At 38.2% G+C, this 288,358-nt stretch overlaps 1 protein-coding gene across 4 annotated transcripts; it reads left to right on the top strand.

Moving 5' to 3' along the window:
- The first annotated feature begins 72,010 nt into the window (after nucleotides 1-72,010).
- nectin1b (nectin cell adhesion molecule 1b) lies at nucleotides 72,011-230,006 on the top strand. Of its 4 annotated transcripts, none has more exons than XM_041994184.1 (9): nucleotides 72,011-72,896; nucleotides 124,608-124,979; nucleotides 127,226-127,525; nucleotides 128,235-128,352; nucleotides 134,251-134,402; nucleotides 192,230-192,377; nucleotides 201,117-201,210; nucleotides 207,371-207,472; nucleotides 227,908-230,006. In XM_041994184.1, the coding sequence occupies exons 1-9, from the start codon at nucleotides 72,845-72,847 to the stop codon at nucleotides 228,145-228,147; spliced, it is 1,578 nt and encodes a 525-aa protein (XP_041850118.1). In that variant the 5' UTR covers nucleotides 72,011-72,844; the 3' UTR covers nucleotides 228,148-230,006. The 4 variants fall into 4 exon arrangements, with proteins under 4 accessions (XP_041850118.1, XP_041850120.1, XP_041850121.1 ...); XM_041994186.1 differs by lacking the exon at nucleotides 227,908-230,006 and adding an exon at nucleotides 213,504-213,678 and having other exon boundaries at nucleotides 72,012-72,896; XM_041994187.1 differs by lacking the exons at nucleotides 201,117-201,210; nucleotides 207,371-207,472; nucleotides 227,908-230,006 and adding an exon at nucleotides 194,000-194,208 and having other exon boundaries at nucleotides 72,014-72,896.
- Nucleotides 230,007-288,358: the final 58,352 nt, after the last annotated feature.

The raw sequence follows: 288,358 nt of genomic DNA, 5'->3' as shown, positions 1-288,358 counted from the left end.
CCACCCACTGGGTGCCTGAAACCTTGCAGTTTCATTTTTTTTTTTTTTTCAAATTCGGCAGCGGGTGGAGTTAAGCAAAAAGTAGAGTGTGTAGTTGCACTTAAAAAAATAAAAATAAATAAATAATGGTACATCCGTGTTGTATCCAATTATGGGATTTGATTTTACAGGCTGCCTGCTGACCCTGAATGACAGACAATGTGTTGCTGCCGTCAAACAAGATAACTAGAAACTGGTGGCCCGCTTTATTCTTTTATATATATATTTATTAATGAAAAATTAAGGCATTACTAAAATGCAGCAAACTGCAGGGGTGTTCTGATTACATGTGAAGTTCCAGTCTAAAAGGAACTGACTGAGAAAGGACAAGCGTTTTATGCTTCAGCATGTTCTTGGCAACATTGTACACCTGCTAGAAGGTGGATTGTCACTGGCTACCCAACATACACATTGGCCAATCATATAGCCCAATACTGAAGTGATTGTTGGTCTTAAAGGGGTACACACATCTATCTAGGGCATTTTCAATAAGTGAGTTTACTGTGGCACCAGACATTTCATGTTAGTCTGATGTTAACAGACATGTATTTGAGGGTAATTTTGTCTTCCCTTAAAGTGCGACAACCCATCGTCCCCAGCAAGTCTCGTCCATCTTCCTGCTCAACTGCACTCCTGAGAAAAGAAGGCAAAAGGATGATCTGGAAAAGTTTGAAAGACAATGGCAAGCCAAAGTAAAGAGCACTAACTACATCAAAGATTTTAAAAATTTTCTTGATTTTAAAAATTTGTTTAATTCTTAAACAAATTCTTGTTCAGTCAACAAGAAATACAAAAATGCTCACGTGTAACCGGGAGGACAGTCAATGAATAACTTTATATGTAAATCATGTTTTATGTAAAGCGGCAAATGAACAAAACATTCTCAAGTTTCTCGCAGTGTGAATGCGACCACGGTAAAACTGGTTAGTTATTTGAAAAATTCAACGTCCAGCGCGGATCACCACGGTGACAACAGTTAGCAGTGTTGATAAAAAGTTGGACATGTATTTTCCTTTTGTGGTTTCAATAAACAAAACAGTCTTAGCAATAGCAATTGCAATGTTTTCTCATAGTAATTGTTAGTAATGTTACCTTTTACATATCACTGGGATATTCCTAATTTTTACATCATAATATCTACATCTGCTGTTTTCTTACTCAGCTTTGACATTCTGTTGAATGTAGTGGAGTTTGCCAACCCGGAATTTGGAAAATCGTACGGATTAATACGGATTATCGCTGTGTGACCTGATCACATAAGTGCTGAACTGGTTTGGTGTCAAGTGTCAAGTTCGCTCACACCATCCCTGATGAGAAACTGTTAATAGTCACTATAGCATTAGCTTGCCTTTTGTGTTGTGAGAGCAACATGACCCAGCTAGTTTTTTTGCGACCCAACTTGGTGGCATAAACAAACAATGATGTTACTGAGACTGGTCCGTTAAATGGAAAATAACTAAATATAATATGTAAAAGTAATATGATAAATATACTAAAACATGATGTGTAATAACCTGCATTAAACCAGTAAAATATTAAAACAAAACCTCATCACTAACAGTAGCAGCATAATTGCGACATCTAATAGGCTACCATAATCATGTGACACACAGGGAATACACTGTGGCTGGGCTTCATACACAATTGTGTTGGCTAAAACTATCAGAAGTGAAAATAAATACATTATACACATCCACTATAGACACTTTTACTTCTAACAACTAAGTCCAGGAATGTACTGCCATAACCCCAAACACTGGATTTAGAAGTACATCTCCTAGACTTTGAAATTTAAAGACATTATAAATAGTGTAAACGACTCAACACCAAAAAAAAAAAAACCTTTTGTGTTGCAAGAGCAGCACTACCTCTAAGAATTTGACAACAAAATTGTTATTGGCTCAGGCTTGCACATTCACTAACTTTTCCAACCAGCCAACCATGTTTAAAACCATGATTGCATCAACTGAAGCAGAGAGGAGAAACAAAACTAACAAAACCAAATAGCAATTTTCGGATATGGGATATCAGGACATGTAACTGTAATATTTTCCAACAGTAATGTGGTAAAGCATGGCTGGAACTGTCATAACGAACCAAGGATGATTTATGGTTTTTACTTGGGCAAAAATAGAGGAATTTAAGTGGAGTGGGTTGCTTTGTTAGAGGTGTTGTGCACCTTTCACAAGCCAAGGGAAAACAACACTGAAACTTTTGAGCACAACAAAAATAAGTGAGTTGAGCCAGACTTATAATTCCCCAGACTAATGTATATTTCAGGTCTGCTGGGAATGTTTGGTAGATGTCAAATGAAACGTGATGGTGGGTGTGAGGTGATTGTGTTTAGGTGTGTACAATTGTAAGGAGGTCTTCCAGCACTGCAGCTTGGCTGCTTCTAACAATCAATATAGTGTTACCTTACAAATTAAAGGTGCAGTTCTTCTGAAAGCAGAACATAAAAAAGGAAAACACATTTCATCTTATAGTTCTGTTGATTAAATATTTCACTTGTTATGGGATTTGTGGTTTCTAGAAGTCTCTATATTTTGAAAGTTTTCAATAAGTCTCATAATTGTGAATGGCTTAAATGTAATTAGTTTACATGTATTCTACATTTTGCATTATATTTTTATATTCAACACAAAGTTTTCCATCTTATTTATAACACATTTAATGTGTTATGGCTGAAAACTGAAACAACTTTTGTTTATGGGTAAAACAGCTTTATTTGACCCCAAGGCCTTAAAAAAAAAAAAGGTAATAGTGACTACTTACCATGTGGTGCAATTATGCAGCACTTGCCTAAACTGCGTGTACTGTAGTTGGTGTACCATGGAAATGGAATTCAATTCTAAGGTTTTAAAGCAATATTGGACATCCCTTAATAAAACCATGGCAGCAAAAAGAACACTGACTTAAACACCCCAATATTTATCCACTAAGCACCAGAGACATGTCTCCTTTTTGTTTCAGAGCTTGTTGCTCCTTTCAAATCAGTGACAGAAGCAACACGCAGAGCACTTGGCTTTAGCGTGTTCAAGGTACAGTTGAAGTGTTGTGAGCTCTGCAGCTGCATTTACTTTGACAACAGTAAACTTGCACCAGTTAGGATCATCAATCCCAGCTGATACATGTGAGCATGATACCAGCTGGGAATTAAACAGTGCATCATAGTTAGAGGGAGTGTCTCAAGAAGGAAACTCATTACAGTTTGTCCATAAAAAATTCAGAATGATAAATGAACAAATAATGTACACATTCACTTTCAGTCTCTAAATTTTGTAACAAAGATGCTTTATCTTCATTTATTCTTGCATCGTAATGCTCTCGGTACATAGTTATGGCGGTTTATCCTTCATATTTTTGTTTGTTTCTCATATTTAGCAGCAGTGATCAGGCAAATAGGTGTTGCTCTTAAATTTAAAAAGATTAATTTCCGATGCTTGTATTTACAGTCCACATATACAGATTACTGCTATTCCGTCAATACTATTCCTCAGCCCATCTGACGTTTCTGAAGATGTGCATGGTGCTGACATTTAAAGGATCTATAGAAGTGAAGGTAAGATTTCCTGGTGCAGAACATGAGGCACTGAAAGAAAAAAAAACAGGCAATTTAAACATCTATAATAGAACTGAATACTGTTTTTTCCTTAAATTTAGTAACAGTTCCGACACTCAGAATTGAATTCTCTTTTGCATGATGAATCAACAGCAAAGAATAATCAGAAAGATAATGAAATACAGTCTGACATCAGTATTTACACACAGGACATTACATCGTATATGTACCAACATATATATATATATATATATATATAATATATATATATATATATATATATATATATATATATATATATATATATAATATATATATATATATATATATATATATATATATATATATATGAGGTGAGGGTTCCAGTTGAATGTTTTTGGGGAGAATCATCTACCTACCATCACATATGTAATGCATTTTTGTGGAGGCAACTGTTGTCATGGTAGGATGCACTCGGGCAGGCCTAGCTGTTCTTTGTGGGGAGCCATCTGCGTTTCTTTAAAGTCTTCTATTAGAAAGTCAAATAGGCACATGAATGTCCCTGGAGATCATTTACCTGAATTGCATAGAAAATAAGATTTTTATGGTGGAATACACATTACAGTGCAGCCACAAAATAGAATGGATAGCCTTGGCCCAAAGCTTATTTAACACTTGATGTCATGCGGCTACATCATTTGTGTGGGCGGGATAACTCATTTGGAAAATGGAAAGTCCCTTGGAGTGACACGTAAGATCTAATCGGCCGCAGTATTGTATGGCTTGTCGATTACTTCTTGTTCGTCAGTTCACTGAGTGTAACAATGGTCCGTTAATGTGTCAGGCTGGATTGTGTGAAGGACTAAATAAGTATAAGAATTTGAAATGGGTTGTGTATAAAAAAAAAATATATATATATATATATATATATATAAATAAATAAAAGCATTCTCATTATTGTTCACTTTATGTTCTTTGTATGAAATTATAAATAAGCTCACAATAAATCCAAAATGGAGGTAGAAGCAGGAAGCATGAAAGATATTTCCTCCTGTTCACCACCAAGGTTTCTTGATAACACTCAAAACCCTAACAAGGATTTTTGTTGGTGCAGTTATGCATGATGACCAAGGGATGGAGCTCAAAGACAGAGCTTTCCAGGGCCCACTGCCGGTCACTTCAAGAGATTCAGTCTGTGAGTTTCATGCATGGAGACTGAATAAAACATGATGCTTCTTTTTGCCCTCAGCAATACAACAACATCAAGACTTCATTTCACTGCTGTCTGGCACATAGTGAGCTCGATTCATTTCTTTCAAGGGCTTATCACTCAGACCAAGATCATAGGTTTTGATTATTGTGAGCTCCAAGGTAGTTTGATTATTAGCTACAAGAAAAACCATTTATGGTCTCTTTTGAGAAATGCAGCGTGCATATGTGCTGGAGACAGCACTGTCCTCATTCAGCTCTCCTCTTTTTTTTTTTTTTTTTTTTTTTTTTTCTTAGAGCTCTCCACTCTCTTTCAGCTCCCTAGTGTTGTTTGTTATGACTAGCAGTATCAGATAAAGGTTTCAGGCACTGACCTCAGTGCAGATGTAATTAAATGACAGAGCAACACAGCGTCCAACACCATTAACCTGTCAGGAGTGAGACGATCAGGAATGGTACAGGCTGTTACTGGTTTTCTGTCAACTACAACTATGAATTTTCCCTAACTGCAACCAAGTAGTTATGGTTGCCAATGCTTGTTTGTTTTTCACCTTGACAACAAACTTTTCTCACCGTTTTTTAAGTAATTTGGAGTGTTGTTGAGTGCCACATCTGCTAAATCCTCACATGAACAAACCTGACAAACCACTTTGTCATCAAGGCAAGGAGGGATGATATCAAGGATGCTTTAGCTCTGTTGTAATTAGGTGCGCATGTTCAAACCTTTTTGCCTCTCAGCTGTTGAAGCTGCAGTTGTTTGGTCATTGTCTTCCCCATAAGCACCTGCACAATACTTATGGGGAAAAGATTAGCAATTTCTTATTTGCTTTCCAACCTATTTCTGAATTCAAACCATAGTCCTTCCAGTCACAATTCTGCTTGTCAGTGGTCAGTGAATCTCTGGGAGAAAATAACCATATGTTTCACAGTTGTCTGGTAAACTCTAGTTTGGGATGTGGAGAAAGAGAAAATCCAACTTGCCATGTGCAAAGCGAAGGAAAGTACACTGTCAAGTGAAACTGGAAATCAGTGGAGCATCATGTTTTGCTCTACTTCATGTTTTGGTAATGAAAACGTTTTCTTTTTTTAAGCTTTGCATGCTAATCTTTGGTTAATGTTGTCCTTGCTGACTTGAATTCATCCCATAGAGACACTGTTCATGCATGATACATTCATATGTTATATAATAAATACAGAAGAAGATGGTTATTTCTACTAGATATTCACAGGAAAAAATCATAGAAAAATAAATATTAAGGCTGTCAAAAATAACACAGTAACACCGGTAACTAATTCACGTAGTTGTTTACTTTAACATTTTAACGCATGTGCTGCGTCCGTCATTAGTGACAGCGAGACATAGAGGTGTCTAGAGGCAAAATGGAAAAAAAGGTGAGGTGGCTGACTCTATGCTTGGAATTAAGAGCGTCACACCCATTGGAGAAAAGGATGTTTAGCACCCACACTCTTCTTGGTGAGAGGGTTCAACACCTGCACCTTTCCCGAATTACCAACGTCATTGCTGCTCTGGTCGTCTCTGTGTCTGCCCAGCACAGCAGCCTCCCCCCGAAGCATCATCTTGAAATAATTTCAAGCTGATGCTTCTCTTTTTGGTTTTTATCTGTAATGAAAGTCATTATTTGTGCAGCCGATCTGATTCAAATCACATTTCCAAAATTGAAAATTCATCATCTAATTCCCTCACTCATCTAGTTGGGGAAGGCGATTCAAATCTTATCCTACTACTGCCTTTGATAGTGTAACAGGAAATTATAACATGATTAGAAAGAGGAAAATAGGGCAGCACACCTCCAATAGATGGATCAAGGTAAAGTTTTGTTTTTTTTTTTAGTAAAAAATAGACATGGGCCAAAGTGCATAACTAAGTTACACTGCAGGGGCCAATGCAAAAGAAGTTAAAGGGAATCATAGCTTCTGTTTGGTCACAGCATTATTTGACATTCCCTGATATATCCTTTTACAACCATGCTTTCAGGGGAAAGGCAACTGGAACAGCAAACATACAGATACCATGCAGAGGAAACTTATCAGTAAAAACAAAAAAATAAATAAATTAACAAACCCACTGGACACAATAATGGCCTTGTACAACAGTCAACTGTCATCGTTGCAGAAATAATAAGGGATTTGCACTGATAAGCAAAATAAATTAAAACCGGCACAATGAGGACAAAGAATGTATATGTGATAAACGCATGTCAGCATCCTAATTATTTCATTATGGTTCAATTTAGTCGACTCTGTTTCAGGGAAACGCATGAATAAAGTTAAGTCTGTGTGTCGCCGCTGATGTGCTGTTGCCAGGGTTTAGCTGACTGGCAACCGAGCAGAGTGTGCAGTTTCTCATGAAGAGTCACCAGGTCCTGTGTGGCCTTTCTGACTCCATTAACTTTGGAAATATGTCGCTGGGGTTTAACGTTATGTTGACTAATGCTAAATTTATCAACAAAGTTAATTCGTCAGGAAAAAGCTAGCTGCTTGCAGGACAACTTACAGCCTAAGTAGTAATCCTAATGATAATTTGTATCTTATAGGAAGTAGCCATGGTCACACTTTGTCACATGATCCAAGCAGATTTTAAGAATACAGATTTAACCTTATGTGTTTGAATTTTTCTTTGCCTGGTGTGCAAACATCTTTACATGTATAGACATGGCTTGACATGCAGGGATTTTGATTTTGATCCTTTACATTAGATTAAATTATTTGTCTGTGTGTGTTTTTTTTTTTTTGTTTTTTTTAGCATTATTTTACCCATGCCTCTTTGATGGCCTCCTGGCAGATTAACAAACCATCCAGGGTGTATGGCATCTCTCAGCTGATAGCAGCTGGTACAAGCTCCAGTACTCCTGTAACCCTGAATTGAATTAAGTGAATAAAAAATTGATGGATTATTTTATCCAAAGCAACTTACAAGTGAGGAAAACATATGGAGCATGTAGGGCTAAGGATACCTTGACACATACTGGAAAGCTGGGCAACAAATTGGTGATATTCCAACTGAAAGATCATGTTTTACCTTCTAACTACAGCAACATAGAGCAGAAGCATGATTAAACCAACATCTATAGACTTCTTTCCTGGAAAATGCTACAATAATTTTAATCTTTAACCTGTATCTTTGATATTGTAAGTTGTTTTGGCATCAGAGTTTAAAGCTGATCGGTGAGCACACTGAAAATCTTTTCTTTAGACGTGTGTCTGTTAAACAGGTTCAAATTAATTAACAGAACACAGACTGAGGATTGTGATGGTGTTTGAAAATTTCACACATTTTCAGGAAATGAGATTGTACTAGGTTGCCATGGAGGAGCTCCCTGATGAGTGGCTCATTTAGGCATGTTGGCGGCATCGCTGAGATAATCTCTGATTGTCTCCTGCTCTGCTGAATGGAGGCTTAATATGTGGGATTTAATGTGACAGCAGCTGCCACCCTGAAACTAATTTATTCTGCTTTTAAGGGAAATTCCATTTCTCATCAGCCTGTTACACATGCACTACCGGTTCATATCATGCAGTTAACAAATTACAGAAATGTCTCATCGGCTGGCCAGTGTGAAAAATTAGTTACTCTGTATGTATTGAATCTGCCTCGATGTCGTAGCAATTATTTCAGCGTAACAAAAATCTAAAAGTGATACTTTAAATTAAGTATGAGGTAGTCAGTTTTTTCTCAGCATTCAGGAGCTGATGGCAAAACAGGTAGGAATGTAAATAAATAGATGTCACTTTAATAAATGTATCAGTCCATGAAATCAATTATAATTGATCCCCCATTTATGCAACTTGGCAGGAACATTTATTAAACCTCTGAGGGTTTGTTGTTTTGATTAAATGGGCCGAGTAGCTGGGCCTGGTTGTTCCCACGTCATAGCAGCACTTGGTTGTAAAGTGCTTTAATAGCGTGTCAGGTAACATTTATTTGCCAGTTGTCTCTTGTCAGTTTTTGGACAGGTGTTGTCTCCATGCAGGGTGTAAAGCAGTGCGAACACACTTCACAATCTAAGGTCTGATTCTGTTGTGTTATAACGGTGAGAGAGAAATAAGAATTAATTGTTTAAATACCTGCTACACACTATGAGCACACACAGTTGTGCAGGCTTTGGATTACAAGAATGCAGGGTCTGTGCTATGGCTCTGACAGCTCAGCCTGAAGGTATCTCTGTCACTACTTCTGTGTTTTTGCAGCTTTTGTGTTGTGGCTCGTTACTGCCACATTGGTGGCGTTTTGGATACACTAGTCAACAGCCTTAGACATTCAATCAGAGGTAGCATATTAACAGAAAAACAAGGCGAGATGGGAGTTTGCAAGCCAGCCGTGGGTGAGCAGATTACTTTGTTGGAGGCATTATTTATTTGAAATGGACTGGATCAAATAGCTTTTCTTTACTTAAGCTTCTAAAAATTACAGTCAAGATAAGCAGTGGCTTCACTTTTAATGGCATTAGATTTGCATTAGTGCATTAGATCTGTCTCCAACACACACACACACACACAGAGAGAGAGAGAGAGAGTGAGAGAGAGAGAAACACCTATAATTCAATTTTAATAGTCAGATTTATTTTCAATGTAGACGGCGCTGTTTCGGCAAGAAGCAACTGATGGAACCTTTCATCTACATCTTGACACAATCACAAGTCAGATGTCTAACTTACATTTGGCCTCATGCCACTGAACTAATTAAAGATTTAAATTTGTTTGGATGGTGAATGCAAATCAATAGTTCTTCTCTTTAGACTCTTTAGCAGAGTCATCAATTGAAAGTTTACCACAGGAATTTGCTTAAAAGGCTGCTTCGGGTTGAAAACCTGCCACAACATAAGCTCCATTTGAAAATTGCTTCACTGGTCTCCCCAATTCCCCTGTTATACATCTGCTCTTCACAGAGATGATTAGAGAGGTAATTTATTTACACTCTCTTACACTTTAATTGTTAGAGAATAAAATGTCAACTGATAAATCACATAAATTACAGTAATGAATTTGAATGGTGTCTTTCATTCAATTTGCATGTTTCTATTGCAATGCCTTTTTAATTTGGTAATATGTTGGTATCAGATTATGTTCAGGTAAGGAAATATTTAAATATCTGTCAGATTAAAATGTTCTTTAAGAATTCAAATACAGAAAAGCAAAAAAAAAAAAAGCACATTGAGAAGTGTAAATGTATAAGGATTAGACTATAGCATTGGAATTGGAAAGACACAAACCATTTCCTGCTGTTACATTCTATGATGCTGCCCCTCAGTTTGCCTGAAAGTCTTGGCTGCTCGGCTGAGTTTTGTTACCTGGTCATGTCATGTTAAGTGCATGTCCAGCAGTTAGTATGAGAGTTAATGGATTTCATATTGTGGCATTCTCACCTGGGAATTGTCTCAATTCAACTGTGCTCTCAAATATAGTTTTAGTTTCAGCTGTTTGCCCTTTTAGATTCACACAGCAGGCTTACCCTTTTATGTGATCTCTGCACTGCATGTTGAACTATGACAGAGTGAGTGGGATCAGTGGGACCTCAGCACTAGCAGTGACTGCATTGATTTGAAGCATGTTGTAGTTGTGCTTTGTACAATATTGGGCCTTTGCAGTGAGGTCACTCAGTTCGATGTAATAAATTGGTTTTACCTCAACAACTCTTACAGAAATAAACTAGGCTTGTGATGCTTAAACACAATTCAAAATACCAATGACAAGAAAAAATGTATAAAAAAAAATTTAGGGAGAAAAGCTTATAAAGACTAAATCTAATTGTGAAGTTTCCACACTGTTTGTGAAAAATAATTTCAAGCACCAAGGTTCAGCCCTCTTTGTATGTCACCTAAGTGAAATATTTCTAAATATAAAATAAGGCTTTGATGACTGATGACTCATTCGTGCTTGAAAACACGCAGACAAATGTACTTTTAACATGAGCATAGCATAAAAGAAACCCAATTTTCTCTCTGGTATTTTGTCAGAAAAATTCATTTATTTATTACTATTTTCTATGTTTTTTTTTGCTTGTGTGGTAGTATTGCAATGTTTGACATGACCCTTCAAGTTTTGAGTGTTTTATAGATACTCATTTGCTCCACAATGGCACAATGCCACCAGACAAGTACTGTTCTCATGGCCTTTACATTCTTACAATCATTTAAAAAATGTTTGTCATTTCATCTCTAGTGATTATCTGTGCTTTTAAAGCCTAATGGCATCATAGGTTTGAGTCTCTCATTTCCTGCTTTGGAAAGCAGAATTTTAATGGTTGTAGTTCATCTTTGGGCTGTTTTTGATGATCCAGGAAAATACATAAATCAAACAAATTTCCTCCACACTAGATGAAATAATGCTGTTTGAACAAAAACTCTTCCACTGTTACGACACAAGTTGTGGAACATGTCACTGCTGAATCACTTTTGTCTTCATAGTGCTGGTTTGAGCCCATTTGAACTATAAAGCTTTTCTTGTAAAAAATATGGAATCATTTCTTATGATAAATTGCATCATATATTACTCGCTATCACTTTTCAGGCTTTAGCTTATACTAAAAAAATGGTAGTTCAGGGTTATCATAACTTTATATGTCAAAACAGTCCAAATAGAAGCATGTTAGGTCAAGAGAACTATATGGTTCTTTAGCAAAGACACAGTGAGTGAACCTGAGCTATCTCTGTTGGTTTCAACTATCAAGTTTAAGTGTGTTTACCTTGCTTTTATATCATGTGCTTCTTATTTGGGACACAGGCTCTTTTTCACTTTTGGATGAGACAGTTCAACTTGATCAGGATCATCATAAGAACACAAGTGACTTTTTCTTGCAATGTTCTTGTCAGTGGCATTAGCCTTTTATTACATCAGTTCAGCTAGCACTGTTTATAGACTGTAGCTGTAGAGCAGTGGGAATAACGTCATATTTCCTGTGTTTTACAAAACAATTCTAGCTCTCATTAATGGTGACAGTCTCAGCCATGGATTGTCTGATCACAGCCCTATGTCATGTTCATGTCATATCATTCAGCTTATTTAAAATGAACTATGTGGTTTACTGGTATATGCTTTGATTTGATAATAAACTAATACAGTGTAGCTAATTTAGCAAACTAAGTACTCAATGAATTCTGTCCTTAAGGAGAGAAAAAAAAACTCCTGGCCAGCTAAAATCAACATTAGCATCAACTTAAGATGCTACATTACTGTTTAATGTGAAGATGCAAACCATGACTAGCCTTTATTGCAAATGTGCATGTTAAAAATTCCAGAGCAGCAATGTTTGGAATTAGAAACAGTTTGTAGGAGTTAGCTGCTCAGCGAGGAACAGGGTTTAAAGCAGCTCCTGAACACCCCCTCAATTACTTCATCCAGGAAATATTCCTCAATGTAAACTATGATTAGAGCTAAAGATTAACTTGCAGAAACCTCACTTTTTTATTATTATTTTTTATACATTCTTTATCTCAGTTTCTGATTTTTAATGTCAAGAAATTTGTTGTGTACGGTCACTATGCAAGTCTTGACTTCTTATTTTGGAATTATTCTTCCAAGTCAGATGAATAATGTGTTTTTCTTTCCTCGTTTGCTGGAAAGAATTTTTTGCTACTGAATCGTTTAACTACAAATTGCTGTTCTTCATTCACCTTCATGCAAATTTCAGTAATTTTAAACATATTTGACAAATGCTTTACAAATAACATTTTAAAAGTACTTGGTGCAATATCTTTGCCACTTTCTGCACATGTTAACTCTGCAAAGATATACCCACCAGGTATGATCTTTATGCTAACTTCATAAGTCAGTGCAAAGCAGCTTGCTGGTTGATCCACTCTCTGAAATATGGATCATATCATATTGATTTTGGCTCTGACTTCATTCCTGGATCTTTTTTCCATGGATGAGTGGATCCCAGCTGTGTAACTACAATGAGTGAGTTTGAGGCTTTTACATTGTTCTTGATTCCATCAAAAAATGCTGCTGTATGTAAAAGTACATTACATGTACTGTTGTGTTATTTTGCCAACACAGAAATTTTCAGACTTGAAGCATTTTAATTGGTTACTTATACATTTCCTCCACAAATGTATCTTAAACAAAAAGCTGTCCACAGTCATTTCAGCTGGCCCAGAGGAAGACCATGCTGTTGGCAAAAGGATTGTGCTAGCTGGCTAACATATGTGTCAACCATTGGTTATACAACAATTTGAGCCTGTCTGTAACGAAAACATGTACTTAAAGTAGCTGATATCTTAATTTCAACTCAACACTGGAGCCAAAAATATTTGTCTTCATTACAAGTTTTTGTCCAAAAAGATGAAAAAATGGGAGCCAGGGTTAAAAAATAAATAAATAAAATACCCAAAAATAAATCTTCTGACATTGTTTTAACCCATAATTTCAGTAAAAGACTAAGTTTATTTATTTATTTATTAACCCAAAACCATCCTTGGATAATGAACGTATGACAAAAAAAAAAAAGAAAAAAAAAACGTGTGTATATACTGTATATATATATATATATATATATATATATATAGATAGATAGAGAGAGAGAGAGAGAGAGAGAGAGAGAGAGAGAGAGAGAGAGAGAGAGAGAGAGAGAGAGATTTTTTTATGCAGACCTTTAGGACGACAGTGTTTGTTGATCCACGGATAGCTTCGGCTCATGAAATACCAGACACACTGATTTACCTTGGACTTTGCAAAGTCATCCTAATTATCATCTATGGAATTAATGAAAAAAGAAAAAAGGAAGGCATCCTTCCAAACCACCATCCCACTCTCTTTCAGTGACATGGCAGACTGTCTCCTTAATTCAGCACGCTACAGAAAACCTATCATTGACATCATTTGCCTTTTTTTCTACCTCATTAATGGAACTGGAGCGTGCAAAAATGTGTTCATCTCATTTTTCACCACATTTGCATTTCTGAAAAGAATGTCCTTACCCGAGCTACAATATTGTAGAATCCAGCAGGAGATAAGATGGGTGTCATCTGAGACCTTTTTAACACTCCTAACTAAATAGGGCTGTTTATGACGGTTCAGGAAGCAGTAGACTTTAGAAAGACTCTTTTATAGTCTCAAATGGGCCACTCACGATTGAAACATGCCCAAGCTCCCAGTGACATTTACAACAATAATACCCTACTAGTTCTCTCTCTTTTATACTTAACCATCATCACATTGATATCTTTTCTGAAGTAGAAAACTAGCTTACCTACACAGATTGAAGCTACTGTGTAGTTGTGCATAAAACACAATCTTGTAGAGAAACACATAAACAGCTTTATTATTTATTTTTTTTAATCACTTGGACTATGTGATGCTCTTCATGGCACACATACTAAATGTTGCATTTTATTAGGAGTCACACGTGGCCTTCTCATCTGTGCCCTCCTGCAGGGTTATATAACTCAAACATCCCTGCAACCAGTGAGACAGAAAATGTCGTCTTCAGCTCACTGAGGCATACCGGCCCCTGACAACCATTACTGTGGCCCCGTGCTTCCTCTACATTGTGAGCATGAATACATTTGACTCCCACATGCTCAATCTTTCATGACAGGGATGTGTGTGAAATCTTAAGCCAGCCTCCCTCACTATACAATGCCGAGCGAGGTGTACAGCTAGCAGCGGTATCAGGATAGAAAGCTGACTGGCAGAGGAAGAGGAATTTTATCTTTAACATGATGTTGCAGCGTTTTTCACTTGCATCCTGTGGGATTGGAATACCCTATCTATTATAAGCAGCTGTGACAAACAAGCACAAGATAACAAAAAATAAATAAATAAATAAATAATCTGCAATGTGAAAATCAAGACTTTTGAAAGAGAAGAAATGATCAAATGATAGGGAAAGCAGGCAAATTACACAAGTTTTAGGAGAGTATTGCGGTATAACAATCTACGCACCGCCACCGTTGTGTACACGGTGAATTGTAATGCCGTCTATTGCCACATGGATTGTCCCCACACTAAATATGCGAGCCAGAGTGGAGGCTAATGATGCTTGCCAATGGGGGCTTGAGTTGATATTATAACAGATTGCACTCCAGTCAGGATCTAGCCAGTGGGAGAAAAGAGCAGCTTCTTTATTCATGTAGAAAATTGCCAGCACAAAGAGGAGAGGTAAGCGTCATGGATGGAGGAGAGTTGTTTACACTCTAAGGGAAATTTTATACTTCAAAGGACCGTGTCACAGATTTGACAGTGAAAGATAAAGGTTATTTGAAGTACAGTTTTCCCTTTAAGCCTTCCAATCCATAAAGTCCATATTAGTACTGTGTTATCTCAGTCATATACATTTTCCAAATGTTTATTGGAGTGCTTGAGTAGTTAATTTGCTAAATGGAACACTAGCGTGTCCTCATCTGTAATGCTAAACTTTCTCTTACATGTCACATCTTGGTAATCTTACATGCACAAGTGTAGCACTTCAAACAGACAATAGGATCATGAATTCCTTTCAAAAAGAATGACGAATGTGGAGGGAAGATTAAGGTCTGGGATATACTGTTAGTACCATGAAAGATGGTGCCAAGGCTGGCAAGAACAAAGAGCAGGAACAAGATTTATTATCAGAATGATACACATATACTATAAAAAAAAAAAAAAAAACTCTCACTGCAGGTTCCCTGTGATGCAAGAGAATGTCACCTGTTACTCTGGCCTCCCTTCAGCTCATTTATTGTAGATGCAGGAATGAAAATCAATCAAAATATTACATAAATCAAAAGATTTTAGGAGACTGTTGTCACAGTTACAAAGATGAATTTCACCATACCAGACGATGTCTACCAGCACAGCACAGTGAAGTCACGCAGCTCACAGACAGCATGTACTCCTCCAGTAGTTATGACCCAACTCTGAAAGTGTGTGCTTTGGATGGAAATCACATTTTCTCAGATACTAACGACAGTGGTAGGCTGATACCTGAATGATTTGTCAAATAAGCTGTTGTTTCCCTCCTTTTGATGTGCAGTGTTTTTCTTTCTGGTACACAACCTTTTATGAGATCTCACTCTCAGAAATTTCTGTGGGAGCTAATAAGATGAAAAGTAGTTTTTGGCATTGCTAGCATAAACACCCTCTTCCCTGAGATAAAAGCACTGTTTCCATGATGAAAGTGCATGCTTATATAGTTTTCTAATTTTCACCTATATTAATCTCAGCTCTGTCAGCTCTTATTTTCAGCTTTGTGTTGCTGTGGCAAATTTGAATGTCTGGATGTGATCAAAAAAGTGAGGTGAGGATGAGGTAGTTGCTAGATGTGCAGAAATACACAAACACTTTCATCTAAAAGTTAAATGATGGTAGTGTTGTACAACTTAATATATTTTGCTAATTGAGTTTTTCAATGGATTGCTTCAGGTGTGTGTCGCCTGCTGTTGCTTTCATGTTCAGAGGTTCTAACCTAGTGTTGGTTTCTATTTCAATGGAAAGGATTACAAGACACAATTACAAAAGCACTCTGTCCTCTCAGGTTTCTGTCAGCTTAACACCTCATTGTTTAGCTGACTAGTTAGAGTCATTCTCGTTATTATCTGATACAATTTACATGAACAATATACAATCTTTTCCTTTACATAAATAAATATGATACACAAACAAACAGAGGGGGAGAACATTAAATCAATTCATCATATCTAGCAAATTTAAAATCATCTACAGTCATAGCTGTAACATAAACTGTATTCCAAATTATTAAACATAAATGTCTCAAAAAATGAAAAAGGTTGTAATGAAGAGAAAATGTACACCTGTTGCATTGTTTTAATTTATTTGTTAAAAGATCATTAAAAAAAAAAACACACATTTTTTAGCTCAAATTCCTCCTGTTTGATATCACCTTAACAATTGTTTCATCCATTGACTTGGACGTTCATGGATAGATAGCCTGGATCTCATTTAAAGACACTGGAATTACCTCCCAAAGTTGCTGTTTGGAGGTCTGCTGCTGCCCACCCTAATTGATATCCCCAAGCATTCTCATCACTCCACCAACAATCCAGAGCTTCACCAATCTGGATGATCTAATGTTGCATGGCATTCATCAGAGAATAAAAATCTTTGAAAACTAGTCTATTAGATCTATTTCTGAGCCCACTGCAAGCATTTCTCTTGGATTCCATACACACCAACAGCTTCAAACACCTGCTTGCTGCTTACCAGTGGCTTTTTAACTGCTGCTGTTCTTATGCATTTGACTTTCCTTGATATGCTTTTGTCTAAGCAAACGCATTTGCTTTATAAATCACTCACAATTTAGCAGAACAACCATCTCACTAAATGTTTCATAAAATGGACATTCTTTCCCATTCTGCATAAAAACTTGCTTAATAATGTGAAACGACTTACTTTCCCTTTAAGCTTATCTGGGAAAGTCATTTTCAAACTTATCTGAGCTTTTCATTGTTGTTTATCATGTTTGATCTAAACAGATATGATAAACAACAGAAGCAAAATCTTCCACAGAAAAGAAACAAAGAAAAAACCATTTTGTTAAGTAAAAGAAAAATAATGAATAAATTGTAGATAAAGAAAAAGTCATGAGTTTCTCTAAGAGAGTAAGCAGTTTTGTTTTTGTATATTTGACAAAAGAAAATAAATGAAGAGGGTAATGAGCATGTTACACTCCAATGTCTCCCACAAGATTTAATTTTTTATCCGGCATTCTTTTTTTTTAATCCTTGAGCAATATTATGGGCACATAAAACATCCAGGTTCACCTGAGGGAAGCAAAAAGAAAAAAATAAGCTTTTTTGTGCTCAGTGGGTCAAAGACAGAGAAGAAATGGAAGTGGATTACCACTTCTTTGCACTATGTGTTACACTTACTAAGTCTTACAGATTGAACACAAACTCTTAAAATGGGTCACAGGCCTTGATTTATATTGTTATGATTAGAAGGGGATAAAATACTGTGTGTTGCTCATAATAACTATTTAATAGTTATTAATATGAGCAACACACAGTATTGCTAGTCCTTTTATATTGCTTTTGACTATCATTAAGTCAGAAGCAAATAGAGGTTGCTCGAATAAAATACTTTTCTAAACAAAGTATTCAAAATTCCCAAAGCCAGCTTATTCTCAGGACATCAATTTAGATTTTCTTCAGGTTGCTGATTTGCATGACTTAAATTTAACAGTGATATCAGAAAACCTTGTCCAGGATTCTGGATATTACATGCAGCCCACAGAGGTTTTCAGAGCACTTGCCTGTTTTCAGGCAATTACATACAGAAAGCTCTGTTGGTAGAGCTGGAGCACAGCAGCCCACTCTCTGTAAAACAAAGGAGAACAAAGAGGAAAAAACTGCATGTATTTGGTGTGTCTTTCAGAGCATTCAGACCTCAGTGAGAGTTTTGCTGAGGCTCAACAACCCTTGACTTGAAGGGAACTGAAAAGCAGTGAGAGAGATCATACCCTTCCATGGCCACATAAACCACTATATTAGTTAAAAGAATAGAAAGCTGGGCTAAAACTTTTAGAGGCCAAGAAATGTAGATATGCTATGGCAGAAATTGTACGGTTAATCTACAGATTAATCCAGATGTGACAGTTTTGAGTTGCCTTTTCTTCTCTTTTTCCCACAAACAGATTTTGGAATTCCAGGCATTGGTATTTCTTTTCAAAATCCCTTCATACATGCCCGGTGTGAGGGACCGAGGCCAAGGATGACGAGAGCACAGGAGGTTTTTTTAAAGAAAAAGTCTTTTGACATTTAATTTTACCAAAAACAACAAAAATACAAATTCCTAAGTAAAAGTTCTGGGCCCTTAAAAGGAGTCAACTAAACAGAACATCAACATAAGGAACTGAAAACTAACTGACCTGACAAACTGACACACAAGGGAAATTATATACACTGGCTGATCAGACCATTTTGACACAAGAGGGAAAAACATAACATAACCATCTTCAGCTAACTTAATAAACTTAACTAATTCACAACAGAACTTAAACAATTCAGATTCATAACTCATTAGGGAAACAGAAATCTAAATAATCATACTTCTACATAAAGAACAAACAAAGTAATACAAAACAATAGAAAATCTAAACCCCTCTCCCACTATCTTTTTGCAAGATGGAGGAATCCAATTAGGCTGTAGCCTCGTCAATGGAGATCCACCTCAGCTGGGACTCTCAGCAGGCTTGGGCCTCCCACACAGCAACTTCCCCAGGAACTAGTAACTCAAAGAAAATGCATATTAACTAAAAATAAACCAAACAAGGTGTAAAGAATGAGTCAACTAAAAGTGTGCACCCAATCAGTTAACCCCCCCCGGCCAAACTTGCTAAGAAAAATGTGAAATATAAAGAAAAAGGTAAATATTACAAATAAAATCATTTAACTGAACTGAAGAAAAAGGTTACCAGACCGGGCTCAGTGTGTGGCTGCCTAGGCGGCCATCACACCCGGACAGGCCCATGGCAGAACCACGGTGCTTTACATCAGTGTGACTGATTGGTGTGGCTGGCACTGGCACCTGCGCACAGACAAAATCATTTGTGCTCATCTGTTGTTACTAATAATTACAATATTAATTAGTGTTACTGTCAAAATGATGGTAATACTATTTATTTTTAAAATTATCAACACGAACAAAGTTGCTGTGCTGGTACATCTCTCATCAGCCCGAACATAAAAGCTACTGGTTATTCCAGCCTTGGACATACAGGGGGTGTTATATGGAATTTTCTGGTATCATAGATAATATGTTGGTTAATTTTATGTGCTGTGTTAAAGGGACAGGTGGATATTTCAATACTAAGGCTACTCAGTTAAACTAATCTCTACACACAGGCTACTGTGTGTACAGAGTGGTCTGTGGAAACCACAGGTGTGATGTCAAATTTTGTGAGAACCATGTACCATGACTGCAAAATATAACTACCTAATAGGAAACATCAGTATTTTCTACACAAAACAAATGTACATTCTTTACCCTGTGATGATATTTCCATAAAGCTTTTTATTTCTAAACAGCTGCCAGTGTGTCCAGCTGTTGAAAAGTGAGAACTTTTACAGAGTGACATATTAAGACACATCTGATGGACAGACAGGATGGAAGTAAAAGTCCATCAGGGAAAATTAATCACTGCAGGAGTAAAAAAAAACAACTTAATAACAGAATAACATGATGTCTTGGTAACTAAAGGGTAAGATGATACAGGCAAGCTACACGCAGAGATTATTGCTAAGCAAGAGGAACCTCATATGAATAATGGAGATACTCATCCAGTCTACATGTAAATACAGTTTTAGGGTAATGCTAGGTTCAGATAACACACATGATCTATCAAAAGTGAGTACATCAGGCAATACATTCAAAAGTGGTACCAACAACAAGATGGCTTTGGAACAGTGCTCCTAGGATGAGCTTCCACACCAACAGATGCACCACTTCAAAAATGAATTGAACTGGTTTCTACAATACTTTTATCACTAAGTCTGACAACAAAGAATATTGCTGGATTTATGATTGATTTAATCAGGAATCGTCAGCAGAAAAGTCCACTCCCTCGCATATAATACATAATCTAAGAGATCTTTTGCAGAGATTTGATATTGGTGTTTTGAGTTGGCTCTCCCCTTGGTTTTTGAAAATTTGAAAACAACCAATCTAAACTTGAACTAAATTACTGTCAAGTTTCTTCTTTGAATAGTAGAAAGACTTTATTTTTAAAAGAAAATCACATTTTTTCTTCATTACAGTCTGATGTGCATTCGTTGTTGAAGAGGGGGAGAAATGAACTGATTAAGTACCAGATTTCTCTCCCAGTCATAATCAATGAGGTACAGGGCACATTCATGAGGTCTTTGATATTTCTTCAGATTTTAATCAGGGCTGAATCACACGGATATTTTAAGTAAAAGTGCTTCCTTGTTGACCACACATGTCAAATGGCTCACTGTTAAGATTTACTAAATTCTAATTATGGTCTTGCTGACAAAATGGGACAACATGGTTTTAATGTCCTGTAGCTACAGGGAGATAATAGAATGGAGAGTCCAAACACATAATACAGCAAGCACTGGTTGGCATTCAAAGTTACTGAAAGAAGAAATACTGCATAAAGAGGGAGGACACTCAAAATTCTGGGGGAAAAAAATCCTTCCTGAAGAACAAAATCAGAATTATGAATCAATTCTGCGGGTAGCAAACAAAAGAATATGATGAGTGAACCAGAATGATGGCTGGTAAAGGTGCAGACAGGGTTTTAAATACGCTCCAGTATAAATAGATGGTCATACTCCCAGATTCTGGTTCTTGCTCAGATGGAAAAATTGGCTTCTTTTTTTTATGCAAAAAGCCATGAAATGGCTTGCTTTATTTGTTTTTTTGGTTTTATTTGTTTTGTCCAGTTAAAGTGAATACAAACCACGATTACATTCAACCAAACACCTAAAACAGCAGAAACGACCTAAACGCCTAAAGCAGCAGATGACAGACACCAGAGGCCTGTACTACGAAGCTGGATTTTCTCTTATCGGGGTAACTTCAGGGTTAACTCTGGGATTTCTGGACTACGACACTGGTTCACTTCTTACCAAGCTGTATCACCACAGCAACAGACGCTGAATGGCTAACCTGCTCCAGAGCAGGTTATGTTCTGGATAAGAGATTAGCGAGTATAGAAACGCCACCTCCTGACCAATCAGATCTCATGAAAAATGGCCTGCCCATTTTTATGTGATCCGGTTGACGTTGGTGCACGGATAGTGTGAGGAGCACTTAGGAGAGAAAGCGTCTTTAGGGACAGATCCAACCCGTTGGAATTTCCTGATGACATACTGTACCAAAGGTACAGATTTTCAACAAATGGGCTGAGATACATATGTCAGCTGTTGGAGCCGTCTGTAGCAAACATGACCCATCGTAGTCGGGCACTTACTGTCCCGCAGACAGTGTGCAGATGAATTGTGCTCCTTTCATCCTTACAACAGATACAGTAATAAAGCCTTGTCACTGACCGCTCTGAATTATGTTTTTATATTTGTTCTTTACTTGCTTCCAAGTCCTTTTAGCTCCACTGGGGTTGCTTCTGAAATGCAGGTTAATATTGTGATAATTCTTTTTCACACATGACATAAGTACAGAACCATTGAGTTATGGAACGCACAATTATCCGTGCATTCATAGTGGAGGAATTAATACTCCAACATATAATGCGCTCACATGGGAGCGGATCCTTTAAAGAACTGGGACGTAAATAAAGCATTCCCAGAAATGCTTGTGTTGTAATACAGTGATCTGAGTGCTGTCAGTTTATATTGTCCCATTAATTAATACTGGATAATTTAACGGGTCTGCAGTTTTCTGCCAGCATTCCTTTCTGGCTTTTGCTGCAACAGTGGTGCTTTTAGCCTGAATTATATTTTTAAATTCTTCGCATTTTTGATGAAAAATTGTTTGCTCCTCCAAGGTCAAATACATTTGTCCATGTTTGCGATTGGTCAGAACCTCCAAACACCACCCCTTTTTATGTGAAAGCACACTAATCTTAATTGGAAACCCTGGGTTTAGTTACCGAGTTGATAACCAGCTTCTTAGTACAACTTATCCAGATCCTGAATGTCTGGGTAGGTCAACCCAGGTAAGGAAGAGAATTCTGGTGTATGTTAACCACGCTTCGTAGAACAGGCCTCAGATCAACAGACAAGTAACAGAGGCCATGTCCACACACAGACAAGGTTAGAGGTCTCCACTAGAGTTTTCAATTGTTTGGATGATTCATCCACCTGGCATTTCTGGAGCCCAAAGAGTCAAAATAGTGAATCCAAAAGGGAATAAATCTGAAATGTTCATTGTTTTGTTTCCATGTTTACAACCCATACACATCTCTCCTGTACCAATGGTTCTCCCTTAAACCCCACCAACAGCTACAAGAAAGGTGGATTACAGAGTTCTGTTCATGCTACAGACGTTCCTGAGCATGATGTGGTGTTTACAAATCTTCTCATTTACTCTCTCAACATTTTTTCCTGAGTGTGTTTGTTTACATTGCATTAATTTATGTATATACTTCATGTACTCATCTCGGTGTATTTCTGTAGCAGCGTTACAGCAACACAGAAGTACAATTTTGAAAGTGTCTGAGCCAACACCATTTTTAGGGACTTCATATCTATCTCATTAATAATATTGGATGACTGTGCAAATCCTTTATACCATCTAATGGGATTACCACATACCTGTGAAAACAGCTAAACAAAAACAAAAAGAAAAATGCTCATTTTAACCAGAATAAACACAATCGAGCCACAACTGGCAAAGCAAACTGCATCACCAGCATTCAATTTATTGTTGGAAATGATAAAAGCACAAAAGTAAACAGTTTAATATGAATCTGTGTCTGTTAGGTGATAAATGATATATGGAAGTTGAACCTGAGGTATCATTGTAATCATTAAATTAGATGAAATAGGAAAGTTTTAGTCATAAAACATTGTTCTTTCTTTGACAGGAGCTGTTCTCATTTGTACCTGGATGGGATGAAGGGAAAAAGTCAAGTGCTTTGTATTTTTAATGCTACTCTGTTTTTATTATGTTTTATTAAGAGAGATAGGATTGTATTTATTTCACTGCTGCGATTTTTTCATATCAGCATACAGTAAATAGCTTTTCTTTTTTTTTTTTTTTTTTTTGATGGAGATGTTCACTTTAATAACTCTGGTCATTTGTAACCATAAAAGCAAGAACTACCCATCAGCATTTTTAAAATTACAGACTTCCTTTTTCTATGTTTACAATCCATGCTCCTGAAGCTTTACACATACAAGATGATACCTTCACTCTTTGACCATTTCAGTGCTTGTTACCCAGAAGAAAACAATCTGTTTTCTGCATCTGTGCTTTTAACTCATCTTGCCTGTTTAAACTGGGCAAAAGTGTCCTGATCACGTAAAAACATCATTTGAGAATATTAACACCCAAACATTACATTTTAAATTTGTATTCAAATATTTGCCACCTGCTGAAATTGCTGTTTTTCACTTGAGAAGGAGGATTAAGTTTCAGTGAAATTCTTCATGCTGTAAGGTGGAGATGTGTAATTCTGCTGTTAACATGGACATAGTTTATAGCAGCAAAGTGTAACAAACACAACTTGTGCACACTGTCAGCTCCTACAGTAACACTGGCTTTCAGCTTTACAAGTGTGAGAATGAGAGTGTAAGAGTGCTTTTTCATTTAAACCTAAAAGTGACGACTGAATTTACTGAATGATTTTTAATTGGATTGTCCTTTTTTTCTGAAGGATTAAAAAGTACCTGCTTTCTCTTTGTGTTGCATTTGGTATTCTAGTTATGCACGTCAGACTTTTTTTTTAAATTTCTATTATGTAAAACATCTGAAGTTTGTGATTTTTATGTGCTTTTCAGGTAGAATTAAGGATTAAACCAGAAAAAGAAAGCTTTGCATTTCTAGCTTTGTAAATGTAATAACAGCTACACTTGCTGGACATTTAGATGCATGTAGAAATCAGAAGTCTTTAGAAAATCTTAGGAGTTTTACTGGAGTCACGACGTGCTCCCGTCATCTCCATCGTTAGGTGTAAGCTGGTAATCTCAATCTTTCCCTAGTCTTGGATCTGTGACAATATCAAACATGTTTGATATTATTGCAAGTTGCAGTGATAAAACACGATCACCAACCAATAGATGAGCTCTGACAAAAGCAGAAACAGGAATCCCGACAGTCAGAACAAAAACAGACGAAAAAAAAAAGACGAAGAAGCAATGATCAAACATAGGTGAACCATCCAGAAAGAGGAGCAGGTGGTTATTAAGAAGTAAATGTCTGCTGTGGATCATTTATGTGTTACAGTATAATGATCTAACACATGAGAAGAATAGAAACTCATTCATCCCTCCAGATTCTGATGAGTCGGTGTTACACCTGGTGGAGCTACAAAGGCACACTTGATAATGATGATGTGTAATTCCCTGGAGGGAAACTCTCCCCATGTTTGCTTTGTTGTGGGCAGATCAGCCTTGTTCCATATCAACTGTCCAACATGTCACAACAAATGCTAAAAGAATCTAGTTGTAGTTTTGTAAATAGTGATTCACAGTCTCAGTCTGTCAAATCTCAGTCTGACTAGGCCAAGACTTAAAACTCTAAATATTTGTCTTTAGATGTGAGCAGGTGTGAGCTGGTAGTTTTCTAAAGTCTTTTTCTGTTAAAAGTCTTCTGATGTAAACCCAGCATAAGCCACCTTACTAAAATATGTACAAACAAATGATTGATCTGAAAAGCTGTTTGAAGTTTTTTTTTTTTTTTTATACTTGCTTTTCTCTGTCTCTGCTGATATACTTCGTAACCTCTCAACACAGCACCCCTTCATTTCCATTTTGGTTGGAACACAAAGAATTGAATTTGCAGTGTAAATGCCTGTGGCACATTAATTTGAGCATAATCCAATCTGCAGTAGATTAATGTGACATGATTTATGCTGCTGTGCATTTTGGACCTCAAGAAGTCATGGAATTAATGTTTTTTATATTAGATGAGAAAATCTGCATGGATATGCCAGTATCTTTGTAAAATGCTGAACTACTGTAGAAAGAAAGTTAAAAGCCTTGAGATGCTGAAGTCACTTTCACCATCATGTGCGTATATATCTTGCAGCAACATTCTGTGCTGCAGGTAAAAAACAAATTTGAATCTGCTGTCATCTGACTGACAAAGCTTTGATCTTACCAATCTTATCTAAAAGAAAGACAACCTCTTAAATAATGTATTTCCATGGCAGTACAGAAATAATTCCAATAGAAACTCAGTGAAGTTGTGCGACACCCAGATTCCCTCACTACTTTGCTCAAAAGACCACAAACTCCCCTTTTGGTGGGAGGAGGACAATAACAAATCTTTTAACCAAGACACTGCTTTGTTGATCTTTGAGGATTTATAGGAATTCATAAAAATGTTTTCACTCATTGTATTAAGTTTAGGAATGTTGTTTTTATTTGTGTTTACTGTGTTCAGTTGGGGTCAAGCTACAAACTGCTTTGTTTGTTTTAGGCGTATCATAACTCTTATCTACTTTTCTATATTCTAATATACTCTTCTCTAATGTGATAAATTAGTGCTATAAAACACAATATATTGATTTTAAAGTGCTGTAGCTGTAATGGAAAATTACATATAGTTTAATTTCATATGTTTTATTGTTTTGTTTTTTTTTCTACAAGTTCATATAAGTTAATATCTTTATTTCAGAAGTATATGTTGCTGTGGTTGTGACATTTGGAACGAGTTTGTCCTTGTGTAAAGAGTGATTATGAAAGTTGTTTTTGTCACTGCTAGCTTAAAAATGCAGAAGTATGCACATCTTATTATAGACCTGTTTTTTTGCATGTCCTGTATGTGAGGTTTTTGCACCTTATGCAGATGCCTGAGTCAACTCAGTTTGAACAAAACTGAAACTTCCTCACTTCTGCGAATCACATCCCCACTTACCTATACTTGAGCTGAGGTGATAAAAGTCAACTTCTTTTTCTCAGAGAAGTTTCCTGTTTTGCATAACCACAACCCTATCTGCTGCGCTCGACCAGGGGGTATATCTCTGTATGTATGAAGGTGTGATTTTGGAACTCGCTCAGCCAAAGCTGTTTGACTGTGTGATTGCTGCAGCTCTTAATAAAATATTTTTGTTACATTCTCATCCAGTGTGTGATCCTTTGGCTATGTGTCATGGTTATTGTGAAAGAACTCTCTTCTCAGGCTTTAAAAAGAAACAACACAACAACATGGTTAATGTGCTGCTTTGGGCCAAGTTAGCATTAGAAGACAACCAGCAAACCATGTTCCATCTGTACATATGCGTCTGTCTTAACTTTGTCCATACAAGGCAGTAAACTGCAAGCTGCTCCTCTGTTGAAGATGAGGCGGGAGACACCGGTTTTCTGCTGGTAGCTTTGGTGATTCCTTTGTGTGAACTGATGCAGCATTCTTTCCTCTAAAATGCAGAGAAGATTGCTTCTATTTCCTTTTTTTTCCCCATGCAGCAGTTTTTCTTGTGCTTCTGAAGAGACCATCAAATACTACAAATTCCATTTTCTCAGCTTTACTGATACGTATCAGAATTTTATGTTTAGGAAATTCTGCTTCTTTTTCTAGTTTTGTCTTTTCTATCTTACCTATTTTTGTGTTGCAGACGGATTTTTTCTAAGGGCAGTGATGCATTCTTTGTTGGTTAAGAATCGCAGTGAAAACCAGGTTTATGCACATATGTATGGTTTCATGGTGACTTTTATAACAGAGAGACAGTCAGGATGCATACATATCCTTTTCATTTTTACCTTGATACATAAACAGTCTTACTCATGAAACCAGACAGTTTTGTGTAGCTAGCTTCAGGCTGTTCTGACGCTTGGGAGCACGATTTTTCACATGCTACAGTCAACAAAGGAAAATCTTCTTACTTTCAGTCAAAATTGCATGTAATTTTAATATCTAATGTGCTTCTGCCATATAATTTGCTATTAAAAAAATAATTTAAGCTATTTTTTGAGACCAGTCTGGATCATACTCTGTTTATAGACTAAATGTGCTCTCTGATTTTGGATTGAAAGCAGAAGTAACTGACAGGCTTATCTTCTGGTGCTATACACCTCTACAAACCATTACAACTAGACCAGATGCACTTAGATGGATGTCATTTTGTTGCATTCTGATATTAATTCTAGATAATTTATCTGTTTTTTTTATAACATGCACCCACAAAAAACAAAGATGTTGTTTGTACTTTATTAGTTGGAAACCTTTAGTTTTACTATGAAGTTGGTTACTGTATTTTGGAAACACACCAGTCATGATTTACTTGAAAGCTGCAGTCTGGCTGATTAAAAACATTGGACATCTTTATGGCAGGATGCATCAAGTTTGTTTTGTTGTGCAGAAACTGCTAATTGAATACACATTTCAATTATTCAGATACCCAGTGCACAATTGAATTAATTACCTTAATGTTCTTATTGTGAAACACTACTTAAAAATAAAAAATAAAAAAATAATTTAGTATCTTATAACCTTTATTTGTGAGGTTGAGAAACCAAAACAAGTTCTAGTCTTGATCTGAGTCTTTTTAGAAAGCCTCAATAAACAAAAATAGTAAATTTTTCGAACTGTGCATATAAAGGTTTCAACTAATGTGCTGCAATGGAAAAAAAAAAAAATAAAAATTGTAAATAATACTGGTAAATTCTGCAAGACTATATAACATTTATTAACAGAACCTTTTTGATACTAGTTTTCAAAGCATTTTACTTGATGTCAAGATCAAATTTGAGCTCATAAGGAGAAAATAAACGAGACTGTTGTTACATAAGCAATTCAACAAATGTGCACATTTGAAATGATGAAAAAGACATTTTAAAATTTACACTGCTCCAAAAAAATAAAGGGAACACTTAAACAACACAATGTAACTCCAAGTCATTCACACTTCTGTGAAATCAAACTGTCCACTTAGGAAGCAACACTGATTGACAATCAATTCCACATGCTGCTGTGCAAATGGAATAGACAACAGGTCGGAATTATAGGCAATTAGCAAGACACCTCCAATAAAGAAGTGGTTCTGCAGGTGGTGACCACAGACCACTTCTCAGTTTCTGCTTTCTGGCTGATATTTTGGTCACTTTTGAATGCTGGAGGTGCGTTCACTCTTGTGGTAGCATGAGACAGAGTCTACAACCCACCCAAGTGGCTCAGGTAGTGCAGCTCATCCAGTATGGCACATCAATATGAGCTGTGGCAAGAAGGTTTGCTGTGTCTGCCAGCGTAGTGTCCACAGCATGGAAGCGCAACCACGCGACAGGCCAGTACATCAGGAGATGTGGAGGAGGCCATAGGAGGGCAACACCCCAGCAGCAGGACCGCTACCTCCGCCTTTGTTTAAGGAGGAACACTGCCAGAGCCCTACAAAATGACCTCCAGCAGACCACAAATGTGTATGTGTCTGCACAAATGGTCAGAAACAGACTCCATGACGGTGGTATGACGGCCCGACGTCCACAGGTGGGGGTTGTTCTTATAAACCAACACGATGCAAGACATTTGGCATTTGCCAGAGAACACCAAGATTGGCAACTTCGCCACTGGCATCCTGTGCTCTTCAAAGCAGGTTCACATTACATGTGACAGATGTGACAGAGTCTGGAGACACTGTGGAGAACGTTCTGCTTCCTGCAACATCTTCCAGCATGACCAGTTTGGCAGTGGATCAGTAATGGTGTGGGGTGGCATTTCTTTGGGGGGGCGCACAGCCCTCCATGTGCTCGCCAGAGTTAGCCTGACTGCCATTAGGTACCAAGATGAGATCCTCAGACCCATTGTGCGACCATATGCTGGTGCAGTTGGCCCTGTGTTCCTATTAATGCAAGACAATGCTAGACCTCATGTGGCTGGAGTGTGTCAACAGTTCCTGCAAGACAAAGGCATTGACTCTATGGACTGGCCCGCCGGTTCCCCAGACCTGAATCCAATTGAGCACATGTGTGACATCATGTCTCGCTCCATCCACAAACGTCACGTTGCACCACAGACTGTTCAGGAGTTGACGGATGCTTTAGTCCAGGTCTAGGAGGAGATCCCTCAGGGGAACATCCGCCAACTCATCAGGGGCATGCCCAGGCATTGTAGGGAGGTCATACAGCCACGTGGAGGCAACACACACTACTAAGCCTCATTTTGACTTTAATTTTGAGTGTGACTCCAAATCCAGACCTCCATGGCTTCATAAATTTGATTTACATTGATCATTTTTGTGTGATTTTGTTGTCAGCACATTCAACTATGTAAAGAACAAAGGGTTTAATAAGAATATTTCATTCGTTCAGATCTAGTATGTGATATTTTAATTTTTCTTTATTTCTTTGAGCAGTGTATATGATTCTATAGGCTATATTTTTAAAATAGAATTTCCTCTGGAGAGAGCAATTTCCCAGTGGGCCACAGGTGACAGAACCTCTATTACATATCACTTTGTAATTTTATGCAGTTTACCTCTTGGCTTATAAAACAGGCAGACCAACATTCACAAAACATTATACCATTACATGAATAGTTTAACCAATTTGATAAGGGATGAAGGGATAATCCTGGTTTAATTTGTCACAGGCACAAAAAAAAAAAAAAAAAAAAAAAAAAAAATCACATTTTCACACATGAGTAACTTTGAATTTTTAAAAGGCCCTAAAATAACTTAAATTACAGAAAATCTCCCCATTGGGTAATTGCAAAACTTTATCTGATTAGCCAGACATGGGGTATATTTTCTGTTGGTTCCACCTCATCACTCTCATCCTGCTCATTGTCGCAGAGGCAGACATGAGACACAACCAGATTAGAGTGCCCTCTGATGAATGTGTTGGAGATACCACCCCACAGGTACCGCTTTACACTGAATTACAAATGCAGAGAGCAGCTCCTGACAAGGCAACAGTGTGGCTAGCGATGTGAGCCCAAGTGAGACAAAATACAGCTAGATAGTAAATCACTGCTTACGGCTCCTGGACTGAAAGCAACAGTGACAGCCACACTGTTGAGCTGCATCATGGGTGAAGCAATGTATAGGCACTGAGCTGAGGATGTGTCCAAAAGTGATGAAGAGTGGAACACAAACACAACATATCTAGGTATGTCCCTTTACGTAGCGTAAAGCTGTTTCTGGTTGGAACAGATTTATCTTCTTGGCTCTGTTCTCTTGTTTTTGCGTGTTTCTGTTCTAATGCAAACACAGCTTCCCAGATTCAACAACATTATGTGGTTTAAATTCTGCAAATCTTTATTTCTGACATGGAGAATTATTCTTAAATAATCCTTGATTTTCACTTTTCAGTTTGGAATATCCCCTCTGCACAATCCATTTTTCTAACTGACTATTTGCTTTGACATAAATGTGCAAAGAAGCAATAGTGGAACATTTATATGGTCTTAACCTGACTTTCGTCATCCATGCCTTGTGTTCAGTGCACCATTTCAGAGGAATCATCTTCAGAAGTCACTTTTGTGATTGGATGATGTCATAAAATGCATGAGGTTGTTCAGTTATCGTTATCATCATCTGTGCAGAGCCAGTGACTTGGTGAATGTCTCTTTCCAAAGAGGTATCAAAGGAAGGTGTTGTTGCTGAATGGTGGAGCAATAACTTACATGCCTGAGGTGAGTTAAGCCATCAATTTAATGTCGAATCAGCCTCTCAGAATGCTCGATCAAATTCCCCCTTGCATTTCTCCATCATCAGCCTGAGAAGCTTTTTGCTTCTGGTCAGACATCCCTGCTGTAGGCTTGCACTGCAGAGAGATTTTCAAAGAGAAAGATGTGTTCAACACAGTCCAATCAAAGGCCAAAACTTTCCTGAAGCTTTTCTGAAACTCATCCTAGAAAGAAAACAGACTTCAGGATTTTTCCTCTACGCTCTCTGATGCAATATAGAACATTTTTTCTTTTTTTCTTTTTTGCTAGAAATTTTTTTAAAAGAGAGCCCAAGTCTGATTTCAGAACATAAGAGTCAGAGTTTGTCTCATTACTTTGGCTGTGTGTCTCTTTGATGAAAAAATAGAAGAGAATGTGAAAAAAAATAAATAAATAAAGTACATTTGCAGACCTTGTCACAAGGGATTAAAGAATATTGGGACATGATACACAAATATGACAAACTTGTGATAACAGCAGCGGAATGAAATTGGAAATGTTGTATCCAGTTTAAAAGAATTCCTTTTATATCGCATCATTACCCACCCTGCTGTCAGAGTGATATTTTCAGTTCTTGGCTCTGCTCTGGAATATTAGAAAAGAGCCCTAATTCCTTTGTAGACATATATTTTTTTGTAATTTCTGCTTCATGGTATCTAAATGATAGAACTCTGCCTTCACTGCATCGCCTCATACAGTGTTACTTTGCACTGAACATTGTGCATTATCTCTTGAGTTTAGAAAAAACAGCATCCTCATTAAGTTTTGAGACATGATTATTTGAATATGTGCAGCTTAAAATAACATCTTTGGGTTGTTTATGATATAATATGTGTGATTTATATGATTCAGGATTTCATTTAAGTGATGATCAAAAAGGTCCATCCATCCATATTCTGTACCAATTACTCCAATTCAGGGTAATAGGAAGCTGGAGCCTGTCTCAGCAGTTAGCAGGCGAGAGGCAGGGTACATCCTGGACAGGTTGCCAGTCCATTGCAGGATGTGATAAAAAGTCATGCATGCAAACAAGCTTTTATTTTAATCAGTTTGGTTTGATTAACTTTATTTTTAGAAAAGCTTAACATCTGTTGTGCATTCTGCTTGTCTTGAATGGGATGATAAAATGTGTACTTGGTTATTATCTAACAGCCATATGGTTGTCACTCAGGAATTAATAAATTTCATTTATGTGTACGGAAAGGTAGGCCTTCTCTGATTCAAATGTGCTGATATCAAAACATAGCATACAAAGAGGTTTTATAACACCCTGCTGCTCTCATTTTAAAATGGCTCGCCTGCACTTCCTGTGCTACTCCTTCCTGCCTGTGAAAACACATTTACATATGTTTTAAGGTTACACAAACACATATTTACAATTCCAGCCTTGTTCACGGTTAGATGAGTGAATTACCCGGGTGAAGACTATTCCTCGGGGTAAAAAAAAAAAAAGAAAAAGCACTTGTTTTGTTATTTCCTCACAAATATGAGAGTTATGATTAATGCAAGTTCATGAATCTGTAAAATATTAAACTACATGTCAGTGACCTTACTTTTAACAGTCAGGGAAAACAAAAGATGAAGGTGTAGTTACATTTATATTGTTCCCTGATTTAAAAAATAAGCCAGAAAAAAAAGAAGTTTAACACTCCCCTCATGGGGCCTTTGTGAAGGATGTACATTATCGTATGACTCTGCAGTCTGCTCCCTTGGCTGCCTCATCAAACAATGCCATTATCCCAGATCAGCATGCGTTACATGAGTAGATAAGAACTAGTAAATTATACAGCAGTTTTAAACTGCAAGTGCCACACAGTAAATTCTCTGCTGCAGCTCCATTAAATCAGAATCTCTCTACAGAAAGGTGTCTCCTCTGGTCTGAACTCATGTAGAACTTTTGCATCGTGATGCCTCCTCTCCCTTTTAATCCACCTTTCATCTGTCCTCTGTGGTGGTTTCTGATGTCCTGCAGCACATATTACTAAACAGCTGAGTGCATGGATAGACTTCTTTGGAGATCAAAATTCTAATTATGTAAATGAGCAAGATTTTATTTTAAGATTTAATGCTGATAGTGAACTTTCCATTTTTGGTATAATGCTATTCTGCCTGGCTGGGAGGTCAGCCGCTGCCTTTCATTAAATGTCCAGCCTTGAGCTATTGCCAACAAAGTATTATACTATTCTGCATTAATATGCTGATCAACTCCAGGGTTCCAGGCACAGACGTGACTTTTCATTCCCATATTTTCCATCAAATATTCAGCATCAAATTTACACTGGCATCGTCAGTGCAGTCTTGGGCACACTGTACCTGCTACAGGGTTTCTTCTTGACATCCCATAAAAGGTCGTGCATCCTAGATGCCCATTTAAGCATGACAGGAAGGCATTTGTGGCTACGCCTGGTTGCAGACATCATCTACAATCTGTTTGGTTTGAGGTGTTATGCATTTAAATGCATTTTGCAGAGGAAAATTATGTCCCTCTGAAGAATGCTTAACACACAGGCCCCCCATTGATTCGTCTGTGCCAGAACATGAAAATTCCATATTATGTCCTTCTGTTTCTAACAGTGTATTAACTGAAGCCAATAACTCTCTGCAGTGCCACCAGTTGATTCAATGCAGATTGAGTTTATGTGATTATTGCTAAGACACACACAACCAGTTCCAAACAGGAAGTAACTATGTCTTGCAAAGCTTTGCATAATGCAAAGGATGTTGAAGTCCTGTAGTGGTGCTGATGCAGTCAGAACAAGCACATCATGCCTTGCAGCATCACTGTCATACCCATAATCACAGTAAAGAATGTCTTCTCCACTTTCACTCCATGCAAGAATTGTGTGAAGAAAGTTTTGCCACACATACCAAAATTGGTTTCAAATACAGCATGATCTCCACTCCAGGTGAGCAGTTACTGCTCATGTGCTTACTACATATAAAGACCAAATGTAACACATGAACAGAAAAAAACCGCATACTTATGGGTGGACTTTGGGGGAAAAAACGTGGATAACAAAAACTAGAAAGTCCAAGCAAACAAGTGTTGCCAGAGGTTATTTTCATTATTCATATATTGCACCAAATCATCAGTTTTAGGTCTAATAATGCTAAACATAGTTACAAGCTTCAGTAAATCTTGCCAGACTCAGATTTATACTCCACAAACTCTCTGCACACACAAATCCCAAAGCAGCGATAACTGTCATCCTGAAGGTCAAAATTTTCAATAGTCCATCCTCAGAATCTGAGATAGCTAAGGCATGAAGAGATGGAGATGGAATAAGAAAAAAATGATTATTTTAAAATCTGGTATTTTCTGGATGAATGCACTTTAGCACTCAAAGACTGATTGTGAGTGACACTGTAAGACCAGTCCCAGCCTGTCTGAGCATCTGTGCTGTCAGATACAGTGGAGAGAGTGGGTCTGGGTGTGTTATCTTGCCACTGTTATTCTCAATATGAATAATTTACAGCTAGAAGATTATATTTGACAAAGTATGAGAGAATAAAATGAGACAGGCAGTCCTTCCTTTTCTAGTAGTTATCTGTTAAGTGGTTTGATGCACTTTCAGTAGCCATTTTTGGGGGCCCCTTAGTTCACAGGCTTAGTTGTTCTTTACAGCTCGTTATGCTTCTAAACAAACCGATAAATTTGTCATCACAAATTAATTTATTAGAGGCAGGAAATTGATTAGCCTTTAATACATTTGATTGATTTTGTGTTAGATAGATATTAGCTTGTTTGCTTGAAAAACAGACAGTAGTGGTTTATTAACCACTACTGCCTCAGTTTTAATGCAGCAGATTTTCATACAACATAATTAGACCTGCCAGCAGTGTGTTAGTCGCCAGGGAATATGGCTTGAAGAGAAAGAATTTATTATTTCTTACTGTATGTATTATTTATTTTCTGAATAACAGAATTTGTAAATATATATACTTGATATAAAGAGTTGTAGTAAGAATGTCAACCTTGCAGCATGAGGGTACCTGTCTGAAATCAGACACCTAATTAAACAGATATTAGGCTTCAATGAATAATATTATGGTCCTATCAGATTAAGTTTTGTTCTCTAGTTTCACCCTCATGTCCAAACATGTTTAACTCAATGATGGTGCTGGCCCACTCAGTGATCCACAAACCAGAGAGTGACATCAGAGTGACTCCATGTATCTGATATCTACAGTCTGCTCTAATGTGGCTAGCTGCAATTACATTATTTGTCATCCAGACAAAATTTATAAATTGACCTCAGAAGAATAACAGATAGAAACTCAAACAGGAAGTACATGGAAGGTTGGTTGCTAAATGTGGATCCTTTATGTTCATCCATTCAGCCATTCTGTAAACTAGTTTAGGATAGCAGGGAGCTTGAGCTGATGTCATCTGCCATTAGGTGAAAGGATGGAACACCCTGTTGCTAGGCCACTTCTGGAATGAAATAGGAGATTATTGTTCAGATCCAAACTTTTTTTTTTTTTCCCCATCAATGTCATTTAGTACAGAGTATTGGCCAAGGCTAACACACTCTGATACCTCATTTATGCTTAAATGAGGTATCATTGCTTAAAATGCTTAAAAACTAAATCCCAAGATTTTGCAATCTGTCTCCTGTCAACAAGTGTCAGTGGTTCAGATGTGATTGCTTCTCTCCTAATACATGTGCTCTAGTCTAGTATTGCAATATTCTAGTATTACAATGCTTTTGTAATACTTTTAGAACAGTTTAGAACCACCTATTACCACAGATATGTTTGGGTTGTTAGAGAAAACCGGAGAAACTGGAGAAAACCTGCAAAGACTGAGGAAACACTACACAGAAAGGGTCCAGTCTCTGCGTCTTTGTGCTGCCTGTCATGACCACATTTTCAGTTAAAAGTCACCCTAGTGGCATACTGTTGGCCTAGCTTAGCTACTTAGTGAGCTTTTGGGGTTTCCTACCTTTAAATCAAATGTGACCTGATTTCAGTTTGTGGGTAGGTAAAGTAAGATGGAAGCACATATTGTAATATTGCATAATGCTCTGCAGCAAGTCTTCCTTTGCTGTAAGGCATAGCACAACATGTTCTGATTTTACAGAAAAGGCAATGCTGCATGTACATACACTGAAAAACGTACAAAAGTAGTTCTCTGAAAGGCAGGAACACTTTCTAAACTGCAAATGGAAGTGTTTTTTTTTTTTTTTTGACAACCAAAGAACGTTTAACATTTTGTAGTTCCTGTGAGTCTTTGACTCAGTGACACACTGCTGCATGCCCACTCACAGCACAAGCTGTCTTACATCTTTCACCAGTTGATAAAAATTCAACATGAAGTATTCTTTCTCAGGTATCTGTCTCTGATCTGGCTTTTTGGACCGCTTTTAAACAGACCTCCTTGTTGTTGTCAGTTGTGCATGCCTGGGGATTTATGATGCAATCACATAGCCTGTATAAAAATAAGCATGTGGTAAAAGTTGTTATCTGTTATGAAGCTCTGCAACCTTTTGTGCCAGTGTAAGTAATTGTGACTTATCTGAATATGAAATCTCCCCTTTTGCTCATGTGAGAAAAATTAATAACCTCTGATGCTTCACTGGGGTTAGAGATGATAACATATTTGAAACCTTGATCTAATTGGAGAGCACACAAGCTGCAGTTGTATCCTGCTGCACGAAACAAAGGTTTTCTGTGGCTGAGGAAAGCAGTTAGGCTGATTTTGTTCTTTCTGCAAAGCTCCTGTTGGCTTGACCTAAGTTGCGGTGACATGTTCACCTCCTATCCTCAGTACCTATTTCTGGATGACTGTAACTTACTCTGACATTGCTAGGGGCAGCACTTCCTCTGTATTACTCACAATAGAAGGTCTCTCTAATGTGTGCTGGCTGTTATTTATCTCAGGCTAAATAAGAAACAAAAATGTGAGGACTGAAAAGGAATGATATACGTAACATGTATACACAGTTTAATGCATTTTGGATGGTTGATTTTTTTGTGTTTTTCTTGTTTTTATATTTTTTTTTACAAACAAAAGGGCAGAAATCTAATTAATTTGGCCTTTGTTAGCAAACCAGAGCTAAAGTAAAAAATTTCTCTGTTTTCCTGTTGTTTGGCTTATGTGACCATAAAACAAGCTCAAGAAATTATTGTTAATAATAATATAATAATAATAATAATAATTACATTGTGGAAGAAATGCATACCTTCCACACTTCATGACATGGTAAAATGCACAGAGGGAATAACTAAAGGTTGTTTACCATATGAGTAGTTTGCACACATGGGGGTTGTTTGTTCTTTGTGTCCTTTGTTTTCAAATGCTCATGGACCAATTGCTGCAGGTCTTGTTTATATGAGCATACATATGTTTTTTTTTTTTTCTGTCAGACTGGTGAGGCTAATCGGGTCTTCAGAATAAATAAACAATTTCAAATAAATATGTTGATGTAAAAATTAATCTTTCAATTAGTGATATTTAAGAAGATGCATGTTGAATAGTGACTGACAAATTGTGCATACCTGCACTGTGCAGTTTTTTAAAACTCTTGAAGTATAAATTGTGGCCCAGCTATTCAAATCTTAGAAGGCCTTGGGCAGTGTGTGGTCAGCCAATGTTGAGGTTAGAAAGAAAAAGGAAGCTGATTAACTAGAAACTCATTTTAATCAACCTTTTTCCACCTTGCATAATAGGTGACATTTTTTTATCTAGTCCATCAGGATAATCACCTTTGGTTTCTCATGGTGCAATCACTTTGACTGTGTCAAAGTTTAAATCACATGGAACAGCACAAAGAAGTCTTTCAGGGGTCTGGAGGTCTGATAGAGAAGGGTGGTCCTGGTTACACCATCATTTGAATGAAATATGCTTGAAGATTAAAACCAGCTTTTTCCATTTAAAGGGAAACAGGTTGGATTATATATAATCAATGGGGGCTCTTGTGCAGCAGAATTTGCTTTGAGTTTAATCTTTTTTTCTCTCTTTTTTTTTAATCTTCAGTAGCAAAAGCAAATTAGAAAGATGGCGATAACGTGTATAAAAGGCAGTCACTTATACTCCAGAGCTGGAATGATGCCCTGTTGCCTGAACGACAACAGCTTTTTGGGAGTTTTATGTTTTATTTTTCACTGTGAGCAAAAACCAGATCAAGTTAGTTTTAACAGATTCCACATGGACAGTCAACAGCATTTTTATTCAGTTTTGAATTAAATGTGGAAATGTATGATGGTTGTTCAGTGATCCAGACTTTTTAACACATTTTATCTGATCATTTTTATTAGGTCATGTTAGTGTATCATGTTATTGCTGCATTTCAAAGTTCAAACTTGTAGAAACTGGTAAGATGCAGTTTGATCCTGAGAGGCTGAGAGCTCTGTTCTATTTATAATTCATGGGGCACGTGCCTGTCTTCATGAATAAACTGTACTGAGATGAATGCTTCCCACTGGATACAGTGTGGAAGTTAATGTAACGACAATGTCCGCTGGTGTTGTTTGGTCAGACAAAACTAGTGAAGTAACAAATAGGCCAGCTATGAATGAAACCACAGAAACTAAAATAAAAATTTACAATCTGAAGCTAGCCATTGGAGAATCAGTATCATGTGACATCAAAACACTGCCTTCCTCATCTTCTTGAGGTTTATGTGAAGCTTTGTGTGATCCATGCTCTTTCCCCTGCTTTACCACTTTACACACTGGATCTTTTTTTGGGTTTGGTTTTGTCTCAGAACCCTGAAATGATCTTGTATAAAATGTATTTCATTAAGAGACAACAGATAAGATCAAACAGACTTAAAGGTGCAATGTGTAACAAAATCAATGACATAATAAGATTGGGAATGAACATGTCTACAGCCATATGAAAACCACTAATCAGTGAGGGTAACCGGAGAAAAGGCTTCAGTTTTCTGGGGAGCATATAGATTGGACTCTGGAGCAACAGAAGAAAGTCATGAGCATCAGGGTAAGAAGAAGATGAAGCGATGCAGCCATCATATCCAGTGCCTTCTATACAAGCCTGTGGGGGCAGTCTATGATCTGGGGCTGCTGCAGTTGTCAGGTTTAGGTTCAGCAACATTATGTGTCCAAAGAATGATTTTAGCTACCCTCTCACACTGATCTGCCTCTGTTTAAATCAAGATCTTTTTATTTAAAAAGCCCTTTTGTTAAATGTGTTTTGTAATTTTAGTACTTTCTGTACTGACACCTAAAAGATTCATGACCATTTGAGTGAACTAAAATATAATGAATTTACTTTTTTTTTATTATTATTTTGTTTACTTTATCAGTATTTTTTCAGCCGAACATTCCTGCTGCTTTCTGTCACCACAGACAAAGTATTCAACATTTTCTCCCACTGATCCCGCTGACTCAAAGTCTACTGTTTGAATACAAAAATACCAGCCATGAGATGGTTCAAATGAATAAAAAGTCTGGGAAAGCACAAACAATTACTTTCTCATACATCTTTGTAGATGTAAGCTGTCCAGCAAGTCTGAGACAACTCAGATGATCAGCAGCAAAACAACACAGATTTTTTTTCAGCTGACAAAAAGATGATTAAAAAGTGAGGTAATGTAAAATACATTATAGTATTTGCTTGGAAATTTCTACTTTTAAGGTTTGAATTGTTTTAAAGAAGCACTCCCTAACTTTCCAAACTTATTCTTGACAGCATCACATGTGTCGTCATTCCCGGAAAATCCAAAAATGGGCAAAGAGGTGGAGCTGAGAGGGGGGCTGTGAAGGTGGGGGTGGATGATTGACACCCATCAAACTCCAAGCTGCCTGTAGCTAATAGTTAACCGAGCTAACCCGGAGCTAACTGTAGTTAACCAGCTAACGGAGGCTAAAGCTAAGGTTGTGCTACACTTTCCCTTCTTGTCGCAGATATTGGATACCTGTCAATCAAAAGGACACGCCTCTAATTATGCTAAATTTCAAGATTAAATAACATACAAATGGATGAGTTAGAATCAGTTGTCATGAAGGTAAAATGGATTTTTGTACCAGGCTTTAAACATGTTTATTTCTGCTGTGAACTGGTCTTTTTAACATGGGAGTCTGTGGGGTTTGACTCTGTTTTAGAGCCAGCCCCTAGTGGATGAGGGGTGAACTGCAATCATTTGCACTTCTGCATAGGCTTCACATTTTACTGGAGCCGCTTGGTCCGTGATGTTACAGCTAAGTTTTGTTTTACGCACCGCGTTACATGTCAGCTTCTTTTTACAAACACACCTGCCATTTTTTTTAACGTTGCACATCTTGGCTGAATTAGCAAAGAAATATTATAGGACATTATTCCAAGAGGAAAGAGGAAAAGATAGAGAGAAGGATACAAAGCAAGAGATAAGCATAAAGTCAGCCTCAGACTGACTTTTACTAGCTGGAGAAAACACACATACACACACACACACACACACAGAAAGAGCTCTCTGATTGCTTTCTACTTCACACAAGACACTCACAGGTTTTCATCAGTATTTTAAACAACCCTACTTCAAATATTCCAAAATATTCTTTTTAAATTGTTTTCTTATTACAGTGTTGTGTGGTTAAAGACCAGAGGTGTTGCAAATTTAGCTAAATGTATCCAGTAAGAGTAAAATACTTATAACAAAAACATCTTACCTGAGAGACTTTGCTTGTTTCAAAAGGAAATGCAGATGCTGTTGTCCCTAATGTCTGAGGTGCTTGTGCAAACACTGTGGGATAGAGCTATAAAACCTGGATAAAAGCAACAAATTGTAACAAACTGTAACCAGACACAACATCAAAACTGACAGCTGTGATTGATCTCAGGTCTCAACCTCAGGAGAGCTGCTGTATAACAATATAAAAGTAAAAGTGTAAGTCTGTGTATGGTAGCTCACTTGAGATGTAGAAAAACACAGATGGCGATAACAATACCTGCTTGTGAATTATTGCCATGGTTGTGACACATGCATAAATATGCTCAACTGTCTTGGTTTGTGAATGCTCTTGTCAGTAACCCTGAATAAACTCAGAAGAAATACTCCCATAAACAGCCGAAACCAAGTACGTATCTTTAAAACCAAAAGAGGATGGTGAGTCTAAATAATTACCTGTCAAAGGCAAACTTTTTAAGTTGGTCTGCATAAATCTTAGCATTTGTATTAGCTGTAATCTTTTGAAACCAATTTTAGTGCAATGAATGAAAAATATAAATAATAAAATAAATAAAAGCAGATTAACAAATTTAACTGTTATCCCCCAGGTAACCTAAAACCTGGGACCTTTGGGTAAAACTGTAGGACGGTGATGACTCAGGTATGCTTTCAGGACATTCAGTACAGTGTGTAGCTGAGTTAAATATCCTGTTTTGCATTGTTAGTGCATGATAGGTGTTTCATAATAAGATCCTGTTGTCCATCCTAAAATCACTGTCAGTATCCTGCTTACACCAGCATTACATGTTCCCAAATATGCTTCAGCAAATCACTGGAGAGTGTTGAAAAGTGAAACAGCCCATCATTACTGATTGATGCCAAAGCAATGCTGCTTGTTGTTCAAGCCAAGAAAATGCCAGTCAGATTTCCAGACCCATTGCCTCCTCTTCAAATTTATTACCACAAGAGCAGCTCCGGTTTACTTTTTAATTCCTTCCCCCTACAAAGAACAAAACAGACAGCTGAATTTGTAAACAACTGTCTCAGTTTTTTCCGTCTCAGTGCTTTGATGTGACCTAAAGGTGATGCCGATGGGATTGACAACACGCTCCTCCGGGGCTTTTGGATTTGGAATAAATCACCGAGACAGGCCCGACCCTCTTGGTGCTCTCCTCCTGGACACTAATATATCTCCCATATAGCCGACTGCCCCAGTCACTTCGTTCAGATGAGAAAAACGACAAGGTGCCTCGGGGAAATGAATTGCATGCACGCAATTTACTAATACATGGGAGAAATAACAGCTCATAAATGCCAGTAGGTAAGGCGAAGATGGTGTAGATTTGACAGCGATTAATTTATTCCTCACAACAACACGCTGCTTATCATAGAAAATGAAGGTGTGAGGCACCACAAGCTATCTTAACATGTTCAAAGGAGAATATGTTAAAACACTAATATATGAGAGACACAACAAAGAGGGAAAATGTCTGATCTCATACTTTAAGATAAAGGAGACCATAGTCTAAAAATGTAAATAATGAGGTCAATGCTGGATAAGAGAAAAATCAAAGAAAAATAATCAGCTAGACTATGTGACCTCTCATCTCTGAATATGTGTATTTCAAAGAAAAACCTTTTAGTACAGGTGTTGTCAAAAGAAACAAGGCTTTACTCTTTTGATAAGCTTTATTAGGTTTAATCAGGAATAGCCACAGCAGGGGATCACATATTGCATTACACCCAACGCAATGCCAAACCAGTTGGCAGATTATTGTATGGCTGCCTCACATTTTATTTCACGAGTAAATAAATAATCAGGGACATATTAGAGACTACTCGTTAATTTAATTTAGTAACAGCTGAACATTATTTGCATACGTATGACATAGTAAAATGCTTCATTTCAAGTGGATGTCAAGTATTAATGCTGCAAACCACATGACCTCTCAAAATATCTCTCTTTTTCATATTTTATGCCTCTTGCCTAATTTAAAGGAGAGAATTAGAGCATAAAATTACTCAGCTCTCTATGGAGGGGGGGGGGGAGTGGCCGTCATACACAAGCACATGACATCAAGTACTTTCCCTTTTCTCACAATGAGCTGATGCCAACAAACAGGAGACTTTGCTTTTTACAATCTCTGAAAATATTCATTTATAGCTTCAATGTCTGTATAAAAAGGCAGTTTTGCAGTCAGATGTGACATATTTGAATGTTCAGATAGAACAGATTCAGACTGGGATACGTGCAGACTGGGGTGAAGGATTACATGCAGCACAATTACAATAACCTGATTAACTCTGCTTTAGTTTGTTTCTTTATTCATGCCTTCGTCATGCAGAATGCATTTTAACTGTGCAATTTAATACAAACTATAAAATATAAGATAATTAACATATCACAAATACTGACAACTATTTTACCGAAAGTAAACAAATGACCCAGGACATTGAACTACACATACATCAATACAAGATGCACTTCTGAAAACAAGGTGTGGTGCATTTAGGGAATAATTTAAATTATTTTCTGACTTCCACTAAAAACAAACACTGAGTTAACTTTAATAATTATTATGTTTATAACTATTATTGTTGATAATAAAATGTTTAAACTTTTTAAAACTGACAAAACAGACCTGATCACTCTGGGTCAATGTAATCCACTATTTTCTGTGGATAAGCGTAACAGGGTAGAACATTGAGTAGCCTCTCACTGCAAACTGAAGGATGGTGGATTGGACCATCCAACATGCCTGCATTCATTGTCTTACATGAAAAGGACTAAACACTGCAAATCAGCTACATAGCCGTTGCTCAACGAATACACATCAGTCGGCACACCAAGAAAAAAAATGGAATAACAGGCTTCACATTTCATTGGAGATATTAAAAAGTTTGTTTTTTTTTTGTTTTTTTTTTTGAAGTGAGTGCTTGGATCCTGACGTTCTCTCAAACTTTAGGCCTATTTCTAAACTGACTTTTCTTTTTAAGATTTTAGAGAAGGTGGTTTATCTTTAGCTACAAGATCATGTAGAGCTACATGACCCCCATGACAAATGTCAGTCTGGTTTTAAGTCATGTCACAGCACTGAAACAGCACTTCTCAGAGTTTGCAATGATTTTAACTGTTGATTCTGGGACTTCTGCTGTTTTAATTCTTCTTGATCTAATTTTGATGGATCATGACATGTTATTATTATGTTTGCAATGGTCTCTTGGTGTCAATGACACAGTGCTTAAATGGTTTGAGTCCCATTTAAGTATTAGGAGTTTTTCTGTACATCTTGGGCAGTTCTCTTCCTCATAGGCCTCACTTAACCCTAGAACACTAAGGTTGGGTGAAAATCACCCATGCTGCATTGGTTTTATATGGCTACTCACATAATGTTAGTGTTCTAGGGTTAAAAATGGGGTACCTCAAGGCTCCATCGTAGGCCCTATTTTATTTTCATTTGATTTACTTCCTCTGGGATTCATTTTTGAAAAATATAACATGTCATTTTATTGCTAGGCAGAAAACATCCAGATTTATCTGCTGGAGACATGCTTGCAGGATTTTGTAACATAGATGGATAACATAGATGGAGATCAATTTCCTCTACATAAATGAAAATAAAACCGAGGTCATTACTGTTGGGAATACTGACCTGCTGGCAGGATGCAGCAGTGCTGTTGGCTTTCTGGACTCATTTTCCCACTCTTTTATTAAAAATCTTCGGGTTGTTTTTTATTTTAACCTAAAATTTGACAGGAAAGTCAGTGAAGTAGTCCAGTGTAGTTTTTATCATCTAAGGCTTATTAGTAAAGTCAAGCCTTCTCTTCCTCATGATGCCCTGGAAAGGCACATTCACTTTATTATCTTTTCTACGCTGGACTGCTAAAACTCCCTTTATACAGTCTCCTCTCCTCTCCTCCGATGTCTACAGGTAGACCAAAATTCAGCTACCTGTCTATAAACAGGGACAAGATGGTGGGAGCACATTACTCCAGTACTGTGCTCTTTTCACTGGCTGCATGTAATTTTTAAAATTTCTTTTAAAATTTTACATTTGACATTTAAATGTTTTAATGGTCCAGCACCTCCCTACCTTTCTGAGCTTCTGCACTATCACCATCCTTGCAGAGCTCTGAGATCTGAAGAACAAAGATCCCCAGACCCCAGGACTTGACAAAGCTGTTTTCCTCAGCAGCTCTAAACTGGAATGTTCTTCATCTTTCTCTGAGGTCTGCAAGAATCCTAAATGAATTTAAATCTCTTTTAAAAACTCATCTTTTTACATTGGCTTTTAACCAGAGAGCACTATCATTAGGACAGGCTTTGTACTATATTTTCTCTTTTGTCTTTTATTGTTTATTTTATTGTTGTTTAATGTTTTACTTTGTATTATTATTTCACCTGTGCAGCACTTTGGGTACCTCTTGGTATGTGAAAGCTCTATATAAATAAAGTTCAATTTAATAGGAAGAAGCTGCTCCCATGTGCAATTAAAGTAAAAAGTAAAAATAAAACAGGAAAAGGAGAAAGGAGTTTGAAGCAAACATGGCTCATGACGCACCTCAACACGTGCTAAAGTTCATGTTTTTCAGAGTTTAGTCTGTGTTGGTGAGTCTTTCCCTCGTAATTTAAATGTTAGTTGGTATCAGTTTTTAAAGATTTTGTATTAGTCAACAGTAATCGCCAATAAATAAAAAATATTTAAATAACAAATAAGTTTACCATGATTAAAAAAAAAAGTTGAGAACATAGAAATAAAAAATAAAAGGGCAGCTTAAAAGTAATTGAAGTATACAGAAGTCTTTCAGTTACGGCGGGTCTGCCACTTTCCACCTTGTGTCAAATATCAGGTTTACTTGAGGGTGTCAACACTTTACCACAGAAAACTGAGCCGAAGTAAACACTGTTTTCCAGAAATAAAATATGTCCATCAGCTGGTGCATGAACAACTGAAAGGGTCACTCTTAAAAGAAAATAAAAGAAACAAAACTACATATCAGTCTCCATATAACATCTGACAGTGATATTAAATAAAATACAGTAGTGCACTTCAGGATACGCACTGCACAAAATGTCTGTGTTAACTCAAAATTTACAGGCTGTGGCAGTAGTCTGTCTCATACTACGGTGGCTGGTAAGTCCAAAATAATATTACATCCAGTGAAACGCTTGTACAAGTTTACCAATAGATGTTTCACCAAAATCTGTGACCTATCACAGTCTGTGACTGCAGGGAGCCCTCTGCACATACGTTTTAGAAGACGAGCAAGGTCTTGAAAACATTTTTATTGAAGTCTGAGTTCATTATAATGCAGGTACAGTAAAGTAACATTCTGATAGCTATCAGACAAGTGTTCAAGACTTTGCTCGTGTTCTAAGATGTACATGCAGAGAAATGTACACTATCGCCCCTCTGTGGTCACAGATTCTGCCAACTGAGCTATCCAGCCGACAGCAAGAAGTTAAACATTACATTGACCGTCAAACAAAAAGTGGAACAGTTGTCAGTTATAACAAGGTTGTTGGAGCATACAAAACCTCTTTAATAAACCTCAGATGCTTTGCTACATTGTATAAATGGAAGCTTCACTAAAGACAGCTTCTAACAAACTTTAGCTCTGTAGCTGTGTCTTGGCTACAAGATGGCCGACTTGTATATGAGCAGTGTTTAATATCCGTCCACATGTGTTGTTACATCGTGGTGGGCTGAATTGTATGGGGGCAGAGTTGAAGGGCCCAATCCCAGTTGCAGTGAGAGATACTTGTCAGAACTTGTAAGTTCTTGAGCAGCAGAAGTTAACACATATAAGACATTATTTGTTTGTCTGAAAACACCAAACACACAGCCTCAACTCAGCTCAGAGATTCTCTAAATCACACCCTGCAGACCATTTACTTCAGACCAAATCTATATGGTAATCACAACTGAGTGGAGACATATTTACACACACACACACACACACACACACACACACACACTGTCCTCTGGTCAGTTCAATGACAGCCTTATTGTCTATTCCCTATGAAAAATCATGTATTTACTTCTTTATGTGTTCAAACCCTCTCATTTTAACCTTTTAGTTTCAAGCTTCTTTTGCTTCCTTCATGTCAATACCAGCAACATGACTGCAGCTTGTGTGCTGTGAGTTCACACAAGAAAGATCACCTTTGTGAAAGGTAGAGGAAGAAAAATAAGCTCTTTTATACAATAAAGAAAAACAACCATTTACTGAGAGCAACTGTGAAGGCTGGAGTAAATGAGGCACACAAAGAGGGATATATCTTTTTCTGTCTCTTGCTAAGTTTTAATGTAAAATCTATTTGCACCGAAAGAAAAACATGCTCACAAGTGAGTTATTGTATACACTGAGGCATTTTTTTTTTTTTTTTTTTGTATAAGAAGAGCAAAGGCATTGACCTCTACATGATCAGCCTCCAAAGATTCAACAGACCAATCTCACAGCAGCATTACAGGATGTAAAACATGCATGAGTAACCCGTAACATCATGGGGAGTGTTTGCAACGCCAGCCTTGACATCTCTTATATAACGCTAATAGGGAATGCAGCATTGGGACTGGACCAGTTTTCAGCTCTGTGGCGATTTCACCACAGTTATTTCAAGAAAATATATTCCAGTTCTCCTCCCCTGCTTCATCTAGACTTCCTTTTTTACATAAATGAAATGAAAGACCTGTGTGCATCAGATTGCTCCCACTAGATGCATACAGTCTCATTGCTCATTCAGTTATTTCAAATGCAGAAAACCCATTAAACATGCATCATTGATTTTAAGCTACATTTGCATTGTTTCAGCCTTGTGTGTTGATTTCTTTAGAAAAAAGCAAGTGATGCCAAGGGTTAAAAAATACTAGTTAAAGGAGATTTTTAGTTTTCTTGCATTTTCAAGGGCTTCATCATGCTTTTTTGTTTTTGTTTATTTTATAAAGGTAAGTAGTATTCCACCTCAACCTGTGTGTTGAAGATCTTTAGTTCAGTCTGTTTTTAAAATCAGGTTTCAAAAGACAGCGTTTCTTTTGTTTGGGTGGATGTTTGATAAACTGTGTGATCACTGAGTCAGTGTGGGATGTCATGCATTCATTTAGAAGTCAAATGTGGCACAGCCCACAGCTGCTCCTCTCAAACTGGTCGGCTCGAGGACTCCAGAATCAAAGAGGCAGCCAACACTGTTATGCTGTGCAATGAAATAAATTCATATCTCCAACCAAACGTCTTTTATTTGAAGACAAACTAAAAAGACAAAATAAGGGCTCTGCTATGTTTGAGCAGAAACAAAGGAGGACACTGACCAAAACAGTTTGAAAAATGCATCACATTAAGAAAAATGCATTTTAGACTAATGTAGCAGATCTGTTTTGCTAATATCAAAAGTTCCAGATTTTGTATTTGTGCTTTTTTTCGTAACGTGGCATTATTTATGCAGGAGCACCTAGAAATGCATCTGAAATCCCGCACCAGCTCAGGTAACTACTAGAATAACCACAATAAAAGGGGCGAGGGGGGGTTTTATTGTGGTGAGTGAAGTGTTATTATGCAGGTGATTTCCTCTTTGCTCTGTCTCACCTCACACAAGTTCCAGTTCCTGATTGCACATGATTTATCTGCATTTTATTTACAGCAGGCATCGATGAAGTGACTCCACTGACCATGAGATTGCCTCCCAGTAGATTTGCATTGTAAAAAGTTCAGAGACAATTCCAAACAGTAGGTGACAGGAAGCCCGCGAGCTCCTGATGTGTCTTTGAGCAGCACACAGTGACAGCTCCAGGCGTGCTGTTAGCTGGAACATTATTCTGACTTCTCTAAAGCGAAAGCTTCCCATTCAGGAAATTGTCACATTTCATCAAGTAAATCCACCTGTGACATCTTTCCTCTTTTATCATGAGAGTAAAGTGCAAAATCTAGAGAAAAGTCTATAACTAAGATCAATTCATGGAAAGGAAATTTTCTTGGAAGAGACAAGATTGCAGAGAAAATGTTGAAATTGCACTCAACTGTTGCAACGATTAGTTTAAGTGCAAATCAATGTCAGCTATAATTATAGAATGTTGCAACGTCTGTTTGTGGCTTGATAAACTGTTTTCCTCTCTCTGCCCACACCCATCACATTTCATTTAGTCTGCTGCTTGGTAGGATGTAAAAAACTGGGCTGTTCCCCATCAGAGGGAGAGGACGGTCTCCAGGGAGAGTTTGCAGCAGACACGATTATCATCCATCTGTTCAATTAACCATCAGCTTTCTCAGGAATAAATGAAAAGGCTGCAAAAATAAAGTAGATTGATGAAGGCAGGATACAAGCTGCAGCAGTGGCCTCAAAGATTTGCAGGCATGGAATATTTAAATGGACATGAAATGCAAACAAAAAAATAGATGGATTCTGGTCATTTCCGACAAAAGCGTCACAAAATATGCATAATATCGATATCTCGACTCTGACGAGTGATAAGGATAATGAGCTTTTCTTCTTCCTCTGCTGGATTCAAGGAAATCACATTTTCTGTGTTACAGATGTAAGTCTCATTATCTGACCTGAGTTTCTTCACTTCAGTTCCCACAGTCTTTGCTCACTAAGCGCATCAAGATGATTAAAGAACTTTTCTAGAAGACTAAGCCTGTTTTATGCACGGGTCCTGTGTTATCACACCAAAAGCACAGCCCTGTGCTCTGGCGGCCGAACAGATAGTATAGCCTACGCATCTCAAAGCTGGCTTACACTCAAACAGCAGCTCATCACCTTCTTCGATTCCTCAGGTTGTCTTTACTTCAAACAGCATCCCACGTAAACATGCACAGTGTGCATCAAAGCAGCCAATATACAGTACTTTTGCAAGCTATACCAAACAGAAAGCACATTTCTCAAAGCATTTGTTTTGCTTATATTCTCATTTATATATGTAAGGAAATCAAAGGAGAGGAACAATAACATTTTTGTAAACCATAACAAACGTGAGAATTAGAGTCATTCACATTTGCAGTTGTTATTACTTTCATATCATTTGTATCATTTATTGATGATATGGAAATGCTAATTGTGTCACTTTGTACCAAATATGAAAGCAAATTTTATATTCTGATCAAGAAAAATGCTAATCATTAGTTATCTAATTTAATTCTGCTTTGTGTCTTGTTCACTATATAACAGTCTGATAATTGACAATGTTCAATAAAACCCACTTTATTGTGATCTTTTTGGAGTTATCTCATTAATTTATTATTATTACAATTTAATTTGGTTCAATTTTTCTGTGTTTTTAAAAAAAATAACTCAAATGATGGTAAATACCTTAATGAGGTTATTTATTTGTTTATTTTGTTTGCTTACAATTATTTGTTGCTCTAATGTTTAACACGACTCATATCGTTTTGCGATGATGTCTCCCTGCTTGGAAAGGTCCTAAAATAAATGTGGCTTTCCAGTGTGAGTCCTCCTTCTTGCACAAAGGGTGAAATGAGATCATGTTTGATTGAGTCAGTGTGATGGCTTCTTCCTGCTTCCACAGGGACAGTGAAAATATTGTCAGGTCAGCTTACCATCAAAAAGAGCCACAGGCAGACTTTTGTACTCTATACATGCAGCTACAGTTTATATATGTTTATATATACATACATGTACATAATTTTATGTATTTATGTTCATTTGCATGTATAGCATCAGCATATTTTCAGACAACACATTGTTTTTAAGGCCATTGTTTTGCTCTGTTTCAAAGTACGAGAGATTTCTGACTTTACACTATCAGATTGCTTCTAATACATACAGTTTTATTTTCTTTGGTTATAAAATGCAACTATTCTCTGAATGTGCAATAAAAGTCAAAATGTTCATGTTCACTAAAGAGACAATTATAGATCTGTATTTACTGTATCATATTATTATTTTCCTTCAATACACCTGACAGTACCTGACATTCAATGCACAGCATGTGTTTTTCAAATAGTTTAATCATCATCTAATCAGTGATGGTAGGTTGCTGGTACTGATCATGCAAAGCAATAACGGATGTTTTCTTTCGCCACTAATTTCTATGAATTATGTTTTAAATATAAGATGTGTCTCCTCTTAAAGGCTTTTGTTTGGTTTTAATTACTCATCTCTTCATGCATTGCTTGGCTGGTTAGCAAGCCACTTGTCATGGGAATCTCTGTGAAACAGCTTGGGCTTTAGATGTAGCTGTCTGCACTGGGAAAGAGGGGGAATCAGCTGAAAGATACAAAACTAATCATGTTTTAATGAAATAACCTGAGAAGAATTTTATCATCCATAAACTTAGAAATAAGTTTCTCTGTGGGCTGCATGAAGGTGGAATTTTGGCATAATTAAAGGATACCAGACTATCTGATTTATTCCCATGTGTCACTCTGGCTTTTTCTGCAGCTGCGAACTCAAACCATAAAATACAACTGTGGATTATCTAGTGAACTATTCTAAGGTTTTATCTCTCAAACTACAGAGTATGTCAAGAGTGGCATGCTGTGATGTTTTTGTAGACCATGCTGTCCACAGTTGCAGGAGCTTTGACCAGAATGTGTGGATCAGCTGCTGGATCACCACAGGGTCAGGGCTGAACAGCCTGGCATCATGACCACCAGCTTTTGTTGCACTCAATCCTTGGGTGACTAATGTGTGAACAGCAGGGCAACATGCGTCACTCCTCCTTAACATGCATGTCAGAAATATCCAAGGAGAGACATGCAAGGATCTTATCAATCAGGTAAAACATCTCCACTCAACTCACACTGCTTTATTTCTGTGGAGCCTGTACTGATTATAGAGACTGTGTTCGTTGAACATAATAGCAGGAAACTGTTCGGTTTGCCAACTGGCCATCAGCTCCCATCCTGTCCCAAAAGTGGCCCTTGAACTAAACTATTTGACTCTTACAGATAAAGAATGTTATAAGTCAAATCCATTCCTTCTACAGTATTATTAGTAGATTTTGGTCTGATCAGCTAAATCCACATGCAAAGGAAACCATAATCAATTTAAACGTCCTGGGGTCTTATCAGCTCCACCAGATCCTTTCTTTTTTATTTTTCATTTATTTCAGCTATCTTTGCATTGTCAAATGTAGCTACCTCAGCTGAAAAAAGACAACAACAACAAAAAAAAACAAAACTTTATAAGACAGGTTGTTGCCAGGAGGTGAAAGCTGATAACCCCCTGGCATGCTCAGAGGGTATTATTCAACCTCATGCAGGCAAAAAGCCAGCAGAGATAGGCTGCTGAACTGTTAGGGTTTCAAACAGGAATATGAGACCAACATGACAGGATCATGTTTGTGTGATTGCGGGTGTGGATTTATTAATGTGTGGCTGTTGACTGAGGTTTATTTTCTGGTTGACATCTTATATTCCGGCAGCATGCTTCAATCAGATTGTACCTTATCAGAATAAACAGACTGTGCAGAGCTATCTTAAGATACTGCAGCAGACTGAGTTCTCCATCCACATATCGCTTGATAGGCACATTAGCCACATTATTATTGCACACTCACTGACACTACCTCTACTTAGAGGTTACCCCCTGTTGTATGCTTGCTAAATATCTAATTGAAAACCAGATGTTTCTCTCACATAAGCATTAAAGTGGATTGATCTCAGGCTGATTCTGTGCTCCCACTGTGGTCGAAGGAAATAAACAATGTGCACTTAAGTACTTTTCTATGTTGTGTCAAACAGAATTAGTTTTTTTGTTTTGTTTTGTTTTTTTTGTTTTTTTTTTATCTCCTACAAAGCAAACAAAAACAGCAATCCCACATAATACAGCTTCTCAGTAGTTTTGCACATGTTAGAAAAGATAATCATATAAGTTCCACTACTTATTTTTCTGATGTTTAACCCACATTTATACACATGATAGTTCTGACTGTTGCCCACAGCTAGAATTCATTCACTTAGGATTTTTACTTCAATGTGTCACCATAATTGTACCTGTGATGGGCCCCATGTCACTGCCCACCCATTTACTGATAGCCTGCTGGTCACTCACCAATCTCATTTTCTCTGTGCAAGTCTTTGAAGCCCAAGACTGCTGAAATTAAAGATCTCCAGATATAATCCTTCCCTTGCAGCACTTTGCTCTTACTTCTCTATCTTGCTCAGCAGTTAAACTACATGCACTTTGCTTTATACAGTTACAATTGCAGAATTCTGTGATGTGTGTATTGTTCTATCTTTGAGGACCATCTGCATTATTTACCACTCTCTAAATTATGACTTTGGACTCATAGTCTTCCTAGTAGTATTTTGCATGAAATATTAAGTGTTTGAGTCAATGTTCATGTCTTAAATTAAACATGACCTAATGGATTTAAAGCATTTTTATGTGTTTTTTTTTTCTTTAATTTGTTTATAACATGTTAAATTTTTGGCTTTGTTGTACCTAAATCTGACCACCTCCCCAAAACATGCCCCTTTATCTTTTTACTTATTTGTTTATATTTTTTAGGCAGGTCTGTGAATAAAAACAATCTAGTGGTCATGTGAGCAACTGCATATGAAGAGGTGTAAAAATGGTCTCCATGGTGGTGACAGCATTGTAAAAAGAATGTATTTTAATCTTTAAGCCCTCATTTCTAACCTTAATCAGTTAATGTACTGCTTATTACCACCCAGGAATGGATGAAGTGCTCTCATAACATGTTGCATCTACATGTTACCGTGGCAACCTATGAAATGGCTTCCATGACAATGACTTTGCTTTAGAAAAGTGTTTTCTTATTTTATCACAGTGATGTTTTGAACTGGAGGCTGGATAGCTCAGTTGGCTGTGCATCCGTACGTCTCCCATGTGGGAGACTTGAGTGTGAATCGTACAGGGGATGAGTATTATGACTTTAATGACTTAAAAAAAAAATAAATAAAAAAATTATATGCACTGCCTCTAGCACTACTTCACAGCACCTGGGTCCAACTGGACTCAAAGCAGTCTGACTATCACTTAATTATGACGTCCCATCTTGTTTGAATTCATGCTTGTGTTGTTCTTACTCTCAAATGTAATTCGCTTTGGATAAAAGCGTCTGCTAAATGACGGTAGAATAGAATAGAATAGAATAGAATTAATACCTTCCAGTTGGGTCCTAAAGCAAGGTTCTTAATGCTATAACCACCTTCAGATATAAGTAGCTTTGTAAAAAAAAAAAAAAAAAAAAAAAAACATCTGCTAAATGACTGTAAAATATAGTAGAACAAATCAGTAAGCAAGACAAGTGATTTAATAAAAGATAGTTGTGTTACTGATGGAGCATTGCACTTTGATTTTTAGCTCCTTCCTTCTTATAAGAACGTTTGTTTTGTTAAACAATATACTTGGCAATAACATCTGCTCTGATGTAGAAAAAGTCTGTGTGGCAAATTCCCATGTTCTCTTAAGGAATAACTTTTATATGTCCATTTTAGTTGGAGGACTTACACTAAAAATGCAATTAATGTTAAATTTCTCACCACAAACTGATCTTAACCCTAGTAAAATGACACATTAAAATATATCTCCCCTCTGTAGTGCATTTCCTGAAAGCTTATTATAGGAGCTACTGATTGAATTCGGAGGCACATCTGATGGCTTTTCTAATTGTTAATATTGATGGCAGAGCAGAATATTACATTGAAATTTGCAAGAATACAAGCAGTGAAATTACTTTCTGTCTGCTGCCACGCTGTTAAAAGCGTTAAAGTGTATTTGTGGAGTGTAGATATTGTCTGTCTTAAATCAGCAGACAGTCTCATCAAAAACGTTGAATCATGGCTGTGCTTCTTATTAAAAACTGCTCAGGAGGGGGTCGACCTCTCCCTGATCCAGGTTATTCTGTAGTGTAGGGCTTTTTTAAAACAAAATAAATAAATAAATAAAAGAATTAAATGTATTCTCTCTATTGATGCTTTTAAAACACAGCTGAAGTCATATTTGTTCTCCTTGGCTTTTAACTGCATTTATAGCTTTCAGTCTTTAATGTTTTAACCTTTTCTTCTTTTAAGAGTGCATGGATTTATATTGTGTTTGTTCTCATTTGTGCTTTTCATGTGCTTTTAATCTGTCCCTACTTATTTGTTCTTTGCTTCTCTTGTTATTTTGCATCAATGTTGTGTTTTTTGGGGGCAGCTGTAGTTTTAAATGTGCTTCATGGGTAAATTTAAATTGATTTGATTAGTAGTTTTGTATGAGGATGTGTTAATGAGGGAATATGCCATTGTACACAAACACACTAAGTGGTCAACAAGACCAGACAAATACTAGGAAGTTCATGGCGAATGCAACCACAAACATTTAGAAAATGTGCTCAAATATCTGCTTTTGTAGGCTATACATTTAAGTCATGTGTTTCCAATTGGACCACATAAAAATGTTAACACACTGAGTTGTGCTAAATAAGTATATAAAAGCAAGTATGGATCTGACACAAATTAACAAAATGCATATATTTTGTATATCAAAACCTCCCACTATGATAACAGAAACATAATTTAGGAGTGTGTGTAGGTGGGAGATGAGTGTGGGGAGTTGTTAGCCAAGTAGTATAGAAGTTGGCTTGAATCTTGAATCAAGTCCCTGGTGTGCCAACAGAGATGAACCACTTTGAGCCCCTGAGCAAGGCCCCTTAATTCCCCATCTGCTCCCCAGGCTCCAAAATATGGCAGCCCACTGCTTTCTAGCAAACTTTAGAGCTGGTTAAAAAGCAGAGTCTAATTTCCCAATTGGAATTAAAAAGAATGAATCATTATTATTTATATTACATGTAAATATAATACGAAGGGTAAAATGGTGCAAGAACTGTTTGGAAATAAAACAGGATACTGTAACAAAATGTAGCTTGAAGATGGAATAAAAGCTAATCAGTACCAACTCTTCCAATATTTTCTATAATCTGTCGGTAAAGCAACACATTTATCCTCAAGTAAACTGATGATACATCTGTGGGTTTAGAAGGTCAATATGGCTAATGTTGTTTCCTGTAGCATGTGCAGTAGTTAACAATGTCATCTAAGAACATTTCTGGTTCTAATCTCAGCTGGAACTTTTCAACAGGGAGTTTATATCTTCTCCCTGTGGATCAGTCCCAGCACCAGGACACAGTAACAGGTCGGGCAGTTAATCACTGTGGGCGGGCCCTATTGATCAAGTAAAGTTTCAGTTTATAAGAGGTCAGATTCTAGATTAAAAATTCAATATTTGACCCATACTGAAGGAGATTATGTATAGAATACCATTAAATTATTTTCCTCTACTATTTAAAAAAGAAAAAAAATTGCCAACACTTGGATTCAGCTGTGGCCGACAGATATAACAGAAAATTTAACATTTTATTCACAAATATGTTAGTCTAGTAATCTCAACCAAAAATCAGACTTTATAATTAAATGACAGACTGTCTGAGGCTGTGATCACTTCATTAAAAACCTACACAGCTATATTACGAGAGATTGTCTAGGTTCAGCACCACAAATTATATTTCACATGAACAGCACAGATGCTCAGTGCAGATGTTTTCACCATGCTCTCACCACTCAACAAATGTTTACAATTAGTCAAAGAGGAACCATGGAGGAAGTAACTAACTTGTACAGGGACTCTATGTTCAATTAAAGCTGTGCAACTTACTTAAACTTACTTTGTAAAACATCAAGGAAACACCTGCAGCAGTTCTAACATACCAAAACACTGTCTGTGAAAATGTAATTCTGACTTATCACACTTAGTAAGGATGAGTCGCAGTGAGTTTAATCCAGCTGCCGAGGATGGGGGGGGTCAAACACCTGTGGTTGCTATGGTCACTATCTTGCTGGAATCATCCAAACTGCTGGAAGTTGTTTGACACCTGACACATGTTTCTTTCTTCATGTTATTTTTAAACATTTTCTTATGTCTGTTGTCCAAAGGCATCAGTCCGCTACTACTTCATTAGAGCTAGCTGATGACTTTGCACCAAATATCTTACATGATGGGCTCTTTAAGTTATTGTAAGGTTTTTTTATTCTTTAAACACAGATTTAATATATAGACACACGTACACACACAACTTGAAAACATCTCGAAAGATCAATTTTCTCAGTATCGAAAGAGCACAAACAGGAATAATGATGGTTTAATACCACTGTAAAATAGCTCTTAAACAAGTTCAAATGATATCCAAAAGTATAAAAGGCTAATTTCTGGATGGGACAGTCTGATTTTTGCATGGGCTCGCCTTGCTCACTGAGGCCCACCTGTATTGCCGGGCCTGCTGTGGATGAAGAGGTTCTGTACCCCTGAAGCTTCCTTCCATCCAAAATCATCACTAGGTTAGCTGGTGAATCTGAAATTAACTTAGTGTGAGAGTTGATGGTTGTCTCTGAGTCTAATGAACTGGTAAATTATCTGTAATGTATCCCATCATCTCTTCTTTTAGTAAAGCTGTTTTTCTTCTTTATTTACTCATTGATTTGTATATTTTATTTTAATTATTTCTGCATTGCATTTGTGGGAGAACATTAAGATCCAGATTTACAACAGAAAGAGTAGAGTATTAACTGTACCCCTAGCAACAATGTGACAGTATTGTGTATTTTTGTGTAATTAGTTGTAAAAAATTAGATGGAGGCATTAAAAATGCCCTTCATTAAAAATTTGCATTTTTTGGGCAATGAAAAAAATATAAAAGAGGTGGTTTTAGAAGAGATTAATAAAGGTGATGATCATGCTATATTATTTAGTTAAAACATAAATAAAAGATAAATTTCTATATTTGACCGGACCTGCCAGTGTTCTATGTGAAAGGACCAGCTGCAGTTTGAATGAATGAACTCCAACTCAATCACAGAGAAACAAAACTTTCCTCAGGTGTGAAGTGAGTCAGCACTGCTGCATCTGTTTACTGACTCCTACTAGACTTGAATGGACTTATTTATTTATTTATTTAGTCAGTTTTGTAATAGTGTAAATGAAAGTGTGGCCTTTTGTGTAATTCCTTCCCAATAAATTAATGCAAACAAAGTTCTGTTATAAATCATGAAATATAAACAGAAGTTAATAGGCACCAACAGAAAGTGTGCGTCTCTTGGCAAGTGCTTCTAATGATGTATTCCTTTAAAATAAAAAAAATGAAACAGGCCGCCGCAGGCAATAGACAGGAATAGCCTGGGCAAGATGCAGTCAGCATTTCAAAAAGTCTAAGTTTCTGTTTCTTTACTTTGCATTTATTTACATAGTCCAAGGAACACAGAAGAAAGTCATTTTCTTTACTTGTCAGCATCCTTTTTTTTTTTTTCCGGTGTTGTTGTTCGGTTATCAAGTCTGTTTATAAGTGTGTGATTACTTTCAGTGAAAAGTCCAGGAATAACTGCTTTCCTTTAACAGTAAACAGATGTTTTGTTTTGTTTTTTGTTTTTTTTCTTGTTTGTTATCTACAGGAGGTACATAGAGGCTGCAGCGTTCATGAATTATTCACTCAACAAGAAACTGGGTTTAATGATACTAAGGTGACACAAGGACTAACAGACAATCAAATTTAGTCATTTGGTTAACTTTGTGCTGAATGATGGCACTCCACAACTTGAGCACCGGGGCTCTAATGGTTGAAGAGTAGCTGTTCTTCACAGTCTGAAGGAAAGATTTATTTTTATGTTTTTTACCAATTCTGTGTGAAATTTCTGATGCCAACTGTACGTTACTGGCAACATACCGGTCATTTCCTTTTATTTTCTTACAGATATCTTCATTGACTGCTTGTTCAACATGTAAAGTAGAGTTGTGGTTTTTGGGCTCTGCTTATTTTAACCCTTTAGGCACCAGAGTTTTAAGGCATACTATAAATGAGAAAAAATGCTGACAATGAACCGTAGTTTACGATGGCAGTAAAATTACTCATCTAATTTCATATTGTGGCATCACGAGCTGGCAGCTGTGTGGCGATCGAGGCCGATTGTTGATGGCCGATTTACATGTCTGCCATCTAGCAGTGGAAAGTGCTCTCCTTTTGGAGACATGGCCTTGTGCTTGTCTCAATTTTGCGACTTTGAAGTTTATAGAGGTAAAATGACACTCTGGTGAAAGTTCAGTAAAGAGAGCTAATCCACCTTCTTCAGTCTCTTTCTTGTTGATTGGGTTTTTTCTCTGCTACTCTGCAATTCTGTTATTCTCTTCTTTAGCAATCTGTCAAACCTCCCATAATCATTATGACATTGCTGCTCTGGTCCAGTCTTCCTGTTTGCTTTCTCTCCCAGTTAATCACCATGTTTTTGTTTTTTTTTAACTCAAGCCTTCCACTTTCTCCACAGCTACACCTTCTCCCAAAGCAAGGCGTTATCAGATGCCTGCTTCTTCAAAACCCAATACCAGTGTCTAGACCCTGAACCTGTCCAATCATTCATCACTTTGCACCTTAAAACAGCATCAGTTTAACTGGGAATCACTACTATGATTTGTTGCTTTTTCCTTTCTTTGCAGTCATTCATTCTCCTGCTCCAAGTGGAGGGGTATCTCGGGGTCTTGTTCACAAGTGAGAGAAGAATGGCACAAGAGATCGAAAGGCAGATTAGTGCAGCATTGGCAGTAATGTGGACTCTGCATCAATCTGTCATGGAGAAGAAGGAGCTGAGCCAAAAGAACAAGATTGTGTATACATGCGTCCAAAATAAGTTTACTCCACAGACTGACTGAGCTCTCTCTTAAGGCCTATTTATCCTCTATGCTAAAGACATATAGAGCATTTTGTCTGTCTTCTGTGTTATCTAAATGCACAATTTAGTCCATTTATGGGCTAAATTATCATAATTATACATTATAATGATCTCCTCCACTGACACCATGTTTGCTGTTATCTGATACTAACTTCAGAACTCTGCTCTTCCCTCTGATGGATATATTGGTTGGTAACAACCATACTAACGTAGGGGATGTATAAGGGTAGAAAGTATAAGGGCAGTGACATTTGAAGCAGATATATCTATTTACATATGTAGAGGGAGCAAAAATGGGTCTTTAGAGATAGGGTGAGAAGCTATTCTGGTTCTGAAGAGGACCCAGAATAGGGAGCCCGTCCCCACAACACAGAATTGCAGTAAAACCGCAAAAGTATTTCAGCAATCCACCCTGTCATCTACACAAAACCAGGGATTAGCCTCCATAAAACCGATCATGTCTGAAACCAGGTACCAGGTAAAGTTGGATAGGTTTGATCAAGGATCAAGGAATCTTTTTTATCCTGTTAGAGTGATTTGTAGTACAGCACACAGTAAAACAATCAGTCATTATACAATCACACAAACAGCAATAAACATCTAAAAGACGATGATATATAGATAAAAAAATAATAATAATAATAAAAAAACAGAGAAATAGAGCTACTTGTTCAGCTTTTTCAACAGGGTGATGGCTGCAGGGACAAAAGAATATTTATGTCTATTAGTCTTGCTTCTTGGCAGGATGTACCTGTGCCCTGATGAAAGTAGCAGGAACTTATGAGCCAAGGGGTGACTTTGATCCACAAGGATTGAATGGGCCTTGTTTAGGACTCTGGTGTGGTAGAGAGGTCATTCAGGGAGATCCCTGCAATTTTCCTCCACAGTCTTACAATCCACTGCAATCTGTTCTTGTTTTTTAGGGAAAGGGAGCCGAACCAACAGATTAAAGAAAAAGTTAAGTTCAATAAAACAAGAATAAAACATTTGCATAAAAGTACTGTCAACATTAAAACTATGAAGCTTTCGATAAAAATACATACACTGGTGAGTCTTTCTGCACACAGCGTCAACATGAAGGTCAAAAGCCAGCCTGTCATCCAGGTGGGTGCCCCGGTACTAATATGTGTGAACCACCTCTACTACTTGGTTTTCAGTGCTAACCGGAGAGATGTTCGGAGCATTCTTTCGAAAGTCAATGCTCATTTCTTTTGTTTTAGTGATGTCAATATTTAAAAAAGATGACCTACACAAGTCGGTGAATTCCCTCACTACAGGCCCGTGATCGGGGTCGTCACTGCTCAACAAGGATGCAATAACTCAGTCATCTGCGAATTTAACAATATTCAGACCTGCATGTTGACTGCGGCATTCATTTGTATATAAAACAAATAAATAAAAAGATGAGAGGATGCAGCCCTGGGGAAATTCAGTGGAAGAGATGAGTGTGGTTGTTGTGGTTGCTCTGTTAAAAAGTCAACCAACCAGGCCAGAGTCAATTTTGGGGGAGTCCCTTAATCTTTCTGCTAAAATGTGCAGCTGAATGCAGTTAAAAGCAGATGAAAAAGATGAGCGAAGGACCTGGCTCCCTCAAGGTGGGTCAAAACTAAATTCAGCAGGGTACCTACATCTTCAACCCCTTCAAGACCTCTATCGTCTGTGGTACTGTGAGGACACTGTGAGGGTACTGCACCATTAGAGGATATGACGTCAGTGTGATGAACGTGCGCCAAACACAACAACAATAATGGCATCTGTGACCAACTGTGTTGTGGTGCTTCTCCAGACAGTCGTGGCTTGTGTCGCGTCGCTGTCGTGACTTTGAATGCTGCTATAAAAATTGGAATCAATTTGTTTTGTCTTAACTCAGCATTCAATTCAGAAAACTGGATAGACTCAGAAATTAAAAAAATTGAAAAGCTTTTCACATGAAAAACTTGTCTTGACAAACCAGAAGCTATAAATCAATACTCTACCTTTAGCAAAAGCAAAAAGGGCAGTTTCTGCTTACAGTTTAATTTAACTGAAATGATAGCAAATCATCCATGACTGATACACATGGACATGAGTGATGGTAACCTGCCATGAACAGCTTCAGACAAACCAGTTCTTTACAGCTTGCCTTATTTTAGCCAGCTTCTGATGAGGGAACTAAATGTGGGTTATTGGCATAGGTGGGGTTCTGTGATCAGAAAACCATGAGCGATTTAATGATGCCTCACTACCAGAATGACAATTTTGTTTCCATATGAGGAAAGTCTGCTAGCTTCAGTATGAGAGCAGAAGCATCCACAATCAAAATGGAGACAGCCTATCTGAGCTCTGGGAGGTTGAAGTGGCTTGAAATGAGCGCGTTGATAGATAGTTAAAGCCATGTAACTTAGCTAGTGCTGCCATGCGTGTGATCCATCTCATTATCCTCAGAGCTGAGATGTTATCCTGCTGCCACTGCAAAAGCTGCCTTCGCGCTGAGTTGTAGCTGCAGGATCCATATTCACAGAGATAATGCAACCACAACACTTCTGCACAGTTTCAATGAGAGATGAGAAACAGAAAAGTCAGGGGTGAAAAATGATTAGCGCAGCTTACAACGGGGGAAATTTTTACCTGGATGCATTTTTCAACTTTATGTGGTACTGAGAATGACGCAATGATGAAAAAAAAATAATATTTGACAGAATATATTGTTTTGACCTTTGTCAGTGCATTTTTGTTGTATGCGAGCGACAGGATGTGGCTGTGCCAACATTGATTTACTCTATTTTGGAGTCAGTGGCATTTGCTGAAATGCTCCCTGAAGAGCACAATTATCCAAAGTCCTCCCTCCTGTTTAAACACACAAAACTGCTTACACAAATTCACAAGTACCTCATCTTTTCTTGTATTGGGAATAAAAAATATCAGGATTCATAAACAGCGCACAGACTACCATGTACCATGTGAAACTGTGTGGGAGGTTTGCATGGCTATGGTAAGTCATCATTCCTGTGTCTTTGTTTGTGGAATAAAAAAGAAAGATCATGGTAGCATACTGCATTTTTGTAAATAAATAATAACGATAAAAAAAATCTCAATGTAATTTTTTCCTGTTTCCATTTTTCTGAAAAAAAGATCTATTTTTTCTGCAACATTACATCCGAATCTAACCAAGCAAAACAGCTCTCAGCTTTAACTTTAACTCATTACACTAATTCATAGAGAACAAAGGTTTGCACTGATTAATTTCTATTTAATGGTCTGAGCAAAGCCAAGACAATAATGTTTTTAGAAGTAACCCTCTTTTACAGAGATTTTACTTCACAACAGCTTTCCTGTAAATGTGTACATCATGGGTTCCACATTGAAGACAGCCTATTACTTTTGAAATTACACAGAAATGTCAAGAATTAATGTGGGAGACCACAGAAGGCTCATAAAGATGTTAAATAGTCTCAGCTTCAGTTGTTTAGGTTTTCTGTCTCCAATCAGGCAGAAAGGAGAGCTGTGAGCAAACACAAACAGCCGTTAAAGGTTAAATTTCCTTCTGTTTCATTTCACTTTATTACAGTGTTATTTATCCTGTAATGGGCAGTTTAAGGAATGCCATCAAGTGTGTATACTTAACAAAACACACCTTATATTTTGCATTACACAAAGCAGAATATAGATTTTACATTTGAAATTACTTTTGCAATTGCATATTTTCATACTGAAGGACAGAATGTGGGCAGAGGTCAGATGTCAAACACATTACATACCAACTGTCCAGTATTAGAAACCTTTTAAGCCGCCTTGTTTAAAATTTCATCTTTAGCCACTGAGGTACTTTCCCTTCAATTTGTCCTACACTCTGTTGTTAGAGGGCAAGGGAGGTTGGATGACTTGTCGTTTTCTTAGAACCCACTGAGAATTTAACTTCTCAATATTTCCCGTTTCCCTCTTGGGGTGCATGCTGGCAATAGCAATAAGCCTTTTCTGTCTCTTTGATTCGTATTTGAAGAAAAAGACAAAACACTGTATATAAAATAAAACACTGTAAGGTTAAAACAGCCTTTATAATCTCAGACATTCGCTTAGTCCGCTCACTGTGGAGGAGATTATTGGCCTCATATGGTGCAGTGACGGCCTCTGAGAGATGTCCAGGCTTTCCCACGCTGTGCTGGTGCATGTCATTTTGACAACATGATCATATCAGAACAGAATTTTCTGGAATGTCCTGTATGAATTTCTGCTGCTGCTTGAGATCCACACTGCAAGTTGCTCTTCTTACAGTTTTTAGTTCATTCCTGTGAGGACATGGCTGTACTGGCTCCAACATTGGTCCAGTAATGAGTTTCACAGCTTTCTGGAAGTGCCCTGCATTAAGACTTTAGTTGTAGTGCTTATAGTTATTTGTACTCATCCTTGTATGAACTTGTGGAGGGTTTAATCACCATCCCTTCTTCAGCAACATTTGTGAAGAATGTAGATATGAAAACATTTTCAGTCTAGCTGGTAAGATAATTACCAACCACTTTACAAACATGTTATTGTAAAACGGTCAGTGATTTCTTTATTAGAATATAACTGCTTGTTATTAATTGCTGAGGGCAATCATTTAATAATGGCCCAGCTGAGCTGTGCCTTGCTTCCAAATGTTATTATGCTTTTTTATTTCTGCAAGAGGCTCCTCTTTAGTTAACATACATCATAACATATGGTTCCCTCCTGCTGAGAAATTAACATTAAATCTATTTGAACATTGCACTCACTAGATTCACCTGGAAAATCTCCGTAAGGCACGTTTTCAGGAAAAATGAGCAGTTCTGGATAAAATGACTTCCTCCAGGCATGCAAACTTTCAGGCCGAATGCAGACATCATGTTGTTTCAGACTGCCCAAGACCTGGATTCTGCTTTGCTCAACAGTACTTTGCCAAAGTTTTGTCATAATTTTAGTGTTCACAGTCACAAGTTTGTGACAGCTTACATTAGGTCACCAACACAACAGATGTCATGTTACATAAATCAGTGTTTGCATCAGTTGCTATGATGGAAGATTGTGGTCCTGAAGCAGATTAGAGTCACACCCTGTGTCAATTTTTTGGATATATGAGACAACGTAAGTGATTTTTTTTTTTTTTTTTTTTTTTACAAGGCTTTAAAATAAAAAAGAGGGGGGGGGGGGTGTCTACAGAATTTTAATGGATTGTGATGATTGGAATAATATTAGAAAGAAGATTTAGATCTGAAGCAATTTTATTTTCTGAGGATAAGAAAAATGTTAAATAAAGAAATAAAATAAAGATGACAGAATATCCACATAGGACATTAAGAATACAGACTTGTTTGTTTTTTGTTTTTATTTTCGGGTATAAATGCAAATGAATCAATTATATCAACTGATTATTTAAATGCCAACAGAAAAGAAGCTTCTTGCAGATGCTTTTACTAGTATTTTCTTCCACTCCTGTACTTATATTTGTTTGAGCCCTATAAGTTTGTGGGAGTACTTTCTTTGCAGAGTTGCTGTAACCACCATGTTTTAGGAAAAGGTATTTCTCATCATCTTCAAAAAACACTGTAGGACATTTACTGACCTTTCCTTTTGCCTAATGTGTCCAATTACTAAAAAAAATAGTAAAACTGAATTATCTTTGACAGATTTAGTTCATATTAATGGGGACTTAAGTGCCACTCTTTAAATGGTAAAGTCTTCTTTGGTTTTTGCTCATGTTGCCTTGTTGGTTCAGTTGTCACAGTTTGTTGAGGATGTGGACCCAAATACAGAGCGAAGCAGCAGGAGGCAGACGGGTGTAGGAAAAAGGCTTTAATGAAAAGAACTGATGGACTTAATACAACGAAACAGGGAAAACACGCCAATTATCTGGCAATGACAAAAGGAAAACCCGGTGCTTACATACAGAGGGGCGGATTACGAAATGAGAAGCAAGTGTAGCAATTAATGACGGGAGGCAGGGAACAGGAAGCCAACCAAAGCTGTGAGGGAGGAGGGAACATGACCAAACAAAACCATAAGTAACCCAGAAACCAGATGTCTATGAGACGCCTGGGAGGCTGTGACGACAGGAGACTGTGCTCTGCAGGGTGGCTCGGGGACCAGAACGAAAAGAACTGGTAAGGCCTGGTACACACATACGGATTTTTGGGCTGTGTTTGTACCGATTTTGCCTCTTCCCGACCTCGGACAGCAAACGCCCGATCATCGTGAGATTTCCCAGTCCAATCATCATTTGGTCTGTGGTGTGTTACGAGCCAATTTGTCTTGATAATCAGCTCCGAAACAGGCCGTAGCCGACAACTGAGAACATTGAACATGTTTAATATTTCAGTGCCAATTTCTGAAGAAAACCGACGACTCGTGACTGTGACTGCTTGGATGGTGACGTGGTAAGGAATGTAGCCAATCAGAGAGTGAGCTGGCTGGGGAGCAAGAGAGTAAATAAAGTCCGTGTTCACGCCGTCTGCAGTCTGTTGTTTTTTTCAGTTCTGGCTTTTTCCGTTAACAATAGTCCCAAAACCACCATCATTCCCTCGTCCTGTATGTCCTCTTCCATGCTGTGGGTTGTGTTTACCAATTGTTACTATGTTTCTTCTTCTTCAATTTTTGCTGGTTGTTGCTATGGTTTTTTTTCTATGTTTCGATGTTTGTCAGGCTTCGAGGACTAGATTGTAGATTGTAGTTGCGGGACAGCATTGTCATGTGTGTGTTGTTCTGTGATTACATTTTCGGAGCACACCACACACAAAAAAATCAAATCTGATTGTTTTTATCTTCACATGTGAGGTCTCGACCAGATAAAAAATCTCATAAGATTAAAAAGATCGTTATGTGTGTTCCAGGCCTAAGTGAGGACATCCCCGCATGGAAAACAAGGCAAGAAAACCACACGTGGTTGGCTGAAGACCCAAGGGCAGAGGAGCTGAGACACCTCAGGCACCAAGAGAAGTGAGTCCAGCAGGACCCGCTGTGAGACAGGAACTGAAGCCAGAGGTGAAAGGGCAGTTCCCTGCATAGAGACAATCCCTGGGAGCAAGAACCAAAGGGGGAGGAAAAGCGTCCCGCTCTGAGGTGGGATCCTGTGCCAGGGGTTAAAGGAGGCATGTCCCACCCGGGGATGCTCTTAGGAGCAAGAACCAGAGGCGAAGCAGGAGTGTCCCGCTCTGGGACCCCCCTTGGGAACAGGAACCATTGGTGAAGCAGAAGTATTCCACTCTGGGACACCTTGGAAACAGAAATTACACGAGGCGGAGGAGTGTCACATCCTGGGACATCCATGGAAACAGGAATCACATGAGGCATGGACCAGGACTGGAATGCAGACAGCGTGGAATAGGGCACCAGCGTTGGGTGCGGAAGCACTGAAGACAAAACATGAGCCCTGGAGCGGAGCGCCAGAGAACGGCAGACTTAAATAAGCTATTATGATCATCTTTTGCCTCTGCCAATACACACCTGGAAAGTCGGGGTACCAGGGTTTGGCAGTTAAATCGAAAAATGTACATGACTGCTGTCAAGGACAGTGTAAGACCCTGCCATACAATCAGAATAATTCTTTGTGTCCCGGCGCGCCTCCTGAAAGGTCTCATACCTGCTGAGGTGTGCTGGATCCTTGGATGACCAGATCATACTGGTTTGTGGAGGATGTGGAACCAAAAGTAGGGGTAAGACGCAGGCGGCAGACAGATGCAGATATAATGTTTTAATAAAATTAAATGATAGACTTACAAAGACCTAAAAAAGGAAAACACAACAATGATCTGGCAATGACTAAAGCAGGGGTGCCTTAGTCCAGTCCTTGAGACCTACTATCCTGCAACTTTTAGATGCATCCGTTCTACAACACGTCAAAACAAATGACTGAATTCCATCATCCGCATGTCATTCAGCGCTGCAGAGGCCTGGTAATAAGCCTGTTTATTTATTTATTTTTATTCAGCTGTGTTGGAGAAGGGATTAATCTAAAGGTTGCAGTATAGTGGCTCTAGAGGACTGGACTTGGACACCTTGGACTTAAGGAAAACCTGAAGCTTATATATAGAGGGGTTGATTATGTGAGGAGAAGAAGAAGTGACAATTAAGGACTAGAAGCAAGAAACAGGAAGTAAAATACACAGAATACACAAGGGGAAACAACTCTACAAATTTAAAAAGGGAAACAGGACAGAGATCAAAAATGACAAAAGACTAGAAACTAAACAGACCACAAAAAAGGAACTAAAACCCACCTAAACCTACAGAACATGACATCAATATGGAGTCAATGGCACAGTCTTAACACCACCACTCCTGATTTGCACCAAAGTCCATTTCTCTGATTGCTTGTTCTTAATACAACAGCATGTATACTTTTCAACACATTTATGTCTGAAAAGTATTTATAATAATGCAAATACCTGAAACAGGGGTTTAATGTGGGAGATGGTAATGATTTTGTTTCTTTGTTTTTAAAGTTATGCAGTGATGCGGACTCCGCATCAGTCTGTCATAGTGAAGAAGGAGCTGAGCCAAAAAGCAAGGCTCTCGATTTACCAGGTGATCTACGGTCCTTCCCTCACCTATGGTCACGAGCTGTGGGTAGTGACCGAAAGAGCAAGATTGCGAATACAAGCGGCCAAAATGAGTTTTTCTCTGCAGGGTGGCAGGGCTCTCCCTTAGGGATAAGATGAGTAGTTTGGATCCAGGAGGGGCTCAGAGTAGAGTCGCTGCTCCTCCACATCGAGAGGAGCCAGATGAGGTGGCTTGGGTATCTGGTCAGGATGCCTCCTGGACGCCTCCCTGGTGAGGTTTTCTGGGTATGTCCCACTGGAAAGAGGCCGCGGGGAAGACCTAGGACATGCTGGACGGACTACGTCTTGTGGCTGGCCTGGGAACACCTCTGGATCCCCCCGGATGAGCTGGTGAATGTGGCCAGGGAGAGGGAAGTTTCCCTGCTTAGGCAGCTGACCCCACGACCCGACTCCGGATAAGCATTTATGCAATTTGAATCTCTGATTGTTTTTGCCATCCATCTGTTGTTTGTACCTGCTTATTACAATGTAGGTTCACAGAGGGTCTGGAGCCTACCCAGCAGCTAACAGGTGATAGGCAGGGAACACCCTGGACAGGTTGCCAGTCCATTGCAGGGCCAAAACAGAGACAAACAACCACTCACACTCACAGTCACTCCTAGGGAGATCATAGAGACACCAGCTGAGCAAGCATGCTATTGGACTGTTTGGACTGTAAGAGGAAGCAAGAGTACCAGAGAAAAAACTCAGGGGGACAATGCAAACTTCACACAGAAAGGCCCAGCCAAGGTTCAAACCAGGAACCACATTGCTCTGAGGCGTGAACACAGCACCGTCTGAACCATGAATCTTTGTCTACTGAATTAAAAGAAAATATCCCATCAGCGTTTACATTCCTGTCAGGTTGAGGTCTAAACTTTGACTGGATCCTTGCAACACCTTCATTCTTTTCTTTTTCAACCATTCTGTTGTGGATTAGGAGTTGTGTTTGGGATCATTGTCCTGCTGAATTATTCAGTTTGAGCCAAGCTTTAACTGTCAGACAGATGGTCTCACATTTGACTCTAGAGTACTTTGTATACAGTAAAGTTCATGGTCCACTCAGTGGTTTTCTTCAAACTGTGCAGGGCATTATTACCAATCACCGCCAGTTTGATCTCATCTGTCCATAGAACATTATTCCAGACGTCTTGTGGTTTGTTCAGATGCAGCTTTGTAAACATAAGCTGTGCTGCTATGCATATTGAAAAAAATAATGCTTTACTTAGCCAAGAGACATAATGACTAAGCAATGGAAAAAGATCATGAGGTCTAATGAATCCAGAGTTGCCCTGTTCCAGAGAGAGAGCATCGGGGTAAGAACAGCACCAAACGGTACTTTATCCGTCGTACCTGTTTTGTATACAAACCTGTGGGGTCAGATTTATGTAGGTCAAGGCTAGGAGAATTATGTACTCAAAAACAAGGTCACATGACTACCTAAATATACTGAATGTGCAAGTTTTTGTCTTCAATAGTTTCTTTTCACTGATGGTACAGACATTTTTTTCCAAAAATACACTGCCAGGATACACTGTGCTTAAACTGTGAAAGAGCAGTTCAGGGAGCGAGACATCATTTTCACACATGTATTGTCCACAGGAGAGTCCAGACTTTAACCCCACTGAGAGTCTCTGGAATGTACTTGAGAAGATTTTATCCAGTGATCCGAATCTCCCATCGTCATTACAAGATCTTAATGAGAAATAAATACAATTTGTATGGATTTCAATGTTGTTAATTTGCATAAGATGATTAAAATCTTATGACACAAAGAAAATCTGCTATAACCAAATCTTAAAGTGGTCCAACAGGATAAAAAGTGTGTTGTTGTTGTTCATCTGACCTAATTGTCCTAATTTTAAGACCTAGTAAAGACCAATTTGTTTGTCATTATGTCTCCATATGAACTAAAATAGGATCTTTTCATTCCAGATGACTGTACATTGTAATGCAGAACAGAACAGTCCGTTTATCTCAGCAGTAACTCAGGATTGAGCCTTGAGATGTGGAGCAGACTGTAGTTCAGAACAAGTATATCAAATTTCATCAGCCTGTCTGTAAGTCAATCACCTTAGCCACTCGATGAAGGGGGCATCATGGTAATGCTCCAAAGGCAGCCCCAAAGTTTGTTTTTTTTTTTAGCTATAACCTGTTATAGGAAGTTTAGCCAAGTACTGAAGCTTTTTCTCACTTGGGTTCTGACTTGATCCTCAAACTCCCAGACTAGCAGGTGCATCCAAGAGGCATCTTACCCTCATAGAAGGCTTTGCTCTTAGGCACTCTTGAGAGATTTGTCCTTGAAGAAGAGGATTTTATGTTCCCTTCCTCATCACATTCAAATTCTCCAGGTTTATTCGATTTACTTCCCAACTCTCAGTCCAACCAGGCTGATGCAGCTCCGACCTTTCAAGGTTTTTGATGTAAAAAGATTATCGTCCAAATGATAAAAATGACATTGTTAATTCTTACTGTATATTTTATTCATAACTCTGGAAGATACTCTGCTATCTTGTGTCATACCCATAAATTTCCATTTTCTGTATGTACCTTGTCAATAAACAATAATGTATTTCGGTTGCAAACTACGTTCTGTTGATGTGATTATGTTGTTTTAAACCATTTTTTGTAAAAGTGTACAGAATTTCAAGCAGCAGCATTTCCACATTTTCATTGCTGCTTTGCGACAGAGCAGAACATTAAGTCTTGAGTTTATTTGTATGCTGCCAGTGTGAATGCACACGTCTGCTGTTATCATGTTTAACTGGGTTGTAGGTATGTTCATGTGATGTTATTCTGCATGGTTTTCACTATTTACAATGTGATACCTGTTAGCTGTGCACCGATGACTGAAACCAACTTGCTCAGTTATCTTTCATCATGCCAGGTTAATTTTCTCTGCAGCTCAGAAGATGATCCAGAAATTTTGATCACAGATGATGTTAAAGGATTTTGACCACCCAAACAGCACAAAGCTACTCTGCAACATTCACTATGTAATTTCTGTTGCACTTAAAAGAAGAACCAATGTCCACAAGAGGGAAGTGTTATCACATTCATCCTCCCATTCATTTGGCTCCCTACCTTCACAGGCATGATCCTGTTTGAATGCTTCAGGAAGGGAGCAATAAGCTGGCTGAGGAGCAGGTATAAAGGAAAGAAATGTGGGTGCTGAGTATATTTAGTCATGGATGGCTCAAGAGGTAAAATATATCTACTCCCATGCACACACACATGAGTCATTTTTCTGGCAGAAAAGATCATCATAATAGAAGTCATCCACAAGAGTCACTTCCTTTGTGTTTAATCTGCCAAACATTACATCACTACTAATTTATGTATAGATAACTACATGTGTCATACTTTAGCTTTCAAATTTATTTATTAGACTTGTGGTTTTCATGAACTCTGCGGTTGCTGCAGGCTCCATTGGTGGGATCTGTGGTTGTTCCCTGTCCCTTAAAAAAAGCAAACTGTTCTTGTCAATACTTGTAATTAGTGGGATATGATTGATGAAGCTCTGTTGTAAATATTTCACTGCTCACAACCCATCTAGCGTTTAAGTACCGTTCTCAAAGTCTGAAGTGCTGCATTAATGACCTTTAATGTCAAATTCTATGATTTCTATGAGTCAAATTTTGCTTGGCATTGTAAGAAAAATGAACGGGCAATAACTTGGACACAATAATAATAATAATAATAAAATATTATTTTGGCCTTAAACCAAATACACAATTGCAAATGTTTTATAGTGCTAAAATCGCTTATGGTAGTTTTCACATGCTGCAAGATGAGCTTTAAATGTTAACAGTGTCTCTTCTTTTAACGTTTTTTCGTTAATGAAAAAACAACAACAAAATAAATGAATAAAAGGAAATTTTTCACTTGCTACAAGGGATTTACTCCTTTCTGCATTATTTCACCCAGCATGGCTGAACAGGCTCCGCCACTCAGTCTTTTATCTGACTTATCTCCAAGTATTATTTCTGCACATGTCCTTCACCCTGTCAGCTGTGCGGGACATTTCTGAGCTGTTTGGGGTGCATAAAAAGTTGTGTGTGTGTGTGTGTGTTTGGGGGGAGGGGGGGTCCCCTTTGCTGGGGGTGGTGGTGGCGGTGGGGGGGAGGATACCAGGCGATGCTGAACCCTATTGCAGGACAATCCAGGCTCCTCCCCAGCACAACGTCACCCGATCCCGATCTCTCCCAAAGCGTCAGCGATAGTCAGCAACACTTTGTGGTGGCAGATCAGCGGGGCGGTTCGCGGGGCCGGACGAACTAGGCTGTGTTTCTTTCGAAAAAGAAGCAGAGAAAGAAAACGCATCACCTTTTTTAAAGTTACAGCAACTTCATCGGCCGGTCGTGCTGATTTCTCCCGCTGGCGGCGGCTGCAGGCAGGAGGAATCCGGGAAACTTGCGGAACTAAAACAGGGACGGTGCACAAGTAATCTATTAGGTGCATTGTCGGTTTGGCAACGGGAGACGAAAAGGCTACGTTTCCTTGGAGTAACTCTCCTAGTGTTGGAAACTTCCCAGCACAGCATCGATCGAGGACCTCCCGCCCACTTTACCTCTGATCCATAATACTGGAAGGGAGAGAGAGAGAGAGAGAGAGAGAGAGAGAGAGAGAGAGAGTTCAGCAGCCGCTGCGGTGAATGGAGCAACAAAGGCTAGATGGTTAAACTGAAACAGCCCTTCTGATGACGACCCAACTCTCATTTCTCTAATCTGAGATTTTCTAAATCACTTCGACAACTCTGCAGCTGCTTGGATCTCATTCTGGGGACCCAGCCAGGTTCTCCTTAGTGCAAACTCTCCGCCGGCCAGCGGAATCACCGCAGACGCAAAATTGATGCTTTGGCACGGAGAACCACCGATCCTCTAGTTTTGTGAAAGTCTCCTACTGCTCAGTCAGGGAGGTAGACTAGTTTGGACCGAAGTGGGATTTGCAGAAGTTGCATGCGTGGTCTTTGTCATCTCGAGTGAGCCCTGTCCATCCACTCTCTGGCTATCAGACAAAATCCGAATATTCGAGGTGCCATGGCGGTGTGTGTGGGGATATGGGCGCTGCTGTTTGCGCTGCACATTCAAGGTAAGCCGCAGTAATGTACAGACTTCAGCAGGGAATCATCTGCCTTATTCTCCTATGACCTCCCTTCTCTGTGTGTTTGCAATGTCAGACTTAATGAACAGGAAGACGTGACGTGATCGTATGATTTGTGTATTTTATTTTATTTTATCATTCATTTAATTATATATTTTTGCCACAGAATGTATGAGAGAAATGCGTGAAAGAAAAATTGGAAAGTGTTTTCTTCCGTAGAATCCAACCCACTTAAAACAGCTGCAGAATACTTATTTGGTTGCCAGATAATGAACTTACCCAGGCAGCAGCCAGATGGCGATATGTGCGAGTCATGCAGGACAGCAGCCTTCAAGTTTTCCAATAATTCATTTTAATGGCAACTCGGAGACACAGAGTTCTGCGGAATGATAAGTAAAACATGTAATCCTGTCTCCTAGCTGAATAGTAACATCTCTTTAAACTGTGAATGCAACACTGAAATCTTTTATTGCATACTCAGCTGTACTGTGATGATATTTCAGATTGGGACATTTTATCAGCTTTTCTGACACCACTTCTTTGGAAAGGGAGCGTATTTCTCTGGATTGGTGGTGAAATTTAGGGAGACACTGTTGGCTGATAAATGGATATTTTGACATTGATCATCCTGGCATTAAAGCTTCCTAGAAGGAGCCTAAGTATTTAAACGCATCCCTAATATAAGCTTGTGTTATTTATTGGAAGGAGCATCATTACTCTGGTTATATTGACAACCTCTAATTGGGAAACTAAACAAACCCATTACAAATCGTGTATGTTTGAGGCCCATTTTGCTGAAGGGGCTTTTAGGGATCAGCTGAAAGTTTGCTTGTTTGTTGACATCTTGGACTGATAAGTTGTGTCTGGAGCCTCAATTTGAGAAAAATGGAAGAGGGTCAAGTGTGGTCAAGAAATATCAGATAGTGTTTTTGATGGCTGTTAATGGCCTCATGTTCTCTTACAGCTGCTGCTTGTTTATTCCTTGTAATGCTTTGTTAGTTTAGTTTCAGGTCCCCATTTTAGTATAATAAATCTTTCCAGTGGATTTGTTTTTTTTTTTTTTTACTAGATTCACTTTTTCCCCCATCCTCCTTTGAGCTTGAGAACAATCGAGATGTCGACCATGTTGCCAGCGAGGCTCCTTGTGGGGTCATGTGTTTAAGACTGATTGAATACTTTGATCAAAAGCCCTGTCTGATTTACATTGAGATGATCCCTTTGCTTGCGGAGAAGATCAGGATTAGCCGGTTCCCTCGGGATTCACAGTGAAAATCTTTTGAAGTTGTTCAATGAAGGGTGTGGAAAATGTCTCAAAAACTGCACTTTAAGCTTTCTGGAAACATCTTATTCCTGTAAAGGAGGAGTTGTTTTTAAAGCATAATTAGACGTTGTATGAATTCACGGCTTTTCTTCAATTAAAAAACATAACGAACGTGTTCAGACATCATCATGAGGAGTGACAAGCTTTAAAATTTATTATTATTATTTTTTTTTTTTTTACTTAAGCTTTTGTTTGGGCCCACTTTTGACATGCAAAAACAAGAATTTGGTCTTTCACCCTGAGGTTAAAGGGCGTTGCCATAAATGCCCACTCCTCTTTGATGGTCTAATTGATATACAACATGTTCCAGACTCTTCCCTCATCACAGAAGCACAAACAAGTGGGAAAGGCCCTGACAAATGCAAGTAACTGCAAAAAGCCCTGTTGCAGTGATCCACAGGGGAAAACCATTTGTGCTTGTCATGGTAATAACCATTTGTGGAAAACACAACAGAGCCAAATTCATAAACAGAATATTCAGAGCTGCTTGCCAAATAGATTATCAAATAAAAGGAACATTGAGAATAATGGATTTGTGAACAATAACAGCAGCTCTGCTCCAGCATTTGTATATTCACACTCAGTTTCATGTATTCCAGACCGGTATTTAATTGAGTGTGAATTGAGTTAGCAACCAGGTGGTTGTTTATGGCTTGGCTGCATTGGCGGAATGGGGGGGGTTCTTGCTGTACCAGCCCATATAGATATCACTTTGAGCTGTGGTGTAAGAAGATTTTCCATCTTTAATTCCTAATCTTTGTTGGATTTAACAGTTAGGAAAGGACCTATGAATGTGGACATGCACTGACATTTATTTTAGTATTTTAGTGGAAGTGATGCTGTTTTGTGTGTAGTAACTTGGCAGGTTGCAGGTAGACCCATGTTGTTAGCGTCTGTCAGGCATTTCAAATGAGTTCTTAAAATGTTTAAAGCTGTCTCTATTACTCTTTCTATCACTGACCTTAAACTATATTTATTTTTTATTTTCCTGAGGGGTCCCCTGAGAGATGTAAGTCACAACTTGTAAATTTTTTTCATTTGCAGCTTTATTGTTTCAAAGATTAAGAATTACTTGACAGCTAACTGCTTGATTTCTATTCAGTCCCATGTCACCAAAGCCTGACACACAACACTTCGTTTTGACTTATGACAGATGGTCACATGCTGTGCTGCAGCATGGTGTATTTGTTTTCCAGTTTCTTTTCAAACCCTTTTGTGTTTTAAAATGTCATGCACAACAGTTGGATTGATTGATTGTGGAGTCAGGGGGCTTCGAGGAGAGTTGCAAGCACATTCGTGTGTTGGAGTAAATGTTTGATGATGAGCTCTGAAACCGGTAGAGATGAGTGTTTTTTCTCATGCAAACAGGCGACAGATTAAAGGAGGAAACACTGGATGTCATGGGAAGATGTTGGGGCATCTTGTGCAGCCAGAAACTTCGGTGGAGGGATGGCATATCTGTTCTCATTAACATATTCTCTCATTTTCTTTCTTTTGATGATTTGAAGACAGGCGTTGAAATGAGTAAATGAGTCTGACAATATCGAAGGCCATCACATTTGATTCACATCATTTTCATACCTGTTTATCAAATTATTCAAGAACCTCTCATGTCTTATGGGTAGGAGTGTGAAACTTCGAAGGTACCACTCCAGAAAAGAAATGCTTTATTATCAAGACAACTTGGACCCTAACCTTGCTGGCCACTGCAAAAGCCACTGAATGAGGACTTTACCGCAACCATCCTATAATATTTCCATGTAACTGCCAACAGGATGCTGTTGTCGACAGTCTGATCACACTCATTAGTTATCCATGGAGTTCAGTTGAGTCATTGTTCTTACTGTTCCAATCTATCGTCCATTTAAACATGACTGAGTTCAGTCAGATAGATGAAACATTTGTCCATGTAAATGTGGTTATTGAGCAAGTAAAATCCAAAAGTTCTGTTGAGTTTCGGCCTCTTGTTTGCATGGTAACGGAGAGTTTTGGATGGAGGTTTGAGAACAGGCTGCAGGGTGAAATTGTCTTGAAACACGCCTGCGAGCAGCAAGACAACAAAAGCAATGGTGGACATTTATGTTCTGTTTGTGCTGCTGAATCGTTTTGGGATATTTGATCTCTTACAGCAAACCCAGCTTCTCATGCAACATTTATGCCACCAGCAAAGACGCATAGATTACATGCGCTAGATAATCAATACACCTCTATACAAGCGGAGGGTAACTAGAAGATGCCTTTGGTTGCGACGTGAGCTCCTGTCATCTCTACCCAGCAGAAGTCTTAATTAGTCTTCCTCTTTCACCTGCTTCACAAAAAAATCTGAACCAACTGGGCATGCTCAGTATTTTCATACATGGATCATGAGTGAATGTCAAGTTGTTTAATTGCAGCATGCGTTGCATGTGTTTGGATGCACTTGCATTTGTTTTTTATCCTCTTGTTCACTCAGGCATTTTCATTAATTTGTCACCCGCCTGTTTGTCATGGTGGAAACACACTGCTGGCCTTTGGAACATTGTAATTAACATTTTCACTTTGTTCATTTTCTCTCTCTTATTCAGAGAAAACTGTAATTGCTGCTGCACGGCATTTTGCAGTTTGTGTGAATGACAGTTGTGATATAATGAAATGGTGAGTGTCAGTATGGGATTGTTGGGCCTTGATGGCTTCCGTTTGAATGCAAATTGCTTTGATCCTCGGTCCTTTGGGGAGTTTCCCTTTGGTCTCCGTTGAGGTGATGGATGGGTGAGAGCGCTGCGAGTCCAGGGAGACTAGTTTGAGGGGAGCTGACAGGAGATTAGACTTAGTTTTTTTTTTTTTTTCTTCTGTAGGAACTAATGGAAGCACTTGGCCACTCAAACTTCATCTGGCATAGCATTTAGCTCATTGTGGTTCTGCTGTCAGCTCTTTAGCAAATCCTCCTCCAACTACTGCAACAAAAGTCTTTAAAGGTCTAGATTTCTATTTGTGTCTGCAGTGATTGGGCAAATGGAATAGGTTTTTTTTCTTTTTTTTTATGTCTTCCATAAACCACACCAGTTGATCCAAGAGGCCCATTTTTCTTTTTTTTATAAGTTCATGATGCACAATTACTGTTGTTTCTGCATGAAGACCACATATCATAAAACAGATGAATAAAACATGACATTAAGTTCTGAGTATAAAAAAAATGAAAGGTTGTGACTAAATGGAGTGTTGCTTGCATGCTGAAGATTGCACAATTATTATTAAAGATTGCATGAATGTTAGATTCACCTTTCCAGTTGATTGGAGGCTGTTGCATTCATGCCATTTAGGGATATGAACAGCTTCGAGTTGGTCTTGGGAGGGAAGTGTGCAGCTCATGTGAACATCTCACTGATGATGAAATGGTCCGGGTCTCTGTCTCTGGACGAAGCTATTTTAGGTGTAGAAAGGTTTAGTCAGATATCAGAAGTAATGTTTGTTGCAGACATCGGCATCTAAGGTTACCAGACAGCCTGTTTTGCCAGAACATACACTTCAGTATCACATGCAAGCTTTTCCTTTGGTTCTTATTTCTTTGTAGACAGTTTCTTTCAGACACCCTCTCCTGCTCCTTTACTGTGCTCCCATCAGGCCTTCATCAAGCTATATGAGGAAGTAGCGTGCCTTTATCAGCCAGCTACAGCTTCCATTTTATACTTTAAATTATTGAAATTCTTCTTTGTTTGGATGCAAACCACAGTACCAAAGTAGGAGCAAAGAAAATCAATAAAAAGGCTCAAATGTAGCCCAGAGCTTTTTTTGATTTGGCATTAATCTGTCGAGTTGCTTTCTTATTTAGCTGATTCTTGTCAAGGGATTAAATGGTTAAACTTGTGCTCTTGAGAGCGAGAATGGGAATGACAAACTAGTCTTGTTCCATATGTTCCCATCCATTGGCCAGATAATTTCTCAAGGGTATTAAAATAGAAACTATGTTTTTGTGAGATGTACATTTTAGATAAAAAAAATGAACAATTTCACATACTGGAAGGATCATCAACATCATCTTAGTTTAGCTTGGAGTTTCTCTGCAGTATTTCTCCCTTAGTGCTCAGTTACTATAGTTACTGTTTAGTCTTGTTTTGGTTAAAAGCAAATTTATTTCATCATAAGAGCTGCATCCATTTAAATTTATTTCTCCAAGCTTCCATGTAAAGACCCTACAACCTTTTCTGCACCATTTTCATGTGTGTGTTTCTTTGTGCACTCTTGCATTTTCTGCATCACTGGTTTAAAAGAAGAAGCCATATGGGTATACCATTCTCATTGTGTCTGGGTTTACAACTAGGGCATTTATTCATGAGCTGATTGGGGATTGAGAGAGTAGATAATTCCAGGCCTTCCCAGTAAGGATGTGTGTCTTTAAAATACAGCAAATCTGATCAGTGCAGCTCCTACCTCCTTGTGTGACTGCCTGAACAAGTCAATTTAGAACAGGCAGCTGGACTGATGTTCCTCCATTAAGGAGAAAAGAAGAACAGGAAAGCAGTTTGTGAACAACCCGCTGAGTCCAAGTGTAAAGGAGAAAATGGTTCCCATAAGGTCATGGTAGCTAAATTTTGAGCAGTGCCACAGAAAAACCGCCAATTAGTGTCACGGGAAACATGCCCTGCATGTCCTGTTAAATTGATTCAATCAGTTGGGAGGTTTGAGTGCATCTTGGTCAGTTCTGCTTACAAACAATTCTGTATTTGTCTCGTGACCAGTTGAGGTGGACTCCTTGTAAAAGTTGATGAACTAAGGGATGCTGTTGCCATGTTCTCTGTTGCTTGTCTCAGGTGAATATTGTGCTGACTTGTGCAGTCTGTTGGCGAGATACTGTCTCAGGTCAAACTAATAAAGGCCATAAATTAACTAAGATGCTATTTTCTCTCTAAACACAAAGGTTTCCTTTTTGTGGTACTTTGCTCAGATTTGACCATTTCATTGCATAAACTATAAGGAATTAAACCATAAAATGTTGCAATCAAACACGACTCTTTACTGTTATTTTACAATGAATGAATCATAATTTATTTTAACATGAGGAAAAAAAAAGACCAGTTTTCTGAAACGTTGTCTAGCGACTAATATTTTCTTATTCAGTGGCAGCTTTTAAATGACTTAAATTGATGTTGGAAGCATTACTCATTATCAGTTCGGTGCATGAAGCGGTGTGGCAGAGGCTAAGTCTGCCCTACACCCACTGCACTCATTGTGTCAGAGCTTCACTAATCTAACATGACAGTAAATAAAACCTGAGCAACTGAACTGTAAACACAATGGAAAAACAAAGAGCAGCTCGCTTGTACAGAAAATCTATAGCATTTCAGATCTTTTAAACTTTATTAATGTGTGTTTCTGTGTATGTGTGACAGAATAAACAGTTTTATGCTGATGAATTACGTAATTTGTGAACCAATGGCTTTAATTGTTCATTTAGATGTGAAGCATGGATATTTGCAAATTATAACGGCTGTGAAACGCTGTTGTAAATCTACAGCAAATTTACAGCAGTTCATTAGTGCACCACCGATGCAGTCGATTTTTCACTAGCAGGTGTGTTTATCTAAGGAATGCCGTCGTAGTGCTGTAAACATATCAGAAAGAGCTGTTTTCTTATGGTGTCTTTGTAGATATCTCATGGCTTCCCAATACCTGGAGCAAATCTTGTTGAAGGTCTGGATTTGTGACTTCAAGCAGTTCAGTTTAATTAATCCAAAATGTTTGCAAAAACTATTTCCAACTTCTGAGTAAAAAGATCTATTTGCCTTGAAAAATCATATCTATCAGCTCCATTACATGCCCTCCAGCTCACCTGCTGCACGCCCAGACACTCATAAATCCCCCCAGGGGTCGGACTGAAATGAAATTATAACTCGCACAAGATGTTCAAATTAATTAAAGTATTAAACTTTTCTCAGTTTTAGCGTATGTTTCAAGCCATCATTACGGAAGTGTTTGGAATTTGAGAAGTACTGAAATTTTCTTTATGGTGACAAAGCAGTCAGACTTCCACCAGGCTCGGAGCTGATCTCCTGCACCAACTTTCATTTATCTTTTTTTTTTTTTTGCCATAAACTTTGGTGTCAAATCCCCAACCCCCTCTCTTATCTTTCCTCTCCCCTGTCTTCTCTCTCTCCAGTTTCCTTGCTCTGCCTTTGAGAACGGTGCATGCTTAGTGTTGGCTTGGTTAGCACTTGCTACAAAAGGGGGTTTGTTTCATGAAATGTTTCCCTTTTTAATGAGTGATGGTGTTCACTCATTTAATATTCCGCACCGATATCTCTCCGGGAGCTGACTGTGCTTCAAAGCAACAGCGAGGTTGTAAATGGGAATGGGTGAAGGGGGTGCAGCAGCAACAGCAGTGGTGGTTGAATGAAGGCGGAGGTAGGAAAAAATGGGGGGGTTGGCTGCTTAGAAAACACAAACACAGGTTTATTTATTCTGCCTGACATATAGCTAAGCTCCCAGCGTGCCGCGGCTTGGTGCAAAGCTCCTTATTGCCCTCTTCCTGCGCAGATCGACGAGCAAAATATGACTGATAACAGGTCAGCCCATATTTCTCTCAGCATGTCTTCCTGCCCCCCCACCCCCACACACTGTGATCAACCTTATAAACAACAGCTCAATATGAGAAGATGGCAATTGTTTACACATAAATATTTCTGTTTTTATTAGGTTACATCACAGCTGACATCAAGGTTTCCCAGGGTTTTGTCATAGCTAGCAAGATTGAGGTCAAGTTAAAAAAGTAGTAGAAATTCTTCATGTTGGTGTTTTGTTTCATGTGTATGTGCAAGCTTCGCATTAAGTGACGTGACCTGCAATTTTGCATTCATTCCACTATTTCCTTTAGCATAGCACAGTCCGTATCAGAGAAAATAATGTGAAAACTATTAATTCTCCTGTTTAAGGCTACAAAAAAAAAAAAAAAAAAAAACATTTGTGGCTTTGCTTTGCAGAAAGTCAGGTGCACCAGATGGCTTTCTTCTTTCTGGATATCCATTTTTTTTCCAGCTTGTTTCATAGGGTATGCAGCTGTCATTACAAATGTGCATTAAAGCCAGTATTTGGTAGGTGAGTAATCTAAAACACATCCCCACCCCACACTTTAGAGAAGATTTGAAAAAAGAGATATATATATATAAATTAAGATGTAATTTAACCCAGATTTGGAACTAAACTGATGGGGCAATGCATCTCTGTACAAGGAATCAATCTGGATTAATAAGATTCTGAAGAGGCTAAACCAATTAATATTTCTGAAAAATGTATTAAATGTCAGCATCTTGGCAGGAAGATGTGATATGAGCCTTATTTAATTTGAACTTTGTGTATGTGTTTTGGAGAAATTGCCATACAAAAATGGAGCAATTCATGTACAATTTATCTTCTTTCTGCTTCTTTTCGTTGATGTAATTAGATTGTCTTTTGTTTGTTTTTGTTGTTTATTCTCAAGAATGAGTTAAATAAATGAAACTAAAGAGTAAGGAAAGACTGTCTGTTTAAATCTTCATCTGGAGCTGTAGCAGACTGTCTGCACCAGTACTGCACATACTTAAACTCCTGACTTGGATGCATCAAAGTGAAGCTGTAGACTGAGTGGTGCTCGCACTGTGTTTACTCATCTTCAAGCAGTATCGCATATACAGAACAACACGTGAGGAAGAGGATATGAACAGGGGCGTTAAGCTCTATTCTTTTCATAACAGACATTTTTTGAGCAAAGGGACTCATAAATACGAGGTGCCTACATGCTCTGCAGTTGTGATCTACTTCAGTAAAAATACTCATAATTCTACTGCGGCCTCCCTGCTGGATTATTTCAGACTGTCCGTCTGGGAAGCAGATCACCAAATGAGGAATGATCTACCTGAAATTTTATGTAAACATGGAGACACTTTTTGATGGATATAGTTATGAACCATTACAGCAAATATAAGGTAATCTAATGTTTTAAACAGTGAAATTGTCATATTGAGTTAAATAATACCGAAGTAAAAAGCATAAAATAAACAACCAAACAAAAGTGAAGCATGTAATTCCTGTAATTTCATGCACTACATTTAAATTTTTTTGAGTGCATGCAGTGTAAAATTAAGGTTTCAGTCAAGACAAGATAGTCATGGATTACTTTTTAGGGGGATAAAAAGAATTCAGGTCATAGTTGATCTCATTCTTACTGCAGCTTACATTGACATTTTGTCTGGGTTACTTTTTTTTTTACCATTTCCCCTGAAGGTAAATATCTCCAATGCAGAATAGCTGCATTTGAAATGCCTGGTGTACCCCCCACCAACCTCTCCTCTTCATTCCTTTACGTCTTCCAGCTGAATAACTCTTGCCAGGCGTTTCCACATGGGAGCTCCCACTCTGGCAGCACATGTCTTCCTTGGCTGTGGGATTGCAAGTGGAATTAACCAGTGGGGAATCTGCAGAGGACTTTGATATCACTATAGGAATCACAAGGGGCCATTTTGTAGTTCCCAACAATCAGCATTTCAGCCGAGAAGAAGCCAAAAGTCACAGCAGGCCAGAGAGACAAACGGCTGAGTTTCAAGCTCTCCCCATCCTGAACGCATGAGTTACAGAATTTATACGACAATAACGTGCATATATAAGTGATAATAATAGCTCCCACTCACTGACCTTGCGCCCTCATCACTCACAGATGTAAAAAAGGTACATTTTTCCTGCCTTTGTTGGATTCCACTTTCTTCCTCTACTTTCACATAGAGCACCAGTAAATATTTATTTCAATGGGTGCAGTTGGAGTTGTTCCTCACACTCTGTACCTTCTTTGTCAGCATTATGACGCTGAAAATAGAAGCTACAGAGGAGCAAATGTCAGAGTCAGAAACTTGATATAAATGCTGTTTAATGCAGCACCAGAACTTCTAAAATACCTTTCCTCTTACTGCCTAAAGACTCGGGTCCCTTAGGTGTCAGAGTATCAACTGCTCTGCTGAATCGGTTTAAGGACTATGCCTTCCTTCATAAGTTATGGGAAGAAAATTGCAGAAGGGGGGAAGAAATACTACATGGAAGAAGGAAAAAGAGAACTAGAGAATTGAGATTTACATGCAGACCCGGCGGGGGATGGGAGTTAGCAACGAGTCATGCTGTTCCTGAGTAAGGCTGTGTTCCAGGGGTGATTCTGCTTCGCCTTGAAAAAGTGTTCTTGGCTGAAGTTCTCTTCAGGCACATTGGGGCCTGCTCGCTGAAAGAAAAGGCCTGTGCAAATAAAAGTTCATTCAATCTTTTCCAGCTCATTAGCTCTTTTTTGTTTCTTTGCAGGAAGCCTGCAAACGCCCCAAAACCAACTCTCGTTCTCCATTAAAGCAATCTTCAAACAAATTCATTGCTCATTACATAACTGTAAGAACACTATTACAAATACAATCTGAAATTAAATTAAAGCTATGTAATATGCTAAAAAATCACTTTGTCTGTTAGATTATTTTAATTAACTCCTTAATTTGAGTCATGGAGCTCAGTTAGACCTTCTACATCAAGTCAAGATTAAATGGAAGGATACATCCCAACAGATTGCTCAATACATGATGAAAGTAGTGGAAACTGATTGAATATTCCCCATATCGCTAAGGGGGTGTTTCATCCCTGCTGTTTGGGAAATTTGGTTATGTTGGGATTCATGCTCCAGTGATTGTCTGTGTTGTATTTGAGATTGAAGGGTTAGTCCCATAGATTTGGTTGGACGATTTGCTTGAATTTTTCTGGAGGAAGTTTTCCTGAGCAGATTTCGGGTCAGTTTGTTGTGCGCTGTGTTCCCCGGTCTCTCCAACCCTTCCTTCATTCTCACACTGCTGATGCTTTGTGACTAGCGTGGGGTTTGTATTTGTTTTTGCTGGGAAGACCCGGGGAAGGCGTGCACTGATGCATAAAGACGCACATGTCTATGAGCAAGCTTGAGGCAGAAGCAGCTTCACGTTGCCGGCCCTGCTCCCGCCCTCCCCTCCCCAATCCTGACCCACTTTCTTTTCCTCACTCGTCGCTCCCTCTTTAATTGCCGCGCGGCACACTGAGGCCATCTGCTCGACTGAGGCCTGTCGCCATGGAGATGCTGGGAGGCTTTACGGATTTACTGTGGACTGACCAACAGGGAAATGGAGGTCAGGGAATGGGGGTAGGGTGCTGGACAGAAGTGTATCACTAACAGAACAATACACCTGTATGATGCTTAAAAATACAGTTCAAGTTGGTTTTTAAAACATAAATGGACTTTTCAGGGATTTATGAGTTGTTTTGTTTCTTTTTTTGAATTGAGTCCTGAGACGGCTTTGGAGCAAATTAGTCCTTCAGTTAAACTTGAAACGTGAACATAATTAAAATTATCTTAACTTTCATTTGACACCAAGAGTGTCTAAACACTCTCCAGCACAAGCTAAAAAGTTTATTTTTCTTTGTTTGCATTTACATTATACATCCTCATGAGTCCCAAGGACAAAAAAAAAAAGTTAGTTTAATTTTACAAATTACAAATCTCGTTTTTGCTGTGAGAGCATTTTGAGACAAAAGGCTATTTGTCTGTGTTAAGAATACAGTGTTTTATCAGACACGTATATTTAGCATCATCTCGACTGCCTGCTCCCGTCACGCTGATCTGTGTTCTTTTATCCTTTTGAATGCCTTTTTATTTTTTGCGACTCTTGCTTATTTCCTCTCCAGTGACACGCCTGAGTGAGGAAGCAGTTGTGCTATGTTTCCAATTAACACTCAGGCGTCTTTCAGCGACCGTCTGCCTCACGCTCTACCAAGCCAGCAACACGTCATATTTAAGCATTCAAATATTCCATTCTTTGTTCACGTGAAACATTTCACGATATTACTAAATGTGGTAATTAATTCTGGGAGAAGGTTTTACTTAACCATCTCTAATGGAGTCTGGGTATTGACCTCTTGGCACGCGATTGGTGCTGAGCTTTGGGAAACAGTCCTTATATTTACTCCTCTTTTAAAGGTCAATATTGGTAGCTGTCATTTCTGAAGTGCCATTTATAGGTCAATACCTCATTAGTAATCAGACGGAGTTTGGATCAAACGCAGCTCCTGTCCCGTCTGTGTCGTCGAGCAGAAGTCATTTCCACTTTCAGGTCACAGCTTTTCCTCGGAATTGTGTTATAAGGATGTTTCACAAATTCATATTTACATATTAATTAGATTCATGTAGAAGTGAAGCAGGAAACATTGGCACAGATCAGGAAGTCTATCCTAGTATTGCAAAAATGATGGTGACAGTAATATGAGCATAGCCAGGTAACAAGTAGAGACTGGTATTTTTGCTCATTGAAGGAACTGTTAATGTAGTCAACATGTCATGGCAGTCTGACAAAACTGTGATGGCAGCTGTCCACCTCTTCCACCCTTTTTTGGTTCCACCATGTTACTACCAGACTGCTTAACAAGAGCCAGCTTGTCAGAGTATGCTGACTTTGATGGCTTCAACATCTGCATAGTTGTCTGAGACAGCTTTTATTTCCCTTTTGTTTTTTGCTTTTGCATGACCCACCAGTGATGGAGTAAAACAGGAGGCTGTGACAGCAGAAAGGTAGCTCTGTCAATTTAAACTCCAGCAAGCTCTTGATCTCTGAGATGCCCAAATGTACAGTCAGGTCTGAAAGTTAACAAGACAATGCATCCAGTGCCTGTAATTGGATCGGGCCCTTTACAGCAGTCTAAAAAGATGGAGAAACCTGTCTGTCAGCCTGCTCTTCAGTCAAGGACGTATGGTTGAGTGCTGGATGTGTTGTTTGCTACCACGCCCTTGGTCCTATCACAGCTTCTCCACCATCTGCTGCGCAGAGGTTGGGGTGAGAATGGATCTGCTCTGAACTAGATTATATGTTTGGAGAGATTAATCTAATCATATGATGTCAAGCTATGAATGAATGACCAAGTTAAGTTTCATCCTGTCAGCCTTCCCAGCATGTTCACCTTAACATGGGCTGGAGCTATGATTTCTTCTTATTTTTTCCATGCTGCATTCTTCTTGGCATGGAAAGGGTGCGATCTAGAGACTGGTATGAATCTGACGAGATGATGCAGTTGGGGGCAAATTGTCACTGCATGTACATGATCTTAAGAAATTATACAGAACGAGTGAAAAGAAGACCACATAGAAAGCAAAAATAACAGGTGTTCAACCAAATCAGAAAGAAACAGACAGGCAGCTACTACACCTGAAAAGAAACACAGCAGAAAACATTCTACGGTTTCTGCAAGAAAACAAAGCTGAAAATCATCAGGAGCTCCCGTAAAAACACAGACAAGCTGATGTAAACTTGAATCACAACAACAACAAAAACAGCAGCAACCCTTCTCTTGTTCTGATGCGTGGATGCTGTAAACCAACGTGGTGTGAAGTGAAACCAATGACATTTGGTTCAACCGGTGTGGCTTGGTGGTATTTTAATGTGTACAATGAAAACACTGCAGAGGTTAAATTGCAAAACGAGAACGCTGTAGCTGCTAGCTTTGCTAACATTAGCATGCAAACCAGTGGTTTACCATCAGATGGTTATACCCCTTAATCAGTTAATGATCTATTTTGATGATGTTTGGTATCTGTTTGTTTATTCAAATTTATTAGTCTGTATTTGATTATTGATTTAATTTATTTTTTGCTATATCCTTGGAAACAATGTTGATCACTGAGCTTCAAATAAAAAAAAAAAAAAAAAAAGAATCACAGATTTGAAGAACATACTTAACCCCGTCCTTACGTGACCGGAGCTTTATCTTGACTTTTAATGCACATTCTCCTCTGCAGCTATGTCCATTGGTGCTTAGATGCAAAAGCTTAAACACACACACACACACAAATAATTCTCTTTCATGGACAGCAGGAGGAATAAATGTTGTCCACTATTCAGCAGAATCCACTCTACCACTCAACAGAATATTTATTTATTTATTTATTTAACCTCCTGGTGCCATTTTGGTCTGCAGAATCCCTGGAGAGGAAAATGCATTAAGCCACTGACTGTATTTACTTGTGTTGGATTGATGCTGACGTGTGAGGGCAGGTCAGGAATGGAGGATGGGAAATTGATCATCGTTGAATGAGTGTCAGGGGAATCTTGATATCCACAACTGCTTTTCACGCTCTGAGCTCAGAGAATCTGTCAAGCAGAGACTCGTCACCAGCTGAGAGTACAGCTACACACCACATATTTTAAGAGTTTTTTTTTTTCCAGCCAGATGAATTTCAGTGATGTGTTTCATTTGATTGTACAAGATAATTGGCTTACACACATCGAGGTAGGGTGATGTGTGGTCTGATGTGTTTTATCTCATGTGTGAGCAGTTAAAATGTTCCCGTGAGGTGAAAACAGAACAAGACATTCCAGTAGGAGCATTAGCACAAAGATTTTGTGTTTGTAAAATAATTGGATATATTGCAAATCCACGAACTTGTGCACATCAGAATAATTTGCAGCAGTAAGCTGTCATTTTCACATTTCCTCTGCATTACATTAATTAAATCAACAAAATGTAGCCGGCGACTTGCAAGCCTTGTCACCTGCTGCAGTTACAAAGATAAACACAGCAGATAAAGTTTTCTTTATGTGTTTTTAGTAAAGCTGAAGCATATTTTGACATTTTCTGGGGCAATCACCAGAAGAGGAGGAGAAGTGGGTTAGGTACAGCAGGCTGTGAAGATGGCCAGGGTGAAAATGGGTCTCTCAATTATTGAAGGCAAGTGGCATTATTTCAGGAGGGGAAATGCAGTAGGGTTTGCAGTGGATTAGTAGTTGATTACATGCAGCGGTATTGAACAGAGTAAGTCTGCCATTTCTATGACATCATAACACAAAGACCTATTTTGTGGCACAGTTTGGATGTTAATCCCTGGTGCAAAACTATGCCTCGAAAGTCTACTTAATGCTTCACCTGCAAATAGAGGTGAAATAAATGTTATATTGCCTTCAAGATTTAAAAAAAGCCAGCAGTGAGAGGCTTTTCTTTGTGACTTTGATGTTTGCCTTCTCACACATCTTGATAACAACTTCCATCTGTTGAAATATAATAGGAGAAAAAAATGCTGTGTTATATTATGAATTAAAGGCATTTCTAGGATGGATAGTGGGATCTACCAGGCATGAATAAGCTCTTTGTGCAGCTTGTGTGGACTCATTTGTTTGGCTCATCATATAGACAGCACCAATTTTCTTGTGCTGAATGTGAAGGTTAACTTTCAGAATAATGAGAGGATTACAGGAATTACAGTTTCATGATGATGCAAGTTTATTTTAATCCACACAGCTGCTGATTATTTCTCTGCCTTTGCAGAGTCTAAAACTTGTTCCCACAAGTTTGAGGCCTAAATTTACAGACTGTGCTGTTCTCTTTTTTTTTTTTTGGCTTGACAAGTTGTTATTGTAAATCAAATTAGGTTCCCTGGTAAATCTGACTGATTAAAAATTTAATGCTGTACACTTAATTAATTCTAAAGCTTGACCTTTGCACAAGTTTTGTGTTAAATATTGAAATCATTGTTTTTTTTTTTTGTTTTTTTTTCCGGGAAATGCAACCAAAAGCAGCGAAAAAGACTTCTACTGGTTAATTCAGAGGATTTATTAGATTTAGTTAATTAATATTCCTGGTTGGTTTTGTCTTCTGGATTATTCACCACCCTGGCTTGAACCTTAGATATATAATTAATATTTATAGACTGTCAGGAGCTGTCAGTCTAATATGATTCAACAAGGCTTCAAAACTCAAGAGCCAGTTGATGTGCTAATAAATCAAAGAGTGAGCAGGGAAAAATCCCACAAAGCTGAGTAAAAAAAAATCCCATTAGAAACGTGTAACCTTTCTGCAGGGACTCTGTTATTTATTAGTAAAATGCTGTTTATGCTTCCTTTTTCTATTATATGTTTTAAATACTGGAGGAAATGAATAAATGTGAGTGAATGAGCTCAGGCAGCATGACCGTAGCTCATACATTACAATGGAAGAGGATGCAGAATTCTCTTTCATGCAAATCTGCCTCGCACACACACACATCTGCAAGTACTACTATACTATCTAACTCTCCAGTGCATTTTGTGAGTGTGCAAGTATTTTTAGTAACACACAGCACGCTGTGTTTCCAACGCAATGTGTCAGGACAGCAACATGTTAAGGATTCAGTCAGATGGTCCTCAACGATGTGCCCAGAGCTCTGCAGAAGGGACGTGCTTTTCCCAACGCTGGGAGGGGTCACGTGCTGACCTCATTGTCTGCACGAGTAAGTGCGCTCTGCAGCATCAGTGTGCAGCTTTCCTGCATGTAATGAGACAGCGACTTATCACTGAGCTTATAGCTAATTGATTGATTTGCCTGGCACAAATTTCCCAGACGAAAACCTTTATTTTTCATCTGCTTAAGTCTGCTAGAGAGGCAAAGGAACAGATGAAACATGAAAATGAACTTCTCTGAAAACAAAGAAAAAAAGATTAAATAATTTTATCCCTGGAAGGGAACTGGGAAGCTTTATTACTCTGCTTCACCACCCCTGCCCTTCCCTCATATAGAGGGGCTTTGTGCTGCAGTTGTGCTGTGGAAAAGTACTTTGCAATGAAGAAAACATATTGCTCCTTTGTAAACACAGAGGTTAATGTCTTATTTACAAGCTGCAGCCACTGTGGTTGACAGGGTTGACATGTTGGCACAATGTCCCACTGTCTTTTTGAGTCAGCACGTACAAAGTTGATCCAAGACAGGCAGATCCATCTTATGCTGTCATCTTTGCAGTGTTTTGGTCTTACGGAAATCACATACCCCCCTTCTGGACCTTTAGAGGTTGCAGCTGGCCTGCTTCCTTCACTTGCACATTAACTCTGCAGCTTGTGCTGCTTTACTGGAGCAGATGCTGCTGGGTAAAAACAATGCTAGCTGGCCATGGGGTTAATCACACTCATCGAGAGGTCCCTCACTCTGTTGCCAGGTGTGTCACACTCAAAAATACACTTTGCTTCCTTTTGTTGCCGCTCTTTGACCCCCTTTTTCACACCAGGTAGATCTATTCAAGAGTCTGAGTCTGATGGATTCTGCTCCAGCCTAAATGTCAAGTTTATATGCAGGTCCTGCAGAATGGGCAGGAAGTGAAATAATAAAGGATGTTAAAAGTTCTGGGGTCTCTGAAGTGAAGTGTTTTATTTATGAAAGGAAGCAGTAAAGTGGTCTTGACACACTTTGAATAGATTTCTCTTTTTGTTTTGATTAAGGCAGTCCTTGAATCCTGCTCAGTGTCTCTGAGGGCTCGCAAGGAAGACAGCAATAAAACGTTGCTGTAGCCACAGAAAAATCTCAGAATACCTTGAATTTGTTTGAGGCTGCATCTGATGTCAAAAGTTTTTTTTTTTGTGACTTTTTCTGTTACAACTTTCACACAGTGTACCAACTTGTGTTTCTACAATCTTTCTGGGATGACTGTCATTCACAAAGGTTTATTGTATACTTTTTTTTTGTAAGGAATGAATAGTGATTCTTTTCTTTTGCTGATCTGTGGTGTTCCCATTGTAACTCAGACAGTTCTGCTTGTGGCACGCTCTACTTGAGAAATGCTAGAGATGTACATCAAAATGCCAGTGAGATTTTCCTTTTGTATCAGCTCTTGGCAGCATGTTGGGTTTTGTCTGCATTTCCAACCAGAAGGGAAAAGAATTTATCTGTATTTTTTAAAAGAAAAGGAATCAAACAGGGACTTTGTTTCAGCAGATTTAGCTCATTTGAAAATGGGTTTTAAACCTTCTAAAGAACATCAGTGTTGTCTCTGGATCTTGTATTGTCTCAAAGCATAATGAAGAATTTACCAAACTAGTATTGCTTCAATTAAGTTCCTGTTAAGTATGCTCTGTGCTTATCCTTTGGTTTCAAGTGATGCATTTGTTTGCGACAATGCCAATTTCCTCTCATGAAATGCATCTCCTAAGACACAGCTGCATGCTTAGATAGCTAATAGCTGTGTTTTTATGCTGCAGAGCTGTGAGCTGAGTGTAGCATGATGGCATTTGTTCTGTCTGCCCAAGGCCTGGTCTGTCATTGTGTATCAAGCCAGCCAGTGGCCGTGACACACACATGAACCCTCTGGGTGCTGGAGCTCACAGAGACGACACAGTGTTTTAACGTTCAGTGCACAGAAACACAGGGTGGGGGGTGGCATTGGAGGGTGTGGCACAGCATGGACAGAGCTGATGAGGTGGCGTTAGTCACAATTTTTCTCAGCAGCAGCAGGGGCTGTAAAGTTATTTTCACTGTGCTAAAAGTGTCTTTTTTTCTCTCTCTCCCTGCATTTTGTGGCAAGCAGTCATTATGATAAATCTGTACTGATTGGGGTATTTTCTGCAGGATAAAAGTATTTCCAGTTCTTTTTATTCGTTCTTTCTTGTGGAGCATATGCCTCTTCAGTCATAGTGCTTCTACTCCCATCAATCTAGCTACCATTGACCTTGCACACGATTGTCATGCAAGCTCTGACCAAAAGACAGCCATTGACCACAATTTCTAGTAAGTGTGACTTTGAGAGAAAAATAGTTTATCCCTTGACAGCAAGAGCCAGAGCTACAGAGCAGGACGTCTAGTTCCTCAGACTGGTGAAATGGATCTGTCGCATTTCATTGTTGTCGCTCCTCCTGTCTGTTCCAGAGGAGATGCTTCAGTCAGTAAACATGGAGTGTGCACACTTTCCCAGCAAATGCAGCACACATTAGCGTGTCCCCCTGCGTGTCATGTTTCCATCGCTGCCAATCAGAGCTGGAACCAATAAGCACCCGTTACTCCTGCAGAGTCATTTGACCCAGTACTAAAAGGCAGTAGTACCCTCCTCCCAGTTAAAGACAGAACCCAGATGTTAGCTGGCTTTTTATTCCAGTGGGTGAAAGGGTTATGTTCCTGTTTATTTTCAGCTATTGTTCTCTGCTTTTGCAAAATTAAACAGCTCAGCTTTCTGTGCTGCAGAATATTTTCCTCCCCAAGAGAAGCAGTACATTTAGAAGAACAAATCAGGCAACTGTAAACACTTTCATGACCTGGACTGGATGCATTTTGTATTTTGTCAATTAAGAAGATCAAAACCAGCATTTACATAAATGAAAATGTCATGGATAATTACTTTAAGCCCAGTAAGTCCCTGAGATATTTGCTGATATTCTCAGTTTCACATTGCCTGCCTCTCTGCTTTCTGCGACGGCCTTATCAGACACACTGACGTATTTTCAGAATCATATCCATCAATAGATGTCAAGCCGAACCCCACCACCGCCACCCCCGTTTACTGACAAAAAGAGTGGCCGTTGTATAACATCATCTATCATCCTGGGGCCTTTGTTCAGCATCCTGTCTCGTATGGGGGCTAGCAGCCAGGGTGAGGGTGGCATTCTGTTTGACAGGCCGCTGCAGATGCTAAATGACAGTGACACAAAGAGAGGGCCCTCCACACAGGTCCTGACGGGGCTGTTTTCCATAGAGAAGAGGCTTGACTTGACTTAAAGGCCCAACCCAAAATCAGATTACAGCTCGGCCCTTGACACCTCTGTTGGCCTGTTTTTAATGTTAGTAATTCACCTCAATGAGAATTGAGATAGTCATTGAAGCTCTCAGCAGTTTTTTTTCCTCTTTATTTTCCCTTGTCTAAAGAATTATTCAAATTATGTCATTTTGGCTTTTAGCTTTGGTTTGCTTTCAAGTAAGTTTCAGGAACTTTTGGTGGACAGAGCTCTGAAAGATGTGTGACTTACACGAAGCATCAACTGTTTGTTTTGTTGAAATGTCCTCCAGCTAGAAACTGAATAATTGTGTCTCCTATTGTTAGCCACTTGATTGGAGCATTTTCCAAATGCCTCAAGAATAAATGCGATAACAGAATTCATTACACTGTTTCGGTTTACCTTGCATCCATTTTCCTCTGATGCCCTAAAGGAAAACTGCTGTTTTAAAGCCTTTTGTTAAAATGCTGAATATAAAATACTGTCATATCCGGAGGCACATCAGTTGTTGAGATATTGATACTCAGACATATCTCTGCACTGTAGTCGGATTACACGGCCTTGCTGCTTGCAAAGTTGTCTTTCTTGCTTAGGTGTGTCGAGGCTGGTTTTGGATTTACATCCGTTGTGTTTCTGCTTGGCAGTTACTGTATTATCCCAAGGTTGTAAGCTTACAGGATTAGTGTTTTTTCTACATGCTATATTGTTTCTTATAATGCCTTTCTTAATATAGTTTTACACGTGACGCTAACTCCCATGTCTGTGAAACATACTGCAAAATGTTCAAGGTGTTTGACACGTTTTTGAACATAAAATTCATCAGTTTTATGCTGATGATCAGAAGCTTGATAGGATCATCAAAACAAGTATGTGAATTTACTGCCCAGTGAGCAAGCAATTCTATTAATGGCGTAATTTCAAAGCATTTTTGGCACAACTTTGATATCCAGTCAATCTCATTGTGTGGGATCTATTATAGACAGGAAAAGCCTGTCTTGATTTGCTTTAAGTGAAATAAATGTAATCGAAATGTAGTGTATTTGTAGATCAGAGGTACCTCTGTGAAGATGCTGCTCTTTGAACATCAGTAAAAAGAAAGCTGATGAAAGCTGAGCGCAAAGGCCACCAAATGTAAAACACTCAAATATTGACCTTGAACCAACATGTTGATACACGTCTGGTTTTCTAGACTAATTAATTAGATTAAACTGTCAGTTAGCTCAGCGCATGCTGTTAGCTGCTGATGCTAAATTCAGCCAAGTTTAAAATCTGGTTTCAGATCTGCAGTTTGAACATGCATTTGTTGAAATAGATTAAAAAATAATGCTTATGTCATTACCACCAAACAAATCAATGAAAGGAAAATAGTTCATTTCCCATTGGCATTTACTGAGTTTAGTTCTCACCAGAACAACCTGACGGGTGTTTCACATAAGATCAGCAGCATGAGTCATGATGGCACGTAACAGTCTGGGTATCATTCAGTGGAAAAGAACACCAGTAAATTAAGTTCCAGTTAACCATTAATAACTATGCAAAGTGAAGGAACTGGGATACATCATCATTTAGCTTCAAACAGGTTTTCTGTTCCACTTCGGATACATAATGGCACCACGTTCCAACGAAAACAAAAAAAAAAAAAAAAGAAAAAAAAGAAAAGAAAAGGTTTAGTCAGTGATGCATTTGTGTCCTGTAGATTTGCTTTTAACTAACTGGAAAAATATTAACAAAACTACAAAATCATAGTACTTAATATGATTTTAAACTTGTGAGGAAATTTAATTACTGTTAACTAAAACCGACCCACCTCGTTGGAAATAAATATTGGAATGCAGTGGCTTGCCATTGGATGTAGAGAATGATTAGTTACTTACGCCGCTCTGTGCTAGAAACCACCAAAGAAGAGGTACGAAAGCTTTTGGGGTTGGAATTTCAACAGACAAGACTGATGGGTTATAAAGCTCTCATTATCTAAGGGGTTAAGGGAGACCATGAGCTGGGGGGGGGTCTACATTCACAAAACAGGTTGTTTTAACTCGGCGCATACAGAAGGATCCCTTTCATTTAGGTTTGAATGGGGTTCAGCCACATCTTGAAAGGCAGACTCATGCGTGTCGCTGGGATGTTGGACTGCTTTGTCTTTGTTATCTTTGACAACTGTTCTCTGCCCTTTTATAACAGCAGCATTTTGATACCATCTTGGGATATGACAATGCTCCACTTCTGCTTTACACTTTCCATAAGAACAATTATGGATTTATTATGCAGCTGAGATATAAAGGATCTTGGGGGAAAAAAAGGGGGGAATTGAGTGTCAGCTTAATCTTTTCAAAGCCCAAATGTCTGACAGTTGTTTCGGTTTAACTTTGCATGAAGTTAATGCACTAGAAAACTGGATACTTTCGCTCCTGCCATGATGTGAAAGTGCTGTAAAAAATGCTGTTCCCCAAAAGAAAGGCTTAGTCATCAAAAGAGGGCTCAACTTTCTCCTTGGGGTAGAAGTTAACAATTTTGTTCATCCCGCCTTCTTTCTTTTATTTGTAATAACCTGCGGAGACTTTGTCGTCCAGCCGCATTACCTGATCCTTTGACTGTAACAGCATCCCTGCTTCTGCCTCCCCATTCTTTGCTGCAGAGCTGAAATTCCACTCTGCTTTCTGAGAGCTCACTGCTGCGATCTTTTTTTTTTTTTCGTTTATCTTTTTTCCTTCCAGATGCTGCTGCATGGTTCTTCATTTACATAAAAAAAGACTGAGCAGGCATTAAATCCTGTTTTAAGAACAAAAACCAAAGTATGGGTGATTACTTTGCCATCCATAAATAAAACTCTAAACTACCTTCTTTTGTATGAGGGAATGAGGATTTTCTAAATGACCGTCTTAATGGTTTTACAGTCGACAGGTGAGAAGCGTCTGAAACGGCTGCTGCTGAACTCAAGCTGTTTCCCATGACAGCTTCATCTGTGAAACCGTATTCTCCAAGGGCTCAGAGCCTGCCCAGGGATCACTGAGACCGTTTAAGATTACATGTCTGCGGGCAGGGAGCAGCAGATAGGTGAAAATAATTGGCTTCGTCACCAGCCATCCACCTCCCCAGCCCGTTTTCACTCCTGCTGGTGACAACACAACGAAGCAAGAGGAGCCCAACCTCTCAATATCTACCTGAGCTACTTGTCTAATACGCGAGGACGCTGTTACCCGGTTTCTGTGCCATATAATCAAAAGAGGGAACCCTTCTGCCCCACCACTGATTGGGTGTAAAAGAGGTTGCAGACCTAGTTTCATGCAATTAGTGCTGGAATGCCAGACGCTAATGGAGCACAGAAGTGTTTGTGATGCATTATGATGGGATTGTTGAGGCCAGGGGAAGAAAAATAAAAAGGTCATTCACCCACAGGAAGAGTAGCACAGTACAGTATGCAGAGACAATAAACTAGAATGTACGTTGGGGAAATTATCCACACACAGCATGCTTTTGGGTGTGGGACTTATTGTGGAAGAGCACTGTGGGGACGGGAGATGGCTCAGGATAACATGATAAATATTATTGAGGAAATGCAGATGGTTGGGCACAAGGGAGGACTGCAGGGAAACAATACTGAATGGGTATTTCTGTAGTAATTATGCTCTAATTTGTGTTGATGGCAGATACAGTGTTGATTCTTTCTCGACGCTCTCGGCCAATTCTGATTGGTGACAACAGAGGGGAGGAGACCTTTTATGTTCAGACAAAGCAGCTCAAGAGTGGTTAAAAGCAGAAGACTGCAGGAGTTGTGAATAAAACATGGATCATTTAAATGTCACGTTTGAATATGTGGATTAAATATCAAAAAGTATAGCAAGGCCTGGCATCAGAGCAGCTGGGTGTCTGGATCCTCTGTAATTAGTGCAAACATACTCCTATGCAAATAATTTGACCAAGGTATGTGCTGTAACATTAACAAGATACCCTGTTGAGTCTGTTGGGCAATGAGCTTGTTAAGAATTGGATTTTTTTTTTTACTTTGTTGCCTACATTTCTCATTTCAAAAGTTTTTATATTTCATTTTACGTGGGCACTGACACATGTTAATTTAGTTTTCTTAAAGGTATTTTGGATTTTATAATTCCCTGGGAAACAGTAAATGATGTAAACAAAGCTTGCATCCAATTAAACCCTTTTTCAAATTTCGGGGGACAGAATTGTTCAAGAGGAGACCAAATCCAGTGATACTCAGTCAGCAGAATTTTAACAGGCTGACAAAAAATGGGTTACTTTTAACCAAAGTGTGTTTTCTGATGGCAGATGCACACGTAATGAAAAATGAAATGAAAAATAGCACCGGTTTATTGTTGAATATCCTAAATGGGTTATAAAGTCGTATCCAAAGTACTGGTAAATTATTGGCTCATTAAGTGAACCATTTAGCTGCTTCTAATCTATTGTTGAAAGGGGGTAAAAAAAGGAGCAACAGTCGCCTCTTCTGATGTTTTTCTATTTCAGTTTGACTTGAAATTGGGTGACATTAAGGATGAGGAGGATAATTGTACTATAAGTTGGAAGTGTGACAGAAGTCCACTGAAAATCCAAACATGTGTGCCTGAATGAGACATTTTCAAACCTATTGGGTCCCAAACAAAATGCCATGGTTGTGTGTGTGTCTTTGAGCTGGCAGTGACTTCAGACACACAAATATTTGCTGTCAGAGTAAAATGCATCCACTTTTATTCAACTATGAATTACTGTTTTATTCATCTATCTATGAGGTTGATACCCAATGTTTTATTAATGCGAGGTCTATGAACAGGGAGTCATGCAATGAGCATGCGTTGCAGAGTAAAGGATATGCCACGGGCCAGAACTGGAACACAGCTAGTTCAGCTGTAGTTGGGCTGACGGGGATGTCTCTGTGGGCTCGGTTGCATTCCTGTTAGCGAACCAATTAGAGGACAAAAACCGTCACAGATCACACAAAAGCAAACTGATAAATTGGGCGATATCTGTAATTTGTAGCATATGCTGTGAGCTACAGGGAATTGTAATGTCACCACATCCTGAAAAAGTTGCACTGCAGCAACATCTGAACATTTTTTCCGGAAGTCTCTCGGAAACAGTCCTTTTTTTTTTTTTTCTTGTTCCTGTTGTTTGCCCTTCCCTTGTTAAGCACGATACACTGCCGAAATGGCCCTGTGAGGTTTTTAATAAATAATCATGAACTACGTTTATCAGATGACAGCTCTGTCTTCTTATCTCCAGGAAGATCAACTTTCAGCCCAGACAGGAGGGACAAGTCCCTGCCTGCACCTGCAACGACAAACCAACCGTGTCTTAGCTACTGTTGAAACAAGCCTTCGTAAAACCATGGACTCAGTGCAATGAATGGGCCCGTTGTTTAGTTATTGCCATGTGAATATTCAACACATGAATCACTCTGGATTTTTAAACTGTACAGTTTATGCACTGCTTGACAGGAAGACAGAAAACGGTCACACCATGGGGGCCTAATGAAAAACCACAATAAAGCCATTCGCTTGTAAAAGTAGGCCCAAATGGATGACTGAGGAAAGGAAGAGAAAGGTGCCTCTTCTAAGCTTTCCTCCTGAGGCTCAGTGTCCTTGGTACAAATGTTGAGAGTTCATGTGTGGTTAGGGCATTTTCACTGCCTTTCAGACACACAGCCTCTCGTGGATAATGGTGGGATGGACACTGAGTGGCTGTCAAACCTTGAAGCTTGTTCACACAAAGCAGCATCTGAAGCATTTTGGGCTGTCAGCTGCGCTTGCAGGGTTTCTAGCCTCCCATACTGGCCATGTCGTGGTTTAAGAAATGTGTAGAAATTATATGTGACTCTGGCCAGAGAGTAAGCTGCGGCAGGGGTGGACACACCCAGCTCGCCCACATGTCTGCACCAAGCAAACCAAGGAAAAAAAAAAAGAAAAAAGCAGCATGAGTGACATCAGCTGTGGACTGAGCAGTTTAACCGGTCTGTGGATGGAAGTCGTAATCCAGAAAAGCCGTTGAAGTCGCCTGCAGGTGGCTTCAACTATTGTGTGTGTGTGTTCTTTTGCTAAAGAGGGAGTGTTTCTATAGTGAGTATTGCCATTAGGGATTTGTTTGTTTTTTGGGAGAAGTGTGTTCTGGGTGTTATTTAGACACCATCAAATCTGGGGATTACTATGGCTGACCTTGCACAAGCAGACCCTGCAACTGCTAAATGTGTCCCAAATGTGTTGCAGCATACAGGGGCAGCGATGCGTCCCTGTTTCTGATTCACTGTCATGCATGAGCATGACCTGCTTTGAGTATTAATCCCACTGAATGTCATCAAGGTCCTCCCAGGTGAATATTGTTAAAGAGGACAAACTGAAAGCTTAAATGGAACAGCTTAAAAAGCTTAAAGTGATATTGAGCAAATGAGGCTTCTTTATGTTAACTTGTTTTGTATTGACTTGAAACGTGGAGGTTTCATTTTTATAAGAGTGCAAATTAGTGTTACAGCCTGCTTAGCTTTATAGCAGTAACATAATAGAACTTGCTCCTTTTAAACCAAATATAAGATGCTGTTAACTTCACTTTTTTCAGATATGTTTAATGGCATACCAGTTCATCTTATAAAGTTGAACTGGTATGCCATTAACTTAAAAAGTTACATTTATTTGATTTTTTAATAAATTTATTTGTATTTTTTTTTATTATTATTTTACATGACGTATGATGCAACAATCATCTTTATTTTATTTTATTTTATTTTATTTTATCTTATTTTCCTGAAGCATTCATTTGGGCAAGTAGAAGGAGAATTTAATGAATGCCTTTCAGTGCCAATGGGCAACATCCCACTTTTAAAAGAAAAGGATTGTGTACACATCTAAAAACCGAAAAAAAATATAACAAATAAATTGTCCTTGAAACCTGAAAAAAAATCATGTTGGTCCTTCAAACCTGAACAGATACTTAACGTTCTGGTAAAGTCTTTATTTTGGGCTCCCTGACAGTAATTAAAACACTGTTGCTTTTAAAAGCAGGACTAATTGTGTGTGTGACTAACACTACTGACCATAAAAGCAGCTTTATCACACCCATTTGTGCTCTCTGTCTGCTACTTTCAGTCTTGCTGCTTTTGATTATGTTATCCATATTTAAATCTTTGTCTTTGATTATTGATCTTATAGTAATCTTTTACACATGCTTCAGCCTGTAACATTTTTCTGTATAATGCCTGGATTCTGGCTTTGTCCTCTGTCAGGAAGGTCTTGTATAGCTTCACTCCTACTGTAACCACAGGCTGCATCATCTTTTGAAGTTATTGAACAATGACAGACAAAAACTTTCACCATGTAACAGCTGGACACACTTTCCTGCTTTTGCTCTGTCATTCATCAGCCTTTGTACAATTCAGTGATAGTGTTTTATGGCTGTACATATTGTCATCCTTTGGCTGTTTACACTTGCTTTTTTTTATTTTACACACGTTTTGTGGTGCACCTTTTCTCTCCAGTGATACATCTGTTAGCTGGGTCTATGGAGCGGGCGCTGAGGCTGGAAACCAGGTGTGCTGGTGAACAGTTCCCACTATCACACAGAGCCTCCTCATTTGTCAGGTAGAATGCAGGATTCCCACGACTGCGCACCCGTTTTAGCCTCTTGCGGTAATCCAGAAAAACTCTCGGCGAGGTGAATGTGCAGCTCTCGCTTCCTGTGGGGAAGTTTGATACAGATTTTTTAAAAAGCGCTCACAGAAGTTTGATAGATCTATTTGTTTCACAGCAGGTATACTCTCACCTCCATTCCCCCACATAAAAGGGCTCATTTTCTTGCTTTTGTCAAAACTACTCATAAAATCAGAGTATTACACATTTCTGCAACATCCCGTAAGCACAGATAAAAGCAGATACATTTTTCCAGATAAAGCACGAAAGCAGTGATTCGCGGATAGATTTAACTCCAAAGAAAGAGCGTTAGTGGTGTTGTTGCAGTAAACACTGCATATTACACTGCATGAGCTTATGTTGTTTTGTATGCTAGAAACCTTGCAAGCACTGTGGCTCCATCTGTAACAGTCCTACCACAACAAATCTGATGCTTTCAAAGGCGCATTACTTTCACCGCTAGTAGATGAATTGACTTGCAGCTCCGTACCTAAAAGAGGTAACTTAAGGAAACTTTTTTTTAACCTTTCCTGTCACAGTGTGATGACAGAATGTTAATATTGCTGAAAATGAATTTCTCTCTTTCAGGACCATGCACGTAGGCCTTGTTTACAATCAACAACACTCACCGTAAGGGGATGCTTTGTTAGAGCATTTTGGCACAGATCATTAAGGAGACATTCCAGCTTGTGTTTACACAACATCTGAGTGTAAAATGACCTACTGTAGGAGTACAATGCCAGACAAACACTCATAAGGAGTGGCTAATGTTTTTGTTTATTTATTTTTTTCTTTTCAAAATGTGCATAAAGATGAATAACATGTTTGTAAAAAATGGAATATAATGGGGCTTATTCCAGAACAATTGCATCTACACTACAATAAAAATGCATATTTTGCTATATGGTCCTTCTCTTTCCTTTAATTAGCTTCATTTAATCAGTCAAATGTGTTCTCATCATGGTCTATAAATAAGCCACGTTTTTATTCAGCTGCTCCTCAAGGATATTTTCTGCTGTTTTGGTTCCATAATGCAGTTCTAAGCTGTGCACTGATGCTCATATGAAAATTTGATTCACTACACGCTTGGTTCTCCCCCATCACTGTGCTGGAGCAAAGCGAGGCTCTCCCTCCTGCACACCCATTTGATCCGGCATCCCAGCTGTTTTCCTGCTCTCTGTCCTCTCCGTAAACCTCTCGCTTCCTCTCCTTTCCCTTTTTATTTAAAGTCCTTTCATCTCAAAAGTGCAAAAATCATGAAATACAGGCTTGTCTGTGCCTGTGTGGCAGAGCTGTGCTACTTCTCAGCTCCTAAAAGATCCAGTGTGAAGCTTGCATCCCCCCTTCATGAAGAATTCATCCTTGACTGACCTGTTTGGTGTCATGAATCGCAGGGGTACTGGAACATGGTGCCTGTGTGCTTTTAAGAAACTACCTGGGGAAATCTGCTCCACTGTCCTGTGTCTGTTGTACTCTGCTCTTTTTTGGGATTAACAACCCCCCCCACCTTCCGTGTCTTTGATTCCAGTAGCATGACTTGGTTGCTTTTAGCAGCAAAATAAAAACGTAAAAAAAAAAAAAAAAAAAGTTACGCCATTCTTTCCTAATGGTGTAAAGACGCACCCTTGCTTTTCCCAGCTAAACTGTCGTTGAAGTCTCTTTGAAACGACTTTGCAAAGTTCCACCTCAAATGTTGCGTCTGCTGCAGAGCAATCCCTTCATCAGGAGCTTCATTGTTTACAGTGTGGGTGTTGCACATTCACAAGGCAGCGCACGCTATCTCGCTAAATGCATAAAAGGCAATACAGCAAATAGAAACGCTGTCTGATAAAATGATTCTCGGAGGAATGAGAGCTCGGCTCCATGTGTCACCTTCTCATCCCACTGTTTGTCTATTTTTGTGTCTCTCTCTGCCTTACTTATTAAACTCCCCCACTTACTGTCACCGTGCCCTCTCTTTGCTGTATAATAGTAGTATGTTACTTTAAGCCTTGGGTATGAGTGGAAATTTAATCAAAGCTTCGTCTACTCGGTCAGTTATTGGAAAGAAAGCAGCCTTTTTTGTTTGTCAGTGTTTCGTCTGTATCGGTGTTGTTGGTTTTCTTGTCGATGACCCCTCGAAGGATCTGCTACACCAGAGCCATACAGAGCAGGTCAGCGTCAGTGTAAACACATCCAGGGCAAATCTCCGGGCGATTGCCTCAGCAATGTCAGTCAAGGACATTACTAAATCAAGGCAAGGACACACACACTTTAACATGCAATAATGCTGAACTTCTACCTCATTCTTGGTCTCACTGTGTTGAACTTATTGAATATTTTGGTAAGATGAAATTTAAATGTGTCCCAATGTTGTTGTTATTCATCAGCAACTCTGGATTTCAGAGGACACAGCTCAGTGAACTGTAAAGAGCAGAGATACTTCTTTTCCTCGGCTTAATTGAGTTAGTCAGTCATTGAAATAGCTTTTTTTTTTTTTTACCCTGAACTTTCTTAAATAATATCTTTGAATCTTCTAATTTAACAGTTAAATGCAGTGAATCTGCTGCAACACAGAGCATTTTCTGTCATCTGAACCCTTTATTTCTGCAGACTCTGCTTATGTGCTGTTATTTGAAACAGTGCCTGGGTCAAGGACATCTCCGTTAGATCTTCAAAGACAAATTGGAACAATTCTCTTAGACAGAACAAAAAAAATAATGATCAGTTCTCGCCTCATGTCGTGCTGCTCTGATAAGGGTGAAATATGTGCATGCACCAGAGTGCTTGACAGAAACTTGTCTAATTACTTTAAGTGTCAGTATGAGTAAAATAGAAATGTCAGCACAGCCTGTGTCAGACTGCTGCCTGAGATGCGGGGTGACTTCCAAACACTGCAGCTCTACATAATTCATGGTTCGGCTCTAGAATTTGTTTTAGTGGCATCCAGAGTTGATCCAGAGCTGGCTGCTGAACTTCATGTCCCACAATTCACCAGTTAAACTGTGACCAAAGTTAACAATCTTTTTACTTGAATAGATGGAGGAGGACTCAGTTGATTAAAATGCAGTAATTATGTTGGTATTGTAGCTTTTCTAAGGGAATTCTCTATAAGTACGAATTTATTGTTTTGGGAGTATAATTAATATATATATATCTATATCTATATCTATATATATAGATATAGATATATATCTATATATATATATTTCTTTGAATTGCTGTTACTATAAATCATGTCTTTCTTTCTGTTCTTACTCCAAGTATTTTTCCTTCATGAGTGTTGTTCTGATGCAGAACATTTAATACCTGGCACTTCTTTCTAATAAACAAATACACATAAAATTCAAATCTTTGAAATGTAACTGGCTTACAAGGCAAAGCTGCATGAACAATGTGAAATTTTTGAATTTCAAATCAAGGCATCAGCATCTTATGCTTTATGCATCAGCAGCTGATGAGTACACATATATTTTATTCTTGCTGCTTGTGATGCAGCGGTTCGCACATCTGCCTCCCAACAAGAAGACTCCAGCCTTCTTGGGAAAATTTTGCATCCGTTCCCTCCAATGGCTCCAGTCCAAAGTCAGAGACATAGATGTAAGGGGAATTGATTATCGTAAATTTACCAGAGGTGTGAATATGAGAGGACATGCACACCAAGAACAATAACTATAACAGTAACTCTAAACCAGTGGTTGTACATAATGATTCCCATTCAAGTGGATTGTAGGCTTCCTAACCAAACTATGAGGACTACGACAGAGACTAAACATACTGCTGAATGATTAGAATAGGCATCTAAATTACAAAGAAGTGTCAAATTATCAACAAAATACATCCAAAATTGTGTTTAGTGCCGTCAGAGTTATGTAGTTTACCTTTTTTTATTCTTTTTTTTTTTTTACTGATTTCCTTTTAAAAGGTGGCAAGATATTTTCAAACTTATGTTAATGCATACAAATATATCAATAAAATTAGTTCCCAAAAGATGATGACAATCAAAACAGAGTTGTAGAATCTCAATGCTTCTTTCATGGATGCTTGGCATCACTGTTTACAGAACATTATTGTATTGTGTGGATACGCTGCTTGTTTTTAGTTTGGGTCACCCTTTAGACTTTTGACTGGCTGGCAACCTGTTCAGGGTGTGCCTCGTCTCTCATCTAGTAGCAGCTGGTCGAAACTTCAGTCACCCATGACCCTAAAAAGGCTAAAGTTACTTTAAGCAATTATAAAAATTGATGCTCACATATGTCTTAGTACAGTTAAATATATCAACTTAAATCCTCATGGATATTTCGACTGGGGTGTACTTGTCAGATTGCTTGAAGCATCTGTGCAAACTGATACGATCCAGTCAATTTTTGCTGAATCCAGTTATGCTAAGACCCGACTCGGCAGCTAATTGTCTGATGGTTTCTCATTCTGTAATTGGTTTATGTTGCCAAACCAATAAGCGGTGTCCATCTAGACAAGTAATCCTCTGAAGCCAAACATGCTGAGTCTGCTAAATGACCCCCCAGCAAAAAGACAAAAGAACCCTTGATAAAACATTAAGGAAATCCAAGACTTGTTAAATGGATGTAAAAGGCCAGTAGAGACCTGTTGTGGAGTATTTGGAGAGGGGTTAGGAGTAATTCAGGTGGATAAAGTACTAAGTAAGAAGAAAGATTGTACAGCAAAATGCTAGATGGCAGCGTGATCCCCCAGCTTGAATATAATCCATCTGTTTGTGTGGCTGTGGTTTTGGCTTTAACAACCTACAATCACAAAAAAATGTATTTTCTTAGTTTTGAAGTTGTGTTATGGCGTGCCCCCCTCCCCCTCTTTTTTTTTTAACATGAACATCCTGTTCATCACACTTGACTAACTGAAGTGTGACGAACTTGAATGTGTGAATGTCTGCAGATGAGTTTACATGGATATCAGCTACTTACCAACTGTGAAACCAAGTTGTAAAGTAACAATTTCAGTTGGTTTCCTTCCTGCAGTCAGATTATACTGATAAGACAATTTTGGTCCTGATTGTTAGGTTTGTTAAATCTCTAAAAAGTGAAAAACAACCAAAAGACTAGTTTGTGTGTGTCTAAGGAAGATCTTTAAAAAAAAGCAGTAAAACAGAAATATGTTGCTCATGTCTTAACATGAAGAGAAATTCTTCTTGTGGGAATTGTTCGTGATTTAAAGCAGCTTTTAAACTGTGGAGGCTTGTGACACCTTCTCTCAGTGGGATTTTGTCAGCTTTCCTACATAAATATACAATTTCCTCATGATTGCTTTTGTGGACCTGGGCGACATGAGCATTTATAGTTACAGAGGGGCTTTATTTAAGAAAATCTGAAGGAGCTCTTTATGTACAGTGACATGAGGCTCTGTGCCGTCTCTGAGCTATAGAGAGTTGAAAGAGCAACACAAACTAATGACCCGCACAACACACAGGTCTCTTTTTAAGGTCTCTCGTTGTGAAGAGGGGTTAATTATCACAAAACTACCAGCAGAAAGCTCTGAATTGTGCTTTGAGATGCACAAATGCTGCTGTTAGGTTATCTTGCTGGAAGAAGAGAAGAGAAATTGCCTTTAGAGGTGATCTGAATAGTAATTTTAGAAGAAAAACAATATCCTTGCTCACACAAACTCACGACTTTATCAGAAAGCCTTCTTCAGATTGATTTGTGGAACAGGTTCCCGGGAGTTTGGGTCCTCTGTTGTCTCCAAATACAGGACTGACTCATTTCAAGGTGTGGAAAGGAAATCATGTCTGGGCAGCTTTGTGACGTTGTTTACGCTGTTCTTCTCTTGAAACGTAAGCAGCTGGCTGTACAAGCAGCAACTCTTACATCCTGACAGTGTGGATCCTTCAGGTGTTCAGTGAGGCGTGCCAACGGGTGCAGCCAAGCCAGCTGATAGAAAAGTTGTGAGCCATCAGCAGAGTTCAGCGTTGTTTCACACTCTCACTTTGGTTGGTTTGTGTGCTTATAGAAAAAAAAAAACAACCTTGTGTCTCGTCACAGTTCATCAGCCAAGCAAAGTCAAGCCAGCCGAGCTGTGGGAAAGAAGGGAGCGTCACCTCGGCCTGTCCAGGCCTGCTCATCCTACAGGGGAGTGGCAGCACATTAACAAAGTAACGGAGAGCCAGAGCAGCCTGGCTCCGTCCTTCAGCCACCTAATCAGCCAAGGAGGAGGACACAGACCTCACTGTCCTCTGTGCTGCTAACAAACAGTCAATAATGATCTTGGAGTAAACCAAGCTGGATATGGCTGTTTCTGCTTGGCTAGTCTAACAGATAGAGGGCGGGCGTGGCCTTGTCATGTGGCATTCTCCTAACTAGGTCACAAGTTTCACTTTAGTGCAACCAAGCGAGATCTCCTCATAGTCAGAAAATGGCTCTATGAATATTTAAAAGATTTTTTTTTGTCCTCTCCACAGCAACAAGATTAAAACGGAGAAACATCTGTATTCATATTGTAAATATAATTTCAAAACTATTACAAAATTACGTTTGTGCGTTGCTAATTGCTAGCTGTTTTGGGAGTAGGAAGACAATAACACTATTAATTGCTACACAGCAACAACATTCCCAACTCTCAGGAAATGAAAGTCTTTGATCGCTGCTGGATTTTAGAAAAAAATGCACTTAAATCCAAATGCATGTGCTATTTATACTTATTTGTTGGTAATTCACTTTGATTAGGAACTTTAAGCTGAAATATTAATAACATTCTCTTGTTGACTCACAGTAGCTAAAGTGTGAAGTCACGTTTTTATATTTGCATCTGTGAAATGATTTTTGCACCTTTCTGCTGCTGCAAACTTCGGCAGTTACATGTTTCACTTTTTACAGCTTCTATTAAGAGAGAAGAACAATTATCCTATAAATTTAAGATACCAGAATGAATGACAAGTAGGACGCAATTAAAACCAGTCAGATTTTGCAGTATTTATCATCCACTTTTGCGTAGTAGACAATATAGACATATCTCATTATCTGCAACTATATTAGTATGATAATTATTACTATCTAGTTATATATTATAACTGGAGAGGCAGCAGATTAGTAAAGCATTGAAGCCAGTGAAAACATAAAAAAACAGCCTTTGCTGCTAGTATGTGCAGCTCTGTGGACATAAATGCATCTATTATTTATGAAGGGTCTGCCATGGCATTGTATAGCCTACACTGCAGCCTGGCTGGAACAGATAAAAGCAGTAAGAACGCAGTTGTTGTCGAGATCTTTTAGTACATAACTGGCCTTCATTAGTAAGTTGTTTATTAGAATTTTTCAAGACAGGTTTGTGATGTAATTAAATACTGCAGTCGGCATTTCTTTAATGTATAAATGATCAGATATCTTTAATGAGCATCATTAAAGATATCTGAGTTTTAGGAAACTAAAAGATTAACTGGAAAAAATAAGAAGGCATCTTATTTAACTAATCTTCCAGAAATTACAGGAAGGACAAGTGATCAAAAAATATTGCATCTATTTCTTGACATGTTCCATTCAAACCAAATGGTCCAAGGTCTGTGAAGCACTTGCTGCTGGTTAATGAGTTTAATTATCTGTGTCAAGGTTGTCAGTTCAGGTGGTAAGGGACACTTTCAAAAAATGTGAATGTGATCTACATGATCAAATCCTCATGCGTCCTTGATAAGACTTGGGTGCATTCACAGCTTTATTCAGACTGACTTTTTATTATCACATATGACAGGATGTGTGTTTATGTAAGGTGTGAACACATTCTGACATTCACACCTACCTCAGTGACCGGGCAGCTGTAGATGATCCAGGCACAGTACTTCTTATCCTGCCTCCCTTTTCCATTTCTTACTCAAGTATTACAATCCAGTGCCACTATGAAGGACTATCAAAATAAGCTGTTGTTAACTTAAGCATTGTCTGCTTATTAAACTTTGTTCAACTATAGAAACAGCTAAGGAAAATATTCATGTGACATTAGTATCAACCTATTATGTTTGTTCAACTGATGCATTAAATACAATTTAACATATTAGATATTCTGTGAATAAATGAAAACATATTAAATAATATTTGTCAGAGTTAGACACACACAGTATGAAAATAAACTACTCCATCTGTGTTATCATTTGGGCTTTTTTTTTTTAACTTGTCCTGTCCAGCATCATAGCAAGCAAAATGATAATGTGGTTGCTGTATCGTGCTGAACAAATTTGCCCTGCCAAGGGGAGGCCTATGGGTAAGGCTCCTCTTGATAATCTGATTCATTTATTTATTTATTTACTTTGAATCACGGAATCTATGTAATCTTGCTGGACCTGACCGGCGGGGCCAGAAAAAGATAGAAAATAGCAAAAAGATGCAAAAGGGAAAGAAGAAAGGAGACAAAAACATCACAGACAGAAGGAAACGACCCTTCAATCCACACCATCACCAGACAACAAACTGTTCCACCTGTACATAAACACACCAGAAAATTTCCTACAACTTTTACAAAAAACAAAAACAAACACACACACACACACACAAAAACAGAGCTGCTAGTCATTAAGAGTTTTTAAATAATAACCAAATCAAAAAGACATATCATGAAAGTAGCATAACAGCGACCAGATAAAAAAAAAAAAAAATATCTCTCAGTATATAAACCCACTGGACAACTCAGTGACTGTGTCAGCATGCAGAGCATGAGGAATAAGGAGTGATCAGTGATGAAGAGCGGTGAGTGAGATGCAAATGCGACCACGCCCCTACGGAGGTCAGAGGCAGACCAGGGCAGCCCAGAGACCTGGGCCCTCAGCAGCAGCCCCGTAGCACTAACCCAAGCTACCCCACCACGAAGACGACTCCAGCCCCACCTGAAGGGCGGCAGAGGAGAGCCCCCCACTGTCTTGGGGCACAGGTCCCAGTGGGCCAAGATTGGCAGCCGCCAGTGGGCTTAAACTGGTCTATGTTGAGCATGCTCAATGAATCGTTCCCCAACTCATGCTAATACAAGGACATTGTATTAGCTAAAATGCAAACATAATGCTAGCTGTTCTTTTCTATTGCTATTTGTGCTCAGTTAAAAAAAAAAAGTACACTCCCCTTCCATGTTTATTAAGATTTAGCAACTTTGATAACGAATGGATGTATCTGCAAACAGCTAGTCTCAATGATTAATGTTATTATTCGCCCTGTTTTCTTTTCTTATCCTAAACAGATCCATCATTGTGAAATTAATATGAGCTGTAATTACCACAATGATATGCATGGCAGATTACTGCACAACACACTCTAAAATTGCAAATAACTTAAAATAAGATTAAACACATGACTACACCCGCAAGGGGTGCATCTGCCGCAGCTCGCTGCCCTTCATTTTACCCTGGCTTGCTTCCTGGCTCGTGTCAGCACATAAGTCCAGCATCCATTCACAACACAACACTTATGAGTGCACAAATGCAGTTTTGTGTGTTGTCCAGACCCCAACACTGGGCTCATTTGTACTCAGACATTTCTACCAACCCTTCAAGTGTATGAGTAAGTGAGTGTAGGGAACTCTTGCAATCTGTGAAGGACATAGGGATGATAGGACATATGGAGCTAGAATATCATTTCCAGGCAACAGACATATACACTTTTTTTTAATACAGTATGGTTGATAACACTGGCATTTACAACCCTAGTGAAGGGAAAGATCTGTAAAATATTCAGACTGCATTAGATACATTAATATACAATGGTCAAATCTAGAGCTGTAGATTTTAAACTGTTTACCAAGATATGCTCAAGTAACAATTGCAGTTAATGTGCATGCTAACCCTTTACCACTTATCCAATTTAGATGCCAATACCCTGAAATGATAGCTACAGTATACTGATTGCACATATGTAACTGAATAATATGTTGATAAAAAGCCAAAACAAAAAAAATTGTGCCAGTGCCAAAATCTTTCACTTCCAAGCTGTAAATAACTCAGTATGGCAGTTAATTGCATTTACCAATAATAAAGCTACACTTTCTAGCAACAAAATTATAGTAAGGTTTTAGCCACGCTAATGCCTATAACTCCTCATCTGTTGTCCTGGATGTGCGTGCTTTGCTGCTGTAGCCTCCGGACATTGCAGCGCCCCTTCTCGTCTGTTCCTTTGGATGAAATGCACGCACTAGCAAAGGTCAAAGAGCAGCTCCAAATGGAGTTGTGACCTAGCATGTCACTGACACCCTCACCCTTTCCCCCGGCAAAGCCACTTTCACACCGACTTGAAAACACCACAGAAAATGTGTAAATTTGCATCACTCACCTCACTGTTGTCCTGCAACTTCATTAAATATCTAAATAAAGGAACACAATGTGATTAAAATGGGGCGTCATGTAGCAAATTAGGTGTACATTGTAATTGGTTATTTGATGTAATTAATCATTAACCAATAAATAAACATCCAGAACTCTGTTATGCTATATTTGTAGTCAGTCATTCATGCATTCACTTATCTATTTTAATTAAACTAACAGATATTTATTTATCTTTTTTAATGAAAGTGAAAACATTTCATAGAATTGTAAAAGTCATGATTTGCTTTAGTGAGGTATAAGAGATAAGATTCATGGAAATGAGCTGGCCTCAGTCTGATAGTTTTAAAAATCTTTTTGTTATGTCTGTTGAGTCACTTTAGTCAGCTATTCTGTTGTCACATGATACAGGAACAAGGTTAAACCGCATTAAAGTGATAAAAACTGAGGCACACTCTGTTTCTGCGCTCAATGAGTCACATCAAGAAAGACCAGCTTGGTGACTGTATGGGGGAGGGGGGGGGTCATGAAACCCATGAAAACTGAAAGTCTGTGGAGATGAGAGCAGTGGTGAGTGGTGTGAATGGGACACAGTTTGAGATTTCTTTTGCTAAAAGTCACCCAACCTTTCAGGGCTTATCCCACAGCTAAAGTTTTGGTATTAGGTTTCATTTTATAGATTACTGGGGGATTTTGCGTCAAAAGAGGAGCATTTCTCTTTTGCGAACCTGTAAGTGAAACGCCTACCAGAAGGGATGAAATTGGTAAAGTGTCGCAGGAGAAGGTATCTTAATTCACTATCATCTAAACTCAGGCTGCAGTAAATTGAAATGTCAATTTCTGGATTATGTCTCCACAGAGGGATGACCGGCCCTTCCGGTTTATGAGACCCTCTATTTAAAAGAGGAAATGGAGAAACATGTAGCTGAGACACTATTAACTCCGTGATTCTGCAACTTATTTGGAGAGGCTTCAAGTGAACTTCAAACATCTCTTTAATGATCTGTAATCCTTTGGCAAATCTTCAGTGGGCAGCTCAGCTTCCCTAGTTATTTTTAACAGAATGTGGAAATCCGTGATGAAATTGCATCTAAAGCTTGAAAAAGATGTTGTATGGTGTGCTTTTTTTCACCCTTTCTTTTCCTACTAAAGCAGAAACTGCACACATCGACATGCAAAAAGCAACACCTTCTCTTTTGATTCGACCCAAAGAAAGGCAGAGTGAGGAAGACACAGGTGAAAGGTTCTTTGCAAGCCAAAGCAGCTCTGTCAGACAAAAAAAAAAAAAAGAATAGCAGTAGTTCAGGTTGAGTCTTAATGGAGCCATTGATTCTGTGCCAGTGGAGGACACGCCCAATAGGGAACTGGCTCACAACGAAGAGACAGGTGTTCGCTCGATATCTATCCCACTTCTCTGACCTTAGAGCTTTTAATCAGCTCTGCCAGGGAGCTTGTCAATCCTGTCAAACAACGAGCAGGCCACAGTATAGACACAGTAACGGAGGGCAGCTTGAAGTATGAGCTCTAAATAATACTCCCGCAACCCCGAGGAAAAAAACCTATAGGTGCAGTGTGCAGCTTTTTTGCCTGTAGTTTGCCCACTAGGGAAGGGCCTTTAGTCAGCTGGTGATCTAACTCCTGCAGATTTCAAAGACTGTTAATGTTGGAACATTCTTAAGAATAAATACTTTGCTGTTCCTTACACTCACTTAGACTGCAAACAAATTTAACATGCTAATCAGACTCCATTAGCGGAGTGACAAGGATATCTTTATGGCCTAATTGAGTTGTTGAGTCTCCCTGTGACTGCCTGCTTGACTTTCCCTGCTGCTGATCAATAGTAATATACTATCAGGATTTGTCAGCCATTCTTTCTTTCTTTGTTTCATCAAAGCCCTTTGAGTCGCAGTTCGTTCCATTCTCAGCAGCTCACTTTACGGTGCGTTCTCCTGCGATTCGAGTCCAGTCCATGAGGTTCAACTACAGAATATCTTTTAACATGGAGGGTAATTACACCGCTGGTTTGATTGCAGTTAATAGCACAAGCTGTCAGCAGAGTAGTCACCCAGCAGTCAAACAGTTACAATTTGACCACAAAGAAATTGCACTGAACCGCGCAATTATCTCCAGCAAAGGAAGCTATCTTCACCTTTTTTCTTTTTTTTTTTTTCTGGTTGCTATGGTATTCTGTAATCATTTAAACATTAAAATGAGTTAAGATTAAGCAGTAAAAAAAAAAATGAGGTCAGTAATCTGGCGACACTTTTCTTTGACACCTAGTATAAATGAAAACAACTGCACCTACAAAGAAGTTAATTTCCTGACTCCCTCCCCAAAGCCCATCCAGTGTTCCTTTTTAAGATAAACGTGAGAAGCTCAGCGTTGTTCCTGATTTTTAATCCCAATGATTGATCATTGCTCCCATTCTTTCTCCTTCTACTGACATTTGCAAGTGCTCTTCCTGTTTTTGTTTTCTTCCATTGCACATCTTTTAAATTTTACTGTACAGCTTCTGAATCCCAGGTCTTATTTTTTTACATCTAGCTACCGATGCAGGCTGGAGTAACATGTACCACCCGAAGCCGGGTTTTCAGGCTGTCTTCCCCCTCAATGTGGCTTTGTGGTTAATGTCTCCATGCCAGTTGTTTTTCTCCAGTCACAAACTGTGCAGTGCTGTTATTTCATGGGTTCTTTTAAAGCTTTCTCTCACCAGCATCATAATACGGATGATGCGATTTACAGAAACGTGAAAAATAACTTCATATAAAATTCTCTAGGCTGATATTATTATTAAGTCTTCAAAAGTAGCACCGTTTTGTTTGTGCTGTCCTTGCTGTCAATTTGGTGGAGAATTGCCATTAGCGTAATGGATTTGTTGTCGGAATGATGTATAATACAAGATCCGAGATATTCCATAAAATCCTGCAAAAACTCGATGTAGTGAAAACTCAGTTTGTGGAAATAAACTGAGCTGTGAGAAAGGGCTGTGTATGATGGAGCTCAAAGAGCGGTGGGAAAAACAATACTCGATCACAGCTGGAAAGCACATGCAGCAGAATATGACCATGGTCCTGAGATGTGGTGAGCATTCCAACGGTTATATGTATGTGGAACATGGAGCCTTACTCGCCTTGGAAAGACGGGCTGTGGTCGTGGTTTAGGAAATGGTTCAACCCTGGTCTCGGAGTTCTGCCGAGAACTGCTGGATTTCATAGAGGTTTATGATCGAAACACACATGAAACAGGGGACTCTGACAAAGGCCAGAATGCAGTATTTATGCAGAAATTTTTGTGTTCCCATGTAGCCATCTCTGCTTCAATACTGTGTTCTTCATTTTCCTTCTATACTTGCTATTAATTCTCCTACTGTGACTTTCTGTTTCTGTGTCAAGTCTTTAAAAGAAGCCTGCTCAGTATTAAGGTTACACAGAATTCAGGCCTAATGACCCTTAAAAAAAGAAAAGAAAATGTCTAAAACCTTCTGGCTACCAGGCAGCAAAAGTCACAGTTTGACTACAGCAGGGAATGCTTATTAAAATGTACATGCATTACCAATGTGAAAAATAATTTACATAACAAGATAAGATAACATGTTCAAGGAGAAAGTAAGTGTAGCATATCTAACTGTATCAGCTTAAGTAACTGCACATTTATTCCTCCAGTGGTGAAATCAGGATGCTAATCCACGCCTAAATGATGACACTGCAGGGCAAAATTCATAGCCGTGTTAATTTGTACTTAATTCTTTCGGCATGTGCAAAGATGACTGGTTTGTTACAGTTTTAGATGAATGCTACTGGTAAGTTGATTTTGTGTCTTTCATTTCGTAAACACTGACACATGAAACAAGGTCTGGTTATCAGCATCTTTTTTAGAGCGAATGCAAAGCATTTTCTGAGTCCCATGGTGATCATGACTCAGAAACATACTAAGTGTGCTTGTTAATTGATAGCAGACTGGGGCTTCAGCCCACTGCCCACTCCAGCTGGAGCGTGAATTCCCTCTCCTGTATGTTAATGGATCTGCTGTATAAATGGCCTGCGCCAGCGACGCTGGAGAAGAATAGCTCTTTGCAGCAAGCAGAGCTGTATGCATGCTACCACTTCTGTTTTGTTTATGTCCCAACCACAATTATAGATGCACTTTGATAACAGTCATTTCTTCTGTCTTATTTATGCAGATCCTAAAAAATTTATGATATGCACAATATTTGTTTGTTTTTTCCAAGAAATCTAGAGAGGTTAATATGATATAACTTGGAGTGAACCTGTCTGAAAAAAGAAAAAAAATCACAAGTGACTCTAATCAAATATTGAATATTTGGTCTCTTTTCATGGATTAATAAACCCACTGGTCATGCAGCAGTACCTCTTGCTATGCTTACTGGACCCATTTATCCCTGAAAGATTTCCTCCATCATATGTGGCTTTGAGATCTTACCTGGCATTTTAAAAAAAAAAAAAAAAAAAAAAAAAAAACTCTGCCAGCAAAGTTTGACAGGGGTCAGAAACGGAAAAAAATATTCTGCGCTCTTCCTGAATTTTTCTAAAGGTCACCTTGCATTGAGTGTGTGAATTTACACACATTTAGTCCTGTTTTCACTAAACATGCAGGAGATTTCCATATCACATGCCCGTTTCCATTTCCTCATAAAGCCAATAATTGATCATCCAGTTCCAGCTGAGCAGTTGTTTGATTTTTAAAATCTTAATGTTTTATGATGTATCCAACACAAGTGCCTGGCATAATCAAATGGAAATATTCGGTGTTTGTACTCCACGCAAGACTTATCTTTACTTGTGGACAATAGAACAGATGGTGTGAGAGAGGGATTTGTCATGCATGGTTGTCCAGGGCCAGACTCTTTCTCAGCACTTTTTGGCAGGACTTTATGCATTTCATGCTGCATTTGCTGAGCGCTTAGCAGAGGTATAGGGTGCCGCTGTGGTTCTGGCTCATACACAGCCACCCCCGTCAATAAATCCTGTGTTTCACTGTCCAGCACTTATTCTCTTAAGATGTCTGTGGTTCGTACTTCGAAAAACAGCATTAATACTGACTAATGCAATCAAAGCAACAACTGTCACAACCAGTGGTGATTAAAGGAGGAACAAAGAAAACTGTGAAATATTTTCTTGATGAATTATTTGCTCTTCTCTCTATAATCTTAAAAATGTTAAGCAGTTTGATGCTCATTTTTTTCCAAAAACAATCTAGACAAGATAGACAAGCTTAAACTCATTTAGAAATTTAGCATTATACAAAACCCATACATATTAAATGCATAGTAAGGTTAAACTTAAATTTTGCTAATATTTTAGTGTTTACATTTTTTTAAGTCATAATACTGTATTTGCTGAAAAATACATACACAATAAATAATTTTAATTATAGTTTCAAAAGGTCAATCTGTTTGTCTGACCATAAGTACATGAAATCGAAGCTTTAACATCTGACTAAGCCTGATAATGTGGTTGGAGCTTAGATAACTCCTGCATGTATACGCTCAACTCCACTCAAATAGGCCTCCGGAGGCCACACAAACTCTGAAGCTGCATACCTTTGTATCTTTTTTGCCACTATTTGTGAATATATCAAAGCTTAATTGCATATTATTATAGTCAAATTCCAATAAAACTTTTTAATTCACTAATTTTCTACATGTTTCTTCTGAGCTTAAAAAAAAAGTGCTTCTGGCTTGTTGTGATGGCACACGGACGTTCATTATGTACATTCCTGGAGTCATAGTTGCCCAGCAGCTTGCGTTCCAAAACTGAGAAACTCCACTTAACAACTTTTACTTTCAAGATGATGCTTCACTTAACAGCAGAGTTTCACTAATCAGCAACACATCACATGCTAGCAACTGGCTATCAACACACAGGCCATTTTGAACTCACACCATGGTTGAATCATCAAATAAATAAAAAAATAAAGCAAGATGACATTTATTAAAGGAAAAGATAAAAGACAAGTGCAAGAGATAAGACAAGTCAATATCACACTCATTTTTACTGTCGGTAGGGATCTCAGTACAAGTAGGATCCAAGATGAATACCAAATTAGCCATCAGTAGCGAAAAAATGTACAGTAGTGATTCTTTAAGGCTGAATCAAAGCCCATGAATATTATGTGTCAAAGCGTTTCTAGAGTGTTTTTTTTCCTTTAAAAAGGTCTTGATTTAAAAAGCACATCATCTAACAAAAAGACCATTTGAGAACTTAAAGGCAACATCTGTGCAGTAAATTTAAAATGGCATGTATACTGGAAAGAGTGGTGGTGCTATTAAAGGGGTAGTGCACCAAAAAATGTGTTTTTTGAGCTGTAAACAACACAGTATTACTTAATTGTGATGAAAACTACATATACTGTTGATAAAATTAGTATTTTTTTTAAATCATTTTAAGAGCGGAAATTTGTGGGTAAAAAATAGCTCATAACGCCGTCTACAGGGTAAAACCAGGTTATGTTTTTCGTGACAGAGAGGTTATCTAAGTCACAAAAAAATTTTAAAAACCCCACAGCCCCTCCCTCCAGATGCAAACAGATGGTTCCTCGCCCTGCAGGCATAGAAAACCATGCCCGCCAACACATATGAAATGATGTGAACTTCTAAGGTGTAGATTTGCTAGTTTGTCTTCCATTCTGTCACAGAGTTTCTGATTAAATATTCCTGCAGTGAAATGGGTTTGTGCTTTTGAGGGGTGTAAAAGTAACACCGGACTTACCTGCCGATCCTCACTTGGTGACAGACAGTAGCTCAAATTGTAGCAATAGCAACTTACAGCAGCACTTCCTGCAGCTGCCACAACCTGCCACAAGTCTCCACAGCTTTCCAGAGTCTGCCGGAGCTGCTGACAGGCCAGCGTAACAGCGCTACCGGCTCAGACCGATACGGTTCAGGACCACCTGGTTCATGTGTAGCTGAGGGGAGAAGTCTTCCACCTCAAAGACCGCTCTGTGGTGTAGGTGGTTTGTGAATCTCATTTCTGCCTGTGTATCCCCACCCGCCCACTCGTCTTTAAATGTTCAGATTGAGCTCAACTCAGAAGTACGTGTCACTGCAGTAACAGCTGCTGCTGCATTTGCTAATACTGTAGTTGCTGTCTTTTCAGTGCATGGCAACATCCAGTTGAGATAGGCAGAGCCGAAGCACAGCAGAGAGGAAGGGGGGAGGAACCTACAAGTTGCAACTCTTTAAACATATGCACATTATTTGAAAAGTTAAAAAATTCTGCTTCAAAGGAATGTCAAATTGATAAAGATCTGTATTAATCTATGGTGTAGAGCAAACCTAGATCTAAAGCCCCTTCCCTCTGGGATTGCAGCCCAATCTGAAGGTACACGAAGAAACATGCTCCTTTAATAGCTGTGTTGTTGTTCAGTTATGTTGTCTGTGTCAAAAGTATATGTGGACACAGCCTCTTTGTCACCGTGTGCTAATGCTGAAATTTCCACGGGAGGTTTGTTGCCTGCAGCGTCGTCTCTCCTCCACTTTAATATCCTGAGTGCTGTAATCTGCTCACCACGGCTGACCCTGTGTCTGTCACTCTCACTGCTAACTCTCCTCTTTAACTCCCCCAAAATCCTCTACATCACATTTATGTAACCCCACCCGTTAACTCTTTCGTGCTGCGAGCCTACACCTGCCCCTGCCGCTGTCTGGGGCCCTAATGCATCACTTTGATGTGCGCCTGTGGCCCCTTTTTTATTTATTGATCTGCTCTTTCCTATTAAGACATGCAGCAGGGCCTCTTGTTTGAAAGCTCAGTGAAACTTGTGCATTATTGAAAAATAGCCAGTGCACATCAGTGCACGTGCTGAAGCCATTCCACGGATGAGCTGCTTTGCTGACTAATTGTCTCGTCAGTGTAATTGCTCCCTAGTGTTTTAGCTTGAGATGTTTTGTATTAAATGTGTTATTATTTGGCTGTTATTGCTCTCACACCACATCATTTCATTTATACCACACTCACACTGGCAGCACCCGCTCCTGTTTTTGCCTTTTCTCTCCGTTTCAGTCACACACACACACACACACACACACACATACACACACACACACACACACACACACACACACACACACACCTCTAATGCTTACAGTCATTCATTAGCCAGGTAGGAGGTGGTCTCTCCCTTTCATTTCCACCCAGGCGTTTGTGTATGGACAGTAGCTCCCTCTCGGGTATCGGGGGATGATGTCATCTGATCATTTGGCCAGGTAACGTCAGCTTTGTTTATTTTGTGTCGTAGACCCGAAACTGTGGCAGCCTTGTTTGGCTAAGCTGCATGGGGGCGGGAGGAGGGTCAGAGCTGACTGATGCTGTGTTTACATTCAATACGTGCAATCTCTCTCTCATCCTCTTTTCTCTCTCTGTAGGGCAAAAGCCTTATTTTTGGCCCAGCTTTATTTGTCATTGCCACATTCAAAGACAACTAAAAGGCCAGATTGCTTCCAGCATATTTCTCATTAGATTAGAATAAAATGCATTAATTATAGGAGGTCCAAAGGCACTGTCAACCTCTGTATATTTTAAATTTACAAAATGATAAGTCATAATATACTCCACATTGTCAGCGGGATTTGGTTCTTTGAAGCCAAGTGTTTTCCAATGCTTCACTCAAAGATGAATTATTATCTTCATAAACTAAGATGACAAGCTCTCATGCTGACAAACTAGCATTTAAAACTTCTAAAATCTCCTTAAGGGGTTTGTGTGGATGTGCTCTGAACCTTGTGTGGCCTCAGAAACACAGAGTGTGGCGTCATTAGGTGAGAACTGGTGCGCATAGTTGAGCAGCCACGCGCTGCCGGCTCGAACGTTGTCATTTTACCTCCCTGGTGGGGAAAATCGAGAACGAGAACTGCTGTTCCATGGCGCTCGGTCATTATGTTACTCTCGCTCCTGCTCAAGCAAACAGCCATTGCTAACTGTTCAAACAAAATTCACAGCAGCTTTTCATGGAGCCATCCAGGATTGGGAAGTTGCCTAACATAATAAATATTCCCGATAATCATTAACATTTACAGCACAGCAGATGTTACATTGTCCTCAGCGAACAAGTGTGTTGTAGAAAAAAGGATTTTAAATTTGATCCAGATAGTGGAAAATGGGGAACAGGTCTAGTAACCATCTGTTCCAGTAAGGTTTCGCTCGCCTCTGCTGCTGAGTGTTTGCTTTGAGAGACAGGGGTTAAAGAGAGCTGCTTTGGCAGGTACACTGTTGTTTACTCAAGAGACCTGGCTGAAGCACCATCTAATAGTGACGGAGTGTAGATTAAAACAAATTCTCTGACACAAACGGCTCCATCCAAATAAGCTGGCTAGCCACAGTCAACAAAAAGCAACATTGAAAGTAGAGTATGAAGTGCCCTTTCTGGGCCTCAATCACAATGAGATAACCTCTGGTTATCCCTAAGAGTAAGACCATAATTTGCTGTGTAAAGCATTTTTTTTAAATCACTTGTAGTTATTATGTAAAATAAGCAAATACCGCTGGATGAGCTGTAAATTACTCAAGTAAACAAAAAAAAAAAAAAGATAAAAATGTTCCTCCAGGGGAATAAACAAGCAGCTAATGGGAGGTTTTATGTGTGTATGAGACAGTGGATTTGGACTCCCCCTTACCACCCCATGTGTGGTCATGAATACGGGAGAATAGAGGCCTCTGCCATCGCCGTGGGAACTGGGACTACATTAAACAGTCATTATCCCGAGTGGCTCAAGCCATGTTTTATCTATCAGCATCCCACTTAAGTAGCAGTGAAGTAACTAAAGCATACATGATGATGATGAGGAGATGATGTATCTTCATCTGTCAAGCTTTAAATCTGCACTTGGCAAGATGTTTATACCAAAATATATCGTTGTGGAGCTGCAGCAGATGTGACTGTAAACTTGGATGTGAACTATTTGCTTAAACAGATTAATCATGTGGGTGTTGGACAGAGGCAGAAAATTTTCCCTGCCTTTTAGGAAGTGGCAATCGAGTGCTCCATCCTCTGAAAAGGGAAACTGCTCTTCATCTCTGCCCCATACACCGCTGAGAAGAAGAAAGTGAAGGTCCAAGAAGAATGAAGTTTAATGACATCATGTTACAAATTCTTGATGTTTTGAAGTCTCTGAAACGTCAAACACGTCTCGCTGCCATTCGGGACTGACAGTGTGCCAAGTTGCCTGGTGCAGCTTTAAATAGCATTAATGAGAGCTTCTTCTAAAATATGCATTCAGCTCTATTTAATCTTTGCCTTCCTCGTGTTGCAGCAATTTGGGGTGAATTATTCTGAACTTTATCTGACTCGGGCACCAATGGATATCTTTGGATGAGCGTTGCCAGTAAGTGCTGTTTGTTGGCCAATTCTGCAGGAGAAAAGACAATTGTGTTACATATCAGCTGTGAGATGAGCTGCCAAATTGTTGGTTTATGGGAAAATCCCACTAGGATTTAGGAGACGACATCCTGGTTTTCAGTTTGGTTTTATGGGCTGAATCAGTGCTTTGTATTTGTTTGTTTGTTTTTTTTTTTTGTCCCCCCCCCCCCCCCCCCCCTTTTGATACAGCAGAAACAAAATGCAAATATTAAATGTTAGTGATTTTTCCTTCATTTTAAAATATGACAGAACAGAATCAATATTCTTGTTTCTTTTGTATGTAAATATGTTTTCCCAGCAGGATAATAACATTTCTGAAAGTGAGTAATTTCAGAACATTTAAACTCCTTTTGGAAGCTGCCCTCTGGGTTTTCCTGGGTATTGTCCATACACCATAGGGAGACCGAACACAGCTATGTCCAGCATGCCTTTTGCAATTAACACAAAACACATGCTTTTCCTTGCTGCCTGACAAACCAGGCATTATTACAGTTAAATGTTCTGTGCACAGCTCTGTGCTCGGGCCTTTGGAGCCTTTTGCTAACAGTGCAGGGGCCAGACGGCAGAGCAGCTGTTTTAATCGTGCCCCTTATGTCCCCCCTCAGATCCAAGTCATCTCACCTGGTGTGAGTCAAGCCTCTCTTTTTCACATTATGCCAGCTTGGACATTTCTGCATTTTGTTGTTGTTTGTTTGTCCAGTTGCTTTTCCTTCCAGAAATGGGGCCCCTCTCTTTCACTGGCAACTCTTTAGGAGACATTCTCTTGCCTCAGGTGTATTAGAGCATGACTGCCCCTCCACCTCCCCCCAGTTACCCTCTTGTCAGTGTGAGAACAAAGCAGCAGCAGCACAAATGATAATGCCGGCCAGCATCAAATGGAAAGCACACCTACAAATCTCCCTAAAGCTCCGCCTTCCTCTTTGTCCCCTACTCCCTCGCGCTGTTTTTGCCTCTTCACTACTTTGCTTATCTCGCTTTCTGCACCACTGGCTTCTGTACCCCCCCTTGAAATCCACTGTATTAATGCCTCTTGCATGTATGTGACTCTGCTCACTTATGGCTTTGCTACTCCGTCTTGACGTCCATAATTACAGTTGTACTGTGCTTTCAGCCAAGGACTCCTGCAGTTCTCAAGTGGATGGGGTCCCGGTGGGCGTCTCTGGTCCTTCACAGAGGAGATTTGGGCATGATGGCTGTGTAATTATGCCTACTTCTTTGGCTTGCATTGACACAAGCTGCTGTTTATTTAGTTAAGTGTGAGCTGGAAACAACAGATTCAAAGAAGAAAGGATAGAAAAATGAAGGGGGAGGGAAAGGCTGCAGCTTTTCACAGAGACGACTCCTACTGTTACCGTTTGGCCAGGTACATGTTTATAAGTTTTTACAGTCTCCCTGTGTCTACAGCTGCCCCACCTTACTCCAACTTAAGATTAAACTTTAACCAGTGTTGTCACACAGTAAATTGTGTTTGTGATTTCAAAGAATATGGTGCCATAGCTGGCGTAACTGGTAATCTGAGCTGTGATAAAATGGAGTAAAGCATTGCCCTGGGGTGTATGAGGACACAGGTGGTTCTCAAGGTACAGATGACAAGGTTGCCAGTCCTCTCTGTCAAACTGTATTAGTAAATCAATCTGTCATCTTTGAATCCCCCAAGTTTAAATCTCTATAGAGGGGCCCTTTCTGATGTGTTCAGACGGAAATGAAAGATGATGTGTACTCAGTAACTTCAAAAGGTTGTCACTTTGTTTTTATATGATTTGAAGTAGGCAGCGAAGGCAGCATTAGACTGAGAGCATATAACGATAGATTGAAATTGCCTTTCACTCATAATGTGCTGCTCGCCAGCATAAACAATTTACCGTCAGGGTTGTGCACCCGCTGTGAAAAAATGGAAGAAATAAAAAAAAAAAAAGAAAAAAAATACATTGTTAATCTTAATGGTCTTCTACCCGGAGTCTGCACCATTTCCTTTCTTCATGCGTGTGCTGTGTGCTGATGTCCTTCAGCCGACTACCAACAATTTTATAAGAAAAATCTTGACATAATAACCTTCGCCTCTACTTGAGATGGCTTGATGCTGCATGCACAGAACACCCTCTCCAATCTACATTGACTACATCAGATATTGTATTCACTGGGTGTTTACAGAAATGGATCTTTCTTGCGTATTCTTACACATTTTAAAGCCCCCTGTGGAAACGTTATTTCTGAAGGCAGCGATTATCCGTCACTGTGATGCAGTGTTAAAGAGCAGCTCTGTTTGTGGGGCTCGTGTTTAGGCCCCAGTTCTTCACTTCAGGCTCACAACATATTTTCTCTCTGTTTATTACTGGATTCACTGGTGGCTTTATGAGCCCAGTGTGATTAGCGAAGGAATTTCAGTCTTTCTTCCTGTGGGTCCTTGTCTATCCATGGGAGATAATTATAGCTACGTCTGGTTGTAAATACAAGCTCAGCCAGGGGTTGTCGGATGAGGAAATGGGACATCATCACACTTCACCTGGAAGGGGGTATAAATCAGAGCCTGCAATAACAAAGACTTGTTGAAGACAACAGGATGCTCTGCAATGGCTCGTCTGTTCAGTCTGCAGTCGGATCCCAATGAAAAGGACAGATTTAGTTTGGTCTTTCTATCCTTATTATTAAATGCATATGTTAAAACACAGACAGTTAAAGGTTAAAGGAGTGTAAGAAAAAATGACTTTCCATGATTTTAGCTAATGTAAAATATAACAGTCAGCAGGTAAAAGGGACACTTCCCTCTGTGCACATGATGTTTGCACTGATTGTCTATGGTGTCAGTTCTGTAAAACAGAAACTTTTTCTGCAAGAAAGAAAAAAAATGTTATTTTTCAGTAATGTGGCAATGATTTGTGGTTGGTAAGAGTTTTGGAGTAAATTTAGTGTAACAAATTTCAAATGAGAAACAAGTATGCACTTGTATGACTTATGACTGACCCACTTAATGAGGTTTGTGATCTTTCCTCTCCAACTGATGCTGCTAGTTTTTGCTACCAACCTTCTCACAGGCATCGACAGTAAGGAAGAGGGGGCATAATTGCTGGGTTTTAAATATATCTAATGTGTGTGTTCTCATTGTTTTGAGTGCTTACACAGGACTGCACATTGTTTCTTTTAATAGGAGCTGGAGGCAGTCATTGAAGTATTTGTGAGTAGCAAGTAATTAAAATTACAATGGGCTACCCAGTGTGTTGCTGGGTAGATGGAGGGGAGCGCAGCAGAAGATGACTTGGCTCCAACCCTCTGCCCTTGTACTCATTCATTAGTGATGCATTGGTTCTTGCTCAGCCCTCCCTTCTCATCAGAAACAGGACCTTCGTGGACAAAGACGGGCCTGTATGGATGTTCCCATTATGTTAATAACACGTACCCCAGCGTTTACACACAACCACCATGTTCGAACTTTTTACACTGACATATAGGGAGCAGACATATCTGTGGCATCCTGCAGGAGTGTGTGTGGCTACATCTGTAGGCTTGACTGGGAGTGCTGTACGTGTGTGTACTACCTACAAGGCTGAATTGACTCCTTGACTTTCAGTGCATGTACTTGCTATTGACTGGAGTGCCATGCTTGGCCTTGGACACTTGTTAATCGTAATTAATTTTTTTTCCCTCTCTGTGTGTTTCTAGCTGGCAGTGGACAGATGGTGCAGATGGACTCCAGTAAGTCTGGCTTTGTGGGTTCACAAGTGGAGCTGCGCTGCATTTTCATCAACAGTAACCCGCCAGTGAAGATCTCTCAGGTCACCTGGCAGAAGCTGCTTAACGGTACCAAACAGAACGTGGCCATAGCCAACCCGTCCCTGGGCGTATCGGTCCTGCCGCCCTTCAAGGAGCGGGTCAGCTTCAAGCAGGCTGCGGTGCGTCATCGCACGCCATCGCTGGAGGACACCACCATCGTATTCTCTAACCTGCAGCTGTCGGACGAAGCGGCCTACATCTGCGAGTATACCACATTTCCTGCAGGCAACAGAGAGAACATGGTTAACCTCACTGTGTATGGTAAGGACACTGTTAAAAACACAGATTCATATTTACTGAAAACACTAGGGGCAGTTTTTAGTTCTTTTCTAAGCTTTATGTCCATAATTTGGGCCCAAACATAACCCAGGAGAAGCCTGTGTCTCCAAGAAATCAGCTCTGATGGCATATTTAATGCAAGAATCATACAGCAGCTGAGGAAAACCAGAGTAAACTAAAGAAATATAACTGAATTTGTGTCACTGTAAACACTTGAAAACAAGAATCCAGGGCTACACCACATCTTATATCATAACATTTGCCTTTTATGTTAGTTGTGAGTCTTTGCAGAGCATTCTTCTGTTTGCATGTTTCCGTCTGTATGTATAGAGCCTGTATTGTGAAACTGATGGAAATAAGCTGTAAATGTATATTTGCACGTCAGGCTGTAAGAAAATGCATTTAAACCCCAACCTGACTACTGCTTGGATTCACCTGTGCTTTGTTGCATAACTGGAAACTTACAAGCCTGTGCATTTTGGAGAACAAAGGCAGATTCTGCAGAGCACATTGTGTAACAGTAGCTCAGAAACATACACGCTACCCACAGTAAGTTTAGGATATTTGGCTCGTTGAATGATGTCAGACTGAATCTAAAATGTACAAAAACCCTTACAGGTTAACTTAATTTGACTTTCTCTAAAATTTAAAATGCAAACTGCACAAAATTATGTTTTTATGACATGGTGATTAACCACAAAAAAAACAAAACAAAAAAAAAACAATAGAACCGTCTGAACCATGAATCAACATGAATCAGGTTTTGACATCTTCAGACCAAGAGGACACATAACACATGACAAGTTATTGAGACATTGTCATTTTTATGTTGTGGTGTTCCCACCACCATATTTAGTTTTTGTTACACTACCATCACATGAGTCTACATTATCCTACATTCATGATATAATTTCAGTGTAGCATCAACTTTTTACAGTTTGTGTATATTCCACCCAAAAGTTGAATGTCCTTAACTTTTTGTGAGTAGTTTATATGCTGCATTTAATCCTAAAACATAACATCAGTCAAGAATCTGTTTCTACAAACATGTCCTTGGTGATCTGATGTGTCACCCCAGTGACATACAAACTGTTATCCAAATTTGGTTTATCTTTGACTTTTGGCAGAAACACAACATTCTCATAGTTACACAGGGTCAGGCTGGCATCCTCCAGTTAACTGAAGGGTGAAATAAAAAGAAAAAGAACTTTTACATCTCTGCTCTTCAACGTAGCTTTGCCACAGGCACTGTTTTAAAGTAAGCTGAATTCCTTCAGAGCACCTTAAACCAGATGTCTTTTTTTATGTTTGCGCTCAGTGTAACTGAGTTGTTTACAGTAAAAGTGCTCATGCAGTTAAATGAACGCTCCGACCTCTACATGGGTTATTCTGCAAGGCCCTCACAGTACTGCAGGGCAAACTGTACATAGTACAAAAAATCACTTTGATTGACTTATGATGGGATGATTGGCGTGTTAACACCAGAACCAGATTATAAAACGGAAAACTGCCTCAGATTGCTGTCAATAAAAATGGAAGGTGAGATGGAAATCAATAAGGCCACTTCAGAGTGTGTAATTTCTCATCATGCAAGGAGAGAGAGAAAAAAAAAAGACTGTACTTGAGATGTAGTTTTTCTTGTAAAGTGGCATCTTTGAAAAGGTTTTGCACTGACTCTGATTAGAGAAATAATTAGTAATTAAGTGCTGGTGTGTTTTCCATTAAGTCCCAATAAAGGAGAAGCACTATGCTTGGGTAGTCCCTGATCCATGAGCCTTTTTTTGTCAGCTATGAGTCCCCATTTTATGCCACCGAGCCTCCCAGGACTTTTTAGTCAGCAGCGGCTCAGTGAACGTCAGGAACTAGTGTGCAGATAACCGACCGGTGCTGTTCAAAGAGGCCTCTCGCTCTCTTTCTCTTGTGCACTCGCTGGAGCTCGAGCCTGCCTTTTGATGTACCAAAAGTAGATTGCTAATTGGCAACTCACAAAGGATTCAAATTGGATGACTGTGCATTTGGTGATTCAAGTGGGTTCTACATCTAAGAGCTGCTTCAGCTTTGAGGGAGGAAAGAGGCAGAACTTTGTCTGATTTGAATGAACACTATTTTCATCTCAGCCCCTTAGTTTAATTTACTTCAGATCCTTGATTGTAGCAGAGTTAGACATCCTTCTTCTTCAGTCAGACTCTACATTCTGGTCATGTGACTCATCCTTTTCTAATCCACAGCCCGGCCTATGACGCGGATGACGTTGACGACCCCCACAATCGTGGCCAGGGCTCAAAAGCGCAAGATGACTGTGGCAACCTGTGTGGCAGCCAACGGGAAGCCCCCGAGTGTGATCAAATGGGATACCAGGTTGAAAGGTGAAGCCACTTATCAGGAAACTCGCAACCAAAATGGGACGGTGACAGTACGGAGCAACTACGTGGTGATACCGAGCCGCGAGACCCACAAACAGAAGCTCACGTGCATCGTGACGTACCGAAATGAGAGGATCATGGACAGCGTGGTGCTCAATGTGCAGTGTAAGAGCCAGCTTCAGATAACATGTTTCCTCTTTTACTATTCAGTTTTTAGGAACTTGGACTAATTTTTTTTCTTCTTTTCACGTGTTTAATGAGGAAATTGTCTTATACTTTCATGTTTTCTTGCTGACAAAGTTGTTTGTCATTGCAGCATAATGCCACTTATTGCAGTTTACAGGGAAGAGGGTTGATATTTGTTTTAATTCATGTCTTTTTACTAGATTTTATTAATAATTCAAGACAAACACAACTGACTTGGAAATTGATTCAGAGAAAACTTTACAGTAGGAGATAAGTTTTTTAGCCAGTACTGTTCTCACAGCATGCAGAAGTTTCTTTTTTTTACTTTTAGTTTTTGGAATATTTATTTTAATCAATTTAAAACGATTGTCTTTCAGGCTTGTTCTAAGTATCTGCACCAGTTAAACTGTAAACTTTAGAAATATGTCAGAAAGTGCAGCAGATTACTGTTCAGAAGATCTGATTAGACGTAATTTACTTCCAATCCCTTGTCTAGTACCATTAAAGATTACTTGCTGAGACTGAGTAACTTTAGAAAATAGCTCAGAAGTTGGAATTATTGAATAGGTTGACATTTCTGAGCATGACTGTTTTTACTGCTGATCTCTTGTTCAGCTTCTGCAGGTGTACAGTGATTTATTGTGGTGTTGCTGAGGAATGAACTGAAAACAGCGTGTCTTCCTTGCAGATGAACCCGAGGTGAAGATCGAGGGGTTTGATGGAAACTGGTATCTGAACCGTCAGAACGTTCAGCTGACCTGCAGGGCTGATGCTAACCCCCCTGTCACGATCTACCAGTGGAAACTGTGAGTCCTGACTTAACCGTAACAAAACCCCTTAAAGCTCTGAAAACAGCACGGTTATGTGCCGTAACTCACCCCAGATTCCTGGGGGCAAAATAACGCAGGTGTTGAGGGTCTATGAAAGTTTAGGAAAGTAGGGGGAATGTTGAAACGTGTGTGCTTTATCTACAAGGTAATCATCAAAGGTAGGAACACAGTAATTTCTTTCACCCTCAACAGAAACGTCTCTGTTTGTATGTAAGAACTGTAATGAAGGTAAGCGTTAGAACAAAGGCAGAACACAATAGAACACAATAGGCCTTTCACAATGGCAACATGCACCCGTATCCTCACTGATACTGGGAGATAAATGCAAGCAGGGTGCACTTTTTTTTTTTTTTTTGCTTTGATGTCTTAGTACCAGCATGCAGGTGAGTTGTTGGGAGGGGGGGGTTGGTAATGCTCTGTTGTGTTCTCTAGAGGACACAGAAGCAGCAATTTGTCCCTGACACACAGAGGAGAGGGCTGAAGCTGCATACCGCCGTACTGACATCAGGGCGACAAACGCAGGGATTTTTTAAATAGCCACGCAAAGTTTAACATTGGGAAAAACAATGAAACATGTAAAGAATGCAGCTGCAATGCAGAGATGTTTGTTTTCATTTGTACTTATTAAACTCCTCTCAGCCTAGGGTTAGGAGTTAGGTTTAGGTTCAATACCTTCTTTGTTTTAATGTAAAAGTAGTGAATGATGGTTTGAAATTCAATTAAATGTTCAAATTGAGATTTGAATGTAGTAGTTTGTCTTTTGTCTGAGAAATGGTTGGGAATTATATCACTGAACTTGAGTGGAAGTAGAATAATAGACCATTGCACCATCATTGTATCTCCTCCACGGATCACTGTGGGATTTTAATGACACATAGGGGGTGGGTGGGTGGGTCTTCCCCCCCCCCTTTCCTCTTTTTTTTTAAGGCTGAATAGACCTCTCAGCGCAGAGACACTTTTGTACATGCATCAGCAGCAGAACATGAAGAAAAAAGGAGGAGATTTGGCCTCGTTTGGGTCTTTTTCTTGTATTTATCTGAAGCAAGGGTAGATAGGAGGAGAAGTGGAGGAGGCTCAGAGATGTGATCTACAAAGACAAGGTCACCGTGGTGACAGATCGGAGAGGATGGCCATTGCTGTACTGAGAATGAGATGCCAAATCTGTTGTGAAGGTTCCCCTGGGCTCCACGGTGGAGGTCAGCACAAGGCTGTGATAGAGCGATCTGGAACTGCCAGGATTACGTCACAAGCACGTGCATTAGAGGTGTAGCTTAGTCCATTAAATGTGTCAAATGCAGATCCTCATTATTTTTAGGACTGTCAGCGGTATCCCTGCACATATAGGTTTATAATGTGTATTGTGTCCTTTTTGTACAGTGGCCTATATAATTATCATCTTTTTATTTTTCTTCTCCAACACTCAAGCATCGTACAAACTGTTCTTAAAGAGTTCACTTGAGCAACTTTCTCTTTTCTCAGAGCACAAGGCCCTAACATATGCCTCAAAATGGTTTAATGGGATGCTTCGCTGATACAGCAACGATTCAACTAAAGAAAAAAGATGCATCCAGTTTCAACTCTTTGTTTCCAGAGTGCCTATTCGCTACTCGCCGACTCTGTTGCAAGTGCATTTAGTAGTTTTCTGAGTCGGCACAAGAATACCAAGTAGGAGGAGAGAGGGCAGAAGATTTGTTTATTATCACTTACAATTCAGTTGTTTGTGTGATAACATTTCAGACTTCATATGTTCTTTTTTTTTTCTCTCATTGAAAAGCTATTTTCCAGCAGACACAGATCCTCCCGCCTTCCAAAATGCATTTTCAGCTTCTCAAAGAGAAGGGATTCTATAAATGAAAAATCTGTATTTTGTTATTACTGCATTTCACAGTGTGATTACTTCAAACTATGCTCTAATTAGCTGCCTTGCTTATCTCTATTGTGGAAATGTGATTCTATTAGTCATGTTGATTAAAGGCCACAGTAAGACAACTGTTGGTTCATTTCTTCAGTCACCAGTAGCTGTGGATGAAACTTGCACATTATTTAATGGCCTTTTAAATGGTATTCAAGTCATGGTTTGTTTGAAAGTGCAGTCTGTGCTGCTGCAATGACGGGCACGGAAGCTGATGGCATTTCTTTTATTTAAGCAGTGAAGAAATGTTATTAAACTTTCAGTCCAGGAAAGTAAATGTTTAATTAAATAGTCATTCTTTATGGGCAACTTAATTCTTATTATGAAGTCTTTTGTTTTTTTGGGCCCTATTCCCCCATGTTTTAAACTAAAATATGAATCTTTACAGTCGTATCCATGCTAAGCCTATTATCATAACCAGCAGCTGCTAAATGGCTTAAATGTGATATAACTGGGAAAATGTCTTCTGCATTCCAGAGAGTGATAGAAGTGATAAACTGGTGTAGATTCCTGGTATAGCCCTCATTTAGTGCCTTGCGTGGGGCTAAAAATGAGCTGATTCCTAGTCTTTTAACCTACTTCTCAGTCATACCAAATACAGTTATAGCATTACTTGTCAAAAATACACAATCACTTCGTCTCACCACATTTAATGTGCCACATAAAGTATTATAGATACTAAACTACAATGGCTGTGTGCTAACAATAAGATGCCTCTGGGCATCAGCTGAATTTATAAATGTCAAGAAATGGACATCGTTTGACGTGATTTAGGAATTACAGCCTCAACAATTCCACAGACGGTGTCCCAGAAAGTCAAATCTTTTCTGAGTGTGAACATGGAATCACCGTCTACTGAGAGCAGACTTTCAAACTTTCACTTTTAAACCACATGTAACTTAGCCTTCATGTCTATGAGCCATTTCAATCACTTTTAGTCCTCTCTTTAATCAATAAAAGTCTGAAAACATTGTGGAAAAGATCTTTACTGAAGTCTCAGTTAAACAATGTGGATGTGGAACAGTCTGCATGCACGTGAAAGGAAGTAGAGACTGGTAACCTCACAGAGCTGAAACACAGAGGGGAAGGATGCTCACTGAGACAGATGTCATGTTATTTGGATTATTTCTGCTTCTGAAAGAAGGTGAAGCTGCACTGGTTTTAATCAGACTATATTTTTAAATAGAGGATGTTACCATTAATTTTATTTTCACAAGTTAGTGCCCATTTTCATCTTTGGTATTTAAATTTACAGACCATAATTATTTATTTCAACTACTAAAAACTACAGAAAAGATGAAGACAGAAAAGAAGGATGATAATTTAGAGCAAAACTGAGTAACTAACTCCATCCTATTTGACTAGAAATAATGCAAATGTTCACAGAGAACAAAGCAAAGTGCTGTGTACAGACTGGAGTGTGTACAGTAATTTGCTGTGAAACTAGCCACAACTTTATATGCAGTCTTTGAAAGTATTGTTAACTGTGTCTTTTTTTTGTGCTGTCAGAATATAAAATGAGCTTTTATATTGTGTGCTCAAACTATTCCGCACTGCACTGTGAGAAGTTGTGTAAAATCAATGTTTATTAACCCAGCTTATGTACAATAGACCATAAAGCACCATGCTCTGCAGCAGACCTGCAGAAGCTCCAATCTAACATTCTGCAGTTCACATTTCTAGTTCACTTTCATATATAATTAAAATAAGAGATAATTTATATAAAGTAACATATTTATCTGTTATTTTTTCCTTATTTAAAACCCATCGGTCCATTGTCTATAACTACTTACTCCAGTGCAAGGATGCAGAGCGATTAGGTGAGAGGCAGGTACACCCTGGACAGGCAGCAAATAAACAAATGTGATGTAAGTTACACAAAATAATGTGTGAAAATCTTAAGATTAAAGTAAACAGAGCATAAAATCACCTCATAAATGGCTGGAGGCACAAAGTGCCATGCATCACACTCCATATAGTAAAACAGCAATTTGTCTTTCACAGAGCTGAGAAAATGACTTGATTTTTATTTTATTATTTTATTTTATTTTTATTACACTGAGAAGTTCATTTTATTGCCCCCTATATATAATTAGCTAAATATTTTCTAACTTCTAGCATTCACTTCTCAGGGCTTGATAGTCTCTCACTTCTGGAACAATGTATGTCTGTGGTAAAATACCTCATGCCAGATTTTTAGTGAAACATTTTCTTTAATGGTGTCAGACACTTTTGCCCTGTGATAAAGCACAGTCCAGTCAGTATTGGTATGATTACAAAGATTTTCGTTCCCATATATACTTAAATTTCAGCAATTTCCTTAAGAAAATACCTGTAATTTTTATATTTGTCTCTATAAATAGCCAATTCTGCATTAAACTATGTTCACCAAATCTATGCAGTGTATCATGAAACCTGTAACCTGTGCACCCACAGCTGTGCATGAGCATCACATGCATGCACAATCAGTATTCAAAGAATCTGCATCACGCTCAAGGTTTTTGTTAGCCTTCCATTTTACTGGTCCTCTGGCTCCACTCATGCACACACACACACACACACACGCATGATTCACACAAATGTAGACATTGCTGGTTGTGGCAGAATCAGTGGTGAATCGCAGTTTGCCAGCCTTTCATTTCTGCAGCAAATCAATTGCGCTTTGCTGAACTCAGCATTTGATAAAGGCTCACAAGGTAACTGATTATTGAATCGTGACATACTCTATTGAGGGTTGTTTGCAGCTTCGATGTGATTGCCTCGCTATGGTGACCAATGGAAAAACAACTCAAACTCAGCTTTTTCTATTACTTTTATTCTTGAATATGTTGCTAAATAAATACTTGATCATCTTTTTTTGTGTCGACAGAGACACAGATTTGTTAAGTTAAGTGAATTGCTCAGCTTGTCATTGTGTCTTTCTCCCCGTTATTAAACAGCCTTGTTAAAAGCCTGTCAAGTAAACCTTAAATACTTGATTTGTGACCATTGTTAGCAGGAGAGCTAATCTTGTTGTCTCTCTGTAATCTCATCTTGTTTTTCTCTCCTTTTAATAAATGGAGCGCCACGTTGTTTTTAATGTTCTCACACAGCAGTCTCTTCTCAAAGTCTCTCTGACATAGTAGTGATGGAGGGAGAATTTTTGCAGCATACTTATTGTCACCACAGTCAGACTGAGGGGCCTTCCAGCAATCTCACAATCATGTCCAGTAACTCTGCTTAAACTGAGTCCATTCAGAGAAGCTGATGAAGCTGATCGAGGGGAAGGCGACAGGAAAAGGGCTAATTGTCATGAAAGTTGAAACCTTTTCCAGCCCACGGGCTGTATAAAAGAGGTCCGGATAATAGAGTAGAGGGCTGCTGCGTTTATGATCCGTGACCTCGAGGTGGACTGACCTGATCAAAGGACATGAGCAAGTCTGAACGAGGTAGAGATAGTGAACCGTGAAGACAAACACCTCAGGCAGGAGAAATGGGCTGCAGTTCTCAGTGACAGCCCTGCATTTGGTAGATTCTGCATTTATCGCCCGATCAGCTGCCTCTCCTGACAGCTCCCTTGACTTTTAAATTTAGCCATGTGAGATGTGCAATAGTGGAGGAAGGAGCCCCCCTGAGCACCACATCATCCTTCTGTTTTGTCTGTATGTTTTGTATTCCACATGCCGAAACGGCCTGTCCTCAAGCATAAGCTATATCTTACCTGTTCGGACCTGCTGGGATTCCTTGCCTTCATAATTTAGCTTGGATAGATGGATGACGACTGAAATGCAGCCCTGTCAAATATTTTTGGTATTCTGCTCACTAGACATGCACATCTAGGTCTGTTTAGCATGTCAGACTGTATTTGTTTGTCTTTAAAATGCTTTGCATCTGGAAGCTTTTGCTTATTTATTTTTCTTTTGGTTTAGAGCACTTTTGCATTTTTACATTTTCTCAATTTTTGCATCTCTTTCTAATTGCAGCTTGAACGGCTCCCTGCCAAATAATGTGGAGATCAAGAACAACACTCTGTTCTTCAAGGGGCCAGTGACCTACGACTTGGCCGGAACGTACGTCTGCGACGCCACCAATGGCATTGGGACTCGCCCCGGCATCGTGGATGTCAACATCACAGGTAGGTGTTTCGCTGCTGTCATTTCCGCTCTTTCTCTGCAGTGACTCTCGCATGGCTTCATCAATACAGTAGCCTTCAAACAATTGTTGTCACAGAGCTTCAGACCTGCATATCAGCACACATGCAGAGCAAATTGCCTGTGTGTTTCCAGTGTGGATCCCACTCTGGCAGGTTAGAGGAGGGTAAAAAAAAAATCCTATCTTTATTTGTGTACAAGAGCTCCACACATAGTGTTAAGAGCGACCGCCTCCTCCCAACCTGCCCTTTTACACATCCAAAACACATGTGTGGGGGTGGCATAAAGCAGGTCTGTTATCAGCACCTAAAATAACACAAAGGAAATTGGAGGTTTGAGGTGAGGGTACTGTATTGATCATAGTTTGCTCACATCACGCTCACATTTCTCTGAACAACCTGTGCCTCTTTTGCAGTTGAGCTCTGCGCTCCTTCTTTTCTTTTTTCATCTTCTGGGGAAAACAAAATGCTGAACAAAACTGGTTCAGTTTCCTTGCCTTGCACATAACTGTTGGCACACATGCACTGTGCTTCCTCTTGGTACTTCTCCATAGGAGAGCATATTTTGTACCCAAAGCCCTTGCTATATTATAAACCAGATCTGACTATACATTACAAATAAGAAGATTTTTCCTCTGATTGTTGGCAGCTGTGTGTGTGTTGTTTGGAGACGGTCACAGTTTTGGTCTAAGCAGACTGGCAGGTTTCTCCTTCTTCTGTGCACTGCTTGGTTTCTGGGATTCTCAGGTGTTCTAACTCACACTGCTTTGCATGTTAAGTCATGTCTCGGGAAACACGGTAACTGTTGTCAAGCAAACAGCTGTTCCTTGCAGTATTGTTTGTTTCTGTTTCCTCCCGTTCAGCGTGTCCATACTGTCAAGGTTAAGAAAAAAGCAGCTTTATAGGATATGACGTGTTAACCTACATTATGAAAATCCGCAAAGTAGGAAAGTTTGTAGTGTCATATTACAAATCTCAAAGAGCCTGAACAACCCTTATGAGCAGCAAAGCAAGGAAGTAATATTGTGTTAGGAAATTACCGTGCACCAGCCTGTATTGAGTGAGTGTGCTCCAAAGAGATGGACTGTTTGGCATAAAGCTCTGTACTCCTTTTGGAAAAACAAATCAAAGGCACCAAAGTAATTTTCTGTTTCTGTGTTTTCATTGATTGTTTAAATTAACAAACCACAATGCTATTGTCCCAGTAGTTGTTCTGTTTATTCTCATCATTTCTTCATATAATTTTATAGTGTGAGCAAGGTGAACAAAGCGTGGGTGCGTGACTCGAGTGCGTTCACTTTCAGTTTATCTGCATACAAGATTGGAGATTGGTGTTTTTGTTTTTAACATTTGTGGCTGCGTAAAGGTTTGCAGATTGTTCAGCGACTGTGAAAATAATCCTGCTTCTCAGCAGCAGGTCTTCTGACTTTAACTCTCCTCCTGTTTAATAAATACAACCACGTATGATACATCACATTAATTAGGGCTCGAAAACTATCCAGGAAAAAGCCTTATTAGGATAACTTTCTACATTTTTTTACAGAGGTTCACATCAGAGGGAGACGTTTTCTCCCACATTTACGTACATGAAGGGTCAAATTTAACTGGACATTTAACTGGACCCATATAAGAGAAAGGAATCAATTTATTAACCACAGTATGTCCGACCCCCCTGCGATAACTGATGCTATGTCCCTCATTTAGCTTGTTAGTGCTGGGCTTTTTTCCAGCTGACCTATTACATCACAAACAATTGATGGACAGTTTAGCTGGCGGCACATTAGTACCATGTGGAATGGTGAATTGGATCACCGTTTGCTTATATTACAATTAATTTGTGGTTATCCTGAGTTTTTTGTTCTTTTACTTCTTGTCCAGAATTTAGGGTATAAACAGAGAAGAATTTAACTCCCAACAGTTAAAAGTCCAGTTTTAGTCAGTTTAACTATAATCAGAACTTCTCTTGGCTGGCCTGGGAATGCCTTGAGATCCCCCCGGACAAGCTGCTGAATGTGGCCGGTGAGAGGGAAGTCTGGGTTTCCCTGCTTAGGCAGCTGCCCCTGTGACCCGACCCCGGATAAGCAGCAGAAAATGGATGGATAGATGGAACAATAATCACATTTTTCTTGAATCACACGAAAACATGCTGACTTCCTTCTGAACTGCCTAGATGACACATCTGCAGTCCAGGTTTCTCTTCCTGACATCAATATGAAACATTTTTACCTAATTCCTGTAATGTTTAACATGACAGAGTCTTGGTAGTTGTGAGATGCCGTTTCTCAGTTTGGGATGCTGCAGTGCAACAATGTACATACAATATATCACTGTACCACCAAAATTTTCTTAAGGTCAGAAAATGACAATGTAAAGAGACAAAAGGAGATTTAAGAGAGTCTAATGACATTCTGCAGCATTGAAGACTATTAGACTATTAGTCTTGAAGACATAAAGAAATGTAAACATGTTGTAGAGAAACCCCAAGTTAAAATTTGGAGGACATAAATAATAAATAAAATGTAGATATTTTAAAGGAAAGCTGTGTAGTTTTTCACCCTTGTCTTTTTATGTCTCTTGTACTAAATGAAGCTGCATACAAGCTGCAGGTGTTGTTCTCCTGCATGACAGAAGTCCTGAATTTATGTTGATACATCCCCAAAGTATACTATACAAGCCTAAAAAGTATGTTACCAGTTCCCATAGTAACAGTGGCATGTTAAGGGGAGAACAGCTAACCTCTCCTCCTAAAGCGCAGCTCAGAGCCTCAGCGCTGATGTGGCATCCTGTTAAAATTCACAGCAGCTTTTAAAACTGCTGCAGCTGATTTTAAACATTAATGGTTTGGTGCTTTAGATTCAGCAGACAGGGACAGGACGGTTTTGTCTCTGTGTCTCCTGCAGGGGCATCACTGATACAGTGGTATCATTCCTGTTCTTATGTGCTCTCTGCTGATAATGTGAAATGTTAGCCTACCCCGTCTTAATGTCCGCCTGTCAGCATTTGGCTTCAAATGTGTGTGTGAATGTCAGTCAGCTTGTACAAGAGTAATACTCTGTTCGCTTGAAGTGAATAAAAGACTTAGAAGTAAAGCTCAGGGTAGGCTGTGCATTTACTACTGAATTTCTAAAGTGCTCCATGCAGTCGTAACATTGCCTGTGCATAATGGAGGTTTAACAAGTATAGCGATGCTTTATTAGCTTCAGTGGGCATCTTTTGGCCCCCAACAGCTTCAGACAGACCTGGCTGAGATCTGGCAGGTGATGGCAGCTGTTCAAGCCTGCAGCATCGGGTCTTACTAAAGCTGCTCTGCAGAACAAGGAAAGTGACCAAGTCTATTTGAGTAGTAAAACGTCAAATAACTATTTATTTTCCTTGTCAAAAAGCCTCATTTAATAGTTTTTTGGATTTAGAGGTTCTCTGGAGAGTTTTGTATTATTAGAGTCAATAAAAAGCTGGTCTTTTTATCCTGCTGTAAACTTTGTCAAAGCAATGACAAAAGAACCACCCAAGCAATCAATCAGCTCCTCATAACACCATTGTGCACAGTTATATTTTTATCATGATCAAGATTTAGATTTCTGGGAATGCTCCGCTGCTGTCTGCATTATGCATGGATTTTGCAGTACTCCTTTTTGTTTTCATTTTGGGTTAATTTTCAGATTGACACAATAATATGCAGCACACCTGTCAGGGAGACAGCCTCGCCCTCTGTGTCAGGAAGATAAAATGTCCTTGACAACTTGTTTGTATCAGAGAAAAGCTATTTTCTCACCCTGGGAGGCAGCACTGATGGAGCACTTAAGGAAAGTGTATTTTAATCAACCTCCTCAGTTTTCATGGACAGATTTGTGGGAGCTGCATAACTGTCACCTCTGCAGATAGCGGGGCCACAGAGCACCTTGTTTCAATTAGTTTGAGGATGGTGTTTGGTGTTTAGATGGCACTGACTGTAGTACATCACATTGGTGAAAACAGCTTTCTCCAAGGACATGTGTTCAGCAGATATGGTGTCACTTGTCAGAATCTAATGAACCGCTCTCCGGTTTTAATCAATCGTCGTTCTCAGGAAAAGAGGAAGTCTAAAGGAAAATGAGGAGGAGAGGGAGGAGAGCACGAGGGATGAGCTTGTTGTAATGGGCGTCTTCTTAGCAAAAACCTTTCTCATTTACATGCAGTTCAGAATTCTCCTGAGAGTAAGTTGACAAGTCGTCAGATCTGATTAATCAACTAATTACTAACGGGCATCAGAGGCTGTGTTAAAAAGTAAAGATAATTAAAGAAGCTAACTGAGAAAGTTAATTTTTGATGAATCATTCTTAGCAGCTTTTAAGTGTCTAATAGGAATGCCCCTCAATCAGTCAGCCCTGTGGTGGAGAAAGCCACAGGAAGAGGTTTGAATTAAGTGGTTTAACCTCAAAGATCTTCCCCAACTTGAGAGAGCAAAATCAGTCTTTCATTAAGATAATCATCTCTCACCATCACACTCTGTTTTTGTGTTTGAAACAAATCAATGCCGCCATCTTAGATTACTTCCAAGCACATAATAAGATGTGATGAATGGCCTTTTTGTCAGTATGGCCTTACAGTCATGTTATTATCAACCCCTGAGAAAAAGATGTGTGGTTTTTATTCTTGGCAGTGAATAGTAAAATAACATGTGGGAAAGCGAAGCAAGACAGGATATATTTGTTTACTCACTTTAACCTTGATTCTCCCTCACAATATTAATATAATATGCTCATATTCACAAGATGGAGTCAACGACTATGCATTATAGCTTCCATTTTAGTGGGATCAGCTGTAAAGAATGATATCAGATCGGCTAGGGGTCAGCTAGCATGTGAACCTTTTGGAGATTCCCCTTATGCCTCAGCAGCGTTAACTTTCATCCTCCTTTGTCAGAGCTGTGGCGCCGAGTTGCTTTGGTGAGCAGAGGTGCAGTCAGCTTTGCTACAGGGCTTTGCTACTCGGGTTAAACTGGATGGAGTGAGAGCGTTCTCTTCAATTTAGCAAGAAAGCGTGAGGATGGATGTGTAAGCACAGGCTACCGTGCCAACATCTGTTCACGCTTGCCTGAACAAGCAATAGTCGGCTCCTGTGCGGGAAAATCAGGTTAACGGAGAAGAGGTGGAGGAAAAATCGGAATCACGTGATGAAAATGAGATGAATAAATCGCAGGCTGTGCAGTGGAAATATAAATAAATAAGCATGCCCACATGACTGAGTTTGGGAGGAAGAGGGGGGATGCTTCAGTGAGTCTCATTTTTGGAATTTAGTCGAGTAGCAAAAGTGGATTCCAGAAATAAGCTCAGAGGCAAACAGCATCTGGGAGCGGTGCAGAGGCAGAGGTGGAAGAAAGGGCAGGAGCCTGTTTACATGACTTTATGTAACAGCATGTGTCAACTTTTAGTGTTCACTGCCTGTCACTTTCTCCATCCTCCAAGTACTAAAGTCCAATTAATTGCAGAGACAGTTAGATACAGTGATGGTGAGAGGGAGTGATGTTCTTTTTCTTTTTTCTAAAAAAACAAAATAGCACATACAGTACTGTGCAAAAGTTTTAAGCTCTCAAAAGAAAAAAAAATGCAGTGAATGAAGAGAAATGAAAATCAATATTTGGTGTGACCACCCTTTGCCTTTAAGAAAGCATCAGTTCTTCTAGGTACAATCGTACACAGATTTTGAAGAAGCTCAGCTGGTAGGTTGTTCCAAACATCTTGAAGAAATACCACAGAGCTTCTGTGCACTTAGACTTCTTCAAATCCTTCTGTCTCTTCATGTAATCCCAGACACACACAATGATGTTGAGATCAGGGCTCTGTGGGGGCTATGGCCTCACTTCCAGGACGTTTTGTTCCTCTTTACACTGAAAATGGCTCGTAATGACCTTGGCTGTATGTTTGGGGTTGTTGTCCTGCTGCACTAAAAATTGGGGCCAACATTTGCCTCCCTGGTGAAATTGTATGATGGATAAGTATCTGTCTGTAATTCCCAACATTGAGGACACTATTAATCCTGACCAAATCGATTCCATTTGCAGAAATTCAGCCCCAAACTTGAGAACCACCACCATGCTTCACTGTTGCCTGCAGACACTTATTGTTGTTCTGCTCCCCAGCCTTTCATAAACAAACTGCCTTCTGTTACAGCCAAATATTTCACATTTTGACTCATCAGTCCAGAGCACATGCTGCCATTTTCCTGCACCCTGATTCCTATGTTTTTGTGCATAGTTAAATCGTTTGGCCTTGTAACCACATCAGAGGCCTTTTGGGTGCAACTATTCCATGAAGACCACTTCTGGCCAGATTTATCCAGACAGTAGAAGGGTGTAGCTGGGTCCCAGTGGTTTCTGCCAGTTCTGAGCCAACGGCACTGCTGGACACTGCTATTAAGCCAATTATTAAGCAGAAGATGTTACTCTGAGCTGAAATGAGATGTTATAATTATCTTTCTTTTTTCAATCTTTCTCAATTGCACAACAAGTAGTAGTGTAGTAACACAGTCCATGGTGCATCATAAAACAGTCCAGTTTGCAACACCTTTGGGGCAATATGGGCCGTGTTACATGGATCCCTTCCCAGTAGCAAGTCTGTGTTGCTGTCAGAGGCAGAAGTGACAAGGTGTAAATTTCCTCTTTAAACTTCTGTAAAAGGAATCACAAGTCAGAGAAAGTCAGAAAAGTGTGATGACTTAAAACCATTATGTGGAACTTATCTTGAACGGTTGGATGAAGCTTTGTGGACATACATCTGTCTCTCTCTTCCTCATAAGTCTTTTAGACTAAATGAACCCTAGAAATGTACGCAAAGTGTACAACATCAGTAGGAACATCAACAGAGATGCAGCACATTGATGTGCAGATACAGTAAACCAAAACTTATACTTTCTCTGTAAGGAAAAAATAACACAACAAAGAAAACAATCATTTTTAGGGATTTTTTAACAGTTTTGGTGAAACAGCATAACCGTAATGAGAAATAATATTTGCAATATTAATTAATAGGTGAAAAATAACATAATTTGCAGTCACAATCTAGATTAATTTAGACTCTAAACATTAATTTTCTACACGCCTACCATTTGGCTCATTAAGACATTTTCCAGACTTCATACAAGAAAACTAGTTTAATAAAGCAAAGTGTCTGGATTGTGTTCTCATATGAAGCACCTCCTAAAAGTATCTTCAAAATCCCAGGTACCACATTCTCCCAGTTCAGCTTTAGTGAACCTTGGAGTTAATTCTAAAAATTTCTAGAACTTACTGAACAATGAACTCTTTTTAATGGTGGTATTGGATGTTAGCTTTAGAAGGAGTGATGATTAAATGTTTTATCATAGGATAAAGGTGATCGCAGCAGAAGTGAAACAGTCTAAATAAACCATCCAACCCCTTGCTGTATTCTTAAGAGGTTCGGCTTTTCCTTTAACCTATCCATACATCCCATTGAGAATGTAACAGCTCCATTTTCCGAGGTCTAATAAGAGATTTTGTCACAATAAACTGGCTGACAAATCCAGAAAAATAATCCTGGTCTTCTCACAGTACCTTTAAGAAGAATTTAGTTTGCACAAATCCACTAAATGTAGCCTTTCTCGTTTATTTTTAAATAAATACACATCCTGTCCTCCCTCATATAACAGTAGGTGTTTGTTCGTTTTTATCAGCTGCAAACAGGCGCCATAGTCTCGCTGTCACTGCGGTATCGCTTGGCTTTCTCAACGCCATGGCACACTCATTGCACTGTGTAATAAAACTTGCAAGACGGCAGCTAGAGCATCCTTGAATAAAACAAGTAACGCACCGTATATTACTGACATCTAACAGCGGTGCTGCTCCATGCAGCCATTTGTCTCTTTCTTTTTTCTGACAGAGACAAGAGACATTATGATGTCAGCTTTGCAAAAGGCTCCCCTTGCTATGTGAAATTTGTTTGTCCTCACTTGTCATCTGTCTCAATCTGTGTGCTATACCATATTGTACCGTAGCCTTCTTACACTGCCGCCTGCATTATTCATAGATCCAAAGGCCATGTGTATATCTCGTATATTATTACGCTCTCATTTCAAATAGAAACCTGCTGTCAGACATGTTGAGGTGCATATTTAGAGTCATGGTTTCCAGCTGCCCCTGCATGCTTCTCCTCACCCTTGAACTTCTTGCTTTGACATCTGAACATTAATGCTTTTGAATCCACGGCATAATAGAGCATCCTCACCACAGGTGGGGGGTGGGGATTCTTGCTGCTCAGATCTGCCAAGATCACACCTCATTATCCAAATGAGACATTAATATGAGCCGCTCCCTCACTAGCACAGCATCGCCTGCCCTGTAAAGCCTCTGCCTGGTTGTTCTATGCCAGGGAAAGTACTGCAGGGGACGACAATGGGCTGTGACTCAATTTGTGGAAATAGAGGAGAGGGATGCTCTCTTTTTGTAAAAGGTCCTCTTTTTTTACCATTTGACGAAAAAGAGATAGGCTGGCTGGAGACTTGAAATGCAAATGTCACCGGGGGAGAGCATGTGAGAGCAGAGCAGCTGAGATCGTAGTGATTTATCTTAACATTTGTTTCTGCATGGCTTGCTGTTTCTGCTCTCTGGAGGGTATGCAGAGGAGAGGGATGTGGCAGACAGATGGAGCAGGGGGATTGGCTGAGCCCCTTCGGCCCAGCTCACCTCCTCTAGCCTCCTCCTCCTCGCTGTCCGACCGTGTGGTGTTGGATCTGTCACGCCTCCCTGAGAGCCTGATGAAGTAGGTCAGACGCTGTCCCAGGGTCTGACCACTGGCTCCAGAGCTGCTGCTGCTGATGCTGATGATTCTGTGCAGTGATTCACTTATTACACTCACAGATCCAAAATAACAACAGGGAAACAAAAAGAGGGAAAGGGTAGGATGGTGTGGTAAACAAATAATGCTCTGACCTCTTCTGGCTTAACACGTTTTAACATGCAGATTTGTTTGCTTGATGCCTGATGACCCAATAACAGCCTTTCCACTTTGCACTAAAGCCACATGCAGACTAAAAAGAAACGATGAAATGCATTAGTAATCCTACACTATGGGAAAGCTTGTTTATAAAAGAGCATTGGTGTTAGATGCTGATGTAAATATTCATTGCTCATTAAAAGTGCATTTAAAGTGATTATTGCAACCCCCTGTAGCACAAAATGATTATTTACATGAACACCAGAACAGAAGAATTTCAAGTGGTTTCAGCCCCGATGTGGGATTTCTGGTCTAATACAGCAGCTTTGTCAAGATTGTTGTGACTGTTTATTTTAGGTGTATATCACTGGATATGTAAATCAGACACTATCTGTGCTTTGACCTCTTGGTCTCCAGTAAAAGTCAGCGATTATGTGCCATTTCAGCCAAGAGGCTGTTTTTCTTTTATTCAGGTAAGTTGCCGCACGTTTTCACATGCATGTTACCGATGATGTCACTGGTGTTTTGATGCCAGTATTTCACAGCGTTATCTCCTCCAGCACATTCCCATGCTTCTTCTCCTCTGGCTCCTGTAAAAGGGAACAGAAGTTGAATTACTAGTCTTTAGGTTTTAGTGTCGTGAGTGGCATTTACCTGCACATGGGGGGAAGCCTGCACCTCTGTAGATTTGCTGAAAGCAGGAAGAAAAAAAAAAAAGAAATAAATGTATGTTGACAAACAGAAACACGGTAGAAGTGGAAGAAGGGAATCCGTGATAAGGTGAAGGAGAGATTTGCCTCAGCCGTGACTCTCAAGGCAGCGTGTTTAATTCCTGTCAGTGATGAGCTTTTATTCGTCGTGGCAGAATTACTTTTCCGTGACTTCACAACTGCTGGGGAATTCAGACAGGGGGAATAATGAGGATCTTTGAAAATCACTGAATTAATGTGTCTTTTCCGATTGTCCCCATCCTTATTCGCTCATTGTGCCTTTCTTTATTTGCTGTTGTCATTTCCCTAACCCCCCAAAGGCTCTCCATCTTCTTTTTCTTCTTGCTGCCACTCCCCAACTTCTTCAAGTAACCCTCTGCTTCCTTTTCATCTTCTGTTGTCACCTGCTTGTTTCTCGATTTGTCATATTAACACACCACTCCATTCACCACACTTTAAAATCCTCTTTCATTTCCCCAGCCTCTGTCATAACCTTGTCCAAGCGATTGTGCTAAGTCCCAGGAATGTTTGCATGTCTCTTTTGTCTTTTTTTCATGTGCAGACATGACTGAAGTACACCTAAAAACACTACCTGCAGGACAGTGTCGCTCTGAAAGCTCCTTCTCCCTCAGACGCTCCTTTCTTTCAGTATCTTTGAACATTTCCATCTCCTACTGTTTGGTTTGTGCTGTGGCTTCCACTGAAAAACAAACCCCTCACTCTGTGTCTACTTCATGTTGTTTACAGGAGCCGCAAATCATTTTCACTACAAGATATCTTTTTCTTTTGCTTACCATTTGTCTCTTTCAAAGAGACACATCTGTTTCACATGAAAGCCTTGGATGGAGAACAGCCATCCAGTTGTGAAGGAAATAGATTTTGTCACTAAAATGTTTGGATGTAGTAAATCATCCACTCCATCATGTCAGATTTAAGTGCTCAGAACAGCATGATTAATCCAATGCAAAACAAAGTGGTAGCAGCATTAAAAAAGCTGCAGTATTTCATGTTACTCATAACCTGCATGCATCTATCACACCTCTGGATTGAGTTATAGCCTTTCATAGCACATCCTGCCTCCTATTAATCTCAATGGTGCATTTTAGACATTGCAGGTCAAAGCTATCCGACTATCTGCATATATCCGCAGCCATGCTAATAGACTCCGCCTTTTGTTGCTTGGAACAGTGTTAGAGCTGCAGGGGTCTTCTTTATCTGTCTGTTGGCAGGTGTTGCCACTAGCGAGGGTGTTTGAGAGGAAAGCTTCCTTCCTCCTCTGTGCTGTCAAACACCTCCAAGCCCCCATTTCAAATGAATTTTCCTTAAATGATTGTTTCTGTAATATGATTAGCTTGCACCATAGCTGGTCCATCCACTTTTACTACTTTCAGTGAGTGCATGAGAACAAAAAACCCCTCTGTTGTGGTTACGTGTGTGTGTTTTGTTTTTTTTCTTTCTTTTTTTTTTCAACATTTTGTTATCTTCATATCTGCAAGGCCAGTAGTGTGACCTTGTAGGGGAGGGGGAGCAGCATAGGAGTGCTAGATAGCTCTGAGAACAGGCGCACCACTTTGCCAAAACATCTTTTCTTTTAGTTGCAGAATAAAAGCAGTGTTCCTCCACTGCACTAAGGGGGATCTGATGAGCAGCGCCTGCTGTTTTTCAGCTTCTCTCCCTGCTTTTAAAGTACCTCCATTACAGCGCCCCAGCCATCTGAGTAAAACATCTCAATAGCTGCTTGAGAAAACTCCATTTGTTGTTCTTGGTATGACAGGTTCTAAAGCTTCCTCTTGGGTGGGACCGCCACAAAAATACCTGAATGCTTTCATGTTGATATTTTATAAGGATACTGGCTCATCCTTCAGTCATTAACGTTCGCATGCCTGAAATATGGGTGTCACGAGGTATCACTCGATCCTTTATTGGGATTGAGATGACAGAAAGTGCCTTTGAGGGTTCACTGTGTCGTCTTTAACTGCTTCTATTTTGTGCTTTTAATGGCCTGCTCCTGCATCTTCCACCTCTTTAAATGGCAGTAAATGTGGTGTATTGGCAAACTTAAAAGTGCAAGGGGAAAATCTGCCTAATTAAGATTGAAACAGGGATTTATGAGGGCAAAAACAGATCCTAGCAGAGGAGGGCAGTGAAGACTAGAGGACGGGATTACAGCAGAATGTTTTCCCTTTTCTCTCCAACCTTTCAATCATCTGGATTTTCGCCTCTCTTTGGACTTGGTGGGAGGATGTGTTCTCTAGCAGGGGTGACCTGGCTCTGCTCGCTCATTGATGTGTGTAATGAAGGCCTGTGTCTGAATAATCCCATTAGGTGGTCAGATTAAAACCTGAGCTGATATTTGAGACTATGCCCGGCACCGCTTTAGAAAATGGAGAGCTTTGCAGTCGGGAGAAAGGGAGTAGCGGAAGAGAGCGACTGTGTTTGGGAGGTCTTTCCTGTGGACTGATAGAGCACCATTGTAATTTCAGCAGAGAGGAAGGATTCAGTAGCTTCTTAACTTCACCCACTACCATCTTTTTATACCTGAATTATGCTCAGGGATTTGTCATTTCCACTAAAGGGTAATTCTTGTCGAGTTTAAATGGATATGATTCAACACTTCAGGGTGATCATTTGAAAAGACTTTCTTCTTATGTTAGAAATTAGACGTTGTGATGTTGTGTATTGACTGGTTTGACTTGCCCAGCTGCAGCTTATGTTCTGGTCTCTTTTCTCCTCATCCGTCTGAACCAATCCAACAAGCACGAGCAGCATGAAGTTAACTGATTAGCTTTCTCACTAATTCAGCACTTCTGTTCATTAGTTTCAGATGAACATATGGACAGTGTTAAGATGTCATGTAATAGGCTGGCAGTAAATCAGTGCAACAGTAGATATCAAAACAAGGCAGAAGTTTTAATCTCTCTAAAACACAGTAAATCTTCTTTGTCTTTTCTGACTTGTCTCGTCTTGTTGTGAATTAAAGAAGCCTCTAGTTTCCTCTGCGCGAACATAAGGCTTCTCTTTTTGTTCCTTACTGTTTTGTAATCCATTTTTCAATCTTCACCCTCATCATTTGTGTAGCGAATGGTCTTGTTTGTTTTCTTCCCCCTCTTCTTCAGCCGTCACCTGTGAAATTACTCATACCTTTTTTTTGTGCAAGTTTACCCAACACACGTTGGGTTGAAGGCTTTGATCACGTTTCAGATAAAAGTCTCTTCTGTTTCTTTGCTCAAGGGATCTTTGCACGGTTTTTGGTTTTAAGTGATGACACACATGTACTGTAGTTTATTTTTTACAGTGAATAGCTCAACGGTACGTGTTTCTGTGTGCTTTCTAAAATGGTGGACTTGCTGTGATGGCTCAGTTCAGCCCCTAATGTGATGCTGTGCTGTTGTACTTGTAGTTTTCAAACCCTGGTGTCTTAGTTATTGTCTCTAACAGTACATTAGTTATGTTCTCTTACTTCTGGATTAGGCCACTGTGTGACATGTTTGACTGTTTCTCTCTCTTCTCTGCTTTTTCTGAATATATATTTTGCCCTTTGAAGCGTTTGCTATCTTTTTGCTGTGTGGTTCTGCTGCCTGAATGGAAGAGCTTCATGTTTATCAGCTCTCTCAATGTGATGTGGCTGTGTATGCTTGACTGCTGATAATAATCCCTTGCAGTGCTCTTTCATTTCATTACCTCTACGCTGATGATGAACATGTCTTGTCTTACTATTTTATGCTGGACTTTCTGTCATTCCATATGTTTACTGTGAATGAAACTCAAAAAGTTTAATTTATTTACACGAAAGCCACTTTATAAACTTCCTCTGCCGCTTTCTTATTGATTCACTACATTTTTCTCTGCCTCCCAAACACAGATGAAATGATGGTTAATGCATGCTGACAAACATCATTCACTTAATGTCTTCAGTCATTTCTTCTCTGATTATGTTGTGTGCTAACTGTTTGTTTCATTTGTTCTTGTCTCAAACTGCATGTGACTGTCGGTGAGTGAGACTTGCTGCTTTGTCAGTGAGGGCTCCTGTGGGGCTGGGTGGGGTTTTGTCATACGAGCGAGGGTCCTTCCTTTCCCCTTTGCTTTTCCATCCTTGTCTCCCTTACATCATCTTTCCTAAAAAAAAAAAAAAAATGCACCTGCACAAATGCACCTCCTCCCACCAGAGCACTGACACACTCCCTTCCATCTGTCTTTTCCTACCCAGAATTCCCTAACAACCCGCCACCTGGGGGCCGTGGGATCCCGCAGGAGCAGCACAATGCAGGTGCCGCCATCGGGGGTGCTGTGGGGGGAGTTGCCCTGTTGGGCGTGGCGGCCATACTGCTCTTCATATTCCTGCGCCGCCGTCAGCGCACCTTCAAGGGAGACTACAGCACCAAGAAGCATGTGTTTGGAAATGGGTACAGCAAGGCGGGTGGCCTGCCGGCCCACCCCCCCATCCACAAGAATCTGCAGTACCCCGACGACTCAGACGATGAGAAGAAGCCCACCCAGATTGGCACCACCGGAGGGTTTGAGGCAAGCGAGCGTAATTTTGACGCTGAGTCAGAGGACCTGAAGAGGCCCTATTTCACGGTGGATGAAGGAGAAAGCCGAGAATACGACGAGCGGACTCTGGCTTTCCAGTATGACCCTGAACCTGAAATAGCCGATGATATGATCTCTCAAACCGACGGCTCTGTCATTTCTAAGAAAGAGTGGTATGTTTAGGGGCATGCAACAAGCAAACCAAACAACCTTTGTCCCTCACGCGCATTCCACTTCACCCTTCACTTCCATCCTCCCCTTCCTCCCATACATCAAACTGCACCGTCACACAGTCCTGTCCCCTCCTCAACCCCCCATCAGACCCCATCCAGCTAATCTCAATTAGAAAATCAATTGTCTATTTAAAGTTCAAGAAATATCAACTTGTCAGCCATGGTATCAGTTCCAACAGGTGAATGGGCAAAGAATACAAACTAAGGTATGTAAATGGACTCATGGCTGATCTGCAAGGCCAGAAAGGTGATTGGTTAATACAGGTGAATTCTTCTGTTTGTGTATTTTTTCATGTTATAAATGTATTAAATGTATAAAAAAAAAGATTGAAAAAAAAAAAAAACAGCAGGTTAAGGTTTTGCTGAGCACATTTGTGAAAGTCCTACACTGGATGTACGATTTTTATTTTATTTTATTTTTTTTTGTTTCCTTTTTTTCCATTAGCATTGCAGTTTTGTCCGTTTTTTATATTCTCTTTTTGTATGATTTTTATGTGACCAGAGAATTGAGAGTAACGTGTTTGAAATTACAGCTGGAGTTCAAAGTGTTTGTAGATTTTCATTTGGGTCAAATGTTTCAGAGAAATGAGAAAAAAAAAATAGAAAAAAAGCTGTACATACCTGTGTCATTTCGCCTGTTTAAAGTGGAGTTGGCGTCCATAAAATTACTCATTTTTATATATTTACAGCATTAACAGCAGATTTGTTATTGCTGTTTTCCAAAGACATGCTTAGTATTTCCTGACCCCCTTCTGTCTATGTGCTTGATTTGTTCTTTGCTAAGAGGGAGTCAGTCTACTGAGCCATGCGGATGTGGCACTAACAGATAAATATCCAGTGTTTTCAATTTTTTACTAGATTTTCACTCATGTTAAATCAGTGCCCTTATCAGTGAAGCAGACTAGCAGAGGAGAGGAAGGCTGCAGTTGTATCATAAACAACAATTTCTACTTTTCAGTGTGTGCATCACGATTATATCTAAAAGGCGTTTGGTGAATCTCACAGGAAGATCTCTGAATACAGCTCTGAAATGTCATGATTGTCGCCTGACTTGAACAGTCTGACCTGTGTGCATGCTCCAGATCGCACCACTATGATGAAATGTGTGGTTTTTCCCTTTATTTTTTCTGTCAAGCTGCCATAATTATGTTTTGTTCTGACCCCTTTTAATCAAATGGATGTCAGCGAAAAAGTGTCTGAGGAGTTTCTCTTGTAATGACTGTCTCTCCAGTTGTGACTCTGCTGAAGAACTGGCTTACATCAACAGCATTTTCCATGAGGAGTCATCCATGGACATGAAAAGGACACGATCAGCAGGGAAATGCCAACTGATTTCTTTTATTTTCCACTCGCAAAGAAAATATTTTCACAAGTTAAAGGGAATTGAAAATGTAATGGTGGCTGTGCTGTTGTGTTATAAGTCACCTGCTGCTTTCATGATGTTTTTATTTCATTTTTTTTTATTTCCTAAATGAATTTCAGTTGCTATTTTGGGGTGATTTTTAAAGTAATGAATTGCTGACTTTTCTGAATCTGCAAATATGGACAACACAAATACCCTGTCTGCAGCCATATATATATCTATATATATATATATAGATATATAGATATCTGTTTTAAAAATTTGTTTTAACAAGTGCCAGTGGATGCTAGCGTAGCAAACAACTTGTTTCTCTCCTCAGCACTGAGGTCCATTACACAATCAGCAAAATGTATTTGCTTCAAACAAAGAAAAAAAAAAAAAAAGCTCAATGTGAAAAATTGGAGATAAGAGAAACATTGCAGTAAATCTGTGGATGCAAACAACATATCTGACTGGCTCGGAACAATATAAATACTGTATTAAGCCTTATTTGATGCATGTTTTTCTGTGTGGGAGTGGAAGTGCATATGATTCTATTTTTTTCCATCATTTCCAGTGTGTTTGTCCTCATTTGCAGCTTAAAAGATGACACTTTGCCTGTGTCGTTGGTACTCACAGAAGTATGATTTCATGGGAACGCAGTAACAACATTGCAGTTAACATAAAAAATTATATAAATAAACATATATAGACATTAATGTATATTGATGACAAAAAAACATCTTTGTGAGAGTAGAGCTCACAGATGTGAATGTTCTACAGTCCATGCTTGTCTACTGTATGTTTCTAGATGAGCATGTTAATCATGAGCCTCAACTCTACTGTATATTAAAATCAAATTAGCATTTAAAATCATGTTCTTATAAAAAGTCTGTTGATCACATTGTAGTTTTCTTCCATATTCTGTAAACTTGAGCTCAGTTTGTTTAATTTTCGATGGCCTTATTTCTGCGTTGCTGAGTGGTTCACCACTCAGAAGAAACTGAGCGACAGTATCGACAGGGTCACTACTGTCACTGTGCAAAAAGCAATTTTACAGTTTATAGCCTTCAGTTTGTGCCCACCTGAATCGGGGGGGCGGCTGCTTTGCTGTAACTTTCCAGCTCCAGTTTGTACCACAGCATAATAAAGACAAGCAGGGTTTTTATGTTTTGCTCTTGCATTCAGTGCCTATCAAAGTTAGGAGGCATGAGGTAGTCTGTGCAGTCACTTCCTCATCATTTAAGCTGTTCATGCCCAGAATGACTTAATAAATGATACTGAAATATGACACGGACTGCAAACCTCTTAAAGTTCAGCCACCTATGGTTGTTTACTTGCAGTGTACTTGAGTTGGAGTGACATATATCAATCCCATCGCCTTCTCTTTATTAACACTGTGTCTATACTTGATCTTTAAATGAAATGATCTATTTTAAAATAATTATGATTAAATATGAACAATATTGGATAGTTAAAATCCTAAAGATATCTAAGTTAGGCTATTCAGTTGCACATTGCACATTCTTAAGCACAATTGAAACACAAATCCAGTTAAAAAAGCATCCAAATGAATCGCCATTATCCCGTTTTGAAAGCACAAATCTGCGCTTTCATTTAACGTATTTCTTCATCCACTATGAATCCACTGCCACACGTGCTTTTTAGACATGTTGAAGAGAGAAAACCTTTCAGTTTAAACTTAACATTCTGTATACTGGTAGCTATTAACATTGTTTTCACGTTGTTTGGGTGTTATCACTTTCTATTTTTTAATACTGACTGTAACTTCATTCCATCCTAATCTACTTTTTGTATTCGGTATGTTCAACATTCCATTGTAAATATTGTAAATAAGGTTGAGATTATAGTCTGGATTTATTTACGGACGTCTGTGTAGGGAACTTGTAATGCAAAATATACCTATTTTGACTGCAAACATGGAGACTCGATAATGGATAGATGACGTTGATGCATAGCTTTGTCCAAAGCCCCAACTAAAACTGCTCCTCTAGACCCTTTTTAACATGCCGGTAGTGGCTTCACTGTCATACGAAGGGGTGTCACATACAGTTTGTCAATTTGGTGTAACTCAAAACTCAAAAGAAAAATTGTTTGTATGCAGCCATGTGAATGTATATTTCTGAGGGTGTTACAAATACAAAAGAAAAAAGAAAAACAACAAAAAAAATCTCTTGTTCAATTGTGATGACCCGGTGAAGTAACTTGTATTTGTTTCAAGCATTAAATGAGTTCAATAGTCAACAATGTTCTGTCCCAATTTACTGATTGGATACACGTGTGTTATCTGATTGAATATGGATCATGTCTGAAACACGTTTCTTATCAGTGGGTATTGATGTCAGCCTTTTTCCAGTAGCTTTAATCAATTATGTATCATCGTCGACTCATGCAGGTACATATTTGGATTATTTTCTTTGTTTGCCTGAAGTGTAAGGGGTTTGCCCTGAACCCCCATCACACATCAGGGGCCAGATGTATAAATAAAGTCTACACACTAAAACCATGCGTATGCCTTTTCCTGCACAAAATGGCTTATATAAAAGAACATTCACACATCATGTTTTCTTCTTCAGCATTTTACAGTAATTTAAGTTGCATTTGAGTAATTGATTTAGGGGGAAAAAAGGCAACAGCAATGAACCTAAAATACATTTTTTTTATTTATCCACATTAATTGTGGGTGTTGTTACAAATACCTACAGCTGTTCCATAAAGATGGCTGCTCGTGCACTGATGGACGACCTCACTAAGAAGAGAACGAGTTATTCTGATTTTCTGCCACAAGAAGATAGATGGCTTGTGTTGTTTTAGGTTTCCAAGGGCTATTTAAGAAAACAGCCAACATGCCATTCACTTTCTGTACAGCTGCGTCTCCCTTCTGATCATCTTCATGCCAGCCTGCATCCGTAGATGACTATGGCTTCATCTATTGGAGAAATAACAGACTTGATTCTGATGCACCTTTTGTCTCGTTCATAATCAAACGATTTATTTTTATTCTCTGCAGGGTCCTTTGTTCTGAATATGCAGAGCTGATTGCTGCTGTGACTTTTTCCCATTCAGCAGTTTTTCTATTTGTGATTCCAGAAATATAATGAAACGATCAATAAAACAAATTAAAGTTTCTCTTCTTTATTGAGTTTACATTTTTTTTAAGTTGCTTTCCTTTACTATTGCTTCAACATCCAAAACCAACCGTGGTGCAGATATGTGTGTCATTATGTGATAGAAACAGTAAGGGATTGTTTGCATTTATTCTTATGCAAAAAATGGTACACACGCATAAAATTTCGATTACAAACAGAGAATCATACAACTTTATAAATCTGGTGATAAAATTGCAATTTTTTTCAAATTTTAGCCATGAAACTACAGTTTTATGCATCTGGTCCCTGAAGAGCACATGGTGTCCATGCATCGAGCCAGTCGACCGAGCAGTAACAGGATGAGGGGTGTATTCATGGTTGCCTCCATTCTGCACTCCTGTTCATGAATATGAACACAACATTTACCATTAAAAAGTACAAATAATCTCAAATATTCTTGGGAAGTTCCTAATGAACAAACCACCTTTAAAAAGGCACCATCTACAGTTTATGATATTTGATGGTTACTGCTGTAGCTTTTGGGTTTTTATTTATTTATTTATTTATTTTTTCCTTTTTAATTTGAGAGCAAAAACTGTCAGGCAGATGTTGATATTGAGTTCAGAGCTTAATGAAGCTGCAGTGATATGATGAGAGAAGCCCAGTGTAGAGTCAGACGGATCTGTCTCAGACTGAGAGATTCAAGTGCAGACATCTGCACTGTGCGCATTAAGAGCAGCCCAGAATTTGCAGCTGTTGCCATCCATTTGCTAAAAGAGGCCTTTGTAGCCCAAGGGGCTTTGATGGCACATAGGCTTTTAACATGCATGGCCATCTAATTTTTTTCTCCACTTTACAGGGCTTTAAGTTGAGATTCTACCACATTTCTCTATCAAAGTACCTCTTGCATGAAATATGGCAGGATTTTTATATAAAAATGCGCTCTTCGTGGACTGTAAATTCAAAAGTGACTTTGTCAAAGCAGCTTGCACAGTGTGGGATCAGAAAATTCAAATTATAATATAACATTAAAGATTACATTAAGATAACAAGATAAAAACATTTCAAAATAATGATCTGACTGTTCCTGCTGTGGTTTAGCCTTTTTTGTTTTAGTTTATCTTATTATTTCATATGTGCTTTCCTGGCTAATGGTGCTGTTAAGTTCAGAAAAGTCTTGTATTTGAAGTTGAGTAAGTATTCACTTCTTGAATGCTGGTTTTGTTTGCTATGCAGAAGCCTTTTTAGCTGCTGTGAATTGTTGAGCCTCCAATAAGCCAAGAATTGAGGGAAAAATCAATCCAAATGACTTCAGGAGCATACACACTCAGCCAATATTATGTCATTACACTACAGTGACTGAATGGTTAATGGACACAGTGTATTAGCATAACCAATTCACTGGACTGGAGAAAAGGGGCTTTTTACTCATTGATCAGTAGGGTGTATTTTAGCTGCACTTCTTTGCAGCTTTGAGGTCAGTTTGAATCCAGGTTTACATACTGACAAAAGAAAAGGAAATTGTGTGATGTATTAAAATAACTGGTGTATCTATTAAAAATCAGCTGTATATTCAGTGGACTCTGCTGTGTAAGTCACAATATGAAATGTTTTCTCATCGAATATTCTCATTGTTGTCAAAAAAAGTCCAAATTACCTTACTAGTGTCGAATGCTAGAAAATAAAAAAGTACTTTGTTCTGTTTGTTTTCTTTATTATAACCTCTTTCTTTTTTCTTGGATAAACAGATTGTTCATGGCTTCTAATATTACAATATGCTTTTTTTTTTCTTGTTTCTACTTGTTCTTAATGTGTACATCTTCATTGAGGTTGTCCATAATAAAAATGTGTTACTGAAATGGATGTGTTTACACTTTTGCTGTCAAATAGACATCACAGCCTTTTTTGAAAAGCACATCATTAATGTTTACATTTTTGGGAGAGGTTTTAAAAGGTAATGTGTTGTCCATAAAAAGACAGCAGTTTGTGGAGATCCACTAAATCTAAGCGTTCATTGTGTTCCCCATTAAAGTTTAGGCCAGCATGTTTATATGCTATGTTTAGCATATAAATGCAGCTTTTGTTAATCTGAAAGTCACTATTTTTCAGAAGTTTAAAATTTACAGGGTCAGAAGTTTATTTGGTGTTTTGGAATATAAAAAAATAAAAGATTATCTGTACTTTAGGATTATTATGAGTTGCTAACACTTCCTGCTAATCTACAGCTTCATAAAAAGCTTTTTCTGACAGGATAAAATTCAGTGGACTCCTATTTGACAATAAGAAACACAATGCATGGATATAACATAAAAGTATACAATATTGTTGTCTAGAATGCAGTTTTTAGTGGTGCAACACTATACTGTAAGTTTCTTTAATTTAACAACAAAAATGTCAACGGTTTGCACAACAGTTGAAAATTTAAAAATAAAACAAGAAAGAAAATGTATGATGTGGGAAACCATTCTTACATGCATTAATATAATCATGCTGTATTACTACAATGTGAGAATGTTGGACATGCTGGCCTAACATTATGAACCAGAATTTTAAACAAACTTTAGGTTTTCTTGTCTGGTCCACTGGAACACAATTCACAAAGTACTGTTTTAGTAGTCTGCTCGTCTATGTCAAACAACAATGCTTCATTTCAAGTGCTTTCCATTGTGACAATTGAACTTTAAAGTGTAGCTACATTAAATCAAATTCAATGTGTTTTTTTTATTTGTTTTGTTTTTTAAATGTCTTGAACTACACTTCTTCTACTTTACATCCAATATGTGAAAGTAAATAACACTTTGCTGACTAATTCATGGGTACGCAGTTAATCGATCAACTGTTATGTTGGAAAAAAAGTAAGCTTTTCTATACAGTACATTTTTCCTGGCATTTCAGAGAAAACTCCAATGTAATCATCAGTCAAGCTGCCACAGATTTTTCAGCCATTACTCGTGATGTTTTCTCTGGTCATCTGATCAAAGGTTTTCTAAGACGACTGCTGTCATCTCCAACTCCAGTTTCTGCATTTTGACTCTCAGTCCACTGTTTATGTCTCCTCAGGCAGAGAGTGGTGCGACTAAACCTGACAAGTTTTACTTGGATTGCCATTCAAAACACAAAGCACGTAATTTAGAGAGACATTCCTGCCATAACCAAACCAGTAAAATTCACATTTCAGATCCAGTTCACGCTGTTCTTTCCATTGTCGGGAACTGCTCTCCACACTGAGCTGTTTTCATTCTGTTGCAAGAGACTAAATGATTAAAAATCACCAAAGCTAACTCGACAGATCCCAGCTGCTGTTTTTTCTAAATCTTTTTTTCTGTAATCAGTAAACACTCATATTTAGCATCAAAACTTTCAATTTTGTTCTCTCATCTTGTAGTTAAGACACCAAGTTAAAACTCTATCTGTATCTTGCCACCTCTAATTAAAGCACTGCAACAGGATAGGATCATTTTCAGTTCACAGGCTGAACTAGGCGGTCGGTGGGCTTGTTCAGAAACAATGACATCATCCCTTCCCCCACCTCCTTCTAAATCAAAGACACTGCTGTTGGGACTTAACCCAGGTCCCCAGAGTTCTACATCTCCCCTGGGATGCACCATCGTGGGAGACCTTAAAAGAGTGCTAATAGCTTTATACCACTCCAAACCTAAAAAAAACTGAATTAAAGGCTGCTAAAACTAACAATCTGATAATAGTCCAGAGGGAATCATAACCTTTACCATACAATACCCTGCATAACCTTGACAAACAGCTTCACACACACTTTTACATGTTAACCAAACCGTTTGCGTAAACCAAATATCCGCTGTAGCAAACGTGGAATTATGACCTAAAACAGTATCAGCGTAAGGTTTTCAATTATTCCTTTAGAACATGAAATAAATGATGTAACATAAAAAATCCCAACTAACCAATAACTTTGGACAGCACACCTTTCTTCTTCTTCTACAGGTTTTCTGTGAAGAAGTGACTTTCGTTAACACGGATCACTGCACGGCTTCTTCCTGCATATGAAGCTGTCAGAACTAAGCACAACTAAATAGTAAAATAAGCCATAAAACACGAATCCCCTGTTGACAGTCGCCTCCAAACTGGCCGCTACTTACTTGCTGTTTTTTTCTTATTCATTTAATTTCCTGGTGGCCTCTCTAAGGACTTGCAGTTGCACAGCAAAGTAGAACCACATTTTCCTGTTTGCTTTCCATTGTCCTGAATGTTTGCTCAAAGCTCTTTTGGCTTTGTTTTATAAAACGCTCTGCTTACAGTATAACCTAATCGACTGGGCATGGAGTTTACATGGAGTTGTATGTCAACGCTGTTTCCAGAAAATGTGAAATTATAATGAATTGGCAATTATTTGGATTAACCCCGGATCAATCTGCTGAAATTATTACTGGCTGCTATTTTGTAAATGAGATGGCTCACAAACTGCTTGGATCCCATGAAAAAAATTTGTTGGCATCTTGTGGGATGTCTGCAGTCATTTCTGGGGTCTCACACACACACACACACACACACACACACACACACACACACACACACACACACACACACACACACACACCAGCCTGTCTTTCATGCCCTCCCATTTTAAGATCCAGTCATGGCATGAGCAGCTCTACTATCCAACTGCGCATTAGCGTTCTCCAATTAAACTCAGCCATCCCAGAGCAGAACGAAAGGCCTAAACCCTCTGCTGAGAGAAGTGCTGACAACCCTCATCTACAAAGTCCTGCTGGGAATACTCTGTCCCTTTTACAAAGCGTTAAAAAACCAGTGTGTGTGGGTTTATGAGACACAGAGGGAGCCTTCTCTTTGTTGACCGATGCATTTTCTTTGACCTTAGACACATGAGAACTCTTGAATTACAGTTTGTATGCATGACTGCAGAATTTGCACAATGCTGTGAGTTTATATGGTAAAAGGCTTCTGAAATTTGTTTGTCAAAGGCAAAGTTGAGATAATCAGCTTTCTGACATTTCCTCAGAACCTAAAATTAAAAATCTCTCTGAATATAAAATCCCAAAGATAAAACAGTGTGTGTTTTTGACATTCTTGATGAAATCATCAGTCACACAAAGACAGAATATGCACTTGAGGCAAATGCATATAGGCATAATGTGACCCAGTTATAACCAGTTTTATTTATTTATATTTTAAGACAGACATATTCACATCTCACATTACAAAATAACAAGACCACCTGCTTGACAAATTTTTAATACTTCATATACTCTCTTTTAAAGTAGTTGTCATGTGAATGAATTATTAACCCTACTATATACACTACTGTTCAAAAGTTTGGGGTCACTTCCCTATTGAATCCCATGGCAAAGTGACCCCAAACTTTTGAACGGTAGTGTATATATATATATATATATATATATATATATATATATATGTGTGTGTGTGTGTGTGTGTGTGTGTGTGTGTCTATATAAACCCAGATCTTAGTCTGTGTCCTTGGAGATCATCCTGCCCAATTGCTGTTCTCACTGGGAGACAGAATGCACCATGGGATGAGTCAAATCTCATTCAGCATCATTATGTCAGTTAAAATTAAAATGTCCTCATCCCCTCAGATATTAGGTTTGCCATGAAATGAGCCTTCTCCTGTTTAAAAATCACCAAACCCTCAGACTGTACAAGGACCTCTTCAGTCTACATTCAGAATGATTCATCAGCCCAGTTACCACAGAGGTCCAGCATCTGACAAATGGGACAAATGGAGTAAATTAAGAATCCAGTGTCTCCCACCCCCACTCTCTCTTCCCTGACTATTGACTCTCACAGCTTTATCAGTGTACATTAGTGTCAGTGCCAGTCTACATTTAGACAAACTGTGCCAGAGGAGGCAGCCCATCAGCGCGTGCATGCGTGTCTGTCGTCATGCAGAGCCAATGACCCTTTGTCAGAAAGGATCCTCATCAGCAGAGCCACCAGGTCCAGACTGCACTGTCCAGTTGTTCTGGCACAGAAACTGTCGTCAACTCAACACAAGATTATTGGGGGATTAATTCAACCAGTGAAACAGACAGAATTTTCTTTGCCTAAACCTGCTGGCTTTATGAGCCCCTTAGTGTTGAAGTGCCAGAGAGTCTACTTGAATGTACAAAACAAACAGGGATTTAAGGGAGTAATGTTCACCTACAAAGGGGGAAACATAAATCAAACCTAACCTAAGGAATACACTTAACAGAGACAGAAAAATGCGGTCCATGAGTGTTGGATTTGGTGCCTCACTTTTCTTCTTAGAAGCTATTTTAATTGCAATGCATTGTGTGACACTGCGTGCACCTGACCCAATTTCTCAATTATGATGCTTGCATGATTGACAATTTCACTTTTACCTTTAGTTTTCACCTCACATTAAAACAATCCTACGTGTGACTGTGTCAATGGTTAGCAGTTAAAACACAGCAGCTTTAAAATGCATCTTTTCCAAAAGCAGAAAATGAGGAGAAAAAAATATAAAAGAAACAGAGGGATTTGATTGTATGCCAGGAGGAACATAAGCAGGTAGCTGCAGCAGCAGCTGATCTAGCAACTCACTTATCTTTGGGCACCAGAGGTCATCAGAGGATATTTAATTGAGTCCAAAGTTCTACATTTTACTCATGTCTCAAAGAATGTAGCTGTGAGCCTGTGGGCTGTGACCCCTAAACTATCAAAAATAAGTCTCCTAATCTGCTACAAATGCACATGCAGAGCCAGCCATTGATTAGATGACACTGCTACTTGTCACTCTAGCATCAAAAAGCTGATTCATTCAAAATTGTAGTCAAACTAAGTTATCCTGACAAAGAGTTAATGGTGACTAATCCTCCAGAAATATTGTGGCTTGATGCCATGACAAGTCTCAACCAGTTAGTTGCCTCAGGAGCAGTGGTGTTCTCCATCAGCAGGTTTCAGTACTCTAACCTGGGTGAGCACAGTTGTTCTGTTTTGCTCTGAAAATATGTCATTTAAATCTCCACGTGAGATAAAACACATAAGGGCTGGATCTATTCAAACTGTTTTAGCCTAAGGGAAAATTGGATCTCTTCTAAAACACAGTTATCGTATCATAGTCATTGGATATGTGTCCGTATCTGCTTTCCCTAAAGCTGTTTGTCATTTAATGCTTCTGAAAACACAAATACTCATAAACTCATACGCTCACACATTATGTCTGTAAACCAGTTAACAGCTCACGGATATGCAGGGAATATGTGTGCAAGGTAGAGCAGGAAACACAACATGCCTCTTTAAACAGGGTAGCTTTCGACACAACTGATTTAGCGACACTAGCTTGGTGTGTGCAAGCACACACTGATACAGGGCTGAGTTTCCTCTGTTTAGCTTGTGTGAATGACCACAGAAGAGCAGCAGTAGGTTAAGAAGGACATCTTCTTTAGTACAAATAAGACACAACTCATGAAAGCAGTTTTAACAGTTAAAAAAAAAATCCATGTTAAGTTGTGTCTACCATCAAACTTTGCTTTTGCTTTCACTTGCCTGGTTAGGTTAAGGCATTCACACTGAATCAGTTAGGATAGGGAAAACATCATGGCCTTTTTTTTATTTTTCTGGCTTACAAGGTGATGAGGCAAAGTGCAAAAGTGCAAACATGGTGCAGGATAGACTCCTCCCACTTTAATACATTAGATTAGATGTCACACTAAGCATCAAACATTAAACATCTTCTGCTTCTCTTGGCTAGTTTCTCTCTTAGTTCTCTAATTTACTTTTGCTCAATGAGTAATACTGAAAAGGCAACAGCTTAATCTTTCCCTGGCTAACCCTAACCTTTTCTTTTGTGGAATTTCTCATTATTAATATTTTCTTCCAGCTTTAGAAACCAGTCTGAGAAAGCCAATTACAGCTCTTACAGAGCCCATGAGGAATCTTAGTCCCCATAAGCGTGTAGTTTTGGCTGCTATGTCTGCAGCTGCTGTGGGGTACATGCTTGTGAGATAAGGTAAGATAAGATTTAAAATTTGGTTTCACTGCTTTATAGGCAATACGCAGAAATTAGGTCAAAAAAAGGTTTAAAGATACAGACTGTTACTGGATAACTGATTAAATACACCTTCATATTGTTTGGTATTTTCACTATGTGGCTTAATCATTTAGCAACATTCAGACAAATTAGGGAATTTGGTGGTGTATCAGAAATTAGCTGAGGGTTTAAGGGAAAATTAATTTTTAAAAACATAAATTATCAGCTATAAGCTGTACTTCTGTTTTCTGGTTGATGTACCATGGGGTTCTCCACTTATTTATGAAATTTAATTTGCTTATAAAAATTCTCACTATGACTGATGACATTTTTATGTCTGTCTCCCCCTAAAGATGATGAAGGCGCACAAGCCGATAATCACTTGAGCCTTTTTCCAAAGAGTTTTCTCATCTTGTTTTGCTGAAAAGTGTGCAGAAGCTGTAGCATTTCTGATTCATTTTACTGCATGTCAGTCTTTATTCATTACTTGGAATGTGTGTGTTGTGTCTGCTTTGCATTAGACACCATCTGTGTGTCAGTCGTCAAACCAGTTTTAATGTTTTTTCTGTTGACATGAATATTTTCAGACAATCAGAGCACTTGAGGTTTTTATTTCTTCTTATAAAATTGACTCATTCAAAATCTCTGATTAGTTGATCTAAACACTCTGCAAGATTTATTTTCCACCATTTTTTTTATTATTGTTTGAATTTTGTATAATCACACAGAAGAATAATGCTTGGGGATTCTTAATTCAGTCCTTCTTGTGGGCCTCTGAAAGCTGAACAAAAAGCAAAGAATGACTCACTTAACATGTCAGGTATCGACAGAAGGACTTCCTGCCACGAGACATCTTGTCAATGGGAAACATGAGACAGTAGTGTTGATTTAGCAGGTTTTGCCTCTTTGAATGAATAGCCATGTGGCGTAAAAGCTTCCTGTTTGCAGGGAAGGTACTTAGCAGTTGATTGCTTCACTTCTAACTTTGCACAATGTGTCTCTTGACAAGAACATTCACAAGAAAGAAAAGCTCCACTTTGAGCTTTGAATTAAACGGCTCCAAAACAAAGTCTTAAAAGGGACCCAGTTTCTTCTCTGCAGTACCAGCATTGTCAAATGTCATTGATTTGTTTTTTTCTTTTAATAACTTCACAACATATATGTGGCTTTTAGGTATCTACAAAAGGGTTTCAGTGTACATGATGTATGCCTGTGTGTTTTCTCCACGCTTTCATTGACAGACTTGAAAGATGTTTTCTTGTGAGTGGCCCTGGGGCCCCAAGCTGCTGCACTCCATGTGTTTGTGCTACTGAAAACGAATGATATCAACTAAAGCCTCATACAAAGTAGATCTATCAGCTCACAGCAGTCAACAAAGAGTTAAATAAAATACAAATCATTTGGCCTTTTGTGTTTTTTTCCTTTACTGATAATTATTAAAATTTTACATTCTCATATTTTGTCTTATGGAGTTAAATGAGAGTTTGTGAGAGCACCTTGTCATTGGAGGTATAATCAGTCAGATTATCAGGTCATTGTAAGGCTTTGCTTCTAAGGCCAGTTTTAATCTCTCCATATGAATAGGAATTACAATATCGACAGAGATGTCTATTTTTGTTTTCGTGTTCTTATCCACGTTTAATTAAACAACAGACCAAGGTCTCAAATCAGAACACAAGGGGACGATCTTAGTTAATGCAAGAAAAGAAAAAAAGACTACAAATTTTCATCTGATAAAAATGCAATTATGAAAAAATAAAAAAAATTTAATGCTTGATTGTGTTATGGTTTTGTTTTTGTCTCAAAGATGGTTGAGGTTCACTTTGTTTGATTTGAGACAAGCGGTGTTATTTGTTTGTGTGTTTTTGTAGCTTCCAGGATTGTTTCTGCATGTTTTGGCTTGCTTCACATTTGCATTCCCTGTTGAATTTATATTAATATCTATATTTATATGGTACAGAAAGATAATAAATAAATAAATAAAATAATACCCCCCATATATATATATATATATATATATATATATATATATATATATCATGCACTTATGCCCAATTTGATATTATGTGATGAAATCATGCACTTATGACCTAGTTGATATTGTTTGATGAAATCGTGATCCTGTATTTAAATAAAATGACTAAAAAAAAAAAAAAAAAAAAAAAAAAAATTATATGCACTGCACTAGCACTACATGACAGCACCTGGGTCCAACTGGACTCAAAAGCGGTCTGACTATCACTTAATTATGACGTCCCATCTTGTTTGAATTCATGCTTGTGTTGTTCTTCCTCTCAAATGTAAGTCGCTTTGGATAAAAGCGTCTGCTAAATGACTGTAGAATAGAATAGAATAGAATAGAATATATATATATATATAGTTCATAAATATGATGTATATATGACAGAAAATAAGATGTTTGAACAATGTTTAAGTTGAGTAAATGGTTTTCATCCCCTCAGGCACAAAACAACAAACATGCTTTAGTGTATGATATAAGAATGCTTCAGCTGTATAAACTGTTCACAGATAGTGAAACATGAGCCTGTATCTCTGTATAACTTCCAGTAAACATGGTGTTTTGACTTGTTGGAAATTGAGTTTGGTGAAATTCATTGATGCTAAAAAGACTTTGAACATGTGCGAGTCAGGTTACTTTACAATGCATGAAGGAGTGTGCATTTGAGTTGGTTAAAATGCTAAATCTGATTAAACACTGATGGTACTGTATGTGCAGCAGTGCTGAGGCAGAGGTATTGGTATTCTACCTTTATTTTCAAGGACATACCTTTGCTACAGCATTGTTGTTGATGCACAAGGAGAAATCGCAGCTCCTGCAGTATCGGCTTCAGTGCAGACAGCGTCTAGATTCTGCATCTGTTAGCACTGCTGCACTCTGACTGCTGCTCCAACACCAGCTACCTGTTATCCTGCCTGCTCGCTTGATATCAGTTGATATGTTAAGATTAATGTCTGCTGAACATGGGATGGAGTATGATCTGATTTAAGAATTCATTCAATCGTGTCAGGCATATTTATAATATCTGCAACACCCTTACCTTGTTCAATTAAAGCTGATGTAGTGTAGCTCTGTCGGGTTTCTAACAGTGTTTCAGCAACAAACTCTAAAGGAATAAGTTAAATTTGTATTTGGAGATGGTAAACACTTGTTAGACAACTTAGTTTAGGTTGGTTTTATTCTTTTTTGTTCAATTTGTTGTTTTTTTTTAACCCATAAGAGCCCGACGTGACATATTTGTTACATCCAGTTTCTGAGATATTTTGCTTCAATTCATGGTATAAACTTTGTTCAAAATCCTGTTGAACACAATCTGATACTTGTCTTCTGTCCCCTAATAGATACCCAGAAGCAGAAAACCACATTATAATATATTTAATATGTCACATGGTATTAAAAGGTAGATACCCCCCCCCCCCCCCCCCACAAAAAAATTATATTTTTTGTAACATTTTGTTAAAAGGCCAAATAAAGACCTCATATTTAAAAAAAATGACTTTACTTACCATTTTTTCATGGGCTGGGCCTTAATGGGTTAAAGAAAAAGTAGGACAATCACCAGGTATGCTTTAGAACTGTCAGCTGACACACAGTAGGCTTTGGTGAACATTTTGCAGAAATTTAAGCCAAATAAAAGGAAAACCCAGATTTTAAATGTGCTTTTTGTATCTTCATAAATTTTGTGTTTGACATTTGCTCCTGACTGTGAGCTGTGTTTACTAAGATCTTGGCAAGCTTAATTAAAATAGAAATGACACTGCTGCATTCAGTTTCACAAAATACAAATGACGACACATGAATATAGCTGCAGGAGAAGCTGAAAGTAAACGCAGAGCTCACAAAGAAAAGTTTCACAAGGGACACGAACAAAAGCAGGTCAATGGAAAAAGAAGGAGCATCTACACACGTAGATCTGTTTGCAACTTCACTTTACTTGCAGCCTTGGCCTCCTCTCATGACAGTGAAATGAGTTAAAGAAATTAGTGTTTTGTTCAAACCACTTATATGATCATTGGCATTGAAGAGATCTTTCAAATGGAAAGCAGCAGGCAACATTTGGATTTCAAACAGGTTGCAATTGATCATTAAATGCTATGAGACCTTTTTCTTTTATTCCACTTGACTGCTCCAGGCACCAACACTGAACTTACAAGATGCTAATGGGGAAAAGGTTTTCTCATTCACTCAATGACCATGTAGACAAAATCTAACTAATAGTAAAAATAAAGGCTAAATTTGGCATTGAGCATAATCTAAAGTACAGAGCTGCATGTACTCCAGCTTCTTTTTGTCACAGTGTTATTGTTTTAGCTTGTAGAATATTCCTATAAAATAATTGTGATCAGTTGCTATTATTTATCTGAACGACAGACACTTGTATTGGAGCAGATGTGCCTATTTAAACCACGGCAGCTCTGAGCATTTCAGAGCAGCTACATTGTTGAGGTGCTTGACATGATTTTGTGTACCTCGTAATTAAGTGCCTGTTCATCCATCAGGTGATGTCTTATTCTCGCAAGGCTGGGTCTCTGCGTTTTCCAGCAGTTTTCACCCATCATCTGCTTTCAGGTCAGAATGAATCAGCTTCTGCTCGCTTTTTTGTTCATTTTGACACCAGACAAAACTCATCGCCTCTAAGGGAATTGGAGTTGAGGGTCTTGTTTTGTTCTGGCAGTTCTTTCAGGAGTGGCCATCAATCAGGTGATCTATTGTGTTAGAGAGAGACCTTTCGCTATTGAATTCATGACTTGCTGAAAAAAGCAGATGCTCCAAAGGTATTGAAAGTTTGCAGGGTACATTATAGTCTGACGTGAGAGAGCCATGATGGAAGACAAGGGCCTGTGCTTCATAATGATTTTGCTGCCAGTTTATTCATCAAGATGAGGTGATCCCGCTGGGCAGTGACTTGGCTTTGGTAGAATTTGTATTATATCAATATTCTTTCAGGAACTTGATTATTCTGCACACATAATGTTCTGGTTCAGTGATTCAAACAAAACTAAAGGATCTGCTCAGATTATTTGGCTTTTTCCCAGTAATTGAAAATAAAGCACTGCTTTGAAAAATTTAATTTCAGCTAAAATAATTGTCATTTTGATTGTAGCTGTTTAATCTGTCTTAGGAACAAAGATAAACATATGTCTTGTTTCAAGAGTGCAGAGCAACCAGGGAAGGAGTTCTTAGGTTTTAATTTGCTGGCATAGTAAGTCAGCGCCTGTGTTGATGAGGCTGGCTGTGCTCAGACGAAGCATAAACAAAGAGTAGGCTCTGTTTGGATAGTCATGGATGGAGAAAAACATGAACAAAACAATGATCCGGCTGAAATTTGGCTGGTTGCGTCATTTCTGCCGTTGACGACATTTGAAACAATGCAACAGTCTTTTTGTCTAAGAAAAAAAAATGCCTCTGTGTTGGTGTTCCTTTACACATGAATATTATCTGGATGTCAAAACTTGTTTCTCAACATATCTCATCTTTTGCAACATAAATCTCAGCTACTACAGCAAAGCAAAGCTACGGGTGTGTATTCAGACACTCATATGAAACTGTTTATTGCTAATATATACCAATGATCACACCAACAGATATAACAAATATTACTTTTCTGTAGATGTTAACACTTGGTAGAAACTTATTTCTTCTTGTCTGAACAATGTTAACGTTGAATGTCTGATTTAGTCACAGCAAACCTTTTTGCACATTGACAAGAGTGGTGATTTCCACCATCTATCTTAAATTAATCAAGTCTAGTAAAAAACATGAATTTAATCTTCTTTCATTTCCTAAGTTTAATGCATCGTGATAATAAGAATAGAAAAAATAATCTGGTCTTTACTAGTTCTTAGAAATAGGTAGACACAACAAGATGTAATACACCTGATTATGAAACCAAGTTTGGCAACAATAACAAAGTAATTGTTTTCTTATCAGTCAGTTGCATCATTGGATGAGCTTTTGCCCACTTTTATTTGCAGTATTACTTCAGTTAATTGAGGCTTTCAGGCAATTCACTAATCAGGTTAAGATCTGGATTTAGACTGGACAATTGCAACACATTCATTCATTTCTTTTTGAGTCATTCTGTTGTAGAATTGCTGCTGTGTTTGGGATCATTGTTGTGTTTCATGACCCCAATTCAGCCAAGCTTTATTAGACGGATGGCCTCGCATTTGATCCTAGAATACTTTGGTGTACAGATGAGATCCATTTAATGACTGCAAGATGCTCTGGTACTGTGGCTGCAAAACCAACCCAAAGCTTCAGCCCTCCACCACCAGGCTTGATAATTGTTGTGAGGTGTTTGAGCTGATATGTTATGCTTCGTTTCCTTCAAATGTGCTTTAGAGGTTTATGACCAGAAATCCCCAATTTGGCCTCATCTGTCACAAAAGGCATTATTCCAGAAAACTCTGGGTTTGTTTTGATGAGACTTTGCTTTGCTGACTAGTTCTGTTAGAGAGAAGAGGCTTTTTTCAGGCAAGCCAAAATAAGTCAAACTTGTTCAGTCTTTTTCTTATTGTACTGTCAGAACGTTAATGTTTAGCATGCTAACTAAGGCCTAGAGAGTCTGAGATGTGGCACTTATTTGTTTGCAATTTATCTGAGCATTGCATAGTCATATCCAGGTGGTCTTGCTTGCTTATGATCAGATTATCAAATGCATTTGACAAGCAGCACCTGGCTGCTACTTACATAGTTAAATGCCTGTAAGAACACCAATGGTAAATTTTTATTTTTGCACACTGCTTCTTCTAGATTTTGGCTTATATTTTAGTAAATGAGTATTGACCCTTTGCATTATAGGACATTGTTAATTTGAGCTTGTATTTACCTATTTAAATGACCTGGTTGTTTTTATTATGTCCGGATATGAACCTTAAAAATGAAAAAGTGTGTTCTTCTTCTTTCAGATGACTATACTGTATCTATAAAAGAGACATTTCACTATTATGCAGGCTCTGAGATGGCATTGAAAACAAGTAGTACTTTACAGGATATATCATAGACAGCTTTTGTGCTCAGTGAATTAATCATCCTTCTCTCTAGAACATATTGATTCTTCACTGCATTTTTCCTTTAGATATTTGTTTGTACCAGCCACATACTTATCTCTTTCTCAGGTTTTCTTTTAATTGAAATTCTCTTTAAGTTCTCTGCCTGGTGGTCCTCACACCATAATTACCAAGGTCCCTCAGAATGACAGCAGTCGGCATCTCTGGCTTCGTGGTCCTTGGTAGATTGATGCTGAAATATGGTTCAGGATCTGTCTGTCACATATGCCTCACTGTGGCTCTTGTAGTCACAGAGTGGAAATTAAAAACACTAATGTGTTCTTACTTCACGCCACCCCAAACCAATATGGCCCCCACCCTCTGTCTGCTCTGAGGTCTCCTGTGGAACAGTTGCGTCATCTCTGCAGTGTAGGAGTGGATAATGGCTTGCTTTCTACAAAATGTCTCTTATGAGTCGTGACTGGCAAACAGTGGAGCCCAACTGTGGTTATTAGATTCACTGGACAAGGCTTGATTTAAATAGAAGCTCGGACGACAGCCATCTTGCACCAGTGATATCCTTAACTTAATTTCTAAATTGGAGATAGCTATTGAGGCCACAACCTTTCAATTTCACAACTCTCAGATATTTAATTGTGTTTATCTGTATCAGTAGTATTTCCTAGATAGAAATATTGTAGAGCTGCTATAAGCTAGCAACATGTAACCACATACCAGTTATATATATATATATATATATATATATATATATATATATATATAAATATATATGTGTGTGTGTGTGTATGTATAAAATTTTGGTTCCCATATTCTACACAAAAATGGCTAATATGAGAGAATGCAAAATTATTAGGACATCCTTTTAAGTGCAGGACAGCTCAACTGTCAATGAGCTGATGACAAGTTGAGCTTCAGTCTTATTGTTTGTCAAATAATTTCCTTGATTATTTTGAAGCCAAAATAATAGGAGGGGAAATTAATCAACGGCCATTTTAGTAGTTAAATAAGTGTCATCAAAAGGAAGAAGAAAAAAAGGAGTAAAGCAATTTTAAAAGCTAATAGGACCTACGTCTGCTAAAACTTTTCCCTGTTGTGGTAATATGTTTTGAAACCTTTAAAGTGAATATTTTGCAATGCCGTGAGACTGAGTTGAACAGTTGTGACAGCGTACTTCATATACAGTGACACCAAACAATCTTTTTAGAAAAATTGGTAGAATAAACATGAACGTGGAAGGAAGCCATTTGGAAAATTTAATTTGACTATTTGACTGTCAAAATACTTACACTGCACTTGCTGAAGCTGTTGTGTCATCATATTAGAGAGAAGTTTGCAAGAAATATACCTTGTGGAGAGTTTGCTTGATTGACAGATGTCTCCGCTATCGCAGGTAGTAACTGCTTGTCTAATGTCACCTCCACTTCAGCTTCTTCTCTGCTGAAAAAAATAGAATTTTCACTTGCTGCTGTTTGCCTAAATATTATCATAGTGAAAAATCGAACCTTCAAAACATTTCTACCATCTGTGATTGACTTTAGAAGCACTACTAACATGATTTCCTGTCGTCAGACAGAATATCACAGACTGAAAAGAGGAAGATTTTAGCCACCAGTGTAATAACTGATTTGAGTCCATAGAGAGATTAAGGGAAAGGTTCTCCTTTGAGACTTGTGAGATAAAGAGTTTGTCACTCCCGATGCCCTAGAGAGACTCTGCAGAAAAGATTAGGTTCATGTGCCACTCAATTATCTGTTCCCTTAAAGCATTCTCTTTGAGGACGAAATTATTCAGAATGGATGTGAATGAGAATATTTGACACTGTGATGTGGGGCTGGCCACTAGTGGCACTTTCAATTTGGTCAGCTTAATAGATCCCATATGTCCTGGCAATGTTTTGTTTTCATTTAGTAGACAAGAGTTATATTCTGGATGGACAAAATGAAGATAAAAAGGGGGAACAGCGTGCCCAGAGAAGAACATTTTATTTTTCCATCTGTTCAATTACTTTGCCATTAAAAGTGCTCCTGATGCTTTTCTAAACTTTCTCTGTTTTTCTGCCACCTTCTGCTAATTTGATTCCACCAACCAAAAAGCTATCGGACGTTGTTTTTCCTGGTGAAACTATCCTGATGCTGCTGTTATGGCCTAACTCTTGAGTCTTTATGGAGAGGTTTAACTGTACGCTGCCTGTTCCACCAGATCAGGTTTCCACTGTTCCCCCTCTGAATCTCCCTCAGGCCCAGCTGCCTGGCGAAGCATTCATGATTAAATGTGAGACACGAGCCATCCTGCCAAGAGAAAGCGGGGGGAGGGGCTGCTGGCTTAGGATGACCACAGTTTGGAATTTCTTTGCTGTTTGTCATACACTCAGAGAAAAATGAAAGCAGATGTAGGAGCAGAGGGAGAGGGGCGAAGAAAGGGAGAAAGGCAGCCATCAAAGACCAGAGGTCTCTTAGGCAAGAGATACTGTAGGAATCAATCTAAAGCAATATTTATAAAGCAATATATGCTGTATAGAGAGCCAAGTGGGGTTTTAACTGCAAACATTTCTCAAGAGGCACAAACAATTTTGTTGGCTAAGCTAAGCCACAGTGGGCTGGGCCAAAGAACCACAGTTTTTCTGGCTAACAAGCCAAGTTACATTAAAGCTCCCTTCATTTTATAATTATATGGGAGGAGGAATGATGTTTGCTACATTGGCAAGATGACTACATGTAATGTGAATAGGATTGCTCAAACTGATTAACCACAAAGATGTATCTTACAGTGTTGCAATCTGAGCCATGTAATATTTTTAGTTTCATTTAGATGTTTTTTTTTTCTTCTTCTTTTAGGAGAGTCTTCAGGGATGAATCTTTAATATGATTCTTGCACACGCAGGGTCAAATTTATGAGTCATTGCTGGTGAAAGAAACACTAAAGGTGAATTCAAGTAATAGACTGAGTGGGAGTTTTTGGTTTTCTTTGCATTCTGTGTTTCTTTGCTGCTAAGTTCAACATCACCTCACCAGCAGCTCCAGTTAGAAGCATCCTGTAGAATAATGCTAATAAATTCAAAGAATGTTAATGTTAAGGGTGATTATTGTACAGCAAGGATGACTATGATTCAGAATATTCCTCAGTTAGGGTTTATTGGAGTTAAGAAAATATAAAAATATAACCCAACACCAGGCTTTGCATTTATCTGCAAACAGGAAACATCGACGGAAAAAAAAGTGATTTGTCTAACAGGGTATGAGATACTTTAATTTGAAGCTGAACCAAAAGATGACAAGCAATCAGGTGCAGATTTATTAAATGTTTGAATACTGTCAACGAACTGTTGGTATTTTCTAGCATTTAGCATTCATTGTATTGCATTGCTTTCATAGTATTTTGAGACTATTCACTATATTTGTCATTTGTATTTTACATATTCTATTATCTTCATTTTTGTTTGTATGTGTGTGGTATTTTATCTTTTTTGTTGTGTTTTTAAGCAAGTGATATAAATTACCAATACAAGTTGCTAGCTTGTTATTTCTGTTGAATTTGTCAGCAAGATCACCCAAAAAAGGGACCATGGGTCAAAACTGAACATGAAAAAAAATTTAAAATTTGGACTGACTGTCATCTATCTCTTTAAAATAGTGAAAGATGACATTCCCCTGAGTAGAGGATATTCTTTCTGAGTCACTCTCATACTTTAGAAAGATGTTTCTTTTTTACTTTTTCCACTTAAAGAGGAAGCTATGCTCATCTAGTGGGTTTTAAACCAACACATGGTAATAATTTCTACCACCAGAGTCCTTACAAAAAAGGGGGGAAACAGTTAATTAAATAAAACTACCTGCAGGAACCTGGAGGGTGTATTTGAGAGTCATTGAGGGAAATTTGTTTCACCATGTTACTTCCATTTTCTCTATTCAAGCTAATGTCTGTCGGCCATGCTATGTCTTGTGTTTTGGATTTCACTGTTTGTTTGACTTCATTAAATCTGCTCCAACAGCTAGAGATGCAGTGATGCAGGATTGCCACCAAAGGCTATGTTCATTGAACCAACAGCTCTTTCTTTTTACACTGCATTATTTATTGTTGATGCGACTATCACATGAGAACATGAAAAGAAAAAGTAGCATAAAATCAGTTGCAGCTGTCTTGGCTTCTTGAACTTTTCTACATGCAAGATGAAGTCAGATGTAAATGGACCCTATAAAACATGAAGAGGGGGAGAATGAGCTTTTATAGAGGATGCTGTAAAGGTTAACTCAGCTACTGGAGATTTTGATAATGAATATTTGCCAAAAAGCTTAGCTATGTTCTTATTATTTCAACATAGATAGAAAGCCTGCACTTGCAGCAGTGGACAGTCCCGGCTGTGCTCAGCTGTCTGCTGCAGAACATCTCTTGGCTTTTACTGCTCTTAGCTGCAGTCGGTTTCTTTTCTGCTCCAATAACTGTAACACATACAAAAACATTCACCAACTCTTAATTATTTCATAGCTCTTTATTGTATTTCCCCCTTTTTTTTCTTTTACTTGAATGTTGTATTGAAAATCAATCTTTAAACACAAATGAGTTAACTTGCTGCTCACAATTTACTGCTGCTTTGGTGCAGTTAGCAGAAATCTTTCACAGCTGTGTTACATTATTCACTGTGTGAATATGAAGAATCACAAAATCTGATAATCAGTGGCTTTATAAAAACAAAAAAAAAGGATGGAAAGTACAATGTAGGAAATGAAGATCTGGTTCGTGTGTGAATGTGAGATGTAGAGGGGAAACAGATGTTCAGCTTTGTGGCAATGAGATGGATAAAATGAACTTTTTAAGCTATATATAGTATCTGTCATTACACTAGTCAGAAAATCAATTAAAGAATATTCATGGTCTTTGGATTACTTTAGTAAATCTTTTCTTCTGGCTAAATGAAATCTTTGAACTCACTGTTTAACCATGATGTGTGGTCAGGAGAAATGATGGACATGGTGTGGATGAAACTAGAAATACATTTGAAATCCTGAAGAGAATTTAATTAAGTTTTGTTGATGTGTGGGTTCCAGCTAAGTGATTGCAGGGATACGTTATTTATGTTCTCATGTCCTGTCTTAGAGTTGAAAATGAAATTGATTCAATGTTTTAAACACTCGCTTTGTTAATATTTTCAACACACACAAGACTTTTCTGAGCACAAACTTTGAATTTCATATATGTTTTTTCCCCAAAATGTGTCCTTGTTCCTATGAAAACTTTAGAATAACAAGGAAAAGAACTTAAAATGATGCATTTGTACAGTTGAGGCATTTCTGTTTAGCTGTTGTGAAGCCTGTTTACATTGTGCAAAAATCCAATGTCATTTTCGTTAGGACTTAAGTGAAGGAAGAATGAAAGAAAGAAGAATTGTTGTAGAGAAAAAGAAAGAGAACAAGCAGTGCTTTCTGATTGAGGTATTTGATCCAGGTCGTGGTACGGTTTAATCATCGTAACCGTGGAAAGCCACTGTTGGTGGGTTGTTTCATAAAGAAGAGATGGTGCAGGTGCTCTCTCCAGGACCTAATTCAATTGAAGAATAAATGAGTTCTGTTGGTAATTTGGAGATAACCTGCACAGTGGCCGAGCGTAAAGGAAGATAAGAGACGACACAGAAACGAAGACAAGAAAACGAGACCATTTTTCACTCTGCCAATGCAGAATGGAACTTTCTCAGATCCGCTTCAAACTTTAATTAAAGCACACACTTGCATGCACATTGCACACACTGGTTCACGCAATCATGCTCATGCAGTCGCACATCCACCAGATAATCCAAGAAGAGCAGTCAAGTTGTTTGGAAGAGATCAGTAGACAGTGAGCGGTAAGTCTAATTGGACATACTGTAGCTTCTCTATCTGTTCAGCTGTTGTTAGGATTAATCAGTAAGGTGCTCTCTGAAAGTCAACTGTCTGAGTTGTAAACACAGGTTTAAAGGGTCGGTTCACTCTAAAAACAGGTTATTTTTGCAAACTTAGTGCAATGGAGAGCTAAATATCTTTTTCAAAGCAAAGGTATATATTACTTATCCCAATATAGTATGTATATTGGGATATATATTTAAAACCTGCAGGACCGCAGCCCTCGTAGGACTGAATTGCGCAACCCTGATATATATCATATATCCCAATTTGGGATAAGTAATGCCTTAAGGCTCATTTATACCCGACACAGAAGTTCCGACGCAGGTTCTTGTGGAGCAAACGCCTGACACAGTAAATGGAGCAATACAACAGGGAACAACAGGGGCAGTGTTGAGCAGTATAGCTGACATGCTACCAGCGAAAGGAACAAATCAAAGAAGAGGAACAGGAATAAGTAGAAGAAGATGTAGACAATATTACCAGTGTCTGAAACTAACGTCAGAACCTGGACATAAACTCTGAACGTGGCACTGCCCACTAGTGAATCCATGGATGTATGAAGGCAGTGATAAATGACAACATTGGAAACAGACACACCTCTTTACATATGTACAGAAGCCTTTAAAAGGCTCATAGAAGAAGACAGTACACATGTACACAATGTTGAGGTACATTCATTGTAGCCCTTGAGGCCACTGGATCCACTGACAGATGAGAACATGTTTATGTCTGGAAGAATTAGAAGAACTGTGCTTGTCATATGAAGTAATTTCTATGCCCATCTTTACCAATAGATGCCAGTAATTCCCTCACACTGTACATTTAAAAGTCATAGTGAGTGTGACAGAAATGACTTGTGCCTATGTGACCATTTCCTATGAGAGTAGGTTGTCGAAACAGAAGATACCACAGTGGAAAAATTTGCACAAATTGTGCTGGGTTAAAATCTGACCTCACCTTGAAGATGTGACAAAAGTGTCACATGAAGTCATTCATCAGAGTTAAATTCTCAAATATCTCTAACATGGATCAGTTCCGCATAACACAGTGAGGCTCTCCTCTGTGGCACTACAGACAATGCAAAGTAATTATTGCAATAATACACTCAGTCTTAGTACAAGCTAATATATGAAATAAACAAAAAATACATAAACATTTAGCATGAGCAGCTTTAGTGATGTGTCCCAGCAGGAGTTTGATACTGAATTATCTGTAATTGGTGATGTATTTCAGGAGGTATTGCCCCATCTTTCACCCAATCAACATGATGTTTTTGCCACTTTAAAGCTAATGAAAATGGAGTAATGGAGCATCACACTAAAACTGAGAAAGCACCTTTCCCTAGTGTTTATTAAGACTAGTTATAGAGCCACACAAAACAAATTTGAAACCTTCTAACCTCAAACCCAATATTAATCTGAAATGAATGGATCATGTGTGCATCTGGATTTTGAAACACGCTGCCCACCACAGTCCTGCCTCCAATCCTCTCTGAAATTACACAGTTGCAGCTCCACTGGAACTGAACAAAGAAACATTTGGTTGTAAATGGTGCTGGGAAACCTCCACATGGAAGCATTTTGTGGATGGGGCAATTCAGTAAGTTGTCTCCAGGACAGTTTCCCTTGATTCTTACATAGTTAATACAGACCCACTTTAACATCTCTTCTCACTGATTAGTGTGATGGTTGGTGGCAGCACTTTGATCAATAATTAAATCAGTGTCAAGTCCTTAGAGATGCTGTACAGTACAGATATTTACAGTACAGATGCATTCAGTTCAATAATATGTGCTTTTTTATAAAAAAAAAGTAGTTAGTTTTTCTTCCCTTGGATGACAGTATCATTTGGCCAACAGCAGCCCATATCTGCAGCATCTTCTTAAAGAAATGCAAGATTTATTTCATTGTCACACAAGTAGCAGCAAATAAATCCTCAAAAAAATAAATATGAAGCAGTGATATGAGGAGTCATCACATGACTAAACCTTCATTCGCTCTGGATGAACTTGACTGAACTGTGTCGTTGCTCCCGGGGTAGGGTTAAGGTTAGATGTGTTTGCTTTGGATCCAGGGGATGTACTGCATGAGTCGGCTGCATTAGAGAATAATAAAGTATGTTTTTGTTGGGTCATATTGACATCTTCTGTTTTATTTCTTCTCTTTCTTTCTCGTCTGCCACAAGTTAGTGGTTTCCAAAAGCAACAAACTGAGCCCAAAGAATGCAAATATGTAAATGTTTAAATCTGGTAGATTTTTAGTGTCAACTTAACTGCGTACACATGCTTGTGCTTATTTTTTGATAGTTAACTCCATTTATGTCAGAACAGTAACAATTCTACTCCCCCCCCATGCTCCACTCAAATTTCAGCTCAGGCAGTAACAGTGCTTGCCACAGTGAGGTAGATAAAAAAATATGCATTCTTCTTCGACTGTGCTGATTTTATTTCCAAGGACTTGCACAACTTTAATTTCAATGCAGGGTTTTATTTTCTTCTTCTCTTTCACGTGCACTCTCTGCACTGATTTGCCATCACGGATACTTTTCCGTGACCGCAGCAGTCTTGAGATTCCCCTGCAGTGTTCGGTGATGGAAGTACTGTAACTAGTTTCAGCAGCTTGATGAAATGCCTTTGAAACTCCTGTGTCAGTCTAAGCTGCACCCAACGTGGGTCAGTGGGTGATGGTATGCGTGCAGAATCTCAATAGTCACCCCTGTTACGTGGTTTGGAGCAGATCTGAATTTGGGAAGTTTTTGCTAGACCGTGGTGAAGAGGACATACCTTTTCCTTTTTACTTTAAACCCCTTACATCAAAGCCAGGTTGGATTTATAATCATATTAGCACGCTACCATGAAACAATCTGTCCACTTGTGGAAAATGTGCATGCTTCTCTTTAATGTTCACTTTCATTCTGAATACAAGGAAACTAAAATCCCCCTGTTGATTATTCAGTTTGTTTTGGCTGCCCTTCATGGCAGAAGCCGCCTCAAATAGCTCTCCTCCTCATTGAACATTTAAGCCATGAAATCATGGCTTGTGGTGATGAGTAATATTTTTCTCTTTGGTCATTTTTTGCTGTGTCAGCACAGTTTTTAAACCTCTGTAACGGACTCTGCTCAACTCAGATCCACTGTGTTTCTTTTTTATTTTTTCCTTGCAGAAATACTAACTTCTTTTGGGATACAATATAAAAAGGATTGGAGGTACAAATTCATTTTCTTTACTATTAAGCAGCCATTGTTGAGACCCAGCATATCCTCAGTGTGAATTTTAAAGGTTTCATTGTCTGAAAATTTAGTATGAGCCCATATTGTGCTATTTTCTTAAACATCCTCCTCCCTGGAAGCAGGGAATCCAGTATGAAAGCATTTCATCCATCTATTGATTACTTTTTCTACTAATAGTGTGATAACGTGTTTTTCTCTGAAGTGTTTCCCCGGAATCTCAAGTGCAGTAGAAACAGCCGACTGTGGAGTCCTTCTAGTGAACTAACCTTCCATACGCCAAAATGGAGAACACATTAGTGCCAGTCGGTGGGATCTGTATACCAGTCAAGCGCCAGGCAGGCTGTGTCGACGAGCGTAATTGTTCTGGCTCAGTTAGAGCTCCTATATTTGCTTCACATTGATTGATTTTCTGTGTTTTTATGTATGTATACGTGTGGTTTTCATTCTTCGGCTGGTTGTGAGTATAAACCTCAGCTGAAAATTCCTTATTTTTAATCAGACAGCGTTGGTGAGTGTGAACACCTGTTCCCTACAAGCAGGAACAGAAGGTCCAACATCTTATATCAAGTGACAGCCTCATCCTGAGTCATCCTCAGTGGAGAACAAGTTGATTCTGTTGGCAGAGACCACCATATTTCTAGTATTATTCTCCGCAACCCACACAGAGTTGGTGATTTATTCTTCTGTCCTTCTTTTTCCCCACTTGAAAATAATCTTTTTCCACATTCCTAAATGTAACTGTTTTGATTTCAAATACAGCATTACTTGACACAAACCTGCAAAACTTTTGCTCTGTTTAAATTAATTTTGACCCTGAGATTCATCCTAACAAATATCTGAACTCTTTGGGTTTAGTTTTTACCAAATTTAGGCTCAAAAAACCTCTATCTTTTAACTACTAACCTGCACTGATAACTCATTACAAATGCTAGCTTATTATGGATAAATGCATTAAAAAGCTTTTCCAAGATGCTATAGATGCAATTCTGAGATAATGTGTCTGAATGTCACCTATTTTCCTGTGGTTGGGTGTGTGTGAAGGCCCTAAGACTTTCTGCAGTGAATTAAGCTTCTGCACTGATAATAGATAATGTAAAACTCTAAAAATAGAAACGGGGTGAAGTTCTTCCCGAGCAACATCATTAATATGTTAGATTGCAGTCAGCCTGTGAATAATTTCAGGAAATATGTAACACTTCGTGTCATGTGCTGCCTCCAGAGCCTTGATGAAGTCTTGTAAAGATGCTATTTTTGCTTCTAAATTGAGGATCAGACATTCATTTGGCTTTGGGAAGAAGTTGTTCTGGAAACATCCAAAGTTCCTATGCAAACATGAAAAAGGATGAACAGAATGATGCTTAAATGTTTATGAATCTGTTTGCTTTCTTGACAGACAGGATGGTTATCTTTCAGATGGTCATTAGTTAGGCATTTTCCCTGTTTAGTCTTAAAAACTTGTTACAAACTCTGGGCATGTTTTGTTGCTATGAGTTGCAGGTTACTTTGCCTTAAACAGGTCAGAATCATTCTAGAGTAAAATGTGAGGTGTAAAACATCTTCATTGATCCTAATTAAGGTTTTTTCTCTTTAAACAATTTTTACATTGCCTATGACATGCACAACACAAAACAGAATGACAGTAATTAACAGGTTTGGGGAAAAAAGTAAAGCCTTTCTGACAGGCGGGACCATCTTTGAACTGAATTAATTATTCAGATAATTAATTTCACATTTGGCAACGTTAACTGTCTGATAATGCCAGACACAAGAGAAATTAACTGACTAACCTCTGGTAAATGTAGAATTAAAAAAGGAAGTGAACGTCAGAATTACTGACTGATTACCTAATGACCAAGTTATCTGTGCTGAGGTCTCTTACCCAGTCAATTCAAGGTTTGTATGAGAGTGAGAAGAATAATGATTGTGAATAACTGTAGCAACAGTACATCTGCCTGAGTTATGAATTTTATTTGCCAGTTTTCTGACAGTTTTATTACTATGTTACAATCTGCATCTACAAGATCCAATTCATGATTTTATGTCCTGCTCAGACTTGTAACGTACAGCTTTTAGTAAATTTAAGCATTTTTGTTGTGGTTTGTGATGAAGGGGGACCAACATGTAGCATTCTTTAGCAGTAGTCAGGCAGATGTCATAAGCATACAGGGATAAACTAATTCTAACACAAGCTAAACATAGCAGAAACTACATATCTGATCCTCAGACCATACAATGATGATGAGGATCTGGCAATGAAGAAAGTAAAACCTGTTTATTTTAAACCAAAGGTCTTAAACGTCTCTCCTCAAAGGTACCGTCCTGCAGGTTTTACATATTCCCCAGTTTGAACACACCTGACTCAAATAAATGGGTCATTGTGTGGATATAAAAAACAAGCTATTGGATTCACTTCGTTTGAATCAGCTGTGTTGAAGCAGGGAAAGATCGAAAGCCTGCAGGACGGTGGCCCTCGAGGACTGGAGTTTGAGAACCCTGATTTAAACAGAGAGAGAGAAAATTACAGAGGAGCAGGTGTAGCGAGAACAGGGAGTAAGCTAGGGCAAACACACAATGGGGGAAACCACAATAAAACAGGAAGCAAGACCAAGTAGAATCTGAATAAAGCCAGAACATGAAATCCTCACATAAGATGTGTACAGACTAACTCAGAGGAATAGAACAGAATTTAAAAAAAAATCATAAAACAGAAGCACCTCCAGCTTGAATATTAAGCCCTGTTTCCACCGAGGGGTCCGTCTCGGCACGGACAGTATGCATTTTTTGTGCACCTCCACAACCAAAAACTGGGAAGGGTGCACGAATATCTTGTCCAAGTTGTCCATTCTTTATGGGACTTTTCTGTTGGGACTGTGACTGTGAGTGACTGTCATTACTGAAACCGAAGATCCTGATGATGTGTCATGTCCATTACGTGCCATGAAGCTGTGATGTGCTGGTAGTCTTATTTACTTCCGGCATCACCTTGTGAATTGCATTAATGGACAGTGAGAAGAGGATGGATGAGGAAGGAGAAGATATCTAAACAGGCTCTATGGTTCCTACAGGTTTAGAGCTGAGCACAACAATTAAACTTTCAACAAGTTCAGCTGGGGGCTGAAAGGGCTCGAGAGTAAGAGATTGCCTGCAAAAGCAAACTGGAAAGCTCTACTGCATGCACTACATGACCACCTCTTTTCAGGAATCCAAAGCCTGTTTTTTAGATTAGTGATGATGCACAGCAGAGGAAGCTGCAGTAGAGCCACCGTGCATTTCAAATCTCCTAATTTCTTTTAGAAAAAGAGCAGCCTCTCGGACAGTTTGGGTGTAACGCTGCTATGTTTATATTTACTGCTAATTAAAATGCTGGAGTGTACAGGCCAGTGGGCAGAATGAACAAAAAGTTATGTAGCTTTAAAAATAAGCTATTACATCTTGACAGCAGCTACAGGCATCCTGAAGTTAATAAATGAACGCAATTCACTTCCTGGGGCGATGTTGCAGTTTATTCCCCCATTAGGAGGCAGTGGTCCACCCTTTCCAATCATTCTTTAATTAGAGCTGTTGTTATTTGAGCTGTCACAGGAGGTAATACCTCATGACAGCATCAGCCTCAGCTTGGCATCCTGCAATCTCATATTCACTGACGGGGGGCTTTGGTGCTACGAGCTGTCGATTCATCTGCATCACCGGACTCAGCGGTGAACCACGCTCTTCCAGACAATTTGTGTGTATGGCCAAATGGAGCTCTCCAGCATGCCATGTGGATTACGAATGTGGAAGTATGCTGAATGCTTTTTTTTTTTTAATTATTGAAGGCTGGTGATTACATCTCCAGATTGCTTTAATGTATCACAAAATATTTATACAGGAATGGAAGAAGCTATAAAGTAAAATAGAATAGCTCAGTAGCCACTTATTCTACCATGCAGACATTCATTCATAACTTTCTTTTCCCCTTAACTCTAAAATGTGAATTTAGTAACACAAAAGTGTAGATGTACCAAATATATATGATGAAGTAAAAACGATTATTAGCTCAGGAAGGTGTTTTTCCTGGCAGCGCAGCAGGTGCAACAGTTACGCTCATTATGAGCCTGTTTTCATCTTAGCAAACACACCCCATGTGTTAACAATTTGTGTTTAATGAAGTGCTGCCCTCTGCAGTGTGATGTCAAACAGCAATCACACCCCATCACAATCCCCCTGCCCCCATCAGTGCCAGCCCTCTTTCTCCTGTTGATCACACTGGTTCTGAGATGTACAGAGGAAACAGACCAGTTAGGAATCGGGTGAACTAGGATGCAGACCTCTCCAGAAGGTACTCTACTGTGAAAAAATAGATGACATCAGGAACCCTAGCTCCCGGAGGAGAGAGCTCTGGAAACACTGAACTTTAACAAGATTACAAACTCTGCAAGGAGGCAGTGTGTACCGCCTGGAGTTGGCAGCATGAAATACAGATTTATGAACTCCATTAAACCGCATTTCTCTCTTCATTGGGCTTAGAGAATTTAACCAATGTGGAAAAAGTTTAGAAAAAAAATCTTGGTAAATTACTAACAGCCTGGGCATTTACATCCACATAAGGTAGCTGCACCAGTTATGAATAGAGAGATAAATGCAAGCTTGACTGTTTCACTGTGCTGGTTGACTGGTGAGGTAGAAAACCAGTCAGTGTGGTCTTTGGAACAGGTGGCCATCTCAGACTGGCATTGGTAGTGTGAAGCTGGCATGGGTTAGAAGCCAGACTCTCAATCTGTCCACTTGAAAGCTCCCCAGTATTGCTGGAAAGTATTTTGGCCCCTGTGGAGGAGATAGCAATTACAATTTCTGATGGGATAGAGCAAGGGTGCCAGGAGCCACATCCATTCCTGGAATAGGATCAGACTTATGCCTGGAACATTTTTACAGAACACCACTACACAAATGTCCTCTTAATACCATCAGGGCGACGCCTTATCATTTCAATACACTGAGCTTTTACTGTTCTATCATATTGCCAAGGGTGACTTTACATTACAAGACATCATTAAGCTGTGAATTGGCTTCACCGTGCTGGGGTTTGATGTTGCACACTGGGCCTCAGCAGGTATGCAGCAGAGATCCCCCTGAAATAAACCTGCTTCCATTTAAACCAGCACAGCATTTGTTCTGTGACAGATTGAGTTTAGAGATGGCAAATTTGGCTCCATCTGGAAAATTCTCAACCTCTGACCTTCTACCTGAACTCTTCCTGCTCTGGTATGTGTGACTAACAATTTCTATGGGAGGCTGGTAACACAAGAGTCCACATGTTTTGTCTGTTGCGTACAGCTGGTGATTGGGATTTCACTGTTTTCACACATGGGGATAGTCCTTGTGGCAAGCTGCTCCATCACTCTGCATGTAATTCACATTTATCCAGAAAGGGTTATAATCAGCAGTTAGAGAAGTAATCAATTTTCAGGGCACAGCATGAGTTGCTTTGAATCCATGAAATATGTTGCCAGATTTTTGCTAAGTAGTAACTTCCCCTGTTGGAGACATGCATTAGAATCTGTAGGCTCTGCCTGAGGAATGGAAAACATCAAAAAGCACTTATTCGTTGTGCCCCCTCCTGCCCTCCCACCCTCAAAAAGTCCAAGATACGTCTGGGTGGCTGTATGTCTGAACTCTGCACAATAAAAAAGAAAGTGCTAAGCTAGTAATGCCTTCTTGACTAATCATCAGGGAAATGTGATTCCCTGTTAGCCACCAACTGACGTCAAGAAAATATTGAAGCTGGTGAAGTACTGTAACTGAACTCTATGTATGAAACAGCAATAGCACATACGGTCAATGCAACTGAATGAACATAAGGGAGCAGGTGTGACACTGAAGGCGGCCACCACATCAGAGGGAGCTACAGCTACAAAAAGCCAAGGTCAAGTTTGTCATCTTAAGTGTGCTGCTGAGGTGGACTGACAGCACACAGAGAGCGGCTGCATGGATGGGTGCTTTACACTTACTGAAAATCAATAGCAATCTTTCAGCTGCAACTACAAAACATACAGTATTTGAACAACAGACTTTAAGAGTTTGGTCAGATTTTATGCAGGGCTTTTGTTAAAAAAAAAAAAAAAAGTCAAAGGTCAAAAATTTATTTCACTTCATACTTTAACAGTTTCTAAAGTTTTGTGATACACATTCCAAAACAGATATTTAATGAACTTTTTACCTTGTTTCTTCTAGTCAGTGGTTAACAAAGAATGTAGACCTCCTATTTAAAACTTAACAAGATCGTAGTGCAGGGATTTTAAAGGCTATGTTCACACTGCAGGAAAAAAAAGGCTCAAATCCAACTTTTTTTTGCCCATATTCAACCCATATCTGATCTTTTTATGACAGTCTGAACAGGACAGATTCATTTTGTTCTAATCAGAATCAGATAACTTTCATATATGGTACTAAATAGGATACATATTCAATCTTTTGCAAAGAGACCTCAGTCTGGATGGTCATGCCACATTTCATCCAATTTTTACATTAGTGAAGTGAGAGACGTCAAAATTCTGTGCCGAGGAGGAAGAATGTGGCAAGATCTAATATAAACATAGGCCGAAATAATGCTAATCATAATTTTGTCGGCTACTATTGCACAACATTTTCAAAGCTGATACACACATGCTGACATGTGTAGCATCCATATTTATACCCTAAACACAGTATGAAGTTTGACGTCACCTCAGTGTGTGTGGCACTTCAGGGACGTTGACTGTTCACACTGGAGTATAATGGTGTTTGCATTAAAATATAATATGAACAACCACATGAAAAAAAAAGGATCTCAGCAAAGAAAATGGGAATTAAACATTAAGCCCTGCAGTATGACTGTAGCCAAAGCAGAACTGTCCTTCACATTTTGGGCACTTTTCTGCTCCAACAAGCCTGATTCAACTGAAATGAGTCCAACAGCTTGTTACCAAGTTCTGCACAATGACCCAATAATTTGAGTTAGATGTTTTTATGATAGGAAAAATCTAAAACCTGCTGGGCAGTGGCCCTTGAAGTCCTGAGTGTGAGATCCCTGCCTTAGTTGTAAATTAAATTAAATGACTAATGAAACAGCTTCCAATCATACAGGATATATTTAAAACATTTCTCCTGATTTTTTTTTTTTTATTCTGTTGCTTATTATTCTGGTTCTGTGGAAATAAATGTTAACTGCACAGAATGGCTCTTCTCAAACTGAGCTTGCATTTGTCTAAAATGTTGTATAACAGAGATGTTAAGTGGCAAAAACTGAAAGTGCAGTTGTGCAAACACAATTAAAATGTGTTTATGTTCGTTGTGCCAACTTTTCCTACACTGATCAAAATAATTTGACAAAGCTTGCACAGGTCAGTAGCAGCTGGTGGCTGAAGCAGAAAAGTTAATTAAAATGTAATTTTGAAAAAATGTGTGGCTCTTATTATTTACTGTACAGGTTGGTAAGGATACATCTCATGAAGAAGAATAGAAATGATTAGTTTCTTTTCACCTTGTGAGAAACCATCTTTAATAGTTATTAAAAAAAAAGAAAAAAAACCCTATGATCAAGCTACCTTTTAGCTACCTTTTATCACTTTTGTAAATTATACACTGTGTTTGGATCACGCTGGGCATAGACATTATTTTCTGAGATTTTAAATAAATAAACTGCCAAAAATTTAGTAAATGAATAAACAAGCTGGCAACTAATAGTGAAAATAATGAACTCTGTCTCCATACACTGTGATATTTCTTTATTACATTTACATTTAATGCATCTATGATGTGATTTAAATGGAATAGTGAGAGTCACAGAGAGCAATATTCTTTGTAAAAACATATGAAGGACTATTTATACAGTGTCCAGTATGTTTTTCCCTGCAAAGCCTTTGAATATTTCTTCCACCGCTGACAAGTAAAGATTTGAATCATGAGCATCTAAATGATGCTACCAGAAACTCTACCCACAATCTGTGGACTCATGACTTAATATAAATAAACATAATGATTCAAAGATTCAAACTATAACAAATAATTTGTGTAAACTGACCTTTTTTTCTGAATAAACCTTATATGCAGAAGTGAAGGAAGCATGTGATTCACTTCTATATCTTCTACATTATTACCATGTTATTGATTACAATGCAACATATGTACAGTATCACCTTGCCAACCACCTACATGGGTGATAATATTGTCTGTCCAAGCTGTTATTGTTTTATGAAGAAAACGTAAGAGTCATTAAACCATCAGCTGTGACAAATGTGCAAAACTAAAGTCTGACTACTGAACTTTGGCAGATTTTCACACCGAGGCACCTGCTGACTAAGTCTAATTCATCACTTGTCTTGCATCCTGTCTCTTCTCTGAGCTCTCTTCAGTCAGATAATGTCAGTATGGGGTTGACTATGTCTTAAAAATGTTCTTCTGTGTTTCATTGCTAAAATCAGTCATGGTGCAGGTTCAAAACAGCCAGTGCAATTATATCCAGTTGTAGCTGTGGGATGCGGTGCCACAAAAGAAAACACAGCTGTAACATGAAGCTTAGGGCTGGGTAAAAAATATAATATGGGTTCTCAGCCTTGGGATGCTGTATATGCATAATAAATGTCAGTAAGGCATCAAAACATATCCGAAGCACAGAGTTTTGAGGTCACAAAGTTATTTATGTAGCAGTGATGAAAGGGATAAAATACAAGATTATATAAAAAATATCATTTGCTGTTGGCTTTTAATTTTAGCTATACTTTTAAATTAGATGAGAATTTTAGTTGTAATGATCAGTTCATTATTTCCTAAAAAATGTAGATCCTTAAAAAATCTCTCTTTTACTTTTAAATGTCTAAGTTTAAGAAAACACACAACTTACAAAAGCAGTTTATTACCCCTTACCCACCCAGAGACACAATAAAGAATATTTACTTCTGTTAAGGTGGAGGTTATGCTTTCGGTGGTGTTGGTTTGTCTGTCTGTTGGCAACACAACCCAAAAAGTTATAGACGGTTTAAAATTTTTGAGGAAATGTTATGAAGTAACAGTGATTACATTTTAAAGGATGATACAGATCACCGTCTGGATCCAGGAATTTTTTAAAAGGATTCTTTACTGGAGATAAGGATAATTTGACCATTACAGCTTCTAACTCAACAGATAATGCCCAGAATAATTGGCAAAAAAAAAACAAAAAAAAAAAAACACCACCAACAACAAAAAAAAAAAAACAAAACAAAAAAAAACAAGATGACATCATCAAAGATGTTAGATACACGTAGAACTCACACAGATTGCCGCTATTACAGAAAATGCTAATTTCTTTAATAACTTCAAGACGATTGCAGCCATTTGTTTTCAGGGTCAATGATTCTAAATAAGATGTAGCATCTAACCTGAATATGGAAATAGATAGTGATTTTAGCTTGAAGCATTCATAAGAGTGTTGGCATGGGGGTTGGTAACTGGGTGGGCTTTTTGAGGTATTTCTCAGGTGAGTGTCCCTATGGCATGGTGGAGGTCTGTGCTTTCTGAAAGCTTCAAGTCAGGACTGGTGACATAAGCTGATTCAATCAATCCTTCTTATCCTTTATGAAATTTGGCAATATGTCCATAAATTCCAAATAAGGTTGCCAGACAGGAATTTTAATAATTTCTGGAAAAACAAAAACAAACAACAGCACAATAATAATAATAATAATAATAATAATAATAATAATAATAATAATAATAATAATAATAATAGTTTTGTTTTATATGTGCCACCTTTTCCCTGTCTGTGCCCCCACTTGGTCCCCTATCACTAATTTGCTAGATGAACCCTTGAATAATAATTGCAGAGAGCCATGGTGTTGTTTGTGTCATTCTTTGATTGAGTGATAATACAGCATATCTTTTCTTTTTTTTTTTTTAACTTGTATCAGCCAACTTTATATAAATGCATAAGGTTGCTGGTAAGAATTCTTGATTATGCCATTTGTGACTAAGAAATACATAATGTCCTTACTTTTTTCCTTAAAGAGGAAACCTCCCCTCTCTTAACACTTAGCTTTTAAATAGCATCTTCAAAGACTCACACTATACTGTAATGTGGAATATTGATGTAACACTTGGATATTTTTTGCATCATTTGTATGCTAAGTTGAGTGAAACATGGATCTACTATATATATACTCATTTGCATAGAACACTGTGCTAATTTTCCTTGTCTGTGTGATGATGGAGCTGAAGGTGAGGATAATGCTGGCCCTGCTTGCTTCACTGTTGCAGGGTGTAAAAGAAGGGATGAGACAAAAGCTGCAAACAGTAACTCTGTTCTCATGCCTATTATTCTTGATAATCTACAGCTCGTTGTTCAGCGAAGACAAAGTGCTCTTGTTGTAGTACTTCCTGAGCAGGTATTACACATGAGAGGCTTTAGTTGCTGCAGAATGTCAGAGTCACAGTTGTGAGGCTGAGACCATATAAGCATGGTCAGGGACTCATTTAATTTCAGTCCCTTTGGTTTTTGGACATGTGAGCTTTGCTCTTGCACTCTCATTCTTCCTTAACTTCTGTATTCAACTGATTTCATTTGGTAATTGGGTTATCAAAGAGCAAAAAAAAAAAAAAAAAACTCAATTCATGTGTTGAGAACTGAGATGTAAAAAATGCATTTTACAGAGTTGACCTTTGTAGTTGGAGCACCATGAGTCAAATTCATAGTAATTCATGTTTTTAAATAGAGTCCCTGCAGTAATTGAATGGTCAGGCACCAGTAATCAGGTACTGTTATACAATTTTTCTTAGACTAATTGAATTTGAAGGTGCATTGTTGGCAGCACATGCTGTTGAAAGGAAGCTGAATCTGTAGAGGGAAGCTCTCCCATTTGTGATAAAATTATCTCAGCTCAGCACAATTGTAGATGCTCTGTGAGCAACGGTGCATGCACGCTAAATGTTGGTTTCCCTGTTCACAACTCTTACTGCTATCCACACCCGTGACAGCAACATTTCACAAACTGCACCAACAACAAACAGATATGCAGATTGTGATGACGAGAACTTATGTACAGAAAATGCAAACTTGGATCTTCTGATGATCTTCCAGCCACATAAGAAGCAACCAAAGCACTCAGACTGTGCGGCAGATGGCTCAACCACCTTTATATGTTAGGAGGTGACAGTGGAAATCCAGTGCCTTTGGCTCCACAACAGGGAAATTGCATTCTTATCCAGTCCACTCCTCTCTGTGTATTAGTGTTATACAAAAGACTATTGTGTCTGGCATTTGCATTAGTGCCATGAAATTCAGCCCACTGGCTTTCACCATGTAGCATGATGAGACAACAGTAGGAGTTGTGGCTTATCTGTTCCCTCTCTACTGCAAGATTACATTTGTGCTTGGTCTTCAAAGCCACTCCATACCCTTTATATTGAAATGCATCAAAAGAAAGATGAGAGTGTGGCCACATGAAAACCTATTTATTTTCTTTTGGTGTGAAGTTTTGACATGATGTGACTTTTAGGAATGAGAAGACATAAAATTAGATCAGCCACAGCTACTGTGGCATGACAATCTGATGGACACGATATGTAATCGCTGACTGACGTACAATTTTAGCTAAAGTGTTTGCTATTGTGTGGCTGTGTGTGAAGTAGTCCTTTGTGGATCCATCATTATGGGAAGTGAATCAAGCAAGCGCAAGCTGTTGTGAAGAGAACCCCTGGGAATGAGGCCTTGTCCTGTCACAACGGGGAGGGACATACAGATAATAATGGAGACATCATGAGGGCAAGAGATAGGCTTTCCTTTTCCTTTTCCTTTTCAAAGTGGAATATAGTGAGCATTTTCAGTATCCCATCACAACAGGCTCACAGCCATTGATTGCTCCCTGGCCTGTCTTAAAAAGAGCAGCTTTAAATGTCCTATTGAAAGAAAACGGACACCAGAGATGTTTTTCTGCAGAAAAATAGCTCTGTTATGCCTCTTAAAAGAGATGACTGTTCTATTTTAGTAATACCTGACATCAGTTGATACACACTGGAAGAGATTCACATGGGACCTGCTGTAATATGCTTTTTATTATTTACCTGGCATCAGATGAATTTTGATGCGTTATGATTGCACATAGTGGGATTTGTTGTCCATAACACACAGAATCATATCCACATGCCGCAGTGGAGTGAAGAAGGAAATCATATCCTGTTTCTTTATTTAGCATATTTTGCTGAAACAATTATAGAAGGCATCAAAAAGCAGTATTTTTATAGTTTCCCCTAGTGTGTCAAGTAGCGGTGGTCAAAACCTATAAAAGGGTTTATTATCGAGCACTTAATTCAATGAAAACTATTACCTATCCATTGATTTCAGAGCCAGACTCATTCTTCAGAAGAGGAAACCTAATACAATATAGATATAAAAACATCATGCAAGTGGAAGAAAAAGTCGTCTTCAACAATCTTAGAAATTTAACAGAAATGACTTGACAGTATTATGAGATGGTTGGCTAAACCTTGTTCTGAGCTCTGAGATTGAGATTGTTTTTATTGTACAGATAAAACGGCTCATGATGATCTGGGTTTCTAACTCACATGAAAGTGGCACAGAGGAGCAGCTGCCTTCCCTCCTCCATCACAGACATCTACACTAGCAGGAAAATGGTCTCCTGTATCTTGAAAGACCTCACCCATCATGGATACACTGCTTGTCCTCCTGTTGATACAAGAATGTAGACCAAAATCGTTTGTCTATGTAAGGTTTAACCTTATGAAATGCAGAACGCCGACATCACGTCCACAGAAAGAACATGTAACTCCAGTCTTGGTAGAGATTAGGTTTTTAACTCACATCGCATTCCATTTACATCCAGCATAGCCTCATTTCTCTCTCTCTTTTTTTTTTAAACCATGTATATACAGGCTATGGCCACAACCATTCAGTTACAAACACAGGAGTGTATTTACAATTGTGACCCATAAAAACATTCATTACAAGCAAGTGCTAACCACTATCCCACAAATACAAAATTACTTCCCACCTTAACCATTTACTTAAACCATCAAAAAAACTTGTACTGATAAAGCAAAAAAGAAAACTTAACTATTTCCCCAATCCCCCTTCTCCTCCGGCCACTTGGTTAGTGTCATCCAAACTAATTAAGCACACCAGGCCCTTGTTAGCAACACTCATTGGCGCACCTCCATGATAGTGCTGATCTCTGAAATTACCTCAGAGAGAGAAAGCGATATTAGAGGCAAACCAAAACATGTACTGAAAATAAACAAAATCATTGTATTAACCAACTACATCCATCTTTTGTGGATCACTACCTCGACAAAAACAACAAAACAAATAATTGGCATCAGAGTGTATGTAGGGTGTATGTCTGTATCCCTCACAATCTCCAAGCAATGTGAATCCAGTTCTGTTATAGTTCATTATTGTTGGTAGGAATGATTGTATGGTAAAAAAAAAAAAAAAAAAGTCATGTCAGGTCTGCCTTCTTTGGAGCAAAAGCTAAACAAATTTACAAAGTAGTTTTTCTCCTTCAGCAGCTTGTGCTAAGCCATGGGTGCCCAAGTCCAGTCCTCAAGAGCTATTATCCTGCAACTTTTAGATGCAACCCTTCCCCAACACACCTGTATCAAATGAATGGCTCGTTACCAGTCGTCTGCAGAGCTGAATAACAAGTGGATGAGGGAATTGAGCCATTTGAGTCAGGCGTATAGGGGAAGGGTTGCATCTAAAAGTTCCAGGATAGTAGATCTCAAGGACTGAATGTGCTAGGCTCTCCTCATAGCTTGCTAGCTTCTTATTTCATTGCTTCCTCAGAGAGAATGCAAATTAGCTGTAAAATCCCACACTGCATGTAGTCAGGATTGGTTACTCTAATGTTCTACATCTAACATTTAGTTACTGACCTCACCTTTCTGAGACTGCAGGTAATACTCTGTAGAAATCCTTAGCCACTACACTGATATAATATATAATATATAAAAATACATCTCATGGACACTAACTAACTAAGTTAAGAACTTATTTTATAACCTTATTTTGCCCAGTGCAGTAGCCTGACAAATAGCTTGCATCATTCATTTGAATTTATTAGCAATCATTGCATCTTTTTTAGAGTAAAATCATTGACTTTTTAACAGTGAAATGACAGGGAACACATTGCACTAACATTATCCAGTGTTTACCTGACCAGATTGGATCTGCTTGAGCCATCTTCTGAACTAGTTTTAGACAAAATTTTCCATGTTTTGATCTCTACAATATGAGGTACATTGTTTTACCACACATATTTTTCTTTGTACAATGCTGGAAACATATTTTGTTAGCTTGGCACAGACTTCAAAATATAATAGCTTTGCCTTGCTCTTAAGAGAGCATTTGGGTTTGCTGTCAAATCCAAGCCAGGCTTCTTTTGAACAGATGATGGTGCACACATTAGAAATGCAGCCGCAGCTGCAGACTGACCACCACAGTGTGGCATTCATACAGTGCCAGGACAGGGAGGACAATGGTCTCATACTAAAATGGATTTCTGAAAATAGCATTTTGATGTGTTTTATGACAGAAAAGAAAAGTAATATGAAATGGTTTGTAAGGCATTTCTTTTTGCAAGAGTCTATTATTTTAATGTAATTTTGCTTTCATGTTGAAATATTTCTAATAATTTCTTTGGTCCAATGACTTTTCTGACACGGATTGTTAAAAATATATATATGTATCAAAAAGATGTATTTCATGACTTTGATTCTGTCTTTTTTTCCCCCTCTATGCCACTTTCTGTTTTTTCCAAATCTGACCTAGAAGCATCCATTACTCAAAGAACACCTTTCCTGACTCTGTTATTTCTCCTCTTGTCTGCAGAGAAGCCAATGGCACAGGGTCCCCCAGGTGGTGTTATCGGGATCCTTGGAGGTGTTGTTGCCATTGGACTCATCGTCGGCGTGGCTGTTACTGTTTTCATGGTCCATCGGCGGCAGCAGAAGACTCGCACAGAGACAGATAATGACCTGTGAGTACCAAGCCTGTGCCAGAGAATATTGCAGGGAGCTGGACAGGTTGCAAGATTAGGTGTGCAATCTTGTCAGTCTACAAGAGAAAAACACTTTGTGAAGGACAGCACAGTTTTCGCGTTTAGAGACATAAGAACATGCTGTAAACATGACTCTGCCTCATTCTCATTTATTCTGGGAGACAATAATCTAATATCCTTTACATTCTTTAGAGAATAATAATGCAATTGCAGCCATATTAAAAAAGAAAGAAAGTGAAAAAGCAAGTGTCATCATCATTTTCTAGCGCACACAAAATCAATGATCATAGCTATTAAGAGGTTTCCTGATTGTGATGTGGGCTCTACTTAGCCTATTTCCCATTGAAACACTATTGTTTTAATCAAGACTGATTGCAGGAGCAAGTACTCAAGACCCTACTTGAGAGACGTTTGACTGCATTGATATCATAAAGTGAAGTAGATTTTTACTGAATTCTTGAGAATGGTGCAGGTCCAGAGGTTGCATGCTTACAAAATTGTATTGGTAGACATAACTGTAGAGCTATGAAAAGAAATTTTCTCTGAAAAATGTTGAGCGGATGAAATATTTGATGGCTGGTTTGGAAACATGGAGTTTAGCTTAGTTCATGATGCATAGTGACTTAGATGTGCAGTATTAATCCTGAAAACCTACTTAATATTTTAGAATAATAATAATTTTTTAAAGAATTCTTTTGTTGCATTAATTAATGTAGAGCATTAGCTTTTGAAAATAGATTGAAGAATGTTTAAATTCTGGTTTTGTTCACCCCTGCAAGCCTTCAGACAGCCAACCTGGTCATTTTGTTGAGCCTGCAAACTGGGCACCATGTTAGTTTTTAACATTAAATTCATTTAGCAGACACTTTCATTGAGCTTTGCCATCTGCTGCCATGCACAGAGGGGGAACTCAACCACTGGGTGCAGCTGAGAAAGCATGAAGCAACAGAACTATGAAAATCTGAAATATATTTTTGTTTTCCCAAAGTGCATTAAGTCTCAGCTGTCTCTTTAGGAACAATTGTCTAAAATCTGTTTTCATTGAAGTAGGACAGAAGCATGTAAACTGTGTCCTGCTAATTGCTTTTTTCTAAAGCACATAGCCACAACGGATAACTCAGTGGTTGCCAAGGTTTCCATGATGCTCTTGGGTACGCTGCATATCCAAGATGCACAGCCCATTCCCATGGGAAAGATGCTACTGTGTGCAGGAGCTGGGAATGCTACCAGAACAACAGAGGTTTGAGGAGTGTAGAACAAAAGCTAAGGTTGCACTTCAGCTTTTATAAAGTTAGAAAATGAGATTTATAATAAGTTCATTAGAAGTTCCAACTCACAGTGATGATATGTTATGGCAGGTTTTTGGTCTCCACTTGCTACAGTACATGTCTGTGGTGGCTGCACATCCGGCTCTGAGCCCATGGAGACCCAGAAACCTCCCTACTTCTACCTCTCAGCAGAGATTTTCAAGAAAGATAAATCACTGAGTCTCTTACCGCTCCCATTGCTTTCTGTCTCTTTCTCCCTCCTTGCTAATCTATCTTTCTTTCTCATTCTGATGCCAAAGTAACTGCTCTCTGTTTCCCGCTCCACTCCCTCAGCATTGCTGTTGCTGCTGTTGCTGATAGTTGTGTGACACAGGCTCCAGAGAAGCCAGAGTCCCCCACAAGGAAAGTAGAGGCACCTGACCCCAGTCTGTCCCCTGCTGATCCCTGTCCTCCTGGATCCTCTATTCTGTTGCCTGCATGTAATGGTGGCCTGCAAGTGACATACTTGAGCACACCATTGTGAGCGTTGAAAGCAGCAAACTTTCATCCAACATGTGTTAAAAATACTGGACTTGACGTCTAAAATTATGGAATATAACACGTTTTCTTTAGATAGCTTTACTGAAATTGATATGTCTCTATTTGATAGATGATAATAATAATAATAACAATATAATATTAATAATGCAGTTTGAGAAATGAAAATGAAGCTGCATTAAAACAGTGCCAAAAATAATTAAAACTCTTAAAAATGACTAGGATGAAACATCCAGCTCCACTTTATCAGACTCGGGGAGCTCGGACAGAACAGACTAACAAGACCAGATAAGATTTACAACACATATCAAATGTGAATATGTTAGCTTATAGAGGCTTTGCTTTCCATAAGCTGACACTCGAAAATAATGTCTTTGTCAACAGACCACTTAGTCCAACCACTCCTCCACCTCATGCTCTTTTCTCTCCTTCTGTGTGCATGATTCTCATCAAATATGCATGACAAGACTTGCTGTTGTGTAACTGTTGTTATTGTCTCCCACTAGTTCAGCATGTAATGCTTAATATAGTGAAATGTGATTCAAAGCTCTTTGTGTCTGTTCTCTGTGGTTTGTCGAGAAAACATGTTGAGTGTCTTATAAGGAAACTGTTTACTTTTTTTCTTAAAATTGAAATATCTGATTATATGAATGCAGATAAGTGACAATAACAGAATGTGTCGGGTTCATTTAAATGCAGAGAATCACTGCAGAAGATTCCTAGTTTTATATGAGTATCTAATGTTAGGGTAAAAGGGGAAGCATTTAGCAAAACTGTTTAATTCTGCATGTTGATGAGCTGTTAATCAAGCTTGGGCATTTGATAACATGCCTGACTGCACCACCAGTCACGCCTCTGTTTGCCCTCACAAAGCAGCACATGATGTGACTCAAAATTGGTCAATCATAATAAATCACCGGCCCCATTTAAAAGCTGCACTGGCACAATAGTCAACTGATTATCAAAATAGATGGGCATTATCAAAGGTGATGTTCTCAGAATAATGTGTTCATTGCTCTGTTTTGGCCGAGCATGATGTATGACCCCCAAAAAAGCGGAAAAGCAGCTCCACATAAAATAAAAATGAATTTACCGGTTCCGACGTTCAGGTGGTGTTCACACAGTTGTAAATCCTCGCTGGTATAAATCACTTAGATGCCAAGCTTCCTGGACATATTTACAACCATATCTGAGAAGAATCACATGCAGAATCTAAAATGGATGTTCAATAATGAGCAGAGATTCAACAAAGATGAATTATAGCATTGCTGAGGACATTTGAAATCTCTGATAGACAACAGCACCCAGCAGACAACTCTGGCAGAAGTGATTTGTAGAGACGCGATTTGTTCTTGTGTATTCCTGATTTATAAACTGGTCACCAGTGCTTTTAATCATTGCTGTGTGGAGACCTTTTTAAATGTGATAAATGGTGATTATTGTTGGACACATTCTTGCTTTAAGCTGTAACCAAAGTGGGACTGTCTCTCTTGTCTCTCTAAATCTTTCAATGTGGACTGTTTCTGTACTGGGTGTGATTTCATTTCATATTTTTACCGTTGTTGTCTGAGAGTGAAAATGGTGTTTGGTTTCTCTGTACAGAATGTTATACTTGCAGTACAACTGTCTACGGCAGCCACCTATATTCCCATGTTTCTTTCTTCTTTTTTTTTTGTTTTATGTCTGTAAAGCAGTGTGTATGTATACCAGTCACTACGCTGTTGAAAAAGGTTTGGAAATTAACCGAGTGTGTATAACTGTAAAGTGAAATGTTCTACAAAGCAAAACTTTCCTTTAGCAAAAGAAATAGTTTTTGATAAACTTGTCAAAGAAAAAAAAAAGTCACTTTGTTTCATTCTTGTTTTTTTTTTCTTCTTTTGTGAGAGAAGAAGACAAGCTGAGCTCTACAGAGTAATTGTTGTCCACCTTTTGAAAAAGATTGGAGCTAGACAAAGCATGAAAGTAATTGCCTCCTAAAGATCAAATCACATTTATCCCGTCTTGCAATTAAAAGTATCATTAGCATTTAAATTGCCAAATAAGATTGTGATCAATAAAAATCAATGAGAGCACCGAGGATCAGCTCCAACACTTCTACGCTGTTTTCCTTGGGCAGGGCTGCGGTCACACAGTGGCTCTGTAATCTAAACGCTTCTGGGGATACGACACTTTACTTTCTCCCACCATGCAGGGGGACAGGAAGAGTGTTTTCTAAAAGTCATACAGGATATCTTAACTCTGATTGTCTGAGCACAAAAACTGCCTCTCACCAGTACAAAAACCTCCAATAAGAAACTCGCTTTTTCTGAGTGCATTGTAAAAGTCATTTTCTTCGCTGTAAATCTTCCCTCACAGATTACTCTTCTCAGTTTAAGGATTAGTTATGTTTTCTCTGCGCTATCCCCCTTAAATCTCTCCTTAAGCTGCCCTGAGCCTTTTGTAGCCGACCGAGCAAGGAGGAGCAAGGTCTTCAAGGTGGTTGTCTGAGTAGGGAACTGCAAACTTGAATGTAGTTTATGGTTCCCTGCCCACTGTCTCCTGCTCCCTACAGGCTTGTGGTGCTTGTCAGCTTTAATTTGTGTCTGCATCTTGCAGAGCCAACGCCCCCATGCTGCCAGCATCACATTCAGCACCAAGGAAGTCTGTGTGAGATCACACTGCAGAGATACACATGAAGCGATCAAGCTGAGGAGAGCATCATTGTATCTGACTAATGACCTATCAAGCTAACGTTAAGCATAGCATAATTGCTGTAATTATGATGGCTGCAGACAAAAATCTGTGGTATATCATTTATTTTTTGGAGGAAAAACATTAATAACAATTTACATTTACACAGACATTCAATCTCAGACTATCTGAGACTATATGTATACTATATGTATTCAGGGGCAGCTGAAACTCAGGAGGAAGAGTAGTCATCTGCCAACCTGAAAGTCAATTCCTGTCTTCCCCTGACCCCAAGTCGAAGTGTCCTTGGGCAAGACACTGAACCCCACATTGCCTTCCAATGCATCTACCAGGGAATTAATTTGTGTGTTAGAGCAAAAAGCACTTAGTATGTAATCATAGAAGTGCTGTATGAGTGTGTTCGTGAATGAGTGAATGTGACAGACTAGAAAAGCACTATATAAGTATAAGGTCCATATATTAAGCTTTATCCTTTCAGTTATTCTGAACCTCACATCTTTTAATTCTCAGTTAGTTAGAAACATGGTGAACTTGTAAAAGCATAAAATAATCAACTACATTCAGGAGAATAATATATATATAAATACACACACATACATATTTAAGATCAAAGGCTAATCTTATTACCATGAAAGAAAGATTTGCATTGGAAGATAAATTGTGCAGTTATTTAGTAGTATAGCTAGTAGCTCACTGGTCAACAATATAACAGCAAAATAAAAAAAAAAAGACTTTTACCTGTAGAAACTGTCTTATTACAAATACTACAGCTGCACTGGTCCGCAGAAAAACGAGTCACAATAAAGTTTAAATTATCATCCCTGTTAAGGTACTTTTTTCTTTTTATTTCAACACATTGAAGACTTACAAAAGCTTGTTTTGGGGTGGAGATGGCAGAGAACCACCAGTGTAAGACTTGAAACCAAAAAGAAACTGCTTTGAATCGTTAATGCAGGGGTCTCAACTTGCAGGACAGTAAAAGGATCCAACAGTTTCTTGTTAAGTTCTGGACAATGACCCATTAATTTGAAACAGGTGTGTTGAAGTAGGAAAACTTGCAGGGCAGTGGCCCTTTAGGAGCAGAGGTACAGAGCCCCGCCTTAAGGGTAGCACAGCTTGTATTTTCTGAAGTATTGTTGCATTCACTTTTAGTTAAAAAAAAAAAGAACAAAACAATTAAAATTTCATTGTTTTAACCTGACTGGAACAGTAGTTATAGGCTGTGGACAAACATCCTGTAACTTTGACATGTTTTGATGTGACACTTGCTGCCACTGCCACTGTAAAGCTTTTTTTTTTCCTTTTCTTTCTAATACAAATTCATCATTTACAAGATCAGTAATCCACATATTTCGGTGTAGATCTACTTGTAAGTACCTCAGCTTGTTTATCTTGTACAGTGAGATTCTTTGGTGGACAGCCTTGTCTATTATGAATAAGAATTCTATACTACAAGCTAATTTCCTAGTAGGCCCACCATGGCCTCTCACCCTTGAAATACGGCAAAAGATGGAAGTATTTTTCAAGATTCATGCTAAAAATTCTGCACCTGCTGCCATGTGACATTGAGGAGTCTGTGGAAGCAAAGAGGGGGAACAGTGTTCAACCACGAATAGCTTAAGCTTGTTGCAGCTTAAAGCTTATTTTGTTAATTGTGGCCACCCATGCCAAACCTTTCCCTCTCCACAAGAATAACTGAGCTGTACCATGGGAGTGACATCACTGAGAAGACATATATATATAAATTAGATTTTTTTTTATTAGATCTGCTAAACTGCTGGCTTGTTCAGCATTTCTCTCAATTATGTAATTATCTGACTGTGATCCATCTACCTGATATTCATCGTGAGTTCAAGAGGATTTGAAACAATAGAAAGGATGAACAATACTGAGACAGTGTGGCTGAAGTGAGAATCTTCTTGATTTTACGGTTGATGGACCCTAAAAGTCCACAGCTGAAAAACTCACATGCAAAGCTTGATGTTTTCCAACATCACAGTTTGGCTTTTGTGAATATTTTTCTTTTACACATTCATGTTGTAAAAACAATTAGTGTATTTTTAGAACAAATCCTCTGAGGCGTGTTTGTGTGTGTGTTTGTGTGTGTAGGATGAAGTTGAAGCACAACTCTAGTCACAGAGCACTCACAAACTGTGTGTTTGTCTTGGCATCTGCTTGCCTGAGCACTAGCCTTGCTATCTGTTTGTATGCTGTGCACACATAGCACTTCATCAAACACTGTTGCTACTTTCTGCCCCTTTCTCTCGGTGTTGTGTCAAACAGTAGCTGCAGCCTATGCACTGATGGCCTCCTGAGGCTGCTGCTTGTGAGTGCAAATGTCGCTGGATTCAATCAAAAAACAGACAAAGAAAAAAATGAAAAAAGAAAAAAAAAAGGGTGAAAGGAAATATGACTAGGAGAATGTGGTAACCATAGGGTGGTGGTCATAAAATGAGGGAATATCCTCATGTTTGGTCAGATTAAATAAACCACTCTGCATGTGGGACCCCGACACATTTAAACATGCTCCCTTGCAAGGAAATGCAATCATCATAGGTCCCATAGGATGAAGTTGAAAATGTAGCAGGATCTGAATGCAAATGCTGCATCTCACATAAATATTGCATGATTTCACACTGCTCGAATAAATCTGTTTAATCTTGATGATGCCACGCTGATTTGCTTCAAAAACAGTAAATATTATGTCAAGACAGATGTTGCAACATGTCTTTTGCTAAGATGACAGGACATGAGGTCATTAGTGTTCTGCTTCAGCACTTTAAAAGAGGCCGTAATCTCCTCTATCATTGTCTGCACTGGGTGTCATTATACATTATGTGATAGCAGATGATATTGTCAGCTGTCACAGCTTTTTTTATTTTTTATTTTATCTCACCTTTATCAGAATCCAGCCATTCGTGAACAGTGGGTTAAATGCTTTCTAATGAGCATGCTGCTGCACCTGTAGAAACCGCATTTCCACAAGCCTCGTAATTATCTCTCTCAGAGAAAATGGAAGGTGCTGCCACACAGAAGAGGTAATGTGCTACTTGCTGCCTTTCTGTGCATTTGCTGTGCCTCAGTGGTGCAGGAAGGCAGAGCTGGGTGCCACATGAATCTGGCAGTGGCACGGCAGCCCTGTCTGGAGACAAGGTGATACGGACTGGAAATAATGAGCGTGAAAGAACGAGTTAAGAGGTGCACTCATGCACAAATTTTCTGCACATTAAAACGCCAGCATGGCCTTGCGGAAAGGTCATGTTATTCAATAAGGATGTGAACCAGTGCGAATGGGAGGCAGGAGTAGCTGGAGATAATGCATGTAGGTACACAGCTCTGTGTCTGTGCGCTACTTCATTATCTTTGATCACTCCTGATATCATGTCAGAATACGACAGATGACATCTGACTGCTTGCATGTCTGAGGGATGGGGTTTTCTTTGTAACCACTCAGTAGCAGCAACCCTTCTGCTTTCCTGTCTGAAATAATTATCCAGATTCACTTTAAACTATTCCAGCTTCAAGCAATCAGGTACTACTGACTTTCCTGTCCACAATTTTGTTTTTCTTTTAATTATCACATCAGTGACTGTGTGCTGGAGTGACTTTAACCTCCACTGGAAATGTCAATGTTCATTTGAAGAAAATATTTACGGACACCTGTAAATGAGCAAAGGTGTTAAGTTGATGAGGCTTTGTTCTTCCCCACGTGTGTCATCAAAGGGGTGGGGTGAGCACCTTGGGATTAGGAGTTGTTAGTACCAGGGTTTCAGGGAAAGGTGGAGAGCAGAAGGTGCCAGCTTCTCTCTCTGTGTTGCAGCTCAGGACGGCATGTCAAACAAACAGTCGCTGCACAGCAGTCAGGGTGTTTGTCCACGTGGCACTCTGGACTAGATTCAGTCCACCCTGAGGACTTGACTCACACATGCCCTTCTCCCTGCCCCCTATACCCCCTCTATTCCCATCTCCTCACCTCAGTGTCCAATTACAGTCCACTCTCATTAGCACAGTGTCTCTCCAGCGAGAGCCTTTCAAAGGGCAGGGATGGCTGCCGCTGCAACAAAGCCACCAACACGAGATCTATCAAAATCCAAGGAAAGAGTGAAAAAGGCAAGTGCAGGCAGGACTTCTCATTATAGAGTGCTGTAGAAGGTGAGGGACATAAAGAGCGGCAGTCCCTTACTGTGCTGAGTGTCATGTTGTCTTTTCACTCTCTTAACAGGACTGACCTCCCACCTGCCCACAAACCAGCTCCTCCTCCACCCAAAAAGAAGAACAATGACATGAAGGGACACTTGACATCTGATGACATCCAAGTAAGATCACCCTTTTCCTCCATTTTGTGTCCCCATCCTCTCTGACTGAACCTGCCAGATTTCTTACTGAATTATCCACCACTTTTCACACTTTTCAGGGAAATTTAAGTGTGATTATGTTATTTTTTTTTTTTCTAAATGCAAAATCAAATTCAGAATATTGATCATCATTGTAATGCATCTATGAATGCAGTAATGTGGCCACACTTTACTTTTCTTATATCTTAAAAGTTTATGTATGAGCAGTTGGACTGTGAGACGCTCCATTTGCCTTTTACTTTCAACATATTCAACAGAAACAACTTTTCACTATCTCACTGAAAATATCAAAAGGTCATAAGATGATGTTCAGGTAGCAATGGAAGGTTTTTAAACCTAAAAAAAGGCTTTAATGTTGTGAATTATGAGACACTTCTAAGAAAACTGAAGATGTTAAACTTTTCACAACAAGCACTTAAATGGTTCAAATCATATATTGTATTTTTAGGACAAAGTGTTAAAATGAATGGTTTAGTATTAACCTTTCACTGGTGTAAAATCCGAGCACCACAAGGTTAAATTGTAGGGCCATTGCTCTTTTGTTTATATATGAATGAGTTGCCAAATAATCATAAAATCCTTCAGTGCCTAATGTATTCAGATGATGATATCATTAACGTTTTTCCAAAGACTTCACAACAGGCCGCTGAGTTACTCAGGAAGGAAAAAGTCAGTTTCTCAGTGGCTTAATAATCGTTTCTTGTCTTTGAACAGCACAAAATCTGTTTCAATGTGCTTTTTAATCAGATGATCCACGTGTGTGACAGTTTAAATATGTGTGTGCTGTTTCAGACTTATTTAAATGTTGGGACTCGTATTAGGAAAGTATCTAAAGCCATCACAATGAATCCGAACAGTTTCCGTTTGATGAGATCCTGCTTAGTTCTGCATGCAGTCAATGACTGTCACATTTCTCGTATTGTCTAACAGTTTGGGGTCAAGCTAGTCAGTCAACATTGACACCTCTTATGTCTAACAGTAGAAATAAAACAAATATTTTAAAATGTATTTTTATTTCTTCCTCTTTTTTTCCTTGGCTAGAAGTACATTCATAGCAAAGGTTACATATTTTTACTTTAAAATATGTCGTCCTTATGCTACATAGTTCTTGATAAAAAGTGTCAAACATTCAGTTACAGAAATGTCACCTGAGAGTAGCAGAATACCTCCATACTCTGAGTTGAGCCTGCAACGTGTACAATTAGCAAAGTTACACCAGTTAATTTCCTAAATAATTAAAAACTATCAGCCAGTGTAACAAGTGAATTTCTCCACTGTGAGATAATAAAGTCTAATCTATCTATCTATCTATCTTTGGTTGAGTTTTTATTTATTGACTGAAAAACATGTGCAGAGGGCTTTGATTCTGAGCACTGCATATTTCTAATCCCTGCATAGAGTATAATGTTTTAATTCAGATTATTTTATTTAGACCTCAGGTGATTAGAGATAAACAGGTTTGTTTTCCACCAGTCTGTTCTTTTTTTTTTAAACCTCCAGACATGTTTTCGTCATCTGGAGGACTAATCAGACACCAATTGACTGTCAGTTTATGTCTTTGTGAAGAAAATCTACTAAAATATATTTTTTCTGACTACTAACCTGAAGCCAACAAGCAAACTATCCTCTGCATGAAACAGAAGGTTTTCATGCAGAGGTTTCACCTTCTCAGAGTGGAGTATATATATATATATATATAGCAGCAGAAAAAATACATTTGGCTCTTTAAGGAAACAAAATAGTGTGTAATCATTCGTTGTATGGAGAATAGACAAAGATCAATCATGTTCACTGAAGCTGCAGCTTAAACAGGAACTTTTCCTGACTCTGCTTTCCAAATCTCAAACCTTATCATCCACAGTCACACTGACTCTGGGTCTAGATCCTGGTTGATAACAGGCTCCTGGTGTGTGTTTCAAACCTTTTTTATTAGCTGCTGGTCCCATATGATAGACATAGATTTTAGTTATTGGTGGACACATATTCCTTCAATCAAATGATAAGTACAAATATCCTCTCTGGGAGAGAATAGAAAGATAAAAGACTTTCAACCACAAGAATAACCACAAGAATTTAGTTTAGTTCCTGAGCGCATAACTGTTCAATTCTATTTCTATAGGCTTTTGTTTTCTGTGGCTGTGTGCTTGGGTTTTAACAAGAGGTTGGTTAAGTTAAGGCACCAAAGACTTGATGAATGTTGGAAAATTATTTGGTTCAGGCTGCTGATAATAACCTGGGAAGCAGAATTGGTTTCAGTGGTTTTGGTGTTTGAAAAACAGGGACAAGAGGTATAGGTGCTATCCTGATCTACAGTGCAAAAGTTTGCACTCTTACATCAAATGCTCAAAATCTGAACAATGAAATTTTGATGATGTTCAGCTTCTCACCACAGAATAATTTACACATGTAACTTCTTGCTGTATTGATGGTGAGATCCATGTTTGTCTCTAGAAGTTGGATAGGGATGCTAGTCAGCTAACTCCCATGTTCAAAACATCCATTTTACACTCCACATCCCTCTCTCACAAGTTGTTAGTTAAAAACACACTTGTTTTGGCTTGTATTAGTACACACATTTTATGGTTAGTAAAGAGTCAAAGATTTTACCATTCAGAATTTGAAGTTTCCATCATGTTGCCTACAACAAACAGGCTAGGGACACTTTGCTGTCTCATATTTTCAAACCAAACGAACCTATTACACATATTTCTGGTGAGAATGGGTGGAATGATGATTGACCTAAGTTAAACAGTGGGACATCTGGACAGTGAAAGTAACTGAGAATGGGAAGTGTATGAAATATTTTCTCTTTGCAAAAGTACTGTTTAAGAGAACTGAGAAACAGTATGTAATGGTTCATTCCATGTGAAGCTGTAATACAGACTGCAGAAGTTAATGTTTTCAGTTCTTGCTTGGAAAAAAAGCTTCATTCACACAAAACTCATTCATTCATTCTGCATATCAGCCACATTATGTGGGGATGGTTGCATCCTTGACTTATCAACAGTTTTAGTCGAAAAAATGGTTTGAGGTGATCCAGAATAAATCTAAAGTTAATCAGTGTTAAAACTTCAAATACAAACAAACATATCAGAAAAACAATGTTTTGTTCTGCTTAGTCGGGTGGTTTGTCATGATGATTCTTTAAATAACACTGAGATTATCTCAAGGTCATTTGTAATGACACAGTTCTAATTACTCTTCATTGTTTTTTGGTTTTACATGACTTGATTTTATTTTACTTTTAAAATTAGCTGAAATGTTAACTCTATTCTGTAGTATGCACAGTAAGCCATAGAATTAAACACCTTCCTGATCCACTGTAGGCCTTTTTAAGAGTTCATCTGTACCCTTTCTTTGGTGACATGTGGTGTTTGGTTCTACACATTTACAGCACATTATCTATTGAACTGGTGTGTGGGGTGTTTAGAGGATGGGTCTTGGTTTGTTTGTCAGGTATCTTAATCAGTTCCTGGGCCTTGTTTATGGTTTTGTGGAACACAATGTCCCGTTGACCGTTGTCCATGAGGAAAGCTGTTGTCAAAAGAAGAGGTGTGATGAGTCCGCAACCTGTTTACAGTCACGGACATACTTCTTTTCTCTAAATGTATTCATCGCATTGTAAACTAAAGATAAAACCTCCCCTGCACTGATCGAGTCCTGACAAAGCAGCAGCGCGCAAGTGAGAACTAGCTGATAACAGTTAAGTGGGGAGGGGGTTACAAGGGGAAGCAAAATCCACATGCATGTTTGGAGCAGAACATTGTATTGAAATGAGGTGATAATTGTTGATAACTTTAACTGTCAGTGGTTTTCATGCTTTGATGATTTGGTGTATAACAAATATCTGCCTATGAATATGCACACATGACCTCTGCAGGCTTCTCTACGGGTGAAACTGAAACCTGCTGGATGCAGAAATTTATTTTTTTTTCCTCAGGACTGGTTGGTACCTTGGTAACTCAGTAGGGTTGAAGATAATCTGGCAGTATCATACTTTAATCTTTGTCCAACGCATAAAGGAAAAATGGCACTGCACTCAGAGCATCGACATCACAAACACTTGGAGTTCGAGGCCAGCCCCTTTGTGGTGTGTAGAAATGTTCCATGCAGTGGGTTACATATGAAGCCTGGTTCTCAGCTCCCTGCTTGCACTCTGGTATTAAATTCTCTACTTTTTGATGTGGAAATTGTCATGCCAACTAAGAGCAAGTCGACTGGAAGAAAAAAATTAATCATAATGCATTTGTCAGTCTTTTGATCCCTTAAATTGAATAACACAGTGGTGTGGAGAGAAAATGCATCATTCAAATGCAACAATATGAATCTCAGATGTTCTTTTTTTCTTTCATTCTTTTTGATAACTTTATAGTTCTGAATTGCTTTGATGGCTGACATTTGGTTTTATTGCAAAATTGAGACAATTACTTAATGGCAATTTTGGAAACCTTGATTTGCTTCAAGAATATTAATTAACCAATTAACCTGTCATGAAATACCTCTAGAGCCTGTTTTGTGTATAAGACCTCAAATCCCTCAAAAAGCTCTATGCTGCAGGATGAAAATGACGGAGCTCGATGGAGCCATTAGAAGTACGCTGAGAGGAAAGTCTGAGATGGACAGCTTGTTGAAAAGGAAAATTATAGGCTTTTCTGTTGAGTTACTGTTTCTGTTATGTCACAGATTAAAAGAACTGAAGCTTAAGTGAGACCCATATAGTTGATGTATGGCTCAACATTCAAATGATACAAAGCAACTGCCATGAATGCTGTCGCCATTTTATTTTTAAATTTTTTGTCTCTTTTTACGAAGAAAAAGGGTCTTAAGGCAGTGTGTCATTTCACCACTGTGTTTGTACTTTTGTTTTTGTACTAACCATACACACTAAAATATAAGTTGTTGAATGAAAATTAAAATAGGGAACAAATTTCCAGTTATATAGCTTTTATTCAGTGTTAAGAAATGAACTTCTATAGAATTTAGGTTCATATTTAAAGAACAGATTTGATTGATACTGAGAGGCATAGATTCCTATGCAACTTTTCCTGAAATACAGGATAACTGCAAAACACTTTTTGTAAAATAATTACCCCCCCATCCCTTTTAATCCTTATCAATTATCTCCATCATGTAATTTTCTTTAAACATCTTCATATAATCACCTAGGAGATTACATCTTTAGCTGAAGCAAAATCCTCTGATGAAACATTTTGAAGAAATTCAAGTAGTTCAGTTATGTAAGCAACAAACATCGACCTCATCACGCAACAGCGTCATTATGTCATACAAAGCAGTGTCACCTTTGAACGACATTCTCTGCAAATGAATCTTTTCCATGATATGTACACTTTTTGTAAGCACTTTTGCAAGAAAGAAACTTCTGTATCTCCTATGAATATATTTCTGTTTCAACAGAAAAAAAAAGAAAAACATCAGAAACATTAAAGGCTCAAAGTTGAACTCAAAGCATTTCTTTAAATTTAAGTTTTTGCATCTAAGACTTCTACTTCTGCTGTCTAGTTTCAAATCCACAGAGTGGATATTTGTTTAGAACATTGACAGAAAATGAACCATCTTGGAATAGAATGAATATGTTTTTCCAAATGCTTCATCTTGATATGGAAATACTGCATTTGCCAAGCTGTAATTAATCTGTTATATAGATGTTTTCTAATCAAATTTTACATTCAAGTGTGAAATAAATTCCCTGTGGCTGTCATGCAACTCTCTTCTAGCTTTACAGTTGCTTTACCGTTTCTGCTCAGCTATTTCAAAGCTTTGCATCATACATTTGTCCAATATGGAAGTGATTAATTTGTCAAAATAACTTTGGTGCACATTAAAAGTTAAACAGATCAGCTGAAGTTTAAACTGCTGTCAAGCTGTAGTCCTTTTCAGTGCTGACATTAATGCTGCTGGTGTCTTCTCATTAGCACTGAAAAACAAATGTGAGGAAAAGAATTCAAAAACTGTCAACATAATGTTCAGCTGCTGCCATGTTGGTGCTTTGAAGTAGCATAAATCCAAGTAAAGGTTTCTGTTTTAGTGCTGCACTACTGGCATCCTCATGAGGAGCTCCAGTATAAAACCAGTCTCACTGAGCTTTTGTTCTTTCTTACAGGTGGTTCATCTTGACAAAGAGGAGGAAATGCAGAAGCTTCCTCTTCAGCCTCCTTATTATGACATGGCGCCCTCCGAGTCCTCCCCCTTCACTGATAAGCCGGTGAGTGCTGTTGCCATGCGTAGGTTCATAGCTGCTTCTCTGTGATGGAGTCAGCGCGGCTGCTGTTGTAATTTGCCAGTAAAGGTCCCGCATTTTGTTACCGTTATGCTTGGATGTATTTGAGAATTGAATTTGTAATGAATGATGCTCTGAGGTCACTGAGGATCTTTCGTTTTTGCCTGACCGGTGTTAAAAGTGGAGGCTGACCAGTAAATCTGCAGGGTGCTTTGGCTAAGCTCCTTACCTCACCATCTACATCAGCACCTCTCATCTTCTGTAAACGTGTCTGGCCAACATCCTGCCTTTCTCTGCGGACTGTGTTCCACTCTGGCCCTGGTGCTCATTACCCCCTCTGCCCTCTGCCTCACCTCTCCTTCACTTCATTTAATCCACTGTAATTATTTGTGGGCTTGCCTGGCAACCGTGTGCAGATAAATTGCAGTGTGATGCTCTACAGTACATCGCCGCCCCTGCAAGTTGACAATGAAATGTTTGCCTTGCTGTATCTAAGGCTTCTGCAAACTGTGGTGAACCTCCTTCAGTGGCACAGATGCTTAAGAACGTCTGGGTATTTATTTGCTTAAGCTGGAATCTCAGCGTTTAGACAATGTATGTGAACTTGTAAGCTTGTGTGCTGTGTGCGCTATACTGAATGAAATCCTTTCAACTGTGTCTGTGGTTAATGTGAACATATCCTGGAGCCAGCACGCACAAGCTAGGAACTATTTTCTTTGACTTAGTGTTACTGATTCTACCTGCAATGCTAATAGAGGAAAGAATTGCCATGTTGTCTGTAACAAGGAAATAAACTGTTGCGGTTGTAGAAGAGAAACTGCACCCTGTTCATGTAGAAAATGATGACAAGAACACGTTGGTGTCTCTCGTTCCTCCATACACTGTAAAACCTCATGGTTGGTTTGGTTAAATCAGTTTATATTTCAGATCATTTTAGAAGTTACAAACCACAACTTTGAGGAGAATTTGCGCACCACTCATTATGTTTCTGACAACATGAAAATAAAGTCAATCAGTTTAGTACCACATGAAAATTATGTGGAAATAAATTATTTTGTAATCTGAATCAATGTTTTTTTTTTTAAACAAATGATTGAGATAATATTTAATGTTAATTCAGTTCAGTTCTATTTTATTTATACACCAACAATTCACAACAACATCATCTGAGAACACTTTAAAGACAAACAGTTTAAGCCAATTCATTGTGATTCAATCAGTTTTCATACAAGTCAGTTCATAAATTAATAGTCTAGGTAAGGAAATGTAGTGCAGTAATGGGATAACATAACATAACCAAGTGGTGAGAGATGACTCAGGCACGTTTACTTCCACAAAATTTAAATAAGACTCATTATAGTCACAGAAAAAATTGATCTACCAAATGGTAGATCAGATGTTTTTTTTTTTCCAGGAAGTCCCATTTAAACACAGTCTTATTTATAAGAGAGACCTGTTTATACAGCAAACCAACAACTGTTCATCAGCAATGTATGTCTCTGGTTGTCTGCATCCTTTTTCTTAAGCTTATTCAGTAAATTGTTCAGAGTCATGTTGCTTAAGAATAGAGTTAGTGCTGTTTCTTCTAGGTTTTAATCTCTTTGAAAAAAAGTCTAATATGAAACTTTATACATTAAATCACAGGGCGCTGCTGTACAACATCTTAATAAACCCAGTGGTTTATGGTTGAAGTTAAATATCTCAACTATCTGTAAGACTATAAGCTTACTTACCTCCTCCCTGATGGTAGGAGGTAAAATTATACTGCATCTTCACACTGGCTGACAGAAAGTGTGTATTTCTTGTAATATGCTGAATGCAATGTATGAAATCCCCAGTTTTAAATATTGATTTATGCTATAAGTTTTAAATGTACATACAAATATGCATCATTTTCTTCCAAAACTTTGACAAGTAGATATGAGATAAGTAGAAGTAACATATGAAATGTTATTGTTTTTTTTTTGTCTTTTTCCAGCCTCATTCATATAATGTATTAACAATAACTTTAAAAGGGATGATTATTACACCAAAATACATAATTTACAACAGATTAAAGTTTTAAAACAAGTCTATTTCACGTCTTTAGTTTATTCAGAGGCCAGAAAAAAATTGGCTAAATTTGTAAAAAAACTCACCAGTTTTTAGGAGGCTGCTTTCAATCAGTGCTCAGTCTTTTTCTTCTTCTTCTTCTTTCTTCTTTTTAAACAATATCTGGGTCTCAAATTGTTTGTGGAAAACTGGGATTTTTGTTTCCAGTGTCCTTACCTACATTAATTATCAGTATAGTGACTGTCAGCTTAAACAAATTTAGCATGATTCAGGTCTAGTCGGATTTGATGGGATTTTTCATTTTGTAATCTTCTCATAATGTTTGGAAATAAGTGGTACTGAGAGAGAAGATAAATAAAAGTTTCTCTCTTTGCAGTTGTCCTTTCCATAATGAGGCCAGGCACTTAAAATGATCATTTGAGCCAATTTGTTGCACATGCAAGCACTTTTTCTTTGGCACAGGCATTTGTCCAATTACATCAAATGAAAGCTGTTAGGTGGGTGCCTGTCACTATATTGGTGCTCATAAACAGTACACATGGAAATACACAGAAAAGCAGCCCAAGATTGAAAAAATATTTTTAAAAACCCATTCCAGTACAGTATTCATGTGTCAAACTCAATCTGAAGTATCTTTTTGAGAGGCTTTTAGGAGGAGGAATAATCTGTTGGTGCACTTTTTGTAGTAGACAGACTTACTAAATGAAGCTGTCATTTGCAACCTGGACTCGTCTTTTGTGTAAACCAGCAGGCAGGGAGCTGAAAGCTAAAGACAAAGTCAGGAATTCAGAGGAAAAGTCAGAAGAAGAAAAAAATGTAAAAATGCTTTATGTCTGGGAAAGTTTTCACTCAGTCCAGGTGAAGTGAATTTTGCATCGGGGCTATGGTGGAGCAGGTTACCGAGAATCGATACTGCAGACATCCCATCATTTTAATTACAACATGGCTTAAGGAGAAGCTAAGAAACTTACATATTTCTTCCAAAAACTTCAGAAGGCTATATGAAACTGTTAACCTCCAGGCAAGTTCTTGTTGACTTTGCAGAGCAGTGAAGGATACACATGGACAAAAACCCACCAAACCCTCACACCGTTCACTCTGCTGCCACGCAAACACCTCTGCTGCTGTAAAACCAAACTTTAAAGCTGTTTGTTTCCTCAGGCTGGAAGACGACTGAATTCATCCTCCACACTCCACCGTAAAAAATACTTTCATTCTTGATTATTTATTCATTCATATATAACTTTTTTGTTTGTTTGTTTGTTTTTTTTGTGAGAAGCATAAAGTGGCTGTAATTTAGTTGTACAAGACTGGTTTTACAGTGCTACGTTTCTTATTCACTCTGGTGTTTTTTTTTTTCTAAAAGTGCTAAAATCAAACTGTAAGGTTTTGTATCTGATTTTTCTAAATAATTTAACTGATTTTGATCTTCATTATGACACCGATGCACTTTTGTTGTGGAACAGTTGTGCTTCATGCTGCTGATGAAGAGCATGTGTCAGGTTTCATTCATTAGCTGAAGTTGATAAAACAGCTTCACATTAATGTTTTATTTTACACTCATTCATCTCGATAAACTTGCAGGGTTACTGTAACTAAATGACTTTCATTCTTTCCCTGGGCAAATTGATTTTGATTTTCTTAGTAGTTGTTCAAGCGAATTAAAGTATCATCTTCAGTTTCATGCTCAGAGGAAGGGAATCTTTAATTCTGATAATCTGTGGACACCAGGGGTAGATTTTCCTCTGATTTATTTCTTATATCTGATACAATTCCACTCAAATGGAAGTTTTGGGCTGCACTTAAGATAAATGGGGTATCACTGAGGTTTGCTAAACACTATTTGTGAGAGTTATGCATTGACTGCTGAGCATCGAGTGTTACTAATGATGATTCTCTAGGGGCAAAACACTGTCTGCCAATTTTGAATGTGATGTGGCTGTAATTTTCCCCCTGATTGCACTCTGGTCATGACAAATATTCCAGAAATTTAAATATCCAGTAAGTGCAGAGTTAGAGTGGTGGGGAAATATGCACCAGTGAAGAGATTGCAAAGTAGATTTGAATTATTAAGATTGGAAATATGTAAAAGCTTCAATCATTTCTATGTCGTTCTTTCTGGGATGGAAATAAGGCACATTAATGCAATAGGGGTACAACAGATATTATCCAACTGCATTTCTCATCCACAACCTTCCACCATCCATCTAAAATTATTTTTAGGCAGACATGGGAAAGCAAACACCTTTCTCATTTTTTACACCTTTGATTCAGTTACCGGGTGAAAAGTGGCACTAACGTTCACAGCAGGGGGAGAAACTTTGACGAAATGTACTAATGTGTGACTTTTTTTGGTATAAAGATAATTACAACCAGGATTTTCCAAAAGGTCTGAATTACAGTTTTAACAGGTAAAAAAAAAATATCTGGATGCAACAGCGAAGTTGCTTTTATGCCTGTTTTTACTCACTTTCTGGATGGCTATAGGCTTTATCCAGCTAGGGTTACAATTAAATTAGACTCAGTAGCTGGATGTGCTCTCTTCCATGTGAACATACAATAACAATCTGTCAGGAACATGCAGGTTATATTTTTTTTGGCAAAACATTTTTCCCAAACATTATGTAATTAACCTGTTTCCTAAACATAATCTATTATTTATTTATTTATTTATTAAAAGAGGTAAAGACTTTGGTGATGATACTTATAATATCATCCAGCTGGAAACTGTTGTAGTATATAACCATGCTGTATCATCCTCAATATCCATCTGTCTTCATTTTTTTCACGGAGCCAATAAGAATCACATAAGATCTGCAGCTTTACATTCAATTCTTCTTTAATAAGAAAAGAGAGCAAAGGAATTTTAAATCTCATCTGCTTGGATATTGTGTTACCATGATATCTGTTGTGTTTTTGGCCTTTAAGATTCTACAAACATCAAAATTAAAAAACAGTAATATCCATAGATTTTCATAGTTGATTGTCAGGATTTATTTTTCTTTTGAGCTTTTTATTTAGTAAAGAGCAGTTTTTAAAAGTATTTTGGGAGTTGGATAAACAGTGTTAAAAGCTTTTATTGTTGGCTATTGATTACCCCATTAAGGTCATTTACTCAGTCAGCATCTTGGCCAAACAATCGGTCACTCAATCATTTGGCTTGTTTTGTGCTCAGTGGTCAGACGCTTGTTGAATAAAGGTCTTTGTCCATGTTTACATGTGTGCTTATATCCCAGGGTGTTGAATAAACCACACCACCATGACCATTAAATGCTTCTGGGCTTTGCAAATGCCTCCAAGCGCTGAACAATTGCTCTGTGAAAGTTATCAGGATGCAAAAATTCCAGTCCTTGTGGTTTGAATGATTGCATGGACATGCATTCATCATAATCTGTACATTTGAGCTACACACAGCTAGTTTGTCTTTGACTTGTTAAGTTACAGAATTTTTATTTTTTTTAATCCAGTTTTTGTGACCATCAACCTTGATTCCTGCAAAATTTCTGAAAAAGCACATTTAAGCTAGAGACACTGTAACTCAATTATTTTTCATTTTCGCATGCACATAGTTTAATTGAACAATTCTGGTTCTCAAAATAATGCAAAATGTAGTTAAAATGATCACAGTAAACACAGACAGAGTCCTTCTCCATGTCTAACTTTTTATTTCACGTTCAGTTTTGATTTGTGTGTTATGGTTTTCTGTGCAACATCTCCATCTTTATGTCGACTTGTCACATTTAATTATGTCATCTTTTTTCTGTGTGTTTCATGCTTACACATTTTTCTTTGCCTCCCTCTATAATACTACTGCTCACATGCTCAAAATCTCTCAGTCCGACCTTCAGCCAACATTTCTCTCATCTGTCTCTATCCATCTCTTTGTCAGGTTATCTGTCTTTCTCACTCTATCATTATTTGGCTACCTCACTCCTCACACACCTTTCGCCTCTCTTGTCTCCAGAACTCTGGCCACAAGGACTGTGATGTCCAGTATGCGGAGCTGGATACTGCAGCTTTGGCCTCGTCTCCAAGCCCACGAAGCTCTGCTCACACTGGCCCTGGGGACCTTGTCGAGTATGCAACCATCCAGCCTAGCTCACACTAGCGCATGCCATTATAGGCCTTTCCCCTCAGACTTTGGCCTCAAGGTACTCAGACTGATGCACTCCAACCCTTCGTTCATACCCCTTTCACATGCATTTACTTCCCTTTAAAAGCTCCACATGGACCCCTTGTCTGCCTTCCTCTTTGGTCTTGGCCATCTTTTGATTTCCTTCTCATTGCTCTGCAGAATGCTTGATTTAAGCTGAGATATTTTCAGGCTATTATTAAACACAATAGGACTCGAGCAGAGACACACAACTCTTGGAACAACAGAAACACACTGGAGCATGAATCTAAAGGCATATCATTGTAAGAAATCATAGGATCGGTCATAATAGTGTGGTTTTAATCTCAGAAAATATCAGGCCAACTATAAATCACCAGCAAACAGTGATTCTTATTTTATTCTCCACTAAAAACATGGTGCATCACTGAAGTGCATGGACATGGAGGGAATCAAGACACTTTCTGTTTATGAGGTAACCATAAACCCATAAATAGTCATTTTGCCTTACAGTTCCTATGAGTCAATTAAAGAACAGTTTGCAGCAACTAAAACAGTAGAAATGTTTAAAAATATAGCTTTTGAAAACCTACGTCTTTAATGTGTACAATGAAATAAAGAGCTATTAAATTTTTTTTTGGTACACTTGCAAAACTAATCTTACTAGTGATGCAGCATGATGCAGCATGAAGGAAAGCAACAAAGCTTGTATGCTTAAAAACACAGGAGATTAGTAGCAGAGAAGATCAAAAATTGCAAATGCACCAGCACATGCCGTGCTACAGCTTTACAATAATGATCCCAATTGGAATCAAAGAGACCAGGAAAGAGCAAGGATTAGGGCAACATATCATTTATCAGAGAGAAATTAGTTTGTAATGTGAAGAACTGTAAAACTTAGATAATGATTGCTAATGTTTTTACAGTTTTCCATTACATATCAGAGTATAACAACACAATATATAAAAAATGTTGTTTTTTACTACAGGAGCACTTAACAGGACAAAAAACATGACCTAATGTCCAGGAAGTAGTGGAAAGACAACCCGCTATATTTCAAATTTTATAAGAAAGCAAAACTACTTTTTATGACACCTGCCACCGATGTTGGAGTGGGAGACGGAGGAGCAGTCAAGAGGGAAATAAAAGATGACTTATCAACTCAGAAAAGAAGATATACAGCGTGCACGTCTCGTCTGCTAGCACTCCGTCATCATCAGTTACTCGTAAATCTCTATCCTGGCAGCCCAGTGCTGATAGAGCTGCACAGAGAACCACTATCTCATGATCAACCTGAAACATTCAGGTGAATCTAAAATAAACGGCACACGGTCGAGCTTGTTGCTGCAGCTGTATCAATGAAGTCCCGTCTCTTCACCTGTATAAGGTTTGTCCAGGCAGGAAAGCAAACCGTCTCAAGTTTGGAAAAAATGTGGATCTCTGATCTTTCAGCTGGATTTCTGCATTTATCCCACATAAGAAGTTGAGTTTTATTTCATCTGACAGTGTCAAATTCACAATGTGTGTCATGAAAAAAAAAAAAAAAAAACTTTTCTGAACGGTTAGACATATTTAACCCTTCAGAAAATCGTCAAGTGGTTTTACTTCTTGTTAACCATGATTGGTAACAGCAAAAGAAGCTCTCATCTTCTAGATTGGGCTTTGATATGTCACCTGAACCCCACAGAAGATGGCTGGGAAAAAAAATCCCTCCATTACACACAAACACACTCCTCTGCATCACTTGAACTCTTCAGATATAGCAAAAGTGGGATATAAGAGAGCACAAATAATTTTGTAGCTGGAAAGGTTGTATTGGTCTCCTTGGCAATCCATAAAGAAGGTAATTCTGCAGGCAATCCAGGAGATTTTCTTCAGGCACTTATTGAAACATGCAGAGGCAAACAACAAAGTGTGTTAAGAGGGTATTGTTTGCAACACTTCAAAGCTTAGACAATTCAATTCCAGGGAAATAAAAGTTGAAATAGTTTGCATTATACACATGAAGCTGTAAATAAATCTGACCATAACTCCACTCTATGGAATCATTCCACACTATGAGTAATGCTAATTAACTTATAAACCACTATTTTCTTATGGAACATAAAAATAACATATTAAATGTTGAAAGCAAGATATTTTACTTTATTAAAATTATTAGGTCATCTTCATTTTGATGACAGCAATATGTCTCAAAGGATTTGATATAGTAGCAGCTCAACAGTTCAGTCTTTTTGTCATTCTGAGTTTCATGGTGCACCAAATGTTTGCGGCTGGAGTGCAGGTAGGCCAGCTCAAAGCTGTGTGTACCTTTGATTTGCCTTGCTAGTTTTAATTAGATTTAATAATCTAGTTATAATTTTAACAGATGGAAACAATGTTTCTTTCAGCCTAATTCCATTTTACTCTTGACCCTGAGAAAACAAGTGTTTTTGGATCATGTTAACATAAGTCTTCCTCTCTGCATGAGAGAGCTCGAACCTGCATTGTGGATTGCACCGTAAAACTCTGCTGACAGATTTCTAGAAGAGTCTCTGACCCCACAGAATGATTTCCAGTAGAGAATCATACCTGTTCTTAATGTAATGCTACCTGAGGCTCATCTCCCTTGCAAACAAACATCTCCAGATTCTCTGAATCTTTTGAAATTGCAAACAGTAAGAAATTGATTATTTTATGTTGAGCAGCTTGAGTCTGAGATTTTCTCTTTACGTCTGAGAGATCGACTCTGCCTCCTTGAGATGCTCTTTTTATAATTCATGTTACTGATCTTTTGCTAATTGCTGCAACATTATCCTACCATGCTTTCTTTTTAGTACTCACCACTCTTGAACCTTTTGGTATACTGTCCCAACTTTTCTGCAATATGTTGCCGACATCTAATTTAAGAGGATTTAATATTTTTCACAACATAGTAAATTGTCGCCCTTTTAAAAATTTGCTACGTTTTTTGGATTCAGTTGTGAGTAATAGAGGTTGTAGGTTAAGTTGTACCAGGAAGCTTTATTTGTGTATTTATTTATTTATTTGTTTATTTATTTATTTATTGCTTACTTTCTTTTTTAATTTAATTCTATTCCATTTTGTAGGGTGGTACACAGCTTAGCTGATTTTTGTGCACTATTTAGCTCATTTGCAGGTGTTTAGTTCAGGGGCTGGGCTAGACAGCATCAACAGATTCCTTTTGCATTACCTGCTAACTCGAAACACATTTCTGACCCCTGTGAGATTGTGTTGCTTTACAGTAAAACAAACTAAAGGGAAAATAAACCGGTTAGGCCCAGCTGTCTGTGAACAGGGAGGCTAGCTGCCAGGACACAGTTTGTATTCTACTTCATGTAATTCTTATTGTTTGCTTTCTTTGCAATTGATCCAATTGGGAAGTGATGATAAATGAGAAATTCTTCTCTGTACTATCAGTAATGAAGACGGAACATAACCGACAGCTCAGTTATAATTTGCATGCATGATGAATAATTACGATCCTGATTATATTAGAAGTGCATCATAAAGAGCTTGAGCCAGTCAGCCAACATTTATTCAAAAGCAGTATAAGTCTGACTTTGTCACTGCCTGCAAACAAACCATTTCATGTCCTTTCTGTGTCATCTAGAAATTATCTTCGTGCGCATACATAATTTGCCTTCTCAATTATAACGTCTTAAAGACATTCTTGAGGATGAGTAACATTTTTCTGCCACACAGGCGGTGTAAGGAGGTGGTTAGTGTGGCAGGTGATGGGTGTACAAATCTCAGGGATTTCACACCATATATAGTATGCATTGTGAACATTCTCAACAGAAAGAAAATGAACAACAGTGTTTAAACAGTTTAAAACTGTTAATAAACAAGCTTTCTGCTTCAAGGCACTGCTTAAATGAAAAAATATAACCACAGTAGATACTGAATGCAAAGATATTAAATGCATGCCTTGATGAAATGTGCACTATGATTATTCTTTAATCATTATTTTAACATAACATCTACGAGTAAATGTAAATGAAGAAGTATTACATCTTTTAAAAAGAATATATTTGCAGATGCAGACTATTTAATTAAAAACTAAATACAGGGACAAAAAGATCCCTCAGGCAACAGCAAACACAGTCCAGCAGACACAGGGGCGATTGCAAGAAACTTCTGACAATAATGGCAGTGCCTGCAGGTGGATGCTGGGTGGAGAGAAAAGGCTAATTAAAAGCTACATTAGAGGTGCCACAACAACAGTAGCAGCATTTGTTTGTATTAGTTTTGCAAATGAGCAGACAAGTAGGATTTCCTAATTCTAATGTGGACAATGGGTGAACTGACTGTCTAAACACACCTCATTATTGCAAAGATGCTGAACACAGAGTGCAGCAAGAAAGCAGTCTCACGGTGAAAATGAAAGAAAAACATGATGTAGACTTTAGCTGCTTGGTTGCCAGAACAGTCTGTGTTCTCTGTTTTGATTCTACAGGTTTGGAAATCTGCAAATGGGATAAATCGTCTTGTGTTTTGGTTTCAAATCTGCTATTAGTGTTCACTCGGGATGGTATGAAGCGATTGTGAAGGCAATACAATGTGTTTCACTTTGTTTTTATCCTCGTCAAACCATTCAGTGACCCGTCGCGCCCTGTGAATGGGGGCATTTAATCCTGGAGGAAACAACCCCCATCGAAATAGAAATATGATGTCATAGGATAAAGGTGATGACTCAGAACAACTTTGTGTTGAGCTGCAGTGACTTTTCTCTCTAAAGGAACATTTGGTCACACAATACATCAACCAAATGCCCCTGTAGCACAGCAGAGCTTTTCTTTTTACTTCTTTTCATCAAATTCCTTGATTGGTTTCCAAGTCAGTGCCTAGTGTCAAACCTTATCCAGAGCATCAGTTCTCTGCTTGTCTAGCTTCAACATCATAAGGAAAGATAGCTTCATCTCTCTGTTATACCAAAATTATACCAGTGGATGCATCTGTATGAATTTGCTAATCCAATTTTTCCTGCAAAAGTTTAGTTTTCTAAAAGTGAGCAGGGGTTGGAAAAGCACAGTAGTGTTAAGAAGTAGAAATACCTGGAAAAAAAAGAACGGTTTAAAAAAAGGTGCACGGTGTGAAGTGGACTTTCTGTGAAAAAAATAACCCTTTAAAGGACAAATCCAGTGGATGTTTCAGTGTAAAGCCAACTGAAACTTGCATCATAAATAATGTACGGATATAAAAAAAGCTCTTTTTAACTTGAAGTGTAAAACAGTCGTATTGGATTCAACGCTGAAACGACACATTGAGCAGGAATTGTTCGTATGGCTGAAGAATTTTTACTTAAATTAGGCCACAAATACAAAAGAATTTACTTTTCTGAATTTTCTTTATCAGCAGTGTTGTCTGGTTTGCTTTCAAACATGTCGCTAGTTACTGCCGTTTATAGTGTCAGGCTTCATACTCAAGTCTCTTTCTTGTTTGTTTTTTTTTTTTAGTCACTCTTACATCTGTGATATAATGATAGATTAACCAATGAATCACTGAATATTACTATTTCCTCCATGTAAAATGGAGTTGTTCTTGACATTATGAAACCTCATAATGGTGCAAAATGAAAAGATATTTGAGGATTTCCTTCAAATATATTATAAGCTAAAGTAACAAGAATTTTACACAATTATAAGCACTGTGCCGAATTAACCAAAATGTTTCTACTCAAAACCCATTACATGAGGCTTCAGAAGTTTATAGTAAAGCCTTGTCTTTGTGTCTTTAATGATAACACTGAAACAACCAAAGCTTAATGAGAGCACTATATGTTGTCGTAATTGGTTTTCAACACTGTTGACGATTAAATGTTCATATTAAGAAACATAAACTACAAACAACAGTTTTGAGATCAACTGAAAAAATATGACTATTTATCATCTTCTCACATCAACTTTCATAAAGTTTCATGACATTAAATCCATACCCAGTGATACTGTGGAACAGCTCTAATATGAAATGCCCCCTGGTGCCATCCTGTTGACATTTTCCTGTTTACTGTAAGCCTCATCTCGACTGGATCCAGTCATGAGGTTACACCGTTCAGAAGAGCTTTTGTTTGCTGGGACAAAAGTAAAACCACTAGTTCATTTCCAATATGACTTAATTCACATATTCTCTGAGAAAGGAAGTCTGTGAAGTTCACCTTTGGTCTGTAACTTTAAAGTAATCAGTGAAATAAATCAGCCGACTTTTAATCATGTATTTTCCTTGCTGTGACAGAGATATTACATGATCTGATATGAAAACCTATTTAAGCCATAATTCCCCAAGGTTACGTTATCTTCTTTATATACTTCAAATGACTTTAAGGTGCGTCAGATTTCATTTAGATTAATCCTTGGTTTTAAATGTATGCATTTTGGAGGATTCCTCTTTTCCTTTGAATTTGTACAGAGTTGGATAGAAATCCAAAAGCTGTTATTTCATACAACTCATTTAAAAAGCTTCTGTAAACAGAAGCTTTTACTGCTTACATTTAGCTTGGATCTAATAGATTAAAATCCGTTCTGCACCATAAATACGTTTATTTTGTGTGCTTTGTTTTTTTTCCAACTGTTTATCCAGTTTACTTCTGCTGAAGGGGCCCTGGGGGTTATAATGCTAGGTTTGAGGGTTCTTGGATGCTCAGCTTTGATATTTTTTATAATTATTTATGATTTTTTATTCTTCACATTGACAAAGTGATCACTTTGGCTGTGGTTTACATCAAAGCAAGAGACTAAAGCCTTGTTTCCACCAACGGGTGCATGTTGGGACAGGACAGATATGGTTTGTAAACTGATCGTTGCATTCCCACAGCCAACCATAACCTTAAATGAGATGCGTAGGATCTGTCGGATAGCAATAGATGCCTCAGATATGTCACAACATGACTCAGAAACAAAGGAGGAGAATGGCGTCATCCAACAGTTTCTGTTCTTTCTTTTTGGCGGTGCTTCGTAATGACAACTTAAATAGAGATTTAATTAACAAAAATAAAACATGTTGTTCTAAACAAGGAGCCATTCCTGCTTTGTTTTTATGCCAGGTCACACATGAAGTGACTTTTTTTTCTCAACCAATCAACAGAATGCAGTGTGCCAAACTCCGCCCTTTCTAGTTGGGTCAGTTAGATTGGTACCGAAACAAAAGGGTCCCATCAAAGTAGGACAGATCGTGTCGGACATTAGGATAACCTTCCCAGTCTTCGCATGTGGAAACACGTAAAAATGCGTCCCGAAAAGCCCTCGTTGGTGAAAACAGGATGTAAAACAAGCTAAGTTTCTCTTTCTTGGTCAGCATAGCTCTGCCCTTCTGGCTCATTGGACGCTTACATGTCTTTTAGCACATCTACACATAAGCACACAGATGAGTGTATGCTTAAAGTTCATCTCTCTTCAAAACAGTAATGTGTGTACAGTAAGCTCTCACAGAAAGTGCCCACATGTAGATTATTTGCGCGAAGTCTGTAAGTTTCAGATATAGAAAATAAATGATCCTGGAAAAAAAGCCAGTGCCTTTGTTGAAAAAAAAGCCTTCAGATAACACCCAAAAAAGAAAGAAAGAAAGAAAATATGTATTTTTTTTTTAAATAATTATGAAATATTCATCAGTCACCTCTTAGGCAGCTTTTCTTTCCTGTTATTGCTCTGCAACATATTTACTGTCATATTTGGTTCATGATTTCAGTAAATGCTTATCAGCAGTGGAACACCTGAAATACATTAATAAGGTATCTTATGAGGTATCATAAGGTTACCTATTCTTTGTAGACAATACTGTTGCATTTGACTGTTTCCAAACTCATAGAGAAGTGATACTTCTCTATGTTTTCATAGCTTTGATATTACATCGGCTTGCTTAGTGATTAGAAGTTGAACATCAGCTGGAGGAATGTTGGTGTAATTTACAAAACAGAAAATAAACCAGGTGTTGTTGGGTTTTGACATACTGTATGAGCTACTAGTTGTTTCAGCGTTTCAGTAGCTCATTCCTCTGCATAGTGCCCTGCTTTGTCAGCATGTGATGCAGACTGTGTTTGACCATGTGGCATCTAAGGTAAGGTATGAGGTGGGCAGTATGGGCAAATGTGCTAAGAGTCAGCCTACGAGACTTTTTGAAGTTGCCCTGTGCTTCTCTGTGCATGCAGACTACTACCTACTCTGTTCCTGGAGTGATCTTTTTTGGTCAATCATTCGGAGGAAGGAAAACAATGTTCTTGATTTTCTTCACTGTGCATCAAATCTGTCTAGTTGAGGACTGTTGGAGCCCAAACAATAGATACGGTTTGACCTTCTTTTCCAGTTTGGTGAATATCAACAGCTCAAACTTTATGTGATATCAGAAATCTCTCTTAGTTAATGTGCAGTGATACACTTACAATAAAATGTGCTGTGATTTAGCAAAATCCCAGCCTTTTTTCTTTTTTTTTTCATTTATTCTTTCCTAAATTACAACAGGATTCACATTTACACTGAATAGTCATGTTGATTAAAAGCTGTCTGACTTCCCATCAACTTAATTGATCATCCACAAGATTCACTCTTTTCTGCTTAGAGGAATCTTGTGGAATTTTCTCTCTACTGCCGATCAATGATGTCCTATTCATTAAGTTTGAGGTCTTAAGGTAAGAAAAAGTAGTTCATAAACTGCAAATATGAATCCCTGAGTGTTGCATAGAAATATTTTGTATCAAGCTTTTTGGGGGGCTCAATCACTTTTTCTCACATTCATTTAAACTCTTTTGTGTTATTTAAGATAATGGCATTGATTAACATACTGTAAGTCCTGCCTAGTGCTGGTTTAATTCTTCAAGTCTGAATAAATCTTTGAGTCGTTTCCAGTAAAGATCTTCTTTGCATTTAATTTCCCTCCAACAGCTATTATACGTCTTGAGATGGACCACTAACCTAAATCATCAAACTCCCCGGGCTCAGTTCCCAGAGGCTGATGTAGAAAAGTACATTCAGATTTATTTCTGCTCAGGATCAGCTTAAGGTAGAAAGGTGTAAAAAATGTATAATAAACAAAAATAAAGGTAAAATTGCAGTAGTTAGACTTTTTAACTATTTTCATGTAAGTAGCAAAAAAAAAAAAAAAAAAAAAAAAGTGAATTGGCTGAACTGATAAGTTTCAGATCATAGATGGTAAATTCAGGCCACGAGCGGGTTGGAGATATTTAATTCCCCCAGTTTTAAGAATGAAGATTTCATTTAGATTAAAGAGTATTGACATTATAATAATCACCTGAGTCACATGGGAGTTTTCCCTTGTTTGAGTTAGATTTTTCTACTGTAGTTTGACTGCTAATGCTTACCCATGCAGGCCACAATCCCTGAAGCTGCACCAAGGTTTTTTTTTTTTTTTTTTTTTTCCTCTGCTAAATATTTTTTGTCCATTGAAAATCATTTCTCAAATGTCACCATCTGCGGAACCAAGGAAATTTTCTTTCATTTTACTAATACTGCATTTTTTTTTTTTTTTTTTTTTAATGATTACTTTGACGTTTTAGAAAAAATGCAAATTTCCATTCATGCACAGAGCTGGATGCAGAGATCAGTGCAGCTCGTGTGTATATGCATGGTAAATGTTTGATGCAGTGAGCCTCTGGGTTTAGTTTAGCATAAAGACCTGGAAAAAAAAAACGTCAGCCGGCTTCTGTGCAAGGGGAACAAAATATGTTTACCAGTGCTTTCAACATGTATCTCAGTTGTTAATATGTGCAAAACTGTGTTTGAAGACATCTTCTATTTCACAAGCCTTTTTGATGTGTTTATTTTGAGGCAGCAGCTGCAGAGAGACACAACTTTACTATTTATTAATTAATAAACTTATTATATTATTATGCACACATAAATTAAACTAATTTGGAAAAAAAAAACTATTTTGCTGCACATCAAATATGGAGGTGAGATGAGAGGAAATCTTTTCTTTTTACAACTTTTAAAGGAAAGGTTATCTCTCATTAGTGTGTACTCCTGTGGACCTGATGGCTGTCTGTCAGAGTTTATAAAATTCTGCTAATTTGCCTAATTCCTTTAAGGCTAGTTACTCTCCTAACCATCATAGGTGTATGTGTATCAGATAATAGCGTATCCTGACTGATAGGATGTGCTATTACTGGTGTTACTGGAACACCAGAAACTGCCTGACAGCAATTCCACTTTTAAAGGAGACATTAGCTAACACACTTTCAGCATCATTCTATGGAGACCCTCAGGGGACACAGGGAGATTTTTATCTTTCGCTTTCCCTCGCAAATACTTTTGCACTCACTTACAAAAATGACAGATGGCTGATTAGACGGCTCTGAGAGCACAAACAGCCTGTTAAAGCCATTTAGCTCAGTTTCTTTAGGTGTTTCTGGTCTGCATCTGTCCCTCTCAGCATCAAGTCAACATAACACGCACATACAGGTGACATCATGTCCATGTTAACAGAGGAAGTATGCTGTAATTACAAGTGCAGATGAAGCGATTTGCTGTAACTAGAAACTGTATCGCATGTTGCTGCTTTACAGTTTTGGCTGTTTGTGTTTTGCTTTTTGTTTTTGTTTAGAATATAAAGTGCAATTCATATCAAATTGGTGATTTATGAAATTAACTCCAATTTCCATTCATTTTTATCACTTTAAATGATTTAACTGCTAAAGAATGTTTATTATTAAGAATTAAGACATTGCTTATTGTGTCAAAAATACATCATAAAACCTAAATCTGGTTTCTCTTGTGGCTCTTCTGGCTCAACAAGGTTAGTTTAATCTTCTTTCTTAAATAAAAACTATTTTGCCTGCACTCTTCCTCAGAAGCGCCATCTGATGCTGTGACTTCGATTATCAACTGCGTTACCAGCTCTGATGGACATGAGAGAAGATTAAATTAACCTTTTTGAGCCAGAAAATATTTTAAGCATAATATAGAAAGTGAGTGGCAGTGATCATGTGGCCAGTAGAAAACAATTTTATTTATTATGGTCTGTTTTTGACACAATTAACAATGTCTTAATTCTTAATGAAAAAAAAGTACCTATCATTTCCAGCAAATTAAAAATTAATATAGAGTTTATTTATTAAATCACCAATAAATCACATTAATTGCACTTTATATTTTAAACACAAACATGAAGCAGAACACAAGCAGCCAAAACAGTAAAGCATGAAACCGTTTCAGATTACAGCAAGCCTCCTCGTCTGCACTTATAATAAATCCATTAAAGCACTATGTTACAACAACATACTTTCTCTGGTAATATGGACATAATGTCAAGTGTACAACCTGCTGCCAGGCTTCTGACTAAATCTCTGAAGTTGTGCCGTGTGAATCTGCTACTTGACTGGCGACAGGTTTCTCATCAGGAGCAGCTTTTTAAAAAGCAACTAGAAATGCATCTTTTCACAAGTGCTTTTACCCAATTTCTCGTACTGCTGTCTAATGTGTTTAGTTTTCTTCTGTACAACACTTTGTTGAAAGGTTCTCTATAAATAAAGTTTTACTTTAGACTTCAGTCAGTGTCCCAGCTCAAGTGTCGGGCGCAGTTTTTACTTGCATGTCTCCTGCTGTAAAATCACCTTCACACAAGCTCACCGCTCACCCATTTGTCTCTTCGAGATGAACTGTGCTCTTGTCGCCACTTATCCTTCATCTTCTGATTTCAAATTGCTGCTTCTTCTTTTAGCTGTTACAAAAGTCATTGTCTCTCAGAGTACATGTGTTTTCTGAGAAGCAATAATTTGGATTTAATTAGATTTTCAAGTCTTTTATTTGGTCATTTAATTATGAGCCTCTTTAAAATCCCTGCCATATCCTCCATGTTTTACCCACTAAAAGGCTTTATATTTTCTGCTCTGGTAGCTTTTCAACTTATTTATTTTTTATATGTATTTATAATTCCATAATTTTATGTTTTATGATTTGTCAGAAGATTTTAAGTTATTTTGTGGTTCTGTTGCCTGCAAAACAATTTCAGAGTTGGGATCATCGTTTTCGTAGATGTAGAGATGCTTGAGGAATACTCGTAAGTCTCATTTCACTCTCATCCTCTTCATTTTGAATTTCCTTTTGCATGTTTGCCATTCTATCAATATTTCATTATTTTATCTTTCTGTTGAGTTTAGGGCAGCAAATTATTCATACTTACCAAAAACATAAATTTGACTAAAAAAGAAGTAGATGAAGCTAATTTGTTTTCTTTCAATAACTTTTATTTTGAGAATCTTAAGTTTCAGTGGTTTAAAATGATGTGAATCCTAATTTCCTTCCTGGTATGTCTGTTCTGTTAAAAAGAAAACGGAAAAAAAGCCCCAGATAATATAGAATATAAATAAACCTTTGCATTACTTTGAAGGCTCAAGCAGCGACTTCTAACTTAGCTCTCCAAGTTGCAGCTGAGTCTTTAAACAATATTGTCTCCAGGATGAGTGACAGCTTAAGGACTCCATTAAAAAAATCTTACGAAGCCATTATAACCCATCAGTTTGAGCCAGAAGCACTGCATTCTGAAAAGTGGATAAACAAATACTGGACTCTTCAAGCAGTCAGTAAGTCAGTTTTAAAAATTCTGGTGGTGAAGCCCCTCATGCAATTCTGTCCAGATATGTCACATCAAATCATGTAAATAAGGTAATTACATGGAGGGAAAATTTCATCGAAATATGTAAATATCAGGAGTTTTTCTTAGCCTGTAAGAACAGACAGAATATTGTCATCTAGAGCTCTGGAGGAGGCTTTTATAGTGTAAAATTATGATTTGATTTATGTCATCAAAGTTATTTCAGATAAGATACAAGAATTAAGAGAAAATCTCTGCTACACACTTTGAGGAGCAGGATTTTAAATGACATTATGAGAATCATCGGATTGGGTATACCCTAGATCCATACTGTGGAGTAAAAGTCATGATTCCTCAGAATCTCCTACACTGATTTTCACCAATTAACTTCATGTTAAACTTAACTATAGCACAAATGAGTCAAAATGACTTCTAACCACCATTAAATAAATACACCCAGCAAGTGCTTTTTGGACTAAACGGTAACTAAAGTTTAAACCCATAGCAATATGTCTTTATGAACTTTATTAATACCTTGCTGCCATGTAAACAGAATTTCTGTCTACCCTGCGCTTTGTCAAGTATCTTAATAACATTACTAAGACATGTATACATCTTCATCATACTAAGCAGAGTTTTCTAAGAATTTTGTTACACACAGCTGCTCTACAACTCAAGTTTTGAAGTTGCCAGGTCTGCCTGTTATAAGCGACTTGGACCATTGCATGTTTTTATAGATATTGTTGCTTATTTTAGTGAGATTTGGCAACACTTTCTCCAGCAGATTTCAGTGCAGAATAGGAAAGTTGCAGCAACAAAAACACATTTAGGGCAATGGAGAATCCCAAGTACACTAAAGGACATGTAAATAATTTAGACAATGGATGAGTACAAACATCACAGCTGCATAGGGAAATGTAATGTGGGTGTAAGTCATCAGTCAAATTATGCTCTGTAACATCTGAGCAGGGATATGAAGTAGCGTATCTGCATCTCATCTACACACTGTAATTGGAATAATGTCATATTTAAATTATGATGAACACTAATATTGAGGTGCTGGCACACATAGTTATTGTAAGCCATATTGTAGGTATATTTTTGTCATTCCATGTAGAGCAAAATTAACCACAATCCTAAAGGACAAGTCCAAACTAAAAAAAACTTCACTAATATTTGTATGAATACTCTGTTAATGTAAGACAAGTGTGCTTAATCAAAATCTTTTAGCAGTTTGCATCACTATTTGTCTTTACCTTTCTGATTTAATAAAAAAAAAACGGCTTTTAGTTTTCAGTCAGTTGGCAGATAAGTGCATGTGGCATATTTTATGCCACATCTGGTTCTGTTATGAATTACTCCAATAATGTTTCCTTAATGGGACATAAAATTTCATGGGAAATATATAGCTTTCACAGTAACAGACATCAGCTAATTCAACTAAATTACTGAGAAACCATTCTTCATGTCAGAGATGCATGATTCAGTTTGAATTTCAGTTTAAATCATATTTATCTGGACAAAACACTCCTAATTCAAATTTACAATTATTGTTTGCACAATCAACCACCTTGTTCATCCATCTGAAGTTTACTGCTCTGCTGTGTAATCCTCTGATGTGATGACACTCGTTCTGAGCTCAGTTGGCTCTTGTTAACAAAAACTCTGTGACCCTGCAGTATTTTCTTCTTCTTCCTCCTTTGTCTCCCCCTCGCAGGACTCTGGGAGGCATCCAGAAGAGCTGTTGAACCCGGCTGAATACATGAGCTATCAACGCGCCTGCAACATGGAACACGTCCCTGAGGCTCAACCCGCTCCTGCTTACCCTCCTGTTACTTTCTTACCTCAGAACCCCTACGCCCAGCACCCATCTAACGAGCCCATGTACTCCAACACAAGCTTCCCTGCCCGCGGCCCTCGAGCTCCATTCACTTTCCCCAAGGAGCAATCCGTGTGACATGCCACATAACTCTTATCTTGGCAAGAAGCAACTTGATAGTGCCACTAAAAAATGCTCTGCTGAACAGATTTGCATCCATCCCTCCATCTTCTATCTGTTTATTCTCTAAACATAAAAATACTTGTGGGCTCTACCCTCCTTGCCAATATGAAAGTGTCCCTCGGTTCCCTGTGTATTGTACGTTGCTTGCTCCACTGAAGCTAGAGGACCCCAGTCACCTTGTGATGTTAGCGTAGTTGCCACAAACTGCCCACTTCCACCAGTCTAGCCTTTACCCCTCACATGTGCCCACTCATCCTGTTTGCTTATGAATGCTTCCTCACCTTTGTATATTTTGCTTTCTGCCAACCGTCTCATCGTGTACAGAAGAATATTTTTTACCTTTCCTTTATTTGTTGTTTTTTTCTTTAAATTTTCCACAGTGGTGGTAACCTTTTATAGCAAAGTGTTTTTTTATTTTTTTTTCTCCCTAACTTTGTTTGTCTCTCAGTCAAATGCTTGCTTCTTTGAAAGTCATATACTTTTAGTATGTGTGAACAGGTGTTTTCTGGTGATAAAAAAAAAAGCAAATGAAATGCCATTTAATTTTTAAAACAAATTATCTATCTATAATGACATGGACTACCCCGTTTATTAAAATAAATGACAGGGGTGTTATGCAAAGATGTGAATTGGCAGTCTTTTAATTGAATCTTTTGGGATTTTTCATAATAGCTTTGCTGTTGTGACGTTTGGCTTCTTTACACTATTGTAAAAGAATGTCGTCCATATTAGCTAATATGAAAAACAAAGGGCTTGAGATCCAACACTACCTAATTTCTTCTCATTCTCCACATATTATTATCCATCCAGAGTATTTTATTATTAGTTGCCAAAGACAAAGTGTTAGACAATTTTTGTTCTTTTGTTTTCATGCTAGCGTTTACATCAAAACTCTCTAATTTGATGGGAAATAATCACACTGTAGTTAATTGGCAATGTGCTACACTTTCCCAGTTTACATTATCGCTTTACCATATGCTGTATTTTCCATATCTTTCTGTGAAAACTTGAGTTCATTACAGAAGTTAAGGTTTTTTTCTTTGTGGGTCCTTCATGTTATCAACTAACAGGAGTTTTTCCTCAATGCAGGTGTAATAAGTGAAGACAATCACATGCTCGGCTTGTCCTCGGGAAAATAACCATTTAGAAGAGTTTCAGTTCGTAGCTAAAGGGAATGGCTTTTTCAAGGACAGCCCACACATTTAACGTATTTAAATATTTTTTAAATATGATTTATACTAATATAGCTTAAAGAGTTTCAAATCAGTCTAAGAAACAGAACTGAAAAAGAAAAGCTTGCAACTGTATTTTTTTAGAGAATGCGTAGTTATATACAATAGCACTTATTTTCAGAGTCCATTTTACACTGTGACTGTTAATTTCAGACCATACATAAGCTAAAGCGCTTGACGAGCCAATTTCAGGACGTTGTTTCCTACACACAAGCCCTCCAGACACAGCAAATTTGCATAAACTGAAAGTTCACATTTTTTGCCATGTCAGATGTATGTTTGGAAAAAAATAAAGAAAATACTTGTGTTTGTGCTTGATGTGAAATAAAAAGAAATCCTTAAGATGTTGAAAGGTAATTTAGTGTTTACTCATAATGGTGGTTAATGGGATAGAGTAAAACTTGTGAGACTTTCTTCTGTGCTCACCTTGTTGTCTTGCAATGGCTCAATATGTGTGCTAGCGTTTAGTTTAAGCAGTGGTCTCCGAACCACTGAAGGAGTTTGTTATTACTGTACCTGCTGTGTAAAAAAAGAAAAATACAAAAAAAAAAAAAAAAAAAAAAAACACTTCTTTGTCTTTTTGTGACACGTTCACTATTCATGACATCCTTCCTTTTTATTAAAATAATTTTTTATTCTTATTACTATGTGTAAGTGCTACGACTTGCTGAAGAATATTCTGACAACAGCATTTACATGTGATGATTTTTCTGTATTCATTTTGAATGTTGTTTAAAAAAATTGACATGTTCTTTTTCACCCGCAACCTTTCTGTTTTGTTTTGTAAGACCGCATCATTTAGTTTTTTTTTTTTTTTTTTTTGTTTTTTTTTTTAAGCCATATACATTCACATAAATCTACAGCACATTTATTTTGACATTTATTGCACATTTGTGGAAGGATAGTCCCTGAATCAATCTTTTAAGACTTCTGAGCTCTCTTGTTGCCCAGGATGAAACAATGTGAAACAGTTTAACCTGCTTTTGTTTTTTGTTGATGTTTTTTTCAGGTTATGTTTGATGTAAATATTAACAATGTATCTGATGTGTGAAAAAAGAAATCATGCAGTTTAACATTAAACTTCACAAACTACCCATGTTATGGCTTTTTTTTTTTTTCTGTTTTCAGTTCCCACCTGTTGATGACTTGTAAAAGATATGATCTTTGTGTGATTGGTTAGAAATTTGAAGTGGGCGTGGCCAGTGCAGAAAAGCTGATGCACAAAATTCAAGTGGTGGTCGGAGAGGCCGCTGGTGCGGGTTGGCTGCCATGTTGCCGTCACCATCACCAGGTGGTGAATGAGGAGTGAATGAATAACATATACAATGTAAACCTCTTTGAATGCCTTAAAAGTGCTATATAATTCTAATCCATTATTATGATTCCAAAGAACAAAAACACAAATTACTACAGCTACACACATTTAAACTGTTTAGCAAGTACTCTCTCTTTTTCCTTTTTAGGGCCTACATCCACCCAGCACCATTCTGTCAGAAAAATGCTGGCTTTTCCTTTAGTCTCTCTCTTCAGTTTGTTGATACTATCTTGACAGTACCTAGCAAGCATTTCTACTTTAACTGTTGTTTATGATAAATCAGCTCATCCCTGTGTTTTGTACTGTAACTGTATTATCTGTTTTGTCAGCGGCAGGGCCTGTCACCACTCAGTCTGACAGCTGTAGTCTAGGAAGATGTTATATGAAACAATCCATCAGAGATCAGAAAACAATGAATATAACAATCTTGTGGAAGTGATGGCATTAGAACGATTCCATTTCCAGGCCTGTTAATGCAGAACTCCTTGCAGAACTTCTAGGTGATCTGCTGTCACCTACAGGACAGATTGCAGCTCATTTTCTTCTTAAGGAGATGTATCCATTTATCTCCATCATATTATTACTATGGTTAAGGTCATTATTCAGTGTCCAGCAAATCTGCTTCCACAATATTTACCACATTACTGGGGTGACTGTTTCTGCCTATATGGCTACTTGATTAAAAATAAAAACAAAAGCCAGTGTGACAACACCAATTCTTTTCATAAAAGTTCACTTTTTTTTTTTTTTTTTTTTTTTAAGACAGCTGCATGCAGTTGCATTTACTCTCAACTCCAGATTTACACTTTGTACACTGACTATGGCCTTTTTAACGACAGCGTCTAGCAAACACTGATGTAACTGTATCCACTCACCTCTCACTAAAGCAGTGCCATTCTAGTTGATGCTTGATTGCTCAGAAAGAAGGTGCTTATCCAGAAAGCCTATTGTTAAGTAATCAGTCAGTCAATGAGCCAATCCTAACTCGTTGTTTTAACCTAAAGCTAATGTTCAGTTGAATAGAATTACAGATCATTGCAGCTAATATGAGGAATAATGAGGTTGTTCGTACCCAGATAGATGGTGTAATGAGCTGGGAGCACATTTTTTTATTTTTTAATTTTTATTTATTTATTTATTTATTTTGCCTCAGACATATAAAGGTGCCAGGGTCCTTTTATATCTGGTCAAAAATTCTTGGTGCAACTGGTTTGTTATCATTAATAGAGCTGAGAAGGGCTGAACAATAAAACAATTTAAGTTTCACCAAAAATGATAAAACATGTGACATTAGACAGTTTAATGGCATTTTACAGGAAGTACATGGTGAAATAAAATCCCTGATTTACTTTACAAAATATTTTTTCTATTGTTTCTATACTTTTTTCTGTACTACATTGATTGGTTTTCCTTTTAACATCTTATCATCTACAAAATCCAGAAAGTAGCTTTATAATGAGAATTAAATTATTTAAACAATTTCACTCAGTTATTTTGACATAAGGTATAGGAAATGTCCGTGTTACTATTAACAGATGATTGTATTAATAAATTTTAAAAGTTTAAAGCAGAAATAATAAGATTATGATGAGAGATAAACTAATGACTAACCGGAATAATTGGCAAATGGATTAGCTATGCAATGGTATAAAAAGCACTGTAATGAGTTTAAACCTATAAAATGACCCTAAAACTGAGTATTAGTATCAGATAATTTATTTTCTATGAGGTTACCGTATCTGGTTGCATGTTACTGACAAATAATTGAGTATTACAGTTTTTTTCAAAGAGCTGCATATTCCCATTATTCTATAACAATGAACTTATACAATAAGTTATGAGATATCTGCCCACAATTTGTATGTCTGTATTTAATTAAAATATCATGCAATTATGAAAAGTATTTTCCGGCTATTCAAATGTGCATATAAACAAAAAAAAAACACACAATGAATAACTCAATAACATAACCCTATAAATCATTACCTTATTATGTTCTATACTTTAAAACTATTGGGGGTTGAACCGCAGTGGTACGCAAAAAGAGCCGAAAAAGAGCAGCTGACAAAGACAAATCTTATTCCTCTGATACTTAAAAATAATTCCTTCAAGTGTCTTCTTCTGAGACATGCAAGAACTGCTCAAGAAGTCATCCAGAAAAGCCCACTTGATTGGTTTAGGTGAAGTAAGGTGGAACAAATCCTCTGTGTATGTGAGACATCACTGCTTTCTTTTTCTGTGGCTTAATTTTTTTTATCTAACATCTGTATTACAAATATCTTAGTTAACGCAAGCTTCTCTCATATCAAATTACAGGATGACAGTTTGCAGGTAGATGTTGCTGGTAATTTTATGTTCTTGTATTTTGTAATGGTTTGTAAGTCATTTTCCCCAGAGACCCGAGGAGCAGATTGCTTGAAACATTGCATTAAAAGTAACAAATAGACTCAACAACAAGAACAAGTGTCTGAAAAAAACAAAACAAAACAACAACAAAAAAAAAAAAACAAAAAAAAAAAAACGACACAACGCTATTGAATTTTAGTGGTTTTGTCACCTCTGTGACACTAAAAACCTGTTTTCCCAGAAATACATGAATGTCACACCACAGCTGAAAACATCTGGATGGAAAAAGCTCCCACAGCTGAATTAAAGCCGCTACTACTACTCAGTCACCATCCTCGCCCCCCACTTAATGTGATTTCTTTTTTTTAAATGTAGGAAACTGATGAATTCATTTAAGAGAGAGTCGCCACTTCCCTCCGTCATACAGTCGCTACTTCAGCACAGAAGTGAAGGGTTATACAGCTCAATTCATGGAACACCTGCAAGACAAGCTTCTCAATAACATATCAGAATGTCATATTAGAAGTCTTTTCACTCTCCTTCAGTATAAATAAAACAAAAAAGTCCTAATAAGATTACACATTGAGATTCAGCTTCATTCTAAATAGTGTTGTTATACCTCTGAGTCTCACTAGTGTTACATTTCTAAGGTTTTTCTACCGCATCTGTATTTATGTGCCATTGAGGTGACAGAAAAAACATTTGGTGATAAACAACCTTATCAAAGATGCAGAGAATTTTTAAAACAAAAGCAAATGATGTGGATGCATAGAAGAATCGATCAAAGTACATTCACATGACAAGTGCTATGGCAGCAGGGATGTTTGTCTCTTGATCTTCACAAAGCTCTTGAAGACCCATTTTATCAGACAAGACCTCTCCCAACACTTCTAATACCCTACGAGCCATAACTTACTCTTACTTACACTCTATACTTGTCGTATGTTAATGGACACGCCCCTTTGACCTCCTTTCAGTGGAGCACAGTGTCAGTTCATTTTTACTGGCAAAGAATCTGCCTTATAAAAAACTTTGTTTGATTTAGTATGTAAATTTTGCTTTTAGGTCAATGTGAATTATTTTAAGCACTAGAGTTTATGAACATTTAGGGGCAATAATGTTTTCTTAAATGTGGCAGTTTCTGTGATGAATGTGACCTCTGCAGAGGCAGGTGTCAAATGCAATCTGTTAAACTCACCAAAACAAAATAGGCCATGAACTTAAACATCTTTTTTTATATCAGTGAAACAAAAACAAAATAGAAATAGGAAATAGGTAAATACATCGATGCACATGCTTCTGGTCAAATTGCCATGGTGGCCATTTTCCAATCCTCCATTACACAACGCTACATGTAGATTGGGTAACTCAGATGTGCTCATAAAAAAATAAATAAATGTGAAATAGTTTATTTTATGACCATGAAATTTATGTCCCAGTGGTAAGGTGGCAAGAAGGTTCCTCATGGGGCTCTCCTTTGTAGAGCATATTCTTCCCATGTAGATTTTAGGGATGGATGATACCGACATATTGCCTATCAATACGATACCATTACTTTATGGTACTTTTTCATCTGTAATGATATTGATACTTTTTGCCATTTAAAGTTAAATCACACAATTGTACAGTTTACATTAATATCTGTAGATAAATTGAAAGAGCAATTTGAAATAGGAATAAAACCCATGAACATAAATACTTGAAACAAATGCTAAAATAATTATAAGTGACTATATCAATGATTAAATTAAGATCAAATACAAAAGATTTTTAAAAAAAAAGATAAAATAATTAGTTTACAAATTAATACAACTTTTCAAGTTTATTAAACTGAGTATAATTCACCATGACATCTGATAGACTACGGTAATCATCTGACATGAAAGACACAGAAGGGATATACAGTGTGTGGGGTCGGGATGTCATTTTATTGCCTGAAACTCTCAGAATTCTAAATAAATCCCACATTTTCTTTTAGCACTGTGGTATTTTGATATTCAAAAAAGTACTGAATCTGATATTTTGACTGATAAATGTTAAAGTATCAACTCCAGAGTATCAATACGCCTATCAATACTGGATTCTCTCCAGGTGTTCTGGTTTTCTCCCACAATCACAAAGCATGCATGTTGGGTTAATTAAGGATTCTTATGTGACCATAGGAGTGTGTGCATGCTTGTCTCTCCTGACCCTGTTATGGACTGGCCAGAGAGTATCCTCCCTGTCACCTTAAGGAAGCTGGTATTAGCTCCAGCCTCCTGATTTTCTGATTTGGATTAAATGGTTAGATGGAACTAGGAAGATAAACTAGTTCTTCTAGTTTATCTTCCTAGTTCCATAGATAAATTAGACTTCTGCTTTCACGTCTGAGATAGTCAGAAGGTTCATTTTTATGTCAAGGCTTTATATTGTTATGAATATAAAGCAACATATGCCTTAGAAATATGTTTTTTTTCTGAAGGTGATTCAATATAATATCACACAATGCAGACTCAAAGACTACAAATTGCAGACCTATTGAGTTGTAAGTGGTGAACGTTACTGCTATTCTGTCCACCTCCTGTGTCTTTGGAAATAAATAAGATTGCTAACAAGCTCCATGGTTACCACACAATATGGCATAGCAACAAGTGAAGCTAAGCTCAGCCATGGTGGATGGGAAACATCATACCTGCAATATGTTTGAGACCAATTATGCTGCAGAATCCCGAAACCAAGAGTGTTTACAGGCTTTAAAGAAATCTCTGTCACCTGGAAAACCAGAGACAGGAGCGACCGGGAGCATATTAAAGGAACTTGAAGGGATTTCTCATTTTCTTTTATGTATTAAAGTAACGAGGGGAAAAGCATCAATTGTGACAAGTGTTTTATAAATGCATAAACAATTGCATGTCATTACTTCCTCCAATAAGTTGGATGAGGCAATTTCTTTTGAACACTCGACCTTTTAGACAAGCATGTTAAATGCATCTGTTCTGCGTTGTACTTGCATATATGTGCGTGTGTGTGTGTGTTCATATTCGGTATCAGTGGACCATTTATGCAACACACAGTAGATATCTGCTTTTACTAAAAATTGTCACAGTCAGACTCAATTCAGCTCATGTGGATACAGGAGACAGGGACAGGCAGTGGAAACACTGGCTCATATGGGCATTACCCTCATGTTTTCTCATCAGCATTCTGCCATATTTTAATATTGTGTTGCTCATTGTGATGCATAGAAAAGAAACAGTAAAAAGAAATGAAACTGACTGACTTTCTGCCATGCACAAATGGAAACTAATTCCATGTGACACTCTTCAGCAAAGGGAGATGAGCCCTTTCCAGTGGCTACACCAGTACAGTGTTCACATTTATCCATCATAAACAGTTCCTATAGTGGACCAATTTTCTTTTTCCCAATCATATATCCTAGGCAGACTGGCTTTGCCTGAAGTTTGTTCTTTGGATGCTGATTTTGTAAACTGTATAATTTGGAAATGGTTCTTGAGTTTATAAGTTCACAATCCAAATAATAAATTTAAGATAAGGTTTTTTTTTTTTTTTTTTTTTTACCTGAAGAGGAAAAGTTGCAGTTACCCAGGTAATTAAAGATACAAAGGATCAAACAGAAACTTTATTCTGCTACCTGCAGTACAACACAATGAAACATATATAATTGGTGGATGTACTGACTACAGGTCAGCAGTGAGAGGGGTATGGTAGCATGGTAGTAGCATGGTATAAGGCTCCTCTTGATACTCTGAATTTGCCCCCCCTAATTTAAATTCTTTTATTTTTTCTTGAATTATGGAATTAACATAGCATTGCTGGTCTTGACCAGAGGGGACAGAAACAAGGATGAAGAGCGAACAGAAATTAAAAGAAGAACAGAACAAAAAAAGATAAAGATACACCAGATACAGCAAAATACACAGAAACCCAGGAGAGCAAACTGCTACACCTGTACAGTAACACAACAACAAAGCTGACAATCATCAGGAGCACCTATAATATACATGCTAAAAAAAAAAACAAAAAAAAAAAAAACAATACGTGTCACAGCAAAAACCAGAAAAACAGTAATCTGCTATATAGATTTGATGTCAAATCAGTCAAGGATAAGGGATTGCATACTGATCCAGAATGGGTATTTTCTGTTGTCTGACTTCTGATGTAAAGAAGACAAATGCCTGGGTGACTGTAGCTTATTTCAACTGCTTCATGTCTGATTGATTGTTGAGTATTTCTTTTTAATTATGGTCTCTTAATGACATATTATAACTTTTAATTGTAAACAAAAATATTTATCAGGAAAATTATCTGAACTAATGAGGTGCAACTAATACTGTGCTACTGCAGTCAAAGGTTGTGTTTTTGTATATGGATGTGATTTAATGGTAAACAATGAACACAGTGACACAGCTTGGCCATTAGCCTCTGATCCCCCTTCCTCAGGGTGTCTGAAATCCTGCAGTAACTGATATGATCATTTCCAGGTTGGTCAGCAGGTCTTTAATAGATGTCAGTTTGCTCTGGGATTTTAATGCACTCTAAGAAATATTATTTTAATAATCTTGCTAGTTTAAAGTTTAGTTTTTCTGATTTACAGCTGTATACCATCAAATGTTATTGTGTTTTGCTTTAATAGTCACCAAAGCCCTCTTTTTTTATTGCCAGAGTCTATTTGCAAATGAAGGTTTGTGCTAATTATTGCTTTTATCATTTCTTCTTGGTCAGTTTATGAAATCATGCTAGAAAAGCAAAGAGTAAGAACAATCTTAATGTTGCTGTGAAAAAGCAACAAATGCCTTCTGTTGAAAGAACATGAATGAAATTATTATAATTAGAAGTCTTGTTTAAAACTGCTGAAAACATTTTTCTTAACAGATTAATTTAAAGGTTTGGAAGAAGTTATTGCAGTAGGCTTAAAGGTAAAAGGACTGGGTGTTAGAATGAAAAGTGGCTATATGATTGGGATAAATAAAGATGTATATATTGGGTAATTACCATGAAACAAGCCCACCAATTAGCTTCTTCACCGTGAAACAATTGATTGATTGAATTGATAAAATTGCATGAATCAGGGCAGGAAGCATTACCATGATCACTCAGAAATCTGATCATGTTATCACAGCTACCTCTCATGCAGTTCTATTAAGTCATACATGGTTAACAAACAGCCTTTTAAAGGGGCAAATTGACACTTCGGGAGGTTTAAGCCACTTTGAACATGTATCTTTGGGTCAAAGCTGCAGAAAAATGATGAACGCAAAAAAGTTTTGTAACAGAAGCCCAAGTATAGCAGAGTTACGATGCTAGCAAATTACCATAGTATTGTCATTTACACAGCATATCTTCTTCTATCAACCTGCCATTTGCAGACTGGCACTCACGTTGTGGTTTGATTTTATCAGGTGTTACACATCAGTGTCTCCAGAAAAATTGCAGTATTAACTTTGTCATTTCTACCCTCCTGGCTGTTAGCAAGACAAATACGTTGGTTTTATCGAGCAGCTTTCCCCTCTATATATGCACATTATTGAGACAACTATAGTTTGTCATTGCTTCTTGCAGTCTGTTTTGGATTGTGTATTATAGGGCTGAGTTTAGAGCCATCTATCAAGCAGGGAGTTGTCTACACTGAACAAGGTGCTGCAGAAGATAAGGAATCCTCCTCCATTGCTATGGTCTTCAATGACCTTTGAGGTGAGAGGGTTAAAGTGAATTCAGGTTTCTCTACATATTAGGGTTGCAGTATGGGCTTGCTTAATCATTAACAGTCATTTCAGTGCCATCCATCTTTGTTTACATCCTACTGTGATTGCTTTCCTGCACATAGGAACCTGGTTTCTGGTTTTCTCCAAGCAGGTATGCTTTTGTGTTTTTATGTTTCTTGTTATGTTGTACAAGGAACATTTGTCTTCCTCCACAGTTTAAGAACAAGAGTGTGGAGGTTCTTTTACAGAAAGAAGACATTCCTGGGCTGATACTGGAAAATAATAATACTGAAGAACCAGGGAGAACCTTTGTGGAGGTCATTTCTGTTGTCAATGAGGCAACAAATCTGCTGCCTCCTTCACACATGTAACATGAACATATTATACTTCATTTTTTAAATGTGGAACATTTCATGCAGTCTGAAGTGTTTTTATTCAAACATTGAATGAAACATGACAATAGTGATATTATCTGATATTATGTGATACTGCTGTATACTTGTAAATTATCTGAAATAGTTTCAGGTGTTAGGTATGTTATAGTATAGTAAAAGTTACATTTGAGTTCTTTATATGAGACAACTTTCCTTCTTTCTTACACAGTTAAATAAGATTGAATACTCGTCATTTGCTCACACAATGGTCTCCATTTCAGCTACGTACTGGTTGCAGTGCTGACCATTATCGTAAGTTGTGTACTTCACCGAACTGTGACTGCTTGCAGGAGTTGGTGTTCTCAGTTATATTCACTTTCACTTAGCACTGTTTCTTCAATAATAGTCACTTTGGCAACTACTTAGTTTTTCTCAGTAGATTGGTGCACAGAAGTCATGCAAAGTCTATGCAGTTTTTTTGAAGAATTCCTAGATTGTTCCTTATTCCCTCAGTGGAAGTCTGAACACCTTTGGGTCCATACTGAATGTTACCCTGCCACAGAGATTTCATTGATTTCAAAATTTCTATCTACTAATGCAGTTTACTGTGAATGATAATGATCTTTAAAAATGAAACCAGGTTGGTTATTTTATTTATGCATCTTTTATACCTGCTTCGTGCATTTCAGGGTCACACTGGGTGGGAATTCACCAGGAATGCACCCTGGAAAGATCACATGTTCACCACTAAAACAAATGATCCAGCATGGTTATGTAGGTTCAAATGAATCTAATGTGTGCATTTGGACTTTGGAAGGAAGCTGCAGTACCATGAGAAAACTCAGAAAGACAAACAGAAAGGCACCAGCTGAACTTTAAACTAGAAATCCTCTTGCTGTAACAAGAATGTTCAGAACAGGCCAGATTAAGTTGAGCAAGTATGCTGATCTACAATTATTGATTCTTCTTTTTCAGCCTTTTATTATATCAAATAACTATTATTCTACCACTGCTCCACGTAACCTACCCACTTTCATCACTTGGGTTTCTCCAGCCTTACTTACCGCATTGTTCATCTCGTCAAGGTAAGACGGCATTGCAGAGTCCCATGTGAACACTGCTTGTCTGTGAGGTTGTCAGTGAAAATGGAGTTAGGTTTTTCTCCTGTTTATGGTGCAATAACAGATGTGTGTTCTGTCAAAGCTCTACCACACATATCATGAATGTCCCTTTAGAAGGTGGATGCAGTAACATTTATCACGCAGTTTAACTACTTTAATCTGGAGATTAGCCAGATAATTGCTATCTGCTAAGTTAGCACATCTTCTCTGAATAATCAAAGTGTTAACAGAATTGGGTTATATAGAGGAAATTAATTACAAGAATTTCCTTACGTGGTTTTGAAATGATTATTTATAGAGTATGTATGCTTGATTTGTAGTGTGATGATGGCAGGTCAAGCAACTGCTCTGCCTGTGAAGGATGCTGCTCTTCTGGAGGTCACGATTCCAATAAGTTTAACCTGTTGATTTCAGTTGGATATTTATACAAAAGGGATTTAATTACATGCACTGCATCATTCAGAGGTCTCATTCTGAATGAGAGACTGCCATGTAAAGATTTTCAGACGTGCTTTAATCCAAATTAAGTCATATTTGTCATGAGGAATAACTAAATGCTAATGCTAATGCTAATCTTAATCAGGTCTAACTTTATTTGCCACTGCTAAGGTAGACTTTGTCTGTAATATTTTCTTGCATATGTACACTACCGTTTAAAAGTTTGGGATCACTTTCCCATTAAATCCAATGGGAAAGTGATCCCAAACTTTTGATGATAGTGTTCATAACATTTACTGTGATTATGATCGTGTATTTCCCATTAATGTCTATTTGTATTGTATGTACCTGACTATACTGTATGTAATTTGCTCTCTGCTTCTTTCTATTTTAGGTTCTGTTTCTATTTATTTTCTTTCGTTCTTTTTAGTTGGTTTTATTTTTCCTGTAAAATGTTTCTTTGCACTTTGCTGGAATGGATGTAACGTCTCATGTAAAGCACTTGAAGTTGTCATGTACATGAAATATGCTATACGTATAAACGTGTCTTGCCTCCTGGAGTTTTTGAAGCATGTTGTGACACACATTGCTGTTCAACAACACAAAAACAAGTGCTCCATTATTATTTTTATTTACTGATTTAAATAGTTTGCCTTAGAATGCTCTGTCTTACTGTTTTCTTGTAAGTATGCATGACAGGGACACTGACATTTCCTTTGAGGAGTTCCAGATCCAAACCAGCAGGCAGGACTCTGATGGCTACATCAGCACCCCCAGACGACCAAACACCTTAACACATTGATGCATCTCAGCACCAATTCTAGTGTTTCTGCACTTCAACCAGCAGTCTGTGTTTTCAAAAAGATCTAAGAAGCTGAAAGCTCTGTTAATAGTCAGAATTACTGATGTGCAATTATGTAGATTATTGTAATGAAAAAAAATATTTTGAATAGCTTTTCAATGATAAAATATGTTTTTATTGAGACATGAGCATTGTTTTTCATGATATATTTCTATATTGTTTGTATAAAATACAGTTTAATGTTATATGTTTAAATCACATACCTCGGCCTGAACCTTCCCAGTTAAGCTTTTTGGTCATTTCTTAATTTGGTCTTCATGAATTGTTCTCCAGGCTTGTCCAATCTGTTTTAAGGTCCTTAACATTTTTGTGAAATGTCAAGATATATTCATGAAAACAGAAAGATAAGCTGTGCTGTGTGTTTGAATAGTTTATTTCATAAATGATCTTACTATGTTTACACACACACACATATGAAATCTTCTGTACAAATGTCAATCAGGTTTACAGCTGCCAACACCAGGGTGGCAGGAAATGACACTCCCATAACTTTCTGATCATATACCCATATGGGATATGATAAAATGGCGGCAGCCACATTGAGCTGTGAAGCACTGCTGCAGATTAACATCAAATATCTGGTTTTACAGACGTCTGCAGGTCTGTTTTTCACCAGACTTACAGCAGTTATAGTACTATTGTTGTTTCACATGCTCCAGCGCCGTAAATTACGGGACAACCGCTTTGCTTGGACAACTCACAAACGGCAACAATCCTGCCACTCTTTAACAACTAAAGCACAACTTAAACCTGGCGAGAAGCCTTTACTACACCAGCTGAACTGGCTCCTTCGCTGTGTCGCTGTTGTGGCGTGTCTGTGTGGCATGACAAGCGCCCCTGATGTTGTTCATGTCCCGAGCCATCTTACTGGACCCGAGAAAGCAGCCGGACTTGAACGGGGTTACCTGGCCTGGAGGTGTGGCTGCGGCGGTGAGGTGGACGCGGCCTGGGAGGCTGCTGGCCCGGTGCCCGTGGTGCAGCGGCCGTGTTGTTGCGCGTACGGGGTCGCGGCAAGTGCGCACCGTCCTGCTGCTTCTGTGGCGCGGACAATGGATTGTGGAGGATGTGCGGCCGGTTCAGGCGGGTCGCGGTACGCGCCTACTGACCAGCGCGGAGAGGCCGTGGGCCTGCTTGGGGAGCGAGCTTGGCTTTGGCTGAGTCAGCCTTGCACCACTCCCACTCTGCAGGACTCTTCCTCCTGCACACGGACGGTGGATTATACGAGTTTTTCTTCTCGTTTTAACATCGCTCCCCAGTTCGAACGGACAGTCATTTCGGCTCACGCTGTCATCTTCCACCGGTGGGTAAATGACTTTAAGTTTAAACCTACGAGCACGAGAGACGCTGCTGTGATTAAGCACCGACAGTCTTCATTAAGACTCTTACTCTCTGTTCTTTTATTCATTGGAAACATTGAACTTAACCCTGGTCCTGGCAAACATGCCTTTATGTCTACTTTCTTATATTTTCTAGGATTTTATACTCATGTTTTTAACAATACTCTGGGCCTGGGTCATGCAGGTGTCCCACACACGGACCTATCTCAAATGCAGTTCATTAACCAGCCAGCAGGCCTACCTGCTATACCTCAGGCGCTAATTAAATCTCCTCCCTTTATTCTAGGTTCTATTTCAAATTCTAAGCCTGTTAAAGCACAAAAAAGACCATCATGTTTAAGGAAAATTCCAGTTACTCTATGCCAGCTTGGTAGAATCAGAGGTTTTAAAATTTGTCACCTAAATATGAGAAGCCTTGTTCCCAAACTGGATGAATTTAAAATTATGCTTGCCCAAACTAAGGCTCATGTTATGGCAATATCTGAATCATGGCTCACCCCTGTTATACCAGATTCCTTTCTTGAAATTGAAAACTATTCACTATATCGTAGAGACCGGGCTGATAAAATTGGAGGGGGTGTTGCTCTCTATGTAAATCAAAAATATGCACATTCTATAGTTAAACTTTCGACTGATTCAGAGACACTTCAATTAGTTGTTCACATTACAAATCAATTTTCGGTTACTATTATGGTCACATACAAGCCTCCAAATGTCAGTCCAACTGCATATCTAATGCAGCTTTCTGACATAATTAAATCTGTTACATCTAAGGAGCTTGTTATTCTTGGTGACATTAACTTGAATTGGATTGATAATTCATCTAAAATTCTGAAAGCTACTGCCATAAAATTTGGTCTTCACCAATTAATCAAGGATCCCACCAGGTTTGGTAAAACACGAAATTCTATTTTGGACCTTATATTCACTAATCAACCCTCTAAGTATGGTATATCTGGAGTAATAAACACAGCAATCTCAGATCATTCACTTATATATGTCATCAGGAAATGTCTTAAACAGCCAAGATGTCATAAAAATAACTACACAAAAAAAATACCAAACTCAAAATTGTCTCAGTTTAATGCTGAATTTGCTGATGCTGATTGGAGTAATGACATGTCTTTGCAAAATCCTGATCATGTCCTGTCAAATTTTTACAGAAGAGTGGACACATTACGTCAAAAATTTACTACTACCTGTAAAATGCACATTAAGCAAAATAAACTACCTTGGGTAACTTCTGAAATTTTGCAGCTTTTAAAAAAGAAGGCCTCCTCTCTTAAAGCCTACAGATCACTAAAAACACCTGAGGCGAAGGTCATTTTCATACGGTACAGAAACAAGTGTCATTTTGAATTGCACAAAGCCAAACAGCTCTATTTTGAAAATCAAATTAATCTAACAGTCTCCAACCCAAGAACCTTATGGCAAACAATTAAGTCTATAACTGGTGAAAACAAAATTAAAAATACCAACAGTTTACAAATAACCATAAATGGTACTCTTCTCACTGATCATGATAAAATCGCCAGTACTTTTAATGAGTATTTTATTGCATCTGTACAAGAATTGTCCTCCAAATTTACTGCTCCTCTATTTCTCCCATCAGTATCAGCTGCATCTCAACAATTCTCTTTTTCTGAAATCTCACAAAGTGATTTAAATAATATTTTGTGTTCTTTAAATGTTTCTCATGCCTGTGATGTAAATAACTTAAACATGACTTTTCTGAAAACTCATGCCAGTACTCTCATACCACTTTTTCACCATGTAGTAAACTTGTGTATTAGGCAATCAGTGTTTCCTGCCATGTGGAAAACAGCCCAGATCACCCCCATTTTTAAGTCTGATGATCCCACAAATGTTTCCAACTATCGTCCAATTGCAATTCTCCCAACTGTCTCTAAGTTACTTGAAAAAACATTGTATAATCAATTACTCAATTACCTTGAACATAATAATCTGCTTAGTGACTGCCAACATGGCTTTCGACCCTCGCGGTCGACCGTGTCGGCTTTGCTTCTTTTTACAGAACAGATACGTGAGTCTCTAAACAAAGGTCATGTTACTGGAGTTATATACATAGATTTTCGAAAAGCTTTCGATACAGTTAATCATCAAATTTTGTTAAATAAACTTCTTTCTTTTCATTTGTCCTCCTCTGCAATAAACATGTTTACATCATATTTAAGTGACAGATCTCAGACTGTAAAAATTGGCTCAGTAACATCACAGCCACTAGGGTGTTCTATGGGTGTTCCACAGGGCAGCATTTTAGGTCCTTTACTGTTCCTTTTGTACATTAATGATCTTCCTCATGTGCTTAGTTCTTCCAATTCTCTGTTATATGCTGATGATACTGTTATTTTTCTGTCTGGCCCAAACACTGACACAATCAATCACAAACTTAACACAGATATGCAGCATGTGCATGACTGGCTGCAAGATAATCATTTAACATTTAATGTTAAGAAAACAGAATGCATGTACTTTTACTCATCTAGGAGACAGTTATCCATATCCAATCCAATCACCTTCTGCAACCACAAGCTCTCAGTTGTTTCCACATACAAGTATTTGGGAGTCTCTCTTGACTCACATCTCACTTACTGTGAGCATGTTCAAACCCTAACCAGAAAGTTAAATCAAAAGTTATATGTTTATAGTAAAATTAGACCACATTTGACTCACTCTGTCTCTAAAACATATCTCCATGCAATCATTATGTCTACTCTGTCGTATTGTCTGCCTGTTTGGTCACTTACAACAAATGAAATCCTTGAACCAGTAGCACGACTCTATAACAGAGCTCACAAGATCCATAACAGGCTTCCAGGCTGGACTCACCATTGCTCTGCACTATCGTTGTCTAATGCTTTGACATTTCAGAACTATACAATTAGCCATGGGATTAAATTGTATTATCAAATCTTGAATGGACACATCTCAACAGCACTTACTGCGTTGGTACCAAAACTCAGCTCAAGGTCCGAACGCTCGACTAGATCGGTTACAAATGGACTTTTGCCTTTACCGGCCTTTAGGAACTGCTATGGTCAGAGAGCTTTCTTTTATGTGCTCACTAAAGCCTGGAACGAGATCCCACTGCACATCAGGACGATAACATCACAAAGACTATTTAAAAGAATATTTGCTCGCCATCTAATGGACAGGTACCGCTGCGACCACTGAGGTGGCTCAATAGCCTCCCCTAAAGCTGCTCCTCTTGGTTTGTGTTTGTATGATTGTACTGTCTTGTCTTGGAATTTGTGATGTGTGTTTGGTTTGTATGTTCTGCAGAGCAGGAACCTGCTGAAAAACAGTTTTTAAACTGAGTCAGGCCCGATTGTTTTAATCTTTTCCTGTTTAATAAATAAAAATGAAATGAAAAATGAAATCGCAGCTGGGATTTTCTGTGACAGGAGACGTTAGGAAAATTGCTTTAACAGAAAAACCAGAAAAACTAATTTATACGAGATCAGAAGCATGAAAGAGCACTTCTGTGGAGTGATGATAAGCCTTCAAGGCCCCTGCCAGAGCCCCAGGACTGCACTCAGGTCTGAGCTGCGTGGACAGTTTCTGCGACCACCTGTGTCCATCATTGTTCATGAGACAAGCCACAGGGTTGCTTTAACAGGAATGCCAGAGCAGCTGATAAATGGAAAGAGGTAGTGAGGAGGATGATAAACAAAAAAATGGTCAGAGATAAGGGGACAGGGAGGCCACTGCATGCTATCGTCTAGAAGTAATATTCATTTATAACTCCTCTAGAAGATTAAGCTGTGTGTGTTGAAAGCAGCCAAGGAAAAGTGATTATTTAGGATTATTCTTAGAACATAAACCATGTTATCAGTTGTCACCTCTGACCTTTGACCCCTCTTGTATTTAAACCTACATGCTATGTTAGAGGTTTAAGCCATTTTAAGTGATGTCACCTTGTGGACCTTTTGTGTTTGTGGTTGCTCTGAATTTCAGTGTCACTAAGCATCTTATTAATAGCACAGGGTACAATAGTTTTGACTTTGAATTTCGACTTAGTCCCAGTTTTTTTTTCTTTGCTTTCTGTACAGCCCACATCATCTTTTGGTCTTTACTTCTAGTGGTTGATCTGCACAATTCCCATCATTAAAATGTCATGCAACATCAAGAGGAAGCAACTTTTGATGGCTTTTGATCACATACTTTTCATTCTTCCAGTAGAATTTGCACTGATGTAGTGGAAGACTGGCAGGCTTTGACATATTGGAAAGTGACACAGTCAGCAGGGAGTCCACATCATGAAACTAATATAGAAGCTTTCTTATTATTTTCTCCCCTGTAATTGTATCCATTTTGCCAGATCAACAAGACCTTTAGAGCACTAAAGACACAGAGAGCAACTGTACAGGAAAGAAAAGTCAAACACTGCACAGATCAAATGAATCTGTCTCCTTAAATCTGTCTGTACTTGTGTCACTCATCTCTCTTCCTCAGCACTCTGAAGCCCAATCTAAGCTACGCCGTGTAAACTCTGCAGGAGCTCTGGCTCCAGCGGACGCTTTCACAAAATGCTTTCATCAGAGAGCAACTCTGATGGCTTCGTTTGAGGGCAACATGAAAAAACATTCAGTGAAAATTGGCAAAAAAATTTAAATCGGGTAGTCATAAGAGGTGCCTTAGATTCGTGCTTGCAAATGAGCCTGCTACCTGTACTGTAACTCTAGATCAAGATGTTTGGCTCAGCTGATTGAATTTATTAGAAATTATAATGCAGGTTTCATAAGTGTTTATTTATTCAAACTTGCTGCTGAAGACACACACAGAGAGAGAGAGAGAGAGAGAGAAATAACTCATTTTTAAACTGCATGTACACGGTGTAACCAATGCAAAGATTTTAACATTAAAACTTAACAGTACTACTAAAACGCCCACCACACATAACCTTGATGTAAACCTGCCACCCAGTAATGGACAAACGTCACAGAATGGTTATTTCTAATTTCTGAATGCTGCTATTAAACTAGAACTATATTTCAATTAACTTATCTAAGACCCAGTAACAGCATGTGAGCCCTAAAAGTGAGGGCTTTATCATTAGGAATAATAAAAGTACTATTATCCTACTGCAGATAATTACATTACTGAAATCCTGTCATGGAGTAATTCTTTCAACTCTTTACTTGGTCATATAATTCTATTTAGTTTCATTAATCTGACTTTGGATGTCATTTTTCATTCAGCGACACATGAAATGCACTTAATTTCAACCATTAAAAGTGAATTCACCCAAAGAAATGAATGTGATACACAGGCAGAGTCCAGCAAGAGTTTAACTTGATGTCTGACCACACAGTCAACCTCTGGACTTGAGATAGAAATGCTGGTGTGGGTTGAGAAATATTAATCTCTCTCTCTGCAGCACTTACAGGCAGCAGACTCTAAACTACATAACTGGAAAGCATTTGGGGGAAAAGAGGGTTGCAGCCTATATTCAGTAAAATTGCCACTTTGACATTTGCTTTTCACAGGGGAGTTAAAAAGGAAGACAGATGCCACTTTCATGTGCTTTAGATATGGGGCTGTAGCCTGTTGGAAGTTAGTGCAATGTAGCATTCAGATTGGGAAATGAGAGGGAAAATGTAGAGGCTCAAACAAACCGGTAAGTGTAATAAAAATACAAAAAACAACAACAACAACAAAAAACTCTTAGCTAATTTATTTTCATATAATTTTATCCATTTAAACATTTTCAGCCTGGATGGAGATGGGTGAATATCTTCTGCTCTGACTGCAACTGGGATGGACTGCTTTGTGAGGACTGGGCAGCCTGTGAGTCCTTTGTTGGAGGGGTAAGTCCTACTGCCCTTAAAAAACGTCTATATAAATATAAATAAATAAATAAATAAAAATCTTTAATTCCTTCTGTGAAAATCCCTTGAACAATATCAAGCAGGCAGACCGTCATCCGTTTTTTTTTTCTTTCTTTTGGTAACTTCTTTTCATACAGACTTATTAGCTCCCACATTAGCAGCTAATGCCAAGATTGATCATTTGTGCTAACATGTTTAAATAAGGGCGGATGTTTTGAAAGTAACAAGAAGCTACATCACTAAGTACAAACTTGTGGTGCGTTGCAGATGTTAATAAACCATACATTTTGACACAACGTTTTACGAAGAACTCCACCTTCAAGACATAATTATCAATAACAACTTAATGCCTTTAACACTAAAAAACTTAGTGGAAACAAAACATATGAGAAAGAAATTTAATGAAGACAATAAAGGACTACAGGTGGTATACTGGGTGGTGGTATACTGGGCGGTGGTATACTGGGCGCAGCCACCATTAAATATGAAATCTTGGGGTTTTATACTAAGCGATAATTCTTTTTTTAAATTTTTTTATTTTTCCTGTGAGTTAGTATCTGGTCGCTGTTATGTCTTTTTGATTTGGTTATTATTTAAAAACTCTTAATGACTAGCAGCCCTGTTTTTTTCTGTGTGTGTGTTTCTGTTTTTGTAAAAATTGTAGGAAATTTTCTGGTGTGTTCATGTACAGGTGGAACAGTTTGTTGTCTGGTGATGGTGTGGATTGAAGGGTCGTTTCCTTCTGTCTGTGATCTTTTTGTCTCCTTTCTTCTTTCCCTTTTGCTCTTTTTGCTATTTTCCATCTTTTTCTGTCCCCTCCGGTCAGGTCCAGCAAGATTACATAGATTCCGTGATTCAAAGTAAATAAATAAATAAATTAATCAGATTATCAAGAGGAGCCTTACCCATAGGCCTCCCCTTGGCAGAGCAAATTTGTTCAGCACGATACAGCAACCAGATTATCATTTTGCTTGATATGATGCTGGACAGGACACGTAACAAAAAAAAAAAAAAGAAAAAATCTTGGGGTTCTTTGTAACTAGTAAGATATCCGTTGAGAAAAAAATCAAGGTAACTTTGCTATTTCCGAGTAAAATGCCTTTCTGAAAACATCTGGAATGCACTAATTCTCCACAAGAAATATTTGAAAAAACAGACAAAGGTTTTTCAAATCTCGTATTTCAGAAGTATTATTTGATCATTTTAATTATCTGATTTCTTCCAGTTATCGTATTTTGGTGGTTATCCAAACAGGCTCATGGAGAAGAATAAGAATGATAAATGTTTTAATCTCACTCTTGTTGACAGTAGATTTAAAAAACAACAAAACAAAACAAAAGCAGTTTGTTAACTGTACATTCATCTCAATAAAACACTGCTTTTCAATACCAATGCCATAGAAGCACAATATGAATAAGAAATCATTTATCTTATAAATAATTAATTTATTTTTAGTTGATGATAACATGTATTTTACATTTTAATGAATACTTCCTCTATAACAACGTACTACACTATGCATTTACATTGAGATTATATTTTATCCTGCTGGAAATGTGTTCGTGCACATCTCTGAGTCTGTTCCTGTTGCAGAGAACGAAAGTACACCATGGATGTTATGCTGTTGCAACAACAAAGATAGGATGAAATTAATGGAAGAGAGGTCAGATTGCTTATCTAGGGTGGTTAGAAGATTAGTTCTGGTCAGTAGGTGGTGGTGACATTTGTCAGTAGCAGGTCACACTAAGGCTGTAACTGTGCCACAAGCTCAGGTCAAATCAATCTTAAGGATCATGTAATTTAATTGACAAGTTGACTACTGTTTTATTAGAGCCATGAAAAATATCCTCTGATCTAAAGGGGGATACAAGCCAGTGGAATGTCAAGCTACACTGCTCATGAAAGAGCTTTTCCTCACCAGGAAGGATATGAGGGAGGACGCCTTCTCAGACACATGGTGGGGTAAAGGGCCCTTCATTTCTCCAGCAGCTAAGTAGCCTCTATCTTCCCTGTATTATCCAGTCTATAGTGGAACAACCACTTTTATCAGTTGCCCTGGTCAGATTCTGGAAGGATAAAAACTGGTTAATATCACCATCTGCTTTAGGCATTCCCCTTCTATCTGGCCTGGAGGAGACGTTTGTAGGGACTGCAACCCCCTTCAAGTCCTGAAGGTTGCACAGCCCTTTTTTTTTGTTTTCAGCTTGGACTTTTATCCTGCTTTTAATAAGCTGTATATATTTCATGGCATAGTGTCTTGTTAAATGATAACACCTCCTCAGTAGAGCTAAATACCTGCCACAAATGGGGGACCTACCATAGCTCTCCCACGTTACACTTATCAAGTTACATTTGACTGGAATTCAACTTGTAAAGTGCAGATATAAATTTGGCACATAAGGAAGTTTTTCCGGCTTTTTTTTCCCATACACACAGGGCTCCATCTCTGTGTTTTCAACGCAGAAATAAAATTTATGAATCATAAAATGTAATAAAAATAAATAAATTAAAAAAAAAAAAAAAACTTGAAATATGACTAAAACAATATTTAGAGTTGCAACAATTTCAAAAATCCTGGGTGTTTATTCAAATTGACTTTGACTTACTGAAACGAAAACATGTTCATCCAAACTCAAAAACACTATTATGTAAATACTGGTGAGAAATGCTTAAAAGGTCACTATGACTTTTGAAGCTATGTGTACACAGACCAAGATCTCAAAATGATTTCTGGGAAGCCAAAACATAAACAAACTATGGATGAACGGGAATCTGCTCTATCGAGATTTTTAACTACATTGTCAGGTCAAGCTGACCCAAGCCTTTACTGAACTCAAGTAGAATCTGTATGTTAATGAAGTCTGAGGAGTCGCTCAAGGGGAAGGCAGATGATTGCACATGACAGGGTAAAGACAGGACCAATCAGAGCCTGATAATCTTTCTGTAAGAGAGATTGTTACCCATCTGAGAGGGCTCAAACTTTTTTGTCTCCTTCTGCAGCCATTACATGTGCCTGAATAAAGACATTATAAGGAAACTCTTATTTTGGGGGCTCAACTCTTAGGCCTTTCATTATTGAACTTGTGAATTACATATAATTTAAATTTCAATTACATAACTATTTTGTGTTGAAGGTGAACACAAGGATGTTGCCAGAATTTATCCTAAATGTGATAGCAGCTTTTTAGTCTGCAAGTTTTATTTGTTAAAAACTTTTCAGCAACAAGTTATTTAAAAGGCCCATTTATGCTCTTCACTATAGATGGGTAGGACATTTTCGGTAAATCTACATCCTTTAAGTTTGTAATTTGGTCCATTTTCAGAGAGCTTGTGGATGCACACCCTGACATAGCAATAAAAAGCTGGATAGCACTGGAAACTGTGGGGGCAGTGTTGGGTGGAATAGCTGATGCGCAACCAGTGAAAGGAACACAGAGGATGAAAACACATACATACATACATACATACATACATACACACATACATACATACACACATACATACATACACACATACATACATACATACATACATACATACATACATACATACATACATACATACACACACACATACATACATACACACATACATACATACATACATACATACATACACACACACATACATACATACATACATACATACATACATACATACATACATACATACACACACACATACATACACACATACACACATACATACATACATACATACATACATACATACATACACACATACATACATACATACATACATACATACATACATACATACATACACACATACATACATACACACATACATACATACATACATACATACACACATACATACATACATACATACATACACACATACATACATACATACATACATACATACATACATACACACATACATACATACACACATACATACATACATACATACATACATACATACATACACACATACATACATACATACATACATACATACATACATACATACATACATACACACACACATACATACACACATACACACATACATACATACATACATACATACATACACACATACATACATACATACATACATACATACATACATACATACACACATACATACATACATACATACATACATACATACACACATACATACATACATACTACATACATACATACATACATACATACATACATACACACACACATACATACACACATACACACATACATACATACATACATACACACATACATACATACATACATACATACACAAACACACACAAAAAAGGGCAATTTATATTTTCTGATTAAGTCATGCAGTTTATCCAGATTTACTTTAATTGTATCCACACAGCATTTACAACCCCTTTAATTGTACTAACGTGACTCCAAGTCATTATTCATATATATTTGTCTATAAGTGTTAATGTAGCTTTTGAAGGTTGATGAGCAAAAATAGTTGAAACTCACTTTTATACAGATAAGACACCTGCTCCAGCTGCACTCTATGTAATGATTTACACGTCTTATGTTGATTCTCTCACAGAGTTTTGAAAAGATGTTCCCACGTTATTGTGATGGTGCCAAATTAAAAAAAAAAAAAAAAAAAAAAAAAGATGGAAGCATTAACAAATCAGGTTCCCACAGTGGAAAGAAGCAGGCTGCTTACAACAAATGTGTTTAGGGCTTTTAGAAAGCACAGTTTCATGCAGGCATCACAGTGTGAGGAAATCAGCTTTTTGCAGACAATAATATTTTATTGATTCAACACAAGGTGTTGGGTAATTTTACTAGCAGCCGGTGCTCCACAGCAGCTGCAGCAGTTAACTGGAATTACCGGTGAAATTTTAATGACTTTCTAAACACGGATGCCATCATACAGACAAGGAATACTACACTAAAGATCTAACTATCTAGTTGATTTCATACATCTAATGTGGGGCTGAGCTGAAGCCAAACTTCCCAAAGTGAAACTCTATTAGCAAGAAGCTGATTGGTGACTTTGCAAATGGGAGGGGGGTAAATTTGGTGCCACTAAATACCAGGAGATTTTTTTTTTTTTTTTTTTTAAGCACCAACACAATGAAACAGAATGGTCATCCATTGCTATTTTTTTCTCCAGTTCTCATTTGCTCCATCATTTGAGTCAATTTCATAGTTTTTCACAAGGGCACATTTGCTAAACTAAAGCTATCATTATCCCAGCTTTTAGATGTTATTCCATGCAGATTTCAGAGAGGGTTTTAGCATTCCTGTTTCAACTTAACTGCTGTAAATAGCTCTCAGCCCACATGCTGTGTTCCCTCCTGACTTAAGCAGGTAGTAATGGACTCAAGGAACCCAAGAAAACCTTGACTGTCTGGGTTTGAAAAGTTTCAGAGGCAGTTCAAAAGCAGCATTTTTGTCAGAAGCTTTGGATTACATTTGATGCATTCAGATCAAGTTTCCACTTGTTATTAAAAGCAGTGACTCCTTAAAATAAGACTCTTGTGCTTACAGACAATGATGAAGATTGTTCAGTATTAAATCCTCTCAAACTCAGATCAACGTTTGGCACAGCAAATTATTTTAGCAAATTGTTTTACCTTGAAATTTGTTTCATATAAAAACAAATCTATGGTAGCCCACAAGTGTTAATGCAATATAAAAAATAAAAATAAAAATAAAAAAAAACGCAAAAGCAACAACACATAAGTAACAACAAACATGAGCAGTGTTCAGGTAAATTCATTGGTAAATAAATAACTTTGCTGAAATAAATTTTATTTATTGCCCCCGCCAAGATGGAGGTCATGTATTTGGCTGTATTGGTTTGTACATCTTCATTTTTATTTTGGTTAAGTATACACAGTCAAATTTAACCACATCATTTACCAAAAATCCTTCAGTAACCAAAAAAAGACTAGACTGATGCTCATTCCTTGTATATGTCTATCCTAGTGCCTTTCCCAATTACTTAAATGATAATCAGCGAAAGCCCTGCAACATATTACTTATAAACTCAAATTTGTTTCTTTAAACACAGAGTTTGTAGTCATCCACTGCCAATCATCATATAATCATTGATTATTTTCATTTTTAAGCTCTTTTTAAACAAAATCAGGGAGCTAGACAATTTAACAATTTAACATTTGTCCTTACATTACAAATCTTAAATATAAATAATCCTCTCAAATTAATATTTCCTTCTCTCAGTGTAAAAAATGATTTAATGTTCTTTGGAACTCTATTATTCAGCACTCAAAAAACAATTTCCATCATTTTTGAAAATGCAATATCCACAAATTTTAAAACATTACAATATATGAAAAATGTATTAGCCCATTGTATTTATTATCCTAATAGCTTTTTTCTGAAGTTTAATAACTGGATCTATATTTGTTTTATATACGTTTCCACACATTTCAACACAATATGACATATAAGGCATTATAAGTGAATTGTATAATACAAGCAGGCAATTAAAGTATTGCAATAGATTTGGATAATTTCTGCTTGATATAATCTATATGTGGCTTCTAATGTAGGTTGGGATCAGACTTACTCAATTTCAACTCCATTTAAGTACAACTTAATGTCATAATGAGCCCCACCACTTCCCAAAACCATGAATTTGGTCTTGTTTTAATTAAGTGATAACTTATTCAAGTCAAACCCTGTTTTTAACACTATCAACTCCCTTTCTACTTTAACAACTGCATTATATCATATCCTGAACAACATAAATTTGTGTTGTCTGCAAACTACTGAAGGGATGTTCAGCTCTTTTCAGAGAGCTGGCTCTTTTGGCTCGGCTCCCAAAGAAAAGCCGCCTCTTTTGGCTCCTGAACGGTTCTTAATTTAGCATCTTTTTTAGCCCCATAATTTGCCTTAACCTCTCAAATTTAATGAATTGTGTTTTGAAAACCCTTTTGTGTTCAGCATTTTTACGAGAAGCCCTATAATTGCCTCCTTTTGTGCGTTTATTCTAATACAAAACCCCTTACTTTTGTTTAATATTTCAACAAAAGTCTTATATTAACAAAACTCCAGAAAGCAGCATTGATGTCCTTAGTGCAGGCTGGCATTCAGAAAAATAAGGTGCCTCATCTTGGATGGCTGATCCGGTTTCTCCTCTCTGTGCGTAGGTTTGCTGACATGACGCACTCACTCACGTACTCTCCTCATGGCTGTCTGCTGTCCCCCGGTCCCAATACTGATCCTTGTGGAACACCACAAATTACTCTTCTTAAAAAATGATTCAGTATGATTCATTTGTATATATTGAAACCTAATTCCTTCAGAAGTAAAGAATGATCAGTTGTATCAAATGCCTTCTGCAAGTCAATAAACACTCTGTGTTTCACATCCACTGCATTTATGTTCTCTACAAATTCCTTCACTGCCAGAGTTGTTGATCTTTTGCTCCTGAAGCCATATTGATGGTTACCAAGCAGCTCATTTTTCTCAACAAAGGCTTCCAGCCTATTTACAAATAACTTTTCAACAGTCTCAGAGAATTGTGGTAAAAGAGAAACTGGTCTATAATTTGATACCATGTGTTTGTCCTCATTTTTGTAAATAACTATCACTTTAGCAATTTTCATTCCATCAGGGAAGGTAATTGTTAGAAAAGATCTGTTGCAGACATGTGCAAAGGCTTTGAGAACAGCCTAACAGTTAATTACTTCTTTAACAACCGACAATCTGTTGATTTTTTATTCTTAATTGTAGGACTACTTCTAATATATCACTCTCACAAACTCATCCAAGAAACACTGAATTCTGGTTACTCAAGGAAACATCTGTTTTATCTTTGCTATTTATCTGTCGTTTAGTAACATAACTCCAAAAGTTATGGAAGGACATTAAATTATATTTTCAGAAAATCTCAGAAATGGAATAAGAACAAGTAATTAGATTTTGGGGGTGATCTGGGTTGCTACCTTGATCCAGAAATATTTAAAGGATTCTTTACAACTGAGAGATAGGGATAATTTTGCTATTAGAGCCTTTACCTAAAAAATAATGCCCACAATCATTGTGAAAAAAAAATTAATGAAATACAACGGCTTGGCAGATACCTGCGCTTTATGAGTGCTTCTGGTGTTTTTTTTTCTTTTTGTTTTTTTTTTATATTTTGGTTTTTCTTTTGCTCATAGAGTTAACCATTTCTATCTACTTGCTGTGGATCTACTTACATGGCAGCTGCCACCATTTTTACTACACTGCCTCTGAATGGACAAACAGCTCTGTGTGTGAAGCGAGAACCCTCTGAGGTTTAAACTGTAGAATTGGCTTTGTTTAATAGGACATGTAATGCTTTAAAATTATATATATATATATATTGTCTGTACCTGCTTATTCCAATGTGGGGTCGAAGGGCAAACATGGTGACAGTGGTGGAGATCGTGATTACTACATTCTCAGAAAGACATAACAGAAGCAGAGAGGTAGACAGTGGTGGTCTGTATGGTCATGAAATATATTGTGGCTTCTTTTTCCATGTTCCTTTAACTGGTCACACATCAGCTATCGTGCCCAACACTGCACCCAACGGTTGCTGGTGGTACTACTCATTTTGCTGTGCCTGGCAACACATTAGCAAGCGTAAAAAAATCACAGGAGACAGATGGAAGGCTTCATGTGTTTTTAGCCTAGAGCATAACTGGGCCTTTAGAGACACAATTGGCTTTACAAAACATCCCTATCAGGCTTCCCTGAGAATACAAAACTGGCTTTTTAAAAGTGTCAGAAGACAAGATAACATCACTCATGTTTAAGCTGTCTTTGTTGTTTTAGAGCAAATTGTACTACCTTTAATACTACCTTTAAATGTGAACACAGAATGTTAACAAGTCTGCCAAATATATAAGAAGCTACGATCTGTGGACTTCAGAGTGATGGAAAACAAACTACCAGGAGATAATTTATGATTTTCCAGCTACCTAAAATGTGTTATTTAAGCAGAATCACAGCTGTGGACGCTCATAGAATAGATACTAGCTTTTCACACTCTTCTAAGGTAAAAATCATAACAACCCAGTTAAATACTGCCTGTTATCTCACCTTATGTGCTGCCATCATTATCCCTGACTTGTGCCTGTAATAGTGTCAGCTCTTTGTTACATACGCTTTATTTAAATCCTGTCTTTAGAGACAAAAAGATTTTTTAGAGATGTTATTTGGTGTCAAAATTAAGATAATTGCCATCTTTTTAAATCTCTGTTCAGTCTTCACCCACTGAGTTAGATCTCACATTCAGAAATCTGTTGGCAAATGCATAGAGTTGATAAAATGTCTTCAAGCAGCAGGGCAGCTTTTCCAAAGGAAAATAACTGATCGCTTAAGAAGACATTGAAATGAGAAGCCACAGCAAAATCTTTTTTCTTGACTATAGCTATTATAACCATTGTTAAATGGTTTTTTCCACTGCAGTAGGAAATGTATGGTGGCATACAGCTGAATAGTTTACAGCTGAAATTAAGCAGATTAAATCAAGAGAAGGAGCAACATGTGGCACTTGACCTTGTGCTATGGCATCTTGTGACAATAAATCTACTAAATTTGGGTTTTTACCTATGGACAGGTGCCTTAACTGTATATTTTCATCATGCCAAAAGACATTAAAACAGGATCTTGTCAATATTTGTGACCATTTATAAGTGTTGTAAAGTAGTTTTGTCAGAGCTTGGAAGCAGGCGACCCCTGCTGCCAGATGAACACCTGTAGGCATCTAGACCTCTGCAAGAGACCGGCAGCTGCTGGTGGACCTCAAGCAGCAACAAGTTCTCCAGGCTTACTGCTGCCATCATCCTGCATCTAGACATTGTTCCTGTGTCTCAGACCACCAAGCAGGCCTTGCTGCATGAGCTGATGGTCCCATTCGGAAGACTGCCTGGAAGACGCCTTTGAGAGGAAGCTGACTGTCAGCAAGCTAGATGAAGAGTGAGGTGCATCCCAGTGGATGTGAGTTGGTACATTATTTAGCCAGAGCTTTCAGCAATTTGGGCATCGAGCCATCTGTAATACTATTGAAGTGGCAAAGAGGGTTGTGGCTCAAGAGAGGAGATCCTTGGAGACAGGGTAGGGAGCTAGCAGCCTGGACACAAGCTTAGGTCTGAACAGCCTCGGCTGGGTCACCTGGATAAGGGTGTATGATGTTGAAAGACACGAAACACCCAATGATTCCAGGAACATCACTGAAGGTGTGCCTAGAGTCATCAGTAGATGTATTTTCACAAAATGGACTCTGTCAGGTTCTGCATATGGGCCAAATGTGGGCCGCATGTGGGTACACTTTGAGACAGCAGACAACAAGAGAGATTCATATGGCGGAATAGTAAACTTGCAGAATTTTCTTCCTTTTCCATTTCTTACTGTCATTGGACTACAATGAGTTTCAGTTTGAAGCAGATGAGCAATAAAATCAACTTAAAAGTACTTAGGTGGTTTTCTCATGTGGGGCTGACATGAACAGACTTCTATCTGCAGTTCTTGACTTTGCTCAGTCCTTTTTGCCACTGTGTCTTTAAATTCCAGCTCCACTTTTAACATGAAGCCCATGGCACACAACAAACACAAAGGATGCTCTTTAGTTGAGATTGTTGTTGAATGTTGTGATCTTATGTACCTCACCTCACGCTTCTTTATAGCAGCACAAATGCAAGCTGCAAAAAAGCCCTTGATGGTTTGGCATCCTCGTCATGGCTCCCCAGTGGGAACTCTCATCCATGAAAGTCCTTAAAACCCCTTTGGTCTAAAAGCTCCTTTCAGAGCCTCTTCAGAGAGCAACAGCTGTCCAGTGAATAGGAAGGCCCTGCCGAAGAGGCTGCTGACAGCTCTCTCTGCTCTTCTTCGTCTCTCAAACAGTTTGCTGTCATTGACTGAGTGACATCAGGCCTTTTGAATGATAAAACTTTGGGAAAAAAACGTCTGCGTCCACATTTTGTGTGATTTCATCTTGTTGCTAAATGTGTTGGTGTCACCTGAGATGACATGTGAGATGTCAGACTTGTCACTCATCACTTTGAATAAAAATCTGCCAGGAAAGATCCAAAAAGTAAGTAAGTGAGATAAGGGAGAATTATGGGATGTCAGGGAGTCCAAGAAAAGCATCAGATCTCTGTTTCTGTGATTAATATTTGATCACTTTTTTGATCCAGTATCTAAGAGTATTTATAGTATTTGGTGTCATGTCTGTATTTACAGACGGTAAATAAACACCTAAATCAGTGCATATGTGCTGTTTTATTTTGTTTGTGTATTTTTGAATGAAAGAATTCACTAAAACCAGGTGTTTGACTCCTTCCCCACTGTGATAAGGAGCTTGGTTACCCCCAGCATGCTGGTATCATAACACTGGCTCCATAGAGTGGGATTGGAGAAAAGGATGGCCTTTGGTTATCTTACAGGCTGCGGTGTGGGCCTTAGTTTCTGATAAGATTTTCAGAGAGAAAAATATTTATTCTTTTTCACTGGACAGCAGGAGTCCATCACACATACAGTAGTGAGCTGCTGTTTTTCATAAAGGTAAAATTAATCTGTTATGTGTTTTTATTAGCAGGCTGGCGCTTTACAGCCTTCATATGAGATATTACAGTGGCTGAATGTGGCTTCTAAAACCCTTGTTATTTTTTTGTAACTCACCAGGTAGCAGTCCAGTCTTACAAGAAAATGTGTTATAATTATGTTTGTCAAACTATCTGAAACAAAAAGTAAATACAGAATTATCTGAGGAGCGACGTTTGACAACACTGGACACGGACATACCAATTTATATACATAAAGGGAGCATAAAGAAAGCTTCAACTTGATAACTGACTCTGTTGTTTAATGTAAAAGGGGTGTGCATGTGACATTACTACAACAGATTTCTTCAAATTAAAATGTGTAAGCACTGATGCAAAGGTCCTAACAATGTCAACAAAGTAAAAGAATTGAACAAGATTGTTGTGTTGGATTGTGCTTAACTCTGTGATAATCTGGGACTAACACCATACTCTACCCTTTCTCTTCCATATCAGCAATTACAACAAAATTGTATACATACGCATGAAGCAACACTTTGCAAGTGACTGACATTACACAGCAACAATGTGGGTTCATGTTTACATCTTTACATTAGGTGGATCCTCATTTAGACAAAGAGAAAGACGTGGATAATTAATGTTGTTACTTTTGAAGGAAGATGTAATAAAACAATAGCCAAATTTTACTTTCTAGTTTAAGGGAGAAATAAAATGTCAACTAAATTGCAAGAAATATCCAGATTATTCTTGGATTTTTTCCAGCTTGATTTTCAGAAAAATGACAGTCCTTGTAAATATATCCAAAACTTGCACCCTTTCTCACTGAAAAAGCATCTCACTGAGTGCATTCCTCAATCTTTGACCTGTGTACTGATGAAGCCAGGGATCAATGCTCCGATGGCTTGGTCTGAGCCTCAGCTGCACCTGAATCTTATCAGAATTGCAGGTATTGGTGCAAAAACCAAAATGATGCTGGCAGTGGTACTGAGCATCACAGAACCAAAGAAATTACACATTGCTATTCATTGTTGGGATACTTTCACCAAACACCATAAATCAATAGTTTTATGAATAAATTATTAAAACCCGTCTAGTAAAAACTTTAAGCTTCAAAACTGAGCTGTATTGATGCAATCATAAAAGATTGTGTTCATGATTTAAATGGCACACAGTGCCTTAAAACCCTCAGCTACAGAAGCACACTTGTATGAGGCAGGATTTGAAAGGGCACATTACACTTCTGTCCCACTAACAATGTGATACATAATGATGTGTAATTTGAATCAATAAATAACCCTTGAATTATGGTTACTTGTATCTGATAAGGAGCCCACTTAAACCCTCCAATGTCCTTATACATTTCAGTCTCTATTGGCAACGCCAACTTTCTGACAGAGCTCATGCTGCTCATGTTGCTAACCAGCAATTAAATACACATTTTAAGAAGAGATGAGTAAGCTTGATAAGTAGAGCAGTACTCCATCATTACCTTAAGAGGTCCTTTGTAATTTGCTTTCTGGACTATGAGTACAAAATGTCCTGTGGCTCTGCAAATGCTTTTAGAGAAAAGTCTTGTTTTCAATCGTTTCAGTAGTTAATGTGAAAAAAGATTGAGGAGAAATTCTCTAAGCAAAACATTTCAACACTTGGCAAAGTAAATAATGAGTTATTGATATTGATCAACATCCATGCCAAACAGTGCACACCCTGGCAGATAAACTATAACCACTTTGGACATCAGACAGTAAAAATCTTGCCTAATGCACCTTTTATATACTCCATGACATGAGCAGAGGAGGTCGTTGGGAGGCAAATTTACCGATCTGCTGGTGACAGGTCTCCACACCTAAATGGCAGTGTGAGTTGCGCAGAATGTCAGCATCACTGAATCCTCTCAAAAGTGCAACTGGATAAAAGCATTCTTAGAGTCTTCTCACAAAGCTGGTCACAATATCTCATTCTGACGCAGCAATCTGTGAGCACACGGATGTGTCGCCCAGACAAATGCAGTCCAGAGAGAGTTGTGTCTTTTTGTCTCTCTCTTCCTCTTTTGTCTGTTGTATCGGGTGTTGTACAAAGAATTTCATCTCTTCCATCCTTAAAGAAGATACCGCAGTGTATCAGTGTATCCCAGGCACCAAGTCATTGTAGACTCTTATCCTTAATAATAAGCTTGTCAAGTGTATCTTTCCTCCTTTTCCCTCTTGGTGGCTTGTAAGCACAATACAGCAAACGGGTGCTTGGTGCTCCAGGTTAATGTTCGTCATTAGTGGCATGGTTTTGCATGTCTGGTTTAATTTAACAAGCTAAGAAGCCTTGGGACAATTTTTCTGACATTTCAAGAATGCCAGGCCTGGCAAAGGAGGCTTATGTTTGTTTGGGGACTACAGAGAGAAAAGGAAGAAGGGTTTGGGAGAGGACGGGTTTATACGCTGCCTGTTAATGATAGTATGAAGCCTGAGGAGATAGCATTGAGAGTGAGCCAGGGAGCTTATAGCTGGAGAGAAGAGACCAAACACTGCAAGGTAAGGCACAACCAGGTGAGGGGTCACATCTCCCCCGTCACATGACAGCAGCAGTCATTCATACAAAGCTCCCTTGAGGTTTTCTCTGAGTCAAATATTTGGCCTGTCTATAAAAACGCAGCACATTAAAAATGAGCACATACATTAAAGGCAAATATATTCAAATTAATTCTATTTATCATTCCACATATATGTAGCACAAGAAAAGGATGATGAATATTGGATTACTTAACCGTGTATGCTTTTCTTTTGTGTGGCACATTTAGTTTTCAGATTTATGCAGCTTTAAGTTACCAAGTTGTGTGTGGTTTCACTGTTGTTTTAGTTCCTTGTTAAAAGTAGGCATGAACTAAAATAAAGAGCGAGAAATTTTGCTCTGTGCCTTCGGATGGGTTGGAAAATTCAGCAGTAAAAATAATATTTTCTCTCATATCTTTTTGTGATATTGAGGTAATTCAGAAGACATTTTACTCTTTTATCTGCATAAGTCTTTTTATGAGCCAGATAGAGAATCAGCAGATGTGCCATTGAGAAATGTTAATTTTAAAATCAAATGAACCAGATGCTTTGTAGCAGGCTGCAAAAAAACACTTTCTTCTAGTGATTGCAGTGACCAGAGGAAAACGTTAATGGGAACAAAACATAGAAACATTTTTTTAAGAAACCTGGTTGGATAAACATGCCTGAAGCATCACTTATCTGCTTATGGTTGACAGGAACGTGAACATGCTCAACATTACAAGTGAAAGGAAATTATTTTATTATGTAATGTCCTCCAGGATAAATTGAAAATGGATGACTAGATGCTGTGAATAGTATTAAATACTTTATAAAAAAAAAATAGGTATAAAAACACAAATAGGTAAAACATGTTTCATGTCATGCAAGAAGGAATCCAGATCAGTCTAATTTAAAAAGTTACTCTATTAGTTATCAAATCTTAGCTCCTCATTATTTTTCTCCTATTAAAATCTCAATTTTGCCTTTTATGTTAACCACGTTCATCCAGTGACAGTATATATTTATCCTTTATCCCTCAAAGCAGTATCTACAGCATCTCTGCACTGAAATAAAACAGATTAACTAATGTTTACTTCTCTAGAGGTGTAACTATGTTTAGTTAGTTGCTATAAAACATGTTCTGTTGAGTCTGAGATTCATTTTGGTCTTGGTCACTGACAACACGCTGTGAAAATGACCTCAGAAAAGTATGACTAATTGTAATTTTCAAGAGACAGCAGGGGGTCAAAAAGAACAACAATTAAAGAAATAACATTGATTTGTGTTGCTGTTGACAAAAAATCAAGCTTAACTTTAAGTGTTACATTTCTTCTTGTTTAGATGTTGAGTTCACAGCAGTTCATCAGTCATACTTGGTTTAGTAGGATTTTACTTTATTACAGCAGACGTCACATTTACTTTACTCCAGCTGCAACGTTGTTCCACACGCCTGAGAAAACTCCCAGAAACAAACAAGTTACGAATCTGTTTTCTGTAGTGAAATTGTATTTCTTGTTCAAATATTGTGAAAAAAAAACAAAAATGCATCTCAATCTGTTTTCCTTTGTGAACATTTATTGATTCAAGCTATTTCTCATCTCATTTTAATGTAATGATGCTATTAAAAATTGATGGAAAGAAAATTGGTCCTTCGAGTCATTCTCGGCAACCTCCCAATAAATCCAGTCGGTGTAATCAGATGATTCTTTTCTTTGCTGAATATTTCTCAATTAAATAAACTGAGAGGTTGATAAAAAAAAAAAAAAAATGAATACATTTGAAAACAAGAAAGAAATTCAACTACCAGAAAGCTAAGAAAAATCATGCTACGAGCAAAACAATTAAAAGTAAAGGTTTAGATGAAAAATAATTATTCATGGATGTATTATTAAAAAGGAATTTTTTCATATGCTGTGGAACTTTATTGTCAGGTCTGCACAACTGTCTACTGTAGGATTGTTTGAATCGCATCAATCTACATTTACTTCACTGCATCATTTATTTAGTAAAGTAAATAGTACAAAAAGCCTCCATATATATGATTTTTAATACTATTTCTACATTTTTCCTCCACATGCTTGGCATACACACTCACTTTTGCTCCATCAGCAGCAGCAAAAGTTTAATTTAAGCGTCTTTGAAAGGAAGCCAGACTATTAGCACTTGGCCTTCATATGTTACTGCACTGCTCTACTAAAATTCAATGTTCATGACAAATGAAAACTCCTAACATTTCCAGTGTAGGCAGCTGACCACAGAGATGCATTTTGTTATTGCAGAGGTATCGATTGGCTCATTCTAAGAGCATATAATATAAAGCAGAATTACAGAGACACATAAAGATAAAATATTTACTACAAATATCATATTTTAGACTCACCTAGGCAACACAAGTTTCTGCTATTTAGAAAGAAAAAATGTTTATTTGATTTGGAGATGTGTGGGTGATAATGGGGGGTGGGGGGTATTTCTAAAACCCTGGGTACGGCCCTGGTTGAAACAAATGTTTATCAAACAGTCTGTTGTTCCTCCAAGTGGGAGTTTCCTTTAACAGCTCTCTCTGTGTTGACGTCTGTTTTCTGTCTTCATCTTTAGAGTGTTTGCATCATAAATCTTGTAGAAGATACCAGTGTTACAGGGAGATGAAAGCTGTTCAGATGTTTATTTTTAACATCATGTTGAAGATTAATGCATTGCAGACAAGTCATAGACATGAGAAGATGGTGGAGCTGGTGTTGCTTCATCCAGCTGCTCATAGTTCTTTTTCTTTTTCTTTTTAGGTGACAAGTTGATTTGTTTATTATGATAATAAGAAATTCTCTGAGAGCTGATCGCTCAGCTGTTTTTGTGTTTCCACCTGCACATAAATATTACGTTTTATGGTCAACATATAAAAACAGAAAGTAATACATCCTCAGAAATAGATCTTCTTAGTTTGGGTTAACACATCTAAATGCTCAAACCTGCAAACTGATAACATATACTTTCAAAGTTTCACAGTCAGATAAAAAAGCATTAGCATTAGATTAGCATCTCCTAGCTGCTGCAAAGCCCTTAACTCCTATAGAGGCAACGATGGGGAGGATTAACTGTTCACACTTTATTTCTACATCCATGTTCTGTCCTGATTCGGCTTTCTGTGGTGAATTTCTCTTTAAGTCCTTTTTAGTGTAGTTTACAGCAGAAGCAGGAATCAGCGGGTGAAGCTCTTTAAATGTTTCCATGTTTTACTTGTGTCAGCGGTTTTCTTCTCAGCACCAGGTCCTGAAAGCGTTTTGGAATTCTGTTAAAAGAGAAATTCTTTGACTCCGAGCTTTTATGATTATTCTTTTTAAATAACAGATTTCATGCTTTCAGACAGCCTTTTTGGAAACAAAACAAAAAGTCAAACAATCACCTATAAATGAAGTTGTGTGATGAATATAGTGTATTTCTTTTCTGACTAAGGCTGGGCTTACACCAGAAGACTTTTAAAAGATTTGCACAAGACTCTGAAAGACTACCAGCTCACATCTAAAGACCAATGTTTAGAGTCTTAAGTCTCAGCCTAGTCTCAGACTGAGATTTGACAAAGACTGTGAATCTATAGGGTCACAAATTACAAGACTGCAACTAGATTATCTTAGCACCTTTTCCCAGCATGCAACTCTTTCCCCATTGTAGTAGAAATGCGCAATGGAGGAGAAGCAGATTTTGGCTACAGCTGCTCTAGTGTGTACATTAGTTTGTGCTGAAAAATCCAACAAAAAGGAGATGAAAAGATGCCGCAGAATGTGGGCACGGCCCTGGTTACATGGACGGGGACAGCAAGGTCTTTCTGTATTACAAAAGGAACTGGAGGTGAGTAATGACTGCTAACTAAATCTTGCCATTTGAAACAACCAGTTGAAATAAATTATTGTGCATTGGTGTGAAAGTCCTAGAAAACAGTCTTATTATGAAATTGCATATCAACTCATGTACTATCAAATGAGGTGATGGGCAGTATATGCCAGTTGTTAATGTGTACAGTGTAGTCTGCATAATTTCCTGTCTACACTGTAAGAGATTAAACAAATTATATAGTCCACTCATCCTTCATGACAATGTCTCTCTAGACCTTTCATGCTGATTACAACATTCACATGATATCTGAATTCTATTGTCCTGGCAAAGGTGTACAAAATGGATAAACCCTCTATTCTCTACCTTTGGCATTTGTAACCAGGCAAATGACAGAACTGGATCTAAGGAATTGCTCCGCATGACATCCAAGGACTTCGACTTTGTATCAGAAAAAGTACAACCACTAATAACCAAGCAAAACACCCATTTTAGGATGGTGATCAGTGCAAGGGAGCGACTGTCTGTGACACTGAGATTTTTGGCCACAGGTTAGTACAACTGCTGTTGCAGAAAGGCAACACTTTCATGTTTTTACCCCAGCCCCCCGAAATCTCATAGATTCCAGAGAAATCACTGATGTTTGCTCTCCAGCCAACCTCAGATTGGTGTAACAGTGAAATGATAGAAATGTACAATGTACATGTAATGACAGTCTTTCTGGTATATGGCTAAATGAGCAACATCAGGAAACAATGCAAAGTGACATGTTATTTAATTTAGACTGTTTCCATTCAAGGTGAAACCTTTAAATCCCTTGGGTTCCAATACCGCATGGGAAGCACAACAGTCTCACAGATCGTCCTCTCGACGTGTGAGGCTCTCTATAAGGTCATGAAAGAGGATTACCTCAAGGTGAAACACAAACTTACTAGAACATCTTTAATCTTTCTCTGGGCTGTGCCCTTACGTAAAATAAGCATTATCACTAATTGCAGCATACTGGATATGTTTATTTGCCATTGCTTCGTAGACACCAACATCAGAGGCTGCCTGGAGAGCTATTGCTGCTGACTTCTTTGAGAAATGGCAGTACCCATTGCTTGGGTGCACTGGATGGCAAACACATCTATATACAGCCTCCTGGTCATTCATGCAGCACATTCCGCAATTACAAAGGCCGATTTTCAGTGGTACTAATGGCAGTTGTGGGTGCACATTTTAAATTTGTGTATATGAGTGTAGGGGCCCAGGGCAGACTGTCAGATGGTGGTTTGTTTGTCCACTCGGATCTCCCCAGAGCAATGGAAGCAGGCCTTCTCAATGTACCCCCACCAGAACCCCTGCCTAAAACCAACACCATCATGTCGTACATGCTTGTTGGAGATGATGCATTCCCCCTACACACTGACCTGCAGAAGCCATTTTCACACCGACAGCTGGACCATTACCAGAGAATCTATAACTACAGGTTGTCTAGAGCTAGGCGGGTTGTGGAAAACGCATTTGGCATTCTTACCAACAGGCTCCGGGTCTTCAGAACAACCATTTGTCTAGATCCTGACAAGATCATCAAAATTACACTTGCCTCATGTGTGATGCACAATTTCTTGAGAGCATGCAGATCAGAGCCCTATCTGCCACCTACCTTGACAGACCGAGAGACAGATGACCATGACTTCATCCCTGGATCCTGGAGGCAAGAAGGCCAGGGGGTGTTCCGTGATCTAACAAGCAACACATTACGTAATCCAAAACAAAAGGCTAAAGACCTGAGGAACGTGATGAAGGAGTACTTCAACTCACCAGAAGGCCAAGTTCCATGGCAGGAGGACCACATTTAATGTGTGCTTCAATATGATATATGTCAATGAAAAGATATGTTTTGTAACTGTGTTATCATAATGACACAACCCTCAGTAGTATGGAAATACTATAAATGTTAGTGCTCAACTTTACCTTTTTCATTTAAAATAAGAGAAAACCTCTGTTGTACTCAGTGTTGTGACTCTTTTGTGGGACAGATAAGTTAAATAAAAAGCAAATACTGATGGGAAATATGTTTATTTTTGTTTATCCTTAGCATAACAAGGCACTTCCACATTGGAGCAGAACTGTGCAAACAAGGTTTACAATGTCATTTCCAGCAAGAACAAAAAAACTGAAATCAGCCACATGAGTTGAGTTAAAAGGGCAAAAAAATATATTCCAGTTGAACATTGTGTTTCAATTATGCAAGTGTCTGAACATTATCACTATTTAAACATGTGCATTGTGTAATTTACATTACAGAACAAATGAAATCCAAAAACAGTACCTCAGCTGTAACATGTAAACAATCAGCAATGTCAATGTAACATCTATATATGAAAAACACATGTATTTAATTATCTTCACCGTCTTCAGGGAGATGGATGGAACTTGGTTGCCCCTGAGGTACACTGTATGTGTGCTGGTGTGGTGGGGGTGGTGGTGGTAATGTCTGAGGCCAATTTTGAGGCTGGACTTGACTATGTTGCACACCTTGTGTCATGTATTGCGATGGTGTTTGCTGTGGCCAAAAGTTAAGGTGATCATGAGAGTGTGGCCTGCATTGAGCCCTGCCTGTCAGTTGCTGATCTGCTTCCTGAAATTCATACAGTATAGTCATGACTTTTTTTTTTGCTCGTGTTTTTAGAGTTACATCTTTGATGTGACTGACCTCAACTGCTACCTGCCATCCAAAACCTGACTCGTCTTCTATTTTGCCATCTCTTTCTGTGCTGAAACCACATCTGACAGGTTTGGACATTTCTTTTAGTAACTCAAGCTTCTGTAGCTCGATGTCATTCTCACTGACACGTCTTGCCTTTTTGTTCAATGGCTGGTGGATGCTGGGCTCTGATGGGGATGGGCTTGAGGACCTTGATGAACCTAGTGTACAAGGCCTGAGCACAGACTCTACGATGTCCTTGTCCAGGGTAGAACCCTCAACAAGGGAGGACACCGCCTCATCAGCCACTGTCCCCTGTGTGTCTGTCTCACTGTCTTCTATCTGTTGGATAAAAGATTGTACACATGTATTTGTTATTTAAAAGTGGTAATTCTAAAAGCAATTGGCAACTCTAACATTAGCTAAAGTTTAATGATCATGTACATAGACCATCTCTATACATAAATTAACTTCATTATTGATGTACAGACTTAATCCAAGATTTTGGATTTAATATACAGTGCTGGTAAGTGTAGAGCATCCATATCCAGTAAGGGGGTTATGAAGCTATATCAATATGTGACTTTTTGGACTGAAACAAGAGGTCTAATCTTACCAATAGAAGGCCTTTCTTCAATGTTTGACAGGGAACGTTCAAGGGTATACAAAATACAAAAAAGATACATGCTATAGAGCATAGTCCATACTGACAACAAGGCTGGTCTCAGTGTTGCAGGGGGTCACAAATGGTTTGAGAAAGTCCATTGTTCTCAGGATCCACTTCTGTTTCGAAGTGAGGGGCTTTTCCTCCCTTCCACTTTGTTGAGGTCGTAGGAGATGGCTAAAGTGTGTCCTCAGAAAAAGACTTCTTGTTTTTACCTCAGCAACTAAAAAATAAATTGGATATAAGCCCGCATATAAATAATATCTTGCAGGCTTACACCAGCAGACTTTTAAAAGATTTGCACAAGACTCTGAAAGACTACCAGCTCACATCTAAAGACCAATGTTTAGAGTCTTAAGTCTCAGCCTAGTCTCAGACTGAGATTTGACAAAGACTGTGAATCTATAGGGTCACAAATTGCAAGACTGCAACTAGATTCTTTTAGCATTTTTTGTGACATGTTGGACAGTTGATATGGAACAGGGCTGATCTGCACACAGTAAAGCAAGCAAGGGGAGAGTTTCCCTCCAGGAGGGAATTACACATCATCATTATTAAGTGTGGCTTTACATCTCCACCAGGTGTTACACCGACTCAACAGAATCTGGAGGGATGAATGAGTTTTTATTATCTTACTTGTTAGATCATTATACTGTAACACATAAATGAGCCACAGCAGACATTTATTTCTAATAACCACCCGCTCCTCTTTCTGGATGGTCCACCGACGACGTTTCATCACCGCTTCTTGTTCGTCTTTTTTTTTCCCCGTCCTTTTTTGCCGGTGGTCTGAATGTCGGGATTCCTGTTTTTGCTTTTGTCAGAGCTCATCTATTGGTTGTTGATCGTGTTTCGTTACTGCGGTTTGCAATAATATCTATCATGTTAGAAATTGTTGCAGATCCAAGACTGGAGAAAGATTGACATTAAACAGGGCAGATTACCAGCTCACACCTAACGACCGAGATGACGGGAGCGCGCTGTGACTCCAGCAAAACTCCTAGGATTTCCTAAAGACTTCCGTTTTTAGTCTGCGACCGTAAAAATCGTTTGGTGTGAGCCCAGCATAACTTCTTCTTCTTTTTCGTCTTCTGCTTATTATTATTATTATTATTATCATTATTATTATTCATACATGTTATTAAGTCAGCTTAATATAAACAAAAAACTTTTATTTTATTTAATCAAAACTTTTTTGTAACTTGGGAGGATTTAAATGAGTTTTTATGTTATTTACATGTATCCTGAAGATACTGTGATACTTTTCATTCATTTCAGGGCTGCTAACACTCCTTCCAGGATGGGTGCTGTTGTGCATTTTTGGCCCTGCTGGTTGTCGCCTTTGTTTTAGGTTGTTTTCTCCACATTTCAGGGTAAACGGTCACAGTTCCAACTCTCTTTCAAAATCAATGTGCAGCTGCAGCCAAACATTTCACTGGAACTTTTCTGACACCTTGCTTTATTGTTGTTCACATCATAATTGCATCTAAAGTGCTGACACTCTGCTCTGTGATTAAGCTGCTGCTTAAATCAGCCGTAGTAATTGTCAGCCTGAAGATATACTGATGGTCATCAGGTTTTTTTTTTTTTCTTTCTTTGTTCTACATAACATTTAATTGGAACAGAATTTTTTTCTGTGTGCCATAAATTTTGTTCATGTCCTGAGATGCTGATTTTAAATGGCCATGTATAACTGCTGCATGGGAGACACATTTAGCCCTCTGCTGTATATCGGGTACATTCTTGCATTTAGATTTATTAAGCTTCACTTACTGGAGTACATTTTGTGCCATGGTTGGCTTTAACTTCCTAAGTGGTGGTCACATATGCCGTATAGGCTACCGGTGCAACAGTCTTTTCTCTTTCTATTTCTGTTTCTCGCAGTTAGAGAAGTTGGCAGCAGCTACTTATTTTACAGCACTGACTGATAATTTCGTCAAGCCTGTGAACAAAAAAAGCACACATTTTCATCACAATGTGGCTGCTGCAGAACAATGCTCATAATTACCTGCAGAGATTTATACTGTATATGATGTTTCTTTTTTTGTTTTGTTTTATAAGTGCACTGCAGAATAGAGTTACTTAAAGACATATGCAGATATAATATTTATTGATGTTCAGCAGTTTAGTTTTTGGTTGTTTTCATTACTAAACTCTTGCATTTTGTTACATGCAAAATAAAAAGAAATTACAATAATATGACATAAGCCATCAGATCAGCAGAACTGGCCTCTGGAAAACTAATGAAGACATACTTTGCATGCATATTTACAAGTTCATTCTGTGTTGTTGTATAAAGTTTTGACACAGAGGTCAGGACACTGGATGCTTCACTGCCCTTCTTGATCGCCATGAAAACCATAGCTAATTTTGCCCATGCCCATGGATATTACAAAAACAACTTCTAACCTTCAGTTTGCAAATTTAAATCCTCTCCTTTCTATACAGGCTTTATAATATGAATAATAGAATTTATTAGCATCATTGTTGCATAAAATGCCATGAAACGTGCTTCACATGAAAGCACCTGGTCACATCATCAGGATTAGATTATAAAAATACAGGGATATAATGACAAAATTATGCAACAGTGGCATCTAAAGAATAAGAGCATATTATAATAAAATGGACCTGAAGCACGATGAAACCAGTCAGATTATGAAAGAAAGATGGTGTTTTGATGTTTGCTTTTTTCCCCCCCCATTTTGTTAGATTTAGTTTTAGAGCCTTTAGAGAGATTGTTTGAGGACCTGAAGAGGAAATTCGGCTTCTTTTAATCCATCACACTGTACTATATAGTACAGTCTCTTTAATGATTCCTTTCCTATTCCAGACAGTACCCCATAATTTAAGTTGGTATCTGATGTTTATTATTGCAGCATGTAAACCTAGACAACAGAGATAATACATGTAGCTCCACTGTGTGTTTTTATTACATTACACTGACTTAGCAAATGCTTTTATCCAAAGAGATGTCTAAATGAGGGGTATAGAAGAGTGCAAAATCCTTTTTGCAGTGAATTAGTTTCTCACACGCTTAAGTTCAGCAGGATTACATTTTTTTTATTTATTTCTTTATTTTTATTTTTTCAGAAACATGATAACAACTGATGCCAGCATAGCTGAGTTCTGGTCAGCAGAGTGCATGCACAAACATGCTCATTTATTTATTAGCCATGCACAAAAATGAAATAACTGTTATATCTGCCAGTTTCAAACTGTGGCTACTTCACATAGCACACATACTAATTTTATGGTTAAAATGAAAAGCAGCAACAAACTATGTGAAGAACGTTAACTATGTGCTTTCTGCTACAAACCTAATTTTTAAGGGCTGCAACTGACCCACAGCTTTCTTGGCACAACAGATAAAAGATAAAATCATGTATTGATTGCATGTAGCATGTATCACATTAAAGATAAAAACTTTTCCTTCTTTGCACATATGAGAAATGGTTTTAGTTGTTTTTTTTATTTTTTCTCAAATGTCAAGAGGACTTTTTAATCACATTAGCACTGTGACATTCAAATTTTAGCTCAAGGCAAATAACAACAAGGATTTTTACATGTTCCTCATATTTGATATCTCATATTTTAGATGTTTGATTTTCTTTCACAGGTTTTGCAGTAAGTAAAAGCTAATTTTTGTCTAAAGTTTAGCTGTAGGAGGATCTGACTTGAATGTGACTGAATTCACTGATAGCATTATGACCATCTGCCTAACATTACATAGGCCTCATCAGGCTGCCTGCAGAACTCTGAGCAGTCAGGTCCTGGATAAGATCTGGGGGGTGTCCTGGAGGATGTTGGAAATTGATCTTTTGGGCCTTGCGGATTCAGAGTTGGAGTCTTTGTAGATTGGGCTTGCTTCCCTCAGATGCGAACAGATCTTGTCAGATTAGTGTCTGGAGAGCAGAGTAAACACCTCAGACTCTGTTATGGTTATCTTAACCCTCCTTTTGCAGTTTTAGTTGGGCCTGATGCTGCTGTCCCACTGGAGAAGGCTCCTACAAAACTCAGGATTCAGGTTTTACCATCTGAACACTGCATAGGAAGATGAGCCGATCTCCTTGTTTACCCTTCAAAGGCTTTAATGTTGCATGTGCTTTTATGGAGACTAATGTTGATATGTCTAAAAATGTTGATAAGTAACATAAACAAATAGTCCTAAACAGTCCATATAAAATCTCTTTCCTAAAAATTTTGTTGCTCTTTTTATATAATTGTCTCAGTGTAGTTGCTCTCAGGAACATCTTGCTAAGAAGAGTGTTTTCTCTATATTCCTGCAGGCAAAGGTCACTTCTGATTTACATTTTGCTTCACTCATTGTAGTTAATTAATAATGTTACCAAGTTGCAAATCCAGCATTTGTAGGAGTTTTATTAATGAAGTCCCAATTTTAAATATTTTGTATCTTTTAGAATATTTGGAGTATCACATGTGCAAGCAGCTATTCTATTCTACTATTCTATTCTGCCGTCATTTAGCAGACGCTTTTATCCAAAGCGACTTACATTAGAGAGTAAGAACAACACAAGCATGAAATCAAACAAGATGGGACATCATAATTAAGTGATAGTCAGACTGCTTTGAGTCCAGTTGGACACAGGTGCTGTCATGTAGTGCTAGAGGTAGTGCATATAATTTTTTTTTGTTTGTTTAAATACAAACATCAAGATTTCATCACACAATATCATCTTGGGCATAAGTGCACACAGCTTCTTCAGTACTTGGTTGAGCCAAAGAGCTGGACCAATCTTTCTAACTCATTTAGTTAAGCTAAGTGTGGAAATGCTCCTTAAACAACTGAGTCTTTAGCTTGCTCTTAAAAGTGGATAAGGACTCTGCGGATCAGACGGAGTTTGGTAGATAGTTCCACCACCGGGGAACAACAGAGGAGAAGAGTCTAGCTACTGATTTTGCGCCACGTTGTGGTGGGAGCACTAGGCGTCTTTCACTGGTAGAGCGTAACTGTTGAGAGGGAGTGTAGCTCAGGATTAAGGAGTGAAGGTAGACCGAAGCCGTTTGGGTTATTGTTTTATAAGCCAGAAGCAGAGGTTTGAATTTGATGCGTGCTGCAACTGAAAGCCAATGAAGAGCGATTAGCAGCGGAGTGACATGAGCTCTTTTAGGCTGGTTGAAGACCAGACGTGCTGCTGCGTTCTGGATCATCTGCAGAGGTTTAACTGAGCATGCAGGCAGGCCAGCCAGTAAGGAGTTGCAGTAGTCAATGCATGAAATGACCAGAGCCTGGACCAGGAGCTGGGTCGTGTGTTCAGTCAGGTAGGGTCTGATCCTCCTGATGTTGTAGAGAGCAAATCGGCAAGACCGGGAAACCGACGCAACATGGTCCTTAAAGGTCAGCTGGTTGTCTACCATGACACCAAGATTCCTGGTAGAAGATGTAGGCACTAGTGTGATTGAGTCAAGCTCTTAGTAACTTATAAAGCTGCATATTCATTTGAAGTGACTGTATTTTTAAGGTGTTTAAATCTTCAAATCCTTTTTTATTTATTCACCAAAGTGATGCAGGATTAATCTTTCACTTCTCTACTTTGGGTTATTCTGCTGAATAACCTATCTTATATTTTAGCAAATGGGGGCGCAGACATATGCTAGATAAATATTTCACGCATATAAATAATTCTGTTTGTTTCCTCTGCCTGTGAGGAAGTGTTATTACCTGCTCTGCAACTTCTGCAGGCCCTTGCCACATCCTGAACCCTCAGACTGCAACTCCAGTTTAGATAGCAAAGTCAACAACAAGAAAACAGTCAGCTTAATCTGCAAGAAAACCAAGATATATATATATATATATATATATATATATATATATATATATATATATATATATATATATAGCCTTACACAGTGTACTGTGTTGTTTATTTTGCTTTAATTTCCATAATGTCCCCATTATAGTAGTATATCATTTGAAGGAAGTCACCTCCATAGTGCTTTATAAAGCGCTATGGAGGCCCAGCATAGCCCAAATTCCTGAATTCCTGAATTAATTAGGCAAGCTAATGCATTATTGAGGTATGCTGGGTAAGTTTTACCCTTAATGGCTTTCCTTTATATTCTGAACACAAGTTAGACATGCAATTTATTTTAGTGTGGGTAAATCTTTCATGTGGGCAATGTTATTTCTAAGTCACTTTGGTCCTGCTTTGACTTTATGGTTGCTTGAACTGATGAGGCTGTTGGTGAAGATTATATGATCACTTATTTGTGTTGTGCTGCACAGAAAACGCTCCGGTTCATGTATTTTACACCTCAGAGGCAAGAATCCAGGCTTACATTTGTTGCATTGGCTGCTGGGTGCATTGGTTGACCTAACTTTTTCTTTAGGGCAAACCACAAAATTTACATGCTCCCACTGTAGCACCCCAATTAGGTTACCATCTCTTATGTTCGCGTGGAAATGATGGTAAAACCCCAAATGCCTGATGCATGTAGTAAAATAACACTTTTACATAGATTTCTTGTTTCTTTGAATTTTATTGACAAAAGAAAAAAAAATGTTGCTCTTCTAGATTATTATCTCAAATTAGATTTTTCTATTCCACATTGAGTGATTACTTATTACATTCAGAGCAGATAATTCATTAACTTCCTGTATTTGTATTAATAAAATCAATAGAATAAAAGAAACTGCTTAGTTGACTGGCAGATTACAATTGCCAATGGATTAAAAAAAATAATAAAGAAAACACAAGGTTGTAAATAAATAGATGTCAACACATTCTTAATCATTTACAAAAACATGAGTTTTAACCAGCATCCTCCTGTTATGTGCAATGATCTGCATAATCAGTCATCTGCTGCTCTTGTTGGATCATATGAGAAGCCGTCATACTCTCCAGTATGCAGTTGTTAGAGCTTTCCTACCTGCTTCTTTAAGTCGTTCCATGACTTTAGTTTTGGTCTTGGAAAGCATCATAGCATAACAGCAGAAGTTCAAATTCAAACACACATCATTGGCAGCAGAAGAAGATGTAGCAGATTGTAATGTGTTTCGGTCTTACAGCAACTAGATAAAGCTTTGGCATGACTTGAATGATGGTCGTCTGGTTGGCAGCAACTACAGCTGGATGTTTTCCATCCTCCCCCAAGTGGAATCATTTAATATAGTTTTCCAAGATATTTTAGTTCAACATGATAGAAGTCAAAGTGTTTCCGTGCACAAGGTTCATAATGCAAAGTGTACCGGCTGGATTTTCCCCTCAGGCCTGTTCTACATGCTGTAGACTGACTGGCCACATCTGCTTCTCTGAGTTGTATTCTGTAAACATTACAATACAAATTCTCAAACTGAAGATCAATTTATCATTTTTCATCTTAATGCATTAACGATTTGACCCCCCTCCCCCCTCTCTCCCACCAATGGACATCTTACCCAAACTTTGAGGGGTCTTGTGTTCATCTTCAGCTCTCCCTCAAATCTAATGGAAAAAGAAGAGCACGTTCAGTGGAGAGGTGTGAAATATTAAAATAATTGTGGAAAAACATATTCAGTGCAATTAAAACAAGAGAAGAAAGCTTCCAGGAAAATGTTAGTTGTGCAAATTAGTAAATTAATATCTGCCTGCCCTTTATATCTTAACAGCTGCACATAAAGGTTTTATACTTTTAATTTGATGAAAATTACCCATAATATGGAGATTACTTAAGTCATTAACAAAATTCCAAACTATATTTACTTGTTGAATATTACTGCTAAATCAACCTACACAAATTATTTCCTCCTTCGTGTTAGATTCAATTACAGCAGAACAGATTGGACTTCTGTAGGCAACAAGACACAGCCGATGTACTCATTCTGCATCATCGAATGAAAGCACCATGGTTCCCATGGTAACACAACACAGGACATTGTCAGACTCAACAAGTTAAGGCTTTAGCTGAGGATCTACTTCATGAGTTTAACATTTTATTCTGGTCAAAATTTTCAGGTAAGATTTAAATCCATTACTGATCAAACACTGAACAGATCAAATCAACATTATACTGTGGTTAAATTGTACCATGACAATGTCAACATTGTTGTGGGTGTTTGATTTCTGACAGTTATTCAACATCAATATTCATCAGCATTTTCTTAATTTTTATTTATTTATTTTTGCTTTTTACATGGTCAGACACAAGGTGACCATTTCAATACTATTGCCTTCTGGGATATCACCTAAACGAAAATGTTTTTCTTTTGTTTTTTTTGGCAATTTCATTCAAAAAAAAAAAAAAAAAAGAACAGTTTTCAGACAGCTTATGAGATAAGCATCAGTTGCCATGGTGATCTGTTCTGGATAAAGAGAGATGCCTTCATGGCACTGAAACTCTTGACTTTTAGCTCAACAGAGGAATTAATCTCACTTCATTGTATAGTCCTCAGTTCTCTGCAAAGGCTAAAAGAAACCATGTCTGGATCCAGATTATGAAAAGGTAATCAATTCTAAGATGGACCATCCCGTGCTTCTGGTGTGACTGGCATGCAAACTCAAAACAAATAACTCTGCAAATAAACAACAGTGCCAACAAAATCACCTTCTTGGCAACACCAAGATGTCAGTGATGATAAAAATGCAATATAATGAACATAACACTGAAATAAATGGAGATAAAAACAAACAACAACAACAAAAGCGAGCAAAACAAAGGTGGGACTAACAGTGAGGGTTTTAGTGGCAGAAGCAGTAATAATAGATGTGTTATGTGATGCTTTTCAACATTTAATTGATTTAATATAATTTAAAAATGAAGGTAACATGTAAACATGTCTGAAATGAGTGGAAAGCAAAGCTCAAAGACATGAATGCATCTCATCTTAATCAACGTTTTTAAGAATCAATGGAAACATGCCCACACGTGCCAGGTTGTAATTTTTATTAAACTACAGCAAATGAACGGTGATGTTTCTCAGAGGGTTGGATATCTGCAGAAGAAAACTCTCCTCTACCGTTTTTGTTACCATAAGCTTTATTCCAATTATTGAATTTCTATCATTTTTAATATAATTTAAAATATAAAAGAATTTTACAATATTGTTTACGTCAACATTCCTTTTTTCGTTTCATTTACAAATCTTACATTGCAATATTTAATTGATCAAATGAATAGGATTGAATAAAATATTAGTTGCAATTCACTTTTAAATTATTAATGATCCCATTTCATTGAGCCTTGTAAAATGAATAATTCATTCTCTCAGTAAAACTAATCTTGTTAATATCAATGTTTTGCTGTGTATTACATTTCAAGCTACATACAAATACTGCTATTGGGGGGAATATGACTCTGTTGTACTTTTTACATTTTTCTTTCTATCAGTTCAATTCAAGGTTCTCATTTGTAGATGTTCTTGGCCTAGAGGGCATCTGCGAGATGAAAGAGAATACAGCTGTGTGATGTGCATGAAGTGGGGTATAAAATGTCTTGAAAAGTGGTCTCTTCTCTGTGCAGAAGGTTAATCTACAGATCAGATGGTATCTTCCTTATCAGTGCTCTAAACAGATTTTTTTTTAATATACTGGAAGGTGTTTTTCAAACAATCTTGTTTTTAACTTAAAAAAAAAGATCACTAATTGACAGCTTTCAAAGTTTCAGCTGCAACCTCACAATGACAAGTTTTAGTATTGTACAAGTTCAGTCAAAAATACAAGCTGTATTTTTTACTTTTCAAATTCAATTTACATTAACAGGGGCTTAGAAAAGATCTATAACAGAGCAAAGGTGTGTGAAAATGATGACATACGCAGCAGTTGCTATTTGCACATAAGTTGGATCATGTAAGGAATATGTGGGATGCAGCAACACCTAAGGACTGCTGAGGAGTCAGTCTTTGTTTTGTCCTTTCACAACATGTAAGATGGCAATATAGCATGGTGGAGGCATGATGAGAGGAGAAAATCCCAGTACATTATCAGTTCCTGAAATACTCAGACCAGTCCATCTGGAATGGACATCACCAAACTTGTCATTTTCATAGTCATTTAAATCCTCTTTATTCCCTCTTTTCTGATACTCATTTTAGATTTAAGCAAAGCCGACGGGGGAAAAAATCTTGTAACATTATAGTGTGATAGTTTATTGTAAAACATAAAACATATCACATATGTATGAATTTGAATGATACCCTCAAGCCACAGTAGGTGTAAGCAGCAGAGAAAAAAAAAATCTAATTTCTACGTATTAAGGTTTGTTAAACATTTAAAAATAACCTCACCCCATGTGGACCTCTCAACAATACTCTGATTAAGATCTTACAAATATTTCTACTTCAGTAGCAGTGGAGCATTTATTAATTCCTTGAAAGCTGATCTTTACTTGAGGGTAACACCTCCACTCTAACTGCATCATTAGAAGCTGCACCATTACACAAAACTCTGTCTTTCTATTGTCACATTTTTCTCATTAAAACAATTCATTTTGCCATAAAAATCCAAATTTAAATTTACTTAATTTTTTTTCATGCCAGAAGAAAAATTTATTAATGCTTTTTAAAATAAAACAAGCCTTCACGCAACAAATTATATAACAGAGCAATTTAAAAACATCTCTCTCTCTCTCTCTCTCTCTCTCTTTCTCTCTCTCGCCATTTCGCCTCCTTCCCTGTTCTACCCAAACAAGAACTGTAACCTCTATTTTCTTTCTCTTAACTGAATGTAGGTATAAAATACTAAACTTAGCATCAGGGTTGATGCTGCTGTGAGGAAACGATATTTTAGGGATCCATTAGACAGACAGGGGTGACCACCGTGCAACAAGAACCCTGCAGACTGAGCAGGCAGAGTCCCCCAGTGTGGTGAGTCCCCATGAGGAAAACACTGCAGTTAAAAATGTTAAAAGAAAAATAAGTTTCAAACTGCATAAAAATACTGTACTTGTCACGGACTGCTGTGGAGGTGAGGACCCAATTGCAGGCAGTCAGGGCAGGAGGCAGAATCGGATCAGATGAAAGGTTTATTTCCCAAAACTCAAGACAAGGGATGAACCATACATGTACCGCATATGACCACATACGAGGACATACAAGGAGTGACTGAAAACCAAGGACATTTATACATGGAGGGAGTAATGGGGAACAGGTGAAGCGGATGAGTAAGTAGACCAGGTGTTCTAACGAGGCAGAAACAGAAACCACAGAGCACACAAACAAAAACCAAAAACCCAAACCATGATCTTAAAACAGAAACTAATGACAAAAACCAGAACCACAACCCAAAACTACAACCAGAAAATGACGAACATGACCCCCACACAGCCCATGATCGTGACAGTACTAAACTAAGACAAAATAAAATAATAGACTAAAATGCAAATAAATTGCTGACATAACTATATGATTGAAAAATTAAACAAATAAAAGACTAAAACACAGATAAATAGCTAATAAATAGCTAATAAAAAAAGGGGGGGAACTACCTAACTAGCTAAAAAGGTAGGTCTAGAGCATTTTTTTTTAAAAAAACAAAGAAACATCAACAATCTCTGCAGCCCTGAGGCCTTTAGGTGGGCTGTTCCACAGTCGAGGGCCATAATGATTGAACAAGACCTCGTTGTAGGTTTTAGTCCTGACTTTAGGAACAACTAAGAGGCCAGTATCAGAAGGCCTGGGCCAGGGTCAGCAAGTCAGATAAATAAGAAGGCCCAGGACCACTACAACATTTCTAAATGAATAAACGAAGCTTAAAATTAATTCTGAAATGCACAGGAAGCCAATGAAGCGATATTCTGTCCTCAATCTGTGTATAAAGCTAACAAACATGCAGCGTTATGCTAAAGACAACAGCAATGGATGGAAACTGTAAAAATGTTTCATCATCAACTTAAACATTTTTAAATAGTTGACTCAAAATGACTCATAGATAATTACTGTGATGGAAAAACCATTTGGTGGTAAAGTTGGGACCAGGTTATGATCTGCTAGATTCATCCAAGTGTTTGTGTTTGCCATTTATAAGTGACTTCAGCATTTCAGTACTATGGAAAATGGTTCATAAATTCTACTAGCATAGTCTGATAAGCTGCTGTCACAGAATGTTACTGAAAACCACCTGGGCACTCATTCAGACTTGACACTGACACATTTAGTTCCCACTGGATTAATGGAAAGCAATGCATGTGTGATAGGATCTCTGCTGTTATGTGTATATCCCTATGTTAGCTGTGCTGTGGGCGACTTTACTCTTACTCTTTGAGCTGAATTATTTTTTAAGCCTTAGTTCTGTTGGTTGTGCAACACATAGAGTCACAAAGACGTCACAAGGATTTGTAAAAGCTCTGGAAAAGATGACAGACACCAGGCAATGAACACAGTAGGGAAATAAAATAATTAAATTATTCTATTTTCTTTTGCCAAAATATTAACATTACAACGTCAAGGTTTTCATCTCACAGCCCTGCAATCTAAACGCGAAAGGTCATCACCAAAACCACAAAATATTTTCAGGAGTGGTATTAATTGAATAATACATTTGATTTTCCTGAATCTGTGTTTTCAGATGAAAGTTTGAAAATGATGTCCTTGTTTTCACTGAGGGAGCTGACCTTGGTGCTGAATTCCTGTGTAAAACCTCCTGGCACTACTGAGTCATCTTTCAGACAAGTATTTTAATTAGTCTTACAAAATAGAGCAGTGAAGTGTGGCTGGACATGCTCAAATAGAAGAGTCGTTGGATAAATTATAAAACTGAAGAAGCAAAGATGTTCTGTTTTACAGCTAAATTTACAGTACTATTGAAGAGTGGTGCATGCATATTTATTCATCACCTTTACTATGAAGCCCCTAAAAATGTGGGGCCATTGATTAACTGAAAAAGTCACAACATTACTTACATAGGATCTACCTTTGTGCAATCTCACTATTATATAATCTCATTATAAATATGCATCTGTTCTGAGATGTTCTGCAAATCCTTTATTCAAGAGTTGCTGCCAAGGAAGTAATACAATGAAGGCTTTTAAACAGGAGCTCTTCAAACAGGTCAGGGACAGGGTCATAGATAAGTAGCTATGAGGATTAGGCTTTTTAAAAATGCCCAAAACTTTGAATATATCAAACAGAGTTATAAAATCCACAATCAAAATATATATATATAAAAAAAAAGAAAACAAAACAAAAAAAAAACTATATGTCTGGCAACTTTGAAAGCCTGTTCACCACAACTTAATTTGGGAAAGGACGACATTAATCACAAAGGCCCAAACTTGTCTCATATGCCTAACGGCGCATTTATGTTGCTCAATATGTACGTAACTTGGTGTGTCCATGTGAAACGTTGCCAAACATCACTGCCCACATACTTCATATGTCCTTTGCATTGGCATGATTGCTAGGCAATAATTCTACTAAAGGGCAGTGCAGAGTTTAAAGTTCATTTAAGAGTTTCATCATGATTATCAGCTCAGTAGAAAACAGTGGTTTGTGTGGCCATACATAATACATAATACATTACAGCTTCTTCTTAGTTTCTTTTGCTGGTCAGACGTCAGCTATACTGTGCAACGCTGCCCACTGTAAATTCCGATGGTACTTCTTTGTTTGTTATGTTGGGCTATACATCCACAATGTCTCTGTAAACAGACGAAAATAAGAACATAAAGGATTCAGAAGATGGATGGAAGTCTCCATCTGATGTGTATGCATATTTAGAGTAGAGCAAAAATGAGCCTTAAGAACATCATCCCCCACAGTAAAGCATGGTAGTACTATTAAATTATATCAGGACTTGTTGTCATTTTTTTTTTATTTTTTTGTAATATTTTATTGCATGTTTTTATTTTTGTATTTATTTCTATTTGGAAACTGAGGGCTGAGGGGAACTGCAGGTGTTTGTTACTGCTAGTTTATCAATATGAGGATCACCCTTCAACTCAGGCTTTGTATGTTAAAAAATAAATAAATAAATAAATAAATAAAATACTGTTTGTCCTTTACCGAGTGATTTACGGAAAAGAATCTACACTTAATTACACATGTAAATTATCTTGGAAACCTTGAGAATGACATTATAAAATTTTATGAACACTTTTCTTAATTAAAATTTCAATAAAGCTCTTCACAGTCTTTGATAAAACATTGAAAGCATTTAAATGTGATAAGTGGTTAATGGTATTACTAATAAAACATGCAGTAAGTAAATTTAGATGAAATGTAATACATTATAAAAGTCTTCTTGTAATCATTCTGCAAGTTAAAGTGACAAACGTGACAGTTCTTCTCTGGTCCTGTTAATTTCTACTCAAAGGTAAAATGTGTAGTCTCAGTTTTCTAGAGCCAATGTTGGGACTGTTGACAAAGACTGCATTGTCTGCTTGGCTGAATGCTGTGATTAGTAGACTCATTATATTGTCATGCTCTGATGCTCTTTCTCTCCCCATCTGCTATCACACAGAAAGATGCAGAGTTTCACAGACCTTATTGGCACTTTTGAATTGGTTCAAAATGTAAACACGATTAAACGCCAAGAGGGATTCACGGTTAAGAGCTGTTTGGCTTTTCTATCAGAGAATAATTTGCGCAAACATTAAATGCCATTCTCTTCGTGCACCTCTAAAACTGATCTTAAGCAATAACGAATAACCAAGTAAAGTATTGTGGTGTTTGGTTGATCCCTGTGTTTCCAGCTCTGTGGCGTTCGTCTGGTTTTCATGATGCCTTTTTCAGCAAAACCAAATTTAATTTCTAGTTAAATTAGTTTTCTTTTTTAGTATTCTTGATTTCTTGTAGGTTCCTCTCACTGAACACTTCTCATCAATTTATATGAAGATATGGACATGTCAGAGTCAGGGGACACAGCTGTTCAGTTTGCAGGTCCATTTTTTACGCTTTGCATTGTGGTAATTGTGTTCCATAGAAAAATAGCTCTTGAGGAGGGGGAGGTAGTCAGACAGTATCATTTGCATGTGTATTTCATAGTGTCTTGTATGTGACACATGTAAAGAACAAAAAACAGCGTTGCAGGTCTACACTAAACCTAATGTTGGCTGAACTGCTCCTCATCGAGCTGCAGTTATCATAAAATGCACACACACACACACATTCAATTGTTTAGACCCATGTCAGCTAAGCTGGGGGCCATAGCTTTTGCTCATGATTTATTACCGAAGCGTTCCCACATTTGCCAATAGGAAAATACTTTCAGTGGAGCCATGGTGATATACAGAGATGGATGAGGATAAAAATGGAAAAACATTTCTCCACTTCTCACCTCACATTCTTGCCAGCCTGACTGGGACTGGGAAAACAAAACCCAGTTGAATTTTACCAGATCTGAATGTGTGTGTTAGTTTAATTTAGTTTAATGTACAGATTGCTTCATTTCATTGTTGTATTTTACTTTGCTTTCTTTTTAGATTGATTTGTTTCTCTTGATTTTTTTTTTTGGCTGGTTATGATGCTGTCAGGAAAAAGGCAATGCCTGGGCTGAGTATGGTAGTATTACAAGCTCTGTGGCTGAGATACTGGAGGATCACTTCCTCTGCCACTCTGAAAGGAAAAGTGGTTCCTCTGATGTCCATAGTGACTCTTTTTATTATTCCTTGTGTTTCATCCCCACCCCAAAGGTCTTCTTGTTACATCTGACAGACTCTGAATCACACAACCCTTTGTGTGGCTGTGTTATGCTGTGTGTGTGATGGGTTATTTGTCCACCTGTTGATAACAGTCTACACCGATAACAATCATAGAGGGGGAGAATCTTGAAAACAAATGCCTAAAGTACAGCAACTGATGGATGTATAAATGCGTGTTTCATGTAGAATCCACCTGCTGAAAGCTCAGCATGAGTATGTAGGTAAATGAAAAACACATTATAAATTACTTTGTGGAGCTTTCTTTTTATTGCAGTACTGTCTAAGTGCAGCTCTATATACCATAAATATTATAGATATAAATGTGTGTGCTCCACAATGCTTGGTTTGTGGTTTTATTTTCCTCGGTTAGAGGTGTGTATTATTCCAATATGAATGTAGATATTTAAAGTAAAATAGGATTTAGAGATGATTCATAGCTCTCATGCCTATTAATATTTCTTTAACATGGAGTTTCATTTTATTTTATTCAAGCAGTAAACTATCTATAACTCAGCTGTTGGTTAGTTTTTTTTCAAATATAAATGGTTGATAAAAATCTCAGTGTTCTTATTACCTCAAAGCACAGGATTAATCGTCTTGTGAGTCTGGCACACATTTAGTGGGGAGGGTTGTGGGCTCTGACTGCAGCTTTCCTCGGCCTCTTTCTGTCCTGATGCGTTGCCGTTTCTGTGGTGGGTCGTCTCGGTTATGTTCGGTTCTGTGGTGGCTGCAGGTTGGCCAGGACTTGGAGCCCTCTCGGTCTGCCTCTGATCCTTGGAGGTAATGCAGTTGCATCACCTCTAATGTTTAATACATACGCTTACATACAGACCCACACCGCTGCACACACACATACACGCATTTACTAGTTGCTGTTGGGTTTGTTGCTGTTCATGGATTTTACAGTTTTTCCTGTCACAGATGTCCCTATAGATCGTCTGTTATCTTCTCTTTGAAGACTTCAGGATGTTCACTGTTTCTTTTTCCAGGTGTAGGAGCTGTTGATTTCCTCTGTTTATTTTTGATTGCAATGGTTTGTTTTCTACAGTGTGTGCAGAATTATTAGGCAAATGAGTATTTTGATAACATCATCCTCTTTATGCATGTTGTTCTACTCCAACCGGTACAGGCTTGAAAGCCTACTACCAATTAAGCATATCAGGTGATGTGCATCTCTGTAATGAGAAGGGGTGTGGTCTAATGACATCAACACCCTATATCAGGTGTGCATAATTATTAGGCAACTTCCATTCCTTTGGCAAAATGGGTCAGAAGAGAGATTTGACGGACTCTGAAAAGTCAAAAATAGTGAGATGTCTTGCAGAGGGATGCAGCACTCTTAAAATTGCCAAGCTTTTGAGGCTTGATCATCGAACAATCAAGCGTTTCATTCAAAATAGTCAACAGGGCCACAAGAAGTGTGTTGAAAAAACAAGGCGCAAAATAACTGCCCATGAACTGAGGAAAATCAAGCGTGAAGCTGCCAAGATGCCATTGGCCACCAGTTTTGCCATATTTCAGAGCTGCAACATCACTGGAGTGCCAAGAAGCACAAGGTGTGCAATACTCAGGGACATGGCCAAGGTAAGGAAGGCTGAAAAACGACCACCACTGAACAAGACACACAAGATAAAACGTCAAGACTGGGCCAAGAAATATCATAAGACTGATTTTTCTAAGGTTTTATGGACTGATGAAATGAGAGTGAGTCTTGATGGGCCAGATGGATGGGCCCGTGGCTGGATCAGTACAGGGCAGAGAGCTCCACTCCGACTCAGACGCCAGCAAGGTGGAGGTGGGATACTGGTATGGGCTGGTATCATCAAAGATGAGCTTGTGGGACCTTTTCGGGTTGAGGAGCTCAACTCCCAGTCCTACTGCCAGTTTCTGGAAGACACCTTCTTCAAGCAGTGGTACAGGAAGAAGTCAGCATCGTTCAAGAAAAACATGATTTTCATGCAGGACAATGCTCCATCACACGCATCCAAGTACTCCACTGCGTGGCTGGCCAGAAAAGGTCTAAAAGAAGAAAAAATAATGACATGGCCTCCTTGTTCACCTGATCTTAACCCCATAGAGAACCTGTGGTCCCTCATCAAATGTGAGATCTACAGGGAGGGAAAACAGTACACCTCTCTGAACAGTGTCTGGGAGGCTGTGGTTGCTGCTGCACGCAATGTTGATCGTGAACAGATCAAGACACTGACAGAATCTATGGATGGCAGGCTTTTGAGTGTCCTCGCAAAGAAAGGTGGTTATATTGGTCACTGATTTGTTGTTTTGTTTTGTTTTTGAATGCCAGAAATGTATATTGTAAATTTTGAGTTGTTATATTGGTTTTCCGGGTGAAAATAAATAAGTGAAATGGGTATATATTTGGTTTTTGTTAAGTTGCCTAATAATTATGCACAGTAATAGTCACCTGCACACACAGATATCCTCCTAAGATACTAAAACTAAAAAAGCCCCACTCCAACTTCCAAAAATATTCAGCTTTGATATTTATGAGTCTTTTGTGTTCATTGCAAACATAGTTGTTGTTCTATAATAAAATTAATCCTCAAAAATACAACTTGCCTAATAATTCTGCACAGCCTGTATGTTTGTTTTCTTCTCCCTTTTTCTATCTTTTCTCTTCCTATTTCTCCTCTATTCCCCTTTTTTCCTTCTGCTGTGACTCCAGTCCGGCCCAGTGGCTCTAAGCAAAAACACATTTTAAAATAATAATAATAAAGAATAATATTTAAGATTCAAGGAGAGCCCCATATCCAAAAGGCTAATCTTGGCAGAGTACATTTG

The sequence above is a fragment of the Melanotaenia boesemani genome, chromosome 9 (assembly GCF_017639745.1).
Source record: "Melanotaenia boesemani isolate fMelBoe1 chromosome 9, fMelBoe1.pri, whole genome shotgun sequence".
Taxonomy (NCBI): domain Eukaryota; kingdom Metazoa; phylum Chordata; class Actinopteri; order Atheriniformes; family Melanotaeniidae; genus Melanotaenia; species Melanotaenia boesemani.
This window is presented reverse-complemented; position numbering and strand designations above follow the sequence as displayed.

Excerpts from the sequence above, each read along its gene's own strand:
- nectin1b (XM_041994184.1), top strand. The coding sequence starts at position 72,845 with ATGGCGGTGTGTGTGGGGATATGGGCGCTGCTGTTTGCGCTGCACATT. Across the intron at positions 127,526-128,234 it reads CGTGGTGCTCAATGTGCAGT|ATGAACCCGAGGTGAAGATC; the intron begins GTAAGAGCCAGC and ends TCTTCCTTGCAG. Across the intron at positions 207,473-227,907 it reads CCCCCTTCACTGATAAGCCG|GACTCTGGGAGGCATCCAGA; the intron begins GTGAGTGCTGTT and ends TCCCCCTCGCAG.